This window comes from Esox lucius, chromosome 1 (assembly GCF_011004845.1).
Source record: "Esox lucius isolate fEsoLuc1 chromosome 1, fEsoLuc1.pri, whole genome shotgun sequence".
NCBI lineage: Eukaryota > Metazoa > Chordata > Actinopteri > Esociformes > Esocidae > Esox > Esox lucius.
This window is the reverse complement of record NC_047569.1, coordinates 18362683-18580177: the sequence shown is the minus strand read 5'-3', so window position 1 is coordinate 18580177 and position 217495 is coordinate 18362683. Positions and strand designations below refer to the sequence as shown.

At 39.8% G+C, this 217495-nt stretch overlaps 2 protein-coding genes and 1 long non-coding RNA gene across 12 annotated transcripts; 1 reads left to right on the top strand and 2 right to left on the bottom strand.

Moving 5' to 3' along the window:
- The first annotated feature begins 2427 nt into the window (after positions 1-2427).
- On the top strand, positions 2428-10850 carry LOC117592924 (syncytin-1-like). Its single transcript, XM_034287413.1, has 2 exons — positions 2428-3012; positions 8449-10850. The coding sequence occupies exon 2, from the start codon at positions 8710-8712 to the stop codon at positions 10249-10251; it is 1542 nt and encodes a 513-aa protein (XP_034143304.1). The 5' UTR covers positions 2428-3012; positions 8449-8709; the 3' UTR covers positions 10252-10850.
- A 20890-nt stretch (positions 10851-31740) lies between these two features.
- On the bottom strand, positions 31741-155031 carry b3gat1a (beta-1,3-glucuronyltransferase 1 (glucuronosyltransferase P) a). 9 transcript variants are annotated; one of them, XM_010893284.5, is made up of 10 exons: positions 154869-155031; positions 145658-145855; positions 79142-79364; positions 49543-49700; positions 45253-45395; positions 43930-44001; positions 43326-43837; positions 35053-35349; positions 33462-33568; positions 31741-33349 (listed from the first exon to the last, which is right to left on the bottom strand). In XM_010893284.5, the coding sequence occupies exons 5-9, from the start codon at positions 45362-45364 to the stop codon at positions 33482-33484; spliced, it is 1080 nt and encodes a 359-aa protein (XP_010891586.1). In that variant the 5' UTR covers positions 45365-45395; positions 49543-49700; positions 79142-79364; positions 145658-145855; positions 154869-155031; the 3' UTR covers positions 31741-33349; positions 33462-33481. The 9 variants fall into 9 exon arrangements, with proteins under 9 accessions (XP_010891586.1, XP_010891587.1, XP_010891591.1 ...); XM_010893285.5 differs by lacking the exon at positions 154869-155031 and adding an exon at positions 145968-146110; XM_010893289.5 differs by lacking the exon at positions 154869-155031 and having other exon boundaries at positions 49475-49700; positions 145658-146110.
- A 17796-nt stretch (positions 155032-172827) lies between these two features.
- Positions 172828-174323, bottom strand: LOC105023812. Of its 2 annotated transcripts, XR_004576256.1 has the most exons (4): positions 174298-174323; positions 173980-174014; positions 173812-173880; positions 172828-173583 (listed from the first exon to the last, which is right to left on the bottom strand). It is a non-coding gene; the product is annotated as an uncharacterized LOC105023812 (long non-coding RNA). The 2 variants fall into 2 exon arrangements; XR_829006.4 differs by having other exon boundaries at positions 173980-174317.
- Positions 174324-217495: the final 43172 nt, after the last annotated feature.

Here is a 217495-nt window from a genome sequence, read left to right as displayed (position 1 = left end):
ACAAACTTGCATTTTATTAATGGTATCCGGAGGCCAAATTTGGTTCAATTTACTCACCATCATCTCAATCTTCATCATGATAATGCACATCCCCAATTTGCAAGGATCTGAACACAATTCCTGGAATCTGACAACTAAGTCCCTCCATGGCCTGAATACTCAACAGACCAGTGTAGATGTTTGGGATGCTACAGTGTTCCAGGTCCTATCAATATCCAACCACAGTTATTGAATAGGAGCGGGACAACATTCCACAGGCCACAATTTATAGCTTAATCAACTCTATGTGAACGAGATGTATGACGCTGCATTAGTGGACTCACAAGAAACTGATCCAGTCCCCTACCTTTTATAAAAATCCGTAGATTAGGGGCTAATGAATTTACTTCATTTGATTGACCTGTAATCAGAAGTGTAACAGTAAAATCTCTGAAATTGTGCATTGATGTGTTCAGTGTAGCATTTAATAACTGCAGATACTCTGGGATAGACGGTCACTGTCATTTGTTGGAGCATCTGCAGGTTTAAATTTAAGACTTTTGTAATATCACTGAATGCTATTTAATACCAATTTTGCAATAGCATTGTGTAAAAAAAAAAGTGAGGAAAAAACTGTCTACATGAACAACTAGGTCTTAACACTGAGACAATACTCAACAATGAGAAGGGGCAACTGAGGGGAGGTATGGCAGGTGTGATTTTATTGGGGCAGCAAATGGAACACCATAAAACCATCTTTACTTTTAATGTACAGATAACGTTAGATAAAGTCTTCCTGCCTCAAACACCTTCATACCCACCCTACTTCATCTCACACACATATCCTGCCCTACACATACACACACACACACCCACACAACCATAACATTATGACCAGCTGCCTAATATTGTGGTATTGTAGGTCCCCTTTTGCCGCCAAAACAGCCCTGACCCGTCAAGGCATGGAGTCCACTAGACCTCTGTGGTATCTGGCATCAAGACGTTAGCAGCAGATCCTTTAAGTCCTGTAAGTTGCGAGGTGGGGCCTCCATGGATCGAATTTGTTTGTCCAGCACATCCCACAGATGCTTGATTTGACTGAGATCTGGTGAATTTGGAGGCCAAGTCAACATCTTGAACTCGTTATTGTGTTCCCACTAACCATTTTTGCTTTGTGGCAGGGCACATTATCCTGCTGAATGAGGCCAATGCCATCAGGGAATACCGTTGCCATGAAAGGGTGCATATGGTCTGCAACAATGCTCAGGTAGGTTGTATGTGTCAAAGTAACATCCACAGGAATAGCAGGACCCAAGGTTTCCCAGCAGAACATTACCCAAAGCATCACACTGCCTCCGCTGGCTTGCCTCCTTCCCATAATGCATCCTTGTGCCATGTGTTCTCCATGTAAGCGAGGCACACGCACCCGGACATCCACTTGGTGTGAAAAGAACAGGATTCATCAGACCAGGCCACTTTCTTCCATTGCTCCGTGGTCCAGTTCTGATGCTCACGTGCCCATTGGAGGCGCTTTCGGCAGTGGACAGGGGTCAGCATGGGCACCCTGACTGGTCTGTGACTATGCAGCCCGATAAACAACTGCAATGCTCTTTGTGTTCTGACACCTTTCTATCAGTACCAGCATTAACTTTTTCCGCAATTTAGCTACAGTAGCTCGTCTGTTGGATCGGACCACACAGGCCAGCCTTCGCTTCCCACATGCATCAATGAGCCTTGGCCGCCCATGACCTGTCGCCAGTTCACCGCTTTTCCTTCCTTGGACCACTTTTGATAGGTACTGACAGCTGCAGACCGGGAACACCCCACAAGGGCTGCAGTTTTGGAGATCCTCTGACCCAATCATCTAGCCATCACAATTTGGCCTTTGTCAAATTTGCTCAGATCTTTACGATTGCCCAACACATCAACTTTAAGGACAAAATGTTCACTTGCTGCCTAATATATCCCACCCACTGACAGGTGCCATGAAAACAAAATTGTCAATGTTATTCTCTTCACCTGTCAGGTTATGGCTGATCGGTGTATATATACAGGTTGACCTGGACCACTTTACATTTTTCTCACTCCCACACAAGAATGTGTGTGAACCAGGAAAAATTTATGTTTCTCAAATGTAATGTAAATATGTTTTTTATATTGTTTTCCATTTACTGACACAAGAATATTACAGATTTTTAAATTAATAATCTAACGTTTGCCAGATAGCATTCAAAACAAAATACAGAGGTGAATTTTGAACTGCTTTCTGGATTTTGCGATAGACCTGTTAGATACCCCTGAGTTAGATACAATTAATTGTAAATCATTTAAAATTAGAAACACAAAAGCCTCTAATTTATTTAATTTAGAAAACCAATGACAGTAATTTCCACTGTGCCTTATTTTTCATGTCAGAAACAATGAGTTGAGTACAATATCCTGTGAGAAAGCATGTCTTTTTCCAGATATACTTTTGTTAGAGGACACAACACAGAGTACTGCTTTGCCAAATATGTGCCATTTTCTTTCCTTGCTTGGAAACTGCACAAAGGTCAATGGTTGGACATGTGGTGTTCATTACCCCACACATCCCCCATACATTTTGTCCATACATTCCTGTATGGGTCCAAGGAACATAGGGAGGGTGGAACATACATTGCTCTTATATGATTGGAAGACAGCCAATGTGCTATAGGTTTGTCTAGTATATATATATGCTGTTAAAGACAAAGACATTTGGAGAAGCACAGAGACATCTGGAAAGACCACGAAGAGAGAGATCGGAAGAAGGCAGAACATCTAATAAAGACATGTACTATATTTTGTGAATAAACAACAAGGAACGCTTCTCCCCCTGACTTGGGTCCTTATTGTTCTACAAAAGAGCCATAAGCCAACAGTTGGTGCCGTGACCCGGATAGGTTGGGTTCTGAGATCAAATTCATCAAACATCCATCGTTGATCAAGAGGAGAAGATTGCTGACGGTGCACACCCATTTGGGAGTTGGTTTCCTCATCCTCTGACAGTGGTTGGTGAGTCAGAATCTACACCTTTTAAAGAACCAATGGTCAGGTTATATGTTGTGATAGTACATGCAATTGAGTGATATGTATCCAAGTACACTATCTGTAGTGTGAAATCTTCCCTGTTGTGATGGGAAGTGCTTACTAGACTGAGTAGTAAGTGACACATGTGTAAAGTCCTAATATAGGCCACTGTTTAGTGCAAAGCTTCGTTATTCATCTAGGAGTCCTTGTTATTTGGATAGCAGGTTGACACGTGTGTAGTAATTGCAATAATAATCTTGTACAAGTAAGGTGAAGAAAAGAAATGACGTCTTTAATTGAAAAAACTACATTAGAAAAAAAGGGGACTGCAGCCCCGACTAATATTACAATTGATGAAATTACTAAATCATTAGCTGATGACATAAAAAAAAGCCTGAAATTAGATGAGTGTCTCCAAGAGATATTGAAAAAATATGCCATTGTTCCAGGAAAAGATAATTTATGGAATCTTTCTGATATACAGAAAACATGGGGAAAAATTCAGAGAATGTCTGATGGATTACAAAAAACACGCTGGTCGTTGATTGTATTATCAGAGATTAGGAAAAGGAATGATACATTTCTTAAAGATAACCATGAAAAAGCTGTGAGAAAGGAGAAAGAAAATGTTAGGGCGTTGGCTGAAATGAAGCAGAAAAAGGAGGAGGAACTGAACAAGCTGAAAGGAGAGAGAGTGGACAAAGTGGCTCCTCCCTCAGTTAAAATAACCCCCTCCTCATTGTACCCTCAAGCTGAAATGAAAAAAGCAGCCAAGGCATCAGGTATCTGGGACCCGACATGGAGTGACCTCCCTGGTTGGGACTCTTTAGACTCAGATGATGATTCTAATGATGACAAAATAAATGTCAGGCCTCTGAAGTCCAAGTTAGTGAGACCAGACAAAGGGGGAAAGAAGGTTTTAATGACCTATCATAACCCTGCTGAACCAAAACAACTTGATGAATGGTCTAAACATTTAAAACATCCCCGTGAGGTGGGAATGAAGACATGGGATGCTATTAAACGCTACAAGACAATCTACAATTTGCATCCCATGGATGGAGTGCAACTCCTTGGGTTTGTTCTGACAAACCGTGAATCCATTCTGTTACAAGACAAGGTTGTTACTGCATTAGGTGAGGACGGCCAAGATAACAGAAGTGGATGGAAGGCAGTACAGGCATATGTCAAAGACTTGACCAATGTCACCACAAATTGGGGAGAGATAACCAGATGTGTTCAAAAGCCAAAGGAATCATTCTTAGATTTTGAAGAACGATTTAGGGCTGTTGTGATCAGACACAGTGGTTTACCTGGAGTGGAGGATGATGATGCGCTCACTGACATAAAAAATGGCGCTATTCTTCATCAATTGATGCAATCCATACATGAAGATCTGAGAAAAACATATGTTGCTACTACTAAAAACTGGGATAAAGCTACATATGGAGAAACAGCTGATGCTTTAGCAAGACTGGATAGAGACATGAATCAACACAATGTCACTAGGCCACCTGTCATCAGATTAATGCAGGTAGAAAATGCATCTAAAGCAATTCAAAACCGACCAAGTAAGATACAAGGGGCGTGTTACTACTGTGGAATCCCTGGCCACAGGGAACAGGATTGCTATAAGAAGAACAAAAGGTCCAAGACCGGGTCAAACAGAAACCAAGGTACTTGGAAAAAGGACAACAATCCTAATGACACAATGTTAATGCAAAAATTTAAAGAACTCTCTCATGAGCAACAGCAAAAGTTGCTGGAAGCGGTGGAGGGAAACTAACAGACCCCCTCTTACGGCCCATCTCTGCTGGAGTACACATGAAGTCTGATGGGATATATGTGAATATGCTGGTAAACAACTACCCAATAGATTTTTTAGTGGACACAGGAGCTGAAGTTACTGTGATGCCCACATCCTATGTAAAACACATACATCCTGTGTACAACGGCAAGAAGATGAGAGCTACGGGTGTGGGAGGGGGGAAAACAGACATGCAACAAACTGAACCATTATCATTTTCTATTGGTCCAATGACAATTGATGCTGAGATATGGGTTGGTCCGTTTGATCAGCCTATCTTGGGCCTTGATGTTATCATGAAACTGGACTCCACATTGGACATCAATGAAGGAAAGGTGACATGGCGAATTAGAAAGGTTGAAACAACAAATTTGAAAGACCACCCTATATGGACCACCAAAAAGAATGAGTGTGGTAAATTGGATATGGACCCTGTACGCCTTATAGGTGAAGCACCGCCTTGCACAAAACAATACCCTATCAGTAAAGAAGCCATGGCTGCAACTAAAGTAGTTATTGGAGATTTACATAACATGGGTGTTGTGGAAAAGACACATTCTGCATCGAATAGCCCGGTCTGGCCGGTGAAAAAACCAACAGGTGCATGGCGTGTGACTGTAGACTACAGGAACGCAAATGAAATCATTTCCAAACTCACCCCACTGGTGGCAGACACATCTACTATTTTCACCTCACTGTCGCCTGAACACTCTGTTTTTTCTGTGATTGACATGGCTAATGGCTTTTGGTCAGTACCATTACATCCTGATGTCAGACCGTGGCTTGCCTTTACTGTAGACGGTCAGCAGTATCAATGGACACGCCTACCGCAGGGTCTACACAATAGCCCCTCCATATACCATCAGGCGTTGCGGAAGCATCTACAAGACTTGCCTCCAATGTCCTCAGTTGTCATACAATATGTGGACGACATCCTATTGGCATCTGAAGATGAGATGACACATGCACGGGACCTCCGAACACTGCTGGACCATCTACATGTAAAAGGTCACAAGGCCAGCCCTGACAAAGCACAAATCATGCAGCCACAGGTCACCTATTTAGGGCAGCTAGTCTCACAGGGGAAGCGGGAAATGACTCAAAGTCGCACTGCGGCCATCCAAGCTGCAAAGGAACCCACTACCATTAAAGATGTACGTTCTTTCATGGGCCTGTGTAACTACAACAGATGTTGGGTGGATTCGTTTGCTGAAATAGCACAACCCCTCAATGATCTCCTGAAGGGTGACCCTGACTCAAAGGATCCAGTTCAGTTCACAGAACAACAGAAAGATGCCTTTGTCAAACTCAAGATGGCACTGTCGTCAGTACCTGCTCTGGGCATTCCTGACTCAGGACAGCCATTCACCCTTTTTGTGGCTGAAAAAGATGGCTACATGACATCAGTTTTGACACAAGACCATGGAGATCGCCAAAAGCCTGTGGGTTACTACTCTAAGAAATTGGATGATGTAGCCTTAGGCTGGGGTCCTTGTCTGAGAGCTATGCAGGCCACCTACATTGCTGTATCCCTGGTATCACCTCTTGTTCTTGACCAACAGCTTATCATCAAATGCCCACATGCTGTGCACACTCTCTTGACTATGAACCGAGCTGCACAGGTTACAGCTGCACGCTGGAACAAATGGTCCACAGTCTTAGAGGCGCCTAACATCAGCATACAACGTGGTACACCTTCTAATCCTGCCACCTTGATGCTCCCGCCTGATTCCACATTGCTTGAACACGACTGTTGTGAGTTGGTTTTGGACCAGCTCTGTGATGAATTCACGAAAGTCCATCCTCTTGTGAATCCTGAATTTGTTTTCTATACTGACGGTTCCAGCATTGTGGAGGGGGGAGAGAGGAAGGCCGGATGGGCAGTTACTACATCAAGTGATGTAGTGGCATCTGGTGTTTTACCAGTAGGAACATCAGCACAAGTTGCAGAGCTAGTGGCTCTGACAGAAGCATGTAAACAGGCTGAAGGGAAAACAGCAAACATCTACACTGATTCAAGGTATGCATTTGGCGTCACACATGATTTTGGAAAAATCTGGAAGAATAGAGGATTCATGACATCACTGGGGGCTCCCGTGAAGAATGGACCAGAAGTAATGGCACTACTGGAAGCTCTCCAGTTACCAGTTCAAGTTGCAATCATGAAAACAAAAGCACATGGCAAGATTCTCACAGAAGAGAACAAAGGCAATGATCTGGCGGATAGGGCTGCGAAGGCAGCTGCCAAGCGGACACCACTATCACCCAGACTCATGAGAAGATATACAGTGGACACTCTCCAACACATCAAAGAAATGCAGAACAATGCACCAAAAGATGAAGTATGGGAATGGATGTCTGCAGGATGCAAACTCAACAAAGAAGGTGTGTGGAAATACAACCTTAGGTGGGTAGCACCAAACGCACTCCTCCCATACCTAATAACTCAGATTCACTCTTTGGGACATGTTGGCGTTGACAAAATAATCTACCGTTTCGTTGGAAAATGGTGGAACCCTGGTGTGCGGAAGGAAGCAGAAACTATCGTAGCAAACTGCAACATCTGTATGGGAAACAATACAAAGGGAAAAGTGAAAGCTCAGACACGTCGGGCACCTGCCCCGCCAGGACCCTTCAGACACTTACAGCTTGACTACATTACTCTGCCTAAGAGTAAAGGATTTGAAGACGTGTTGGTAATTGTTGACCGTTTCTCACGATGGGTGGAGGCTTATCCTACCAAGAAAGGGACAGCACAGCACACCGCAAAAGTTCTGATTCGTGAAATAATTCCCAGATGGGGATTACCGGAACAATTGGACTCTGATCAAGGAACTCACTTTACTGGGAAAGTGTGTCAGGAGGTAGCCCGCCTCCTGGGCATAGACTGGCGACTACATTGCCCTTACCATCCACAATCAAGTGGTCATGTGGAACGCCAAAACCAGGTTGTGAAGAGCAGATTAGCAAAAATGCATCAAGAAGGAATAGCGTGGCCTGATGCGCTGCCTACCGTCTTGTGCAGTATAAGAGCTACACACAACAAGACTACAGGGTTAAGTCCGTTTGAGGTTGTCACAGGCAGGCCTATGTCACTACCAGGCACGCTAGACCTGAGAAAAGCAGATATACACATCATGAGTGATACTATGCTTAATTACTGTATGCAACTGTCAGAATCAGTAGCAGAGGCAGACAAACAGGTCAAGGAAGCGTGGGGAACAACCCCCGAGGGGGGACATGATGTAGTGCCAGGACAATGGGTAATGATAAAGAAACACCTTACAGAGACATTAGGAGCAAAGTGGGAAGGCCCTTACCAAGTTTTACTTGTCACTAGATCAGCAGTGAAGGTACAGGGTAAACCAAGGTGGATACATGTTACTCATTGCAAAGTGGTACAACATGACGAAGAGCAGAGCCTTGAGACTACAGAACCGGTTGCAATAGGCAACCGGGGGCCCATCTCGGGTGAAGATGCATAGAAAGGGATCAGAATCTGATACAGTTTTATGCAACCACTGCAACCGTCATTTAGCTAAATTGAGGCTGATTATCAACCTTTTTCATAGAAACACCCATACTCTCACTTTCTCTCTTTGTTCTTTTTGCAGGTTATGCAGATTATCTACCTGACCCTACGACAACACGAACTGTATCCTGGTCTTTCCTGACTCTACACAGATAAAGTGACATATGCGATCAGCAGCAAGACCATCCTAATTGACCAACGGACAGGAAGAAGGATTCTTCACAATTGTTATGTGCCAAATAGAACCATTGTGATTGATATTTGTGTTGGATTACATACTAGTTAGGAATTAATTAGCCACTAGGGAAGTAGATTCTTACACTACTGAGGTATATAGATCACGATGTTCATGTTAATTGTTTCTTTGTGTTTCCTGGTGGTACAGTGTGGTGGTGCTCTAGTCCCAAACATTGATGCACATAGACACGAGGATGGCCATCATGGTATTAATACATTTTTGGCCCTTTCCCTACGATTTGCCAGGACGATTAACCAGAGTAGTTGTTGGATTTGTACCCATACACCGTTCACTGCTAAAGGAGGTATTCCCTTAGGAGTCATTCCATTCAATCAGTCTGAGATGTTAGGGATCTGGAGAGACCTCAGTTGGTTTACATTTTCTGTATGCAATAATTGGGGTGTTAATGACAGCTACTTGCACTCTCGTGGACCAAATTCTTCTGACCCCTGCTGGAGGGAACCTAAACAATCTGGATGCATTTCCGTCCAGGATCATGTAACATCTTTAGGTGTGCCTGTGAAATCATGGCGTCATAGTTACATGCCAGCCTTTGATAGAAACAGCCCTGATTTCTGGCATCGTCCGCCACATATAGTAGTTACTAATCCACCTAGGGGATGGTTGTGTATACAGCGAGAACAATCCAAAAGCCTAATGGACCAATATTCGAATGCTTTTGTGTTTGTAGGTCGAAGTTATTGCAACCAAACAGCGGATCTCTCTATATGTGATGGTACTACTATCCCTGAGTGTTTGATGTATGCCAATATAACCCTCAAGAATGGCACTGAATCTGTATTTTATGCTAACACCTTAGGCAACTTAATAACTACGGGTATGATTGCTCCTAATGGAACTCATTTCATTTGTGGCCCCAATGCCTATCCATGGCTCCCACCTTTATGGCGAGGATCATGTTATTTGGGTTATGTAATTCCACATGTGAGACTGAGTACAGATTCTCCCTTTAAAACACGACATTCACGAGCTATTACAGAAACTGAAAGGTTTTTTGCTATTGCATTCCCTCCCTATGGCACAGCCATGTTGGCGAGAGAAGTTATTAGTATGGCTAGCTCTTTGGAGGCTTTAGCTAACATGACCTCTGAAAGTCTGAAATTGCAGTCAGCTGAAATGGTTGCCCTTCGTACTGTTGCAATGCAAAATAGACTTGCTCTTGATTACATATTGTCAGCTCAGGGGGGAACCTGTGCAGTTATCGGGACTGAGTGTTGTACCTACATACCTGATAACTCTGAAGAACTGACTGATTTGGCTGGTAAGATCCGTGAGGAAGGTGCTAAATACAATAATTACAATCCTGATGATTTAGGTTTTTCTACATGGTTGTCATCTACTTTTGGTAAATTGGGGGGTTCTCTGCTGACCATGATTATGCCAGTGGTGGTTGTAGTGTTGGTCTTTTTTATCTTGATAACACTTGCCAAGTGTGCTGTCGACAGGTGTCTGTCACTCAAAGTAAGGCGCATGCTCCCACGGGACCTACACGAGTACAGGCCGTGTCCGTATCAGCTCCAGTGTGCCCAAGGTGACTGTGATACCTGTGCTGACCAACGACGTTCTCCCTCACAGGATTGTGTTGTAAAGGACAAGAGTACCATCACACCCACCGTCTATCTCTGATTTTAATATGCATATATAGGTAACCACAAGTGTACCTCTTACGTCATTAGGATGTGAGATGAATTAGCTCGCTTTACTATTTGTATTATTAGTAACTGTTTTCTTATTTTTACATGGGTAGTGTTCTTATTCTTTACAGACTTGTTGTTATGACATGTAAATGTAGTGCTTTAATGTCATAGGGGGGAATTGTGAGAAAGCATGTCTTTTTCCAGATATACTTTTGTTAGAGGACACAACACAGAGTACTGCTTTGCCAAATATGTGCCATTTTCTTTCCTTGCTTGGAAACTGCACAAAGGTCAATGGTTGGACATGTGGTGTTCATTACCCCACACATCCCCCATACATTTTGTCCATACATTCCTGTATGGGTCCAAGGAACATAGGGAGGGTGGAACATACATTGCTCTTATATGATTGGAAGACAGCCAATGTGCTATAGGTTTGTCTAGTATATATATATGCTGTTAAAGACAAAGACATTTGGAGAAGCACAGAGACATCTGGAAAGACCACGAAGAGAGAGATCGGAAGAAGGCAGAACATCTAATAAAGACATGTACTATATTTTGTGAATAAACAACAAGGAACGCTTCTCCCCCTGACTTGGGTCCTTATTGTTCTACAAAAGAGCCATAAGCCAACAATCCCAAGACAAGATCATTCATAGTCTGAAAATGAAGTCAGTAAATAGGATAGTATCATTTACATATTTCAATATCCGTTCTCAGGTTTGTTTGTTTTGAAGCTCTGTCATTACAACTAGCTCTGATTTTGTTGAGTTGATTATCTTCCTGGTTGTCACTGAGTCTAGATTTATGATTCCCAGTGATCATACAATTACAATGCCAGATTGCGGAATTAAAATAACAGGTTTTTCAATGCTCTTCCCACTATTATTACCCATTATAATCAAAAAGGAAATTAGTGCCTTAAAAAGTCATGCTCACTGACATCAGTACATCAAACTCTCCGAAGTTAAACCCAACCATTTATACATCTGCAACAATACATACATGTTGTACAGTCTAATATATTTTGGGTATATTAATAATGTAAGTATGAAGAAGAATTGTATTACGTCAGCAATTTACTGTGGTATTTTGTGATCTCCCATGTTTCAGATGAGTACAGCCAGCCTGGAAAACACCGTCCCTAGAAGCCTTACTTCAGTTGCCCCCAACCTTTTGCAGTTACTGTACCTCCCCAAAAGATTTTGCACTGCATGGAGCACCCCTGAAGTACCCCCTCATGTTAATTTAACTAGTAAGTCTATGGTGTCATGAGTGTTTTCAAGTACCCCCTGTGGAGAGGCCTAGTACCCAAACAGGCTCTGTGGTTACGAGAGATAGCGCGTATCAGAGTAGGCCTATTAACCATCAGACACAAAGTGAACAGCCAAGATATTGTTAAAGCTCCTGTGTAAACTAGTGGTCTTCATCAGTGTCACCTTTGAACTCGCCAATGTTTCCCAGGCATAATCTTTGTTTGACTTACCATCCCTCTAAATGAAATGTCTCCATACCTCTGCCCCAGCTGCGGTGTTGATGGTGAAATCCAATTCACTATTGATCCTGACCCTTGAAATGATGGCCGAAATCCAGTGAGGATGGCCTGATATAAAACCACTCTTACCCAATTGTGTTTATTTTCTCAGTTGCCCCACAACTGTTAAGAACAGCTACAGTAAAAGTTTGGAGGTGGATTATGTTGAGCTTAGTCTTTTGGTTGGTTGGTATTACATATATAGGTTGTTACTACATATATTATGCTATGTTATGTTTTTTCATTTGTTTTTATTTCTGTTTGTATCAAAAGTACATTTTACAATTCAGTTTAAGTTTCAGTATTTGGTTATAAATAGTACATTGGAAGTAGCTATTTGTGAACATGATGAATGATGGATAACAATTTTGCGAAGATAACAGCCTTGAGTAAAACACACCTACACACACCCTGACATTGTTTTTTATTATACATATGCACTTGACCAAAGTGCCTTTTATGTGACTTCAGATGTGGGAAGGAAAGAGGGAAGAACAAGTTTGTCTATTTACAGAAGCAGATAATAGTCTGTTATAGTTAATAGTTAGTTACCTGTCCAAAATTGTTATCAGTAACGAAACATCTGGATTATTCAAACTTTGTAACGTTATCTGGCTGCTCCTAGATAACTTTTCTGATTCCTAATACAGGAAATTAGAAAACAAATAGGGTGGGTCAGTGGTCCAATCTGCTGTCTCGTGTGCAGATATACAGCTAGATTCACAGCTGTAACCAGACCCAAAAAAAAAGTTATCACTAGTATGGGCTACTCTCTGGTTGAATTAGCTACTGCACACACAACACTAACCACATAAAGAGAGCAGTCACTGTCTGTTTGCTTATGTAACACTCTCAGAAATGAATGCCTACTGGGATATACTGCAGTCCCTATTCCTTACAGGCTAAACACAAGCTGCCAAAGGAGTGATCTGTATGTGGTGATGAGATAACTGCCTCACTTTTCATCCTTTTCTCTGGGGAACTGAAGTCAGCATTTCGCCTTCTTGCAGGTTGAGGGTGGTCTCAGGGGAATACATACAGTGGGGAGAACAAGTATTTGATACACTGCTGATTTTTCAGGTTTTCCCACTTACAAAGCATGTAGAAGTCTGTAATTTATCATAGGCAATCTTCAACTGTGAGTGATGGAATCTAAAACAAAAATTCTGAAAATCACATTGTATGATTTTAAGTAATTAATTTACATTTTATTGCATGACATAAGTATTTGATACATCAGAAAAGCAGAACTTAATATTTGGTACAAAAACCTTTGTTTGCAATTACAGAGATCATACATTTCCTGTAGTTCTTGACCAGGTTTGCACACACTGCAGCAGGGATTTTGGCCCACTCCTCCATACAGACCTTCTCCAGATATTTCAGGTTTCAGGGCTGTCGCTGGGCAATAGGGACTTTCAGCTCCCTCCAAAGATTTTCTATTTTGTTCAGATCTGGAGACTGGCTAGGCCACTCCAGGACCTTGAGATGCTTCTTACGGAGCCACTCCTTAGTTGCCCTGAATGTGTGCTTCGGGTCGTTGTCATGCTGGAAGACCCAGCCAAGATCCATCTTCAATGCTCTTACTGAGTGAAAAAGGTTGTTGGCCAAGATCTCGCAATACATGGCCCCATCCATCCTCCTGTCAATATGGTGCAGACGTCCTGTCCACTTTGCAGAAAAACATCCCCAAAGAATGATGTTTCCACCTCCATGCTTCACGGTTGGGATGGTGTTCTTGGGGTTGTACTCATCCTTCTCCTTCCTCCAAACACGGCGAGTGGAGTTTAGACCAAAAAGCTCTATTTTTGTCTCATCAGACCACATGACCTCACCTTCCTCATGATCATTGATGCCCCACAAGGTGAGATTTTGCATGGAGCCCCAGACCGAGGGAGATTGAACTTCTTCCATTTTCTAATAATTGCGCCAACAGTTGTTGCCTTCTCACCAAGCTGCTTGCCTATTGTCCTGTAGCCTGTCCCAGCCTTGTGTAGGTCTACAATTTTATCCCTGATGTCCTTACACAGCTCTCTGGCCTTGGACATTGTGGAGAGGTTGGAGTCTGTTTGATTAAGTGTGTGGACAGGTGTCTTTTATACAGGTAACAAGTTCAAACAGGTGCAGTTAATACAGGTAATGAGTGGAGAACAGGAGGGCTTCTTAAAGAAAAACTAACAGGTCTGTAAGAGCCGGAATTCTTACTGGTTGGTAGGTGATCAATTACTTATGTCTTGCAATAAAATGAAAATTAATTATTTAAAAATCATACAATGTGATTTTCTGGATTTTTGTTTTAGATTCAATGTGAAGTGTACCTATGATAAAAATTACAGACCTCTACATGCTTTGTAAGTAGGAAAACCTGAAAAATCGGCAGTGTATCAAATACTTGTTCTCCCCACTGTATGTTTTTTTTGCTTAAGTCTTGATTAATTTGTAAGATACACTACCCTTTCCAAATATTGTGGTCACTTAGAAATGTCCTTGTTTTTGAAAGATGAGCAAATCTTTTGTCCATTAAAATAACATAAAATGGATCCAAAATACAGTGTAGACATTGTTGATGTTGTAAATGACTATTGTAGCTGGAATCGGCTGATTTCTAATGGACTGTCTACATAGGCGTACAGAGGCCCATTATCAGCAACCATCAATCCTGTGTTTCAATGGCACATTGTGTTTGCTAATCCAAGTTTATCATTTAAAAATTCTAATGGATCAATACAAACCCCTTTTGCAATTATGTTAGCACAGCTGAAATTCTTAGTCCTGATTAAAGAAGGTATAAAACTGTAATGCTTTAGACTAGTTGAATATCTGGAGAATCAACAATTATGGGTTTGATTACAGGCTCAAAAGGGCCAAAAATGGCGCCTGTGTCCAGTCACCACAACTGTGACACAATTCAATTTATGGGAGGTGCTTCAGGAAGCGTGGGGTGAAATCTCTTCCGACTACCTCAACAAATTGACAACTACTGTAGAATGCCAAAGGTCTGCAAGGCTGTAATTGCTGCAAAGGCAGGATTCTTTGATGAAAGCAAAGTTTGAACGACACAATTATTATTTCAGTTAATAATCATTATATCTAACCTTGTGAATGACAATATTTCCTATTCATTTTGCTATGCTTCCTATTCAAATAAATGTCATGTGTTTTTTTGATATTAATTAAGATTTTTCAAATTAATATTTTATTTATTATTATATTTTACACTTTGTGTGTCCCCGAAATCACTTTTCTCCCTATTAGTTCATTATTACTTTTGTCCTAATATAATTTCAATGTCTTTTGCCAAGATTCAATCATATGTCAGCAGTATCCTCATTTTGTAGTTGGAAAACAACTGCTCAAAGTAATTACTTCATCTTGGTTTGTTTTATTTTTCAATATTTCATGATGTTTATCTGTATTCTAAAATATGTTGGATAAGGAAGTTCAAATCCATGTCAAGTGTTCATGAAAACTCCAGTTGTCTCTTCATAGACCTATGCTTAACGTAGCCACAACCACCCTTTAAGGAATATTCAGTAACAGACTGGATATGTTGTTAAAAAAAATATTCAATGGCTAATGTCAATATATATTGCTTATATATTGTAAATATTATTTACATAATATTTGTTATGTTTTATTTATGTTATACACTTTTAAAATTACAATTGTTGGAATTGCTTTCCCCTCTGTCATGCATCATGTTCAACTAAACATACACAAATGTTGACCAAATTCTATTGTTAATAACCTTTTTTATGGAAAATAAGTGCTGGTTCTGAAAATGACACAACCTATTACTGTATATAATTACAGTTTAATAATTATATAAAAAAGATGTGATAGAATTAGGGACATTTGATGTATTTGAAAATGTAAATCTACAGTAGATTAATACATAAATTGTTAAAGCTTTCATATAATTTTGTGCATGTAACAGGGGGGAACATGACATGGTACCATATGAATAATTTGTCTATATTTATTAGGATTTAAATGCTTGAGTTTGACCAATACAGCATGTATGTTTTTCTGACAGTCAAACATTACCTTTTTCTGATAGCTTATGAGAAAAGTTTAAAATATTTAAACAAATCTTCTACAGAATGTAGTGGCTGACACGTGCATGCATTCCTCCTGGAGAGTTCCAAAAATATATCAGAAATTCTTAATCTGTCCTTAATTTGAATTAGCCTTCTTTGGTCATCTACTTTCCTGACCATACAGGTCATTTGTTATTGATGAGGTCACCAGCGCTTTCTTTCTTATTAATATACAAACCTGTTGATTTTCTTCAAATGTTTTGGCTATGTTTTGGATTGATTTATTATCTTTTATCTGCATCATGCTGGCTAGCTTGACTTGGATTGGCACTTTGGTCCTTCTGTTGTCAGACACCAGTAACCGACTCCAAATGCAAAGCCTAGAATCAAAATAAGACATTGAGAGCTCTCTTAAGCATGCACTAATGATGCAAACAAACATACTTGGCTAATTAAAAGCGAATTGTTTAAATGCATTTGGTACCCATAAATGGGCGGAATTGTCACGGTGCGGTGAGGATCAGTGCCACCGTCCCGTACATCTCCAGTTCCCATTACTCCACGAATGCATCCCGGACTTGTTTTATGTCACGTCTTCATCATCGTTCACACCAGGTCCCTGTTTGTTCATCAGTATGTGTTTAAATGTTTCCCCTCTGCTCCCCACAGTGTGGATCATTGTTCTTGTCGTGTTTGTTGTTGTATTTAAGTCTTGAATACCTTTGTTCAAATCGTTTTGCTGCTGAAGTCAGCCATTTACTTTCGTTGTTTTTTGTGCTCAGTGTTACTTTGTTTCAATTAAGAGACTACACTGAGTACCTCTGCCTGCAACCTGGTTCCTTGCTCCCGCAACGCATCGCATCATTACAAGAATATGTCAAAACTGTGTTGTTCTTTCAAAATGGTTCATCCGATATGGATGAAAATAACCTCAGAATAAAGCTGGGAGTACTTTAACCACATTGTATCATTCCAAATCATATTGTATCATATGAACTGCACTGTATTGGCAAGGAGTAACTTTACTTCGGAACCCTACATACACTGTTTCACTAGCTAACTGTGAGACACATTTGCTACTGTAGCAGGAGCTATTTCATTGTAGCTACTGTATTGGTGCCTACTGTATATATATTTGCTAGCCTTAGAACTTCCAATCTCTCTCTTTTTTATGATGGCTCCTGAGTGCCTTGTTGTCTCTTTCTTGTTTATAAAGCACTATAAAGTACAGAGTAAAAGTCATTATCCCCAGTACATCAGGGTTGCACACTAAATCACAATTTACTTCTCCCTCTTCACTTGCTCTGTCCAAACCTTTTGTTTTCAACATCTTATAAAACGTGATAACAAAATATGTCTTTGCCCTCCCCTGTTTTTAGAGTTGATGCTACAACTGCCTGCATTATTTGATTTATCCATATTTTAGCGAGCTAGCTCTCTATTGAATGTTTCTTCCTACAAGTTTTTGGGTAGTAATTCAATGGCTGACATTCAGAACGTTAGTTTCTTCTGCTGAAATGCACTTTTAGGACTGGTATTGCAGACAAAGAAAGCCTAGGACCCTGTCTAGGCCTAATGGTACATTATTACTTTCTAGATTCTCCTGTGATTGCATGATTATTTATATGTTTTGTCCAATACAAGGCCTTATTTGTGTCTGTACAATCGGCCCTTAATGATACATTGAATGAAAATAAAAATGGCGTGTGTATGTATATATATATATATACAGTATAACACCATGTCAATCATATGAATCTGTCAAGTTAGGAAGCGTAAGTGATTGTGAATCAATGTCACCTGTTTTGGTGCAAATGAAAGTGACAACAGGTGCACTGGAGAGGCAACACCAAGACAACCTCCAAAAAGGGAATGGTTTTGAATATGGTGGCCAGAGACAATTATTCTCTCCTTATCCTTCCTGACTGATTCTTAGTTTTGCATTTTTCTAGTGTCTTTGTCACTACTGGTAGCATGTTGAAAAGGCAGTCCAGCTCCTCCAGAATGGCACACCCTTACTTGCCATCGCAAGAAGGTTTGCTATGTCTTCCAGTACAGTCTCAAGAGCACGGAGGAGATACCAGGAGACGGGCCGTTACACGAGGAGAGCTGGACAGGGCTGTAGTAAGACTGCTTTCATGTTCCGGGATGAAATCCTCAGACCCATCACCAGACCTTACTCTGATGCAGTGGGCCCTGGGTTCCTCCTGGTACAGGACAATGCCTTCCTGAATGACGAACACACTGATGCTATTGACTTAACCTTACATTTCCCATACCTGAATGCAATTGAGAATCCCTGGGACGTTATGAATTGGTGCATCTGACTCCTCCAAGTAGTTCCACAGACTGTCCAGGAGCTCCCTGATACCCTGATCCAGGTCTGGGAAGAGATCCCCCAGGACACCATCCGTCGTCTCATCAGGAGCATGCCCAGATGTTGTTGGGAGTGCATACAGGCACATGGGAGTCATACACACTACTGAGTCACATGATGAGTGGCCAGGACGGAATTCACACAAGTTGGAACAGCCTGTGATTTCAATGGCTTACTTTGATTGAGTTTGAATCCAGCCCTCAATCGGTTGGTCATTTTGATTTACATTGACCGTTGTTATGTCATTTTGTTCTCAACGAATTACACTATGTACAGTAAAGATTTTGATCTTAAATATATTTCCTTCATCGAGACCCGATGTGTTATTTAAGTGTTCCCTTAATTTTTTGGAGCAGTGTATATATAACTCTGGAAAAAAATAAGAGACCACTGCACCTTTTTCTTTCCTTTCCAAAAAAAGTTGAAAAGTTTTGAGTTTGGAACCGAAGCATTCAATTTGCATTGGTCTCTTAAATGTAACCTTTATGTTCCTCACTCAAAACCTTCCTTTTCAACTTTTTTGAAAGGAAAGAAAAAGGTGCAGCGGTCTCTTAAATTTCCAGAGCTGTATATATAATAATAACAGCATGTTATTTTATCGATTTTTATTTTATAATCCTATATCCAAAAGAGTTGGGACACTGTGTAAAATGTAAAGAAAAACAGAATGCAATGATATACTTTTTGGAAATCATGAACGCCACGTTCTCCGGACTAAAGAAGAGAGGGACCATTCTGCGTCTTATCAGCGCACGGTTCAAAAGCCAGCATCCGTGATGGTATGGGGGTGCATTAGTGCACATAGCATGGGTGACTGGCACCTCAGTGAAGGCACCATAAAGGCTGAACAATATATACAGGTTTTGGAGCATCATACTGTATGCTGCCATCTAGACAGTGTCTTTTTCAGCAAGACAATGCCAAACAACATTCTGTATGCATTACAATAGCAAGGCTCTGTAGTAAAAAAGTTCAGGTGTAAAACTGGCCTGCCTGCAGTCCTGTCACCCACTGAAAACATTTGGCCAGTTATGAAATTAAAAATATGACAAAGGAAACCAGAAACTGTTGAGCAGCTGAAATCCTATATCAAGCAAGAATGGGTGTTAGGGTGTGAGTGTAACAAGTGCGTAAAAGTGAGGCAAAAATAGAAAGAAAAATAGAAAAATGAAGAAGCGCACCAACATGGATACGACATACAAATAAGAATCTGCGAATTGTAGTGGGTGAACAACAGAATATAAAAACAACTAATCAGTGAAAGGAAACAGCTGTGTCCTTGGGATGCGCTGATGCCATCACTCTCCTGGTTAGTGTACTGGCGAGGTGGAGCGCCAAAGAGGAAGGGGAGCAGCTGTGCCATGCGGAGTAGATGTTACAGTGGGAAAACATTTTAAAAAACGACAATAAATTGGTCTCCTCAGCTCCCAGATGCTTAAAGCATATTGTTAAAATAAGTGATGCAACACAGTGGCAAACATGCCTCTGTCCCAACTTTTTTGAAACGTGCTGCTCAATTTCAAAATGGGCATGTATTTTTCCAAAAACAACAACATTTCTCAGTTTCAACATTTGATAGTACAAAGACAACATATCAATTATATATAAAGATAAATAATTTGCAGATCATTGCATTCTGTTTTTATTTGCATTTTACACAGTGTGGAAACAGGGTTGTACAACTACAAACGGTGACATATCAACAAGAGAGGGATTAAGGGACCAAGACAGAACATTGTTGAATATATTTCTGCTGTCTTGTTTATGTGATTTAAATTGAATTATTTCTATTTCTGGTATTTCTATCAAGCTGGCTTTACTTAATAGCTGATTTCTTGTCAACAAATCATTCTTGGTAAATGACATTATAATATCCTACAAACTGGATTCACTGAAACATAGTTAACAGAAGATTGTAGTGCTACTGTTCTCAACAAGACAGCACCTAAAAAATTTGGTTATATGAATGTGTCGAAATGGTAGGAAAGGAGGATTGGCTGCCCTATTCAAAGATACATTTCAGTGCAAAGAAAATACACTCTGTAATTGTATTTCTTTTGAATACTTTTACCTTTAAGGGTTCTCCCAAAATGTAGTTTTTAACCATTTACAGACCTCCATGATATTTATTGAGGATTTTGCTTAACTATTCTGTTACATTCCATTGATTATATCTTGTTAATTATAACAGGGGATTTTAACATCCATATAGATAATAATACAAACAATAATGCACTACTTGACACTTTTAATCTCCCTCAACATGTGAAAGAGTGTATGCACACTTGAGGCCACATTCTAGATCTCCAAAGGTCTCAATATTTTCTCTGTCATGGTTAAAGACTTGGCCCTGTCTGATGATTTCTGTGTCTCTTTTTTAATCTCTGATCACCGCGGATGTTCACGTAAACTTTGTTTCTGTTAAGATAAGGTACATTAATGAGAGTACCAATACTCAGTTTATGGAGGCCATAGTTATCTCTCAAACAAAAAGTGCAAAGTCAGTTTATGTACTTCTGGATTTATGCCAAAACATTGAATGTCATGGAACGCCCTGAAAAGAGAATGTAGGAAAGCAGAATGTAAGTGGAGGAAAACTAAACTTCAAATCCAATATGACATCTATAAACAAATCCTTCGTAGCTTCAACTATGAGTTACTCAGGGCCAGACAGCAACATTTATTGAGAATGATCAACAAGAATATCCACACTCTACAGCTCCGGAAAAAAATAAGAGACCACTGCACCCTTTTCTTTCCTTTCCAAAAAAGTTGAAAAGAAAAGATTTGAGTGAGGAACAGAAGCGTTCAATTTGCAGTAGTCTCTTAAATGTAACCTTTCTGTTCCTCACTCAAACCTTCCTTTTCAACTTTTTTGGAAAGGAAAGAAAAAGGTGCAACGGTCTCTTAATTTCTTCCGGAGCTGTATTTGCCATGGTTGACAAGCTTACAAACCTCCTAAAGCAGATAGCATCGGAACTTGTGTCCACTGTGAAATGTAATGAATTTGCGTGTTTCTTTAATAAAAAAATTAAAAGTATTAGACAGACCATTAGAACTACACAGTCAAACAATGACACTGTACATCATTATGACCACCAAGACATAACTTGGTTATTATGTCGCAATTTAATACATGCAGAGTTCCCCAGGGATCCGTTCTCAGACTGCTTCTGTTCAATCTCTATATGCTACCTCTTGGCCAAATTCAACAACAACATTAACTACCATAGCTATGCAGATGATACTCAAATATATATGGCTCTCGAACCGTATGACAACAGCTCAATAGACATACTGTGTCACTGTATAGAGCACATAAATACCTGGATGAACCAAAAATTTTAAATTAAACCAAGATAAAACAGCATTCTATCATCTTAAAAATATAGCCAGAATCAGGGGCTTGATGTCAGCTGTAACCTTCAATATCTACATTATAGTATTCCTGAAATAAAACAGTTTACGATTATATTGTGACTCAGGTCAGCTAGTAGGGCCCAGAGTACAAACTAAAGTTCATCTTCAGTCATTGCTGAATTCTCATGACTATTCCTAGTGTGTTAGTAGATACTAGTAATCCTATTACTGGCTAATAAGCTGTTAAAACGTCCAGTGGCAAAAGCCATATAGTTCATAGACGCTATTTTTGTTGGAGTTCAACTTAATAAGAAACGTTAGTCAGTTTAACACAAATTTCAATGGTGTCTTGCGATTAATGAAATGTGTAGTGCTGTGGCGTAGTGGTTAAAGACAGTGCCTCTCACGTGGCAGACCAGAGTTTGAATCTAGTGAGAACAATTACATTTTTTAATTTCATTTTATGGGCTGCAATTATTCTCTTTATGGTTATATTGCGACTATTTCTTGTAGATTTTCTAAGTACACACCTGGGCGTGCTTTTTGGGTCAGGATAGACAGAAACATAGCTGGCTACAACATTCAGGGTAAGTCTAAACTAAAACTGTTTACGGTTATACAGTATCGTGACAATTTCTAGTAGAATCCATGATTCTCTCGTCTTTTCACTTGATGAAAAAGTTATCGTCACCTTTATTGATAGTTATTTTGTATCAATGTAATTCACGAATGAAAGAAAAAAGTATGTTGTTACGCCATGAAACGAAATAGCTTTGGCAGTGTAAAGTTCCGTCTACCTAGCAATTGCTCAATTCTTATGATTATTCCAGGAAGTTAGTAGCTACTGATAAAGCCTATTACTGGCTAATACGCTGTTAAAAAGGCCAGTGGCAAACGCCATACAGTTCATAGACGCTTGTGGTGGAGGTAAACTTAGTAAGAAACGTTAGTCAGTTTAACATAATGCTTAATGGTGTCTAGCCATGGAGTAAGTTTGCAGTGCTGTGGCATAGTGTTTAAAGACAGTGTCTATGATGTGGGAGACTCAGGTTTGAATCTGATGAGGGCAACAGTATTTATGGATTTTAATTGCAGGCCGGCTGAACTAGGCTTGCCTGGTTCCTTTTCTGGTTTCTCTAGTAGGGTTTACTGAAATGGCTTCTTAACTGGACCCCCCCCCCCACCAAAAAATATTGTAAATCAACTGCAGCTCATTCCGAATGCTGCTGCTAAAATGTTAACCAGGACCAAGAGAACAGAGCACATTTCACCGGTTCTTAAATCTCTTCACTGGCTTCCAGTCAGGTACAGAATATATTTTAAAGTGATGCTTTTAGTCTATAAATCACTGAATGGTCTAGGCCCCAAATACATTTCTGATATGTTTGAAGATTTCAACCCGAGCAGGGCTCTTAGATCCATGAACTCAGGTCAGCTAGTAGGGCCCAGAGTACAAACTAAACATGGCAAAGCTGCGTTTAGCAGCTATGCTGCTCAAAACTGGTATAAACTACCAGAAAATCTTAGATGTGCCCAAAAAGTATCCAGGTTAAAAACTTCTCTTTTCATGTGCCTGTGACTTAACCTAACAACACTATTTAGCCTTACAGCTTTTATAGCTTCGTCGTGGAATATTTATATATTCTTATTCAATGTTTTATTATTATGATGTTGTTATTCTATTTCTATTTTTCTATGTTTTACCAATAGTTTTTCTGTAATGCAAGTACTGGTGCTACAAGAAGAGAGGTTATTCCTCTGTGTAAATGTAACAATCTGCTGATGACAGATAATGCAAGTTCTTGTGGTGCTGTTTAGACATTGATGTAGGGTTTTATCTCACAAAAGGACTGACGAGTTTATCCAAGCGCTGGAGCGCAAGGATTGAGATACCAGGATGTCTCTATAAACAATTCTGTGAACTGTAATTCATTGAGGATGAATATTAAATGCATGGACAGACATGGCATATCCCCCTGGAGACAGCTGCGTAAGATCTCACAAAGGGACTGATGGGTTCAAGGGTGAGATACCAGGGTGGAGATTCCCCCTGGAGGGTGGTTTCAGAATTGACCATCTGACTGTTTTTATTCTATTGCTTTTTTATATTTTTCTTTTCATTGTAAAGCACATTGAATTGCTTTTATGTATGAATTGTGTTATATAAATAAACTTGCTTGCTGGAGTCTCAAAAACAAAAAGACACTTAAATTAGTGTTCTTTCAGTTTATTTGTCTTGATAAATGTCATACAATATCTCTTGATCATGAGAAATGATTATTTATTTTTTTTACATGCAGAAGAAATTTGATTCACACAAGAATGGAAGATGACTGTCACTCAAAATATGTAAAAAGAAGGGAAGAGATAGCAGTGGAGGATATTGTCATGATGATGAGGAGGAGGATGATGGTGGTGAAGATAATGATGAATAAAGCACTTAGGGAGTGTCTGAAATTTACCCAGTTGGTACCTCGAGAAAAACTTAAACAGGGTCATGCTGAGGAATTAATATTTTTATAATATTTCAGGAGGGTTAAAAAGAAAAATGTTGCCATTCATGATCATCCATAGATTTTTTTCTTCTTAATTCTCACTACGTAGTTGTAGTGCGCTGTGCCACCATTCATAAGCTTATTGCAATCATATGTATCCATAATATTCAATAACTCTACCAATTGCTGCTAGTTCACACTGTTATGTATATTACTGACACACTTGCCATATCTAAATATTCAGTAATACTACACAGATTGCTGCTATATCAATAATACTACCCAGATTGCTGCTAGTTTACAGTACTCTTTCTTAAACTGCTGCTGGTGTACAGTGTTATGTATATTGTTGCTTTGTTTTATCATTATTTTCTGTCTAGCTATATTTCTGTTTATATACTCTTCTTCTTAACTGTCAATACATTGTTGTTGGGCGTCACAAGACATTCATTGTGCAGGATGATGCTGTGTTGTTCGGTCATCTGACCGGAGTGAACCTTCTAAAACTAGTTATATAGTTTGAAATAAATTAAATTCCAATATTTACCAGTATTTTATAATAATATGCTGCCATCAACTCAAAATATGTGCAGGGAGTAATATCAAGTGTGCCTACAACTGTGTTTTCAATATAGTGATCCATAGACTATATAAACATCCAGGTCGGGCTAAAAAGAACGCTATACAAAAGGCATGCTCTGAAAACCACGGGTAAATATATTTCTGTATGAATGAAACTTCCTTCAGAGAATCTATAGGCCTGTCTTTGTGTGTGCAACTTCTTTTTGTGTAGCTTGATGCAGTGTGCGTGAAGATAAGGACCAATAGTAAACTTAATTGCATGCTATTTCTACAGTTAATTTTATTATAAATAATCTAGATAATTTCAATTAAACAATTTTTGTAACATTGTACACTCTAAGGCAACAAACTCACATAACTAAAATACAATTCAGGTGATCTTTTTCCCACTCTATTCTTCTGGTCAACATAGCATTTGTATTGTAGAATCACCAAAAATAGGAAGGGTAGTAATAAATGAAACTATATCTGCCAAAGTTTTTAGGCCTACTTCAGTTTTAACAAATTAAATATTTCAGAATACTACTTCTGGAGAAAGTGTCAAATTTAGCCACAATGTATCAATAGCTTACTTTTTGTTTTGCCTAGAAGGGAATTTTGTTTAATCAATTCACAGCCAAGGCATACAGTTCGAAAAGTTGTTAGCCAAAAGCTAACAGGCAAAGCAGCAGGCCAGTCTTTGTTATTCAAATGTAGGAAAAACAGATTAAAAACCAAATGGCTGTTGCAAAGTGCACTAGACTCTTATTTGTTGACCTGTCTGTTGACCATTTTAGCACTCTCCAAATAGAGCAAGGTAGAACGTTAGACCAAGAGAAAGGTAATTTAGACATTGCCAGTGCCATTGGGTCAGTCAATGAAACTGGAACATTTAAGACAATACTGTATTTTTTCTCCTCATAAGCTATTGAATCAAATACATGGCATTCTTTGTAAATTTTCAGTTTGCTTATCATTTCACTAATGTGTGCTGTATTAAAATGTCTCCAGTCATGTAGCTATACATCAAATTGAATAAAATGCATTCAATATAGGCCACATTCTCCTCAGACTGTATAGGCAAAATAAACATCCCAGATGCACATTTTCCAAAAGATCTGCTATGCTCTCTGCTGGATCCCCCTACACAAATGTGATGCATGCAATGCTTTATTACAAAAACAATATATCATGTTCTGGTATCAGAAAGATGCCTAGATCATCCCCCTCTACCACTCACTTTTTGGGCAAGGGCTATTAATTTTCCTTTCAGAGAGATTTGACATTTTCCAGGTATCCCTCATTATAAATAACGAACACTCCCTTAGGGCCTAGCATGACCCATCACCTTTGTTACATTATGTATGCACCACTACAAAGCTAAAAACTAGATAGGTTTGTTCCATTTCATTAATTGGTATCTGGCTGTCAGAAAAAACAATAGATAAAAGAAATGTATCTTTAGTGCCTTCAGAGTAATACAGCTAACTCATAATTCTTAAAGTGATGACAAAAAAATATATGCGCAAGCTCCCTATAATGTCTCCAGAGGCTAATGTGTTGTATGTGTTCATCTAGGTAGGCCTGTCTTAACAAAAAATACCATAATTTGCTTATATTTCTTTGCAAGTAGTACAGAAAGCAGAACACAAGCTAAATAGGTTTTGCAAAAGATTGGTATTAAGTCTTTCATTTGCTTGGTCTCACCCCACAGCCTGAAATTGCTGTTCTACTATAATACTGTTCCAATCTGATCCCGCCTCCCACTTTAACTTTGTAACCGTGGACATTGCCTGATTGTAGGTGCCGTTGAAAGTGTACATTCAGACAGGAACCTGCGCCACTTGGTACTGACTATGGCAAGTTATTATTATTATTTTGTAATTTCCTAAAATGAAAAGGTTAGAGCCAACGTATATGTCTGCATCACATGTACTACTCCTTACAAGTTGTTATGATTATAAATTGCATTCGCTAACTTGATGAACAATTATGATCGCTGGCTAGGACACCTGAAATTATTTGTGTAGTAATTATTAAGCCCTTGACCAGTTGATTCAGGTGAGCTAGTTCAGTACTACAAGTGTGAGACATCTGGAGGTCCCAAGTAAAGCTCCGAGGACCACCAAAATCATATTTTTTGTCTAGAATTGTGAGGAATGGCATAAATATAATCATTTTCAATGCATCATGTTCAAAACATATATGGGTTGATAATACATTTTGGATATTTTAGGATGATTTTACCATGAAAAATGCTACTAATAAAGAACTTGGATGTTAATTGCACCACAAATGCTAAACAGATAGCATCTTGAAACAGTACAAGGGTATTGAAACCAAATAATGACTTTCTGTTAAACATTGTCCATAAAATGCTTACAGGGTAAGGGAACCAATATGTAATTTGGTTATTTGGCAGAAGGTTCCATTTAAAGAGCACAATACATTTTAGGGCTTTTGAAAATTAATGTTATTAAAGTGACATCAATACAGAATTGTTGCCCACTAACTTAATGTCACCTCAGAAGAACTTAACTGCGTATGTTGTTTTAGAACCTCAATGGCAGCAATCAGAAAATGAAGAGATGATGCCAAACATGGACAAAGACATTTTCAATAAAAATTCAATTTGACAAGAGGACATTTATATGTAAAATAAATACATAAATACATATTGAGTTTCACAAGAAAAGACAGGCCCCACTTCACATTTTCAAGAGAATAGATCAGAGCGCACGATTTTCAGATTGCTTTCCAGAGAAATGTAGTCTACTGAAGGAGATAAATGCAGTTACTAGAGCTGTGTAATAGATCAACTTAAAAATATTTACTTATGTTGCATGAATTTGATCTTTAACGTATTTTCACTGTTGTACAAAGCCTTGTAGAAGTATTAATCCCATGACCAATTCCCTAAGTTTACTCAGTTACAAATGGTACATTAACATTTAGTTATGTTGGATATTTTAGGACATAATTTTATAAGGTGGCATTGGTTTTTTTTTTTAAAAACATTATCCAACCCCTTTGCTGTGGATGTTTCCAGTTTCCACAGATGAAAGAAATTCCCACAATGAGGCCACTATTACCTCCACTTATGAATGATTAAAGTTGCTGTCATATTTTCTGGGTAAAACCCCCATTGTTGAAGGATAATTGGTCAGACGGTCTGAAGGACAATTTAGACCAAAGAGCTTTCTACAAAAGTTAAAGTAATACAAATACATAGATAACAAAAATTGTACAAAATAATACAGAAGTGTTTGGATATCCTAGTGAGCACCATTGGATCAATAATCTGGACGTGGAAGCTGCATTACACCACGCAGGCACTGCTAAGACAAGGCTTTCCCTCAAAAGTCGGTGCTCAAACAAGGAGATACCACATAGAGGCAGATACCACATAGAGGCAAACAGTCACTTAATGATTGGTGTTAGCTACAGAGCTCAGTGGCTGGGATTGAAGAAATGGTGAACAAGTCAACCATACTGAGAGCTCTGCATTAACTGGCCTGTATAAGAGGGTAGAAAGAAAGAAGTTGCTACTGAAAAAGCCTAATCTAAAAGCATGAGTGTGACCCAGTTGCAATGTGGCAAAAGGTTTTTGTGGTAAGATGAGCCCAAGATTTAGCTTTTTGGCCAAAATTCAATGTGCTATCTATATGTGCCACAAACCTAACACTGTCAACTCTTCAATATACACCATTCCTACAGTGAAGCATGATGGTTGTGTCAACATGCTACGAGGATTATCTCCATCACCATGGCATTATTACAATTAAATGAAGACTGGATGGAGCAAAATACACAAAAATACTGCAAGTGAACTTTCAATCCACTAAAAAACCAATACTTTTGAGGAAATTCACTTCTCCGCCAGATAATTAGGCACCAAGGCAGCAAAAGAGTGGCTCAATAACAAAAAAGTGAATGTCCTATAGTTGTTCACTCAAAGTCCTGATTTCAGTTCATCTGGGGCACTATTTAAAATCTTCAGTTCACAAAAATGTTCTAATCAACAAGAACAACCTGGAGTAGATATGCCAAGAATAATAGGCCATCATCACTCCAATACTGTGCTAAGCTAGTACACACCAATACTTTACCAAAAGTCCACTTACAAGAATTGATTTTGAGAGTTAGTGCCTTATAATAAAAATAAAACAGAATATTAAGGTACTATTTGTAATTCAGTAAAATTAGGGAATCGGTCAGTGGTTTAAAATTTTTTCCAAGGTACTGTAATTATTGGTTCCTCACAGAATCCATACAAAATAAGCCATGACTTGGGCAACGTTCATGAAATTGTATCCATAGGTCTTTTGAAGAAAGGATTATGTTTGATTATTTTTCTAAAAGTAAAAAATAATAATGAAGACTAAGTGCTACAAGCAAATATTAATTGTCACATTAATTGTAATGTAAGCACTTTATTTTGATTCCAAATGTTCATCTATAGATGTTCTATAGATAGTAATAATATCAACTATCAATTAATCTTTTAGATACTTTTGAATTATATGTCAATAATCCTTTCTACAAATTACTATTCTAGGGATTCAATTGTCTAAAATACAACACATATTTTTAGTTGGGTGAACAATCGCTTCAATTAACAAGGTAATTTCTAAGAAGGTAAAAATAAAAGAATGCTATTAAAGTGACAGCAATACAAAATGAAGGGAAAATAGTATAATGCTGTGTCTGTTTTTCTGCTAACCTAAATATGACCTCAGAATAGCTTGGCTGTGTTGTTTTGGAATATTAATGGCTTAACAGCAGCGATGAGAAAAGAAAGTGATGGGGCCAAACAATGGCAAAGAAATGTTCATACTTAAAATAAATACATATATGACTTGATTTTCACATAAATAGACAGGCCCCATTTAGAAAAATGAAAACAGGCATTGATTGTTGCCTAATTATCTTAATTGTTTTGTGTCTTCCAATCCAAACAGTAAAGATTGGGTTAACATTGAGACTAACAGCCACCAAAAATATTAAGTATGACTCCCTCAATTAAATAAAAATTGACTGATCTAATACAAATTATCTGAAATATTGGTATATGTACTGAAATAAAAGTACCTGATGGTGAAATCTATTGGGAGAACTATCAGATTGGTATCAGTATCCGATTTGACAACTGAATCTGATATAATACTGCATTGGGTATCTATGGCATAAATATTGTGGTTGGACCTATTTTTTCCCCCTTTTCCCCTACATTTAACATACTGAAGGATACATTCAGTAACTGAGACATGAAACCACAATACTGTAAAGGTACTCAATACAAACATGTCACCACTTTGTATTGACTGGCTGTGATTTTCATTTTATTCACACATTTTTTTAAATGTATTATGTATTGCCTGATATTGCCAAGGATTGTCTCAAAATGTGTCCCAATGCTAATTTTAAACCCGTTTGAGCATGCATGGAATAAATGGCCTGACAGACTGGGATTCTAGCATGGGTTATATTGCCAAATGTCTAAGCAGAGGTTATTTTAGATTTTATAGTTTATTTGCTTTGCCTTCTAACTTGTCAACAAGTCAAAGATCCATTAAAGAAGGGTTGTTTCTTTGAAAGCTTTAGCAATATTGTCAGTCGACCTCTGATAGAAATGAGGTGAAGCATACGGTAACATAGCTGCAGGAAGATGTTTTGATAGGGGTACCCATCGCCCGTAATGGTGGAGAGGGTAACACTTTCCGATAAGGGTACATTAACTACAATTAACGAATACAGTAGTTAACATGAACGAATGATGAACAATGACATGAACAAACAGTTAATAATGATAACCTTTAATTTATTATTTAAAAATGCATTAACTAATGTGTCAGGACGTGCGTTCATAGCTAGGTGTTTTCACGAATATATTAAGTACTATACATTATTAATAAGATAATTCAATTTGTTAACATAATTACAGTGCGGCAACCATTATTACTAAGGTAGGCTGGCTATACTTGGGTCTTCAAATAGGTGTGACGCGTACAAAATGTATGGTCGCATTTAGGGTTATGTTGTTTGAAATGGGGATGCATTACATATATTAAAGGACACTTACATTGGTTTGCCATTAGGGGGCAGAGAGACGTGGTCGCTTTGGGTGGGGATTGAATTCAATCCAAACAAACACCTGCGTGTTCTGGTAACTCTTGAAGGAAAAGCCACGTTTTATTTCTCATAATTGATGCTGTTTTTCAGGTCGGTAATGTACACTGGACATTACGATACTTGCCTGTTAAAGTGTATGTAGAGAGTTGAAAAAGCATAGTAATTTTATAACTGAGCTAGACAGAAAACCCATGTTGAATGTAAAATGCCATGATGGTGGTGCCTTCCTTTGAAAAAAACGAATTTGTTACAGTACTGTATGAACATTTTATATTCTAAAACAACACTACTGACAATATCGCTAGGATTAATTTAATTTTGTAATTGTATTGTTTAGGAACTTTGAAGTTGTTGCCCTGTAACAGTTAGCGATCCTGTTAGCTGGCTCCAGTTAGCTGTATGATAGCTCCAGTCAAGTGTTTGTTAGTTTCGGGTTAGCCATGTTCAATTTGTGTTAACATTAAGGTAATTTGCAATTGTCTAATACTTTTACCAGATTTTACTACACTAGATGAACATGAAGGTGTTATACACATACGTACAACATTACTGTTGTATAAGAATTTTGTGAAATGTAAAAAGGGCTTGACAATTAAATTTGATTGATTTGATTAATGTGACTGTTTATTTTTTTTGCATAGGACTTGCCTGTTTACACTTCCACTAAAAATATATTACAAATTTCTTCCTTCATGATGTCCATGTTTCCAGAGTGGTTGTTTTACAAATTGTCTTTATAGCCTACACTTAGTTAATCCTGTCATTCTTTAAGGTAGGATTATGTGCTAGTTCATACTCCTTTGGCCCACTGAGTAACTATTGAGCCGGAATAAAGCATTAATAAAGGATACCTCACTATTTGGTAATTATTTTGTGTCCCTTTTGGGAAAGTGATGAATTATCTTACCTTAACAATCACTAACTAATGACACATGGGTAGCTATAAAACCCTTAATAACTGATACTTCACCATTAGTTAATTATTTTGTGGCCCTTTAAGTGATGAATTATCATACATTGATGATCACAAACTAACAACATGAGTTCATGTCCTGTCTCCACATAATCAAATGACAATACACTCTGTTAGTTAATACATTTGTAAATCATTAATAAAGTAGGGGTTATCATTATTAACCGTTTGTTAATGTCTTTGTTCATCATTCGTTCATGTTAACTACTGCATTCGTTAATGGTAGTTCATGTATTCTTATCGGAAAGTGTTACCGCGGAGAATCATAAGATGTGTGCTTAAAGGTGCCAGACAAAAGTGAATTTTGGAACATCTTGTCAGGGGGGGCGTCTATATACAGTAACATTACTACAATGCAGAAGGCTTATACTGTTGATGTAGCTGTGGTACAATAATATAACTATAAAAGGAATTACACCATGTGTTGCCAGTGACTGTAGTGTGGATATCTTTGTTTTCTTTTGTCCTACTCTAGTACTATAGATATATAAACTAGCATAGTGTGTGGTCATAAACAAAAATGTGTTGCTGGGCAATGGGAATGCTGTAAGATATCAAAATGTTCAGTTAAACCTTGGTAATGTGTTACTGGCCATGTCATGTGGTGGAAAAATAGGTGTGACCATATGACAAGGTGTTGTACAGTGAGGTGTTATTGAACATTTCTATGTCAATTCATATTGTTTATTTAACACTGATATATGCAATTACAGTAGTTTTATCACAGAGGACATCATGTGCCTCTTTGAAATGTGTATTTTTGTGTTGCCATTTAGGAACACAGGAACCCAAAATCACTGCGGCTTCCTTTAAGTGCTACGTATTGGGACTTTGATCGGTACTACTGTGTGTCTAAGCAGTAGATGAACATCTCAGTATTAATACTTTCACGTGAATGGGTAGCTTCAAGTACACACTGTGTGACATATCTGAGAACAACCCGAAATGTACCGCGCCCCAGTTTCAAAATGGAGATAGGAATCAGTAGTATTGAACTAGCAGGATAATGCATGTAAAACGCCGAAAACAAGTACATTAAATAAAAGCAGACATTTTAGTTATACAAAAAGGACATTCACTCCCTTTTTGAACTCATGTTTGCTGAAATCAGATTTGATCTTCTGAGAGGTGATACCTTCGGATTCCCCACATTTGTTGGTTCTGAACACATGGAGGCTGTTTCAGTTGCCTAAAGGTATCAAGGGGTTCAGTGTTCAATAGGTCCATCAGCCTCTAATGGACCTTACTAAGATCTTCCAGGATCTTTTCCCTTGACCTAGATCAATGTCTTTAGAGGTTAAGAAAATGAATATCTCATTAGCCAGTAAGTGTTGTGCTGATTCTCGTGACACTACAGATGCAGTATGGTGCCATGCAGGTGTAGAGAGCATTCGCCTCCTATTGGTCCTTTATGGCTCAGCTCACACAGTCTCCATGTTGGTGCTCCTGGCAACAAAACCTTTTAAATATTGCCATCTTCTACTGTGCTTTAATATGATACATGTTCGCTGTTTTATCCCCAGAATTAAACGTGTTTAGGGAGTCTTTTTTGAGATGATTAAGTCGTAAAAATATTTTTCTTCCCCTCTCTCAGCGTCCATTTGACGACCACCTGGAACAGATAATAAGGACATGCAGGGAAATGACACAGACATCATGTAAATTTACAGATACATTTTCTTTCTTGATTATAAATGAGTAAAAATAATACTTGTTTTTTTTACCATCGTCTGAAGAGTTAACATCAAATCTCCACATTGGAGTCTGTGAATCCTTTTTTACCCTCATTTACCAGGACAGGTTTTTCTGTCCGAGTGTGCCAAACAAGAATCTGTAGTGAAATACAAGACAAAATAATTAGCCACATCATTCTCATGCACTTACACACACCCTTTTACACACCCTCCACTCCGTGTGGGCTGTGGTCCTGTTCTAAGCATCTACTCTCAGGTATTGCAACAAGAAGAGTACTTGTCAACTTGGCAAAAACATTACATTGATAATGATGAATAGGGTGAATGTTACTAGCCAGATTTTACAAATATTAATCAAACATTATCAAATGATAATGGGGTAGGCACAGGGTCTAATTCATCACACTTTGAGGCCTACTTATTATCCACTATATGAGCTTCAAAATAACTTGCTCTATACTCTGGCTCAAGCAGCACAGATTTGTTGTGTACGTCACATACCAGTAACTATAACCCAAGTCAAGCCTTTTGAGTAGGCTGATTTGGCCCTGGAGATTGAGCACATCCAGGAGAGTTATGTGATGGTGGAAAAGTCAGCTTGAAGAGCTAATTTTCCTTCTCGCTCCCTTACGTTTCTTAGCAGCCCTGCCTTTCATCTCCTCCACCTCAATAATGAATTATGCATGGGGCATGTTTGAGCTGCTTCTACTAGGAGCCCAAACCCACTTTACCCAGGTGTAAAGGAGGTTAATAGTCACACTTGCATCTGAAGAGGTAGATTATAAAGGAGGAGAGGAGCCGTAGCATGGCTGAAACACTCTAGGTCACTCGCACCCATCCCATTTCCCCGCCCCCCTCCTCCCAAACTGAATATACCATCTTGTGACTTGGAGTGATGGTGAGCTAAAGCCCCAGTCCAATTCTTCTGTGCACAGGGAGAGACTTAGCAGCTTGGGCCAGAGCTGGGAACAGCCAAGCTGGAGATGAAGTGGGTGTGAAACACCACAATATGCCCTGAAGCCTTTTGCACTGACACCCACTCTGTGTGGGGAGGCTGGCAGTTACCTAATCTAAATGTTTACCTGGTCATATTTAGTGGACATTCAGTTGCCAATGCCTCTGAACTACAAAATATTTCGATTTACCAGAGTATAATCAGGGCCCATTCCTATAAAGGTTAACTGAACAGATTTAGGTAATTGCATAGGATTACATTTGAAGAAATAGAATTAATAGAATGGGCATTCCAATTCAAGGCAATTATACATTAGGTCTGTTCATTATACAGTTTGTATGCATTTAATCCTACCCAACTGCTGAAATCTGAGAAGATAATGTCTGAAAAACTGGGCCCAGAGTACATTTGTCTGACTAATTACTGTAAAGTACTCTAGAAGTCTTAGGCCACCTGAGAAATGTGTTTAAAATGATTTATCTGGGCCTTAAGTGTTTATTGTCTTGTGAACACATGATATACTCTACTATTAGAATAAATACAAAGACAAAATCATGCAGGAAACACAACATTTTTATCACGTCATTTATCCACTGAGGTACTATAAACAAAAGAACAGCAAAAACAATTCTGGTGGTGTGAGTCACATAGGAGCATTACACTTACCTTAGTGCAATTAGCTGCTTTGGGCTCCAGGTCGTTCAGTGTGACCAGTTCTCGGAGCAGGCTGCTCTCCTGGTAGCCACCCTTCACTCCCCGTAGCTTGAAATATGCCTGTGGCTTGAACAGAATGAGTCGCAGGTTGATGGCGAAGCCTGCCATGTCTATGGCAAATGGACGGTGAGGGTCAAATACCGTCTTCCAGCCGTACACCTTCCCTGCTGCATTGACCTTTGGTGACTCATACCGCAGACCACCAACGAAGGCCACGGGCCATACTGATACCTTCCTTGTGGACCTCATCTGTATAGAGAAGAAAGGACGGATTTGCCGTTTGTACTTCTTATATATACAGTACGAGTCAAATGTTTGGACACACCTACTCATTCAAGGGTACTTCTTTAGTTTTACTATGTTGTGGAGTAATAGAGAAGTAATAGAGACATGTGGAATCCTGTAGCAACCCAAAAAAAAGATCAAAATATATTAAAAAGATCAAAATACATTTCATATTATAGATTCTTCAAAGTAGCCACCCTTTGCACTGATGACAGCTCCATCATTGTCTGTACTTTAGTAGCCCATATTATGACAAGAACAGCTAAAATAAGCAAAGATGAACGACATTCCATCATTACTTTAAGACATACAGGTCAATGAGGAACATTTCAAGAACTTAAGAGTTTCTTCAAGTGCAGTTGCGAAAACCATCAAGCACTATAATGAAACTGGCTTTCATGAGGACCGCCACAGGAAAGAAAGACAGTTACCTTCACAGCAGAGGATAAGTTCATCAGAGTTACCAGCCTTAGAAATTGGAAATTAGATTGCAACCCAAATAAATGCTTCACTGATTTCAAGTAACAGACGACTCTCAACATAACCTGTTCAGAGGATAGTACCTGAATGGTTTATTTGCTGCAAAGAAACCACTACTGAAGGACACCAATAAGAAAAGACTTGCTTGGGTGAAGACACAACAAATGGACATCACACCACTGGAAATCTGTCTTTTGGTCTGATGAGTCCACATTTTTGCTTTTTAGTTCCAACCACTCTGTCTTTGAGAGACGCTGAGAGGGTGAATGGATGATCTCCGCATGTGTGGTTCTCATTTTAGGTATATAAACATTTATAGTATTGTAACAACCCTGGTTTATAAAGATATCGATGCCGTTCAGCAACATGCTTTTGTAGCAAAGTCGATAATGTACTGGCTTGGGGCAAAAAGGTTGAGGATTATAGCTCCCTGCCTGTTTCATTACACTGCTGTTGGAATTGGTCAGACCTTGAATCTGCAATCTCAATGGTATGCTGGGCACGGATATCAAATCAGTCTATATTTGTTGCATACTGCATTAATTTAAACAGTGCAGTATAAATAGTGTAGGGCGATAAGGACACAGTACAACGTTTTAGGAAGGTGTAAGCAAGGCTGGTTTCAGACACATCAAAGGACAGACAAGCTTTAAGCATGTACTGCATGTCAAAGGAGGAACGCAGGCCCACCCATCCTGGACCCATCCAAAGAAGGGTAAACATGGAGAGTGTTTCGGAGGACCAAAGCCATTATTCAGAGTGGATGAGGGAGATGCTTGAAAAGTACTGCCCAGCCTCTTCCACTCCTTAGAGGCTCTGGTTTGTCCTTTAATCTTCCAGCATCAAACAATCGCTCAGCCACCCGCTCTTTGTTGACTACGTTCTTGCACCACTGGCAGAGAGAGATACCCAAATCATAAAAGGAAGCGTTCTAATGAGGGGTTGAACTGCAGAGTCATTTATCCACACTCTGACTCAATGCAGCAGAACTAACGTACCACACTGCTGATGTACTGTTGTGGAAGTGTTATTAAATGAGGTGTGGAGCCAAAAGAAGAGACGTGTGTGATTGGACAACACAATGGAAAGAGAGTTTTGTGATTTTATCCCAGAATTCCAGCCTTCAAGATCATACCTCCTTAGCCCAGCGGATCCCAAAGGAGCTGTGTGAACAAGGTTTATGATGGGGCTTGAAAAAACATCAGAGACCAGTGGTTTCATATATCAAAATTGCATAGAAACTATCCTGTGCACCTAAAAACAGAATTTAAAATGGCTGTACGTATAGACAGTGTGATTTATCAAACAATCATGTGACAGTTTTAGACACCCCAGCAAGAGATCACCATTGATGAATGTCACTGGTTTTTAGCATCAGTGCTCATCCCCGACCTTGGCCACTTGAATTTTAACACACCCCTAATTTCCAATATTTGGTATGAATCAACCGTTTAAGCCTGTGGGAAACATACCATGCATGAAATACAACAACGCAACTGAAAAATGTAAGCACTGTATTCCTGAGATACTTATCTTACATCTCAGGTACACCCCAGTACATTTACGAACATTCTCTTGAAAACATTCATATTGATAAATCCCTCACTTTGTGCAGAAATGATCGCATGCATGGTTCCTGCATAGATTTGCACACCCTTCTTAAAGGTGAGGTGGGAATTATAGTCATTACAAAAGTGACATTGATCACAGCAGACAAGTTTAGATCGTGCATATCTCCTACATGAACATTAGCAAATTATTTAAAAGGTAATTCTGGAATTAAACTGTCTCAAGATTTTTCAGGGGGTTGCGCTTCTACCTTCCTGCTTCGCCAGCAACCCATAATAATGGGAATCAGTGCAAAAAAAAAGTTTTGAGCGTTCTCTGGTCTCAGTCTCTGAGTATCAATAATCTATGCTTTCTGCACCATTTATTTTCTGCCCACAGAAAGAGCCAGCAAGGATTGTCTGTGCTTTAAAAACACCGCCTAATAAACTCTTCTTGACAGAAATCAAGGATCATTAAACAATTTGGACTGCTGGATAGAGAAGATATGTTGATTCTACAGCAAATTGTTATTGGAAATAAGATTATAATTGCTTGCCTGGTCAATTGAGAACACTTTGTATACCAAGATACAGTGGGGAGAACAAGTATTTAATACACTGCCGATTTTGTAGGTTTTCCTACTTACAAAGCATGTAGAGGTCTGTAATTTTTTATCATCGGTACATTTCAACTGTGAGAGACGGAATCTCAAACAAAAATCCCATTGTATAATTTTTAAATAATTAATTTGCATTTTATTGCATGACATAAGTATTTGATCACCTACCAACCAGTAAGAATTCCGGCTCTCACAGACCTGTTAGTTTTTCTTTAAGAAGCCCTCCTGTTCTCCACTCATTACCTGAACGTGTTACCTGTATAAAAGCAGCAAGCAGCTTGGTGAAGAAGAAGAAGAAGAAGAAGGATGAGTACAACCCCAAGAAACCATCCCAACTTGAAGCATTGAGGTGGAAACATCATTCTTTGGGAATGCTTTTCTGCAAAGGGGACAGGACGACTGCACCTTATTGAGGGGAGGATGGATGGGGCCATGTATCGCGAGATCTTGGCCAACAACCTCCTTCCCTCAGTAAGAGCATTGAAGATGGGTCGTGGCTGGGTCTTCCAGCATGACAACGACCCGAAACACATAGCCAGGACAACTAAGGAGTGGCTCCGTAAGAAGCAGCTCAAGGTCCTGGAGTGGCCTAGCCAGTCTCCAGACCTGAACCCAATAGAAAATCTTTCGAGGGAGCTGAAAATCTGTATTGCCCAGAGACAAACCCGAAACCTGAAGGATCTGGAGAAGGTCTGTATGGAGGAGTGGGCCAAAATCCCTGCTGCAGTGTGTGCAAACCTGGTCAAGAACTACAAGAAACATATGATCTCTGTAATTGCAAACAAAGGTTTCTGTACCAAATATTAAGTTCTGCTTTTCTGATGTATCAAATACTTATGTCATGCAATAAAATGCAAATTAATTACTTAGAAATCAAACAATGTGATTTTTGGGATTTCTGTTTTAGATTCCGTCACTCACATTTGAAGAGTACCTATGATAAAAATTACAGACCTCTACATGCTTTGTAAGTGGGAAAACCGGCAAAATCGGCAGTGTATCAAATACATCTCCCCACTGTACATACTACAGTTAAGAATGTGGAAGCTAAAGATGTTATATAGGCAGTCACTGCCGTTAAATACTCCTTGGGGCTTTGAAAAGGCAACAAATGCTTTTTTATATGAATGCTTAATAATTAATGTACCTCTTCACAGGAATGTAGTTTAAACATGGCAAATGCATTATTTCAAGAGCTATATCAATGTTCACAATTTACAGCAGAGCCTCTGCTTGTGTCATCAGACATTTTCCCTATGGTTTGGTCTAGACAGAATGTTGCCATTACCTTAGGTCAGATTACTTCACTACTTTGGGATCGAGGTGCAGGCATTGGCTGTATTTCTAGAGGATCAAAACGACTGGAGATGACTGTTGAATGGTCTACAAATCACCCTGCATCATAACTACTGCCCTCCATCATCTACATCATAAAACATTTCTCCATAAATGCTTGTCCCTGACACTTGACTTTTAGGATGTGGAACTCTTGAATGTAAATATATTTGATATATTGCGGATTAAGGGTCAATGTCTGTACCTATGATAAAAATTACAGACCTTTACATGCTTTGTAAGTAGGAAAACCTGCTAAATCGGCAGTGTATCAAATACTTGTTCTCCCCACTGTATATACCTATTAAAAGTCAATAAATATCAATTGAGAGTTGTTCTCTGTAAAATAATGGCAAATATCTGATAGAAGAAGGGAGTGGAGAGCGCTCCATCAGACTGAGTTGAGTTTGAGGAGGGAAAACAAAAAGGGATCTGAGACCATTTATCCATACTTGTGGACTCTCCTCTTCACTTCAACCTACAGGTTTTCAAAGGTGTTGGAGCATTTTCATGCTAGAAGATCCCATGACGACCCAACTATTGCCACCAGCAGGGATGAACAGATTTTGGTATAAAATATCCTGGTACTTGACAGATTCCATAATGCCATATTCCCATTACATTTTGAAGGCAAAATACCTCCACAACACCAATTATCTGCCACCATACCTCACAGTGGGGAGTTGTTTCTGCATCTTTCTTTTTATGCAAAATCCAGCTCTAGCTTTTGTTGCCAAAAATCTCTGACCACAGAACTCTGTTCCAATCAATGTTCCAATGATGTTTAGCTAACTCTGCCCTGATGTTTAAGTCTTGATAAGAGTGGAAATCTTCTTCTGGAAAGACGTCCAAATAGCTTGTTTGCATGAAGGTGACATCCAATTGTAGTTTTAGACACTTGGTGTGCACAGAACGAACACAGGATTTTCCAACTATAATCCTATGGGAATTGTTTACATTTGTTTACTTAAAACATCCTACTCACTGTACATGAGGCAAAATACATTTGGGTCCCCTTCCAGACAGTGTCATCACAGCTCCAGTTTATTTAACCTTCTTAATTATTGCCCTAATATTGTAATAAGTATTTTCAGTTGTGTGGCTATTTTCTAATAATTATTGGTTAATTTATGACAACATTTTGTCTCATTTCATTTGTTCTCTGACCTTCCCCATGTTGAGAAATGAATAACTGAGTTGGGCATGGTTGACACCTCATACACCAATCAGCCATAATATTACGACCACCTGCCTAATACTCTGTAGGTCCCCCTTTTGCCGCCAAAACAGCCCTGACCCATCGAGGCATGGACTCCACTAGACCTGTTTGTCCAGCCCATCTCACAGATGCTGGATTGGATTGTGATCTGGGGAATTTGGAGGCCAAGTCAAAACCTTGAACTCGTTGTTGTGTTCCTCAAACCATTCCTGAACCATTATTGCTTTGTGGCAGGGTGCATTATCCTGCTGAAAGAGACCAATGCCATCAGGGAATACCATTGGCATGAAAGGGTGCACATGGTCTGCAACAACGTTCAGGTAGGTGGTACATGACAAAGTAACATCCACATGAATGGCAGGACCCAAGGTTTCCCAGTAGAACATTACCCAAAGCATCACACGGCCTCCGCTGGCTTGCCATCTTCCCATAGTGCATCCTGGTGCCATGTGCTCTCCAGGTAAATGACGCACACACACCCGGCCATCCACAAGATGTAAAAGAAAACATGATGCATCAGACCAGGCCACCTTCTTCCATTGCTCCGTAGTCCAGTTCTGATGCCTACGTGCCCATTGTAGGCGCTTCCGGCAGTGGTTACAGGGGTCAGCATGGGCACCCTGACTGGTCTGCGTCTATGCAGCCATGCACTGTGTGTTCTGACACCATTCTATCAGTACCAGCATTAACTTTTTCAGCAATTTAAGCTACAGTAGCTCGTCTGTTGGATTGGACCACACGGGCCAGCCTTTGCTCCCCACGTGCATCAATGAGCCTTGGCCACCCATGACCTGTCGCCGGCTAACCGCTTGTCCTTCCTAGGACCACTTTTGATAGGTACTGACCACTGCTAGCCATCACAATTTGGCCCTTGTCAAAGTCGCTCAAATCCTTAAGGTTGCCCATTTTCCCTGCTTCTAACATACAGAATGTTCATTTGCTGCCTAATATATCCCAGCCACTGACAGGTGCCATGATAACGAGATTATCAGTGTTATTCACTTCACCTGTGAGTGGTCATAATGTTATGGCTGATCATTGTATTTATACTCCAGCAAAACAAGATGTCGTGGGTAGATGCCATGTATATTTATTTTCAAAATTTCAATAATGAACTTAAAGGGAAATAATGGTAAATATAGAAAATGTGTCAAGGTTTATAAATCCCTTTGAGTCATTTTGGGCTGTCTGTTTAAACAGGTAGCTCTCGCTCTCTCAGGGAAAGCAAGGTTGAGCTAGCGCACGAGCTACAGCACAGGTAATTTTGACGGAAAGGGAATTTATTTTTATCCTGTCAGAAGATAATTTTTGGAGCAGTGGTTAAACAGTGTTGGAAGAGTCAGTGATGATCTCAATAAAGGCAGGTAGCAGCTGATTAACATTCATGCGGACAGTACAATATGTTTCAGTTTACCTCTGCAGCCTGCTGACGCAGAACCAATCCAGATGGGTTGAGAATTAACTCTATGATGGAAGTGTAGAACCATAACAGGATTGACTGGGTTGATTATGTTTTCAGCTGTAACAAGTGCAACATCCTTTGGTGTGCCTTCTTGGTGACTGGTGTATCAAATGTCTTCTCAACCGAGATTGTCGTAGATGATGGACCTTCGAAATTCATATTTTTCTGCAAAACTAACAGGTTTTCCTGAAATCAACCACCACCTCCACAGTTTTGACGGTCAGTTTTGACTGTTAAGTTCCCGGTTATTTTGACTGCACCTGGCCACCAGCTGGTTAAACACTTTGCAGTACATCTGTAAAATGCAGACGTGATGGATGCATCGCTCGATGTACATTTGTTGCTTTAGAGTTTAAGCATGCATCCTTACAATGGATGCTCCAGCGCAACATTCTGAAGAGTTTGAAATGAGCATACACACCTTGGTCAATACTTCAATAATCCACTAGCAGATGAGGATGGACATGTTCAGCTGGAAGATTTGAAATATTTCTGGGATGATTACGCTGACTATGCTGTGAAGAAGCATGCTATAATCATAGAGAAAAGACAATGTGAGGCATGCAGGGGGAGATAACTATTGTGGCCATGGGGGCAGGTCGTGTTTTGTGACAACAATTCGATTTAAGGGTTACCCTAGACCAGATCCTCATTACGAACAACAAACTGCTGCGCCATTGAACTGTCACCCAAATGGACTGCACCATTGAACTCCACCAGTATGCCATATGATCCAGAGAACCAGGGTGTCTGTTTTCAGGATTTAAAGATTTTTCGAAGCAGGGAGGGACTCCAAGATCCGATGGTGGCGGGGGGATCTGTAACCTGGGCGGTATCAGGGCGCTACTACTGTAGCACTACGGTTCTGAGCGTTAAAAGTCAAAATCTTCCATGAGGTTGGAGAAATACAAAAAGGGACAGTTCAGCAAGTTTCAAATCAGATGAAAAATCTGATGAAAAATCTAGAATTAAAATGATATTAAGTTGGCTTAATATAACCGCTTTTAAAAACATGTCATTTTTGCTGTCTTTTTATATATGCAACATTGTGGAATTTTTTTTAGGAAAGACCATACTTCTAGAAGTGGTAAAAGTATGCATTATTCATTCCGTGGAACAGTGAAAATAGATAATATTTACTTTATTATACTTTATTAGATGCTGTGTAAAATATTAATACTAGACGCTGTACACACTACCACCTCAATGTAATTAAAGTGAAGAGACGGTCACATCCATAAGAAAACTTTGCTTCCCAGCCCCAGGCCTGTACTGACCTCCTCAAACAGCTCCAGGCTGTAGGTGTTGTCATCATCAGCGAAGTAGACAATGCCTGCCTGGCTGCTATTGAAGTTGAAGGTCTCTCTTAGCCAGCGGAGGGCCAGATTTCTCTGCATTGTACCCCGGGGTATCCTGGGGTCCCGCGTGTCCCCGCGCAGCTTATAGTTCCTGGGTGTTTCCACATTCAGGTGGGTGTAGTTAAGCCCTGTTTCCCGGAGCAGGTGTGTCACCAGTGGAGTTCGTCTCTGGGAGTCCTCCACCAGAATCCAGTGCAGGTTGGCGACGTGAAGAAAGGTGTTGGCCAGCCGTGTCAGCTCCGCCTTCTGCACTGGCCGACTGTAGGTGGGGGTGATGACATGGATGGTGGGCAGCACGTCGGACCACGGCGGCGGCCGCGTGTACACATACTCTGTCCTCACCACCTCCACTATGTCCTTATCGGATGAGCAATACTCCTTAGAGTCGCCGGCCTGGCCCGTCTCCCCCCGCCCTCCATCAGCTCCGTCATCTGAAGGGGAACAGGGAGACAGGTAAGGCATTAGCACGCCCCGGGGCTGCGCGCTGTATTATCTCAGTTGACACAATCCAAGACGCAAGTACCTGCAAGTCGGTGCCGATGGACTGCAAGCCTCTCTGGTATGATTAAGATCTGTTTTACTAGGTGGTGACAGACTGCAAAAAGTGAAAGCAGGCAGCGTGAAGTGAGTGTACAACAAAGCTTCTGTACGGTTAGGGCTGGCTGTCACTACTCATTCAGCTGTAACAGCCGTGGCAGTGACTCCAATAGTGAAGCTACAACTAATGTGGCCACCAAAGCCTTTTATGATGAATAGAAAAATACAATTGTTGGATCCATAAATTAATTTCTACCCATATTAGGCCACAGCTAATGGATAACATTAATGGTGCCCAGTTAAAGCCGAGGATCTCACTTCAGACTACAGAAATTATACTTCTGCATCTTACAGATGAACACAAACATCTGATGGCCAGATGTACTGCAGTGGCTGCCAGAAAGCATTATTGCAAAACCTAGCTCCAGTTAAGATGAAACAGAAATATTAGCCTATATTAATTACATTACATTTCACTTCAATTGCAAATGGTAAGGAGGCAAAGAAACCTATTGATTTACATGACTGTCGCCTCTACGTTACAGTACTTGTCACTCAGCTTTGCATCTTGTTTGTTTATTTAGGCAATAAGACATGTAGGTGGAGCATATTGGGCTGTTTTTATGCTAAATGCAATACTTAGTGCCTGGATAAAGCCTGTAACCATTATTTAGAGGCAATACACCATAAACCTCTGAGGTGCCTTATTGCTATTATAAGCCCGTTAAAAATGCCATTAGGATAGCACTCATATACCACAGCTTTCAGTCAATCGTAATTCAGGGTTCCATTTTATATAATATGGTTAGGCCTATTCATTAAAAAAAAATTCATAACATTTCTGGCTTGTGTTAGTATGTGAAAGTCACACAAACACATTGACTCAGGAGATCAAATAAAGCCTGCCTGAAAACATCAGGGAGCAGTGATTATTATTTCAGATGCTGATTAAAAGGCATTAGAAATGAATCTACTTTCCTTTTGATTAGAGGAGTATGTCACATTTTTACTGCTAAAAAATTTGTTGCTTAAGACATTATGCTGAGTGTATAATTAATCTTCACTCTAGTCACAGGCTGCTGTTACTAATTGCATTTCAGATTGACCTAACTAACAACTGACCAACGGTATACTACAAAGTGACCTGCACTAACGCATAAGGATTTTTAACCCTAAGAAGTTGATAAGGAAACCGTCTGGAAGACATGTACATCATTTTCTATGTATGTGACTGCGTATGAGACTGAAATTGATTGTATGGACTGGCCTTTGAAAAGAGCTACTAGAAAGCAAATTATTTCGTATTTACCCTTGCGGATGGCGAGCAGTGGAGCGATTGCACTCTGGTGCCAAACAGTGATGAGCAGAGTCCACGGTAACACTATCAACACAATGGCAAGAATGTCTCTTCTTTTCGGCATCTCCAGGATTGGTTTTATGCCTCGTCATTACCTGCCAAATGAGAGAAGAGTGACGAGAAAATTGTCAATAAGTAAAATTAAAAGAGGTGGTGATTTTACTTGTTGAGAATATTCACGAGAGGTTGTTTGAGAGAGCCTGTGACTTTGTCAACCCTGATAAAGGTAACAATATTTTAGAACAGTGACTAAAAAGTTAATATATATACACAAGGCTTTGACATTTATTGTTTGTCTTTTTGTACACATCAATGATGCAGAACCGATTAGCTCTTTCCTAAAAAAAAAAACAGCGCTTTGGCTTTCACTCAGTGTCCTAGTTGTGTTTTAATTGATTCACTTTGATAATGTGCAATTTAACTGAACGGATCCTATGAGATTATTTTGGGACTTTTATCGTGGGAATTGTATAGGAACGAATTCAACATAATATTTGAAGCTGCTCACTCAAGCTCAGAAAGGCTCAATCAAAAATAAACTTTGCGGAAAAAGCGTGATTACTTCCATTGAAAAAGAATAGGTTAGTGAAATAATTGACATCTTGCATGTGTCATAATGTCGCATTGTGTCATCAGTGACCGTCATGCGCTCAAATTGGGCTCACATAACCCTGGTTATTATTTAGTGACCGACGAAGCTCTATTTAAAATCTCTCCGGTTTTGGTTGGTAAAAACAGGGTACTACGATAATTAGCAGACATATATAACATTTGATTTAGTTATCTACTATCGACGCATCTTTCTCAGAACAGTGACAGGCGATACTTGGTGTTTTATCTTTTTTCAGATAGGAACAAAGCGCTGTCTTAAAGACAAACATTATATGGAATTTATCACTATAAGAACGGTGTATCGGGAAGCACTCTGCCAAAGGATGATTGATGCAGCCACCTCAACTCCAATCGGGTAGGCCATGTGATTATGCTTGCTTTGCTTCTCAGAAAAGTAATTAGCTGCTAACAACATTGACTTTAAACTAAGAGTGGAGGTGTATATCGTAGTTTAATTCTGTAATTAGCGTTTTGAAAGTTCCTGGTAACTCTAACGATTGGGTTTCTCGCGCGCGTTTTGTGTGTGCTGGTGTACTCGATTGCCAACTTGCATTCGCGTGCCTGGGGGTTTCTGCCTTGTGTAGATGGGTGTGGCCTACTGCATCTGACTACTGCAAATTTCCGGTTGGCCTATCTTGACCCAGACCAGAGGAGTTAACTCGCGTTTTAAGTTGGGTCCAGTTATCGCTTGTTCGTTTACTTTGGACAACGAAATAATAGTCCAAAGTAAAAAAAAAAATTGCGTTAAAAGTTTAGTACAAACGATGGAGCCTATTTTGCCGATGTTTTGCATTAGGTGGGGGGCAAACTTCATGCAGGTCCTCAGGTAAACTCTTAATTTGAAAAACAATGAATGCGTATCCTGTGTATTTAGCTAATGAAAGGCATTCCAGATATAGCACCACCCACAGGGGAAATCTAAATATCAAGTTGTTTTTCTGACGAGGAAACAAAAAAATGAAGAAAACGCTCTTTATTTATTTGTCCAAAGTAAACAAATGAACGAACGATACCTGGCACAAGTTGGCTAGCTAGCTGTGGTTTAGCTATTATCTGCATAGCCAACAGCAGTTTTGGAATGTATCTTCTTGCACCAAGTAATCATTTAAGTATAAACTATAATAATAAGCTGTCAATGTTTAGTGATTATTGGAGACACAAATGTTAACTAGCATGTCATTATAATTTCTGACATTTTAGTGGAAATATTAATCTTTTCAGCTAGTTGGTTAGCGATGTGCTTCAAAAAACGACCCCCTATTATTAGCTACCGTTCCTTATAATCTATTTTGTTCTATTACGTTTTATTTCATTTTTATTTGTGTTACAAATGACTGCGTGATTGTAGTCTTCTCTTGTTTACTAGAAAGTACCTTCTGGTGAAGAAAAAAAGGCTGCTCAACTTGATAATACATGTCTGCGCTGCTCGCAAGTTGAATTTCACGATGCTACTTGTGTCTAAAACAATTTCCATACATAACGTTTTTTGAATCTAAAACAAAAGTATTTTAGTGACCTCCAAACATCATTATAATGGTGGTGGCTTAGCTAAAATGGTATTTAATGGCTAAAAGTACCGTTGTTTTCCAGTGCATATTTTTTACCCGAAAATATCCTTGTGAGTGTCTGGGGTATTTCCATAGTTTGTTCAAATATGTGGTGGGTTTTCAATTACAGTTTGAGTTTAAATGACGACTTCAAACCATAACGTCGGTCAAATAGCAAATTCTGTTTTCACGTTGCTACGGTAACCTCTTGTTTTTTTTTCAATGAAAGAAGTTAATTAAATATATTTTTCATTATGAGATGTGGTAGACTTTGGCAACATTTGTCTGTGATTATCAATCTGGAAATATTTATTGCAAATTACAAAAGTGAATTGCAATATCGAATCGCAATACAGAGTATGATGCAGAGTATGATGCAAAACAATATTGTATTGTGATCCAAGTATCGCAACAACATCGTATGGCAAGGTCCCCTGGCCATTCCCACCTTTGTTGAATAGTATGTTTTAACTCTTTCTTAATATTCTTATTTGAATTGAGGTCTGGGCTTTGAGTGGACTATACTCAAAGAAATTCCCAGACTTGTCCAGATGCCACTCCAGCATTCTCTTGGCTGTGTGCTTTGGGTTGTCGTGCTGATTGTTGAATCTTCAACCTAGTCTGTGTGCTCTAGATTAGATTTTCTTCAAGGACCTCTCCGTATTTTTCACGATTCATCCTTCCCTGTTCCCGCCGCTGTGAGATATCTCCATGGCATGATGCTGCTACCACCATGCTTCACCGTAGGGATGGTATTCTCAGGATGACATGGGGTGTTAAGTCTGTATCTTAGTTCCCTTGACCAGCACAGGCCTGTAGAGCAGGCCTTTATTCATCACACTGTACTTGTGTGTGTGTGTACGTATGTACGCATGCAGTACAGGTAGTCGTCGACTTACGACCGGGATACGTTCAGACCTACCGGTTGGAAGTCGATTTGGTCTGCCGAGGAATAATATTCAAGTCCCCCGTAGCCATGTTGCATTTTCTCTTACCATGCTTGCTCGTGGCAGTAACTATCGTACGCCCAACATCATGCACAGCCTCCCGCACGGTACCGCGCTGGCTGGTATACCATTTATTTTTTTACTTCGGTCGCGGACTGTCGTACAACCACGCAGACAAAAGTTGCATAGGTCATAAGTCGATGACTACTGTATATGATGTGGCCAGATGCACAGCTGTGCTTGTTTTAGGTGTTCCTGGTTTCAACGGTTGGATCTTACTGGCCTTTGACTAACCAGCCCGTTTCACTGGCCACATTCTGATCCCTGTGTAAGGGACTGTAGAAGGAGGTAGTCTGCACAATTAAACATGTTGACCAGCTAATAGCACACACAGACACAGCACACACAATGCTTTCCCCTGTGAATCCTTATGGATTCCACTTCCACAATGTTGTGTTATCTGATGCAAGTTCCTCCCGTTGTTGACCTCCAGTGACCATCTTCAGCAACTTCCAGCTCCAGAAAATATTAAGAGACCACTGCACCTTTTTCTTTCCTTTCCAAAGAAGTTGAAAAGGAAAGTTGAGTGAGGAACAGAAGCTTTCAATTTGCAGTTGTCTCTTAATTTTAACCCTTCTGTTCCTCACTCACAACCTTCCTTTTCGACTTTTTTGAAAAGGAAAGAAAAAGGTGGAGTGTCTTAATTTTTCCAGAGCTGTACCTAAGTCCACTTATGCTTACACACTTAGATAACATACATACCCATATCCACATTTGCGTAGCTACATTGACTTTCTCTCTTACACACACACACACTCCCCCTATAACTTATCAGTCTGTTGTCCAAACCCAACCCAGCCCCACACGTTAATGCCTAAACCCAAAGGTGATCCCAACACTCAACTTAAGTCCCTCTCAACTCCATCCTTGGCAAATTACAGACATTTTTATAATTGTACTTAATTTAGAAAAGATTGCCGATTTAATTTTTCACTTTCACATTACATACAAATTTAGATTTCATGTTGTAATACAATCATATGTGGAAAAGTCAAAGAGGATGAATACCTTTGAGAACCAGTGTATTTTGAACACATTAAAGCCATGTGTTTGATTATGGCAAATCGATGCCTCACCCAGGGTTAGAACTGGATCATGGCACCATTAGAGATGCAGTTGCGTAGCTGGAGTAGCCACACAGAAGCAGCACAATGAGAGATTAGTGGGATTCTCCACAACATTTCAGCCAGCCATGTCTTCTCCCTTGCACAGCATGGAAACAACACCCTGCGACCTGGATGGAAGACAAACAGACGAAGCTTAGTCACTGCATGACATCATCATCCAGTCATGTTGTAGGACCACATGACATCATCACTCACATTACAAATACATTCAGACTTTATACTTGTAAAGCAGACCAAGCCCTTTTGGGAACCCTTCCCCATGTTCACACACATTCAAAGATGATCACTTTGTAACTAAGTCACTGTTTTCAAGCATCTGAAAAATCTGTCAAGAAATCTAACTCCGCTACTGTACCATGCATTCATGATATAATATCCATTAGTTATGTGTCAGTTGCAAACGAACAGCTCTTTTTGAAGGGCAATGCTGGAACCAAATCACATTGGGTCCCTTATTTTTCAGCTCAAACAATGATTATTTGCTGATAAACCAGCTTTTGTGCATGCGATTTCAGTTTAACTGGCTTTCCCGTTCTGGAAAAACAAATGTATCATATTTTCGAATGCTATATCAGATTGTCTCATTCACTTCCATTTTAGCCCAGAGAGAGACTGCAGGAAAAATAAAAATAAACTCTAAACTGAAATAATTTACAAAAACAATTCTTTATAAACTAGGATCATGCTAGATAATCTGTAAGTAGGCCCCGTTTTCAAAAATAGTACACTTATCCTTTGCAGTGTTGGAAGCAAGAGAAATAGGCAGTAGTAAAGACCTGAGCATCTTTGACAAGGCCAGATTTTTACAGCCAGATGACGGAGTTAGAGCATCTCTAAAATGGCAAGGCTTGCGGGGTGCTCCCGGTCAGCAGTGGTGAGTACCTATTGACAGTGGTACGAAGAGGGACAAAGCGGTGACAGGGTGTTGGGCTGACAAGGCTTATCGATTTACAAGGGCAACGGAGGCTATCCTGTCTGGTCTCATTTTAATGATGTTATGGAAGGAATGTGTCACAACACCTGCTGCGTATGGGGCTGCGTGGCCACAGACAAGTCAGAGTGCCCATGATGACCCACTGTCATAAGTGCCTACAATGGGCACACACTCGTCTTAACTAGTCCTGATTTGACACATGCCACATACCTAAACATTGTTGTAGACCAGGTACACCCCTTCATGACAATGGTATTCCCTGAGGGCAGTGGCCTCTCAGCAGGATAATGCGCCCTGCCACACTGCACACATTGTTCAGGAACGGTTTGAGGAAAATTATGAAGAGTTCAAGGTGTTGCCATGGCCTCCAAATTCCTTTGATCTCAATTTGATTGAACATCTGTGGGATGTGCTGGACCAACAAGACTGATCTACAGCAGCTCCACCTTGCAACATACAGGACTTGAAGGATCTGCTTCTAATGTCTTGATGCCAGATACCGGACACCTAGAGGTCTTGTAGAGTCCATACCTCAGCGGGTCAACGCTATTGTGGCGGCAGGCGGAGGACCAACAACATATTAGGCAGGTGGTCATAATGTTTTCAGTGTATAAAAATTATAAAAAGTCTACACACCCCTGTTAAAATGCCAGGTTATTGTGATGAATGAGACAAAGAAATAATGTCAGAACTTTTTCCACCTTTAATGTGACCTATAACGTGAACAATTAAATTGAAAAACAAACTGATATCTTTGAGGGGGAAAAATAAAAAACTCACAATAACCTGGTTGCATAAGTGTGCACATCCTTAAACTAACACTTTGTTGAAGCACCTTTTGATTTTATTACAGCAACTCAGTCTTTTTGGGTAGGAGTTATTAGCATGGCACATCTTGACGTGGGAATATTTGCCCACTCTTCTTTGCAAATGCGCTCCAAATCTGTCAGATTGCAAGGACATCTCCCGTGCACAGCCCTCTTCAGATCACCGCACAGATGTTCATTTGGATTCAGGTCTGGGCTCTGGCTGGACCATTCCAAAACATTAATCTTCTTTTGGTGAAGCCATGCTTTTGTGTATTTGGATGTGTGCTTTGGGTCGTTGTCGTGCTGAAAGGTGAAAATCATCTTCAGTTTTCTAACGGACACCTGATGGTTTTGTGCCAAAATTGCCTGGTATTTGGAACTGTTCATAATTCCCTCCACCCTGACTAAGGCTCCGGTTCCAGCTGAAGTAAAACAACCCCAAAGCATGATGCTGTGACCATCATGCTTCAATGTGGATATGGTGTGCGTTGATGTGCAGTATTGTTTTTGCGCCAAACATACCTTTTTTTTTTGGAATTATGGCCAAAAAGTTAAACCTTGGTTTTATCAGACCAATACAAATTTTCCCACATGCTTTTGCGGAACTTGATGTTTGTTTTTTTAAACTTCAGCCAGGCTTGGATGTTTTTCTTTGTAAGAAAAGGCTTCCATCTTGCCACCCTACCCCATATCCCATTCATATGAAGAATACAGGAGATTGTTGTCACATGTAGCACACAGCCAGTACTTGCCAGAAATGTCTGCAGTTCTTTTAATGTTGCTGTAGGCCTCTTGGAAGCCTCCCTGACCAGTTTTCTTCTTGTCTTTTCATCAATTTTGGAGGGACGTCCAGTTCTTGGTAATGTCTCTGTTGTACCATATTTTCTCCACTTGACAATTATGGTCTTCACTGTGTTCCATGGTATATTTTCTCCAATTGACGATTACTGTCTTCACTGTGTTCCATGGTATATCTAATGCTTTGGAAATTATTTTGTACCCCTCTCCTGACTGATACATTTCAACAATGAGATCCCTCTGATGCTTTGGAAGCTCTCTGAAGACCATGGCTTTTGCTCTGAGATGCAACTAAGAAAATGTCAGGTGAACAGCTGAACTTTATTTATGATTAATCAGAGTCACTTTAAATGATGGCAGGTGTGTAATGACTTCTATTTAACATGAGTTTGAATGTGATTGGTTAATTCTGAACACAGCCACATCCCCAGTTATGAGAGGGTGTGCACACTTATGCAACCAGGTTATTTTAACGTTTTTATTTTTCATTTTTTCCCCCTCAAAGATTTCAGTTTGTTTTTCAATGGAATTGTTCACATTATAGGTCACATTAAAAGTGGAAATCCGAGATTATTTATCTTTGTTCCATTCTTCTATATCACAAAAACATGGCATTTTCACAGGGATGTGTAGGATTTTTATATCCACTGTATATAATACACTCACCTAAAGGATTATCAGGAACACCATACTAATACTGTGTTTGACCCCCTTTCGCCTTCAGAACTGCCTTAATTCTACGTGGCATTGATTCAACAAGGTGCTGAAAGCATTCTTCAGAAATGTTGGCCCATATTGATAGGATAGCATCTTGCAGTTGATGGAGATTTGTGGGATGCACATCCAGGGCACAAAGCTCCTGTTCCACCGCATCCCAAAGATGCTCTATTGGGTTGAGATCTGGTGACTGTGGGAGCCATTTCAGTACAGTGAACTCATTGTCATGTTCAAGAAACCAAATTGAAATGATTCAAGCTTTGTGACATGGTGCATTATCCTGCTGGAAGTAGCCATCAGAGGGTGCCAAGAAAACATCCCCCACACCATTACACCACCACCACCAGCCTGCACAGTGGTAACAAGGCATGATGGATCCATGTTCTCATTCTGTTTACGCCAAATTCTGACTCTACCATCTGAATGTCTCAACAGAAATCGAGACTCATCAGACCAGGCAACATTCTTCCAGTCTTCAACTGTCCAATTTTGGTGAGCTCGTGCAAATTGTAGCCTCTTTTTCCTATTTGTAGTGGAGATGAGTGGTACCCGGTGGGGTCTGCTGCTGTTGTAGCCCATCCGCCTCAAGGTTGTGGGTGCTTTGCTGCATACCTCTGTTGTAATAAGTGGTTATTTCAGTCAAAGTTGCTCTTCTATCAGCTTGAATCAGTCGGCCCATTCTCCTCTGACCTCTAGCATCAAAAAGGCATTTTCGCCCACAGGACTGCCGCACATTCTTTGTAAACCCTAGAAATGGTTGTGTGTGAAAATCCCAGTAACTGAGCAGATTGTGAAATACTCAGACCGGCCCATCACCAACAACCATGCCACGCTCAAAATTACTTTCCCATTCTGACTTTCAGTTTGGAGTTCAGGAGATTGTCTTGACCAGGACCACACCCCTAAATGCATTGAAGCAACTGCCATGTGATTGGTTGATTAGATAATTGCATTAATGAGAAATTGAACAGGTGTTCCTAATAATCCTTTAGGTGAGTGTATAGTACTGTGCAAAATTCTTAGGCCAGCTGAGCAATTCATGTAAAGCTATTAATCTGGGCATTAAGTTTATATTTGTTTGCAAAACTCTACAGGATACAACAATAAAATACAAATAAACATGAAAATACATAATACAAATGAACAATAATGTCTTCTGAGGTAATTTATATCTTGTAAAATGGTTAGAAGAAATGTCATAAAGACACTTCAGGAATGTAATGTTTAGAGATGGTGGCAAAGGCAAACAAAGGTTAAAAGTTGCAGCTTTAATGCTACACAAAGCAAAACTGAACACAGTGCACTGGAAAAACAACAACACTATATACTGAACCACCAGACACGAGAACATCATAATATAACAATGATAGACAAGGAATGGGAGAAAAGGACTGAACTTAATACAAAGACTAGCGATGAGAACAGAAACAGGTGATGACTCAAAGGTGAACAGAATGAACTGATTAACTAAACAGAACAGGAAAAACCAAATAAGCTCATGACACTAACAAGCAAGGAAACCAAAACTAAAACAAGGACTGGAACGATCCCGTTAGGCTGGAAGGACGCTAGGCAAATTGAAGAAAGTGCATTAAAAGCTAATCCTGCAAGAATAAAAAAAACCGGAAAATTACTTAAAAACATTAAAGAAAAATCTAGCAAAGCAAATTTCTTCAGTTCTGGATTCTAGGGAGGCCACAAAAATACTAAAAATGTTTTTATTAGTTGTTTTCATAGTTAAATTTTTTTTGTGTTAAACAAAAAAATTATTATAATAAAGTTACTGTTCATAGAAATTACTTTAATTTATGTGTGTATTAGAGTGGCTTAGAACTTTTGCACTGTAATCAGGGATCAACATTAACAATGGCCCGCTGGCCCGGCTGGCTGTAAGACTTAACGTTGGTCCAATGGACAAAGACGGGCCAGTGCTCAATTTCCCCATTAAAATTCATAGTATCATATTAAAACGTGTGCTTGTCATCTTTATCACACTTTCTGCTCAATGTTCGCTTGTTCTCACATTAAAATGCGTCTGTGGCTCTTGTCACCTCAAATAAGCAAGCATCTTCATGCAAAGAGGATATTTATAGTAGTTAATATTTAAATAACCATTTATTAAAAAGTAAGGATGTGTGTTGCATCATATTTATGTAAACAGCAATTCCTTGTATCAGCTCTCATGTCTCATCCCAGCAAACACGTTACGTAACCACGACCAACCGTGACATAGTGGATTGGTCATGTCGTGACATTACCTTCTTACAATGTTGTGGCAACGTTGTCCGAAGGTAATTGCATGACCACATCTTCCTCACCTGCTCAGGAAGTCGCAGAAACGTAATTAAATGACGTACTGACAATGTAAAAACGTACGTATCAGTTTGGTAACGATCTTATGTTACTACAACTGGAAAAGTTAAACTCCTATTTTCGTTGCTACAGCGTACTTTACTTATGATGTCATTACTTGCCACCACATCGGAAACCATATTCCAAATATTTCAGAGTTCAGCAGAAGAAACAATAATACTCCAATACACGCAATTGCTCAATTCAAATGCCATGTAGCCTAATCTCCCACAATACCAGATGGAAGGCATACACAAATTAACTGCACGCACGGAAGAGCCGCAGCTCCAAAAAAGTCCCTCCACCTGCAATTTTTTTTTTTTATCGAGGTGGGATTTCCTGCTTTAACCTTCCTGTTTGTTTTGAAGTCCCACACAGTTCTGATTTGACTTTCTGTACCGTTGACCAATTTGGGTGAGGTGGGTGATCAATAAAAGTATTTTTTAATTACATACATTTTCTTGATTGGTTGTAAAAATTTTATATTATTTTTTACTAAATTTCATATGGGGCTCTTCTATATTATGTCATGAACTTTGTTAGGATAAAATACCAGACTGATGATCTAACAGCATTGACATAATTATATCTGGAAAGGGGTTGATAGAATAAATGTATACATAATACCTCACATGCTCACTGTAAAACTAAAGTCTGTTTAGAGCCCTGCTGAATTGTATTGTGCACCTTTAAGAGGGTACAGTTGGTGTGGATAAACAGTGGATAGAAGTGTCATGTGAGATATGTTGACTGGACAGAAATTAACTAACTATTCTAGCTGTAGGTAAGATTTTACTAGTGCAAAGAATTGTTATGTCATATTAAAATACCTGGTACAAAATACTGTTTCACAAATTACAAATGGGTTACTTTAAATAAATTGCATTTCAGGTTGTATTTATGTAGGATCATTATCTAACTGGTTCCAAATGTAAGTTACCTTGTCAGTCCGCTGTGACAATGCAATATTGTTTGCTGGGAAGTGATTACATGAGCAAAATATCTAGTAGGGTTGATTATGTGGTTTGTGCTATAAGGCAGAAAACAAACTGAGTCAACTCAGACTTATTTAAAAAATAGAACCACCATGTTAATGGGATATGGTTGATGCTGAAGAGGAATTGGAGTAGAAGGTAACAGGTAGGCTAGCTACAGTAGCTGTACCTAGACCAAATAGATTTTGCTATTGCAAAAATAAGCATTGCATAACCAAATACTGCAAACCTGCCAATGATCAGCAAATGACGAATAGGCAACCTTAATTACATAACGTCACGACGTACAGATGACGAAATGAAAACATAATTTAATCATGTTGTAGCAACCAAAATAGGAACTTCACTTCCTTTTGCTGCAACATCAGATAGTTACGTAACCGGTATGAAAATGGACTGTCTCGCTATGTTGTGACAACGTAATATTGTTTGCTGTGGTATAAATCAATACTCTGATTATATGATATTTACATGCTATTTACAGTTAGGTCTGGAAATATTTGGACACCGACACAATTTTCATGATTGTGGCTCTTTACACCACCACAATGGATTTGATATTAAATAACTGATATGCAGACTTTCAGCTTTAATTCGAGGGGTTGAACAAAAATATAATGTGAAACGTTTAGGAATTGCAACCATTTTCATGCATAGACTCCTTATTTCAGGGGCTCAAATGTAATTGGAGGAATGAACACAATCATGAATAATATTTTCATTTTTAATACTTTGTCGAGAATCCTTTGCAGGCAATGACTGCTTGATGTCTGGAACGAATGACTGGACATCCCCAAACACTGGGTTTCCTCATTTGCGATGCTTTGCCAGGCTTTTACTGCAGCTGTCTTCAGTTGTTGTTTGTTCGTGGGTCTTTATGCCTTAAGTGTTGTCTTCAGCAAGTGAAATGCATGCCTGTTCAGGTTGAGATCAGGTGATTGGCTTGGCCATTGCAGAATATTATCCTGGATTGCTTTCGCAGTATGTTTTGGGTCATTGTCCATCTGTAAAGTGAAGTGTTGTCCAGTCAACTTCCCTGAGTTTGGCTGAACCTGAGCTGACAATATATCCCTATACACTTCAGAATTATCGGTTGCTTAGGTCTTCTGTCACGTATTTTGACCAAGTCTAATCTGGCCTTTCTATTCTTGAGGCTTATGAATGGTTTGTACCTTGTGGTGAACCCTCTGTACAGTTGTGACCATAAATTTGCATACTCAGACAGAAATTGTGAAATTTTGACATTGATTTAAAAAATGACTCATCATGCAAAAAATATATTTTATTTAAGGATAGTGATCATATGAATCCATTTATTATCGCATAGTTCTTTGGCTTCCTTTTAAATCATAATGATAACATAAATCACCCAAATGGCCCTGATCAAAAGTTTACACACCCTTGAATGTCCGGCCTTGATACAGAAACACAAGGTGACACTCAGGTGAAAATGGCAATTAAAGGTACATTTCCCACACCTGTGGCCTGTTTTTTTAAATTGCAATTAGTGTCTGTGTATAAATAGTCAGTGAGTTTGTTAGCTCTCACATGGATGCACTGTGCAGGCTAGGTACTGAGCCATGGGGAGCAGAAAATCTGTGTAACAAGGTAATGGAACTTCATAAAGATGGAAAAGGACATAAAAAGATATCCAAAGTCAGTACTGTTCAATCACTTATTAAGAATTGGAATATTCTGTGATCTCTTGATACCAAGCAAGGTCTGGTAGACCAAGAAAGATTTCAGCCAAAAGTGCCAGAAGAATTGTTCGGGATACAAAGAGAAACTCACATGTAACCTCAGGAAAAATACAGGCTGCTCTGGAAAAAGATGGTGTGGTTGTTTCAAGGAGCACAATAAGACAATACTTGAACAAACATGAGCTGCATGTTCGAGTAGCCAGAAAGAAGCCTTTACTGCACCAATGCCACAAAAAAGCCTGGTTACAATATGCCCAACAACACCTGGACACCCCTGACACCTTCTGGCACACTGTAATTTGGATTGACGAGACCAAAATAGAGTTTTATGGTCACAAACATAAGCGCTATGTTTGGAGAGGGGTCAACAAAGCCTATAGTGAACAGAATACCATCCACACTGTGAAACATGGTGGTGGCTCACTGATGTTTTGGGGGGGGGGGGGGGGGGGGGCTGAGCTCTAAAGGCACAGGGAATCTTCTGAAAATTGATGGCAAGATGAATGCAGCATACAGGTGCTGGTCATACAATTTGAATATCATCAAAAAGTTGATTTATTTCAGTAATTCCATTCAAAAAGTGAAACTTGAATATTATATTCATTAATTACACACAGACTGATATATTTCAAATGTTAATTTATTTTAATTGTGATGATTATAACTGACTAATGAAAATCCCAAATTCAGTATCTCAGAAAATGTCAATATTACTAAAGACCAATACAAAAAAAGTATTTTTAGAAATGTTGGCCAACTGAAAAGTATGAACATGAGAATTACTGCAGCAATGCGGCGTGGCATGGAATCGATCAGTCTGTGGCACTGCTCAGGTGTTATGAGAGCCCAGGTTGCTCTGATAGTGGCCTTCAGCTCTTCTGCATTGTTGGGTCTGGCGTATCGCATCTTCCTCTTCACAATACCCCATAGATATTCTATAGGGTTAAGGTCAGGTGAGTTTGCTGGCCAATTAAGAACAGGGATACCATGGTCCTTAAACCAGGTACTGGTAGCTTTGGCAGCTTTTGCAGGTGCCAAGTCCTGTTGGAAAATGAAATCTGCATCTCCATAAAGTTGGTCAGCAGCAGGAAGCATGAAGTGCTCTAAAACTTCCTGGTAGACGGCTGCGTTGACCTTGGACCTCAGAAAATACCAGCAGATGACATGGCACCCCAAACCATCACTGACTGTGGAAACTTTACACTGGACTTCAAGCAATGTGGATTCTGTGCCTCTCCTCTCTTCCTCCAGACTCTGGGACCTTGATTTCCAAAGGAAATGCAAAATGTTCTTTCATCAGAGAACACAACTCCATAGCACCAGTCCAGTCCTTTTTGTCTTTAGCCCAGGTGAGACGATTCTGATGCTGTGTCTTGTTCAAGAGTGGCTTGACACAAGGAATGAGACAGCTGAAACCCATATCTTGCATACGTCTGTGCGTGGTGGTTCTTGAAGCACTGAGTCCAGCTGCAGTCCACTCTTTGTGAATCTCCCCCACATTTTTGAATGGGTTTTGTTTCACAATCCTCTCCAGGGTGCGGTTATCCCTATTGCTTGTGCACTTTTTTCTACCACATCTTTTCCTTCCCTTCGCCTCTCTATTAATGTGCTTGGACACAGAGCTCTGTGAACAGCCAGCCTCTTTAGCTATGACCTTTTGTGTCTTGCCCTTCTTGTGCAAGGTGTCAATGGTCGTCTTTTGGACAGCTGTCAAGTCAGCAGTCATCCCCATGATTGTGTTGCCTACAGAACTAGACTGAGACCATTTATTGGCCTTTGAAGGTGTTTTGGGTTAATTAGCTGATTAGAGTGTGGCACCAGGTGTCTTCAATATTGAACCTTTTCACAATATTCACATTTTCTGAGATACTGAATATGGGGTTTTCATTAGTTCTCAGTTATAATCATCAAAATTAAAAGAAATAAACACTTTAAATATATCAGTCTGTGTGGAATGTATACATTATACAAGTTTCACTTTTTGAATGGAATTACTGAAATAAATCAACTTTTTGATGATACAAAAATGTTATGACCAGCACCTGTATTATCAGAAAATACTGGCAGACCATTTGCATTCTTCTGCACGAAAGCTGTGCATGGGACGGTCTTGGACTTTCCAGCACAAGGCCAAATTGACCCTCCAGTGGTTACAGAAAAAAAAGGTGAAGGTTCTGGAGTGGCCATCACAGTCTCCTGACCTTAATATCATCGAGACACTTTGGGGAAATGCAAGATGAACAAAGATTTTGCATGACCTGGAGGAATATTGCCAAGACGAATGGCCAGCTATACCACCTGCAAGAATTTGTGGCCTCAAAGACAACTATTACAAAAGACTGCATGCTGTCATTGATGCTAAAGTTGGCAATACACAGTATTAAGATCTAAGGGTATGCAGACTTTTGAACAGGGGTCAGTTAAATGTTTTCCTTTGTTGTCATGATTTGTTTTATGATTGTGCCATTCTGTTATGACCTGGAGTTGAATGTGAATCCCATAAAAATAGAAGACATGTTTTGCCTGCTTACTCACGTTTTCTTTAAAAATGGTATATTTGAAGTTGAAAAGGAATGTTTTGAGTGAGGAACAGAAGCGTTCAGTTTGCAGTGGTCTTTGTGGATGTCCAGGCCTTTTTATGTTGCAGAGCTCACCAGTGTGTTTTTTTTTTCTTCAGAATTTACTGGCCCAAACTGTTGATTCGGCCACTCCTAATATTCCTGATAACTCTCTGCTGGATTTTCAAAGGATGGCCTGTTTCACTTGCATTGAGAACTCATTTGACCGCATGTTGTGGGTTCACAGCAACAGCTTTCAAATGCGATTGCCACAACTGGAATTAACTCCAGACCTTTTACCTGCTTAATTGATGAAGAAATAACAAGGAATAGCCCACACCTGTCCATGAAACAGCTTTTTGAGTCAATTGTCCAATTACTTTTGGTCCCTTGAAATAGAGGGGGCTACATATTAAAGAGCTGTAATTCCTAAACCCTTCCACCAATTTGGATGTGAATACCCTCAAATTAATGCTGAGAGCCTGCACTTTACTTTAACTGTTACTTGAATATATATTGATAAACAGCCAAAATAACAAAAATACAGTCCGGGCCAGTAGATTTCAGACCAAAAAACAATGTTAGCGTTGGACCCTGCAAAGTACTGTATATATTAAATATACACACTATTATGACCAAAAGTATGACAATGCTACAGATGGCCACCTCGGTCAGCTGGTGTGCACATTTTTTGTCTTATTTTGTGTTAAATCAGTGTTTGTGACAATTCTCAGATTGTTTTCTCAAGAGATCATAAACATCAGGGAAACAACTCCTGTGGATCTATTCCGACTCCGCTACCAGGAATATTCCTCGCCAACATGCGATCACTTTGCAATAATCTTCACTTGCTGTTGGTGAAAAACAGAGATCTCTCCTTATCTTCCGCCTTGTGTTTCATAGAAATGTGGCTGTGTGGATCTATACCGGACTCAGCATTGCATTGGTTTTTCAATATTGCAGGTGTATCGTGACACCGAACTCTCTGGCAAAACGAAGGGAGGGGAAATATGTTTCTACATTAACAACGGCTGGGGCAATAATGTGACAGTTGTACTATGGTAGTGGGAACTGTCAGGGCCCTCTACACCCTCAGAGTGGGCCTAAGGATGGATACTAATCTCTCTATATATTTTTACATATAATAATTTACAATTTTGTTTTCATTGATTTACTACATTCTTGTCTTAATTGTAATGATCTTCCTATTGAATTTCACCAACACGGACCAGCACAATGACAAACCCTGGTTCACAGCTAAACTCAGATGGCTGCATTTGGAAAAGGAGGAGGCGTTCAGGAGCAGGGACAGAGACAAGTTCAGGGAGGCTAAATACAGCTTTGCTAAGACAGTGGAGGAAGCCAAACCTGTAAGGAGAGAAATTAAAACAACAGTTCTCAGCCAACGACTCTGCTTATGTTTGGAGAGGCCTCCAACAGATTACCAACTAAAAGCCTAAATTCCCCCACGCCATTAATGACCTGCAACTTGCCAACGACCACAATGAGTTCTAATGCAGATTTGAAAGACAAAAGGGCAATTCTGACAACATATCTTCTCCCTGTGTGTCCAGCCATCAATATCAGCCCCCCACCACTGGGGCTCATAAACAATCACCCATCCCAATCATCCCCACCTCTGCCACTATAATGGAACTTTCAATCCTGGATGAGGATGTTAAAATTCTACTTTAACATTCTAAGAGACAGAAGCCCCTGCAAAGCAGCAGGGCCTGTTGGTGTCTCCCCATCCACCCTAAAGCCCTGTGCAGATCAGCTTTCTGCTGTGTTTACTGAGATTTTTACTTCTCACTGGAGACATGCAGCATCCCGGCCTTTTTCAAATCCTCCATTATCATCACCCAGTCCGTAGGAAGTCAAGGATAACAGGACTTCCCTGGAACCTACGCCAGAATCCTGTTCATGGACCGCATTCAACATCATAATTCCTGCTTTACTCTAAGACAAGCACTCCCAACTGGGCGTGCCCAAATCCACATGCAGGTGGATCCCAGCCTTCCTGTCCAACAGGAGGCAGCACATGAGGCTGGGGAAGCACTTGTCTGACCCCCTGATTTTCAGCATCGGCTCCCCTCAAGGCTGCGTCCTGTCCCCTTCTCTTCTTCTCGCACCTCCAGTTACCACTCTGTCAAGCTCCTGAAGTTTGTGGATGACACCACCTTCATCTGACTTATTTCTGATGGAGACAAGTCCGCCTACAGGTAGGAGATTGACCATCTGGTGTCTTTGAGCAGTCAGAACAACTTGGAGCTCAACGCCCTAAAGACAGTGGAGATGATAGTGGACTTCAGGAGAAGCCCAGCTGCCCTTCCCCCCATCGCAGTGGGTGGCTCCCAAGTCAACTCTGTGGAGTCCTTTCACATTCTGGGCACCACCATTGCCCAGGACCTCAAGAGGGAGCTGAACATCACCTCTCTTACAAAGAAAGCACAAAAGAGAATGTACTTCCTGCGGCAGCTGAAAAAGTTCAACCTGCCAAAGACTATGATGGTGCATTTCTACACGGCAATCATAGAGTCCATCCTGACATCCTCCGTCTGGTATGCTGCAGCCACTGCCAAAAACAAGGGCAGGCTGAGGCACATCATCCGCTCTGCAGAGAGGGCAATAGGATGCAGTCTGCCGTCTCTACATGACCTACATACCTCCAGGACGCGGAGGCGAGCAGCAATGATTGGGGCTGATCCCTCTCACCCTGGAATATTTAGAGCTCTCCCCTCTGGCAGAAGGTTGAGGTCTATCAAGACCTGAACCTCTCGCGACAAGAACAGTTTCTATCCTACAGCAGTAGGCCTCATGAACATGCCCCCCGAACCAAACTGACTATAGCCCGCTCCCCACATACACAAACAACCCTCAACTGGGCAGATCTATAACCCTTTCCCATATACGCAGACAACCCTAAACTGGACAAATGTATTAATGCTCAGTCTGTTTTTACGCCCAGCCCACTGTTCTTACTTGTTTTTATTTCCCTTATTCCTTTTGTATAAATTGGAAAAGGGAAATAACAAACAAGGAACAAATTCCTTGTTTGTTGTGAACTTATACTTGACAATAAAACTCTTTCTGATTCTGATATGAGCTTGTCGAACATCTCATTCCAAAACCATGGGCATTAATATGGAGTTGGCCCTCCTTTGCAGCTATTGCAGCCGCCATTCTTCTGGAAAGGCTTTCCACAAGATTTTGGAGTGTCTCTATGGGAATTTGTGCCCATTCAGCCAAAAGAGCATTTTGTCAGGCGCTGGTGTGGGACGAGTAGGCCTGGCTCGCAATCGCTGTTCTGTTTCCTCTCCTTTGGTGTTCAATGGGGCTGAGGTCTGGGCTCTGTGCAGGCTACTTGAGTTCCTCCACACCAATTACCCTGCTTTGTGGATAGGGGTCTTCCCCAAACTGTTGCCACAAAGTTGGAAGCACCCAATTGTCTTAAATGTCTTTGTATCCTGTAGCATTAAGATGACCCTTCACTGGAAATGAAGGGGCTAGCCCAAACCCTGAAACACAGCCCCAGACCATTATCCCTTCTCCACCCAATTCTACAGTAAGCACTGTGCATTCCAGTAGGTAGTGTTCTCCTGGCAACCGCTACCCCCAGACTCATCCATCAGACCTCCAGATAGGGAAGTGTTATTCATCACTCAAGAGAACACATTTCCACTGCTCCAGAGTCTAGTGGCGACATGCCTTACACCACTCCAGCCAACACTTAGCATAGCACATGTAGAAGTGAGGCTTGTGTACAGCTGCTTGGCCATAGAAACCCATTTTGTGAAGCTCCAAACGCATACTTCCTGTGCTGATGTTGCTTCCAGAGGCAGTTTGGATCTCTGGTGCAACAGATGATAGGCGTGCTTCAGCATTCACAACACAACATGCTTCAGCATTCACAACACCAGGTGGATGTCTTGTATGTTTGCTTGGTCTACCACTTTTTGGCTAGGCTGCTGTTGCTCCCAGATGCTTCCACTTCACGCATTATGTGGACAAAGTCACTGGCTTACGTGTGTAACCATAATATGCTGTTCCTACTGCTGATATGTTGGAAGAGAACTCTGTGGGCTACAGTATATACTAGATACTGTCTCAGAGTAGTCTGCGGCCAGTTGGTGTCCCTTTGTTGATCTGATGCTTGTCAAAACAAATGGAGCTATTTTCTGCCTTTTAGGCCCTGTCCAGGTTATCTTCAGACAGGGCCACTGCGCCTCCAAACCACTCACCTCAGTCTACATTTTATGCTTCATTAGTTTATGTGACGGGGGACTACAGTCAGAATAAATAATATGCTGAGGTATCCTTTTTGATCTAAAGAACGCACCGTCTAATTTATCTGGTGTCCTGTTGAATGTTAGGAGGAGGTAAGACCTATAACCATGTCCGACGTCTACCTGGTGTTGTGTTACTAATCCAGTCTAAAGACTGGTCACAGACCACTTATATTTTATGAAATACATTTGAATGAGTAGGTGAATGCTTTAACAATGAGGCAGAGGTACATTCCTCTCTGAGACACCAGCATGCTCTGGTGGTAGCTAGTACTAACTTTCAAGTTCCCCTAATGAGGGAGAGATGATGGATTCTTCATAAAAGCATTCTCAAGAGTCAAAGTTCCTAATTATATGCCTGTGTGGAGGGAAAAATATAATTATGATTCTGATTATCACTAATTAAACCAGGGGGAACCTATCTAAAGTTGAGGCAGCCAGCAAATTACTTTTGTTTTGGTTGGAAAATTGTTGATAGAGAAATGAAAATAAAGAATAATAATGAGCTTTGGTTTTTTACAGTCTACATCAGCTAAATTTCTTTTAATATTTTTGTTACATTGTTTGCATGTATGATTTCACTTTATGAGGTCATTAGCTTTGAACCTGTCACTAAAAAGAAATCCCTCTAGACCGAACTACCTTGGAATCGAGTTTCAGTTAATGGTTTTGTTAATTAGAGAGAGATCATTCCTTCCTGCAGAATTTTGCTTATGCAGTCAGCAGGAATGTTGTTAACCTGCATCCACTGTATTGGCTACTCTGTATTTCTGGCTATGTGTTATGTTTACACCTTTAGCTTCTAATTTTAGTCCAGAATCAATGCTTTATCCATTTACTAAATGAAAAGCACATATGAATTAATGTATTATGTTAGGCACACCACATTAGAAGCAAAATAATGGACCAAGACCAAAGATTTACATGAACAAAGCCTTCCAGTGTTTTGTTCAGTAAAGAAATGACATTTCACTGCCAAGAAAAATCTCATACATTTCCCTTCACAACAATGACATTTATATAAACACTGTATATGACTGATTACATAGCCTGTTATACAGTGGGGAGAATTTGCAGGTTTTCCCACTTACAAAGCATGTAGAAGTCTGTAATTTTTATCATAGGTACTCTTCAACTGTGAGTGATGTAATCTAAAACAAAAATCCAGAAAATCACATTCTATGATTTCTAAGTAATTAATTTGCATTTTATTGCATGACATAAGTATTTGATACATCAGAAAAGCAGAACTTAATATTTGGTACAGAAACCTTTGTTTGCAATTACAGAGATCATACGTTTCCTGTAGTTCTTGACCAGGTTTGCACACACTGCAGCAGGGATTTTGGCCCACTCCTCCATACAGACCTTCTCCAGATCCTTCAGGTTTCGAGTTTGTCTCTGGGGAATACAGACTTTCAGCTCCCTCGAAAGATTTTCTATTGGGTCTGGAGACTGGAGACTGGCTCCAGGACCTTGAGATGCTTCTTACGGAGCCACTCCTTAGTTGCCCTGGCTGTGTATTTCAGGTCGTTGTCATGCTGGAAGACCCAGCCACGACCCATCTTCAATGCTCTCACTGAGGGAAGGAGGTTGTTGGCCAAGATCTCGCGATACTTGGCCCCATCCATCCTCCTTTCAATATGGTGCAGTCGTCCTGTCCCCTTTGCAGAAAAGCATCCCCAAAGAATGATGTTTCCACCTCCATGCTTCACGTTTGGGATGGTGTTCTTGGGGTTGTACTCATCCTTCTTCTTCCTCCAAACACGGCGAGTGGAGTTTAGACCAAAAAGCTCTATTTTTGTCTCATCAAACCACATGACCTTATCCCATTCCTCCTCTGGATCATCCAGATGGTCATTGGCTAACTTCAGACGGGCCTGGACATGCACTGGCTTGAGCAGGGGGACCTTGCGTGCGCTGCAGGATTTTAATCCATGACGGCGTAGTGTGTTACTACTGTTTTTTTTGAGACTGTGGTCCCAGCTCTCTTCAGGTCATTGACCAGGTCCTGCCGTGTAGTTCTGGGCTGATCCCTCACCTTCCTCATGATCATTGATGCCCCACGAGGTGAGATCTTGCATGGAGCCCCAGACTGAGGGAGATTGACCGTTATCTTGAACTTCTTCCATTTTCGAATAATTGCACCAACAGTTGTTGCCTTCTCACCAAGCTGCTTGCCTATTGTCCTGTAGCCCATCCCAGCCTTGTGCAGGTCTACAGTTGTATCCCTGATGTCCTTACACAGCTTTCTGGTCTTGGCCATTGTGGAGAGGTTGGAGTCTGTTTGATTGAGTGTGTGGACAGATGTCTTTTATACAGGTAACGAGTTCAAGCAGGTGCAGTTAATACAGGTAATGAGTGGAGAACAGGAGGGCTTCTTAAAGAAAAACTAACAGGTCTGTGAGAGCTGGAATTTGTTATGGAAATTTTGAACTAAGGTACATTTGAGAAATGTCTGTCTTTCTATTGGCTGGTATGTAAATCTTTACTTTGATTGTGACACACATGTCTGTATAATATCAGAGGATTATTAGGCCATGTCCTCCTGCCTAGACAAAGGTGTCAGTCCTTTCTGTTCTTTAGGAACGTAGGAGAGAGGGATCTGGTATATGTCTTAGGGGGCATTCTTGATTGGTCACAGTAGGTTGTAGGGTTAATCATCTGCCGACCTGTAGGTTGTCTAGATGCTTTAAGTTTCCCTTAAGGGTTGAGAAAGTTAACCACATGAAGGAAGACACCATGTCCCTTGTGTCAAGCCCAGGACATGTGATAGAACAAAGGGCATGTGTTTGATTGACATGAGACCGATGGGCGACGACTTACCACACCCCTTTTTCTATGTAATAAATACGGATTGTTCATGTATGGAGTTAGAGAATCCTCGGATGATTATGTCTGTAAGCGTTTGACGCGTCTCTCATATTTGCATAATAGTTAATAAAACTGTTAGAATGTGCCAAGAGAACATTTTGTCTCTGTGTTCCTTACTCCGAGTGTCGATACATTGTCAATTGCCATCACAAATTCTTACTGGTTGTTAAGTAATCAAATACTTATGTCATGCAAAAAAATCCAAATTAATTATAAAAAAATCATACAATGTGATTTTCTGGATTTTTGTTTTAGATTCCGTCTCTCAAGGTTGAAGTGTACCTATGATAAAAATGACAGACCTCTTCATGCTTTGTAAGTATGAAACACTGCCGATTTTGCAGGTTATCAAATACTTGTTCTCCCCACTGTATTGTTATGTTTCTCAACCACCTGTTGAGCAAGCTTTCTAGCCACTCGTCAGCTAGATTGTGGTGGCCGTAGCCTACAGCAAGTTTTTCTTTGAAATACAACTTATGGTACAGCATATTGTACATTTTATTCAATTATTTTACTTCACTAGGCCAGAGGTGCAAGAAAATGATATTGTATGACTCACCTATGTATATTATTTGCTAACCCAAATACTCCAGTGTCAGAATGATTGAAAATAAAACTAACTGACATGAAGGCCTGCAGTTTGTTTACCCTTCTGCCTTGTTGGGGTTGCAGGTGTATCCACTACACATGTGATTCCAAATGAATGCTTATAAATGATAATAATGCACATTTCATGCAATTGTTGCCATAATGAAGAAAGTAATTTTAGCAGTTTTCAAGCTCATTCCCAGCAAAAAATGGTGCAATGTCTTAGGAGTGTTCATTTGAGACCAGCGCATCAAAAATAAAAGTGGGAAACATTAGATTATTAACACTGAAAAATCAACATTTAAACTGCTGTGAATCCTTGTGGTTGAATTCTGACTATGCTACTGCAGGATGAGACACGGCAGGCTACCTCAGTGCTGCCCCGTGTCATTGGATACTATGGCTGCCATTAGCAACAAAATAAAAAATGCCTGCAGTACCCCAGCCTTTATCTTGAAATCCTCAGAGAGTGGGAAGGCATTCTCTCCTGGTTGTTACTGACAGTGTCATCATGTAATAAATAATGTAGTATTTAAGTATTTCCTCATAAACATCAATGTGTATTATGCCCAGACTAACATTTAAAAAATGTCTTAACATTTATAGTCAGAGAAAAATACAAATAACCGAAGTGACAGACTGAACTTAAGTGTTCATGAATAAATCCCAAAAGTTTTAGCTTTGTTCCAAAATGTGTTCATGCATTTTAAAACTTGTGCTACATAACCTATGCTGTTTTTGCCCTTTTTGACTGGCTGACACACTTCCATCAGCCCTGAAACCTCTGCTGACCTTGTATATCCATGGTGTACTCCATTCTAAAGCTCTAGGCGAAACAGAAAAATGACACGCACAGAACAGAGTTGACACAGCAGCTCGGCTTCTGCTGATGCTACATAACAGTGTACTGTCACTGACTCGGCTGAAAGATTAATTTGCACTATTGACTTTCATCACATGCTCTTTGGAAATTCAGACTTACCCAGAGGTTATTATTAAGGGTCAGAATAATCTATTCTCATCAGCTAAAAAAAAAGATTGAGATAACTAATGTGAATGTACGTGAGACTAAGAAAATCAAATACTGTATATGTAGTATAAAGATAAACTATAAGATTGCTGAATAGTTTACTACATAGAAGTCTATAGCCAACCATGCAGCACACCATTCCATAATACACATGCTTCTTTAGTGACACTGACCTGATAAGGATCCATATCACAACCAAGAGTTTTTTACTATTTCTATAACTATTTAAATGAACACAGTATAATAAATGAAATATTTAAATAGTATACAGTGAGGGAAAAATTTATTTGATCCCCTGCTGATTTTGTATGTTTGCCCACTGACAAAGAAATGATCAGCCTATAATTTGAATGGTAGGTTTATTACTGGGTGAAAGTGCTATGATCAGATGAGACCAAAATTAAGCTCTTTGGCATCAACTCAACGTGTTTGGAGGAGGAGGAATGCTGCCTATAACCCCAAGAACACCATTCCCACCGTCAAACATGGAGGTGGAAACATTATGCTTTGGGGGTGACAGGACAACTTCACCGCATCAAAGGGACGATGGACAGGGCCATGTACCGTCAAATCTTGGGTGAGAACCTCCTCCTCTCAGCCAGGGCATTGAAAATGGGTCGTGGATGGGTATTCCAGCATGACAATGACCCAAAACACACGGTCAAGGCAACAAAGGAGTGGCTCAAGAAGAAGCACATTAAGGTCCTGGAGTGGCCTAGCCAGTATCCAGACCTTAATCCCATAGAAAATCTGTTGAGGGAACTGAAGGTTCGAGTTGCCAAACATCAGCCTTGGAACCTTAATGACTTGGAGAAGATCTGCAAAGAGGAATGGGACAAAATCTCTTCTGAGATATGTGCAAACCTGGTGGCCAATTACAAGAAATGTCTGACCTCTGATTGCCAAGAAGGGTTTTGCCACCAAGTACTAAGTCAGAGGGGTCAAATACTTATTTTGCTCATTAAAATGCAAATCATTTTATAACATTTTTGACATGTGTTTTTCTGAATTTCTTTGTTGTTATTCTGTCTCTCACTGTTCAAATTAACCTACCATTAAAATTATAGACTGATTATTTCTTTGTCAGTGGGAAAATGTACAAAATCAGCAGGGGATCAAATACTTTTTTCCCTCACTGTATATATATAGTTTAATATAGTATATATTTAAAATAGTATAATATACTATTTAATATACTATTTCAGGAACACTGTGTGAAACACTGATTCCTCCAGAAACAGCCTTGCCAAGTAGAGCACGGCAATAGCATCACACACTTGAGTGTAAGATAATTGTTCCTTGCTTTACATTGAACTGAAGAAGTGTTTTGTTTTTCTCGGATATAATCCTTAACTGATAAATAAAAAGTAATGCCTGCAAAGACCTGCATTCCATCAAAGTTTGTTTTAACAATGGTCTGAGAGTATTCTTGTGGTGTGGTAGGAGCTTTACAGTTAAACTAAACTTGTGCTGTTGTAACTATGAGCAAAACAATGCATGTAGCCGTTAAGGATTCCAACCTTAAGGCTTCCTGATTGGGTAATACGAATAGTTTTTTTTCCCCTGTCAACTACATGGAATTGTTTAAGTAATATAATTCCACTGAAAAAGATTTTAAGTTTACATTAAATGGCATATAACCAATTTATGATAATATTACCAATTTGTGATTATTATGCAGACACCCATTTTCCTCATCAGATGTTGGCTATGTTATGTCTATGTTATGTCTATGTTATGTCTATGCTATGTCTATGTTATGTCTATGTTATGTCTATGTTATGTCTGTTATGTCTGTTATGTCTATGCTATGTCTAGGTGGGAGGGTGGTGATTATAATAATCCTACCCTTAGGCAGTGTACATTTTACATTTACATTTTATTCATTTAGCAGATAGTCACTCTTAAACAGTGCAACTTACTGGAGCAATTAGGGTTAAGTGCCTTGCTAAAGGGCAAAATTAAGAAAATAGTATGTTTGTCAGCTCATGGATGAGCTATTCTTCAGTGTTGAAGCAGAGGAGTTGCAATGGCTAGATTGACTACATTTTGTGAATAGGCCACACCTCTCCCAGACATAATTATATGTTTTCCCACGTGTTGGTATATTTTGCAATGATTCTAACTAGCATATATATCACCAAAACTTTATATCCTATCGAAAAACAGTAGTGATTAGCCAGTACTTCAATGTGCATATGGGGAGAGTTTTTTTTTTAGCAGTCTAACATCCAAATATCTTAATGCTGAGAGCTAGCGGTCCATACAAACAACTTTTGAAATACTGAAATGTCCAGACCTCCGGAAAGGTATACCAGCACTGTATCACATGTTTTTGTGAAATACACACATCGTTAATTTGACATTTGTGACAGGCAAAACAATTCATACTAATTTGTGTAACTCTTATTAAATTGTTTATGTGTATAATTTCTATTAGAAATTCATGTCTATTTCTTTAAAACATGGAATAATATGTTTCAACAATGTGACAAAAGCTTGACTAATAGCTTATGTTGTGAATTGAAAGGAACCTATTAGAGACAAATTGTTAATCTAAATGCTGTAGTATTTTAGCACTATATGTTATGTCATAGCAATACTATTATTTCCTTTGTGATAGCATGCACTGTTTATAAATGAAAGCCTGCCATATGTTATGTTGCCAATATTTTTCTGGTGGGTAAAATGTAAAAGTATAATGCATATAATGGGCAGGGGAATGGCTCCTATTCTCTCTCAGACATTTGCTGTGGGAAAGATAAAAGTGTATGCTCCTGCTTAGGTGTGAGGTTCGGTATGGATGTTGCTTTTGGTCTTGAATGTCCTGTTCTGTTTTTTTGTTTCCTTTGTTCTTAACTGCAGCCTGTCCTTGTCTTTATCGCTTTCACCTGTGTCTTGTTTGCCCCCTCGTGTTTAGTTCCTCCTGCCTTAGTGTGTTTTGTCAGTCATTGTTGCGTGTTACGGTTGTCATGCTGTGTCAAGCCTTTTTTGAAAATAAATACCGGTTTGTTCCACCACCTCTGTGCCTGTGTCCTGCAACCTCCTCGGATCATAGTATTAAGCATTGATTGTAATTTATTTTCCAATTCACAGGGATCAACACAGGAGCACAGCTTGATTTTTACACGGCTACACAAGATTCGAAAGCTTATCCAGTCTCAGAAATATAGGCCTACGGATCCCTTAGTTATGACAAAAAGCTCCAAAGTTCAATTTGAGTGCATGCAGATCCTCAAGACCTCATGAGTCATTTCTTTCTTTTTCTTCTATTCAGTATATATCTCTTTGTATAGGCCTATGTGTATGTACTTTAGTTACCATTGATTTGTAACTGACTAATGTTTACAGTTGTGTTTGGATTTCATTACAGTTGAAGTGCACTGGAAAAAAAACAATAGCTTGTTGTAGTTAGTTGCCAAACCCCTCTGCATTAAAAACTTTATTCATCACTTAGGGCCTCAAACGCCCTGGACCCCAAACCTGTTTTTATCCACAATTTTTACTTGTAATGCTATTTTATGCATACATATGATGTAAAACAAGGTAAATGGAAACAGGAAAAAGTATTTGTCAACCAACATATATGATATAAAGTATAGGATATTTTTTGTCTGTAGAAATAATTCTGAACTATATTGTGGTGATCCTTCCACTACAACATTGGAAAAATGCTTTTTATTACAAATAATATGATTAAAGTTATGACGGTGTTGAAAGTGCACGGGATGAGCTTTTTGTCCAAAAATCTATATGCTAAATCAGTTCTGTCCTAAAATTCGGTCATAAAACCAATATGACCTTACAATGATTGATTTTGAATTTCGGTGTTTTAAAATAAAACATAATTAAAACATGATTAGAATTTGATGCAAAAGTAAAGTCACCTTTTATTTTTTGGCTGTTTCAACATGTGTTTTATGAACTATGAATAAAAGCACTTTCAGCATTCCACCCAATCATTCAATGTGAGCCTAAGTTTTGGGACAGTTCAGTTTAAAGCAAGTGTAAAAATATAAAAGCTGGTATTTAAAAGTATGGTATATGAAAGTCCTCTGCAAACAGCACTGGCAGATATAGGAGGTGGGCCACCGGGACTTGCCCCACCTGTAATCTGATCACCCCTTGAGTACCCTTTGGTGTGACTGCAGAATATATAACATTATTTCCAATTTCTAATGAAATCTTTGCTGAACAATACGTAATGTAGCCTACTGTCTAGAGATCCCCCCCCCCCAAAAAAACAGAAACTTTTCAATTATGCCACATTACTGGTATACTGGAACAATGGCAGAGGATGAGTTATAAACATAAGGCACCAGTATTTCTCTTGCGATACAGCAATTCATAGTTTCTTGCCCCACAGGCTGTTGTGGACTATTTACAGGTTAGCACAACAACATAATGTCTAACACAGAATCTGAGATATAGCTTAAAGGGATAGTTCATCCAAAAATCATCTTTTGTTGACAGTCCCCTACCCCGAGTTTGTCCTTATGGCACAGAGTGATAAAAAAACTAAACAATGATCCATTATTCAGCTCTGTCTCAGTCAGTAATTAGTGTTATTATCATGGTACAAATGCATGAATGGAAACCTTATGTATGTATGTATGTATCCCTATTGCAACGCTGCATTGCAAGTGGAAAACTGCTCTAAAACACTTCAAACTAAGACAATTGGTGTTGTTTACCTCAAAGAACATGACAATTGTCAGGTCCTGGCTACGTGGATGCCTCTAGCCATCTCTACACTGGCTGGGGGATATAGTCAGGACCTGGCAGGGAACAGATGCCTCTTGGCATCTCCGTGTTTAGTGTCAGGTGTCCCCAATCAGAGGCAGCTGGCTTGCATTGCCTCTGATTGCAGACCCTGTTTAAGCTGCCAAGGTTTTACGGCTATTGTCGGTTATTGTTTGTCCATAGGAAGCTGTTAGTTTGTTTTAAAAAAAGAAAAAGCCTTTTCAACCCTGCCTGCGCATACTGCCACCACCCACCAAACCGTAACAGAATAACCGACCGTAAAGAATGGAAGTAGAATGGGCTCTCAAACCCTGGTGCCTGGCCTACAGCCATCACCCAGAGTTCTGCCTGTAATAACAGTGTTATATTCCTCAAAATACATTTTACATTTTCGAGATATAATTCTCATTTCAAATTAACGGTACTTCCTGTTTGCCAGACAATTTTATTCACAATTCAATCAATCAATCAAATTTATTTATAAAGCCCTTTTTACAACAGCAGTTGTCACAAAGTGCCCTACAGAGACACCCGGCCTTAAACCCCAAGGAGCAAACAACAATAGTGTTGAATTTCAGTGGCTAGGAAAAACTCCCTAAGGTCGAATTTTAGGAAGAAACCTAGAGAGGACCCGCATTACTGCAGAAGCTGCACCGATCCGTCTGTCAATCTCCCGTTCCATCCTTCCCTCACTCGTGAACAAGACCCCTAGATACTTAAACTCCTCCACTTGAGGCAGGCACTCTCCACCAACCTGAAGTGGGCAAGCCACCCTTTTCCGATTTTTGGACCATGGCCTCGGATTTGGAGGTACTGATTCTCATCCCCACTGCTTCACACTCGGCTGCAAACTGTCCCAGTGCATGCTGAAGGTCCTGGTTTGAAGGGGCCAACACGACAACATCATCCGCAAAGAGCAGAGTGACAAAGGGCAGCCATGCCGGAGTCCAACATGCACTGGGAACAAGTCTGACTTACTGTCGGCAATGCGGACCAAGCTCCTGCTTCGGTCGTACAGGGACCTGACAGCCCTTAGCAAAGGACCCAGGACCCCATATTCCTGAAGCACCCTCCACAGGATGCCGCGAGGGACACAGTCGAATGCCTTCTCCAAATCCACAAAACACATGTGGACTGGTTAGGCAAACTCCCATGAACCCTCCAGCACCCCGTAGAGGGTATAGAGCTGGTCCAGTGTTGCACGGCCCGGACGAAAACCACACTGTTCCTCCTGAATCCGAGGTTCTACTATCGGCCGTATTCTCCTCTCCAGTACCCTGGCATAGACTTTCCCGGAGAGGCTGAGAAGTGTGATCCCCCTTTCAAGTGACATTGATGCAAACAAAGGAAATCCAGCAGTTCAATGTTAATTTTATTTTTTTCAAATAAGTGTCATACTGTACAGCACAATGGAATTCAAGTAACACGGCACACATCTACATAGTAAGAATTTAGAAATATATAAAGCATTATATATAACACTAATTACAGACTAGGACAGAGCTAAATAATGGACTGTTTGAAAAAAATTTGCCTTCTGGAATAGCTCTTCATAAATGAACTTTGAGAAAAATAAAAATGTTGGACGAACAATCCCTTTAAGTTGATCATGCTAAAAAATGCTATTGCAATGAGTAATATTTTTGCTAAGACATTGACCAAGTTCATTAATAAAGAGAACGCTGCTAACGTTGGCTTGCTAACACCGAGTTGATGTATCAGTGAAACAGGCTAAATAAGTTTAGCTTTATTGCTGAGATGGTATGGAGGATGATTGTTTAAATAGCTAGCACCACTATTTCAGTCATAACTAGCTAGTCAAAACATATCTTTATGGGGATCATTCCCCTACCCATACCAGGACGAAACATCTGTTTATCTGTAATTTTTTTGGTCTTTTCACTGATATTCTTTATACTGGACAAATGCTCAAGACAATATTAAAATGAAACACTTTGGGGTTATAGATTATTTTGTTTTTTGTTACTTTCCGTTAAGTGATTTAAATAGAATCAAAATAAAATGGTATAACAGATGGTTGTTCTTATTTGGTAATTTACTAAAAACAGAGTTTTTAAAAGCCATATCCCCCCAAAAAAATCTACCACTGTAACAATGAATGCCACCATTTCAGAAATCTTAAAACCGCAATTGGCGAACTGTAGATTGTGACACTCACCTCAGCATTCTGGAAGTTGTTGGGGATTTCACTGATACCCCTGACACCTATTTTCACTGACACCTATTTAAAGGGGATTGTGTTTCACAGCTCTGGTAATTTTTTTTGTCATCAACTGCTGTTGTTTTCCATGACTGAAAACACCAGTAGTTTCTATAAACTACCATAAAATGGGGGTAGGAACTCTAACAATGCTGGTATTCTTACATGGTAAAACGTGTTTAAACGGACCAAAATAAAAGGTGATATTCTGTACTTTGGCCTCATATTCATCTTTTTATCATGTTTTCAAATGTGTGGAGTGTATTGCAAAAACAGCGATTTGGACTTAACTGTCCCAATACTTATGTGCACTGTATACCCATGTACAGCCATAACAGAGACGTACAGGATGGTTACTATTGTCAGTTGTCAAAGTGAATGGCTTATTCTTGGCAGATACACATTTTATGACAGAACTCTTTTTCCTTTTTATGAAGAAATGCCTTGCAACCTTTTAATTGAAGTCTTTGAGATGGAGATGAGGAAGGGATCCCAATGGAGCAGTTTACTGTAACTTGAATAGTTAGCCATTCTGATGCTGTTCAAATGAAAGCAGGGCAACAAGGAATTGCTCTGTAGATCCCCTATGAATAAATATAAATATGTATAAATCCCCAGCTCTCCCCATCGCTATCTGGAGCAGGACTGACATTTGTCCAATATAAACATAAAACACTGCCATTAATTACATACTCTGCTGTATGTGTAATGACATTATAATAAAAGTGACTTATATAATCACAGAGCCAATAGAAAAGGGAGGCTCTAGTGTACTAGTTGATGTTTCTATATAGGTTTCACTAAAAGAAGGATGAGCTTTGCAGAACATCACACAGACACAATCTTCACCATCCCCTCACTAAATATTACCTGAAAACCAGGCATGGAAACAATAGCAATCTCAAGGTGTCAGGAATTTGTGTTATTTTGTCAGATGTCACCACAAGCTATGAGGGACCTATTGGATGCACATGCTTAAGAACACCATCTATCTATGGCTCAGTTAGAACCTTATACAGTGCCTATAGGAAGTTTCTCCCCTCCTTTATCTTTTTATCATGACAGTACTTCAGTTTCCTGAATTTAAAGGCAATATCGAATATGCTTCCACCTAGTGGATATTAGCTGAATTACAGAAACAGGTCTTTCAACTATGGCTTTACTTGTACTTTTGGTTGACCAGCTTACAAAAGCTCTGAGAACTATATAAGAAAGCAATTTAGAAGACGTAATGATTACCACTTGAAAGTTTCCTCACTTTAATTTTAGCAAATAGGAGATGACAGAGGGATTTTGCTTGTTGTCGTCTGCCTTTGCTCGTTTGAGGAGCGATTAACACGTCTCTTAGTGAAGTCAATGGAAGAGAGTTTCATTTTTCCCTTTGACAACAGAGGTCAGTGCACCTTCTGTTGACCAATATAAATTCTACATTTTAGGATGTGCTTTTGTGTGCACATCTTTTGTATGTGACAGAGTTTTAGTTTAGCATAATAAATTTTTTCTTGCAGCATATGTAGGCTATTTATTTTGCCACCAAGGGCAAAAAAACTAATCTGAGGTCTCTGTGCCGGGAAGTGGTAGCGCCATAATTGAGTCGCCACCTGGAGAGCTTTTGAGTTGATCATGACTGATCTCTCCTTTGCCCTTGAAATGAAGTGTGCTCTACTTGCGGAGGAATTCAACATGGCTGTCATTGAGCTACACATTAAATAAATGCCGTTGCCACTACTTCTTTGCAGGGAACCAATTTATTATAAAAGGTGAGTATGTTATTTAACCTTTTAACCGGATGTGCCAATGAGAACCAATTCTCATTACCAATGATCACCTGGCCAAAGGCTTATGAGTAAGAGGTTAAAAACTAAAACAATTAAAAACACAATACACTGGAGTTGGTAAAACTTCAGTGAACTACACAGCATATGTGAAAATGCATACATACAGATGGATAAGGTAGGCACCAAATGAGGTGATGAATATATAGAGATGGATAAGATACTTTGCAGGTTCAGTAATCAAGTAGCAGCTCAGACAAGGCGTTAAGGGTGATGAAAGTATAAGAGGCTAGCAATCAGTTTCAGTTATCGGCACTAGAGCTTTGGGTTTTAACAAAAAAGTATTGCCTAACAAACATTTGTTGTATCGCTGGGTACATCAGTACAATTATTTTATCTATGATTTATGGGCCGATGTACTGACCAATCTAATTCTGGCGCAAGGCTTTTTAGTAGAGAAACACAATATTTTTCTTTGTACCCAGGGGAGGACAGGCAGCTCCCAGAGCGGTTTTCCATTTGTTAGCTCGCTCACTTGACCCTCCTACCACCTCTGAAGTTAATTTGTCCTGTCTTCCCTCATATTCAACTGCACATCTCTCCCTTCTTTCTCGCCCCTCGAAATACTGAAAGTGAATCTGTCAAATTTTTCACACTGTTTTTGTTTTCCTAATTCTTTCATACAGTCATGCCCACATAATTAGTTAAACAAGAATAGTTAATGGATTGGGAAGGCGGGGAGCCCTATTTGAACTTCCATCATCCTACTCATCTTGCCCCCGAAACAGACTTGACTGTGTCAACAATTTCAGTCGGACAAACATGCAAATGAATGACTCAGCAGTGTTTGTTCATCTGACGATAAACAAACATCTGGCAAAACAAGCATGTCTATTTCTGCTTTGTGTGTAAATACACAAGTTGGTTCATGGAGGGATGATAAAATGCGCACTGTTGTATATTGGCAGGCCGAGTCAGACCTCATAATGGCTGCTTCCTGCTAAATAGTTTGTATTTATCTCTATAGAAAGCCCAGCATTGAATTAAATACTGTTTTGGTTAGAAAGGGTGAATTCCTAAAAAATATATGGCAAGACTGAGAGTTTTATCACTGGTGATGAAGTCGGGTTTATGTCAAGAACAAAAAGACAACAAATAAGATACTCACAGTCAACCTGGTTCCTGGATTTCTTCTGTTTATTTCTTATGCGCTCAGTTATTATTCCTTGCTTCTAGTCCTTACACATCCCTGAACTGGTAAAATTTGGAGAACGTTGGTGATGAGTGCTGTGTCATGAAGAAGAGTGGAACTTTGGCTGTGGAGCGTAGCAGGGCTTGTGGGGCTGGTAGCATCGAGACCATGTGTGCCGTCACGTTCTTTGGGCAGGCTCCTACAGAAACAAGAGCGGAGAGAAGGCAGTATAAGAATGGATCTTCTCATTGTAAAACAATGGGTCTCATTGAAAGACTCCCATTTCAGTTGTCGGGTTGGTAATGACATACAAAAGATTCCATCGGGTGGAAGTTTTTCTAAAAGATATAGCCCTGATAATCTAGATATACATTTTAGTTCTATATTGTTAGTGAATAGTTTGTAGTGTGTGTTGATCTTGGATAAATAAGTTATTTATTTCACCAAGGAAAGTAATTCTTAAAGTTGTTATCTTAATAGCTCTCTCATTGTCTTCCCTGGGGAGGGAAAAATGCAGTTGTCTACTTCTGAATAACAAGACAAGTTCACAAGTTTCTTTCTTCTACTTAGTTCCTCCACTCAAAAAGGATACTACCCACATTTTTCAATATTGATAGAAGCTATTCCGTTTTTGAAACCACAGGATTATACTGTATCTACTGTGTCTGCCTAGAGGCCATCACTGCAACAGAAAACAGCTGAATAGATCCTGCATGTAAAACAATGGTGGCAGGAAATCAAAACAGCATTTAAAAATGAAAATAATATGCTTGTAATGCATAAATTATTGTTGTGGGTTCAGTTCCCACGGATGCCAGCCAAAATGTTTGCAGTCATTATTGTGCGTTTTACCGGATAAGAGTGTGCGCTTAATTACTTAAATAAAACATGTAATCTGGTTTGAATTATTACGAATAACAAACACAATTTTCAATTTAGAAAACAAATTCATCCTGATTAATTAAATGATGTTCTGACTAATTCCATATTTGTTTTGTCAAGATACCTAAATACCACCAATATATTTGAACTATCAAAGTTTGATCCAACTTAAAATTTTCAATTCAGGTTAAACTTTAAGTAAATTTGTAGAGTAAAAAAAACCTGCTGTTTACCTAATCACTACATAATAATTACTTGAATTGATAAAAAAAAAAAAAGTTTACCATGTACAAAGGAGCAAGATTCCCACATTATCTCAGAACATTTTATAATTGGTCTTTTAGAAAACACTCTGATCCGGAGTGACTTTTTGTGGATTCATGTTAAGATAACTAGGTAGGACAACCACACAATGCAATAATAGTAAGTGAATTTTCCTCAATGAAGTAGCTCTCAGCAAAGTCTGTGCTGGAAGAAAGAAAATACAGAAAATGTTTCATCATATAAGTAATTGGCATTAGAAGTGGAAATGTTTTTTAATAAAATTATGTCATTGGAGGAAGGTGTGAAAAAGTCGTCCGGCTCATCAAACCAATTGAGTAATGTGCATTACGTCACCAAGACAATTGGACCTTTTGCTTTCTCAACTGAGGTGGTAGGTCAAAGTAGCCCCATACATTCAGACTGTAGGGAGTAAAACCAGAGAGGAGATAAATCAGCCAGGAATATAATCAATGTACAGTTTTTAGGAACCAAATCATAAAGTGTTTGAGATTTTCTGTTATAGGACTTTTGGCCCACTTTGGGTTTGTGTGTGCTATGGCAATAATGTGTTGTACTTTTTTTTGGTAACAGACTGCAAGTTTGCATGTTTGCTTTAGATTATTTTAGCATTAGATTGTACTATGGTTTTGATTGATAACTACCTAAAACACTGTGATGAACTGTAGCTTTATTCCATAACGGTAATAAATAAACATACTTTAAAATAAAGAGATACAGTCCTCGTAAAATGTTGTGTAATCTACTTAAACAATATAGTCTAATAGTCTATGGTAAATGTACACTGATCAGCCATAACATTATGACCACTGACAGGTGAAATTAATAACACTGATAATCCCAAATTGATGTGTTAGAAGCAGTAGAAATGGGCAACCATAAGGATCTGAGCGACTTAGACCAGGGCTAAATTGTGATGGCTAGATGACTGGGAAAATCATCTCCAAAACTGCAGCCCTTGTGGGGTGTTCCCGGTCTGCAGTGGTCAGTGCCTATCAAAAGGGGTCCAAGGAACCGGCAGTGAACCGGCGACAGGGTCATGGGCGGCCAAGGCTCACTGATGCACGTTGGGAGCTAAGGCTGGCCCAAGTGGTCTGATTCAACAGACGAGCTACTGTAGCTCAAATTGCTGAAAAAGTTAATGCTAGTACTGATAGAAAGGTGTCAGAACACAGTGCATCACAGTTTGTTTGTGTATGGGTATACATAGCCGCAGACCAGTCAGGGTGCCCATGCTGACCCCTGTCCCCTGACAAAAGCGCCTACAATGGGCAAGTGCAATGGAGGAAGGTAGCCTGGTCTGAAGAATCACGTTTCCTTTTACATCATGTGGATGGCCGGGTGCGTGTGCATTGCTTGCCTGGAGAACAGATGGCACCAGGATGCACTATGGGAAGGAGGCAAGCCGGCGGAGGCAGTGTGATGCTTTGGGCAATGTTCTGCTGGGAAACCTTGGATCCTGCCATTCATGTGGATGTTACTTCGACACGTACCACCTACCTGAGCATTGTATTCCCTGATGGTATTGGCCTCTTTCTGTAGGATAATGCACCCTGCCACAGAGAAAATGGTTCAGGAATGGTTTGAGGAACAGAACATCGAGTTCAAGGTATTGACTTGGCCTGCAAATTCCCCAAATCTCAATCCAATCGAGCATCTGCGCAATGTGCTGGACAAACAGGTCTGATCCATGGAGGCCCCACCTCACAATTTACCGGGGTTAAAAGATCTGCTGCTAACGTCTTGGTGCCAGATACCACAGCACACCTTCAGTCAAGTGGAGTCCATGCCTCGATGGGTCAGGGCTGTTTTGGCGGCAAAAGGGGGACCTACACTATATTGGGCAGGTGGTCATAATGTTATGGCTGATTGGTGTATGTGCACATAATGGGCGCTATCACACTTAAAATCCCTGCTTCTGGTAGTTTTGCACAATACATTTTATTCTTCAAAAGCAAAAACAAAGATCAGCTGTATATTTCATTTTCCATAATTGCTTGTAGCCCAAGAAAACATGCATTACAATGCACGAATCATGACGTCAAGTATAACTTGCTTGTCCTAGACCAGATCAGACGTCATGGTACGGACATATTCTTTAATACAAACTACAGAGTCAGATTTCTTCAGGTAGATTATTACCCAATAATAGTTCTACCCAATTAATGGTTAGACAAAAAGACTGAACATTGGTCACCACCTTCTACAGATAGAGGCAGAGAAGGTAGCAAGGAGGGAGTTCACTGATGATAAATCATCCAGAGGTTTTCCCCCATTTTTGCTCTGCTGCCCGTAGCGTTGTTCTGTAAGCTTGTAGTGAGTCACTTAGCCACAGAGCACAAGGGGAGGGCCGACTCTGGGACAGTCATAGGATTCGGAGAGGGTGGAGCGTAGGGTCGAAGAGGCAGAATCAGGAGACAAAAGAGGATAGATTTAGCAGACGGGAGAGTAGTAAAGCAGAGAGAACGAAGATTGCAAAGATATGACCTAGGTTGGGCTGGGTAGGTAGTGTTGGAGGAGAGAAAAGTGAAAACGAGACAAAGATGCTTGGAGGTGGGGAGATACAGTATGTCGACAAACAGAATCTAGTAAACATAGCTTCAAGCCACTCTAGTGTGGGGGAGGGGACTGTGAAGTCAAAGGTGAATGGAGTGGAAATAGGGGGAAAGAAATAAATCGAAAACAGACATTGGGAGGTTGGACTTCTCCAATAATGTCATTACTTTTACCCCCGGATGTCACGACACCCCCGGATGAATCCTCATCATGAAATTAGCTTATTAAGGGCATACTGAGGATGGCTGATGTCAGCAATAATAAACAAATGACATTGACAGCATAGAATTCAAGATAAGACATGGCCAGGTGAGTGAGAGGAAAGACACTTCAGAGAAATTAGTGGCTCTGTAGTAAGCTAATTAAGTCAAATGCCATGTTGATTGAAGTGTTCCACGGGACAGGGCAGAAGTGTCTGGGAACAACACTAAAACTACAGGGCCCGGAGCAATCAGGGATACAAAACCCAACACATATACTCAAATTAGAGAGTGGCGTGGAACCATGCCAAATAACTTGTGTTGAATTCTGTCCACGTTTGATCTATGAACAAAATCATAAAAGTCAGGGAAGTCAGGGAAGAACTTCATTAGCCTGAGTCCAAGATGTTACATGTTCTCCAGTAATTACAAAGTAGGCTAAACACAATATTGTATGCCAGAACCCATAGGAAGCGGTCAGTCATCATAGACAACCGTTTCACTGTGTTTTATAAGAAAGGTTTATACAACAAAATACCCTTGTATGGTATCTTCCAACCTCCCCTATGGTCCAGGGTCTCTATTCATACACAGTTCCTAGCAGGTGGTATGGACAGGGTGTGTTGGACCCATCAGTAATGGGGCATCACATGTCCTACTCATTGTACTTTGTACAGTTGTCAGTCAGTACTATCATGCGTTGTGACAAGCTTAATTTTATTACTTGTCATGCCCATAGTCTCACACTTGGCAGATAATGTCTTTTGTTCCTGCTTCATTTTGGGCGACAAAACTGCTTGACAAGAAGGACTTACAGCTGTTACAGGCATTTATTTACCAAAACAATGCTCTGCCCCTGAAACCTAGTTGATCTGTCAATAATCAGTTAGCAGCAAGTTATGCACAGTCAGATGTTCTTAATTCAAGTAGACTATTGGGAAGGGAGACAGCACTAAAGAAGATTGCTCTGACTAGCTCTACACTAGTTTTAAGCAAGCTAACCAATTGTCAAACAGCTTGGCCAATGGCATGTGAACGACATGTACAGTTAATACTCACTGATTAATGATATTCTCATTCAGATGTTTATTCTCATCAATACAACACTGATTTGTAATTAACTAGCAGAACACTAAATCGCGTTAAGGTGGTGATCTTTGTGGCTTTCTTAACCTTATTTAATGTTCAACAGTGACAAAAGCCCATACAACCGACATCACAGAAGGCCTGTTTACCTTGGATGACCACTTTGGCCGTTTGCTACACATGTCCCTCCAGTCTCCCCACTGACAGAGGTGAAACTGAGGGGTGCGTTATTATTGATCTCTGTACAGTATGTAGACCCAACAGTGTGAATTAACATCCTCTCTCTTTCTAACACAAGCACACCCCTTCTCCCCCTAGCTCTCTTCCAACCATAAGGACAAAGCACACCAGAGTTTTCTGGCCCCGGGCTCAACATACGCCAACCATACAGAACTCTGGGAAAGAACACTGTGTAATCCAGCAAACAGCCACTTCCCTCCATCACCATGGTAACCACTTTTACCCTTTGATGGGCATGGTCTCGCCAGGTCTCTGGAGGATTTCCTTCAGAAAGGGCACACAAATATTCCTGGCTTCCTCAGAGCTGCTCATGCGGATTAGACCTTAATCTGTATGAAACAGTCACACAAGCCATGTAAGGCAAAGAGATACTGTCAACGTATTGTCATCAGCTTTCATACTAGAAAGCTTACATTATGGACCAGAATGAATATATATATATATATATATATATATATATATATATTTTTTTTTTATGGGTTTATTCAGGTAGCAGAAAAAAACAAAAAACATGATACAGAAAAACAAAGGCTGCTGTCTGCAACTTTGATGCAGGGTTAAAGTTATGCCTGGGATAATGAGAGATGTGGCCCATGCTGAACACATCCGTCATTTAAGTGAAAATGGGTGGGTTTGTCTTGAAAGACAATTAATCAAGCCTTTGAGTAGCAGCTCTATTATTAATTCAGGCATGCCCATGCTGAGTAAATGCTTCTTTATTCTCTCATAAGTGGTCGATATTAATAATGCACAAAGGTTCAGCATCCGTCTTTGCAAACTTCCCCAAGCTAGAAAGGAAAGGCAACATGGCGTCTGACAGCTCTTCCGATGGAAGGATCTCAACCACCACTGGTAATTGGAGGTGTGGTGGTCTTGGGTTTCCGTTGTAGGTATGGACATAGTGGCTGTAACCATCCTTGGCTTTTGTTTCCAGTGGGAAAGCTGCACCTTCTTATCCACTGGCATCACTGAGATACGTGATCATCTCCTCAAGCCCATCTGAACAATTGGTGACGTAACATAGTATTATGTGTTATAGTTTTTGCAAATTGATTTCGTGTGGTACATTTGACTAATGTAATAGCCTCATACTAAATGGAGTGTTTCCGATCTACATATGTAACATTTATCCCTGAGTCTGGGTTGCTCATGGGGAAGTGAAACCACTGGCATTGAATAGTGTAGGGACTCATTATGCCATCTAAATTGCTATGAAATATGTTTACTTTTCTAAAAGAAAATGAAGCTGGTCGACCAAAAGAGAAGGTGAAATGAATAATGGACATCCCTGGATATTTGATTTCTCTCCATAGTAACCACATGTACAGGGACTGCATATCCACAGAAAATACTTAAGGAATGTCCATTCAAAAATTAACAACATTCTAGAAAGATGAATTGTGTCTTTTGGTCTTCACCTTACTGGATAGGGGAGAGTTGGCATGAAATGTGGACTGCAATTCACCTACCTTCCTAATTGATAACAAATTCTACATACTGATCCTTAAAGATGTTTTCTTGATTACTTGTAAATTGCATGACTTAAATCAAATTAGTGACTTATTAATATAAATTAGTGACAGGTCTATGATTCAAAAGTACATAATCCTGATGGCATTTTTGAAAAGTGTATAAAGCAAGACTGTACCCTCTCCCAACAAAGATATCACGTCTGTTTGATATGTGATTGCAGTGTTTTTTGTTTCTTGATTAGGGCTGCGGTGAACAGTCATGCACATTCCATGACTTGATAGTGATTTACTGAAGAAAATAAGAAATCTGTAGCAAGCTCCCAGACCACTCGTGGTTGCCATGGTGACATGATCAGTCTGCTTGTTGTCTGCACTGTCACTGGAAATGCTGCTCAGTCAGAGGCTTAACCCAAAAACAGAGAATGCTTCCTCTAACTGATTCTTAATCATGTTTGCTTGTTGTGTACAGGAAAGGCAAGGAAGACAAGCACTGTTTTTGTGTGTTAAAATCCAAAAGCAGATGTAACAAAAATGTATTAGTTTTTGATATGCCTGTTCATCTCTTATAGGCAGAGATTCTCACCCTATGCACTGTGCAAAATTGGAACAGTAAGATCTGTTTGAAGGCAGACCCACTCAGACGACAAGCATATATGTTATTTATGGCCACTATAAAAAGAAAAAATAGCATATACTAAACATGTATTGCAAATGAATTGAATACTTAATATATAACACATTCCACTCATGCACGTTAATGTACAGTAGATTCCCACGTTCATGAGGACAGTGTAACTGACTTGGATCCTCTGATGATATTCCATTCACTACATGAGCACTAGCCCATGACCATTAACATGTAAAAGTGAATTAATCCATCTGCTGCTGACCAGCCCAGAATGTCCTCATCCTTAGATTAGAGCAAGGCAGCAATTAAACCTCCCCGGCTGTTGGAACAGCGACAGCATGAAGCCAGGCAGGGAGGAAGGCTGTCTGGGAGGCAGGCAGGGAGGAAGGCTGTCTGGGAGGCAGGCAGGGAGGAAGGCTGTCTGGGAGGCAGGCAGGGAGGAAGGCTGTCTGGGAGGCAGGCAGGGAGGAAGGCTGTCTGGGAGGCAGGCAGGGAGGAATAATGTCTGGGAGGCAGGAAGGGAGGAATAATGTCTGGGAGGCAGGCAGGGAGGAAGGCTGTCTGGGAGGCAGGAAGGCAGGAACTGTTATTAGCAACACCAAACGAGTTTGGCCAGTAGTCAAGCAAGGGCTCCAACCACCTCCCCTCTCCTGCTCTCCTCTCTCTCACCAATCCCCCTCAGGGAGGACTCAGGTCCTGCCAAAGACAGAGGACGGGGGAAGGTTGAGCACACCTCCCCCCACGCAAACACAGTTTCCCTTCCTCGACTACTCTTCTGTAAAAATAAATGCATAGAAATCTAAGCCGAAGGCAAAACCGTAGGTAGGCCTATACATGAATTCCACAGAGAAAAACTATACATTTAAAATGTTTTTTAAAGCATTTACGGGTACATGTGAAATACTTATATATACTATATACAGTATATGGTGTTGTGCATATATTTGTAACTGTACAGTACGATACAGGGCTTTTTTATGATTCGCATGTAAACCCAAATGAATACATGAACACGTTCTTGAAAATAAATAGCTAGCCACGCTGTGTTTAATGCCTCTTAATAATAAATCTGATTGAGCTGAAAAAAATTCCAGTCTGTTTATACAAAAAACCTTGGCAGGACTCCAAATCAAAATTATAATTTTTGGCACTTTTCAGTTTTGAGGAACAGCTAGTTCTATACAAAGGGCGAGTGTTGGTATTAATAACAGTCCATCTTCAATCAAATATCAAGTTTAGCAGCATTTTGGCTTTCCAGTACACTACAAAGGTGATGGACAGAGAAATGTTGATAACAGTGTCACACTGTTCAGTAATAATTTGATTTAAGAAAATATATTGTTGGTATTCTTGGTTGTGCTCTCATCAGGCATTATATTATTCATGGATTAGTGTGGCATCTTTTGCCAAATAAAATCTGTAACTAGCCATCCTTTGCCTTGATAACAGAGTCGCACACTGTTTGGATTCTGTCAACCAGCTTCATATGGTAGTCATGTTGTTTTCTTTATTGTTTTCTTTGCTATTATAGTAAATGCCCTCTCAATCCCAAAGTGAAGCATTTATGCGGTTTGCTGTGAGCACTTCCACGCCACGCCTGACTCCAGGATGGACAAGACATTGTCATTGCCTTTGCAATAGCAGACTGGCAGTGCACTGCAAAGCCAGATCCGTGCCTTTCAGTCTATCCCTTTCACGAACAGCTGTCACTCAACACTCAGAGCTATTCTGTGGCTGCAAGGGGTATAATTAATCTGGCAAAATGGGAGGACGGCTCATTTTCACCCTTGGTGAGTAGGTTGCCGCTCTTCTGGTTACTTGGCTGCTTTCCTTCTGCATCTTTATCCCAAGGCACTATGCAGCCAGAATAGTAAGACCCATCAGCAGCATCGTCACCAGACGCTTTTCAGGGGACTCAGGAGGTGATGACATGCTCTGGGCTTGGATTTTAGTCCCCTGCCTATACTGAATGTTTATAAGGGGACCATTATTGGATTAAATTATAGACCTTTGGGAACCAGGAGAAATGGCGTTGTGAAATTGAGAGCAATACCTTAAAATATTCATGACTTTATCCCTAATTAGTCTTTCAGCACTACATTAAACTATAATTTGAGGCAAGTGTGTAGCTAAAGCACAATATGGCGACTGGAGTATGGGCAAGTGGAGGTGATGAATGAGGCAAACAGGGCGAGTGGGTTTGTCTAAAGAATGGGTTTATCAAAACCCATCATGGACATGCTCATTGTCAACAACATGTGTCCCAGAATGAGACATCTGGCTTCTAACAAAGTACTAAATGAAGGGTCTAAATACTTGTGTACATGAGTTAGTTATGCTTTTTTTCTATGATGAATTGGCCGGAATTTAGAAAAATTCCTTTTCGCTTTGGAATTAAGGGGTATTCTGTCTCGATTAATGGCAAACTAAAATCTAGTTATTTCATTATAAAATAAGTGAAGGGATCTGAATACGAAAGTACTGCTTCTTGGATCATTGCTCTAGCTCACTGTGACCATCCTGCAATGTTGGGATGAAAATGTGGTTAGCAGTAGATGACAAGCTGTGCTGCTTTAAACTTATTACCCAAACGACACCTACACCAGGATTAAATGAAATAGATGTAAGGAAGTGTTATTGCTAATAACACCAGGGTATTGCATGATACAGTAATATTCCCCTCTTAGACATGTTAAAAATACTTCCCTTTGATTTACTATGAAACAGACACATTGTGCTCTTTTGGGATAAGAAAGAGTGAGTGAACGTCAGCATGTTTGTGACTGCTAAGTTCTCCCCTGACAGGTCCAGTTGGGTCAGAGGCAGATGACAAGGCATTTTCATCTGTCTGTCTGTCTGTCTGTCTGTCTGTCTGACTGACATCAGCATTGTTGACTAAGAGCCCTTAATGAATAGTTGAGTCAGAGCTGTTCTGGTAGAATTACAATGTGAAGTTCGCATCTCACCTCTACTTTGTCACTAACATCCCCACAGACAGTAAGTGGGTTTGTCCGGAACAGTGCTGGCTTGACTTGACTATGGTGAACGTATAGGAATAAAGTCACAGCAAAGTGGTAGGTATTTGTACAGTCTGGATTTTATACAGAATCCCAGGAAAAACAAATAAAAAATGCTTCTCACGAATGTTCTTCTATGTGATCCTAAATTATATTTGTCTGTACTTAACACTTTTTTCCAATCTTCCTCTGTCCAGTGTCTGTGTTCTTTTGCCCATCTTAATCTTTTCTTTTGTTGCCCAGTCTGAGATACGGCATTTTCTTTGCAACTCTGCCTAGACGGCCAGCATCCCGGAGTTGCTTCTTCTATTCTGGTTAGAGACCGTTTGCGCTGTTCTGTGAAGGGAGTAGTGCCAAACATTGTACAAGATCTTCAGTTTCTTGGCAATTTATCGCATGGAATAGCCTTCATTTCTCAGAACAAGAATAGACTGAAGAGTTTCAGAAGGAAGTTCTTTGTTTCTGGACATTTTGAGCCTGAACCTACAATTGCGATGCTTTAGATACACAACTAGCCTAAAGAAGGCCAGTTTTATAGCTTCTTTAATCAACACAAAGGTTTTCAGCTGTGCTTTCATAATTGCAAAAGGGTTTTCTAATGGTCAGTTAGCCGTTTAAAATGATGTACTTGGATTAGCAAACACAACGTGTCATTGGAACATAGGATTGATGGTTGCTGATAATGGGCCTCTGTACACATACTGTATATAGATATTCCATTGAAAGTCAGCCGTTTCAAACAACAATAGTCATTTACAAAATTAACAATATCTACACTACATTTCTAATCCATTCTATGTTATTTTAATGGACCAAAAAAATTGCTTTTCATTCGAAGGCAAGGAAATTTCGAAGTGACCCCAAACTTTTGAACTGTAGTTTTCCGCTTGCAATGCAGCCTTTGTGAAGCAGTACACACCGTTTCCATTCATGAATTAGGACAAAGCTAATAATGCTAATTACAGACTGGGACAGAGCTAAATAATGGATTGTTTTGAAAAATGACTGTGCCTTCAGGAACAACTCAGGGTAAGTGGAATTTTACCTAAATATGAATCTGAGCCAAACTATCCCTTTAAGCTTTTATTACAGTGCACATTTGTGACATCTGCTGGTCATAAATAAATGCATGTTTGATGTTTCTCCTATTGCAAAGACTTTGTTGTGCAATGGATATGCAAGCTTTTTTTAGTGAATCCTTTGCATTTGTGATAGTGATGATGAAAAAAGTGTGATTATTCTAAAAAGCAAATTAACATTCAACAGTGTGGTTTGAATTAAAAAGTGTCTTAATATTTTAATAGGATTTGATCTTGTGCCATTCCCTGTTACCTTTTACAAGTGGCCAATACTATCTGCTTCACTACTAAACTAGTGATCAAACTAAGCTTCAAATGTCATCAGACACATGGTATTGTTACTTTAAAACAAGCTGCAATGCGATTGAATCAAATCATTAGCGCTTCAAAAGCTTAACACAGTGCCATTTCTCCTGTAACAACCTCCTAATCACTACTTTTAAAGCCTTTAAGTGCACAAGGCCAAACAAGGTTTTGTCACATGTGTAACATAACATCTACACACCTCAAACAACTGCAATGTCTGATCTTGTATTATCAATAAAAAATGTATTGGTTGATTCTAGATCATTTTTTGTTGATGTTTACCTTAGGTAATGTTGGCCCATATTGATAGCATCTTGCAGTTGATGGAGATTTGTGGGATGCACATCCAGGGCACGAAGCTCCCGTTCCACCACATCCCAAAGATGCTCTATTGGGTTAAGATCTGGTGACTGTGGGGGCCATTTCAGTACAGTGAACTCATTGTCATGTTCAAGAAACCAATTTGAAATGATTCGAGCTTTGTGACATGGTGCATTATCCTGCTGGAAGTAGCCATCAGAGGATGGGTACATGGTGGTCATAAAGGGATGGACATGGTCAGAAACAATGCTCAGGTAGGCCGTGGCATTTAAACAATGCCCAATTGGCACTAAGGGGCCTAAAGTGTGCCAAGAAAACATCCCCCACACCATTACACCACCACCAGCCTGCACAGTGGTAACAAGGCATGATGGATCCATGTTCTCATTCTGTTTACGCCAAATACTGACTCTACCATCAAAATGTCTCAACAGAAATCGAGACTCATCAGACCAGGCAACATTCTTCCAGTCTTCAACTGTCCAATTTTGGTGAGCTCGTGCAAATTGTAGCCTCTTTTTTTCCTATTTGTAGTGGAGATGAGTGGTACCCGGTGGGGTCTTCTGCTGTTGTAGCCCATCCGCCTCAAGGCTGTGCGTGTTGTGGCTTTACAAATGCTTTGCTGCATACCTCGGTTGTAATGAGTGGTTATTTCAGTCAAAGTTGCTCTTCTATCAGCTTGAATCAGTCGGCCCATTCTCCTCTGACCTCTAGCATCAACAAGGCATTTTCATCCACAGGACTGCCGCATACTGGATGTTTTTCCCTTTTCACACCATTCTTTGTAAACCCTAGAAATGGTTGTGCGTGAAAATCCCAGTAACTGAGCAGATTGTGAAATACTCAGACCGGCCCGTCTGGCACCAACAACCATGCCAGGCTCAAAATTGCTTAAGTCACCTTTCTTTCCCATTCTGACATTCAGTTTGGAGTTCAGGAGATTGTCTTGACCAGGACCACGCCCCTAAATACATTGAAGCAACTGCCATGTGATTGGTTGATTAGATAATTGCATTAATGAGAAATTTAACAGGTGTTCCTAATAATCCTTTAGGTGAGTGTATATACCAGTTGTTATCTTAAAATGGTTATGCTATCATTATAATAAGAATGCATTTGCAAGATACATTTCCCCAATCAAAGATATTATGCCTTTTTTATGCAACTTTAGTAGTTGTTTAATGTCTGACATACATACTGTTCATGTAGTTAAGTACTCTGTTATGAAGCTTCAACATACTGTATATATGGTATATCAGATCTAGCTGGTTGTATGAGCATTACTAGTAACATAACCTACAAATCAATAGAACATTTTTAGAAATTTGATATCAGCTCGGTCAGTTTTTTGGTTAGGCTCAAAAGTGCTAATAGGTTCCTTGTTCTATTGTTTGACATGAAAATGCATATTTTATATTTAGTGTCAAATGGAAAATAACATAGGGATAAATTCAACTGGAAACCCAAATAAATTGAAAACATATTTTTTAACATGGCAACAGAGGTACCTGAGAGGTGTTATGGGAGCATCAGGAGAGTTTGTGCAAAGAGCCTTGCTCTTTTCAGATGGTGAGACAAAGAGTCTGTGTGTGTTTAACATTGTTCCCTGGTAATGTGGTGGAAAAAACTCTAGGATGTGGTGCATTCAGGCTGTGTCCTGGTTACGGTGTGTGCTGGTGTTACACTCCAGTCTCAAGGCCCTGGGCTTTTCTATGTGGCTGAAGGAAGAGAGGCCATGCATGATAGCAGGTTCTTTCTTATTTCCTGGCTCCTTCCTTAAGGTAGTTACATAAGTGTTGAGAATGGAGTCAGCCCTGTTCACAAAGACTTGATGATTTTTATATTAGGTCTGAGATTAGTAGTTTGAGTATAGCAAATTGTGGTTCGTACAAAGTATTTGAAAGAAGTTGTTGATGGTTTAGCGGCAAATAAATATACCCCAAATTAAAGGGACACTGTGCAGAATCCTGCCTCTAAACAATAAACAAGTCTTGTCTCCTCATCTTCCTTTACTGAATGAGACTGGTATAGTACTGGCTAGTCCAGGTTGGTTTAGGGTGGAAGGATAGTACAGTCCAAGGCGAGTATAAGGAGATTACAAGTCAATGGAAATTGATAGACAAACAAGCAAAAAAGTTAAAATGGGAAATATGTTAGTCACTCTAATTATGTAGCCAAAAATATTGAGACAGTAACTTAAAACATTAACTGTAGATGTATACTGGTCATTTCTTCTTGTTTTTTTTGCTAGTTGAACAGTAAATATCGTAAATACTGTGCTGTCCCTTTAAATACCTGCATTGCCTTTTGAATCAATTTGGTTAAGTTGGTATAAATCACCTGAGGCTTACAGAGTGACCCTCAGGGAATTTATTCCATGTTTGAGAGTCAACTAGGTCAGTGAGATTTGTTTCACTTATTGGCCAGAAAGAGATCCGGAATGAAAGTTGCTTAACAACACAATGAAATGTTGTGTGTAGTTGCAGTTGTCCTTGTTTGATAAAGCCATTGGATTAGTGATGTTTCTATCAGCAGATAATGATAAATGTACAAGGTGTCAAAATATATCTAAAACACTATTCCGCTGGTGGGTGGTGCATCCTGCTCTGGCCCATTCCCAGAAAATCTAGAATTTTATACAATATGTTTTGTAAATTTGAGAATTTCCTCTTTTTCTGTTAATAAAATTAGCTAGCTTACTAACTTCTAACACAATGTATCTAATGCTGAGGCATATTTTGGTCATCCTCTGTGACCATGCATTTATATTTCAGCACACTTACAATATTTATACTAAAAAGAAACAAAATAAAGACATAAACTTGATTTGGAGCTTGCAGTTAAATCAGTTCTCTGCTCTCTTTTTGAAACCTGGAATGCAGTTTGATTCGGCATTAGTCTCCACAGCCTACTTCAGCTCCATCTGTCTCTTACCACAAGGCACTTCAGTTGGCAATTTGGGCCTAATTGAACCCTACTAAAAGTAGAGAGAGCAATTTGCTGCACATTTCATTGCCTTAGAAAATAAGTTCTGAGTCAATATCAGATATTTTATGAAATGTGAGAAATATGTGAATAGAGGATCTTATGGCAAACAAATATTACACTCTGCCCAATTCAGCCCAAGTAGGATTTCTCTATTCACTTTCCTTTGTCTTCCAGCTGGACTTGGTTTTCATTTTTCGTGGAGGCCACCAGGCCTGCAAAAGCGATCTGACTTTGATGAATGTAAGAGGGGCATCTCTTCTTACTCTGTGATCAATCAGGCCCGATCCATCAGGCACTGTACAGAACCCTACAACGGCATCAGGGACAGCAGCATCTCCTTTGAGGAGACGCCATGAGAACAGAACCGCTTCTCTTTTCACGTTTTTCTTTTTTTTACTGATGAGTAAATTCATCTTCAATTAGCTACACCTTAAATAGATCAATCCCTTCCCTTTACCCTTCCATCTCCCAAATGAAGCAGTGGAATCAGTCCTGTCTGTATCTTAGCCTTGACATTGAACCGCCTTTTAACTGGCCTGCAGGGGAAGGTAGTTGTTGTAGAGGAGGTAAGACACATGAGGTGCATTCGACAGGCTTTCCATCCTCATCAGAGATGACCATTAGAAGCAGATGTCCACACTCCGATTAATTTGGCCTTTCTATCAGTTCAATTAGGCATGATAGAATTTAGATGTAGCGTCTCTCTGCTCATGCTGACAGCGGAATGCCTGTCAGAGTCCACCCACTGGGGGTCCATTTGTGGTCTTTCTTGTCTCAAAGGCAGTAACATGGTGGAAAATGTATCACCTGCATGGCTATCTGTAACCCTGGCATTATGAGGTTATTAAGCCCAAAGGGGAATTTCAGACTTGTCATCTGTAAAGCCTGACCAGCCTGATATCCACATTGCTTTTAAAAGTAAGCTTGCAGGATCAGGCGACTGTGCGCGGCTACCTTCTGATGTTACGTAATGGGAAACAAACCACTGTTGTATGTAATACCTTCTAAAAAACATGTAAAAACTGAATAAAGTATTCATTAAATGTTTATCATAAAACACACTTTGTTTTACATCTTCTGTCAATATCTAAATTCAAAATACTACCTGGCTTAAGTTGCAGACATCTATGCGCCACTGATTATTTCCAGGTTGAAATGGGCAGCATGGTGCTCAGGATTAGGAGGATACACAAACTTTAACAGCACTTCAGCCTGTAAGTCTGAATGGTAAAAACAATGTTGGGATTTGAAAATAACAGCAATGAGTCATATGTTACATCATTGTGACTCATCATCCCTTATTAAAGCTACCGTTACGGAACAGACTACTAGACAGTATGCTGGTACCGATGGAAGTATTCATTCTAGTGTCTTGGGCCTGCGTTAAGATTTTACAACCTGAAGTAATGTGTGCATTAATATGAGGCATAGGTGACCAGGTAATGAATGCATGTACCCAGGGCCAGCTCTGTCTGTCTTGATGCTTTCTAGCCTTGGCTCCGTAGGGGGATACCAATCTTGCCATACTTGTAGTTATAATCGTATATGTTTTTCAGTGTTGATTCTCATAATCGGATTCACTCATGATCAGAAAACCATGAAGAGCTTTACATACCGGTAAAGGGCATACCTCAAGTGCAAATGCCTATGCTGTCACTCAGAGCACACCTGTATGTGACTTAATTCATTCCCATATTCAAGCCAAGATTTTATCCTGACAGCTGAAAATGCCAATGATTTAGTCTACATACTTTGTCCTATTCTGTTCTGAATGAAATAAGTAAATTATACATGGCTTGCTGCCTGCATTTATTCCAGACAGATTATTTTGTTCATAAGCCTATATTGGAGAAAAAAAAATTCTACTTACCAACTAAGTCTACTCAAACATGAGTACCGGCAGATAAAACAACCTTTCTCCATACCATAGTTAAAACAAAAATACTTGTATCATAATAGCATTCAGACAGTTCCCCATATCCTTTGTGATACTGGTTTTGTAAGAATACTGTCTCAGCACCTAGACCTGGCTGCTACCACCTGGGGATGGAGTTTGAACCTGGAGAGTGTTTTGCACAGTGTGTTTTGCACAGTGTGTTTTGCACAGTGTGTTTTGCACTACCCCGCCCCTCCACCACATCATAAGACTTCACCTAATGAATGATGAAAGCCGGTCGGCTTTATAAAGATTAGGAATACCCTGACACTTTTATAGAGATTCTGGGGCTAATTTATTTTAATAAGATCAACAATGTTTTAAACGAGTGTTCGATATCCAAGTATCTACTCCATTAATGTGTTGTTGGAACGTAACCACATTCTTATGTCACAGGATATAGAGCAACCTCATGTTAAGGTTAGCATGTTTTACAAAAACAGAATTGTCTCCCTTCTCACGAGACATATTGAATTGAAAAAGTAAACATACATCCATATCAATGCTTATAACATGGTAATTGCCAAATGCTTGGGTTTAGTAACACAATTTCAGCTTAGGAGACTTATCAGATTTGTATTAGGCTTAGCGAGAGCCCCACTTTAAAGGTGGCCTAATATTTCCACTTTATTTAAATGGTTTAAAACTGCTTAACCTTAGCACACTCTGTATAGCCATTCACTCTGGCTGGATGCAGCCTAACCTTTCTCATTACAGGACATTTCAAAAGATCACCCAAACAAGCCAAAGGCTGTAAAGCCACTCAAAGTCCCTGGGTCCGTGGTTATATTTAGTAAGTTATAGTACACACTGATGGCCATTCTGCTAGGGCACATCTGCTTATACAGTAAGTGCAGATAACGTTTGCTTGCCAGAACATGAGAGGGATAAAACCACCAATGTCCTTACATAATGTCTTGTGATGGAGATGGTATTGCTCCTCTCAGTGCTATGCTCTGAGATTCAGCTAGGCTAAATGTTTTACGACTACATAGAAAAGCCATGAAATTTTGACTGCTAGTGAAGAAGGTATAACGTTGACATGACCCTTTCCCCTTCAGCCACCTACTAACCCCTCTCTTTACACCTGTGACATATCATATTTTAGTGGGCTTATTCATAAGCATAGTGACATTAGGTCTATGAATACTAACTTAGAGAAAGCAGACGGTTGACTTTAATAGCTATCTAAGTGGATCAACTATAATGTATAGATTTCAGAGGAACTGCACAACAAATTCAGCTTGAAGAAATATGTTGTTCCTTTTTAATGTGCTTTTGATATTGATCATAATTATTAGTGGTTCTTGCTGAGAGTAAAGCTATAAATTGTCATACTTTATATAGTTGTGCTCATAAGTTTGCATACCCTGGCAGAAATTATGAAAATATGACTGATCATGCAAAGATTAACTTTTATTTAAGGATAGTGATCATATGAAGCCATTTATTATCACATAGTTGTTCGGCTCCTTTTTAATTCATAATGATAACAGAAATCACCCAAATGGCCCTGATCAAAAGTTTACATAACCTTGAATGTTTGGCCTTGTTACAGATACACAAGGTGACACTCACAGGTGAAAATGGCAAGTAAAGGTGAATTTCCCATTGCTAAAAGGTGAAGTTTTAAATTGCTAGTAGTATCTGTGTATAAATAGTCAATGAGTTTGTTAGCTCTCACATGGATGCACTGAGCAGGCTAGATACTGAGCCATGGAGAGCAGAAAAGGACTGTCAAAAGACCTGCGTAACAAGGTAATGGAACTTTATAAAAATGGAAAAGGCTATAAAAATATATCAAAAGCCTTGCAAATGTCAGTCAATACTCTTCAATCACTTATTAAGAAGTGGAAAATTCAGGGATCTCTTGATATCAAACCAATGTCAGGGAGACCAAGAAAGATTTCAGCTAAAACTGCCAGAAGAATTGTTCAGGATACAAAGAAAAACCCACAGGTAACCTCAGGAGAAATACAGGCTGCTCTCGAAAAAGATGGTGTGGTTGTTTCAAGGAGCACAATACGACGATACTTGAAAAAAAATTAGCTGCATGGTCGAGTTGCCAGTGCCACAAAAACGGTTACAATATGCCTGACAACACCTTGAAACGCCTCACAGCTTCTGGCACACTGTAATTTGGAGTGACAAGACAAAATTGAGCTTTATGGTCACAACCATAAGCACTATGTTGGAGAGGGGTCAACAAGGCCTATAGTGAACAGAATACCATCCCCACTGTGAAGCATGGTGGTGGCTCACTGATGTTTTGTGAGCTCTAAAGGCACGGGGAATCTTGTGAAAATTGATGGCAAGATGAATGCAGCATGTTATCATAAAATACTGGCAGACAATTTGCATTCTTCTGCACGTAAGCTGCACATGGGACACTCTTGGACTTTCTAAGCACAAGGCCAAGTTGACCCCCAGTGATTACAGCAAAAAAAGGTGAAGGTTCTGGAGTGGTCATCACAGTCACCTGACCTTAATATCATTGAGCCACTCTGGGGAGATCTCAAACGTGTGGTTCTTGCAAGATGACCAAAGACTTTGCATGACCTGGAGGCATTTTGCCAAGACGAATGGGCAGCTACTGTATACCACCTGCAAGAAGTTGGGGCCTCATTGACAACTATTACAAAAGACTAAACGCTGTCATTGATGCTAACAGGGGCAATACAGTTTTAAGAACTAAGGGTATGCAAACTTTTAAACAGGGGTCAGTAAAAAATAATCTTTGTTGCCTTGTTTTGTTTTTTGATTGTGCCATTCTGTTATGACCTACAGTTGAATGTGAATCCCATAAGAAATACATGACATGTGTTTTCCCTGCTCACTCATGTTTTCTTTACAAACAGTACATATATTACCAATTCTCCAAGGGGATGCAAACTTCTGAGTACAACTGTATAGCATTCTATTTCTGCTGCCACCTGTAGTGTGAAAGGTGTTGCAACTTAAAAACGTTCAAGCACGTTGTTTGAAAGGGTATTTTGGTATAGGTTTCACCCTGCTATAAACTAGGGGCAACAGAGAGCTGACTGGTCCAAAACGTTGGACAGAGTAATAGTCAGTGTGACCATCAGTCATTGTGGCCTTGAAAACCATTCAAACTGTAACATCACCCGTTTGGTGTGCTAAACAGATTTATGATACTACCAATACCTTTTACACTAAAACTATATCTTTACGAATCCCAATGCATTTAAATGTCAAATTAACAAAATAAAATTTGAACACATACAAAAACCATGAATGGCATCAGTGGCTGTTGTTGTGACTCTGCCTTGTGCTTGTTAACCTTAGTGCTGTCATAGACACTGTTGACCAATAATTTGGAAAAATACATGTTAGTATCCACTGATGGTCTGGCCTCTGACAAATCAAGGGTATAGTACCAGTCAAAAGTTTGGACACACTTCTCATTCAGGTGTATTTCTTTATATTTACTATTTCCACATTGTAGAATAAACAGTGAAGACGTCAAAACTATGGCAGCAGTATAGATGGATGGTTTTTATTGTAATTATGATATTATTATTATATTATTATATGTCTCTGGTCATATAATAATACACACAATAGATCCATGTAGCTTCTCACAGTAAAGACTTACAGTATTGGTCCAGAAATCAATTTCTGGGATTTTTTAAAGGCAGGATCGAAACATGCACCTAAATGCGTACATTTTGTTAATTTCATTCTTCTCCCAATGCCAATGATGTTGTGCATCATGTCTCAAATTCAACTGACGTTATCACGTCTGGAATGAAGCCTATAGCAAACTAGTTTCCCAAAAACCCAGGAGTCAAGCAGAAATGGATAATGTTTGTAGAGAACTTTGGCAAGCATGCAAAACGTTTCAGGGACGAGTCTGGTGTGCAGCGAACATGTCTTACCTGACAGTTTTGCAAATTTCCTTCAGTTTTAACCATTATAGCCAGATTTACACAAATTGTTAGAGCTGTACCTCTCTGCGTCTAACTACAAAAGAATCCACCAATGAGCCTGACTGCATGTAGTTTGTGCTAAGCTTAAAACTACTTGTTTTGTGACATTTTTCACTGCATGTGGATTCACTGCTGTTGTTGTTTTTGACAATTGCCACATTCAATGTTTTAAGTGTAACATCAAAGTGTTATTCATGTTAATAAGGATTAAGTACACCCCAGTAGCAATGGCTGGAATGTCCCCAGAGGCTGAAAACTGGGTTATAATTCGATCAAGTTTACAGGCCCTTTAAAGAAGCAAATGGATGCAGCTAACATAATAGAGACCATATTAAATTACCATAGGAGCTCTTGTTATAATCCCTCAGAGTAACAGAATAGGATGAAATTGCAGATATTTTGGTTAGGAAGAAATCCAAAACAGTCTTACTGGAATGACCACAATAGGCAATGCATTCCCTGATTTATATATAGAAACACAAGTAAGGCAGGTGATATGTAAAAGATTTAGCTATTGAATTATCCTCAACCAAAAACATTGTCATATATACTAGATGGTTATTTTGTTAACTCGTATCACGTGATGAGCAACACATTCCTGTAGCTTAATCTGTGCATGATTAAGTTTGGCACCAGCTGACACACCCACTTTTTAGTGACCTGTTTGTGACCAATGTTGAGGTGTATGTTTCCCTTCCTTATTTTCCTATACTGCTTTCCTTCATAGAAAACCAACTACTCAGAGACTGTCACCCAGGAAACGGGATGAAGAGATCTCCAGCCAGAGGGCAATGCAGTCCCACAGCCAACACTCAGCCCGGTTCCAACATCACCGACTGCTCTGTTCTCTTTTCTCCCAACCCCACCAAAATCGTTTCGTTCTTCTATCTGTCCTGACTGACTCACATGTGCAGTAGCCATGACTCACTCACATGTGAAATAGGATTACTATGTCCTAATACACACATACTGTGCCCGTAACAATGCCCCCCTCCCCCCTCAAACAGAAATCCAGATTAGGAACAATGTGAAATCACTCATTGTTTGTCCTTGCAAAAGCACATGTATCCCTCCTCACTCTGAATTACATACTGTAATGTACTTCCTTTACTCTATGTCCATCAGACTGTTTGCTATATGGAGCAAGTATCACAGTTTAAACAGCAGTATACATTCACTTTCTATTCGTTCTTTAACTCTGCAGTCCCAGAGACTGCTGCTAGTCATGCAGTGGCCAGCCCCATACAACCTGAGTTACAGCATGTTAGCATGTGTAATTAGAAGGAGGCAATAGTATGTTTCTTGGAATTTTTCCATCAACAAAGAAAACATTTACTGTCACTGAATGTTTGATAAATCATGACATTGCCAAGAAAGCACTATACTCTCAATATATCTGACGGATTTGCTGCGGTTTACTAAAGATTACATCCTTATTCTGTATTAGGTCAACAACCCGTTGGTGCTTCATCACAATCACGTGTAAACTCAATGAAGGGCCATTTGTCTCACCCTCCACTGAATAAACACTCCAGCACAACAGCCATAATGTGCAGAAAATGCATTTACCCTCCCCTTAGCTCATCAATCACCCGTTTACATTATATTCAGGGCCTGGGAATAAAACATGAGCTGCACGTTCAGAAATCCATATGCATCATCATAGTCTGCATGCTTTTAATTTGCCATATGGGCTTGGCTGAAACTGTATTGATTTTCTTCCTTTTCTCTTCCTTTGTGTTTGGAGTGAAAAGCATGTTCTTCTCTACATATGTAACCAGCAAAATCATCCATTTCATTTAACAAAGCCCTGGTTTTCACATGTGTGTAATATGAATTTACTCCCTTTTATACATCTTGGTTGGCTACGGCCCATATGGCCCAGAGACTGTGTCTATCCACTATCACTATATTTTCCTTTTCCATTTGCACCTAATATTTTTCTGTCACCACCATTCTCAACGGTAATGATGGGTACTGCTGATAAGAAAACGTGATTGTGAACTAGTCTCAACAGTAATGATGGGTACTACTGATAAGAAAACGTGAATGCTTTAGCGATGGCTCGTTGAGCTAGGGCTTTTCCTGTAAAATAGCTTTCTGTTCCACAGTCCAGTTAAAAAACTCACTTTTTACTATATGGCATAAAACCCAGCCCCAATGGGATGTAACTGGATGAGAAACTGTCCATGGCATTTTACAAGGGATTAGGAATTGCCAATTTGAGTGTGATTGGAAGGAAGTAAGTTACATTACATGTAATAAATGAATCCATGAAAGTTTTTTCTTTGTCAGGGAATATTGTCTCACTTGTGGTTTTGTCCTGTACTAAAATATGAATATGAATAGCTTATATAAGTAGTCCACATAAATTGGTGGTTGAGACGCAACACACACAAACACACATGACGCACACACGTGCAACCTTAAACGGACACTCCGGTCAGGCTTATAGAGAATACTCAGCGGCTGAGCAGAGTGTGAATGTGAGAGCCTTCTCATACAATCAGACTAGTATGAACACCATGTGAGGCTGGCTGAAACAGTCAGGCTAAAATTAACCTCAAAGGTACAACACTGCTGCTAGGAGGCAGGCCACATGCGCAAGTAGAACTGTTCAGAACAGTTGGTGGAGCAGGGAGCTTGCGGGTTCGATTCCTACTGGGGACCACTTCAGAAGTGTATGCACTCACTACTGTAACTCGCTCCTGGTAAGGTCGTCAGCTGAATGACCGGAATGGAACTAAGATGTAACAAAAGAACACATGAAAAGAATGTTACAAAAATGAAGAGAATCTAAAACACACAACTGACAAGATACACATTTAAATAGGGACATAGGTGAGGGACGTTTCCGTGCTCCATGAGGAACAGAGGCCATAGGATGATACAGGAAGCGTGCTAGAAACAGAAATATTTCTCTTCTTAAATTGTTGATAAATTATGAATATAACTTACATTTCTCAATCACTCCCCCTCTCTCTATATGTGTCCTTTATTTCTGTCCATCAGTGCACAGAAAACGCCTGAGTGATATAATTAGAAAGCAATCAATTAAAAGCTCCCTCTTTAAATATAATTCTAATCAGCAATGGTCCTAGAAATTGTTAAAACTATTGTAGTAAATAAAAAGTAACACAAAACGTGTAGATACATTTTAAAATTAAAATGTATTTACTGAAATATATAATTTCAGTAACCACTGGCATGATCAGAAAATTAATCAGAGTTCAGAATTCGTGGTGGGAATCAAGGTATTCAGTTTACTTTCTGTTAATAGTTTTTTTGACATTGAAGTCAATAGAAAACCAATTGTCGCTGGGTTGACTCATTACATACATGTGTCAAGTGTCAATGGGTTATGTCAATGCATGTATTTATTTATTCATCCTTTATTTAACAAGACAGTTCATATTGACATGATCATCTGTTTTTCAAGTATGCTCTGGCTAACAAAGAGGCATACATTGAAAAGACAACATTATTAGCTGTAATTGTGCAAATCCATCAGAAATTATGCATATAACTAATGTCAACACATTGCAGTCAATGGAAAAAAAAAAAAGTAAATTGCTGATTTGATGCTTAGGCCAGTATCTTACATTAAATGTTAAAAGATGTGTGTCACTGGGTTAACGCTTAGGTAAATGCATTGCAGTCAAAGGGAAATGGTAAGTGTCACTGGTTTGAAGCTTAGGTCAACATTATATAATGTAAGATGGTCAATAAATTGCAGTTAATGGGAAAGTCCTCTTTTCTGTTATCATACATTTGTAACTGTAGATTAAGTTAATCTCCTGAAAACATAAATCTTTGTTGTACATAGCCTTGTCTGGGTTGCTGATAGAAATGTACATTTTTCACAGTCACTGTCACACTAAATAATATTCACACAATGTGCTCACACATTGCATTGAAGGGGGCCTTAAATCACAGTGTTATAACAGTGAGAAGATCAAGAAGAAAATCTATACAAAATTGTTTCTGTTTTAAATTTATATTCTGTTTAAAATTATATGTTTTCACCTGTGACTTCCAATCTGTGAGATTTCATCACGGATCAGTCCTCCCAAATTTGTCTCAATCCAAAATGTCTGTAATGACCTATTTGGGATAATAACATCATTTTCATAACGAACCTCAGTTACACTTTTTTGTAAGATTATGATTTCTTTATGACGCACAAAAGCTTCAGAGTAGTGGTTTGAAGATGGCATGTCCTTTTGTTTCTCATTGCAGGGGTTAAATTATGGTGACTCAGCCACACTGTTTCTAACCATATTTTCTACTGTATCACAATGAATGCAGTTATCGTTTCAGTCAGCAGCATTAGATGGTTGAGTAGATCACTGAGGTTAAAAGTAGCTACATTCTAGATGACCAGTATGGGCAGGTTTAACCACAAAAGCCTTGAACAATTTCCCAAATACAAGCAACTGGGAAAAGGGCCAACTACAACATAAACCCTTGAACCATCTATATAGACCAATTAAAGAGACAAACCACACTTCCACCCACGGTCTCCTGGGTGGAAGTGTTCCAAACAATCTCAGCAAACAGACAACTTAAAACAGCAAAGCCTCTCTAACATGCGTTGCAGAATTGGATTGACAAGGTCATTGGGAAGCTGAAGGACTGCCTTGACACTAGAGATTTGGACATATTCAAAAACAACAAGAACTGGTATAGATCTCTCTTCAATGAGGTCAGTTCACCAGCAATGATCCCTTTTCTGTGTGGAAAAGCCCTCAGCAATCAGAAATCCTTTTCTGTGTGGAAAAGCCCTCAACAATCAGAAATCCTTCCCCGCGGGGACCACTAAGACTATGTTCACTACTTCAAGGCACCTTCAAACGGTTAAATGTTAAAAAAGAAACAGTTACAGTTTATCTGCCTGCATCTTGATAGAATTGTGTACTGGAATTGTAAATATGTTGATCAAATGTGCGTCCATGTATAACAATCACTGCTCACATCCCATTATATCACATGCTCACTACCAATTTTTATAATTAGTTGTCTTCTAATAATTTGTTTGTATCCTGTCCCGATATGTTGTCTACCACCAGCAGCACCATTACAAAAGGCACAACGTTTATTGTGTAAATGTTTATTAAATGTGATCCAGAATGTCTCCCTATCAATTGGTCAGTCTTTCTGTTGGTTCTTCTGACTGTCGCCAGTGTCACCCATTCATTTAAACATGAACTAAGCGTGAACCAAATTACTCTCGCCTTTTTCCATTGACTGCAAGGTATTGACCAAGGCATCAACTGAGTGAAGCATATTTTAAAATTTAATATCATCAATTGACATGAGCTTTAACTCAGTGAATCATCATTTACAATTTAATGTGTTGATTAAACCATTAACAAAGTGACACTCATCTTTTATGTAATGTAATTGCCTAAGCATTCACTCAATTACACTCATCTTCCAATGACTTCAGTGTATTTTCATACTATAAGCGTCAACCCTGTAACTCTAATCACTTTCCAATTCACTGCAATGTATTGACAGAAGTGTCATGGACTGAATGGATCACTCTCAGCAAAAACATGACAGGATAACAGTTTCCTTTGATATCATGTTACACAATTGTGCCTGCTTAACTTTGGATAACTTTCCAATAGATTTCGTGATCTTTTCAGTTAGTTCAAACCATACTACCAATAGTCAAAATACTGTCAGATTGATTTGTAATAGGCTGTCGAAGTATACTTTAGCTGTTTATTTAGAAACCAACACTTAGGCTAAGCTGATAGGTAGGTACTTAACCATTACTGGGTTGTATAGAAGTTTGGAAATGACCCTATATTGTTTGGTTGAACTGTCAAAAATCGAGAAAATATAAATAGAACTGCACAGCAAACAAATCCCAATCCGTTTGGGGACTTATTTATTATTTTCTTATCTCCAACATCACATTCTTAACCTTTTGAAAGCAATGAAAATGGCTTAACCATATCAGCCCTATTGATGTGCCAGCATGTCATCAGACCTATATTATGCTGGAATAAAGTATTCACCAAGTGCATTAGAAACCGAAAAGATGATAGCCCTTGCAATTGTGAACATGCAGGTATGTCATTTTAGGCTGTGCTCCAATCCTACCCATAGTTAGACTGGAGGGTGCCCAATCCTCTATTGACTATTGACTGAGTGGATGCGGGAGGCAGTGATCTTACGGATAGTTCTGAGATAAATTAATTGTTCATCAATCACTGCTTGAGAGACATACAACCTTGTTGAAAGGGGATTTTGACATCAGATAATATGCTTGGCATAAACAATATTATACTGGAATACTCTCACAACAGTTGTTGTGACAAACAAAATAATTCCCACAGTTATCAAAGACTAGTTTAATATATATTTTCCAGTGAGTAAGCTGTTCTTGTACATACAGCATTCTATAAATCCATGTTTTATGAAGATATTACTGTGTGCCTGTTTCTTTCCAAATTAAAATATAACATATGAAATAATTTTCCATTTCACTTGTAGCCTTTGTCCTGAAAGCAATTTAGTAAGGCACTTAACTGAGATGAACATTTAGGTCTGGAAAGGTAAATTAAAATAGGCCCCACTCCCCAGATTGAAAATAAGCATGGCATTGATAGGGTTTAAGAGGCAGGTGTATTCTCTGACCTTCGTCATGTTGATAGACGACAGACCATGAATCCCAATCTAGCCCATGTCCTCCATGTTCACGTGTTGCAGGTGAAACTCAGAGGGTGACTTCCAAAGACTGGGTTTTAAACACATCAACTTTGGGACACTCTTGTGACTGAAATCATGGAACACCTCAACCACTTACTGAATAAAAACACCATGAAGTTCCCCAACCTCTTTTAATGAATAAAACCACCATGAAATTCCTCAACCACTTTTAATGAATAAAACCACCATGAAATTCCTCAACCACTTTTAATGAATAAAACCATCATGAAATTCCTCAACCACTTTTAATGAAAAAAACCACCATGAAATTCCAAATTTACAAATCCCCCCACTGTTTCACAAATGTATTTACAGCTAATTTAGGTCTTTGGTTTTCTTTGTCAAATCATAAAATTAGTTATAAAACATATGAATGTATCAAATAATTCCAGCAATTAACATGTGGACAGCTGTGCCATACAGACTACAAGCGTGTGGCGAGATATTGATGATATACCAATTCCATTGCAGAAGTTGTTGCCAACAACGACTTGTATACATGGGGCATACAACTATTTGAGCTTGGCAGATTTTGTTGTGAACATACAGAATAATTTGACTATTTATTTGGATACAATCCTCGGGTAACCCTTTTCTTGATTCAGATTCAGGACATAAGAAATGTACAAATATTGTGGTTGTTTCCGGGCTTTCGTCTGACCATGCTCGGCCAGGTGAGTGCCGAATTATAGTCTTCAGAATGGTACATTATTTTACTTTCATTTAAAAATCTCATCTCATCTATATCCGCTTATCCGTATCAAGTCGCTGGGGCAGCAGCTCCAGCAGGAGAAGCGTTCCCAGGCCAGTGTTCCCAGGCCAGGCCAGAGCTTCTCACCCTATCCCTAAGGGAGAAGCCAGCCACCCTTCTGAGAAAACCCATTTCAGCCGCTTGTACTCACGATCTTGTTCTTATGGTCATGACCCAGCCTTCAATGACCATAGGTGAGGGTAGGAAGGAAAATTGACCGGTATATCGAGAGCTTTGCCTTCCAGCTCAGCTCTCTTTTCGTCACAACGGTGTGGTAGAGCGAATGCAATACCGCCCCTGCTGCTCCGATTCTCTGACCAATCTCCTGCTCCATTGTCCCCTCACTTGCGAACAAGTCCACAAAACACAGGTAGACAGGATGGGCATATTCCCAGGCCCCCTCCAGGATCCTTGCAAGAGTAAACAGCTGGTCAGTTGTTCCGCAACCAGGACGGAATTTGCATTGTTCCTCTTCAATCTGAGGTTCGACTATCTGCCGAACCCTCCTTTCCAGTACCTTTGAGTAGACCTTCCCAGGGAGGCTGAGAAGTGTGATACCCCTGTAATTGGCACACACCCTCTGGTCCCCCTTTTTGAACAGGGGAACCACCACCCCGGTCCGCCACTCCTTAGGCACTTTCCCCTACTTCCACACAATGTTGAAGAGGCGTGTCATCCAAGACATCCCATCCACACCCAAAGCTTTCAACATTTCGGGACGGATCTCGTCAATCCCCGGAGCTTTGCCACTGTGGAGTTGTTTGACTACCTCAGTGACTTCTGCCATGGAGATTGACGATGCTTCTCCATCAGCCTCCAGCTCTGCCTCCACTAAAGAGGGTGTGTTACTGGAATTTAGGAGTTCCTCAAAGTGTTCCTTCCATCGCCCAATTACCTCCTCAGTTGAGGTCAACAGTGTCCCATCCTTACTGTACACAGCTTGGATAGTTCCCGTTTTCCCACCTTGAGGTGGCGGACGGTTTTCCAGAAACACCTTGGTGCCGACCGAAAGTCCTTCTCCATGGCTTCCCCAAACTCCTCCCACACCCGCTGTTTTGCCTCTTTCGCAGCAGAGGTCGCAGCCCTTCGGGTCGGTCGGTACACTGCAACCGTCTCCGGAGTCCTCCGGGATAACATATCCCGGAAGGCCTCCTTCTTCAGTCGGAAGGCTTCCCTGACCACTGATGTCCACCAGGGTGTTCGAGGGTTACCGCCACTTGATGCACCTAAGACTTTTAGACCACAGCTTCCCGCCGCAGCTTCAGCAATGGAGGTTTTGAACATCAACCACTCAGGTTCAATGCCCCCAACCTCCACAGGGATGCCAGAAAAGCTCAGCCGGAGGTGTGAGATGAAGATCTTTCGGACAGGGGCCTCCTCCAGACGTTCCCGGTTCACCCGCACTACCCGTTTGGGTTTTCCCGCTGTCCAGAGTCTTCCCCCAACCCCCAACACCTGACCCAACTCACCACCAGATGGGGATGGGTTGACAGCTCCGCCCCTCTCTTTACCCAAGTCTCAGATCCGATGACACGATCACAAAACCATTTATCTACCTTCGGCCTAGGGTGCTCTGGTACCACGTACACTTATGAGCATCCTTATGTTCGAACATGGTGTTTGTTATAGATAATCCATGACTAGCACAAAACTCTAACAACCAACGACCACTCGAGATCAGATCAGGGAGGCCGTTCCTCCCTATCACGCCTCTCCAGGTGTCTCCATCATTACCCACGTGTGCGTTGAAGTCCCCCAGCAGAATTATGGAGTCCCCTACTGGAGCCCCATACAGGACTCCATTCAGGGTTTCCAAGAAGGCAAAGTACTCTGAACTGCTTTTCGGGGCATATGCACAAACAGTCAAGAGATTCCCTCCCCACAACCCATAGACATTAAAAATGTATAATATTTTTTAGGGAATTCAGTACCCACACAGAAAACTCATGCAAAACATATGCACATATATGTAGAGGATTTCTCAACATATATTTACATATGTGCCCTGAATATGTTCATGAAATATCAAACTTGAACTTCTGACAATATCATAATACAATGCACGTATAAACCACTGCAATTAAGGGACCACTTCACCTTTTTATTTCCTTTCCAAAAAAGTAGAAAAGAAAGATTTTGAGTGAGGAACCGAAGGGTTAAAATTAACAGACCACTGCAAATTGAATGCTTCTGTTCCAAAACTTTCCTTTTCAACTTTTTTGGAAAGGAGCGAAAAAGGTGCAGTGGTATCTTAATTGTTTCCGGAGCTGTACTTTAACGTTGAATATTATGTGTTAAAATAATGAAATATATAAATATGCAGTAAATATGCAGTACTGAAGGAATTAACCTTCAAGACATTATTTTCCAGATAATCTCCTTGTTATAGTGAGTTTAACTAATTATTGTTGGCAAAATGGGGAGCAAACCCCAACATAACCACCAGTCTAGGCCTTATTGCATTACATTAATTAATGTGAAAAGGCAATTATTATCTTTTACAAACAAGAGCCGATTTGTAAATTGTACAGTTAGCATTTACCATAATTTCTATTAAATACATTATAAATTCAAGTAAAGAAACAACTGGTTACAGTCAGTCATCTTAACTTAATAAGGACCCTTATTCACAGTATCACACAACTGCCAGTGTCACAATATAATGATAAATGTTTAGTAAATACAAGTTTTGACTTCAGTCATCGTCAAGCAGCATATAGCATCTTTTTCAGTTTCAATATAATGGGCTACTTTGTACTCCAAGTTTAGATTTAAAAAAAGACTCATTATGAAAACAATACGCATACATTTTAACACAGTATACTGAATGCCATTCCTCTCTGTAAAAGTATGTCAAAGAAACGACTAGATAACATACAATGGGGAGAACAAGTGTTTGATACACTGCCGATTTTGCAGGTTTTCCCACTTACAAAGCATGTAGAAGTCTGTAATTTTTATCATTGGTACACTTCAACTGTGAGTGACGTAATCTAAAACAAAAATCCTTAAAATCACTATGATTTTTAAGTAATTAATTTGCATTTTATTGCATGACATAAGTATTTTTAAGTATTTGATAGTTGTTGCCTTCTCACCAAGTTGCTTGCCTATTGTCCTGTAGCCCATCCCAGCCTTGTGCAGGTCTACAATTTTATCCCTGATGTCCTTACACAGCTCTCTGGTTGTGGCCATTGTGAAGAGGTTGGAGTCTGTTTGATTGAGTGTGTGGACAGGTGTCTTTTATACAGGTAACGAGTTCAAACAGGTGCAGTTAATACAGGTAATGAGTGGAGAACAGGAGGGCTTCTTAAAGAAAAACTAACAGGTCTGTGAGAGCCGGAATTCTTACTGGTTGGTAGGTGATCAAATATTTATGTCATGCAATAAAATGCTAATTAATTATTTAAAAATCATACAGTGTGATCTTCAGGATTATTGTTTCAGATTCTGTCTCTCACAGTTGAAGTGTACCTATGATAAATTACAGACCTCTACATGCTTTGTAAGTAGGAAAACCTGCAAAATCAGCAGTGTATCAAATACTTCTCCCCACTGTAATAAACACATGACAGAAAACGTGTTTATTATATATCAGTTCATGTAAATGCATATTATCAGCTATATTTTTGTCTTTTATGTAAATATATTTACATATATTTAAGACATATTTAAACATTTTTGATAATGGCCAAAATCTGATATGTAAATATATGTATGAAATATATGTTCATACATTAGTAATACATATACAGTTATACATATACATACACTCACCTAAAGGATTATTAGGAAAACCATACTAATACTGTGTTTGACCCCCTTTCGCCTTCAGAACTGCCTTAATTCTACGTGGCATTGATTCAACAAGGTGCTTAAAGCATTCTTTAGAAATGTTGGCCCATATTGATTGGATAGCATCTTGCAGTTGATGGAGATTTGTGGGATGCACATCCAGGGCACGAAGCTCCCGTTCCACCACATCCCAAAAATGCTCTATTGGGTTGAGATCTGGTGACTGTGGGAGCCATTTCAGTACAGTGAACTCATTGTCATGTTCAAGAAACCAATTTGAAATGATTCAAGCTTTGTGACATGGTGCATTATCCTGCTGGAAGTAGCCATCAGAGGATGGGTACATGGTGGTCATAAAGGGATGGACATGGTCAGAAACAATGCTCAGGTAGGCCGTGGCATTTAAACGATGCCCAATTGGCACTAAGGTGCCTAAAGTGTGCCAAGAAAACATCCCCCACACCATAACACCACCACCACCAGCCTGCACAGTGGTAACAAGGCATGATGGATCCATGTTCTCATTCTATTTACGCCAAATTCTGACTCTACCATCTGAATGTCTCAACAGAAATCGAGACTCATCAGACCAGGCAACATTCTTCCAGTCTTCAACTGTCCAATTTTGGTGAGCTCGTGCAAATTGTAGCCTCTTTTTCCTATTTGTAGTGGAGATGAGTGGTACCCGGTGGGGTCTTCTGCTGTTGTAGCCCATCCGCCTCAAGGTTGTGCGTGTTGTGGCTTCACAAATGCTTTGCTGCATACCTCGGTTTTAACGAGTGGTTATTTCAGTCAAAGTTGCTCTTCTATCAGTTTGAATCAGTCGGCCCATTCTCCTCTGACCTCTAGCATCAACAAGGCATTTTTCGCCCACAGGACTGCCGCATACTGGATGTTTTTCCCTTTTCACACCATTCTTTGTAAACCCTAGAAATGGTTGTGTGTGAAAATCCCAGTAACTGAGCAGATTGTGAAATACTCAGACCGGCCCGTCTGGCACCAACAACCATGCCACGCTCAAAATTGCTTAAATCACCTTTCTTTCCCATTCTGACATTCAGTTTGGAGTTCAGGAGATTGTCTTGACGAGGACCACACCCCTAAATGCATTGAAGCAACTGCCATGTGATTGGTTGATTAGATAATTGCATTAATGAGAAATTGAACAGGTGTTCCTAATAATCCTTTAGGTGAGTGTATATTTAAAACATGTTTTCAAAATATGTCAATATATAATAGTTCCATGTGGGTATTGCTTATTGTCAATGTTTTTGCATGTCATCATCCATAATGATCCAACCTCTTCACAAACCGAACCCCTAAATAAATCCCTAACTGCATTCTTGATTGGAATGTTGTTTAAACATGAAGAAAAACAAGAAAAGTAACCAGGCAAGCCTAGTTCAGCCAGCCGGCGATTAGAAGGGAGGAGTGTTGTTGCCCTCGCTGATTCGAATCAGGGTTTCCCATGTGACAGGCTGTGTCTTTTACCACTGTGCCACTAAGCCTTTTGTCACGCATTAACATCACGCCAAGTTAGAATATTTTGCTAGACACCTTTAAGCATTGTGTTAAACTAACATTTCTTATTAAGTTTACTTCCACCATAAATAGCATCTATGAACTGTGGCTTTTGTCAAAATGGCTTTTGCCACTGGCAAGAGAATCATGAAAACACCTCCTCTTTTGAAAACACCTCATACTTTGAAAATACACCAGAAATGTTCACAATATAACCATAAACAGTTTAATTTTAGGCTTACTATAATGTAGCTCCTGAAGGATGTAGCCAGTGATGTTTTTGTCTATCCTGAACAAATCATAATGCATAATTTATTTTGACTGCCATGAGGCTCCAATGCGGGCCCTCTCCTTTGGTAGTCCATGTCTCTAACCACTACGCTATTTAACAAGGGTCGCTCACTCACGCAGTAAGTGATATTCGCTCTTCTTGGCCAGCTCCATTTACGCAGTCTGGCAAAAAGTTGTGAGACCATGCAAAATTGTAAATCACCAAATTGGAAACATAACTAAACAATAATGTTCATGTTGTTTATCAGGCGAAGTTAGTCAGTGACTTTGGGAAAGCAAACACAGCATACAGCTACACTGGGCTGGAAAAGTGCTGAACCATAGTGACTCTCAAATTGAACTTTTGAGCTGGCAGTTAGGGGACAAGAAACCAAAGAATCAGAGAAGTAGGATTGTTTGATGATTGATGACTTTGGAATTTGGACAGTAACAATCAATTAAAGACTTGTTACAGAAGCTGCTCTTCTTGCTATTCTGCAAAGTAATGGCTATCTTGAATTGAGCATTTTCAGAGTTTTGAGAATATAGTGCATCTTTTCAGATGTACATGCATTGAATGTACTGCAGTCATAATGCAAGAAGTGTACTATCCTGTTAATCGTTTTACCATATTGCAGCTACAGTATATAGCTTATTCAGTGATCAGGGGAAGTAATTTAGCTAGCCATCCCAGCTAGCACTGTCAGCAAGCTGTCTCCGTGGGTGGACCATCTGCAAGCCGATAGTCGACAGTGAGTCAGTCTGTATTTCTGCGGCAGCAGCCTGCCACAGTCCATTGGCAGACCATCGGCAAGCCGGACCATTTTGCTATCTGGGTTTTTTCAAAAGTGTAATCACAGTTAGCTAGACTGACCAGCTGGCTCATGTCTAGCGTTGACCACTGGCTTATTAGAAATATGTATCACTTTGTTATCATTCCAAGCCATTGTGGAGATGACATCCTGGCTGTTGCTGACTAGCACTGCAATCTTGTCAACAATGTTGTACAAGGGATTGTTAGATTAGCCTTTTAATAACCTTCATATGGTTACTTCTGGTTAGACGATTCTCTCTTATTTTTCCCAAACAAGTTGTGTGAATTAGAATCCCTAGTTGTATTTTCTGTACAGTACAGCATAGTATGCAGCAATCATTACGATCAATATTCCACTGTTGACATCTACGTCATTATGCTGCAAGCTAAACCCATGCATGCCATTGCCAGTATTATTTATTCTTGCTCTGCATGTTAATAGAGTCAAAGATTAAAAGCTATGTGTTCCATTTTTTTTAACAATAATTAATTGTTTGTAGGATATAAACATATATAATTGGAAAACTGTAAATATGCAAATCTAGAGACACAAAACCAAATGAATCGCATCATGGCCATCAAAAAAGCATATAGCCTGGCAGCACTGCCAGCTGTCACAGATGATCATTATCAATACTTCCTGGCAGAGCACCTTCCTTGATCCAGTTGCTTCTGTCACACGGGGGTAATGTGTGGAAGTGTGGGGTAGTGAGCTTGTCTATGTTCTAACACTAACCTTCCCCATATCATAACACCAGTACAAAGAAACCCCCCAGTGGATAGTGTGAAAGTGTCCTGGAGGCCATTTCTTCAGATCAGCCTAATGGATTTAGCTAGGCTGAGTCTGAGACACTGATACCCAGTTGATGAGTCTGGGTTTCAGACATCTGTCCAGGGGCCTGCTAATGAATGTATGAGTCACTGGTAACCTTCTGGCCTAATTATTAGAATATATACATACTGAACTAATGATAATGAGCTGCCATTTGCAGGCTGACGGCATTGTGCATGAGCTTAGAAAACTAAAGGAGATCCATCTAGACTGCAGAAATATAAGTCAGATACTGGCGGCCAGGATTTGCTCATAATTGGTAATTATCTCTCTCTCTGAAAGTAAAAGTTAGTGATTTGATTCTGGATTTCTCCTTTAGAAAGGTTTATTAAAATATGTAAAAATAAAATCTGGAAATGGTCAAATTTTATTGTATCTTTAAAGCAAAATATACAGAGCAAGAATTGCTGTATGGCCCATTTATTTCCAATATTTTTGGTGGCAAGATTGTTGCACCAAAAAGGTTAGTTAAATATTGCATTGTTTTATATATCAACTCATAAAATCTATGGTACAACAAACATTATCTTACCAGACTCTTTGAACACGTTATTCATCAGATTTGATGTGAAACTCAAAATATGATAGAAATCTTAAGTGGTGATCCTTGACTTCCTGTTTTCACAGATGTATTTTTAGAAATATCAAAAGGCCTATTAGTAATGAACAGGCACACTGACAGCCACAAGAGCTTCATTTCACGGGGACAGGCCCCCGCAAAGTTAGGAACAGACATATTGGTCCCTCCAATTAAGAACACTGCCAGAAATATAAAATGTGTCATGAGTAACTTCAAACTAATGCCTGGACAGACATAAATCCCAATGAGCTGTCAGGGCCATTTAGCGTAATCAACAACGCTTGCAATAACATAACTTAATATCCTGTAATGTTCTCAGGAGGGTTGCAGGACACAGGTGCAGAGGTTCTTAAAACAAATGTAGCTTAATCCTAGGAAATCAGGGAACATGAGATACAAACGTTACATGAAACAATGACAGACCAGAAACACTTGGGCAGGAGGAAGTTATATAGGAAAATAACGAGGGGGCAAACAAAGCACATGTGACAAGACTACTAGACACAGGTGAAATCAATAAACACAGGGATCCAAACAGAACAGGGAAATAGAAAAACTATAACTGAAGTACATAGAACACTGAAATGTAACAACCGGCACGACACACGTCATGACTCATTACCGGCTTTTGCATATCCTATTCAAAATTATTCTCTGTCTAGCTTAGGATACTGTTAGACTGCAAGAGATCATATTTTATTATATAATAAAATATGATATGATATATATATAAGCGCAAGTAGCCTTAGATGGCCTTAGTCAATAACCAATTTTGTTAAATTGATTTTGGCTATAGGCCTACATTACACAAGCCAGCCAGTAATCAATAAGCTTGTTGGCCATTAATAAACAATACTGCCCTACAAAAGCAGAATACCTTAATTTGCTAGAGTGTAGAACTGAGAAAAATTACATTAAAGTTGATTTGTTGTCCAGCCAAATACATTTTAGGCCAAATATTGGAAATGTGGCAATTCTTTGTTTTTTTGTGACAGTTGAAGTCTGAAGTTTACATACACCTAAGACAAATACATTTAAACTCAGTTGTTCATAATTCCTGACATTTAATTCCTGTAGAAAAAATTGTCTTAGGTCAGTATGGATCACCACTTTATTTTAAGCATGTCAGAATAGTAGTAGAGATAATTATTGTTTTCTGAGGTCTTGGATGATTTATTTGGATTTTCCCATGATATCAAGCAAAGAGGCACTGAGTTTGAAGGTAGGCCTTGAAATACATCCACAGGTAAACCTCCAACTGACTCAAAATATGTCAATTAGCCGATCAGAAGCTTCTAAATCCATGACGTAATTTTCTTGAATTTTCCACGTTGTTTAACGGTACACTGGAATTGTGTTATAGTGAAGCTGTTTTAGCTAACTGACTGGAATTGTGATATAGTGAATTATAAGTGAAATAATCTGTCTGTAAACAGTTGTTGGAAAAATTACTTGTGTAGTACACAAAATAGATGTCCTAACCGACTTGCCAAAACTATAGTTTGTTAACATTAAATCTGTGGAGTGGTTGAAATATTAGTTTTAATGACTTCACCCTAAGTGTATGTACAGTGGGGGGGGGGGGAGTATTGGATCCCCTGCTGATTTTGTACATTTGCCCACTGAAAAAGAAATTATCAGTCTATAATATTAATGGTAGGTTTATTTGAACAGTGAGTGACAGAATAACAACAACAAAATCCAGAAAGACGCATGTCAAAAATGTTATGAATTGATTTGCATTTTAATGAGTAAAATAAGTATTTGATCCCCTCATTCAGAAAGATTTCTGGCTCCCAGGTGTCTTTTATACAGGTAACGAACTGAAGGAATAAATCAGATTACAAACTCTCCACCATGGCCAAGATCAAAGAGCTGTCCAAGGATGTCAGGGACAAGATTGTAGACCTACACAAGGCTGAAATGGGCAACAAGACCTTCGCCAAGCAGCTTGGCAAGAAGGTGACAACATTTGGTGCGATTATTGGCAAATGGAAGAAACACTAAAGAACTGTCAATCTCCCTCAGTCTGGGGTTCCATGCAAGTTCTCCCCTCATGCAGTTGCAATGATCATGAGAACGGTGAGGAATCAGCCCAGAACTACACGGGAGGATCTTGTCAATGATCTCAAGGCAGCTGGGACCATAGTCACCAAGAAAACAATTGGTAACACACTACTCTGTGAAGGACTGAAATCCTGCAGTGCCAGGAAGGTCCCCCTGCACAAGAAAGCACATGTACATGCCCATCTGAAGTTTGCCAATGAACATCTGAATGATTCAGAGGAGAACTGGGTGAAAGTGCTGTGGTCAGATGAGACCAAAACTGAGCTCTTTGGCATCAACTCAACTGACCATGTTTGGAGGAGGAGGAATGCTGCCTATGACCCCAAGAACACCATTCCCACCGTCAAAAATCAAGGTGGAAACATGATGCTTTGAAGGTGTTTTTCTGCTAAGGGGACAGGACAACTTCACTGCATCAAAGGTACGATGGATGGGGCCATGTACCTTCAAATCTTGGGTGAGAACCTCCTTCCCTCAGCAAGGGCATTGAAAATGGGTTGTGGATGGGTATTCCAGCATGACAATGACCCAAAACACACGGCCAAGGCATCAAAGGAGTGGCTCAAGAAGAAGCACATTAAGGTCCTGGAGCGGCCTAGCCAGTCTCCAGACCTTAATCCCATAGAACATCTGTGAAGGGAGCTGAAGGTTCGAGTTGCCAAACGTCAGCCTCAAAACCTCAATGACTTGGAGAAGATCTGCAAAAAGGATAGGGACAAAATCTATCCGCAGATGTGTGCAAATCTGGTGGCCAACTACAAGAAACGTCTGACCTCTGTGATTGCCAACAATGTTTTTGCCACCAAGTACTTAGTAATGTTTTTCAGAGGGGTTGAATACTTATTTCACTCATTAAAATGCAAATGAATTCATAAACATTTTTCATGCGTTTTTTCTGGATTTTTTTATTGTTATTCTGTCTCACACTGTTCAAATAAACCTACCATTGAAATTATAGACTGATCATTTCTTTGTCAGTGGCCAAACGTACAAAATCAGCAGGGGATCAAATACTTTTTTCCCTCACTGTAAACTTCCGACTTCAACTGTATTTATCTACATAAAAATCTTGCATTTTGTTTACCGAAACTGAAGTTAAGAATAATTTCTGATTCTGATTTGCCTTTGCACCGCAGGATAGGTCTTTTGAAAAAAATTCAAATACAATGGTGGGAGAAAAAGGTTTTGAATGACTCAGTGCCACTGTTATATTTAGGCACTGTATGTTTCAATGGCTTACTAGTTTTACTGATATCAAAATGTGATATATGTATAAGAAAATAAACTTCAAATGTGTATCTGATGAAAACTTCAACTGTAGGAAAATATCTGCTTACTGTATAATTTACTGTGCCCGACAACGTTTTTCAGGATGCTCAAAACAATCTTTCAAATTATATTTTAGACATTTAGTGTATTTTTATGTAGCACAAGATCTCTGCTCGAAAGTCATGTTTTCTTGTCTTATCTGCTGTTTTGACAATGTAATTTCTTGGCTGCACAGGCCAATTTACTATCTTAAAACAATTCTACGTGACAACTTTGAATTAAATTGAATGTACTAGAAAACAGACCTTTCATAAGGGCTAAATCAAATGTTTTTTGTTGTTTTTTTTTACTTCCAAGCTTTGGGATTCTATATAGCAATCTTTTTGTTAGTGGTATGATGCTCTAACAACTCGGCTTTCTGCTAAACCTACCATTTTCTCAATAAATCAGTTTTTTGTTGGCTTTAAAGATACCGACAAAGCTGCCTGAAATCTGAATGTGTCTGTGTGGTGTGAGCCACAATTCAGTTGGAATGAATGGTGGTCTACTTGAAAAGCTCTGGGTGTAGACCCTGAAAATGTTTGGCCTGAGGAAGGTAGTTTGGTATGACAAGCAAAATCATGGTTTGGTGTTGATGAAGTAGTGATGGTGAGGAGATGCTTCGTGAACATAGACTGTAAAAATAATGGACGACGCCCTTTCGCTCTTTTCCATTGGTGAAAAATGAAGCCACCAGTGTCCTGATACGGCGCTGACATCTTGGACTTGTGTCTGCGCAGATAGCGATCTTGGGACCAGTTCTGCGCAGTAGTTATGCGCAGTACCGAGCAGGAAGTAAAGCCGTAAAGCCGCGAAATCAACGGCCCCACCCCTGTGCCCCGCCCTCACTCTCCCTCGCAGAATGCGCATACCGTAATCAATCGCAAGTCCCAAGTACAGTACAACCTTTGCTTGTTAAACCTAGACAATATGTTATAGCCTAACTTACATCATGTTTAACCTTAATTTAGAATAGGCCTAATACAAAAATAATTGGTAACTTCTAGCTAACGATCACCTGCTAGCTATTAACATGGCTATTAACGAGGCTTGTTGTCTTTTAGCTAACGTTAGCTAGCCCATTACATTTATTTACTAATTAAATAGCTTATAAATTTAACTTACCGAAAAAAATTCAAAGATCGATTGGAAATGCCAGATCGGTTAGCACAATGTACTGCAGAACAACCCATTATGTCCGTGTGAAATTATATCAATTATAGAAATTTAGAGATTAAATGTAAAGCTCCAATCTCCTCAGTCCTCCGAAGATTCAGTGGCTCCTCGGCTCAGATAGCTGTCAATCACAGCTGTGAATCACGACGTCACACCACCGTTTTTAGAGCATTAAATAACTAACTAAAAACAAACTTATTTTAAAAACAAACTCTTGAATTTACATTAGCGTGATACAAACTACAGTAAATGACAGAAACCAGCTTCGGAAAAAATATATTTGAAGGGTAATTTAATTGTTTAGTTGGTCTCGCGTCCCATTGAATAACATGGGGAGGGCAGGGTTTATGACCTATACTGGGACCCCTCACCAGGGGGCGATCGAGACGTTTTGGCTTCACTTTTCAGGGCTTGTGCGGCACGCTTGTTCGTGAAGCGATGATGCTTTCCAGCTAATTGTATTGCACATTACTCGAGGCCTTAGGCACACTAGTGACACCTGCTGGTAAAAATAATTTAGGGCACCTGAAACAATACTTCAAGTGTACTCTGACATAGTGCAGAAACATTACTGTTTTCTTCTATCAGGTAATAATACAATCAAAACCTAAAGTTATAGGTACCATTAGGATCAGTGTTTTAATTATTTTCTAAGAAAATAAATTAAAAAAAATTCTCAAAAAAGAATAGACCTATAAATGTTTTAGTTAGTTAACTATGTTGTCTTAAATAAAGAGGTATAACATTTGTATGGGGTTTAAAAGGGAATAAAAGTGCTTCTTTCACTGGGTACTGAGATTGCTCCTGTAATTTCGCAACAACCAACAACGACAACCCACTAAATAATCGCTTCCTTAAATCTACAACAGTCTAAAACCAAAACAAGCAATGAGCTAATCACATGATCCTACAGAAACCAAGGCCTTGTTTGTCATCGATGACGTAATTCTCTGAAAACTATACAAGCCTTGGCATGAGGTTGACGGAAATTGCCATAGGTACTCGATACACGTTTCAGAGCTTCGATCTCATTCGTAACATCACTATGATGAAGAAAAATACTATAAACCTAGCACCTAGCTGGGAAGAGAAAATTTTTATTTGTAATGGTTTATTGTGGAAATATTTGGAATGTACTGACACTGTCTCTCACCAACCACTTTAAATTATTTGAATATGCCAACAAATGTAAATGGCAGCCGCTATATTTGCGCCTTTCAGCATTTAGTAGTAGTTTTTTTTAATACTTGATGTTCACATATAGTCGTTTATTACATACCTAACAGCTTAATAATTTTAGTATTTGTAAAGGGTTAAACTTCTGGTCGTTGCATGTATGTAGGCTAAAAATATATATTTCATATTGTAAGAGCTGTTTTTTGTCATTTCTCCATCAGCTCTTCCGGTGTGTCTATGATAAGAATAATCATTACCATCAGTTTGGGAGTTATTCATCATTCAGCAGGGACTGCGACACTGGGTGCATCACAGAATAACAACATCAACAGAACTGATCCTAGACTTGTCATCTCTCACTCTCTCGACTCTTGCAGCTCCTTTGACAAGGCTGAACTGGGGCTAGTGCTGAATCAGCCTCTCTCTCTTTCACCAAATCACACTGAGTGACTAATTGGAGCTATTATGCAGAGGCATTGTTTTTTTCTTCACAGTGACTTAACTTTAGACTATTAATTGAATCATTGCCTGAGTGTGACAAGAGGTGGACATTTGGAATAGATTAAACAGAGCCCCTGTTAAGGGGTAATGGAGTAGATATATTAATGTTTTGCAAAGTTTTGTAGATGCCTTCCAAGCAGAAAATAGTTTCTTTTATTACTTAAATTATACTTCATTAAACTAATTTGGTACATGTGTAGGCCTATACAGTATGATAAAAATATCTACTATATATTTTAAAATAAGTGCATACAGTGAACTACAAAAGTAGTATTTATTTATACGACTCTGTATTCAATGATACAGTAACTATGGAATTAAACTTTAATTTGAGGGTATTAACATAGCTAACGAATGAACCATTTAAAAAACACAGCATATTTTACATAGTCCTGGCATTTTGAAGTGCCAGAATTATTTGGACAGGTTATTTGTATCATGCGGGTGACATCTGTCTATGTCAATCTTGAATGTAGGCTTTAAATTTGTACTTTAGGTCTCTGGTGTCTGACAACATGAAGACGAAAGAAGGGTCAGTGCAAGTCAAGCTGGTCTTCATGAGGCAGATGAAGTAGGAAAAAATCAGAAACTTTGACAAAACATTAGGTGTCCCAAAATTAGGAAGAAGAACGCAGTTATTAGCTCAGCAATGGCAAATTACACAGAGTTCTCAAAAGAGGTATAGTGGACAGATGACACCAAGATTAACATGTATCAGAGTAATGGCAAGAAGAAAAATGAACAGACATACCCCCTCATCTGTGAAATATAATTTGGGCTTCTAAGGATGCCACTGGATTGATGGTGGGACTGCTGACAGCAGGAGCATTTTTGAATTATGTAGTATTCTGTCTGTTAAAATATAACCAAATTCTTCTAAACTCATTGGATTGCACTTTATTAAAGTATTTTGAGTCCTAAAACTGCAAATTTCTTAGCTGGCCAAGTCAATCACAAGATCTGAATCCAACTAAGCATGCTTTTTACATGCTGAAGACATACTTCATGCTAATAAGACTTTGAAGTGTTAATTTTCTTGACCAATACATTTTAGCACAGCTACACCAGACTTCATTACAAAAGGATATTCATAGAGATGCATGAATGACTCCTATTTAGAAATCAATGTCTCGGCGATGCTGAGGCATTCAGGTGAAACATGGTGGGAGGGGGAATTCTTCATAACTATTTCTGGGGGATGCAGAAGGATACATTGTACTCTGTGAATCAAATCTTGTAAAAATAAAAATATGAATCTAATCTGTGAATCTATCCTCAGTAAAATGGCTTCCAGTTTGCCCCTTACAGAGGCTGCCACATCCAATGTTAAAAATTTAACAGCATTTGTTCCATGTTTGAATGTGTGGCATTCATCCCCAGACTGTCTTTGTACTAGTCACTGTGCCCCCTCCATTCCCTCTCCACTGTCTCATTTTGGGCAAACAGCGCTTTACCCTGTTTAAGGGACAGAGACTGAGCTGAAATTAGCCTACTTTTCCACCCCAGGTAATTACAAACAATGTGTCTACTACTTGTGTAACTTCACACACCCTACATCAACACAATGTTTCGTAAAGACTCCAAACACCCTGATAACGTAATCCACAAATTCTTGTTTCCGTGTGTGTACCCAGTTAATTCCACAGCTTCTAGTTTTTGTTTCCACAGATTTCCACCAACAACATTTTCAAATGAGTTCATCTTTTGGATGGGGGTCAATAGAAAAATAGTGAGATTAAAAAGGTAACATGCACAGACACAAATATATCTGTTCTTCTTTGGTGTCCATTCTCCACTTATCAGTTCATACAAGCCCATCAGCTACAGTGAGGGAAGAAATTATTGGATCCCTTGCTGATTTTGTACATTTGCCCACTGACAAAGAAATGATTAGTCTATAATTTTAATGGTAGGTTTATTTGAACAGTGAGAGACACAATAATAACAAAGAAATACAGAAAAACACAAGTCAAAAATGTTATACATTTATTTGCATTTTAATGAGTGAAATAAGTATTCAACCCCTCTGCAAAACATGACTTAGTACTTGCTGACAAAACCCTTGTTGGCAATCACAGAGGTCAGACGTTTCTTGTAGTTGGCCACCAGGTTTGCGCACATCTCAGGAGGAATTTTGTCCCACTCCTCTTTGCAAATCTTCTCCAAGTCATTAAGGTTCCAAGGCTGATGTTTGGCAACTCGAACCTTCAGTTCCCTCAACAGATTTTCTATGGGATTAAGGTCTGGATACTGGTTAGGCCACTCCAGGACCTTAATGTGCTTCTTCTTGAGCCACTCCTTTGTTGCCTTGGCCATGTGTTTTGGGTCATTGTCATGCTGGAATACCCATCCATGACCCATTTTCAATGCCTTGGCTCAGGGAAGGAGGTTCTCACCCAAGATTTGACGGTACATGGCCCAGTCCATCGTCCATTTTATGCGGTGAAGTTGTCCTGTCCCCTTAGCAGAAAAACACCCCCACCATGTTTGACGGTGGGGATGGTGTTCTTGGGGTCATAGGCAGCATTCCTCCTCCTCCAAACACAGCAAGTTGAGTTGATGCCAAAGAGCTCAGTTTTGGTCTCATCTGACCATAGCACTTTCACCATGTTCTCTGAATTATTCAGATGTTCATTGGCAAACTTCAGACAGGCCTGTACATGTGCTTTCTTGAGCAGGGGGACCTTGCGGGTGCTGCAGGATTTCAGTCCTTCACAGAGTAGTGTGTTACCAATTGTTTTCTTGGTGACTATGGTCCCAGCTGCCTTGAGATCATTGACAAGATCCTCCTGTGTAGTTCTGGGCTGATTCCTCACCATTCTCGTGATCATTGCAACTCCACAAGGTGAGATCTTGCATGGAGCCCCAGACTGAGGGAGATTGAGAGTTCTTTAGTGTTTCTTCCATTTGCCAATAATCGCACCAACTGTTGTCACCTTGTCACCAAGCTGCTTGGCGATGGTCTTGTAGCCCATTCCAGTCTTGTGTAGGTCTACAATCTTGTCCCTGACATCCTTGGACAGCTCTTTGGTCTTGGCCATGGTGGAGAGTTTGGAATCTGATTGATTGCTTCTGTGGACAGGTGTCTTTTATATAGGTAACAAGCTAAGATTAAGAGCACTCCCTTTAAGAGACTGTGCTCCTAATCTCAGCTCATTACCTGTATAAAAGACACCTGGGAGCCAGAAATCTTTCTGATTGAGAGGGGATCACTTATTATTTCACTCATTAAAATGCAAATCAATTTATTACATTTTTGACATGCGTTTTTCTGGATGCTTTTGTTGTTATTCTGTCCCTCACTGTTCAAATAAACCTACCATTAAAATTATAGACTGATAATTTTTTTGTCAGTGAGCAAACATACAAAATCAGCAGGGTATCAAATATTGTTTTCCCTCACTGTACATACAGTGAACATATCTTAAATACTGACAAAATGTGACTATGTGCAAACAATTTGAGCCTGGGGACATTTTGGTGATTCTCCCAGGATACAAGCAAACGTTATTTTCGGGATGCCACTAACTCAACTCCATCTGGGAAATGACTGAGAAAAAAAAAAACTGCGAAAACATCCATTATAAAGGCTGGTCAGGCATAAATATGATCAGTATATTTGAACAGGAATTTCATTAGCATAACTATTCATGTGTTTTTTAAATTTAACAAAACATTTTGATAACAGTAGTTTTTAGCAAACCCAACAAGAATTGTTGTCATTTATACAGAGCAGAGGTGAGGGACTCGAGTCACATGACTTGACTCGAGTCGAGTCACAATTTTCAGGACTACCTGCGTGAAGTTGGCCCCCCCACCAACGCAAAACGTCGTCAAACTATACTCGTTCGTTTGTGCTCCGTTTGTGCTGGTTTGTGCTGGTTTGTGCCGGTAAAAGTTTTGTTTGTGCTGCTTTGGGTTTTAAAATATTAGACATTGAATTATAGATGATGACGTCACCAGCCCCCCCACATGCTCCAAATTCACCCAAAATAGTCTTGTTCGTTTGTGCTCCGTTTGTGCTGGTTTGTGCTGTAAAAAGTTTCGTTTGTGCTGCTTCCGTTTTTTAGCTATTAACATAATATTTTTAGGTCAATCTGAGGTCAACCAGCCCCCCCACATGCTCCAAATTCACCCAAAATAGTCTCGTTCGTTTGTGCTGGTTTGTGCCGGTAAAAGTTTCGTTTGTGCTGCGTTGGGTTTTAAAATATTCAACATTGAATTATAGAAGATGACGTCACCAGCCCCCCCACATTCTCCAAATTCACCCAAAATAGTCTCGATCGTTTGTGCTTCGTTTTTGCTGGTTTGTGCCGGTAAAAGTTTTGTTTGTGCCGCGTTGGGTTGTAAAATATCAGAAATGTAATCAAATTAATATTTAGGCCTATAGGCTACAAACAAGGCTCACTGAATAAAATAGATTAATCAATGGTCACAAGATCAAAAATAGTCAGACAGCTCTGTATTTTGGTTTGTAGTTAGTCAGTAGCCTATAGACTATGAGCATTTTATTTCGGTTTTGTCTATTCAATCTCTAAAATGTTAGATGCTAATAAAGATGATTTAATAGAACATCATGCAATTTCTTATCAGTTTTTTTGTAGTCCTGTAGTGTTTAATAAAAACGTAATGTTTTTCTTTTATTAGGCCTATGTCACTCTTATCTTCTGCTACTCTATGAGCAAAATGGATTTGTGCGCGTGTGCCATCAAGTCGTAGTTTAAATGTAACTTCAGCATTTTTGGGCAAGAAAACAGCTAAACTATCCTCGAGGAGAGCACACTTTTAAAGTAGAATTGACGAAGACGTTCTGTCATTACATAATTTGTTCAATAAACAATTATCCTCACTTCAGTGTCTTGTGATTGTATTTTATTTTTACGAGTCTCATCTGCTACACTCCACTCCCACCGCAAGTGACACTTCCATTCAAGAATGCTCTTGTATAAAATTGTGTAGAGTTAGTGGAGAAAAGGTCGATATAAATCAAACTACAAAAGTCGTTACTAATCCAAATTTCTGAACAATGTAAGTATACATTGTTTTAAAACTGTCTGTTACAATACTAGTAACTGCAAGAATATTGTACAACTTTCAAGAGAGCTAACCTTGTTATTGAACAGAAACCTCAATAATAACACTTCTATTACCAATTTAGCTATGAAATGCTATTTACAGTTGCACAAAGTTTCATTTTAGTATTAAAAAACGACCATGGGTGCAACTGTATTTAACATTTCATAGCTAAATTAGTGATAGTGTTAGCAATGAATTTTCAGTTCAATAAAAAAATGACAATCTAGGGGTGAACATTACCATATTGGTCCTAACATAAGATATATTATCCATCTACATTATCCTTACTATATTATATGATCATTATATTCAGACCAATACAGTAATATATTAAAACAAATGTATGCTGTACATGATATTTTTTGGAATCAGAATAATTGAGGGTAATTATGTTTTGCTTAAGCCAGATGTCCAAGAAACCAGCAGTCGACAGGGATTCCATTTTCACAGTCCTGTGTTCATCAAAAGAGGCACAAACCAGCACCAACGAAGCACAAACGAACGAGATTATTTTGGGTGAATTTGGAGAATGTGGGGGGCTGGTGACGTCATCGTCTATAATTCAATGTCTAATATTTTAAAACCCAAAGCAGCACAAACGAAACTTTTACCGGCACAAACCAGCACAAACGTAGCACAAACGATCGAGACTATTTTGGGTGAATTTGGAGAATGTGGGGGGGCTGGTTGACCTCAGATTGACCTAAAAATATTATGTTAATATCTAAAAAACGGAAGCAGCACAAACGAAACTTTTTACAGCACAAACCAGCACAAACGAACGAGCATAGTTTGACGACGTTTTGCGTTGGTGGGGGGGCCAACTTCACATAGTTTGACGACGTTTTGAGTTGGTGGGGGGGCCAACTTCACGCAGGTCTTGTGACTTGCTTGATTAAAGTATGAAAATGACTTGACTTGGACTTGAGAACAAGTTACTTGAGACTTGACTTGAAGTGGAAGACTCGACAATGACTTGAACTTATAATAAACAAACAGCAATAAAATTATTTTATATGTTGTTACATCAGCACCACTGATCAGCGTATGTGCCTTTAACGCTGCACAATTCAAACCGCGCCAAACATGGCAGACAGTAACGTTGGTCGAGCTCCACAAATAGTATCGTTTGGATACAATGACTTTGAACTGGACCGTGTGAATAAAAAAAGATTTGCCAGATGCAAAATATGCAACAACGTCAACTGTCATTCGTTATTTTAAGAACCACAAGGAAAGGTAAGAAAGTAATCTCTTCATATTCAGTTTCACTAAGATCTATAACGATTAAGTTACTAATGTAATTAATTTTTGTTTGTCATAATTTGGCCTTGGTTGCATATTATTTTTGTTTTATTTTCTTGTTAGAAATGTGACCATTATCATTACTGAATACGTCTGGTAAATAGATGTAAGGGAATTTGACTATAACAGTGGCATAGCCTGAATTTTAATGTTGATGGGCATCTTAAAATGAGCGGGCATGTATATTATTACACGTAGGCTATAATGTCTGTATTAAATGTGGGCATTTTCAAGTGTTTGTGAACTGCCTGTGGAAACTAAAAAGCATTGTGCTTACACCATAACAGTTAACTTTACTGCATGAAAGGCTAACATGGAGGCGCCGGTGTGATTGCACCTAAACATTTCGAAGAGTTTTTTTTTTTAATCATACAGACAAGAATAATTACAGCGTAATTACATATTAGGCAGTTTTTCAGTCACAATAATTAGTTTATAAGGTTGTTATTATTAGCCCTTATTACATGGATTGGCTGAATTCCAGTGCAGAATGCGTGTTATTTCTTGATAACAGACCGTTGCCATGAAAAACAGCGCGTTGCTATGGACGCAGCAGGATTCTAACCAGAGACGGAACGGACTATTTTCTTTAGAGGAAGCAATACAATCGTTTTTAAATCAATAAATTCCTTTTGAAATCAATATTTTGTGTCAAATTATAGATTTATTTGGTAGGTAGCCATGTAATAAGCGGGATAAGGTACAGCGAGGCGGTTGTTATAGCGAATACAACCCCTTCAGGCTGATTCAAGATCCCTCCGCTTCGTCCCCCCAAAAAATGGTACCGCGGAGGAGAAAAATATTTGATTTTGAAATCGAGCTTCGCACCGAACGCACGTCAGAAACAGAGGACAGTGTGTGTGTGTCTTCATCTCTTTAGTACTGTGACTTGACTTGAAACTTATAAGGACTCGACTTGACTTGCTTAGGGTGCACCCTTGACTTGACTTGCTTGATTTATCTGAACTGTGACTTGAGACTTGACTCGAGACTTGATGGTTAAGACTTGAGACTTGCTTGGACTTGACCATGTGTGACTTGTCCCCATCTCTGATACAGAGAAACTTGTGTTGCGCAATAACTAACTCTCACAGCCAAATTTATGTCACTGCCTTCTAGTGAGTCTTGTGGTGAAAGCACCCAGCAACATTACATTGATGAGAATGAAGCACAAACATTAGCAAAAACATTTATGGGTACAAATTTCAATGACAAAGATCAGTTGTTGACGACAAAAACGGTGCTGGTGAAAAGTTTTAGTAAAACAACTAAAACATCAATATGTACAGTGGGGAGAACAAGTATTTGATACACTGCCGATTTTGCAGGTTTTCCCACTTACAAAGCATGTAGAAGTCTGTAATTTTTATCATAGGTACACTTCAACTGTGAGTGACGCAATCTAAAACAAAAATCCAGAAAATCACATTGTATGATTTTTAAGTAATTAATTAGCATTTTATTGCATGACATACGTATTTGATCACCTACCAACCAGTAAGAATTCTAGCTCTCACAGACCTGTTAGTTTTTCTTTAAGAAGCCCTCCTGTTCTCCACTCATTACCTGTATTAACTGCACCAGTTTGAACTCGTTACCTGTATAAAGTACAAACTCCATGTTCTTTCACTGGTTTGTCAAACCATAGATGATGCATTCCAGTGAGAGGGCTAGTATTGAAGTAGAGCAGCAACACGCATCAACTTGATGAATTGATAGTAGATAAACTAACCAAATAGCCTTTGTGCCCCTGATTCTCCCAAGCAGAAGCTAACGTTGCAATACCAGTTAACTGTAGCCTCTGTACTTGTGAGTTGCTTGAATGGACAGGGTCCAAAACAAAATAATCAACCAAAAAATGACATAAATTAGGAGTATTACGATGATGATGAAATATATTGTTAGTTTTCTAACTGAAACAGATTGCTCTTTTAATGTTTTGAGAGGGTAACAGGCACATGAACAGATACACCTCAGGGGAGGCTAGAGGACCTGCCCCTTTCCCTTCAGACTGAGCGTCTGCCATTTTCGCCCATCGGGCGACCCGTCTTCTAGTCATTATTAGATTTGTGCCTGGCTGGAACCAAAACAAACTGCTTTCAAAGAGTGATCATAAAATAAGATTAAAGAATTGTTGGATAGAAAGAGAGAGAGCAAGCTTGTTTGTGTGCCCCTGAACAAACACAACTGAGAAGAAGTGGGCTTACCTGAACATTGGGAGCATGAAATATAATTTACAGTAAACATTTGTTCAAAACTAATGATTAAAAAATATATTTAGATTTTCCTTACAATGAAGCACATTTTCACTAATTGTTTTTTAAACAGAAAATGTTTATTCATTGCCAAATTCATGCTTTCAACTATTACCCCTTACCAAATACAAACAGGATTAACTGCAAATGATTGTGCAATTAACCACAATTAATTATTTTAATCATTTGACAGCATTAGATGGGGATAGTTAGTTGGGACCTCAGTAAATTACGCACAATTACACACGTAGAAAAAGATACAGCCTATTCAAGAAAAATGTCAATGGTCACATCCACTGAATGAAGAATGTCCATCCATCCATCCATCTTCTTCCGCTTATTCAGGGCCGGGTTGCGGGGGCAGCAGTCTAAGCAGAGATGCCCAGACTTTCCTCTCCCTAGACACTTCCTCTAGCTCTTCCGGTGGGGACACCGAGGCGTTCCCAGGCCAGCCAGGAGACATAGTCCCTCCAGCGTGTCCTAGGTCTTCCCCCGGGGTCTCCTCCTGGTGGGACTGGCCTGGAACACCTTCCTGGGATGCCCAAGCCACCTCAGCTGACCCCTCTCGATGTGGAGGAGCAGCGGCTCTACTCTGAGCTCCTCCCGGGTGACCTCTAAGGGATCGCCCAGCCACCCTGCAGAGAAAGCTCATTTCGGCCGCCTGTATCCGGGATCTTGTCCTTTCGGTCATGACCCAAAGCTCATGACCATAGGTGAGAGCAGGAACGTAGATTGACCGGTAAATCGAGAGCTTCACCTTGCGGCTCAGCTCTTTCTTCACCACAACAGACCGATACATCGACCGCATTACTGCAGAAGCTGCAACGATCCGTCTGTCAATCTCCCGTTCCATCCTTCCCTCACTCGTGAACAAGACTCCTAGATACTTAAACTCCTCCACTTGTGGCAAGAACTCTCCACCAACCTGAATATGGCAAGCCACCCTTTTCCGACTGAGGACCATGGCCTCGGATTTGGAGGTACTGATTTTCATCCCGACCGCTTCACACTCGGCTGCAAACCATCCCAGTGCATGCTGAAGGTCCTGGTTTGAAGGGGCCAACACGACAACATCATCCGCAAAGAGCAGAGACGAAATTGTGTGGTCCCCAAACCTGACACCCTCCGGCCCCTGGCTGCGCCTAGAAATTCTGTCCATAAAAATTACCAACAGAACTGGCGACAAAGGGCAGCCCTGCCGGAGTCCAACATGCACTGGGAACATGTCTGACTTACTGCCGGCAATGCAGACCAAGCTCCTGCTTCGGTCGTACAGGGACCTGACAGCCCTTAGCAAAGGACCCAGGACCCCATACTCCCGAAGCACCCTCCACAGGATGCCGCGAGGGACACAGTCGAATGCCTTCTCCAAATCCACAAAACACATTTGGATTGGTTGGGCAAACTCCCATGAACCCTCCATCACACTGTAGAGGGTACAGAGCTGGTCCATTGTTCCACGGCCCGGACGAAAACCACACAGTTCCTCCTGAATCAGAGGTTCTACTATCAGCCGTATTCTCCTCTCCATTACCCTGGCATAGACTTTCCCTGGGAGGCTGAGAAGTGTGATCCCCCTGTAGTTGGAACACACCCTCCGGTCCCCCTTCTTAAAAAGAGGGAGCACCACCCCGGTCTGCCATCCCAGAGGCACTGTCTCCGACCGCCACGCAATGCTGCCGAGGCGTGTCAACCAAGACAGCCCCACAACATCCAGAGACTTGAGGTACTCAGGGCGGATCTCATCCACCCCCGGTGCCTTGCCACAGAGGAGTTTCTTGACTAACTCAGTGACTTCAGCCCGGGTGATGGACGAGTCCACCTCTGAGCCCTCAGCCTCTGCTTCCTCAATGGAAGACGTGACGGCGGGATTGAGGAGATCCTTGAAGTACTCCTTCCACCGCCCGACGACATCCCCAGTTGAGGTCAACAGCTGCCCACCTCCACTGTAAACAGCGTTGGTAGGGCACTGTTTCCCTCTCCTGAGGCGCCGGACGGTTTGCCAGAATCTCTTCGAGGCCAGCCGATAGTCCTTCTCCATGGCCTCACCGAAACATGCACACCAGTAGCCCGCTGGAGGTCATTTTTTAGGGCTCTGACATTGCTCCTTCTGTCCTTCCTCACACAGAGGAGCAGATATCAGTCCTGCTGCTGGGTTGATGCCCTTCTACGGCCCTGTCCAGCTCACCTCGTGTAACGGCCCATTTCCTGGTATCTCCATGTTCTTTGGACTGTACTGGGAGACACAGCTAAACTTTTTGCGACTGCACATATGTACAGTCATATTTGGATAATTTTCATAATTGTGGCTTTGTACATCACCACAATGGATTTGAAATGGAACAACCAAGATGCAATTGAAGTGCAGACTTTCAGCTTGAACATTAGAATCGCCAAATGCCTACGCCAACCTAAATAGGCGTATATTACATTGTTCCGTTGTCGGAATTCTAAACTGACGAACAGAAAACTATTTAGAGACTATTTACCTGTTTTTTTATACCGTGTTTTCCTACTTAATCCGCCAATAGCCCACGCCACTTAGGATGGTACCCAAATGGTACCCAGGCGCTAATTACCCCTCAATGAATGCATGACATCAATGGATGAATGCGCGATACTCCCAGAAGAATGAAAACTTAATTAGGCTATTAGTGAAACATAATACAAATGATATAGGCTACTTACCATATTGTTACTGTTTTTCAATAGGAGATTCAGCTTATTGTGTAGGGTAATTAATCAAATGTATATCGAAAATGTTAATCTACATTATTTTAGGAGGGAAAGAGAAACTAAATCGCCCACACATCCTATCGTCTCTTTGAATTTCCTTTGCTTATTTTACTGAAGATTCATATTTTACAAATGTATTAGGCTAAATAATTATTCACAAAACGAAAGTCCAACTATATCGCGTTTCTATCTTTTTCTAATAACTCCTCTCGGTTTTTCGATAACTTCTTCATGTCACCTATAGAATCTTTTATGCCAGCAGTATAAAAGACTAGAGCTATGCATTGGCGTTGAGATAACTCGAGTGCCCCACTACAACCCGCGGAAGAGACCTGCCAAACCCACAGTTCATAGCCTATTTATTTCGGACCTCATCTTTTTCAAATAACTCCTCTGTTTGTCGATAATTTAATGATGTCACCTGTAGAAAAATATTATATGCCAATAATCCAGGAGACTAGAGCTATGCATTGGCGTTGAAATCAACCCGATACCCCCACTACTGTGATTCACTGCCTATTCATTTCGGACCTCTTCTTTTTCTATATGTTTTCTTTTTTTAGTAGTTTTTTTAATATGATGAGACCTTGAATACAAACACATTCTTGTATTTTTTAAATCCATTAACCATTTAAAACAAATAAATTCTGTATTTCATATATTTTTTTTGAATATTCTATATAATTTGATGACGACTCAGTTGATGAACTGATGCTCTGGCTGGATGGTGATGCTGAGGAGGAGAATGTCCATGCTAATAGGGACGATTTTCTTCACCATGGAAAGGATCCTACGATCATCCACCACTGTTGTCCTCTGTGGACATCCAGGCCTTTTTGTTTTGTAGAGCTCACCAGTGCATTCTTTTTTTCTCAGAATGTACCAGTGTTGATTCGGCCACTCCTTTATTTGCAGCCTAGGGATGGCCTCTTTCACTTGCATTGAAAACACCTGTGAACGCATGTTGTGGGTTCACAGTAACAGATTTTATATGCCAATGCTACACCTGGAATCAACTACAGATCTTTTACCTGCTTAATTGAAGAATAATTAACAAAGGAATAGTCCACATCTGTCCATGAAAAAGCGTTTGAGTCAACTGCCTAATTACTTGTGGTCCCTTGAAATAGAGGGGGCGTCACATTAATGAGATGTAATTACTAAACCCTTCCTCCAATTTGGATGTGAATACCCTCACATTAAAACTGAGAGACTACACTTTAAGCCCATATTCATTATTAAACTGTAACTTGAATATATTTTGGTAAATAGACAAAATAGTGTCCAATTATTTCCGGATCTAACTGTATGCGCCATTCTTGAGGTGCTGGACTACCTGAATAGGCTGCAGGTACCATGCTACCAGTAGAGACAAGGCAACTAGCAAAATGCAAATCTAGAGAAGAATCAGTCAGGTAGGATAAGGAGAGAGCAATATTCTGTGGCCACCACCTGCAAAACCATTCCATTTTTAGGGGTTGTCTTGCTGTTTCCTTTCCAGTTCACCTGTTTTCACTCTAATTTGCATTGATTCACAATTGCTTATGCTTCCTAACTGAACAGATTGATATCTCTGAAGTTTAATTGACTTTAATTGATGATTACGTGTTCCATTAATTTTTTGAGCACTGTACATTCAGTACTCTGTCGCACTATCATTGATATTTTTAAAACTGTATACTGACGAAAGAGTGAATTTGGCGACTTCAAACAGACATTAGCAAACTATTTCCTATAGCCACCACACCCAACTTCTGTTCTTCGGCAGTGATGTCATCAAGGTGGGCGTGAACTTTAACCTCAACAATCTACGTGAACAATCTACTTTTTTGAGAGCTGGGCATTGGATCCCTCCAGCCTAGAACAATTTTTCCAGTTTATTTTTGGAATGTAAACAATCTCCAGCAGTTATGATGGGGGTGAAATCCAGATGATCAACCATACATCTTGTTCAGCTTCAGGGACTGGGTCATTCATGTTCTCCAACAGTGGCATCAATAAATCCCACTCCTTGCAACAAAAGCATTCAGTTTAGATTGCACAATCCACAACTACACCACCAATCTCCAGATATTCTGGGCAAGGGTTGGGGATCAACTGGTTCACAATCGCGCCCTTCCTCAGCTGCTGTCTGAGCCTCTAGTTCAGTCAATTCATCCTCTGTGTATTCTATTTAGAACAAGTAAGGCTCTATCCCCTAAAGAAAGTATTTTTCCTGGTTGTATTCAGTCAGACATGATACATATGCATTTACATAATAGATTGTTTTAAAGAAGGTGCCTTCAGGAACAACTCAGGGTATGTGGACTTTTACCCAAATATGAATCTGAGCTGAACTATACTTGAAATATATTAAAATATTAAGTCCAGCAACACCAGCAGAGAAATCACTGATTAATAATTCAAGTAAAATAATTTATTAGCTGTAATTTATTTTTGTCAGTGCTTGAGTAACCAAGCAAAATGCAAAAGTCAGACAGTGTCCTATGCCAATCATGTTACATACCGTGTAATGGGATGACTGTGCTACAGAAGATCTGTTAGCTTTTAGGGCCTGTAGAGAAAGCAGTCATGGCCTTATTAATATGTTTGTGGGCAATTAGTAAATCTGATTGGTCTCAGATCTAAAAACATTCAGTCAATAAATGTCACAACACTGCATAACTGCTGTTTCCATGTCATTTTTTTTAACTGGGAGCCACCCTTCACCCAGAGGACTAAGCAGCACAGGTGGAAGTGAGAGATCAATGGCATTGGTATGTATTCATAAACCTTTCTAAATGTGTCGCTCTGGCTCATCAGGGTCTTTCTGTAGTGCGTCACAACAAGGATTAACTATTAGGCCAAAATATATAAAAAATATATGTTTCATTTATATATATATAAAAAATATATGTTGATTTAATAGGTAATCAGCTTGTTTCCCTCCATCCATTTGGTTGGTTAATGAAGCTTGAACCTTTCCTCAAGCTCCTATGCAGTCTTTATATTAGATTATTTTAGAAATCACTCTCTGTGCTTTTAAATGAAAAGACTCCAACAAATATTGTTCCTGTATTTAGCATGGGCTTCCTCTGGCCCCTTGAAAAGCTTGGTCTGATCGTGTCTGTGTTTGCAGTCCAACTGGTAGTAATTGTAGCTTGCAGTAATGGTCGAATTCTGACCTCCATTGATTTTGTTAGTCATTCTCACTCAGATATAATTTTCGGATGGCATAGGTTACGGCAAAAGGTCTAGATTTTTATTTTTATTTTACAGCAATATAGAAATGTATTAACACTATGGCAAAATGTGTAGAATTGCAGAGAACTTGCTTTTAATCTATAAAACATTATATACGTATGTCCCACAACAGAACGTATTAAATTATTGGAATGTACGTTGAAGTTAACATATTTCTATTAGCCATGGTGTATGTTTTTTGTCAGTGGGGATCCAAAAACAAATCTTGCTGTTGTAAGTTTACTGTAAGGTATTACACTAGAAATATTATTATACTATACTTTTAGCTATTGGAGTCTAGTCCAGGGCTCTGCAGCCTATTCTGAGCTCCCTGTTGGGAGGAGCACTCCACAGTGTTGGACACAAGCTGTGAAACAACACCACCTAAATTATAGGTCTGTAAAAGAATAGATGGGTGCAACATAAACACTGTTCAATTGTGTCACCATTGGAGTACTACTTGGGCAATAGACTGCAGTGGATAGCGGAGAAAAGACAGTTGTGCTACCGTGCCATCGGCTTGTCTCCCAAGCAAGCAGGCTACTGTACAGTATCATAGCACAGCAACCTACAGTGGTGCAGTGCGGGTTGTGTTGGGGGCAGGGGCAGAGGAGGCACTTTTTTTCCCACTCATAGATACTCTGGTTACACGTATTTGTGACAGAGCCTCTGAATCAATGTTCGGTCAGTCTCTGCGTGTGTGTTCCTCACATTGAGCTGCTGCTTCTAATCTCCAACAGACAGGCAGACGGGATGGATAGTCTGAACATAGATACTAGGCTGTCAGTTGTCTCTAATACCTCTTTTCCGTCCTCTCCCCTTCTAACACAACCCCAAGGAGAGAGTCTAGAGGAAAAACAAAACTGATTGAGAATAAGGTGAGATGTGAACGGACCAGCTTCCTTGGCTCCAGTAGAAACAAAATCTAGCAAACTTGGGCAGCCTTAGTGACAGGTGAATCATATCTGAGAAGGAAGCAAGAGTGATGGTGCTATACAGCACAGACTATAAATAGAAGGGTAAAATTTGACACCCAAGCTGGAAAGGCTCAGGGCTAGCCCCCGCAGCAGCAGAAACAGTAACGGAGCAAACCCCTTCAGTAAGCTGACGCATGTTCATGGAGGTAAAGGTCTTTCCGGGGGGGTTAGAAAGAGGGGGAAGGAGAGCAGTGAAAGAGGGGATACAGGAGTGAAAGAGAGTGAAGGGGTTGAAAGGGGGAGGGATAGAAACGAGTGCAGTAAATAGTGCAGTACATTTCCATAGTATTATTGAGTCTGGGGAGGTCCCTCTCTTTACGAGCAGCCAGCCGCCAAATACAAGCAGTAAGAACTATGCCCTATGGAGTATAATCTAAGACACCACAAAATACTCCTACAGCTCCAGGCCTGACAGCTTGTTTTGCAGAGTACATAGTATGCATTTGTTTTTCAGCTGTTTATTAAAAGGCCAGTGGAGACTGATGGTGGTGTGGCTATCAGGCCTGGCGGAAGTATGGGAGAGGAGGATCCCTCTCTATTTTTATTTCATTGGTCTGTCTCCTAAGAACACATTGTTATTCACAGCAAAAACTGGGCAGCAAATAGGATTAGATTGGGTAAAGAAAACAGTGTTTTTCACGTTGGGTTCTACAACTTGCAACCTTGCTTGTACAGACCCATTGCTCTTGACCACTTGGCTACCATGCTCTTCCTAATTCTGTCTACAGTACATCCCTCGCTCTATCCCTCCCAAATATGGACGTGTAACTTGGTGGTAGCTCAGAGTGATTTGATATTGTAAATGGAGTGGCTCGAATCCTGAATACTGTAGTACTGAAGACAGTATATCACCGGTATGACTTGACATCAGATTTGAATGTGCTAATTGTGTTGGAAATCTGATTACAATCGCAATAAAGCATTGTGAGGGTTTGTGGTATATCACCAATTTTCTAAGTAATATGCTCTATCCAGGCACTCCGCAATGCATACTTACTCATGCCTTATTGCAGTTTGTGTAGTGAGGTCAGTGGCAGGGTGAGCACTGGCTATTATTAAGCCAACAGTCACTGTACAGTACAAAAAATAGTTACAACAAACACACTTGACATTGGCTATTACCCATAATTAAGAAACACTTAAAATCTTGTAAATGTAATATGAGAAATAATAAAATGTATAGAAGGATTCAACTAATGAACACACAGCAAAGAGAAAAGGAATGACAGACACCAGTTTGTTAACCCCAGTCAAAGAGTCCTTTAAACATTTCTATCATGATTTGGGACCATTCTAATGAATTCTTATTTCTGGTGAAAATCCTGTAAGAGAAGTAGAACTCTTTTTGCATCATATGAATTAAACTGTTGAGCAAGTATTCATTCAAATTCACAGTAACATCATAATATGCATTATTTCCTTGTATCTGTCCCTGTTCTATTTCCAGAATAACTGAAAAAATCAATTGGCTTATTGCTTATTGCTTATTGATTTGGAAATACCTGTGTCCTGTAGTTACACTAAAACTTAGAAATGAGATGATTAAAGCTGAAGGACGTAACTTTTAAAACAGGAATTATTTCTGCCTCAGCTGTCAATGGTGTGACATCAGTTCACTCTTAAAGCCCCACGTTATCTGAGCACTTTATTCAGCTCATCTAAAAAATAAAAATAAATCCGACCAGGTTAGTTGACATATGATTATTTTAATGATATACTAAAATTAATTAAACAAAATTTATCTGATGTAGCATGATTACGGAAATGTGAGAACAGTCTAAACTTGCCCTGGTAATGTTTTCCGATTACAATACTACTAGCAGGGCTAGTAAACAAAGCAACAGCATGTACAGACAGCAGATCACCTCTTTATCCACAGCTAGTTAGCCAAATTGGCAAATAGTTTTAGCCTGGTAATTAATTATAGCCAATTGCTAACAACAGTGTGCAGTATAACAGCTAACATTGTCCTTGCTGGCATGCTGACATTATTAGAAGCTAGTAGTAGTAGCAAAACCTGCAAACAATGTCTGCTGGATGGATGTACAGTCAGTAAATGTAGCCATGTCTGCTCTACATTAACACCAATAGGGCAATTACAAACAACAGTGTGAGGTTAGCTAGGTAGCTAGCGTTTTAGCTAACTTTACTCTCTTATTTAACAGAAGAATTGCCACATCAGCGTTGAAGTTAATTGCATTTTGCTCCATGAGTTCCATCCATCGTGGATAGGCAGAGGCACCAATGTTCACTCCGAACGGCATCTGCCTCGCTTTTACCAGATTTGCTATCTTTTGATCTAAACTGTATTTTCTTAGGTATCGTTACATTCTGAACTTCTTCCATTTTTAAAATAAAACTGGCTAGCGTCTCTCGCTGCTTGATCCACAAAATGAGATTAGCCACTTCCTTATTTTGTCCAGCATCAGCTCTTTGTTTGATACGTCAAACGCATCACTTCCTGTGTGCAGGATATAATTTCCCGCCACTGTGAGAGCCGATCACTTTTTTCCTTAGGAGCAGTACACCGTATACAGATGTTCTTCAGATGTGGTCCTGGGACCATCTGATGTAGTAGGAATTCATCCACGATCCAGATGAATAGAATAGTGATGTGTTAATGCAAAAAAATGTACGTACTTCAGCTTTAAGTTAGTATAAAGAGGGATGTCCTTCCTGTCCAATTCCATCCCTACTCCGCCATCCATCCTTCCATCAAGGACCAACATTATGATCACTAAAACTTGAAATTCTAGGGCAAGAAAGCAAACAACAGGCCACCATCTTCAAACGGTATACTGTTAACTAAAAGTTTCCCTTATCTCGCTACTTCTAGATAGATGCATCTACTGTAATTGTAAATATGTAAATCTTATTAGTCGATATCCACAGTATAAATAAATTGAAAATGCCACTTTTGTTAATGTAAACGCAAAAATGAAATCACTGTCCCAAGTAAGTTTCTTAAGGTGTTTTACATGTTTTCAAGTTATATACACCGGTCTCTGGGAGTTCCCTCTTTTTCCCACAATTCCTAATGAAACCTGCTTCATGAGGATGAAAACACATTTAAATCTAAATAATGTTAAATAAGGTTCTTCAAATGCACCAATCAGGGATAGGATAACAAGCCATTCAAAAAAACAGAGTATCCAGGCAAGAAGGGCAATGAGGGATGATACCAGGAGGCCTATGGCAACTCTATAGGAGTTACAGTCTCGACGTCGGAGCTGGGAGATACTGTGCACACTGCAACAATATCAGAGTGTTTCACAAAAGTGGCCTTTGTGGGAGTGAAAAAAGTCAATGTTGGGAAGAAACATCAACTAGAGTTTGCCAGAAGACTGTGGGAGACCATGATGCCAAGTTGAAGAAGATTCTATGGTGTGACGAGACTAAAATAGAGTTATTTGGCCTCAATGGTAAGCACTATGGTGCAAGCCTAACAACTCACATTATCATGAGAACACCATCCCTAACATGAAGCATGGTGGTGGCAGCATCATGCTATGGGTATGCTTCTCTGCATCAAGAACTGTAAGAACTTGTTGAGATAGAGGCCAAAATGGAGGCAGCAAAGTACTGAGAAATCCTGGAAGAAAAATTGCTGAAGTCTGCAAGAGACCTGGAACTTGGGAGGAGATTCATTTTCCAGCAGGACAATCACCCCAAACATGCAGCCAAAGCCACCTGTAGTGGCCCGTTCAAAGATTGGCCCTTAATACAATTGAAAATATTTGAAAAGAGTATTCGTCTAAGGTCCTCATCCAACTTGATGGAGCTTGAGCAATTTTCCAAAGAAGAATGGAAAGAAAATGCTGTGTCCCGATGTGCAAAACTGGTATTGACTTCTCCAAATACACTCATGGCTGTAATATTGACAAAAGAAGGTGAATACTTGCAATGAAAATTGCAATCAATTACTTTCTGTTTCATATTTGTAATTATTTTTGGAACAGTTCATAACATTTCACTTTGACATCATGGACATTTTATTTTTGGTCAGAGGCAAAAACGTAATTAAATACATGTTGATGCTGTAACACAATATAATGTGGAAAGGTCCAAGAGGTGTGAATACATTTGAAGCCACTGTATGGGTAAACAAACATGAACATAAAAAAAAAAAACACAAAGATTTACAAAAACACAGATGAAGCAATTAATGACATGATACACACAACAATGATGGCCATCTATATCATCAGAAGAAATCCCACATTAGCTTGTTAAACCATTAAATTAGTAGCTACCAAGTAGCATACTAAGTAACTGAAAGTGCCACATACTGTAGTACTGACTGTAGAATCCAACACTTGCTAACAGACAAAAATGTTTTTACAAAGCTTACATTATTTGAATTTCTATTGTACAATCATACTGTTTTGGAACCTATAGAAGTCACATTGCAAAAAAAAATTCAGTACTTCATCAGTACTTACTTATATCTAAAATGAACAGTTAGATTCCAGCCCATGAGGCTCTCGTGTTCATTCAACAGTGACTTGCTAATTAGAATGGAAAATGCATTCAGGCACATTCACTTGAAAATGTAATCAATTTTAAAACCTGATTGAGGTGCTTAATTAATAAACACATTTTGTCAGGTGAGTGGCCTCAACCCAAGCCATGTCCCCAATTGACAGTACAGGCTGTCGGCACATGCAGCATCAAATACTGTATTTCTGTTCATACTCCTCCCATTTAAATGATCAGATGATTTTCTATCCCTCACTCTGATTAAGGTAAGGAAGTGCACGTGTTTTTCTTCCTCTTATTATTCCTTATTCTTTGGAAATCCAAATTAGAAAATGGATTAAGGTGTGTTAAAGTGTCCATTATGTTAATATATTGTTTTTTAGCTAAATAGCTAGGTAGCTTGAAGCAGAGCAATATAATAAGTAGCTTTATTCAAGGGAGTAGCAGTGCTTTCAACAAATAATATGTTTAAGCAATTACATATGTACAATTGGAAATCAACTAAATGCCATAAATGAAGTTTCTCAAATCAGTAAAGGTAACTGGATTCAGGAATGCCAGCATATATCCCTGATTTCAGAGAATAGGTGTCCAGAGGGTTAAATTCATTTTGTCACTTTCAACTATTTTTTAAAAGAGAAAAAATATAATAATTTTTATAATGGCTTTTTTATACCCTACCCTGACTGCCAAAATGGTCCATTCTGGCATCCCTCTGAGAATTATAACTGTGGTTAATATTCATTGCATGGAGATTTGTTCTGTGAAGACAGAGTGTGCTCCTCTAGCTCTGTGATTTGGAGGTAAAGATAACAGACGCCATGCCATTGATGGCAAGACTGCCCTGTTTTTACTGTTTCCTAGTTTGGGAGAGGATAGATGCAGACTGACAGGAGAGCATTTCTCTGAGTAATGGGGCAGGTGTGTGTGTGTGTGTAAGTGTGTGTGTGCGCATCTCCAGAAAATACTACAGACCTAAAGGGACCGTAAGTACTATTTTTGAATTATAATAATATATAATGAATTATAATAATATATAATGAATTGTAAAAATATAATGTTCGTAATATATATATATATATATATATATATATATATATATATATATATATATTACGAACATTATATTTTTACAATTCATTATATATTATTATAATTATATATATATATATATATATATATTCACTAATATTAAAATGATAGTGTTTCCCAGCATTTTATTAAAATACATTATTTGGTGTGCATACCAAAGCATATCCTAAAATGCGGAATATCTAGCAGTCAACAAATGGGGCACCTGCTATTGTGGTAAACTTTTTTTTTTAAAGTTGCACCCTCCCTCTCCCCTCTCACTAAAAACATGATAATCTTTCAAGCCTGTAAACAAACAATGACAGACAGCTGCAATCAAAATTCCTCAGTCAGAAATAAATAGGTAATTTCCTGGTTTCCAAAATTCTATACAGTTTACTATATTTCTGTTACAAGTGAGAAAACAAGAACAGTATAGTGGTGTACGGAATTACTGTCGTCTTGTTTTTAATGAGACTTTCTAGTGCACTACAAGGGTAGAGTTGATTTGAATGTGAAAAGTTAATGCTGTAATTCACAAGGTGGGAGCAGCTAAGAGATATATATTACAAAACAACAACATACCACAAACAAAGACAAAATTATATTTGAATATACTTGAAATGGGGACACTGTTTGGGAAAATGGTTTCAATTTGTTAATTTAGTTTTGTTTACTGCCAATTTCAATTGCAATATAATTACATTTATATTAAAATTAAAATAAACTTTACACTAAATACATGAAATGTACCGCATTTGTTTCCAATTTTGTTCACTTTTGTCATGTTTACAGCTGGCATTTACACTGTTTAGAAAATGAATTTCACTGCAGTCAAAATTACAGTCAATTATTTTTAAAAGCAGCCACAATCTTTGAGGTTACATTTGAGGTTTTACTTTGTCTTCATTTTCAAATTTTTCTGTGTAAAATATTGTCGGTCAGGTTTCTATGTTATTTCTCACCTGTCAGTCATATCCAGTGCTTGGAGATGATATAAATGTTTAAACCACGAGGTACAGATTACTATCCTAGGGCAGGCGCTGGCCAAATGTGTGTTTTGTACTATCAGCACTCTGCACTTTGGACTACAGTATGTCACAGCGTCCTGTATGCTACAGAATCAAATGACAAGCCTTCCTCCATACATATGCTTTCACCTCAGTGCTAAAACAGTTGGGTGTTGGGCTGTCTCATGCAAGGAAACAACATAATTCATTATGCATTGTATCACTTTAGTATGAACTAAACTGCATTTCAAGGTGCACTCTGGTCAGATGTTACCCCCCACTGAAATCACAAAGTTCCTCCAAAAACACAATCTTAAAAGTGACCTAACCCTGTCTTAGACATATGACATATCACCATACCAACCAAGTGGTTTGGGTGTGCAGCAGGTCAGTTAGTGAGTGTGATACTCTGCTCTCTGTCTTAATAGTCTACAATTCCATTGTGACTCTTACCATGTCTTTAAAACCAATAATGCGTTTGCAAACTGGGACTTTTCAGCTAAAGAGTACTGAGATGGATGATCACGCGACTGGACTGCACCTTTAAATGGTCTGTCTTACTATGGTGAGAACTCTGACATGCCAGTGACAAGGGAAAATATGAATAGGCCTATTAATCCATATTTTTAATGAGCGCTCATTTTGTTCTATTCCTAACAGAGTTGTGTATGCCAACAAAAACCTGTTTGTCCAGATTGCCTGATGTCATGATGGGTGTCAGCATTTCTGGACTAGAAGAGTCAAAACTTCCAATGAAACTTGGCTCTTCCAGTATGACACAAGTGTATGGACTTGGGACAGTGTCCCAGACTGTTGTAATTGCAGCCATATCGTGCAGTATTTTCCAGTGAGGGTACTAGGAGCCACTCTTAATAGCTTCAGAATACCACCCTCTGGCACAATCCTCACTTGAATTTAACGATTTATACATTTAGCTATTGCACCCAGCAAGATCATTACAGCATCTCTTGTTCCCAGACTATTCAGGCCATCCTAGTTCTGCCAATGCAAAATGAAATGTGGGTGGGGTTCGAGTTCGTCTCATTAACTCAAAACATGGGCAGCTCATTAGCATAACAAGCAAAATATGCTGCCCATTGTCCTATTTATGTCTGGAATGTATGAGAGAAAATTAGACAATGGTTTCTTGTTTACAGAGTGGGGGAGGTGCTGTGTCAATCCATAAACAGTGTTAGCACTCGGTACGAAGTCTCTTGTGTTTAACAAGGGAGTAAACACAGAAACTGCATCATAGCATCGATTCCCAAGGGTACATTACCTGTAAATCAATTTGACTTAAATACAGCCTACTCTCCATTAAATACCCTGAGTTTGGCTTACTATGTTAGTTGACGCCAGTGCCTTTTTCGTTTTTTTTTGTACACCGTTGCTATTTCTTGTTAGAAGTGGTGAAGAGTTCATGAGTTCCCCATTGTACTGCCTGGTTCAGCAGTGCACTCTTTCTCCATGGTGGCAAAGCATTTTCTACATACAGAACACAAGTGTGTCATTACTATTCTAATAACAGGACCTTCAGCAGCAACAAAGCTGTTTAGTTGTATTGGCATTTTTCTCTTGCTGCCCTCTGATGTTTGATCAGAAAGAAACAGGATAATGGGGATTATCAGTGATTCTCCATGTCAGTCCGTCAGGTCCTCTGATCCTTCACACTGCCATGTCTTTCTAGTCCACTGCATACAAAATGCACGTTTTAAATCACTTCCACAACATTGCTACAGCTACACACATACAGGGATTCAGGACAAAGATGGCAATCTGTCCACATGGTAGGATCTTAATAAATTTGGAAATGGCTTCATCATTATTAGCCTTTCTTCTGAATGGTGTAATCAGGCAGGGAGAGAGAGATATTGAAAAGACAGACAGAGATACATTTTCTTTACCTTATCTGAAGACTTCAGCGATGAGCTGCTATTCCTAACACATGCTGGAGAAGGACTCCCATTCATTCTCAAAATCCTGTTTTCGCCCTTGATTGTCGTGCTCCTTTCTGCTTCTCTGTGCGGTGTCGTAGACAGAGGCAGCATTCAAAGCATCCCTTTATTTTATCCCGCTGTGGCCGCTGACACCCCTATTCGAGACTTGGACGATGGAGGGAAAAGCAGGGTAAATAAAAGGCAGAGGAAGAATTTTTCAGGCTTAATAATGTTCCTATTTGTCATCCGCGTGGCTCACAGAGAGATACAAACGCACAAGGGGGGCTGTAAGAGAGAGACGCGATATGTTTGTCTGTGGTCCTCCTCCTCTATCGGTCCCTCCCTCTCTCTCTATGTGTTGCAGCGGCTTGGAGGATGTCAGACGCAGGCCGTGCTGCTCTAACGGGGGAGATGGCTCTGTGTGTGCAGAGACATCTGTGAATGTGTTTATGTGGGACTAAAGTAGCCTCTTAGCCATAGCAGAGACCCCCCCTCCCTCTCCTACCGAGATGGTCTCGCTAACGGCCTGTACCATTAAGGCTCAAAGCAGGGTGGGCTGCAGCATAGAGAGAGACAGAGAGAAAAGGGAGCCAGTGATGCGGAGAGGCAGGCAACGAAACAGGAAATGGTGAACGAAGTGTTCTTTCATTTACCAGACGTTACGGTCCTTGCTATCCCAGGGGTAGATACTGCTTCTCCGTGATCTTGCCAGTCAGTGTAATTCCCCCTATCACTACTGAAGGCTTTATCAAATAGTCCCCAACCTTTCCTCCATGCTGCAATCTTCCTGCATTACCTCATACCGCATGGTTAGAATTCCCAATCCCGAATAACGATTTTTCATGGACCATTTTAGGAAATGTTTAGAATAATTGCAAAACAAAACATTGTTGTTGGAAAAACCACAGGTTTTAAAATACTTCAGTGTATTACTTTTTAAGGAGGTTGTAATTGTGTTGCAATTAAATAAAGCATACATACACACATGATTTAACAAAATCAAACATGAGTATCCACACCAATACACACATGGGTGCCAGCACACACAATGGATGGAAAGAGGTTGATAACATTTAATGGCCACCCAGGGTATTCTCAGATGCTTATCGCAAACGTTATGACAGAGCTGTCAAATTACATGTTGAATTCAGATTTAATGTCCATCCGACGAGCTAGGTTTAACAGCAATAATAGGCAATCCGCTATATCATCCTTTTACATAACATCATTATTCTCGCAAACTGCTGTGAAATAAAGGCTATGTGTAAATGTAACCCATTTAAAACTTATGCTAGTAGGCTGATGCTACAAGCCTTGTAGTGCTGACAAGAAATATCTTGATGTAATTTTTTTTATGTAGGATAAGGTGTCTCATAAAAACAGAGAAATACAGAGCAATTCACAATTACCGACATCCTGTCCACTGAAACTGTATAAATGAATAAAATGCATTTCTTCCCCAAAAACATTTCCTTGTCACGATAAGCCATTCAACCAGAATCTCTACAGATACTTTAGTCCTTGGTCTTCACTTCTGGACTCTCCTCTTCACCTGACCATCTAACCTTTTTCCAAGTTCCAATTACTTTTAACAAACACCATGTCTTTATGGGAGTAGGGACTTTCTTCTTGAAAAAGGTTGAGCTTGTTAGCATGGAAGTAGTATCTAATGGTAGTTTTGAAGACTTAATAACTTTGAGATTCAACCAACTTCTGCAATTCTGCAATTGAGATCTTTCAATAGTTGTTACTGCTAGAACCATCTTCTCACTGTACATGCGGATTAAATACATATGGGTCTTTTTCCAGATAGGTTCATATCATCTTCAGTTGATTCACATTTCTTAATTATTGCCCTTATTAACATAATTTATGCTTATATTTATGCTAGTACCCCAAGTGGGAAAAAAGTATACCTTACGTTTTTAATGCTTAATTGTGTTTGTCCTAAATATACTTCAGATATATTATTTCTTCCCTATACTTATTGAAGGTATACTTAAAGTACAATTAATTATAATGATTATGTACTTCCCCATACTTATTGTGAATGCATTTTAATATATTTCTGTAAATTATATTTTAGGGATACTAATCAAAAAATATATATGAAATTAATAATGTACTAATTGTAATGAAAGGTATTTTTTTGTATACTTCCCCATCATTTGTGTTAAAGAACCTTTACAACCAATGTGCTTGAAATGAATGTCTGATTTATAACATTTATAGTTTATAAATTAGTTTATAAATTAGATTTCAGTGAAATCTAATTTACTCTTATTTGTATTTAATTATACTTCCAAAAAGCTTAATGTAATGTCCTATAGTTAGTTACCTAATGTATTCAAGGTACAATTTTACTTAATTTCCTTTAATATGTATTTCAGTGCATCAAGGTTATTATCAATCCCATATTCAGAATATTATAAAAACAACATAGAAAAACGACAGCACCAGAAAGAAAATGCTTTTGTTTGTACAAACAAAATGTTTTGTTTGTAATTGCAATACAACAGGATTGTATTGTAATTTGAAAACTTGGTGAGAAACATGCTCATGATGACTTACAGTGGATATGAAAAGTCTTCACACCCCTGTTAAAATGCCAGGTTATTGTGATGTAAAAGAATGAGACAAAGATAAATAATTTCAGAACTTTTTTCACATTTAATGTGACCTATAACGTGAACCATTCAATTGAAAAACAAACAGAAATATTTAAGAAAAAAAAGAACTCAATAACCTGGTTGCATAAGTGTGCACACCCTTAAACTAATACTTTGTTTAAGCACCTTTTGATTTTTTTATAGCACTAAGTCTTTTTGGGTAGGAGTCTATTAGCATGGCACATCTTGACGTGGCAATAGTTACCCACTCTCCTTTGCAAAAGCGCTCCAAATCTGTAGGATTGTGAGGACATCTCCTGTACACAGCCCTCTTCAGATCACCCCACAGATGTTCAATTGGATTCAGGTCTGGGCTCTGGCTGGGTCTTTCCAAAACATCTTCTTCTGGTGAAGCCACGCTTTTGTGGATTTAGATGTGTGCTTTGGGTTGTTGTCGTGCTGAAAGGTGAACTTTATCTTCAGCTTTCTAACAGACGCTTGAAGTTTTTGTGCCAAAATTGCCTTGTATTTGGAACTGTTCATAATTCCCTCCACCCTGACTAAGACCCCAGTTCCAGCTGAAGAAAAACAGCCCCAAAGCATGACGCTGCCACCACCATGCTTCACTGTGGGAATGGTGTTCTTTGTGTGATGTGCAGAGTTGTTTTTGCGCCAAACATACCTTTTGGAATTATGGCCAAAAAGTTCAACCTTGGTTTCATCAGACCATAACACATTTTCCCACACGCTTTTGGGGAACTTGATGTTTGTTTTTGCAAACTTTAGCCAGGCTTGGATGTTTTTCTTTGTAAGAAAAGGCTTCCGTCTTGTCACCCTTCCCCACAGCCCTTCATATGAAGAATACAGGAGATTGTTGTCACATATAGCACATAGCCAGTACTTGCCAGAAATTCTTACAGTTCCTATAATGTTGCTGTAGGCCTCTTGGAAGCCTCCCTGACCAGTTTTCTTCTTGTCTTTTCATCAATTTTGAAGGGACTTGATGATGACTGTCTTCACTGTGTTCCATGGTATATCTAATGCTTTGGAAAATATTTTGTACCCTTCTAACTGATATCTTTCAACAATGAGATCCCTCTGATGCTTTGGAAGTTCTCTGGGGACCATGGCTTTTGTGTTGAGATGCAACTAAGAACATTTGTGATTAATCAGAGCCACATTAAATGATGGCAGGTGTGTAATGATTTCTATTTAACATGAGTTTGAATGTGATTGGTTAATTCTGAACACAGCCACATCCCCAGTTATAAGAGGGTGTGGACACTTATGCAACCAGGTATTGTAAGGTTTTTATTTCAAATTTGTCCCCTCGAAGATTTCAGTTTTTCTTTTTTTTTTTAGGTCACTTTAAAAGTGGAAAAGGTTCTGACATGATTTATCTTTGTCTCATTCTTTTACATCACAAAAACCTGGCATTTTCACAGGGGTGTGTAGACTTTTTATATCCACTGTAACTGTATTTTACCAGTCACATTTAACTTCACATTATTTAGTGAAATCAAAACAATGTACAGTATACATTCCAGTACAAACATAATTGAATTAAAAACACCCTTCTTTATCAATTAAGTGGCTTAGTGGATAGGGAGTCAGACTTTAAAATCAAAAGGTTGCTTGTTCCATTCCTAATTTGGTGGTGCCCAAGGTATTTTACTGTAAGTTGTTTCAGGAGTTGTCCTTGTACTAAGTTGTTCTGGATAAGAGTGTCTGTGAAAAACAATCCTTTCAGTGAGTTAATATTTACAGCACCCATTTAGCAAATAATTACGCCTGTTAAAGCTATAGTCTGGTCCATTTAGTCACTCTCCAAATTATTTGGCAGTGGAATGACATACGCTTTGTCCTTTAACTCAACAAAAACACATATTCTATTGAAAAATTAGCCATGTACCGCAATTATGCTGTCAGACTCTGAAATATCATGCAGAAGTCTGGATGATATATTTAACTGTTAGTCAGTACACATTTCCCACTTTGACTTTACAAGTTCTAAGACCCATTAGTTGTTCAACTGCAAGCACATGCAGAACAAATACATCGTCCTGAACAAAATGCTTACCAAAAACCCTTTGGGTTTCAGAAAGGCATTCTGATTTACCATTTGATGAACTGGTATTTTGAAGGTCATAGACCAACTTCACAAGTGGTTCTATCACATTCTCATTTGCATTTGTCATGCAGGTTTCAGCCTTCACTTCAAAATTGTTTTTACTATCTGGACAGGTACATGGGTGGTTCCATTGAATTATGTACGTTTCCCATTGAAAGAATAAAATGAAAATGTGGAGGATGCCCAAAGCAGGACCCAGTTTCTTACACTATCTGGAATGTGTGTTTACAAATGTATATTAAAATGGCACATTTGCTGTTCCATACAATCTCTGGAAATCTATTACAATTATTTTCAATGCCAATTCAAGTCCATGTCTTTCAGTTTCAGCATTTCCTGAAGGAGGACGTAGATACCAAAAACTAAAAGAAAAAGGTAATTCCAGTATTTCTGATTCCAGTAAGTAAAATAATATTCAACACTGGAAGAGTGAAAAAAAAAGAAAGACCACCAATCAGAGGCTTGCTAGTATTTTCTATACTTTACTGATTGTGGAGTTCTTGTCAAATATACAAGAGGCTGGATTGCAATCAACTGCCTGTCAACTATGTCAGTTTTAGTGCCATGGTTGGTGGAATCAAACCACAGAGCTGACAACTGTCTGGTGACACCAAGACAGACAGACTGTGCTGGTACTCTGGTACAAAGCCTTTTATCATTTGAAACTTGTCGAGCTTCATCAATGGCGAAGGACCTATAACACCCATCATTGCGTCATTAAATTGTTTTGTACTTCTGAACAGTAGCTGTGCAACAGAATCACAACTGCATATGAGGATAAGTAGATAAGTGCTCTCTATTTTGTTCATCTCTCCATCTAATGCCATCTTTTTTCCAGTGACAAAAGCTCAGTCACAAATGGAGTTAAGAGAGTAAACATGTTAGGTTTCTTTTACCCAAACCAGCATGGTACACAAATTATACACCTGTGTTCTTTCGCTACTAACTCTGTGACCCAACACTGAATTGGCCATATTTGGTATTTTGATTCCATAACAATTTGATATCATCCCTGGCAAATTCACTGCCTTGCACTATCTTCTTGTACTCTGCCCTAGACTATGTCACTGAAAACAGCATCTGCAGTCACCTTTGAAAAAGCTACATTTGGATTTTTAAGTTACTTGACCCATTTCTTTAATTAATTTCTGCATCAAAGTCTGAACAATATTACGACACTGGCCACACATCAGTGGTGTAGTGGTTAATGACACAGCCATCCTCGTGGGGGCGAGCTGGGTTCGACTCTCGAGGTGGCAACATTTTCTATTGCGTGCCGGCTGAACTAGGCTTACCTGGTTTCTTGATTTTTTACACTGTAAGTATTCTATATTCAAAATCGACACATTGTCAATACTGCTCTATAGTATATGGGGTTATTTGGGGTACCTGTTATAAGGGTTTTGATATAATGCAGCCTGGTATGCTCTGTTCCCAGGACATGTTATGCAGATTTTTGGTCAGTCTAAGGATTTATCCTGAATTCTAATTTCAATAGTGCTTATCCCTTTAGTGGTATAGCCAAATTAATTGGATAATTCTTCAATATGGCATAAGAAACATGCACACAGCCATGTCCTGTAAAAAGTATACCGTTTTCAAAACAACCTCTGCCGATTGTTATACTTTAGCCATAAAGATTTGATTACCATTTAGGGAACTCTACATGTTAAACCACTTGTACTGGAGGGCTACTTGAGACACGCTTAAGTGCAATTTCAGACTCTTCAATAGCGGTTTTAAATGCATAATCAATGTAACTTATATATATTTAGAATGTCCTTCTGTGGTGTTTAATGCCATTTCTATCATACTCACAATAAACTGCAAGTATACAATTACGTTACTATAAGTAAACTTGTAATATATTAAAAAACATTAATTTATATTGTGAATCAGTTAAATCGTTAGTAAAAGTATATTAAAAATATGAATATATAAAATTGTAACAGTCAGAAGATTAAATTGCAATACACTATCTGTATTTAATGCAACTTACTTCAAATACAGTTAATCCTAGTCAACCACCTAAAAGTATACTTTATTATAAATTACGTGGTACGAATTTAAGATATTCAAGTATATATATATATATATATATATATATATATATATGTTTTAACTAAACATTAAGTATAATTTTAGTGTATTTAAAACAACTTTAAAACAATTTAAGCTGGGTGATACCCATTAACATATTTATGCATGTTTACACTTAAATATAATAGAAATATAATAAATAAAAAAAATTAGCTTGAGACAGTAAAGATATTATAACTATGAGGAGGGTTTGCATTAACTGGTATCAAATCTGCTAGTCAAAGTAAAGTAGAGCTGGGATACTGGTTTGAGATTAAGTTACACAGAGGAAGATGTCTTCTGCAAATAGAGACATTTCATTCTGAGCATCATTTGAGTTATGAACTTAGTCAAGAGGTTTGATGGCCAATTTGGATCCATTTTAAAGAATTTGAAACCCTTTTATGAAATGTTCCCCAATGTTACACTTCATGTCTGTAGAAAGAGCAAACAGATTTGGCTATTCTACTTGATCAAAAGCATTTCCTCCATCATGAGATAAAACATCAAGGTATACATTAGGTAACCTCGTAAAGTACATTATATTAAAGACACTTTTAACCTTTACACAAGTCTATTTCAAATATCTCTTACAGCCACCCGGTCTGAGTTCTTAATGCACGTGCTGTCAGTATATCAGAATTCTTCACAAACAAAAATATGTTTCTACATGTAGTCTATAACAACACTGGTTGCGGTTGGTGGGTGTCCCTTTGGTTGATGCTTGGCAATGTGGGTGGATTGATTTCCTCCCCCAGATAGGGCCACAGTGTTGCTTTCACAAGAGAAATATCTACTACATGACTGATTAGGCAACGATCCACAGGTTTGTGGAGAGTGATCAACCACAGGTGTGTTGGCCTGGGGACGTAAGTTGATTCACAAATAAGTCTGGATGACAAGCAAATATATATAACTGGGAGTGACCATCTGGTCTCTTAGGGCTGATTTACATTCATGAGACAAAGAATTACATCCAAGAGGCTGCTCTAATTATGCACACATGAAATGCCCAGGCAACAAGGTAAACCATCATTGATGAAAATGACCAACCCTGCTCAAGGAACTCTTGGTGTAATTTTGTACTCCGAGGATATCTGTGAAGGGAGAATACCGTCTCTACACCAGGCTTCAGTGTACAACCTGCCATTTATATGCATACAGTACCCTCGCAAAGGATGCCCTTGTTGACTGAATAACAGTAGAGACATTATACAAAACTGAACCATAGATCACAGGTCTGCAGTTTCCCTGAATCGCCACCAACATGAGGATGACATCCAGGGACCATTCCCAAGACCACTGGGAGGCCAAAAGAATCCATGACAAACCTTAAAAGTACATTGTGTCTTACATGGACTAGAACAGGTCCACTAGGGGAAACATTTACCTGAGGGTTAGAGCCACTGGTGTGCGAGCGTAGCTGCCTAACAGAGCACTCAGGCCTCCCTTCGAGAAGCAAAGCAGACAATGCAGGATTTTTCATTATAGAAATAGCAGTTGGCCATACTGAATCATTTCCAAACATGAGACTACAGTGGCAGGACCTCCACTTTAAAAGTTGGGTGGCCCTGGAAATGAGATCTGCACTGCTGTAGCTTGTAACATTGAATGCAGGGAGGCAGGGCACAGGCTCAGAGAGAACATCTTATATTTAATAAATACAAGATATAACAACACTGAAACATAATGTTACAAACAGATGGAACTCAACAATGATCGACAAGATACAAGATGTAAGAAGGAATTGATCAAGAAAACAGATGAGGGCAATAATAACAAACAGGCATCCGTGCTCCAAGCCTGCCATGCCAGAATGTGAAAGAGGTAAATCAGACATAGCCACCACAGGTGCGTATCACCCTACAATTAGCAAGCAGAATGAAACATGGAGAGAGAAAATCAATGTCTTGATATCTACACCCCCATCGTCCTCTTGTTTGTCCTCAGGAGTATTTGCTGATTCAAAAGTTTTGGTGCTGAGCCAGACTATAGTCCCTAACTATAAGGTCAGATGAAACTCACCCTTTCTGCTTATTAACACAAATGTGCAGTTCTATACTGAGTTTGCTTAAGAACAAAAACAGAAACCGCTGAGATGCAGCGCCTTTGTAGTTCTGTTGGCTTCAGATGTTAGTGACTTACATATCCATTTCTATTGCTTGGAGAGTATTCAGACTTTTGAATGGTGAATTTTTGACAGTCATCGACAGGGCAAAGTAGCATTTGCCCTGCTACTGACAAAATCTTACAGCCAGCAGTCTGTTCGCACGTTTGTAGTTCGCAACTACAAGATCGGACTATGCAGCTAAGTAAGCTAGCTAGTTACTGATCGATATCTGACTTATTTAGTGCTTACCTGAATCAAATCTCTCTGTTTTGTAAGGTGCGACTGGGAGGTGGGAATGTTCCGACTTCAGAGTGGGAGAATACACCTTAACGCTTTATGAAAGTTCCGTTAGGTTTGACATCACTTGACATGGCAGCGTTTGTTGTGAAAGAAAGACAAAAATGACTTGATCCGCGCACAAATAAGTCACTACATTTGTTTAAGGATACTTCTGGGTAATGGTCTTTCTGGCTAGCTACCACGTTACTTAACCATCAATACTGAAGTGATTATTCAGTATTCAAGTATGATATTTAAAAAAGTGAATAATGTATGTTTTTTTTTGTAATGCATGTTTTTTTTTTGTTATCAGCAATTCAAGTTGTTTATTTTGTGGCCTAAACATTTGTGTGACGCCGAAGGCCAATTGGCGTTGCCCCTTAAATTACGAAATTCCAAGCCTGCTCATAGCTTCCTACTGTAGACTTGTATTGCCACCACTTTGGTCTTCCCTTTCACCAGAAACAATAGCAGACACTACATGTGATTTAGCGAAACGGTTTATAAAGTCCCGTTATTTAGGGGGGAGCAACCTCTGAAATAAGGGGATGTACCAATACATTCACAAACACCCTAAATAAAATTGGATCAACCACACCTTGAACTCATACTAATTGTTGGATTTCAAAGGTAAATATTTAGAGTTTAGAGCCAAAAGAAGAAGAAAAAGCTTACTGTCCCAATTACATTACACAAGATGAGAACTATCCTTTCTAATTCTTTGATTAACTCTAAACCTTTGAATAATTGCCATTTTAATAATACAGAGGAGGGACCTGACCTGTCTAAATCCTCTGTTTGCCTCTGCTAGGACACCATGGTGGTTGCTCGATCTGCATCATCTGGGCTTATCGATAGACATGACTATGAATGATTTGTCAATGAGCCCAGAATTTGGAACACATGCCAACAGTGATGTCATAATAGCCTAGTATTGGCAGATGATGCAACAGATGCTGTGAGGATATTCATGGAACTCCACTCAACTAATGGAATTTTCATACAAAGATAATCTACTAATTTCCCTCCCATTCAAATTTTCTACATTTGGCAAATATTTGCGTTTATGTTGATTTATGTTGGGGCTGGTATGGATGTCAACACTAATTAACTATGTTAATGTCACCAATCCACTGAATCACAACAGCAAACAACTTTTACTTCAACCATGATATCATTACTGCTAGCTATGCTACAGTAATAACTTATATGAATTAAAAGTATAATTTAGCAGTCACTTGTCAACCTGAAATGTACCATTTCAAATGTTATGCAAAAACAAAGCAAATAGAATTGGACTTAAGTATTATGGGCATATCACAATAAATATAAAATATGCATCCAATCCATAATGATTTATTTTAGATTATAGGTTTTACTTATTGTGTTCTATCCCCCATGGTTCCTCTGACCTCTTTAGTGTATGTATTTTTAGCCTAAAATAAATATATAATTTTAATAAGGACAGTATAAATGATAGCCTGACAAATAAGCCCAAATGTTAAAGTTCATCATCTTCTTCCGCTTCATCCGGGGCCGGGTCGCGGGGGCAGCAGTCTAAGCAGGGATGCCCAGACTTCCCTCTCCCCAGACACTTCCTCCAGCTCTTCCGGGGGGACACCGAGGCGTTCCCAGGCCAGCCGGGAGACATAGTCCCTCCAGCGTGGGGACAAATGTTAAAGTTGAGAGAAAGTATTCCCAAGTGGATCAACTCAAACAGAAACTGACAACAGAGCCATTAATGCTATGATATTTGAAAAATTGTAAGCTCCAAAGAGCAGCAGAGAAAGTCCTCAGATGAACTAACAATTGCATGATAAATTCCACTGAGGAGTGATATGCAGAAATATGGGCTTGATCTCGTCAGAGCTTTAGACTCAGTCATAAGTACATGGCTGCTTCACATGGTGCAAGATAAATATTTACTGAAATATATTCATTTTTCAGGGATAAACGATTTACCCTGGAAAGGGAAAAACACATTTCTGTTCCAGTCAATTCAGTCCTGTGTTTTATTACTTACAAGCAGTGGGGAACCGTCAGGGCCCTCTACACCCTCAGAGAGGACCTAAGGATGGATAAAAATCTGTTTATAATTTTTATATATTATTGTTTAAAATGTTTGTGTTAATTGTAATTATCTTCCTAATGAATTTCTTCAGTTTGTGTTGATAAATGAAGGGTTAATATCCAAGAGAAATAAAATATCCAATCAGAATTTTTCTTTGGTATACTCTTGGTAGAAATAATCTAGCTGGGCTCAACGCTCACTGGCTAGGCCCTCAGGCTTTGAATAGAAGGCACAAGCCAACGTCATAGACATTGACTTCAGTTTGAGCAGCATTTTGGATGACAGTAGAATCAACCAATCACAATTGTCTTGTAATAGGTGGGACAATTGTATGATGCCTCAAGGCCCTCTAGCGCCATCTAGAGGGCCTAAGTATAGGTCACTAATTCAGAGCCAATAGCGAAACATATACTTTTCTCACGCTTGAGAATAGCTACAGTAGCTGACTAGCTTTTTCCAGTGAATGTACGGAATGATGGCGATGGCCTGACTCTCAGCCCTGGATTTGATCTCAATCAACTTACTTACTCAATCAACTAACTTATTCCGGATTTAAAATCAAAAGGCAAGCTATATGAACCTGACATTGCCCATTTCATAAAGAAGGACAGGAGAATGGACTTCGTTTTTAAATGATAATCATAACGGTGAGTGGACATTTTGTTTCAAAATCAGCTCAGTGGCATCCTTCGTCCTTTGAATATCCTTGCAATGTCTCTAGAACTTGATTCTAGTCAAAATGCAATTGATTGGATATGATTTAGGAAGGCAGACACATCTAGAAAATACCCAACATGAAGCCATGATCTCCAAGGAAACCCCCACAGATCTCCAAGATTGTCGATGTATTGATCTGAGGAAGATTCTAAAAATATTGAAAAATCAATTAAAGTTTCCAGGAGAACAGTGGTCACCGTCATTGTGAAATGGAATAATGTTGGCACCATCAAGACTCTTCCTAGAGTAAGTAAACAGGGAAGAAAGGCATTAGTCAGGAAGGTCACAAAGAACCCAATGGCCAGTGTAAAAGAGCATCAGAGGTTCTCTGCAGAAATGGGAGAACCTGTCAGAAGGACCACCTCTGACGTACATCATCATCATATGGTATAATGGCCAGATGGAAGAAAATATTCTTTGGTATGATAAGACCAAAATCTAACTTTGGGGCCTCCATTCCAAACTATAAATACACTTCTAAATATTCTTTGTTTAACCATCTATCCCTGACATTTTTCCAAACCTGTTATTTTCTGAGGTGAACTGTGTAAAGAAAACAATCCAAGGGTAGTAAATGTACCCCTTGACCATTGATCCTTGTTAATGAATATGGCATGTACATGGTGCCTATGGCTTTGATCTGCAGAGCTTTGAAACAGGGTCACGGGTGTAGTAAGTATACATATAATTCCTTTCATTTGAGTCCGATCTGTTAATTATGTCAAGACTTTTATGTAGCCCAAGTGTTCATTATGCAACGAGTGAGGAAGAGCCATGCAGACCTCAAGAAGTATGCCTTGCACAGGGCTTATCATCTGGGCTTTTAAATCTTTCAGTGCACATTATTGCTGTGGGTAGTGCCTTTTCACTTTTTGGAGGAGTGTGAGTTCTCACAAGCCATCTGTTGATTTTTCTGGCCTAATGAGAGGAGGACATGAAGACACTGGAGCACGACATGTGATAAGGGTGGTGTTCACATGAGAAGAGCGAGGGCAACAGATGGAGAGGGCGTTAATATGGTGTTGCACACTTCCTGAAAATAGTCCTGAGACCCCAACATCATTGGCACATTGATGTTTAATAATCTGACATTTGAAGGGCTCTGACAGAACTGCTCCGACAGAACTGTCACTCAAAAAAAAACTACCACTGGAGGCATCTTTTCAAGGTATAAGCTTCTTCCAAATGTTGTAGCCTATCCCTCAGTTTTTTACACAGGTGGGTTGACCCTGTAATTGTTCACATTAAGGATCCCAGCCTTAAAGCAACACAACTATGTAAAACACATTTTATTTAACCTTGAATGTTGCTAATACACTAAAGTGAAATGGAATGGTGCTTTTATTAAAATGGTGTCTGCATGTTTAAGAGTTTTGTGGTAGTGTGTCACTTTCAGAGGATGTCTAACTCATAGGTGTTTGTTTGAACATGTCTGTGACCCTCACAGGATGTATATGGATGCATGAGTCAACGTATTTGAAATGTACCTACATAACTACGAACATACGCACACCTAATAGAAATCAAAGCTGTAAAATGTGAATTATGAGATGATGGATATGATGTGTGATAACGGTATGTCCATTTTGTTACATAACACATTATTATGTAATTTATTAGATGTGAGTATGTGAGGTTTCTTATGTTTATATGTCCGCTGTGGAGACAAGTTGACGAGGGGCCAGCATTCCTCGGTGTAGTGCTGTCTGAGAAAACAGCAAGTGTGCCTTCATGTCTGAGTCTGGGGACTGACTGTATTTACATAGATTTGGTAAATCTGTTGAATGTGGGCCCTGGCATACAGGGAATTAGACAGTGGATCAACAGCATTCTGACATTCATGATTCAAGGACAAAGCGTCAGATACCAACACATCACAGATGGGCCATCCACTCTCTCTTTTCTCTGAACGGGGAGCTGTCATCATGAGAGGGAACACAGACGGCCAAATGGCAGTGTAAGTATGTATGTGTGTGTGTCATTAGGGAGAGAAAAAAACAGCATTAAAGATATGCAGGGAGAGAGGAGAGGACCATTTTTCACAAGGCCAAGAAAATCCTGTTAGGACAAAATCCCAATTTTGTGTCCTTGCTGAATGCAACACACAAAAGGGTGTTAGAGATCGATACCAAGCATGTGCGTGGTGCGTCTTTCCCAGAGCTTCTTAGCAGTCATACTTTTCTTCTCTGTGGAGTTATGATGTGCATCATCATAATCATCATCTGCCATCTTTTAACAGGAACAGACAGCCGCCTGCCAGCCTTTGAGTTGTTACTCACCATGCACTGACATAATATAAGGAACACATCACTGTTTCCTGGAACTGCAGAAATTATATGTTGAGCCATAACAATAATTTGATTTCAAAAGCAATGTTTATTTTCATGTCAAATCTAGGCTGATGTTAGGTACCAGAAATGAAATAGGAGAATCTATGTCTGTAGTGACTATCTGATGAATGTTTGCAGTTTATTAAAATATTGATCTGTTATTAGGTTTCATCTAACAAACAATATTCCCTATTTTGCCTTTTGAATATAAAGTATGCATCCAAAGACAACTGAAATACCTATTTTTACTTCCAATATATACACTCACCTAAAGGATTATTAGGAACACCATAATTAATACTGTGTTTGACCCCCTTTCGCCTTCAGAACTGCATTAATTCTATGTGGCATTGATTCAACAAGGTGCTGAAAGCATTCTTTAGAAATGTTGGCCCATATTGATAGGATAGCATCTTGCAGTTGATGGAGATTTGTGGGATGCACATCCAGGGCACAAAGCTCCTGTTCCACCACATCCCAAAGATGCTCTATTGGGTTGAGATCTGGTGACTGTGGGGGCCATTTCAGTACAGTGAACTCATTGTCATGTTCAAGAAACCAATTTGAAATGATTCAAGCTTTGTGACATGGTGCATTATCCTGCTGGAAGTAGACATCAGAGGATGGGTACATAGTGGTCATAAAGGGATGGACATGGTCAGAAACAATGCTCAGGTAGGCTGTGGCATTTAAACGATGCCCAATTGGCACTAAGGGGCCTAAAGTGTGCCAAGAAAACATCCCCCACACCATTACACCACCACCACCAGCCTGCACAGTGGTAACAAGGCATGATGGATCTATGTTCTCATTCTGTTTACGCCAAATACTGACTCTACCATCTGAATGTCTCAACAGAAATCGAAACTCATCAGACCAGGCAACATTCTTCCAGTCTTCAACTGTCCAATTTTGGTGAGCTCGTGCAAATTGTAGCGTCTTTTTCCTATTTGTAGTGGAGATGAGTGGTACCTGGTGGGGTCTTCTGCTGTTGAAGCCCATCCGCCTTAAGGTTGTGTGTGTTGTGGCTTCACAAATGCTTTGCTGCATACCTTGGTTGCAACGAGTGGTTATTTCAGTCAAAATTGCTCTTCTGTCAGCTTGAATCAGTTGGCCCATTCTCCTCTGACCTCTAGCATGGATGTCTTTCCCTTTTCACACCATTCTTTGTAAACCCTAGAAATGGTTGTGCGTGAAAATCCCAGTAACTGAGCAGATTGTGAAATACTCAGACCGGCCCGTCTGGCACCAACAACCATGCCACACTCAAAATTGCTTAAATCACCTTTCTTTCCCATTCTGACATTCAGTTTGGAGTTCAGGAGATTGTCTTGACCAGGACCACACCCCTAAATGCATTGAAGCAACTGCCATGCGATTAGTTGATTAGATGATTGCATTAATGAGAAATTGAACAGGTGTTCCTAATAATCCTTTAGGTGAGTGTAATTCTGAAGGTCTAATGTAATGCGGAAAGCAGCTGTAGCAGTGCTGTATTCTACAGCACACAAAGTGGGGCTCACGGCTACTACGCACCTGTAGGGCCATATCAGGTGTGACTGTATTTGTGTTCAGGGATATCCTTGAAACGTGCGTATCCCCACTGAGGCACCTTGTTTTCTCCCTCAGGGAATGAAGGTTATAGGTCACAAAAGGGGCATCTTCCACAATCCTTAGCGTAGTTTTAAGCAGACAAGTGTTCGGTATTTTCTGACACGCATAGTGATTCAGCTTGTGTTGTCGTTAGGACCAGTGCACAGTGAGTTTTGCAACAGAAGTCACAACACAGAGTAAAAAAGGAATAAATAGATAGGCCAAGCCATGGCTGACTTGGGCTACTAAAATTCACTTATAGTAAGATGAAACTTTTAGAGTTTTTTGTTAATTACATTACTGTTAACTAGCTATTGTTTTACAAAGGAACCTTTCAATATACCAATTCATGGGGAATGGACAGCTGCCGAAGTGGATGCCCTGCTCATTTTGAGGTAGCTGGAATGGCTGTGTGACTAGTGAAACTTCATCAGAGACATTAATATGCAACATTTGGCCATTGCCATCTGTCTAAACACATCTGATGACATGATTATGGCAAAGTTGTTTTCTACTGAACATTTGGCTACTTCATTAATTTAATGGAGTTCAAGCCCCTAGTATAATCTAAACAATTCAGGAATTAGCCCTCGTTTAACTTTTGACCATCAATATTGCTGCAGCATCGTAGAGTGAGTGAGAGAGTTGTATTGTCATTGCAGTCTTAGTATCTGTACTGCCTCCAGGAACTCAGGAAATAGGTACAACCCTGTTTCCAAAAAAGTTGGCACGCTGCATAAAATACAAATCAAATGCAATGTTGTGCAAATACTTCATCCCTGTATTTAATTGAAATTAGTATAAAGGAAAAATATTTTGCCATTTAGAATTTGATACCAGAATCAGGGGCGTGGTTATTATTACGTTGCATCTCCTATTCTTAATACTCTGTAAGCATTTGGGAACTGAGGAGACCAATTGCTGTTGTTCTGAAATTGAAATACAATCCCATTCCTGCTTGATATAGGATTTCAGCAACTCAATAGTTCAAGGACACCTATGTCATATTTTTTGTTTCATAATGCACCAAATGTTTTCAATGGGTGACAGGACTACAGGCAGGCCAGTTCAGCACCCGACTCTTTTACTACAGTACGGAACCATTCTGTTGTAATAAGTGCAGAATGTGTTTTAACATTGTCTTGCAGAATTAAGCAAGGCCTTTTCTGAAAAAGATAATGTCTGGATGGCAGCATATGTTGCTCCAAAACCGGTAAATATTGTTCAGCATTCGTGGCGCCTTCACAGATGTGCAAGTCACTCATGCCATGTGCACTAATGCACCCCCACACCATCACAGATGCTGGCTTTTGAACTGTGCCCTGATAACAAGCCGGATGGTTCTTCTCCACTTTAGTCTGGAGGACGCGGCATCCATAATACTAGGAAATTGATTTGTCAGAACTCAGGACAGTTTTCCACCTCACCTAAGTCCATTTTAAATGAGCTCAGGCCCAGAGAATGTGGCGGTGTTTCTGGATCAGGTTTATCTCTTAATTTTTCTGGAGCTGTATATTCTTTGCATGGTAGAGTTCTGACTTGCATTTGTGGATGCAGTGATGTACTGTGTTCACAGACAGTGGTTTTCGGAAGTGTTCCTGAGCCCATACTGTGATTTCCACTACTGAATCGTGTCTGGTCTTAATGCAGTGCCGCCTGAGGGCCCGAAGATCATGGCCATACAATATTGTTTTTCTTGTGTACCGAGATATCTCCCGGATTCTCTAAATCTTTTAATGATATAATCTACCATAGATGATGACATCCCCACACTCTTTGCAATTTTACGTGAAGAAACATTATTCTTAAATTCTTGCACTAATTGCCTGTGCAGTCTTTCACAGAGTGATGAAACCCTCCCCATATCTACTTCTGAAAGACTCATCATCTCTGGGATGCTCTTTTTATACCCAATCATGTTACTGACCTGTAGCCAATTAACCCTACTAGCTGTGTGATGTTCCATCAGGTTTTTCTTTTTAGCATTACACAACTTTTTCTGTCTTTTGTTGCCTCTGTCCCAACTTTTTAGAAATGTGTTGCTGGCATCAAATTCAAAGTGGGCATACATTTTTCAAGGAACAATAATATTTCACAGTTTCAACATTTGATATGTTGTCTTTGTACTATTTTCTATTAAATATAGGGTTTAAATGATTTGCACAGCTCTACATTCTGTTTTTATTTCTATTTTACACAGTGTCCCAAATTGTTTGGAAACAGGGTTGTATTAGCATTGCCATTGATGTGTTTAGTAACACATTGTCTTTCTCCCTCTCACTGACACCCAGCTATGTTATTTTGGAGAACAAAGTACCTGGACCAGCAGAATTACTAGCTTGCTAGAATTGTCTCTCAGCTTTGGTTCCCCTTTTCGTCAAAGATCAAGTGGTTTGTCACAGAACATGCCTTTCGGCTGGGCATGCAAGATGAAACAAATAAGCTAAATAAAACAGGGTAAGATCTCAATTGCAAACTCCTTGAGTCTTACCCAAAGTTTTATTCACACTGATATAATTTCCACATCATATTACAAGCGAGATGCATTTAGTCACTTACCAAGATATGGTCACAACATGTTGACTTTCAGAAGAAAAGTCTCATCTCATCTTGCATGAAAACACCCTTTTCTTTTTTACAAACATTGCTTCAAGAGAGCAAAGCACAAGCATCATGGAGGCAGAAACATCACTAAGCAAGAATGTTAACTGATGGTTATAGATACAATATCCAGTGCCTGTAGTGTTTTAATGAAAGTTAACATGGCTATCATTTATGTATTATAGAGTATTTGTCATCTACATTTAGGCGTTGGACAGAGATGGCACATCAGACATCCTAATGACTGAGCTGAGCCCAGAGGTCCCATCCACAGGTGGTTTGTCACTTTGACCCCAGTCTTGTCTCACCAATGGCTTGCCTGTGCACTCCTCAGACATGCTTGTGCTTCTGTAACAGAGTTAGAATGATGTTCTATATAATTACACAAAATCTACATGAGGGTTACCTGTTAGAATATTTCTTGCTTACTGTAATTATATCGGTTGGACAATATGCCCCACGTCCTTATCCTAACTGTATATCTTCTGCTGTCATTTCCTCCTGTTTTCTACATCTGTGGAAGAGTTATGTCATGTTCAATGGTCTATATAAATATCCACATCTATCTTACATTGTAAACTACACATAATTCTTTAATATGTATCATATTGTTATGATATCAATGTTTTAAACATGTATATGTGCAGTTGTGTGAAATTTTCGACAATTACATTTGCAGACGAAATTGTTAGCTTACAGTAGCTGGTTATGAGCGGGATTCGGTTAAGATAGCAAACAAACTGTTAGATTACAGCCTACTAACTGTCTTTCAGTGAGGTTGGGAGTGCAACTGTGGCAGGTATGTCGTATATTTCTATTTTTCATTACTCTGACCTGTTTTCTATATTGGTGGAAGAGTGAGGTTGGGAGTGCAACTGTGGCATATTACTCACCAAGAAAAACATGTTTTCATTACCACTCGAAATAAACAGGATCCAACAGAGTCAGCTTTCCTCAGAGTCATTAATCGAATTACACAACGCAGAAGCAGAAACCGACCGGTTACACTTCACTTCAGAACAGAAACATGAAAGCTATCACATGGCCCAGTCCTAAATCAAGCTGTTCATATTATATGTGCTTGTGGAGATCTGTAAGAATGTGTTTGGTGTAATGGAGTAATATAGTGAAATGCCTACTGTCTATTTTGGATTGGAAAAGAACAACTGTATACTTTGGACCTGATCACTTATGTGAGGAATCTAACTACTACGTCTATATTGATGTCATTTATTGCATGTGTGTAGTCACTGTCGACACACAGCATATCTTACCTGCAAATGGTCCTATCAGCATTATTCTTAGAGGGAATTACAAATTCCTCATCTCTCACAAACTCAGCCATTCAAGCTTTAGTTATTGCATTCCATACACAGACCCGTTTGCTTCTGTGGCAAAATAGCACAAAAGAATAAACACATTCGCTAGACCAGTGCCTTGAACCTTCTGGCTTAATAGCTACCAGTGAGGGTGACTGGCACGTCTAGTGGAAATATAAGGCAGACTTCCTCTGTACACTGGATATGATCAGTGGATTGACTTTTTTTCTGTATTTTGAAGGTTGCTTTGTGTATACAGTACTCACTCACAAAAATGTATTTTCTTCTATTTTTTTGGGGATCGGAAGCAATACAGGCAAGTGTATAATTTCTAGAGACTTTACTTGCTATTGTACCTTCTCAATGTTGCAACCCGTTCTACAGTCCTGCAAAGCACCTGTGTGACCAATATGGTAAAAAGTGGATTGCAGATGGCATTCCTGCAATTGGTTTACTTGCGTAAATTAAAGTACAATTGGTTGGAAAACAAAATCGAAATCGGAGTCTTTACACGGATTTGAGAAAGTCCATTGTATATAAATTATCAGTAAGCTACTAAAAACACTGACAACGATATTTGGATTATTGTAAAATTTGGGTTAGAGTAACATTTGGTTTCAGCATTATACATATGTATGAATCTGGCCAATCACTGTAAAACAGGAAAAAAAAAATGGCCCTCATTTATGAAACCTACTCAGAAAAGATCTCAGATTCGAATGTTTGGAGAGACTTACGATGATCTGTAAGTGTGATTCATGAAACTGTCGCACCTGGTCAAAATTAGAGTAGATGTCATCGCAGAATGGTAAATCAGATAAAACCATGGATGCACGAACATCCTGCTCATACTGAGACAATCTCTCAGTGCTCTCTCAGTCTTCTGGTCAATTGCCTTACAGTTCTACCCCAAACTTGACCTTCTTGGGTATCAAGACCCACATCTTTGTCCTCCTTTAATTAGTACCCCCCATCCATGGCCCAGGCTGATGTTGGTCTGTTGAAGAAGAAAAAACTCATTGTCAATAGTTGGTCAACAAGAAGATTTAAAACCTGCTACCATTTGTAAGATGGCATTCACTAGCTAGCTAAACACTTTATCATAATTTTTGATACACTATAACGTAATCATTCCTAACTAAAGTTAGCATTGCTAGCTATTTTATCTAAATCCTGATAGCATTGCTATCTATCTAAAATAAATTATCAGGATCATTATATAGGAAAATATGTTTATTGCATCAGTGCATGGCTGCACGGAACATGGTACATAATCATTCCAGTCTACTGTGAGTACGGGATCACAATGCAAACAACCACACAACGCAACATGGAGAGTTTTATTCAATCTATGACAAGACAGGAGCAGATATTTACCATAATCATAATGCCAAACGTGGTGCATAAAAGCCCCTACTACCCCGGGCGATGCTTAACCAATGCTCTTCACCACACATGGATTGCTCCATGACGCTCCAAGCCTCACAAAAGCAAGTGGCTTGAAGCATGATTGTCGTGGATTTGTCCCAACTGTATTCAGAAACTTGGGAGAGACAAATATACATCCTCAAGAAATATAATCACCAAATTGTGGTATGCATCCAAATGAGCACTGGCAGGCAATAAGATACCCAGGAGTTTAACAGTCAAAATAGATCTAGGACCCATCCAGAGGCAAACGCTGGATTCTGTGTCCATAGTCACAACGTGTAGTTCAAATTGAAACCTTGCTCACTGATTTAAAAAAAAAATCTCATATGTATGTTTGTTTCTCTGCTTTCCAGTCCCTCTATGGGCTTGGGCCCAAGGACAACAGCCCTGGTAAGCCCCTGCAGTAATCCAGTCCAGGTCTCGTATGCTGCAGTGATTATTTTTGGGACATTCAGGAGGCCTAAGTCAGAGGAGCATAGAGTGGCATGGGCAATGGTGCTGGGGGAGCAGTGACAGGTATGTAAAGAGAAGCACTTTGAAGTCTATCCTCTGCTTCACATGGAGCCAACGCAAGTCTTGGAAGACAGGAGAAATGTGAGGAGGCGGGCAGCTGAGTTTTTGATAATGAGACATTTAATAGTACAAACAAAATAAGATGAAAGTAGGGAGAAGTCCTTCAGCAACTGTGAACAAGAGGATTTGACAGATCCTGGCAATGTTTTATATACATATTTTTTTTTAAATGTAACTTTCCTCTGGTTTCCAATTTTGTGATTTTAAATATGCGATTATGGCGTTGAAACCATTGCTCGGCAGTTTTACTAAAGTCGAAAAGCAAGATGTGTCATCTCATGCACATCAGAAGCCCTTCAGTTTGTTATAACACTGGTGAAGTGAATTTCAGGAGGATAAATGTGTTATGCTACAGGGAAGGAGGCCAGGCAGAATAGGACCAGAGATAAAATATGAACAGATGGCTATTTACCATCAGGAACACACACTGCAGATAGAGATGAGACAATGTGTTCTATGTTCACTAAACTATAGCTTTTAATGGTCAAGTTAATAGAGTGAGAAAATAATGTATGTTCTTTGGATCAGGGAACAGTTCAGTAGTGGAAATAATTACCAACCTTGGCTCCTGTTGTAATGGCTCATGGCTTTTCCCTGTCTGTACTATCTCCACACCTCTCAGTGGTGTCTGTTATGAATATGACAGTGTATCATTCCCAAGTGCCCCGGCGTTACTGTTAGCCACCCACTGCCTCTCAGTCAGTTCATTCAGCCCCTTTTGTCTCACCCATGCAGCGGATGCCCTGACAGGAGGAAACTCACCGGAATTTTCCTTCTGAGCAAACCATTTTCCGGCCCTTTATCTGCACTGGCAGTTACACCCCAAAGGGCCTTTGACTTTACCTTTGTGCAGATGATCAAATACGTGTGTATGTGTCCCTTGTCCACCTCGTTGTGCAGCTGATCTGGATTCTGCCTGAAGACTCCAAACACAGCCCACCTGCATATACTGACCCACTGGTCATCTAAACCTGCAAAAACACTGTGGCCCAAAAGGTCATGTAGTCTTAAAATCGTCCCCTGGCACAGCCAGAAGAGGACTGACCACTCCTCAGAGTCCTTTCTAGGTTACGACCCCACTAGGGAGTTTTTCCTAACCACTCTGCTTTAATTCTTGTTGTTGCTTACTCTTTTGGGTTTCAGGCTGAGTATCTATATAAGCACTATTTGACAACTGTTGTTGTAAAAAGGGCTTTATAAAATACACTAGATACCTTGATTAATTTTTGACTCATCATGTTTCGAACCAGGCTATGCAATGTCAATGCCAAATATTTTGTTATTTTCTGTTGAGCAATAAATAGACAAAGCTAAACATTAAATGCCATCACATGTTTGTCACAAGAACAAGAAAGCACTGTTGAGTTCAACAAGACAACCTACTGTATAGTGGAATGAAAGAGATGTCATTGGGACGGGGACTGAGTGTGAAGAGGCATCTGGCACCTCAAACCAGTGCTGTAATGTGTATTATATTGGACTACTAGTGCTTGGACTGAATGGAACAAAACCAGGGTGAAAACAAACCAGCCAGTGACAGTAATATTCCAGTTATTCAGTACATTATAGCTTATTAACATTGTGAAAAATTTTCCGAGACATACTGAAGAAGCCTCGAGACGCTAGGTTACTTTGTTGTGTAAACTTACAGAAATTGATAGCTTGTGACCCAACCTTCTGAGATAGCATGAGACACATTTTTGATTAAGCCTCCCCGCAGGTTTGCAAGTGTGATGACAACTGTGTTGGAACTCTTATCAAGTTTCTGTGCAGCGTGCCCACATATCGTTGGATTTTCCCTCAATTGACACTCACAATGCTGCATAGTCTTGAAAATGCCAAGGAAATTCAAACTCTGTGGAAATGATTATGCAAACTAATGGCTGTGTAGCATTTCATTCTTTCTCTTGTAATGTTAATAAGCTATTGGATTGCTGTTTGGACTGTGTCCCATAAATGATTGAAATCTCTGACAGGTTTAATTATATATTATATGTCATGCACTGTTTTGTACAGGTAAATGTTTGCCAAATGGCAAGACATCTTAAAGAGGTATAAGACCAAATGGAGATATATTAATTGTGTTCACACAAAATTGTGTGAGAGCTGCTTCTTTGTTTTTGGGAAGGGAAGTGATCCTATTGTTGACAAATGGGAGGTTTGGGAATGTTCTACTGGGTTTTTCATATTCATGATCATGTCTCAATTGTTGAACTTATTGAACCCAGTACAGGACTAAGCAAAAAGTATTCACAATACAATTTTTATTGACTTGTAAGTATTCACAAGTAGAACACTGCAAGCAACCAACATGAGACATGACAGAAAGAATGATGAGAATGGTCTAATAATTCAAATAGCTTCACACACTGAAACACAGCAACATTAAAAGGCAAACACTGGTTACATTGCAATATAACACTTAATGAACTAAGCATTTTTGAAACAATAATAATGCCTAAAAGGCCAAAACCCAAAGTCAAAGTTGGAGAGACAAAAATTTAAAATGAGAAAATGGGAGAGAAAAAAGCAAAGAGAGACAGAAGAAGAAAGTAGTTTCTTTTATTTGAATGTATCAGAAGAGATATCTCTTCCAGTAATGATTTAAATATTGCATGTGAAGATCTCTTTTCACCTGTCATTGATACAGCTCCAAATATTCGAGGTGATGTGTGTCTACATCCCAGCAATCCTAACCAGCTGTGAAACTGAGATTTTGAAATCTCAGAGGTACATCTAGATAGCACTAATTGACCTCAGTACAGACATTGTCTAACCGATGCTCTGTAATGTTACACTAGGAATGGAAGCTACCTCCTGTAAAGATAAAGGCCTCAGTGTGAACACTGCTGACCAAACAAAGGCATGCCGCAAAACTACTTAAATAATGAAATGCTAATGAAAAGCTTTCACGGAGGCTCGAGGCTCTTATCGGTCCAAAGAAAGACATGTACTCAGCGAGGAGCCTCTTCAGAATATTTTCAATAGCATATCAAAGTGAGGGATGCAGGAGGCAACTGCTGCAGGCTGCACCAGAGTCATGATGAGCAAGACAAAGAGCCAGCGAGATCAGTTGGAGCATGGCTTACAGGAAATCCAGAACCATTCCCTCTTTGCACTTCTTGTGCTGCTTCCTCTGTCCTCCACCGCTTAAAAAAAAGACAGACGTCAGAGATAGGATTGTGTTTTCAACACAAGCTCAATTACCGTAACTATCAGACAAAAGGTCTGGAACTCAATGCTAGTCACATCCTGCTACTTGATTTCTTCTGCAGTGTCTATTGTTTTTCACCATGTCATTGTGTTTTGGTTTGATGTTGCTATATGGTCGAAATTGACTATGTAGTTTTCCCACTTTGAGGCCCCTGACTTCTCAGGTATCCTGGCACTTACTAGCTAATTGGTCAAATTATAAGTGAAGGGGCTTTCATCTGCTGGGGGGAAAAAAAAGGTATTATTTGCTGCACAGATGCCTCTGCTTTCATCCTATATCCATGGAAAATTAAAATTGTATGAAGTAATATGCTTTGGAAGGTGTCAGCACATAAATTACTGGTGGAATTCACCCTTTCCATCACTGATTTGAGGAAACGAATAAAAAAAAAGTAATCTGTAACTCAAATTTGAAAATAAATTGTCTTTCCAGTGGAAAAATCTATTGGTTAACTTTTTTTAATATGATCAATGCATGTTGTCTCCAAACTGAAGGATGTAGAGAATCTTATGACACATTACTATTGTCCACGACTTTCAATTAGCTCAGTAAATTTACAGAACTATACGTTCACTTTACTTACTATATGAGATCCAGTGCCTGCTGGTTTTCTGTTCTACATCAACTATGTTCATAAATTACTTGAATAAAATTGTTGGACAGTTTCTTTAATGCACGTAACCCTCTCACTCAGGAAGAGAAGGGTTGAGCTAGCACAAGTGCAGTGTCATCTGGTTATGTTGCTATTCATCCAATAATGTGATGTGATAGAACACATTGTGAAATGACAAGTATCTACGTGAAAAGCTAATGATCTGTCTCAGCAGAAACCCAATATTAAGCAACCTCAATCGATTGTGGTACATGCTGTGTATATTTTATGTGACAAAGATCAGTTGCAGGTTTTAAAGTTACCTTTAGAGGTCCTCCAAAGATGGGCTCATGAGCTTACTGTACAAGCTAACAAGCAGGCATTTGATATGTTAGACCAGGGCGAATTTGCACTAGCTCCACCCTGCTCTCCCTGAGTGAAAGATATGCATCTATAGAGAGACAGTCCAACAATTACTTGTTTTGCAATTTATGTACCATATCCAAATTGTAGATATTCCTTGTTATTCCCCTTTTAATGTCACTCACCTAATTAGAGGGTTGCAATGCCTATACTATGTTATACAAAGCTATATTTAGGAAAACTGTGTATCTGTCAATGTATCAATGTATATCTGTCATCACCTTAAATTACATGCTGTTCATGTGTCCTCATGTTTTCCGCTCTCACTCCTCATTTAGATTTATCATCAAAGAAATATGGACCTATTTGTGGTACATTTCTTCTAATAACACAAATAGTGCCTTTATTGTAAGCAAGCTGGACTGTTGCCTTGTCTTATGAAATAAATTAATATTATATTATTTCTCTAAAGCATATCGCAGTGGCCAGATTATTAGGTATATCATCCCATTCACTGCAATAGATGGGTGTCCCCAATAAACTGGCCACTGAGTGTACATTATAATACTGTTGTGGTCCACCCAACACAATGTCTTATGACATAAACTATGACATAAAGTGCCTAAAACAGGATTTGCTTAATCCTTTCTTAAAAAAAAGAAACATGCTATGCCATTTATGAGAGAATGGTGGCACAAAAGACTCGCACTGACACATTACAGTTCATCTACAAATTGAATGTGGAAATGCAATTAATATTTTGGCCATAACAGTAAATTAAAGTTGATATTGTACACTATTAGTCTGCTGTGACAAGACCAACAAGTTGGAAAAAATATATAATAATTACAGATTTGCAAAGCAGCAAAAAAAATTAGAAAATAAACTAAAGCATCACTTTGGCATTTCGGCATTCAGCAGCCTTACACTTCTTGTCAAGCTTGTTCTGTTCCAAGGAGAATAGATTTTATAATGGGACAAAATATCGGCTATGAAGTTCACTACATGAATGTCAAGCCCCTGATTGTATTGCACTGGAAGATGTTTCCAGGTGAACCAGATCATGGATCAAACAAAATTGCTGAACATTTTATCCAATAATATCTTGCTGGCAACTTGATTGCTACTTTGAGAAAAAAGTTGTAGATTCCGGATTGTAACTTTACTTACAGCCAAACGAGTGCTTTTCAACCTTTCACATAAAGGATAGAGTGATGTGTTCTTTTGTGTGTCATGGAGAGGAAGGTACAGTGAAGTCCACGTCTAGGCTCATATGTAGTCCTCAGGATTTTCCTTCTTATTAGAGAAAACTCAACAATACTGGCATTTCAATTACAATTGAATACTTTGTTTTATGTTCCCCAATGGACAGTATTTAGATGATGCAGATGATTTTTCTTTGCCAAAACCATTTCACCTGTACTCGTCTTACATGGTTGGTGATACCGTTAAATAGTTGAACAAAATATAAATGGTTGAACGACTAAAACGTGAAACCACTTTCATTTTAAATGAGAAATACAAAGACAACATTTGTTTTCATATCAGGCATTCAATGTGTTATTGATGATTCCCCATATAACTACTATCAATACATTAGGCTTATGCCCTTTGATGTAGACAACATGAAATCCACAGTTCAGGCTTTATACACAGTTTTAGTGTTTTCCATAAAGAGAAGGCATTAAATATATTCTTGGTGATTCCTAGTATGTACATATTAATACAGTAGGCCTGTACTTTGACACATGCAGTGTGTTTTCTTACAGAGCAGGCTTTATATACAGTACTTGTATTTTCCATAAGGAGATAGAGAAACATCCCCCATTCTGTGGGCCGGCAGACAGATGGTGGGTTTCTTCTGTGAGCGGTAATCTCCCACTGCAAGAAAACACAGCAAAGCTGAGATAAAACAAGTTTAATGCTGTAAAATCCTGTGGCTTTATCCATGCTCTGGTGATACTGCACATATGGCTAAACATCTGTGGGATACGGATTTCAAAGAGCTCTGCAATGTTTGCAACTGGATGTTACACTGAATGTGACATTCTCTTTGTGTAAACAAAACATACAGTACATATTTTATAATTCAAAAGACATGTATCTTACCTGAACATTGTAATACCTGCTTGATTCCATCATTTTGTAGGTAAAAAGGTTTTCTTATCAATGGCAAAGCTTTGTTTCAGAAGCGGAAAAACAAGACCATAAACAAGCCCATTCACCTGCTTTAAATGTTCTTTGTGTAAAATTTTTTATAACAGTTTAAATCTCTACCTGTGAAGAAGGTGAAAGATAGGTTCTGGAGTTCCCTGCAGGGTAAAGATTAGCAAAAAAAAGCCACAAAATAAAATGAAATTCTTATGAACAAAATTTAATAAAGAAGCTTCCCATTGCAATATATACTGTATACATGTTTTTGGCTAGATATTCAATATAAATGTAATCAATCAACAGATTTTGTTTGAATTGGTTGATTGGCTGTCACAGTTGTGGGAAGGCACAAGGTGCAGAGCTAAAATACATCTTTTCAATATCTTTCCTCCATCAACAAAACAAAACGACACACAACCAAACAAACTTGTTGCAGCATACATTAAGCAACCACGACTGGCACAAACAATGATCCACAACACAAAGAGTCAAAATGACAACTTAAATAGGGTCCCCAATTAGAGGCAATGTGGGGCAGCTGCCTCTAGATGGGGACAACCAAATGGCAGTGCAGAGATGCCTAGAGACACCTCTGTGGTCAGGCCCTGACTGTGGCCCCCAGGCGCATAGAGATGCCTAGATGCCCCCAGCCAGGACCTGACATTGAAACTTTGCAAGGTAACGTTTGCTAAAGTTATCAGGATCTACCATGGTGTAATGTAATTTATCTTTTTCTTCACTTCCCCGCTGTTGTTTCCTCAACATGCCACCTGAAATTACCACATTCCTTCAGCGAGCATCCATCAAACCTTCCACTGGGGATTTTACCAAATTCATAGGTTTGTTATCAGGATGTTATTATTGTGTCTACGGCACAACATTCTCCAAACCAATTACAAGCCATGTGGGTAACTTCCACCTGCCACGGCAGATCCTGCCAGTGCTCTATTACAGTAGCTGTGGCTTTCTCTGGTCTGGCACACCTAAGTAATTTTCTCTTGGCTGCTTCCTTCCTGATGACCCAACTGGCCTGCAGTTCTCTTCTGTCCTCATCCTGACTCATCTGCAAGGTAGAGATGCTGCTAGTTTTAAAGTAACTTTATACTAATTTGAACAAATCTCTCTGTCCCTTCCTTTTTAAGTTCATGTATAGTTAAATCTCTGTTAAATCTAGCTTCTTCATAATACTAGTTAGGTAATAGAGTCAGGAAAAGACAGAGAAAGACCGGGAATCAGCCCTCGAAGCTCAGGCATTCTTACATAATTGCACAAGGGCCATACTGTAACTTCTTGGTTATACTGTCTCAATGGTTTCAAATGCCTGTTACAGTTTTATCAAACTCTAGTCATTAAGCCTATCAACATTAACCATCTCCTGGTGATTCCTCTGTTAACAATTCGGTCATGCAGGATGGTAATAGCATGCCATTTGCTGACTTCTGTATTCCCAAAAGCCTATGAATTATTCATATGAATAATTAGGGGACACATTCAATATCAATATTGCTTAGACACTATTCAAATTGTGTTTTTACAAATGGAATTTATACTGGTCATACACACAGATAGTGTACACAAGTAGAAGACCACTGTTGGTAAAAATCAATCCTTCTTAGCCTCTGTGCCATCTTTTCCGCATCACATAACACCAGCAAATTAAGAGTGGAAGGCAGTTCTGTTTACATACTCAGTATGGGATGGTGATTTTATGTGGATCTGGATTCTGTTTATTCCAATTATTCAGAACACCTAAACGTAATGAATAGCAAGGGAATAGCAATGATGTCAATGGATGAATGGGCGATAACGCCCCCATCAACCCAGACACACCTATGCATGTGACTGAAGTGTGATGATGAGGGTAGAAAGTGTATATAATCTGAACTCGGTGAGCAAGTCAGACACAATATAGGTATATAGGTGAAGATAAAAGACTTTTTCGTCAAGTGAAAAGATGATGGAATTGTGTATTCGGCAATGTTTTTGTCTATCCTGAACAAATCCTAAAACATAATTTGAAATTTCTCCAGAAATACTCGCAATATAACAGTAAACAGTTTCATTTTAGGCTTCCTATAACGTAACTACTGAAAGTTGTACCCAGCAAAGTTTTTGTCTATCCTGAACAAATCCTACTTTGCCACTAGCCGTTTTAACAGCTAAGTAGCCATTTGTGAATGACATTTATACATTATCTATCAATATAGGTGACGATAACTGACTTTTTTTGTCAAGTGAAAAGACCATCATCACAAAATACGTCGAAGTCCAATATTGGGATTGCCTTTATACGGAGTTTCCCACCCTATAAACATGGCTGTTTATAAAGAGCGACATATGTGGTGGTTTAGGAAACAGGCATAAGTCCGTTGTAACAGTGTCCCTCTTAAGGCTACGTGCATCTCGTAAAACTGTCATATGTGCCATATTATCGGGAAATAGTGAATAGTGATTATTCACCAGCTGCTTTTTCCTCTTCAAAAAACCTAAGCATATCCTTATTCAACTACACGTGCACCATCACATAACTAAAAACTGTGCATGCTCTTGCTAAAATATAATTCAAAAGTTATACTGAATTTAAGCAATTCTATGTTTTTCCTTTCTTTCGTGGAATCTATCCTACTTTTGTGGGGATAGATTTCAGCCAACACTGACAGGGGGTAGCCACATCACCCAGTTAGCTCCTTGCCTCAGGCAGAGGGTCATGGAGGATTGGCGCTGCCTCAGGGACCCTACTCTGTTCATGCTCATGTATGTTTTCATGGCAAACAAGCCCATTTCTATATGACCCCAAACTTGGAACGGTAGTGTATATTTTACTTCATTGGAAGATTGGTTAAGGGATGGGCTGGAAGCATGTGCAGATGATCAAAATGGGGTTAGAATAATTGCAATTTATATTAATCTTTAGTTCAAAATGTTCGCAATTAATCACATTTAGTTTAGTTCTAGTTATTTGTGATAAGTCAAAATGTGTCCCAATTTGTACACACTTTTCTTTTTAAAGTATTTAAAGTATTTGATATACTGCTGATTTTGCAGGTTTTCCTACTTACAAAGCATGTAGAGGTATGTAATTTTTATTGTAGTACACTTCAGCTGTGAGAGATGGAATCTAAAACAAATCCAGAAAATCACATTGTATGATTTTTAAATAATTAATTTGCATTTTATTGCTTGACATAAGTATTTGATCACTTACCAACCAGTAAAAATTCCGTCTCTGACAGACCTGTTAGTTTTTCTTTAAGAAGCCTCCATGCAAGATCTCACCTCGTGGGGCATCAATGATCATGAGGAAGGTGAGGGATCAGCCCAGAACTACACAGCAGGACCTGGTCAATGACCTGACGAGAGCTGGGACCACAGTTTCAAAGAAAACTATTAGTAACACACTACGCCGTCATGGATTAAAATCCTGCAGCGCACGCAAGGTCCCCCTGTTCAAGCCAGCGCATGTCCAGGCCCGTCTGTAGTTTGCCAATGACCATCTGGATGATCCAGAGGAGGAATGGGAGAAGGTCATGTGGTCTGATGAGACAAAAATAGAGCTTTTTGGTCTAAACTCCACTCACCGTGTTTAAAGGAAGAAGAAGGATGAGTACAACCCCAAGAACACCATCCCAACCGTGAAGCATGGAGGTGGAAACATCATTCTTTGGGGATGCTTTTCTGCAAAGGGGACAGGACGACTGCACCGTATTGAGGGGAGGATGGATGGGGCCTTGTATCGCGAGATCTTGGCCAACAACCTCCTTCACTCAGTAAGAGCATTAAAGATGGGTAGTGGCTGGGTCTTCCAGCATGACAACGACCCAAAACACACAGCCAGGGCAACTAAGGAGTGGCTCCGTAAGAAGCATCTCAAGGTCCTGTAGTGGCCTAACCAGTCTCCAGACCTGAACCCAACAGAAAATCTTTGGAGGGAGCTGAAAGTCTGTATTGCTCAGCGACAGCCCCGAAACCTTAAGGATCTGGAGAAGGTCTGTATGGAGGAGTTGGCCAAAATCCATGCTGCAGTGTGTGTAAACCTGGTCAAGAACTACAGGAAATGTATGATCTCTGTAATTGCAAACAAAGGTTTCTGTACCAAATATTAAGTTCTGCTTTTCTGATGTATCAAATACTTATGTCATGCAATAAAATGCAAATTAATTACTTAAAAATCATACAATGTGATTTCCAGGATTTTTGTTTTAGATTCCGTCACTCACATTTGAAGAGTACCTATAATAGAATTATAGACTTCTACATGCTTTGTAAGTGGAAAAATCTGCAAAATCGGCAGTGTATCAAATACTAGTTCACTCCAATGTATTAACAAAATAATGTGTTTTATTGTAAAGTACGGACATTGCTTTAGACCAGAGTGTCACAGCCCTTAAATGTCAGCCCTCCATTTATGTCAGCCCTCCAATAACTGGCAGTGTCTATTTGTAATCCATGTACATTTCAAAAGAAGGTTGCTGGTCAATGATCCCATAGTTCTACTGAATCACACCTAAGGTTTTCATGGTATTGTCCTTTGATGTTTAGGCAGAAATGTGGATAGAATGGGGATTGTTAACAATTAGCTGACACATTCTTTATCTTTCCTTCACATTTTCATTGCTCTTTTCCAATGATGCAATGCAAAATGCAGTGAACTACGGCCAAAACTGAATGTGGAACGTTGCCTTTAGCATAACTCCTATAATGCATTGTTGCTTACAGCACTTTACTGTATTACACATTTACAGTAGTGTACTGTTTAAATTAAAATGTACTCTACTCTTTAGATAACATACAAATTTAAAATGAACTGGTACCCAGACTAGGGCAGCACTGTAACCTATGTTTCCTTCCATAGTAACTGACAACATTCTAACTAGGAGTGCAACATTACATCTTACCCACGAGGATCACAATTTGGTGGGTTTTCGTTACAGAACAACCTCCTCGAGTTCGTCTCACAAAACAAGTTGGAAAACAGTTATTATAAATTGTATTTTCTTGTGCGCAAAGGATCTTGTTTAAACGGAATAGACTTATATGATTATAATTTTAATTTAAATCACATTTATTCAACAGACATTCAACACAGCATAGCTAGTGTAATGAGGACGCACGTGGAAGACACGCGCCATCCCCCCCGACGTGGTTTTCGGCGTGCGTCATCGGCCTTCTAGTCACGCTGCTCCTCCTCCCACGGCACTGTCATGTCTTGTTATTGCACACACCTGGTGTCCATTCCCTCATTAGGTTGCCTATATTAGTTCCTGTGTTTCTGGGTGTCTTTGTGTGGTATTGTTCTATGTTTGGTGTATTGTACTGTGCGATCTACAGAACACGTTATCTGTTTGTTTTGCGCTTTGACGCTTCTTTCTTTTGGAGACTGTGTACGGATAGTGTTCAGTTGTTTTTCCTGTATTTGGAATATCTGATTACTTCGAAAAAGTTATTGAATACTACAACTCTTGCGTTTGGCTCCTTCTCCCTGCACACCACCACATTACAGCTAGCAAATTATTATGTTATTTTAATTTATTTTTATAATAATGATATATGGCTATTCTGTTTTTTATTTAACAAAATAAAAATAATAATTATTGCCGCTTTCTTATATGTTCACTTGCCAACTGTAAAGAGGGCCCCTACTGTACAGTTCCGAATATGCACCCCCTGTTCCATTTGAGCTATGTTGCACTGTGGCTACTGTTAGCTTGGATTTTGTGTGCGTGCCAGGCTTTTTTTAGTAGCCATATTGATGCCATTTTATATAGGGATGTGAACCAGCTCAATACCCAACAAGAACAGAGTCTCCCTCACAGCACAGGAGCTCAGTGTTTCAAATACATATTTAGCAGTTATTGTAAAACTGTCCCCAACAACTACCACAGACATATTGATTAAGAAGTTACAAAAGAAGTCACCAAATATTCCCAAATACGCTATTTTTAAGCCCTTCATTCAACAGCTCACAAATAATGTTAAACTCAACTAAGTAGTATGAGGATAAATATTTACTTGATCTCTCATCTCATCTTCATCCGCTTATCCGTATCGGGTCACGGGGGCAGCAGCTCCAGCAGGGGAACCCAAACGTCCCTTTCCCGAGCGACATTTGCCAGCTCTGACTGGGGGATCCCGAGACGTTCCCAGGCCAGTGTCGAAATATAATCTCTCCACCTGGTCCTGGGCCTACCCCGAGGTCTCCTCCCAGCTGGACGTGCCTGGAACACCTTCCTAGGAAGACGTCCTGGGGGCATCCTTACCAGATGCCCGAACCACCTCAACTGGCTCCTTTCGACGCAAAGGAGCAGCGGCTCTACTCCGAGTTCCTCACGGATGGCTGAGCTTCTCACCCTATCCCTAAGGGAGAAGCCAGCCACCCTTCTGAGAAAACCCATTTCAGCCGCTTGTACTCGCGATCTTGTTCTTTCGGTCATGACCCAGCCTTCATGACCATAGGTGAGGGTAGGAAGGAAAATTGACTGGTATATCGAGAGCTTTGCCTTCCGGCTCAGCTCTCTTTTCGTCACAACGGTGCGGTAAAGCGAATGCAATACCGCCCCTGCTGCTCCGATTCTCTGGCCAATCTCCCGCTCCATTGTCCCCTCACTCGCAAACAAGACCCCGAGATACTTGGACTCCTTTACTTGGGGTAACGCCTCATTCCCTACCCAGAGGAGGGACTCCATCGGTTTCCTGCTGAGAACCATGGCCTCAGATTTAGAGGTGCTAATCCTCATCCCAACCACTTCGCACTCGGCTGCGAACTGGTCCAGTGAGTGCTGAAGGTCACAGACCGTTGATGCCATCAGGAACACATCATCTGCAAAAAGCAGCGATGAGATCCCCAGGACACCGAACTGCAACCCCTCCCCACCCCGACTACGCCTTGATATCCTGTTCATAAAAGTTACAAACAGGATTGGTGACAAAGCGCAGCCCTGGCGGAGGCCAACCCCCACCTGGAACGAGTCCAACTCACTACTGAGAACCCGAACACAGCTCTCACTTTGGACGCACAGGGATTGGATAGCCCTCAAAAGGGACATCCTCACCCCATACTCCCGCAGCACCTCCCACAGTATCTCAAGGGGGACCCGGTCATACGCCTTCTCCAGATCTACAAAACACATGTAGACAGGATGGGCATATTCCCAGGCCCCCTCCAGGATCCTTGCAAGAGTAAAGAGCTGGTTGGTTGTTCCGCGACCAGGACGGAATCCGCATTGTTCCTCTTCAATCTGAGGTTCGACTATCTGCCGAACTCTCCTTTCTAGTACCTTTGAGTAGACTTTCCCATGGAGGCTGAGAAGTGTGATACCCCTGTAATTGGCACACACCCTCTGGTCCCCCTTTTTGAACAGGGGAACCACCACCCCGGTCCGCCACTCCTTAGGCCCTTTCCCCTACTTCCACACAATGTTGAAGAGGCGTGTCATCCAAGACATCCCCTCCACACCCAAAGCTTTCAACATTTCGGAACGGATCTCGTCAATCCCTGGAGCTTTGCCACTGTGGAGTTGTTTGACTACCTCAATGACTTCTGCCATGGTGATTGACGATGGTTCTCCATCAGCCTCCAGCTCTGCCTCCACTAAAGAGGGCGTGTTAGTGGGATTTAGGAGTTCCTCAAAGTGTTCCTTCCATTGCCCAATTGCCTCCTCAGTTGAGGTCAACAGTGTTCCATCCTTACTTTACACAGCTTGGATAGTTCCGCGTTTTCCCCTCCTGAGGTGGCGGACGGTTTTCCAGAAACACCTTGGTGCCGACCGCAGGTCCTTCTCCATGGCTTCCCCAAACTCCTCCCACACCGGCTGTTTTGCCTCTTTCACAGCAGAGGTCGCAGCCCTTCGGGTCTGTCGGTACACTGCAATCGTCTCCGGAGTCCTCCGGGATAACATATCCCGGAAGGCCTCCTTCTTCAGTCGGACGGCTTCCTTGACCATCGGTGTCCATCAGGGTGTTCGAGGGTTACCGCCCCTTGATGCATCTAAGACCTTTAGACCACAGCTCCCCTCAGCAGTTTTGGCAATGGAGGTTTTGAACATCGACCACTCAGGTTCAATGCCCCCAACCTCCACAGGGATGCCAGAAAAGCTCCGCCGGAGGTGTGAGTTGAAGATCTTTCGGACAGGGGCCTCCTCCAGACGTTCCCAGTTCACCCGCACTACCCGTTTGGGTTTTCCCGGTCTGTCCAGAGTCTTCCCCCAACCCCCAACCCCCAACACCTGACCCAACTCACCACCAGATGATGATTGGTTGACAGCTCCGCCCCTCTCTTTACCCGAGTGTCCAAAACAAGCAGTCTCAGATCCAATAACACGATCACAAAATCAATCATCGACCTTCGGCCTAGGGTGCTCTGGTACCACGTACACTTATGAGCATCCTTATGTTCGAACATGGTGTTCGTTATAGATAATCCATGACTAGCACAGAACTCTAACAACAAACGACCACTCGAGTTCAGATCAGGGAGGCCGTTCCTCCCTATCACGCCTCTCCAGGTTTCTCCATCATTGCCCACGTGTGCGTTGAAGTCCCCCAGCAGAATTATGGAGTCCCCTACTGGAGCCTCGAACAGGACTCCATTCAGGGTCTCCAAGAAGGCCAAATACTCTGAACTGCTGTTCGGGGCATATGCACAAACAACAGTCAGAGATCCCCACCCCACTCAACCCGTAGGCATAAGGAGGCAACCCTCTCATCCACTGGGGTAAACTCCAACATAGCGGCACTCAGCCGGGGGCTTGTGAGTATCCCAACCCCCGCCCGGCGGCTCACACCCTGAGCAACTCAAGAGAAGAATGAAGTCCATCCCCTATCCAGGAGTACGGTTCTAGAACCGAGACTGTGAGTGGATGTAAGCCCCACCAGATCTAACTGATAGCGCTCCACCTCCCTCACAAGTTCCGGCTCCTTCCCCCACAGAGAGTTGACGTTCCACGTCCCCAGAGCCAGCCCCTGCCGCCCGGGTCTGGTCCGTCGAGGCCCCTGGCCTTCATTGCCACCCATATGGCAGCGCACCCGACCCAAGCGGTTCCTCCCATGAGTGGTGGGCCCATAGGATGGAGAGGGGGGTGCCACGTTGCTTTTTCAGGCTATGCCCAACCGGGCTCCGTGGCAAACCCGGCCACCAGGCGCTCGCCGGCGAGCCCTCCCTCTGGGCCTGGCTCCAGACGGGGGCCCCGGGCTTCCTCCGGGCAGGGTAACTCCTCCTCTTCCTCGTTTATACATGGAGTATTTTTTAACCATTCTTAGTCTGGCTCCTCCCCTGAGACCCCTTTGCCATGGGAAACCCTACCAGGAGCACTAAGGTCCAGACAACACAGCCCTCAGGTTCATAGGAACACACAAACCTCTCCACCACGATAAGGTGATGGCTCCAGGAATGGTATTTACTTGATATGTAATATAAAAATCATAGTGTATTGAAAATATGTCTGTGTTAATAAAGCTTTAACATTAACACATTTACTATCCATTTAGTCATATCTGGAACAATGCAGCAAAATGTGTCACAATTGGGTCACAGTTTTTTCACAGTCTTATCAAAACAATATCTCGATGATAAAAGTATCGCAGGACTCTGATATATGTTTTCTGGCAGTTGAACAGCTCCATGCATGTTGCTCTTTTTAATCTGAATGTTGATGCCAACAATGACATAGAAGCACACATTTGATAATAATGTGGATAGAAAAAGACAAAGATTTTTTACAGAGAGTACTGAGTATACTCGTCCCCTTAATCCATCCAACATTTGTTCGATTTCATTTTAAATGTACTTACAGTATATAATACTAAATATTTTATTTTATTAAAATTTGTTATTACAAAACCACATTTTAATTAATTAAGGTATATATAGACTTAACTTCTCAAAGCTTCTCAAATCCTTAAGCAATATCTTAATTTTTTGGTAATGTGTTTACCCTCGAATATTGATGAAGATTGGCAGAACCTGCCAGAGAGCTTTTAGGGATTGCTGCTTTGGAAAAGTGTGTTGATATTGATGAGATTGGAAATATTGATCTGGCCATTCATTTCCCATGGGCCCTCATATAACAACATTTGATTTCCACCCTGGCAATCGTAAAGATTGGCATCAGGGCAGCATGGCCGGCCTCTCTCTCAGATCAGCCAATCAATCTCTTGGTCTCCCTCCACTTCCCTAGACCCTGCCATTTGCCTGAGACCAGAGCGTAATGTATTAAGTGCTTGTTTGGATCAATTTAATGTGCAGTGAAAGCACATTCCCAAAGTGCTGACTGGCCAACTATAGTCATTACTTACAAACACTGTTTTCCAATGCTTGTCGAGTGATCAAGTGCTGCTTTGTGTACAGCGTTGAAAAGCCTAATGTCAGCATGGCCAACAGGTAAACAGGACCTCAGATCCTACAGAGAAGAAAGTAAATTTCTTTATATATAGTGGAAAAGGTGCATGCCTAACCTTACGGTTAACAGATTGAATGCACAGTGTCTGGTCCCCCACAATTAAATCCAAGAGAAATCCAGCATTTACAAAATTCAAGTGATTGGAAGCTGAATAATTTGTTTGGTACCATGTGTTTACTTTTGCCTTGTTTTTGTTGAACTATAAGTTATTTGTCCTGCATCACGAATTAATTAACTTGCTATGGTCTAAGCTCCACACCCTGAAGTTGTCTGCCTCAGCAGCAAGATGACATTACAATCTGTTATAAATAGCCCTGTGTTTTAGACAGATTTCAAGATGGCGGCATGTTAGATTTGACTCCCACTTGTCTGTGGGAGTGTTTGTTGTCCAGTGTTTGTAAGCCAAACCTGACCTTTTGAAAATGCTTCTACCTAACACAAAGTTTAAACTTAGATGCATTGCATACATATATAGTACATTGAAAGACTAAGATAGATGCCTTTTACATTTCTGGATTTTTTTCTAAACTCACGTACAACCCTGTTTCCATAAAAGTTGAGACGTTGTGTAACATGAAAAGAAAAACAGAATGCAATGATGTGAAAAACATCTAAACTATATATTCAATAGAAAATAGTACAAAGGCAATATATCAAAAGTTAAAACTGAGACATTTGATTTTTTCTTGAAAAATGTATTCCCACTTTGGATTTGATTTCAGCAACATGTTTAAAAAAAGTTGTGAAAGGGGCAACAAAAGGCTGTGTAATGCTAAAAAATAAGCCTGGAGGAACTTCTCACAACTAATTTATTGGCAACAAATCAGTACCATGATTGGGTATTAAAAAGCATACCGGAGAGAATGGGCCTTTCAGAAGTAAAGATGGGGAGGGTTTCAGCACTGTGAAAGACTGCACAGGCAAATAATGGAACACAGGGCCAGTGCCAGATGACATGCCTGAGGGTGCCTTTTCTATAAATGAGGGGGCATGTCTAATCACTGCACACCACCCCCACCAACGGAAAAATCTAGAAACGTGTATATGTTGTAAAGGCGATCTAAATCCATTGTACTATGATGATCGCAACGTGTTGACTGTGACAATTGGACTGGATCGAACCAATATACGATCGGCTATGTATATGGGGAAACATAACTGAGGGGGCACGAATTGCATACCTGAGGGGGCAATGCCCCTTTTTGCACCCCTGTGGAACCGGGCATGAACACAACTGAGGGGGCTTGACTTGCTACCTGTGGGGGCAATGCCCCCGTTTGCCTGATGCAAACAATTTATGAACAACGTTTCTCAATGTAAAATTGCAAAGAGTTTGGGGATCTCATTATCTACGGTACATAATATCATTAAAATATTGAGAGAATGCAGAGACATCTCTGGACGCAACGGACAAGGCCAATAACCAATATTGGATGGCCGTGATCTTCGGACCCTCAGACGGCACTGGATTAAAAACAGACACGATTCTGTAGTGGAACTCACTGCATGGGCTCAGAAACACTTCTGAAAACCATTGTCTGTGAACACAGTACTGCATCCACAAATGCAAGTTTAAATTCTACGAAGCAAAGAAGAAATCATATATAAACAAGATCCAGAAACGCCATCACCTACTCATTGAAGATGGACTGAGACAATGTGAAAAACTGTCCTGTGGTCAGTCAAATCAGAATTTGACTAAAGAGGAGAGGGACCATCCGGCTTGTTATCAGCGCGCAGTTCATGGTATGGGGGTGCGTTAGTGCACATGGCATGGGTGATTTGCACATCTGTGAAGGCACCATTAATGCTTAACAATATATACAGGTCTTTGAGCATCATATGCTGCCATCCAGACAAGGTCTTTTTCAGGTAAGGCCTTGCTTACTTCAGCAAGACAATGCCAAACCACATTCTGCACATATCACAGTAGCATGGCTCCTTGGTAAGAGTCCGGGTGCTAAACTGGCCTGCCTACAGTCAAGACCTGTCACCCACTGAAAACATTATGAAATGAAAAATACGACATAGGATACCCTGAACTGTTGAGCAGCTGAAATCCTATATCAAGCATGAATATAAATACATTTCACTTTCAAAATTACAGCAATTGTTCTCCTCAGTTCCCAAATGCTTGCCAAGTATTGTTAAAAGGTGAGGTGATGCAACACAGTGGTAAACATGCCCCTGTCCCCACTTTTTTTAAATGTGTTCCTGGCATCAAATTGAAAATGGGCATCCATTTTTACCAAAAAAATAAACGTTCTCACTTTCAACATTTGGTATGCTGTCTTTGTACTTTTTTCAATTAAACATAATCATGCATTCTATTTTTATTTTACGCAGCATCCCAACTTTTTTGGAAATGGGGCTGTACATGGTTTGTACATATTGAATGGGACCTATTTTCCCATGAGCTTGACTTCTTGTGGCACTTTGTGAAATTTGGGGCTGCATGGATATCAACCAAGACCAGAGCCTTGTTTGGTTTCAGTAAGTCTCCTCACAGTCACAGGTGATCAGTGTGTGAATATGTAATCATTATTGCAAATTTTCTGCCACAGAAATATTGTTTTAGAAGATACTAAAGTGTCACCAAAAGTAGAAAATTAAGAAAGAACATTTTACCAACAAAAACGTAAACTCTAGCTGGGCTTTTCAATACGAATAAGTCATGTTCTCCATTTCATGCTATAAAAAAGTTGTGGCTACTTTTTTGCTTTTCTAGGAATATAGAGTTATTCTTTATGTAAATGCCCCTGGGACTTTTCTGCTCACGCTGCTCTTAAAATAGTAAGAAACACAAAACCTCTCACATTTCCTACATCAGTTAGAATGCCATCTCTGTGAGGCAACAGATACACAGGTATTTTATCTATAAGGCTATCTTATGGAAGCTGATGATATACAGTACCCTCCAGAATGATTGCCCTCCTGTGTAAAGATAAGCTCAAAAGGCCATAAAAAAGTAACTGTTGTTCATCACTTTGACCTTAGACTCAAAATATAAGAGCTCAAACCTATAATGGAGTCACATTTAAGCTTTTGGCCACCATCTCCAAAAATTTAAGAAGATAACCTAATCCACAGGGTAAAATATGTTGGTAAATATGTGAAGTTGAGGGGCTGTTTTGATTTCAAAGGCAAAGGGATCCTTTTTGGGATGCATGGCGTGATGGATTCTAATGTAACAGGAGATTTTAGACCGAAATCGGATACTTTCTGGTTATATTTTGGCAAGCTATTGGGCTATCACTAATCTCACTGCATTAACAGATTAAAGAAATCAGAGGCAAATGGGAATTCAAACCACAGAATGGGGAGGCAGCTTATCTCTGGGCGGCCTGATGTTAGCAGTTCCACAGCAGGTGTAGGCTGTCCTTGCTTTGCCTGCCTCAGCACTCTTCTCTTCATTCTGTTTCGGCCTCTCCTTAACCTGTGGCGCAGGGACAGAGCAGCAGTGAAGGCAGGTCATGCCAACAACGTCAACATCACAGTCTCGGTCCTTTCTTTGCCCAGTGCTGCTGATCTGGGGCCCTTTTATCCTTCCCCTGACCAGGCTTGATTGGTGACAGGTGTGCTTCCTCAGGGGTTGTTCTTTGCGCTCCTTTCAAGGGCCCCATTTTGCAGCTCTGGCCCATGTGGCTGTTACTGGGGGATTGATATGGGACATGGTGCTTTCATGGCACAATACATACAACTTGTTACTGTGATTGTTATCCTCCATATAAAGTGATGGTATTGACTGAGTGTTTAACATTACAGTAGTTTCAAATGAATTTGAGCACAAGTATGCAGTTTAATAAAGAAATCTTCCTGACATATGTTCATGGATGTATTCTGGCATAGACCCCCCCACTTCAGATCAACACAATTCATGTTGATGGCCTATTTTCACATCAAAACAGTGAATATTGCACTGACAAGTTTACATATCTTCCAAGACAACACCGAGACAAATTATTTGGTCTGTAGAAGCTGCATCTCCAAAAATTGTCATAGACAATATTTTCTTATGGAGGGGTCACACATAACAATGTCAACCCTTCTATTCTTTCTATTTTCACTGTTGACACACTTGTTTCCCTCCTGCTCTCCTTTCTGTGAAATTGCAATATGTCTTCCCTGTTTATACCGACTTCACTGAAAAGTAAAGTAATCAGAGAGCACAGCAGTGGGAATAATGCTTCTTGTCACAGTTGGTGTTGGTGCAACAGGCCCTGAAAACACAGACAACACCAGGATAATCTGCCAAAGTAAACACCGGCAAAATTATTCCTCATGTGTATGTGATGGCAGGTACTTCCATGGGACTGCCGTTCACACATTCCAAGGCCACAAGATGTATAACAGAGGACTGCCAGCATGGGGGCTGGATGCTGGCACAAAGCAGATAAAGGCAGTTTCATTGCCACATGAGCATAAAAGAGTTAGAGAAGAGCAGAATGAAACGACGAATTGGCAAAACTAAAAACCTCCAACAGGAAGTAGGAATATTGGTGTCTTGCTTTGAACACCACAGAGGTTTTATCCTCTGTGGGGAAACATGCAAACTTTGGGTGAATATGGCCACAGTGACCTTTCGTCACACATCACCATAAGCTCCTACCTTCAGATCCCAAAAGCCATAATGTTGGGACATGACCCCGATTAAAACCAAGGACACAGGAGAGATTCACATTCTGCAAATTGACTGCAGATTCACTTTGTTATGGTTCAGAGCATTAAATGTTCACAGCTTCTTACATCTACAGTCGAAAAACTCCAGCAATGTTAATGTGTCTTTGTTTCCTAATATGGCACACATGTAAGTCATCAAGCTGAAGGGAGACTATTAGCCCTCAAGCAGATGTGTTGGTCAGCCCTTAATATGAAAGAAAATTGTTCCGAATTAATGTGGTGGAACAGAAAGCGTAAGCATTCAAGTGAAATGTGTGGCTTGATGTACCTTATCATCACAATGCGAATCTCTATATCCAACCAAGGTCATGCCTTTAGTTTTTCAGTCATACAGTGTATGCAGAGGTTTTAGTATTAAGGGTTTTTAGAGGCCATATAGTCTAAAAAAGAATAAAAAGTACAAAGATGCATTTGGTTTTGTTCATTCATCTGCACCTATGTATCAATATTTACCGACCCATTAATGATTGTTTTTCACCTCTTATTCCTGTAAGCTCAGATGAACATACTTAACAATCCTACTGTGATAGGAGCACTTAAGAGTGATACTGTATGTTAAGTGCTAGATTCATTGTTCTTTCGCCTCATAAATTGTGATTGCACTTCACAAATTAATTAAATTCCTTACATGATAATTAAGCTATGCACAAACTTTCAGATGTTTCAAGGAAACATTTTTTTGATGTTTAGTAATCAGCATACCGTTACTCTAGTGGCAAAGTGATGTAATCTATAACTTTGATTTAATTTAAGAAATTATTCTCCCCAATTTCTGTGTCCAATTTGTGATTAAGGCTCTGCTTCCTTGCAGCAACTCCCAGCAAGAGTCTAATTCAAGACTAAATTAGAACTGTTGAGAGCTTCAACTTTGTCAGGGAATGTGTATATGACCTTCAATGCACATCCATTGCCATTCGGCTTCTTGGCACACTGCTTGCTTAATCATGAAATGCAAGTAGGGCTTTATAGTCTGACAATTTCACTCAAGAAACGTCAGTGCGCGAACTTAAAATAAAGTATTTGCTCGAGTGCGATTGCCGATTTCAACCTAGAATTACAGATAAGATGCTTTGTATACCCTGCACAATTTAAACATAGCTCTCATCTGCTGTCAAAGTGTGTGCTTCATTGACCCTATCAATATCGATGAATGTCATGTAATTTAGCTTGTGAAACAATTGTGATGTATGGCATCAAATCAGCCTAAATATTCATGGGCAGATGCCACTTCTTTTCTTTTTTTGTCACACTTGCATTAATTAGACCCATTAGAGGAGAAACTCTAGTTGAGGACCAGGATAGTATCAGGATAATAGTATCAACTACACCGGGTGGTCGAGCTATGGGCATGAAGTTGGCTTTGTTTCTTTGTAGTTGGCAAATGAGGAAACCAAATGATTTGTCGGACGATATGGGGTCTGGAGAGGGCGTTTATTGTTTGATGTAATATTCTACTGACAGATGACTGAGATATATGTAGTTTGTCTGGGCTGCATAGCTGCATTTTCCCTGTGGCCAAGTGGTGTAGAGTTGTCACAACCTTGATCTCCAGTGTTATTGGGTTGGTTCTGTTTGTTGGTGACGTGACAGCATCCCTGACCAGCTCTACTATGATCATAATACCCTTGCGATTAAGCCCATACCTTGTTAAAAGCTCAGTATCATTAAATGTTTCTAAAACATCGACCTGATTACAAGGTGGATTCACAGCAGCAGCCCTTTGAGGATTGTTTGTGACTTGGTCTTAGTGACTTAGAAGTCTTCATGGCTGCTCCAAACTTTTCACAGATTTAAGAGCTGGCTTCAACGCTTTGTGAAATGCTCTGAAGCCAAACATGTAAAGTAACATCTAAAGTTAGGACTGTCACGTCCATTTTTGAATAGTTACTCCTAAAGCAGCAAGTAAGGAGCTACTTGTAGCCTTAACATGTTTTGTGAATATGGCCCTAGTCTCTAAAATATTATTTTAGACCCACTGTACACTATATATCTGTTGCCATTTGATTATATCAGTGTATCCTTTTTTCATCCATTTTCAAAGCAACTCCTTCCTTTGTTCTGTGATTTGTTTATTTTTGTTGTAAAAAGGTTGATTTTACACAATTAAATTGTCAGAATTAAAAGATCACAAAATATGTATGACGTTATTTTCACACCTTCGAACTTTGCTCTTGAAAGCACATTTCAATTGTGTTAACCAGGATGCAACTGACGTTGTTTTCACAGTGTGCATGGGAACACCATTCATCGTAGCATTTGGATTCGTAATAAGACTTGCCATGGAATGAACATGACATGATTGTGACCCTTCACAGTAGCTGTACAAGGAATGTCTCAGATTATAACCATTATTGCACTAATTCTTTAATTCCATACATAGGCCCGATATACCAAGTCTCAAATAGATTTTTGAACTGAAATATCCTAAATTAGAGAAACATGCAGGACAGTGGAACCCAGAATGCAGTCGAGCCATGACAACTCTGAATTCTTTGGATCATTATACTGTAGCTTAAGACAGAATGACCTTCGCCTGGGGACATTGTGGCATTGAGTCCTTGTGAGTCAGCACAGCCCTCCGATGTTCTAATTTAATCTGCTTTGTAAACTTCTGCCCAAACATGACTCAGATAGTCATGACCTATCTGTCCTAGATCTGTCCGTTCACTTTGGTCAGAGCTCTCTCATATCCTCAATGACTCTTTAGATGTCTCAAATTCCTAATATTAACCATAAGCGGCAGATTTTTAGGCAGGGTTTTAAGAGTGTACCTTTCAGACCATTGGCTTAGGTTTTCAAGGCTTCAGCACTTCAGAACCAAAAGTTCTGAAGTGCTGCTTCTGGACTATTCACAGGTTTTTGGGGAAAGAAATTTGGGATAAAAGTTAAACTTGTTTTCATATATTTTTCTTTGTAAAGCACATTGAATTGCTTCGATGTATGAATTGTGCTATATAAATAAACTTGCTTGCTATAGTGGGACTGTTTCTGGTGGATTTTTGAAGTACGCATCCGTGCATGTGATATGGGTCAGGATAAGCAAACACATTTGCTGGCTACAACATTGGCTACAATAGTTATGTTACAATGAGCCTTAACTAAAACTGTATACGGTTATATTGTGACTGTTTCTGTCATGGAGAAATTCATCTCCAGTCTCACTTGCAATTGCTCAATTCTTATGATTATTTCTAAGAAGTTAGTAGATACTAGTAAGCCTATTACTGGCTAACAAGCTGTTTAAACAGCCAGTGGCAAAAGCTAACAGTTCATTGACACTATTTGTGGTTGGAGTAAACTTATGAAACGTTAGTCAGTTTAACACAATGCTCAATAGTGTTTAGCGACTGGTGAAATGCGTAATGCTGTGGCATTATGGTTAAAGACAGTGCCTCTCACGTTATAGATTCAAGTTCGAATCTATTGTGAACAACAACATTTATTTTATTTCCACGATTCTCTCATCATTTCACTTGATGTAAAAGTTAGTTATCGTCACAATTCTTGATAGTTATTGTATCAATATCATTCACAAATGAAAGAAAAAAGTATGTGGTTATACCATGAAAGAAAAAAATATGTTCTTATGCCATGAAATGAAATAGCTTTGGCAGACTCGATAAATACCATTCCCCACTCTTAATGCAATAAGAAGTTCAAATCAACTAGTGTCACGGCTGAAGGGATGCAGGACACAAGGCACAGAGCGAGTTTAGGGAATCCTTTTAATTGTAAAACCAAAACGACAAAAGGATAGGCAAACCACACACTCGGGCACAGCACAACACCACACAACAGTGCATTGCAGTTTGTTGCATATGGAGCTGCGTAGCCGCAGTCCAGTCGGGGTGCCCATGCTGACCCCTGTCCCCTGCCTACAATGGTCACGTGAGCATCAGAACTGGACCACAGAGCCTGGTCTGATGAATCATGTTTTCTTTTACATCACGTGGATGGCCGGATGTGTCTGTTGCTTACCTGGAGAACACATGGCACCAAGATGCACTATGGGACAAAGGCAAGCTGGCAGAGGCAGCGTGATGCTTTGGACAATGTTCTGCTGAGAAAACCTTGGGTCCTGCCATTCATGTGGATGTTACTTTGACACGTACCACCTACCTAAGAATTGTTCAGACCACGTGCACCCTTTCATGGCAATGGTATTCCCTGATGGCATTGGCCACTTTCAGCAGGATAATGAGCCCTGCCACAAAGCCAACCTTATTCAGGAATGGTTTCAAAACAAGTTCAAGGTGTTGACTTGGCCTCCAAATTCCCCAGTTCACAATCAAATCAAGCATCCGTGGGATGTCCTGGACAAACATGTCAGATCCATGGAGGCCCCACCTTGCAATTTACATGACATAAAGGATCTGCTGCTAACGTCTTGGTGCCAGATACCACAACACACCTTTAGAGGTCTGTTTTAACAGTAAAAGGGGGACATACACAGTATTAGGCAGGTGGTCGTAATGTTATGGCTGATCGGTGTGTTGTGTCATAAGTATTGTTATCTTTCTGGATGGTTGTGACCACTACTGTATATAAACACAACATAGACATAACATTTATCAAAAAAAAGCAAACCATTCCATTACAACATACATAAATAGTATCTTAATCCGGGATTTACTATTTCATTGATGTTAGATGTGTACTTAACTCAATGCGCTGTTGCTGAGTACTAGGAATAATGCACCCTCTTTAACACACACCCATACCTAAAACAAATGTCACAATAAATCTGTAAATATGTGTCATGACAGTGTCATGACAACATTATGACAGCTGTTATTACAGATGATATTGTTCAGAAAAGATATGAGTGAAAAGATATTATGAGCTTGACATGCCACTACCGCTTCATCTTGGTTATGTCTGACAGAGCTATCATGTAGGCAAATAAAATAAGTCAAACAACGATTCGGCTATCATCAATCAAACGAAGGGGAACAGGCTATCTAATGGCTGCTGTTCAGCTCATGAGGCAGGCGCTGCTTGGATGATACAGCATGTAAACAAACAAGTTGTTCCATTTAAATTCTATCAGATCTCAGCAGAACACTATCATCCCTGCCCTTATGGTGGTATTACTGTACGGTCAGATGAAACATTATTTTGAGTTACATTAATGATAACATTATCATCATTGTACAGATACCATGGCTGTAGGAGGATTCATGTATTTCATGCACTCTCAGATGTTATTGCTCCTTAAAGACATGGAGGCTAATGCATAGGCATAAACCAGAAGTCGACAAAAGGCAACTTATATACAACGTAGAAACAAATATATGTAACAAGAAACCAGGTAAGCATAGTTCAGCCGGCCCGCAATAAAATGCATTGATCTTCGTTGCCCTCCTGAGATTCAAACCCTGGACACCCAGGTGAAAGGCTGCGTCTTCAACCACTACGCCACAGAGCTGTACATTTGCTGGGTGTCGGAATAGCCTCGTGACATTATATCATTTTGTCAAGCATTAACAGCAGTTTGAATATTTCATTAGGCACCATTTAAACCATTGTGTTAAAGTTAGTAAAGTTTCTTATTAAGTTTACCTCCACCACAAATAGCATCTATTGGCACTGGCCATTTTAAAAGCTTATTAGCCATTCATGAATGACATTGATACAATAACTACTGTATCAATACAGGTGACGAAAACGGACTTTTTCGTCACATGAAAAGGCAAGAGAATCGTATAGTCTACAAAGTTTTTGTCTATTGTGAACAAATCCTCTTTTGCCACTGGCCGTTTTAACAGCTAATTAGCCATTTGTAAATGACATTGATACAGTATCTATAAATATAGGTGATAACTGACTTTTTCATCAAGTGAAAAGATGAGAGAATTGTGTAGCCAGAAAATTTTTGTATATCCTGAACAAATCCTAATATCCACCATAACTGTTTTATTTTAGGCTTCCTATTACATATCTACTGAAGGTCGTACCTAGCCAAGCTTTTGTCTTTCCTGAACAATGTGTTTTGACTGTGACGGGAATCAAACACAGTACCTGTTGTTCTGTAGTCTGCTACGCTAACCACTATGCTATTTAACAAGGTGTAGTCTCTCACTCACTAATTCAGTCAGTCAGTGACATTCCTTCTTCTAGGCCAGCTCCGCTTACGCAGTCCGGCAAAAAGGGGAAAATATGATAGTCCCCATTTAGTTAGAAATTGGTGGAATAAATTGGGAAGTCTTGTTCCCTGTTATCCAAACAATAAAAAATACTCTCGATTTGTGCTTAGGTATGGTCAATTTGTAGTATACAAATAATTTGTCATGGTTTTTATAATTGCAGTCCAGTCCCCAAATATCAGATCAGACAGTAAATTGTCTTGTGACTGAATATACTAGCCCACCCATGGCATACAGCATTTACTGATACAGTGTCACATTCTAGGGGAAGGCAGGACGCGTGGAGCAGGAAGCAAACTTCCTTTATTATTACTACTGTCAAAATAATAAATAAGTGACCACAAAGGTGAACTGACGCCACACAGCATACAACGAACTACAAAACAGAAGGGAAACTTAAATAGGATCCCCAGTCAGAGGCAATAGGGAGCAGCTGCCTCTGATTGGGAATGCTTAAACAGAAGTGCACATAGAGATGCCAAGAGGCACCTCTGTAGTCAGGCTGTGACTGTGGTCTCCAGGCACATAGAGATACCTAGAGGCATCCCAACTAGGACCTGACATATTGTTTCCAAAGGACCAACAATTTTCCATTTCCATATATTTATTTTGTGTAGCTAGCAAACATGTATTGATCACCTTGAGCACATTTCAAGAAATTTCTATTTGGATATTATAAATACTGTTGCTACACCCACTAGCTAGATGTATGGTTGGATACTCAATACTTGAAAACAGAAAGTCTAGAAATTATTTATTATTGGTGATGTAACTTAATTAACCATGAAGGGGAGTTCACAACACAATGTCACTGAGGTAACTCTTGTATAGATAACTTGGTAAAAGAGTTGTGTTTGCAACACCAGGGATCTGGATTGGATTTCCAGTGAGGGACTGTATACAGACCCGATTCCAAAAAAGTTATAAAAGGTTCATCATCATCATTTTCTTCCGCTTATCTGGGGCCGGGTCGCGGGGGCAGAAGTCTAAGCAGAGATGCCCAGACTAACCTCTCCCTAGACACTTCCTCCAGCTCTTCCGGGGGGACACCGAGGCGTTCCCAGGCCACCCGGGAGACATAGTCCAGTGGGACGGGCCCGGAATACCTTCCTAGGAAGGCGTTCCGGAGGCATCTGAAACAGATGCCCAAGCCACCTCAGCTGACCCCTCTCGATGTGAAGGAACAGTGGCTCTACTCTGAGTTCCTCCCATGTGACCAAGCTTTTCACCCTATCTCTAAGGGATCGCCCAGCCACCCTGCGGAGAAAGCTCATTTCGGCCGCCTGTATCCGGGATCTTGTCCTTTTGGTCATGACCCGAAGCTCATGACCATAGGTGAGAGTAGGAACGTAGATTGACCGGTAAATCAAGAGCTTCACCTTGCGGCTCAGCTCTTTCTTCACCACAACAGACCGATACATCGACCGCATTACTGCAGAAGCTGCACCGATCCGTCTGTCAATCTCCCGTTCCATCCTTCCCTCACTCGTGAACAAGACCCCTAGATACTTAAACTCCTCCAGTTGAGGCAAGAACTCTCCACCAACCTGAAGTGGGCAAGCCACCCTTATCTGACTGAGGACCATGGCCTCGGATTTGGAGGTAAAGATTCTCATCCCCACCGCTTCACACTCGGCTGCAAACCGTCCCAGTGCATGCTGAAGTTCCTGGTTTGAAGGGGCCAACATGACAACATCATCCGCAAAGAGCAGAGACAAAATCGTGTGGTCCCCAAACCTGACACCTTCCGGCCCCTGGCTGCGCCTAGAAATTCTGTCCATAAAAATTACGAAGAGAGCCGGCGACAAAGGGCAGCCCTGCCGGAGTCCAACATGCACTGGGAACAAGTCTGACTTACTGCCGGAAATGCGGACCAAGCTCCTGCTTCGGTCGTACAGGGACCTGACAGCCCTTAGCAAAGGACCCAGGACCCCATATTCCTGAAGCACTCTCCACAAGATGTCATGTGGATTGGTTGGGCAAACTCCCCCAGTAGAACAATGGAGTCCCTAGTCGGAGCACTTTCCAGCACCCCTCCCAGAGCCTCCAAGAAGGTTGGGTAGTCTGCACCGCTGTTCGGCCCATAGGCACAAACAACAGTAAGAGACCTATCCCCGACTCGTAGGCGCAGGGAAACAACCCTCTCGTTTACCGGGGTAAACTCCAACACATGGCGGCAGAGCTGGGGAGCTATAAGCAAACCCACACCAGCCCGCCGCCTCTCACCATGGGCAACTCCAGAGTGGTGAAGAGTCCATCCTCTCTCAAGGAGTGTGGTTCCAGAGCCCAAGCCGTGCGTAGAGGTGATCACGACTACCTCTAGTCAGAAACCTCTCAACCTCAAACACAATCTCAAGCTCCTTCCCCGCCAGCGAGGTGACGTTCCACGTCCCTAGAGCTAGTTTCCGTGTCCAGGGATCGGGTTGTCTAGGCCCCCGCCTTCGACTGCCGCCCGATCCTCTCCGCACCGGCCCCTTATGGTCCCTCCTGCAGGTGGTGAGCCCACGGGAAGGCGGCCCCACGTCGCTCCTTCGGGCTGAGCCCGGCCGGGCCCCATGGGAAAAGGCCCAGCCACCAGGCGCTCGCGTACGAGCCCCAACCCTGGGTGGGGCCCCGGCTGCGCCATACCGGGCGACATCACGGACCTCAATTTTTATCATCATTAAGGGGGTTTTGAACCGCTCTTAGTCTGACCCGTCACCTAGGACCTGTTTGCCTTGGGAGACCCTACCAGGGGCATATAGCCCCAGACAACATAGCTCCTAGGGTCACTCGGGTACTCAAACCCGTTATAAAAAGTTGTAAAATGTAAATAAGAACAGAATGCAATGCAAATCATTTAAACCCTATATTCAATAGAAAAGAGTACAAAGACAACATATCAAATGTTGATACTGAGACATTTTATTGTTTATTGAAAAATATATGCCCACTTTGAATTGGATGCCAGCAACACATTTCAAAGAAGTTGGCGACAAGACTAGATACATCACTGGAGAACACAGGGCACTATGGCAGAGGTGTCAAACCGGTTCCACGGAGGGCCGAGTGTCTGCAGGTTTTTGCTCTCTCCTTGTACTTGATTGGTTAATTAGGTCACTGATTGGTTAGTTTCTACCCTCACCTGGTTGTGTAGGTATGAACTAGGAACCAATTTATAGGAAAAACCAAAAACCTGCAGACACTCGGCCCTTTGTGGAACCGGTTAGACACCTGTGCACTATGGGAAGGAGGCAGCTGTCAGAGGCAGTGTGATGCTTTGGGCAATGTTCTGCTGGGAAACCTTGGGTCCTGCAATTTCTGTGGATGTTACTTTGTCATGTACCACCTACCTGAGCGTTGCTGTGGACCATGTGCACGGTATTCCTTGATGGCATTGGCCTCTTTCAGTAGGATATGGCGCCCTGCCACAAAGCAATAATGGTTCAGTAATGGTTTGAGGAACACAACAAGTTCAAGGTATGACTTCCAAATTCCACAGATCACAATCTAATCGAGCATCTGTGGGATGTGCTGGACAAACAAGTCCGATCCATGGAGGCCCCACCTCGCAACCTACAGGACTTAAAGGATCTGCTGCTAACGTCTTGGTGCCAGATACCATAGCACACCTTCAGAGGTTTATAGGAGTCCATGCCTCGATGGGTCAGGGCTGTTTTGGGGGCAAAACGGCGACCTACGCATTATTAGGCAGGTGGTCATAATGTTATTACTGATCAGTGTACAGTATATAGTGTTAAGGAAATACAAACTTGGAAACCAAACTTGCACACCTGTAGATCGATCGGTGTGTTGGAGAAGACCAATGGACAATTTAAGTAAACAAAAGAACTCCCGCACCCAGTCTGCGTAACTAGCAATAAGAATTTAATAACAACGTTTCGGTACCAACTTTAGGTTTGCCTGCTGAGTGTTAACTGTTGAAATCTTGGTATCGAAACATTATTAAATTCTTATTGTATGATACACAGACTGGGTGCGGGGGTTCTTTTGTTTTCATTATTATCCAAACAAGGATATTGCCATTGTTCAGCTGACATTGTTTCTTGAACTTTGCAATATAATATCAAACATCTTGTGAATCTGAATCCTCAACCTCAATTTTTTTAAAGCTTTTATTCAATGACTCCTTTGTTATTTAATTTTTCCTTTGTTGCCATGGTTAACAGGCACACACTTGTAAACAATAAAAATATTATTTTGGAACAACTTTTGTTGCACTTTCAAAATTATTGTAAAACCATATAAAGTACTTCATATTTTTGAGTGTGTTAAAATGGATACAATTATTTGATTGAAATTATATTCAAGTATACAACATTTTAAAATAATTAGGTTATTTCACTCAATTAACTATTTCTATACTACTTTTTGTCCAAAAGTACAACACTTTAAGTATACTGCTTTTTAACTTTAGGTTGCCTGCTGAGTGTAAACTGTTGAAATTAGAATGAGGACAAAAGACAAGTGTTAAGAACTAATTTGCATGGGAAAAGTTTGAAGAGTTTCTAGAAATGTCAAGAGCTGACTTTTTACGACTGGTTAAAATCATTTTATATCGCAACTTCTCTGTACTGGTCTTTTTACCTGTCACCATTACAACATCTTTACTTGTATGGACACACTCTGAAACAGGCCTTTTCATGCCGTGAAACAAAGTTCACTAATATAAGTGGTGAAAAACGGGTTGGCAGTTGTTTTACAACATTACGTCTGTTCTCTCTGGCCTTCTTTTCCTTCCTTTTTCTGTTGAATCGTGCACGAACTGTAAGCATTGGTTGTGGCAAGACAGGCCTGTAGATTCCTTGATGTTACCATGAGTCTCTGAGGGCCTATTCACATTAAAAGAGAGAGAACTGAACGCCAGATAGATGGATCTTAGTTTGCATAATCATTTGCCTAGGCAGTGCAGTTTACACTGGCATATTTGGTATTTACAAAGCAGGATTGTGAGCGTCAATTCAGGGAAAATTGAGGGATATGCATCACCATGAGTTTTTTACTGTATCCCTTTCTTCTGCATCTTAGACTTACACATAAAGGGCCGGTTTCGGCGACACAGATTTAGCCTAGTCTAGGACTAAAAAATCTAGTTCAATAGAAAACTTTAATGAGATGGTTGTTTTAGTCCTAGACTAGGCTTAATCTGTGTCTGCAAAACCGGCCCATAAAATGTAGAATTAAATTAAGTCAATGTTTCACAAATTCCATAACCTAATTATTAACCTCTTTGTCACCATTAAACACTAATATATCAATTGCTTTGCTACTAGTAACGCTTCATTATATTTTCTGTCATTTATTTTTTCCAGGTTTACTTAAAATTTCTTCTGAATTGTCATAGTGTGATATCCAAAGCATTCGCAACATGGGGACGTGCCAAGGATCCACAATAGCACTCACCCAACCAGAATGTTCTAAATGTGTTCACAGGACAATGTATCCAGACATACTGTGGAGAAGAAACGTTTGCAGAGATGACGTTTGGCAGGAGCAATGTTCATGTAGCCGGGCAAACAATGTCCCCAGTGCATCTCATCATTCTCAAATATAAATATAATATTCCCTCCCATGCCCACTCTCACATAATTCACTGAAGTGAGTACAATGTGTCCCCTGCATGTTTAACAGGGTGCAAAATAAAGAAAAGAGTCTGCTTCAGCGTTATTAATGCCCCTAGTAGTCGTGTTTTATGTTTTAAAGCACTGAATTATTTATTATCCAGCGAAGGGACACTGCGATGTTAAACTAAATGAGAGGAATAATAGCAGTAAATCCACCAACCTAATTGTCATAGGCTTTGATACAGTCTATTAATAATAAAGTGAGTAAAGAGATGCTTCATGGACTCGGGGGAAGAAAGGGATCCATAGCAAGGTTGGTGTCAACACCCACGATTAAACATATTGGAGACTAAAGAGGAATTTGGCTTGAAAAAGGAAGTCAGTTTGTTGTCTGAAATAACTTTTTAAGAGACTTTTGATGATGTACACTCTAACCTGAATATCGTATCTTTTGATGACTCTAATCCAAATACCCATAAAGTTGAGATTCAGAGAGAATTATTTTGAAAGCAGCTTTAGGTTGGAATTTAGATGATAGTGTTGGAAACCACTCCTTAATAAATTGTGCATTTGAATGGTATAGAAAGACAATTATTAAGATGGACAATACTTTCCCCTCACATCTTTCTTACCCTTGTGCATGCCAACATCAAATTATCTACCTGACAATCTAGAGCAGCTCTACCCGTTCCTTTTCCTAGGAGCAGATCTAGGGGGTTGCTTGGCAACTGGGCTGCAGAGTACACGTTTCTTAAAAAAAACAAGAAAAAAAGGAAGAGAAAAAGAAAGTGGGTTATTGATGTTTGGCCAATTACCTCTTCTCATCAAACTGATGCTGAAGTATAGACAAGGTGTCTGCCACCAATTATAGTTTATAATTTATAGCTTTGTAATAGATGGATAGGAATGACAAAAAATGGACTATAACTGTCATCTAGTATGTCAAAAACATCCATTGTTTTGTTTCTGGCACTTAAAAATGAATGTTTTGTTCTGAATGCAGGGTTCATATCAGTTGGCGAGTCAGACACTGCTATCTATTACAGTGACAGTCCCTCACTAAAAATGTTTCCCTGGGGACTCACATCAATGTAGTCTTTTGTGATCTAATGGCTGGCTATTGAAATATAAAAGGTCATTAATAATGCTTTGCCTTTCCATTTGCATTTTGCTCTGTAGTCCTTTTCTCAGTGGCCCTTAAGCTATAGCCTACACATTACTTTATGATATTATTGCTACAAGAACATATGTAAATAAAAGAGGAACACTTTCCTGAATGTTTGCCAGCAGTAAATCATGTTGTGTTTGTTAGAATGCAGTCTGTTCTAACTTAAGGATTTTACAAATGGATTAGTCCCTCGTGATAAAAAGTTTTTTTTTTATTACCTGCTTGATTCACTTCATCCTGTGTCCACTGACAACCACATTCACTCCATGCATGTCCAACAATTCTTGTGGCTCCGGTTCTGAATAAAGAATATTTTGTGGCCTGTTGAAAATGTACACACTAGTTATATTACTTCTTATAGTTTTGCCTGTATCCAGGTTATCAAACCTGCAATGTGACTAATTCTGATGTGTCCAGACCACCGGTTGGTTGTGTGCAACACGAGGCAGTGCAGTGTTTCCTTTGTTACAGCAGAAGACCAGTCATGGCATGCTGTACAGACATGGTGCAGTGGCTCCTTTCACGCTCCTAAGGCCTGCTGAGTGACTAAAGCACGGGCTGATTTGTGGGATTTATCCCAAGATGGATTAGGTCTGCTGTTTTATTAAACCTGTGTTCAGGCCCATAAATCTTCGGTTTATGCATGAAGCCAAAACCACGTTTGCATCTCATCCTCACGAAATTAGCAAAATGTGAATGAACACTTTGGCCTATTTACAACCCCATTTCAAAAAATGTTGGGATGCTGCATAAAATGCAAATAAAAACTGAATGCAATGATCATTTAATCCCTACATTTAATTGAAAATAGTACAAATCAAATGTTGAACTAAAGACATTTTATTGTTTTTGGAAAGGACTTGATGCCAGCAAAAAACGTTGGGACAGGGTCATGTTAATTACTGTTTTGCATCTCCTATTCTTATAACAACACTGTGTAAGCATTTGAACTGAGGAGACCAACAAATGTTTTCCCATACTTGCTTGATAAAGGATTTCAGCTGCTCAACAGTTCGGGGTCTCCTTTGTCATGTTTCTCGTTTCATAATTTGGCAAATATTTTTAATGGGTGACAGGTCTGGAATTCAGGCAGGCCAGTTTAGCACCCGGACTCTTGCTATGGAGCCATGCTGTTGTGATAAATGCAGAATGTGGTTTGGCATTGTCTTGCTGAAATAAGCAAGGCCTTCCCTGAAAAATACGTTATCTGGATGGCAGCATATGTTGCTGCAAAATCTCTATATATTGTTCCGCATTAATGGTGTCTTCACAGATGGGCACCCATGCCATGTGCACCCCCATACCATCACAGATGTTGGCTGTGCACTGATAACAAGCTGGATGGTCCCTCTCCTTTTTAGCCGAAGATGCAGTGTCCATGATCCCCCCCAAAAAAAATCTATTTGTCAGACCACAGAACAGTTTTCCACTTCGCCTCTGTCCACCTTAAATGAGCTGCGCTCAGAGAACACTGCAGCGTTTCTGGATCTTGTTTATATCTGGTTTCTTCTTTGCATGGTAAAAGTTTTACTTGAATATTTGGATGCAGTGACGTACCGTGTTCACAGACAATGGTTTTCAGATGTGTTCTTAAGAATCGTGTCTGTTTTTAATGCAGTGCCACATGAGGGCCCAAAGATCACGGTCATCCAATATTAAGTACAGACATTTCTCTGGATTCTCTGAATCTTTTAATTATATTATGTACCGTAGATGATGAGATCCCCATACTCTTTGCAATTTTATGTTGAGGAATGTATTTCTTAAATTGTTGTCCCAAAGTTTAAAGCGGGCATATATTTTTCAAAGAACAATAAACTGTCTCAGTTTCAACATTTGATGCCTTGTCCTTGAAACTATTTTCTATTGAATATAGATATTGAATGATTTGGACATTATTTAATTCTGTTTTTATTTCCATTTTAAACAGAGTCCCAACTTTAATCTAAAGACCACTAAGGAATAGCTATTTTCAAATTAATCTCTGCGATAGAATGAACATTGATTGGGCATTTTGGTCTTAAACATTTCCTATAAAATGCAATTTCATATCCGTTTGTGTTTGGCAGACTGTACAGTTTTTGGGAAAGTAGAAAATTGGAGCATGGGTGTCATGGTTGTAGGCAGGCAGGACACATTGTGCAGAGTGAGAATAGGGAAACATCCTTTTATTATACCGCACAAAAACAACAAAAGGAGAGGCAAACTGTGAATTGAGGCACAACACAGCTTGCACAAACAATGACGCACACTGGGTGAGGAAGCTGCAGAGGTAGGAGGTGGTGACAGCAGTTGCTTAGACCACCCCTCTAGGGGTGATAGCAGCAGCCCCTCTTTGAGCCACTCCGGAGGCGGTGGCGGTAGGAGCTTGACGTCCCACCCCTCCAGGGGAGGCACTGGGGGTTCCCGGGCTGGAGAACGGCACCAGGAGCTCCTGGGGATCGGCGTACAGGGACGGGAGGCCCGGCTTGACTTCGCCTCCTCCATCGTCTCATGACCCCAGAGATGCAGGGGCACTCTGACGAGCCCCCACGAGTGTGGTGGCAGGGTCGCTTCATTCCACCCCCACAACTACCCCCTACAGCCCCCCCAAAACATTCTTTTTAGGAGAGAAGTATTTGAAAAAGCAAGTTAGTCAAGAGAGTCATAAAATAGAACTTATTTGATTCATACAGTAGAACTGTAATTTGAGAGATATACAAGAGAATAACTGAAGTGTTGGTTAACTAGTTATGTGAGAGTCATACAAAAGATTAGGTAATTTGAGAAGCAGATGAATAATTATTTAGGGGGTTGCTTAGCTAGGGTCTTGGAAAGTGTATTAGAATAATGTTTAGAGAGCAATGGAGAATATTTGTATATGAATGTGTGTATATTTGTAACTGAAGACCTTTGCCAGAACAAGAGTTGTTGACTCATTGGCTGGAATTGTATTGTTTTAAAATTTTATTTATGTAGTCATTATACACAATCTACAGTGGCCCTCTGCAATCTGTCCTACCTAAAAAGGTCTAAACAGGAACATTCAAGTTGTTATTGTTATCCACTCTTGACACTTCAGTAGTTTGGCAGCTTAGATGCAAAGTGGCTGACAATAACATCTGAAAAATATTTTGGCATGTAGAGGTTACAGGTTCGAATCCCTAGTTAGGCATATTTTTATTAATATTTAGTTTAAAGAACTGTCAGCTTTTAATAATAACAACAATCGTAGTTCTAATGCAGCACTTTTGATGGACTAAAATGATGCCTTACAACTAGTACAAAATCAAAACTAAGCTAGGAAAGAGTAATAATACAGTGCGCGCACACACACACACACACACACACACACACCCACACTACGGAGGAAAATAATACTGGTATTAGACAGGAAACAAGACGAGGGAAGGAGGTGTGGGAGGAAATGAAGACGTTGATAACAACTTACCAGCTTCAATGGTAAAGTGACCATATGTCTAAAATGAAAACCAAGGACATTCCAGTTTGGCGGTCAATAAATCATTGAAGTATCTGATGTTATTATCGATGAAATAAAAAAGGGGGACAATTTCTTGTATTTAGTCTAACAGGCACATTGTGATAGACAGAGAAAACAACTATATTACAGAAACATCACAGGCATATCTGAAATGTCCAATTTGTGGTTCTGGTTGAACTATTCAAAGACTACAATTCACAAGATCACGGGTTTGATTATTCCTGTTGCGGTTAATACGATTTTGTTGAACACAAAATGTCAGCCTTTCTTCGTCAACAAATTCTTGTTTTATCGAGCTTAGCAATTTCAAAGGTCTTTATTATTCATTCATCTCTACCATGACTTTGAATGCAACGATAACGACTGAGGAAAGGGCTGGTGGCTGCGATCCCCTCTGAAATACAATAATGTCTAAATCAAACGTATCATATTATAATTTGTCAAGCAGATGTCCCTCCTGTGCCCTGTGTTGGAAAGCTTGGAGGAATTAATCGTTTTTGCCGGACTGCGTAAACGGAGCCGGCTAAGAACGAATGTCTCTTACTGAGTAACTGACTGACTGACTACCCCTTGTTAAATAGCGTAGTGGTTAGAGAATCTGACTTGTGAACTATAGGCCCTGAGTTTTTATCTCCTCCCAGGTGAAGCGATGTACGCATTATGAATTATTCCGTGTAGATGAAAACTTCATTGGCTAAAACCATTAGTATCTACATTTTAGTAAGCCTAAAAACCTTTATGGTTATAGTGCGACTGTTTCTGGTGGAAGTACGCATCCGTGCATGCGTTTTGGGTCAGGATAGACAAACACATTTGCTGGCTACAACATACAGTAGTTACATTATAGTAAGCCTGAACTAAAACTGTATCCGGTTATATTGCGACTGTTTCTGGCATGATAAAATTCATCTTCAGTCTCGCTAGCAATTGCTCAATTCTTATGATAATTCCTAGGAAGTTAGTTGATACTAGTAAGCCTATTACTGGCTAACAAGCTGTTCAAACAGCCAGTGGCAAAAGCAATACAGATCATAGACGCTACGGTGGAGGTAAACTTTATAAGAAACGTTAGTCAGTTTAACACAATCCGCAATAGAGTCTAGCAACTGCTGAAATGTGTAATGCCGTGGCGTAGTGGTTACAGTGCCTCTCATGTGGGAGACCTAAGTTAGAATCTATTAAGAGCTACGACATTTATTAATAATTTTTTTATTATGTTATTGTATAAATGTCATTCTCGAATGAAAGAAAAAGTACGTTGTTATGCCATGAAAGAAAAAAATATGTTCTTATGCCATGAAATGAAATAGCTTTGTCAGACTCGCTAGCAATTGCTCAATTCTTATGACTATTCCAGTAAGTTAGTACATACCGGTAAAGCTTATTACTGGCTAATACGCTGTTAAAACGGCCAGTGGCAAACGGCATACATAGACGCTATTTGTGGTGGAGGTTAACTTAGTAAGAAACGTTAGTCAGTTTAACTGTATCAATGTCATTCATTAATGGCCAATTAACTATTAAAACGGCCAGTGGCGAAAGATTTATTCAGGATATAAAGATGCTGGGGGTCAGTATAGACAAGAGGCTATACTGACAGCTGTCAACTGTGCGTCTCTGTGGTGTAATGGTTAATAACGCAGCCTTTTGTGTGGACGACCCAGGTTTGAATCTTGACATGGCAACACTTTCTATTGTGGGCCGGCTGAACTAGGCTTATCTGGTTTCTTGTTTTGAAGCAAGCCTCAATGGTTCAAAAAGCCTCGGTTTCCCATCCCTAGTAATGGGTAATCTGTTACAAAATCACTGGCTTATGGCTGATTATGGTAACCTATCTACACACTTTATGTACGTGACTGGAGGAGTAGGGTCAGTTCTCCTTCTCCACTATAAATCCTTGTAGATATAAGGAAAGCATTTTCCAAATTTTCCCTGTCTCCTGCCGTTTTAAACTTAGGAGGACATGAGGTCCTGGCCCACACCTGAGGAGTACCTGGCTTGAAAAACCCGTTGCTGTCCCTGTCCAAAGTCCTCCTGGTTGTGTGGCAGATCAAGACGATAACGGACGATTTCAGCTGCCACTGTGCTGACACCTCCCCCTCCCCTGTGTTGTCCCTGTCCTTGTCCATCTGGTCATGCTTCCGACCTGGACTAAGTTTAAATAGACTCTGGACTCAGCCCACATGCATTTATTCATTATTACAATTTGTACTCTTAATAAGTTCACCCGGCACAGCCAGAAGAGGACTGGTCACTCCTCTGAGCCTGGGTCCTCTCTAGGTTTCTTTCTAAATTTCTGCCTTCTTAAGGAGTTTATCCTAGCCACTGAAATTCAACACTACTGTTGTTTGCTTTCTTGTACAATTACTTTGTGACTGCTGATGTAAAAAGGGCTTTATAAATTAAATTTGATTGATTGAGTGACACCTCACTAACCTAACATCTGCCATTTTCCTAAGGTTTCCTTAGTACAGTGGTTAGATTTTTATCTCCTTGTTGATTGGACACTACAGACCACAATGGGGTGAGTAGTTTACTTTTCCTACTCAAAAAAGTACACAGTTGTGCACCCTTGACATTTTTCAAAACATCACGTTCACAATTGTTGGTGGGATTGTTGAGATTGCGGATTGTTGACGTGCTGTACGCTGCCTGCTGTTACCTACCTGGCTACCTGCCAAACTTTTTCGAATTTACTCTATATAAACTAATTGGTCAAAATTCTATTTTAAGAGTTTTACCAATGCAATATTTTTATCTGTTGACCTCTTACCCAACTTTACTACACCAGGACTCTTTTTGGACATAATTAACGGAACTACTCACCCCTGAACACCCGAGGCTAAGTATCATTAAAATGTCATATCACTGTAATTGTTGTAGCAACAACACGGAGGAGAACTATCATCTTCAGTTAAAGATAGCAGAGTTAGAGGCTCGGCTTCTGACGCAAATGTTAGGCAAGGATTATGCTAGTGTAGAAATAGAAAAAACTGTTTCAGTGCCACCAGGAAGAAACGATAGTCTTGTTAGCCCCCCGGCACAGCTCCTGCAGCTGGACAAGAACTAAGTTCTCCTTCTCCACTATAAATCATTGTTGATATGAGGAATGCATTTTCTGAATTGTCCTAGTCTCCTACAGTTTTAAATTTTAGGATGAGATGAGGTCCTGGTCCACACCTGCGGAGTACCTGGTTTGGGGGGCCCGTTGCTGTCTTTGTCCTTGTCCACCTGGTCATACTTTTGACCTAGTCTAAAATCAAATAGACTCTGGATTTAGCCCAGAGAAATGTATACATTTGTCTAATTGGACTCTTAATATCTCACCCGGCACAGCCAGAAGAGGACTGGTCACCCCTCTGAGCCTGGGTCCTCTCTAGGTTTCTTCCTAACATTCGGCCTTCTTAGGGAGTTTTTCCTAGCCACTGAAATCCAACACTACTGTTGTTTGCTCCTTGGGGTTTAAGGCCAGGTGTCTCTGTAAAGCACTTTGTGACAACTGCTGTTGTAAAAAGGGCTTTATAAATAAATGTGATATTATATGATACAATAGCATTGTGTAGACTACTTATTCATCATTGCGAATGACAAGAACCAGCATGTTTCTGATGTCTGTACAACTCAATTGTGTGTGTTTAACATCCTTGAAATCATTTTTACAATACTAGGAGTGTGTTATTGTATTCCCTATGCAGCTTTCTATTTTATTTCTGTGCCTGGTGTCTGTACAATGTGATGAGAATGCATCACTCTCCTTTTCACTCACTCCCTACCTCCTCTACCTTATATTTCAGGCATGCCCATTGGGCCATGCTTCTTTTGTCTGCCTACCTTTCTGATTATGCTTACATAAATGCGTTGTTCATTCAAGTACTGTACCTCAATGTAAGCAGTATTACCTTATGAGATGGAACTGAATACATTTTGTATGGTCCTACTATGGCTTTCAGCAGGTTGAACACTTTCACACAAATGATCACTACTACAATGCCACCATCTTGAACACACATAAACAGTCCAGGGTTTTGTCGCAAGATGTCTGTACTGAGCAAATCAAACTAATTATGGTTATGAAACAAGAAACCAACATAACACTTCCCACAGGAGACTGTCATTTTAAACTGATGAGGCTTATGAAATACAACGCCAAACACAATTACTTCTGAATTACTACTCGATTTATTCACTTGTTCTAAAGAAATAATGAAACAGAAATAATATGTGCTTTTCATTTTGTTTCCACAAAGGGTTTTGTCCACCAAAGGTATTTTTATCCACAATGAATACTCAATCAAATCAATGCAATCACTTGTGAGGTCTTGCAAGGTCATAACAAGAGTGCATGGAAAAATAGGCTATACATTGTACAATTGTATTATCAACTCATTGCAGTCCTACCACAACTAGGATTTAGTTTGTCGGTCTGCCATGAATAAAAAAAAAGGCATGGCAAAAATGTTATATAAAATGAAAGGGTTCCAAAGCTATGCCATGTACAATTATAAGATTACAGTTGACTGGAAAGAGATAACAATGTCTCTCAACAATGCCATGTCTTTACAGAACTCAGCTTGGGTCTGGTTGTCAATAAAGCTACACATTATTGAACAAATTTGCTCATTGGCCAATCAGCACCTGAATAACACTTACGTCAACTAATTCTTAAACCAGTACATACATTTTGGTATTATGAGTTTTTTATTCATCAACCATACTCAATAAGTATGTAAAAACTGTTTTTGCTGAAGTCAAAATCTCTCACACACTATCCAATCAGAATGGACAAGGGGATATTAATGTTTCTTAGTTCTGATTCTGGGGCCACAAAACATTTTATCTTACCACTAGGAGGACTCCTAAACAGCATTAAAATATTCTAGATAAGAGTTTCCTCTTAAATCCTATTCACAAAGCTGCTAAGAACAACATTTACTAAGGAATGGGGTGAAATCTTGACCTGGTTGCTATGGATGATTTTGTGTTCCTTTCAACAAGCCTACTATGCCCATAGTGATTGGCTGATAGGAGAGGGGTGTAAATTCATCATAGCAATACTGTAGAATGATGTGTCATGTTTCCATATTGAAATAAAGAAAAGAAAAATGTAGGTTAAGTATATAATATACAGTCATATGATTAGTAGTATTAAAATTAAAACCAATCAAAGACACTTGTTTGGATTTTCATTTAAGGCTCTACAGTCTTAACAATGATAAAGATTTTTCATACTTTGGTGGTACTAATTACACCTGCTTTAATTCAAAATATGTCTAAATTCAGGATAAGTAAATATTTTTCACACTCTTTAACACATAAAATAGTGTTATTTAACACATCAAATAATGTTATGTTGTGTGTTATGTTTGCCACAGAAAAACCTAGACTGCGTTCCATAGGCACCATTATGTATTAAACCACAATTAGCCCATCCATCCATGCATTTCCATTTAAAATATCATATTGAATACAAAACTAATTCTAAACATTGAAGAGTCTAAAATGTTATTAAGAAACACAATAGTTGGATAATCTCTACTGGTACTGTTCATTGTTGACTTATTATGTCCAGCAATGGCTGATAAGTCTTACCAAGGTGAAATTGTTGGAAGACCAGGGGGATCACAGTCAGGCAATACATTTGGAAAACAATTTTACTCTTCAGGAAAAGTGTTTATGTTAGGGGGGGCAGTATCAGCAGATGTGTTACAAATATAGATGTTCAAGACCTTTGTGAGACACCACGCTGGAATGGTCCGGCAAAAAAAGCAATACCATAAAAAACTGGCAAAATGGGCTGATCTCTGGACATTGAAGAGATGGGACTGACTAGTTTTACTACTGACATACTAGTAAACTACTGACGTACCAGATAGTTTGTTTGAAATGTTTTCTTGATTAGGTTGGGGTGGGTGAGGATGGTCGGGAGGACGGAAAATTATTGGATTGAGAAGAAAAGGAAAAGGGTGAGAGAGCAAGTGATGTAGATGGTAGATTTGTACGAGGAGAGGAAAAGAGAAAGTGTTGTATGATTATCTAATCGCAATGGTTCAGCTGATTGACTCTTTTGACAGAAATGTATAATAATAACAATAATAATAAAAAGAATAAGTCTTACATGTACACTGCCACTCCACAATGTTACACATGAATGTTTAATTACAATGACGTGCAGTAATTACCATGCAATTATCCATGGCTTCTAAATAAATAATGACCCATCTGGTTTTCAGAAACCATGTGTCCCAAAGCCACTAATTCAGCTGACTAGTTTGTGTGACATAAAGAGAAGTAAAACCTTATATTCACTGCTAATCATCAATCCAACACTGCCTATAGTAGCATGTCCGTTTTAAACCAAGGGTAGTTTTATACAAAGATACTGTTAATTCTATAAGTGGAAGTGCATTTTTTGTGTATATGGTTTCCCACAGAGTGCTGATGTCAACAGTGCATTGAACTGTGCAGGTGAATTCATTATTGGAGTCCATCTGTGTGCAACCAAGGTGTTTCACATGATTTCAGTTAAACCTGTCATTAGGAGGGCCCCTACAATTCCTAATCAGGTAGGCCACCAAGACACCTACAGTAACTCTAAAGGAGTTAAACTATTCCATGGCTGAACTGTGCGTATCCTGAAACAACAGCCTGGGTGCTTCAAAAAAAGTTACCTTTATGGCAGTGACAAAAACAACTCTGGCTAAAGTTCACCCAAAGGCACGTGGGAGAGAGCCATTAGCTTTCTGGCCACAACACTAAGCACTGCAGTAAATATGAGCAAAATGAGCTGTGAATTTTTTTTATTTATGGTTTATTCTCCTGATCTTTAATTCAAATATTAACGAAAATCTTAGCATTAATTACATTAAAACAATTGAGTGAAATAAATATTTTTATCTAATATGTGTGCCAGATCTATTGGCACCCCTTTATTGAATACTTAATGCAATCTCCCTTTGCCAAGATAACTGTTCTGTCTTCTCCTATAATGCACAAAGAGAAACACATGGCAAGAAATCTGAGACCATTCCTCCATAGAGAATCTCCCTGGATCCTTCAGATTCTGAGGTCCACACCTATGGACTTTCCTCTTCAGTTCATCCCACATGTTTACTGTGGGGTTTAGGAAAGGGGACTGGGATGGCCAGGGCAAAACCTTGATCAGTGGTCAGTGAACCATTTTTGTGTTGACTTTGAGTTGTGCTTTGTATCATTGTTCTGTCCAACCACGGCCCAGTTTAAGCTTCCTGGCAGAGGAAGTCAGGTTTTAATTTAATATCTATTGAAACTTGGATGGAGGAGTCCATGATACCATGTATCCTAACAAGTTGTCCAGAGCTTTTGGAAGAAAAACAGCCCCACAACAGCGATCCACCACCATGGACATTTGACCTGTGTGTCACCTCATTTATACCCAGTGAAACAAGAATTCATAGTTTACTGCTTAAATGTTCCTAATCACTCAGATGAACTTAAAAACGTAACATATGAATGGTTATATATTTTCCAGAGGTGCCAATTATTGCACACATGTTTTGGAGAAAAATATTTACTTTTTATTTTCCAGATATTTTTCAATCATTTACTTCAATTGAAGTTTCGATTTTTGTGAATATTCTGACTGAAAGACCAAAAGAATAAACAGCAACTGGAAATTTTTCACCGCCCAAGTTGCTCACATATACCAAATGTGCCAATATTAGTGGAGGGCACTGTACGTTTGGTGAAAGCCTAACACTGCACATCATTCTGAGAACACCATCTCTGCCTCTGTATTAGTCTGGAAAGCTTATGACGATTGAGGGCAAAATAGATGCAGCAAAGTACAGAGTAATCCTGGAGGAAAACCTGCTGATGTCTGCAAGGGACCTATGTTTCATGTTCCAGCAGGACAATAACCCCTAGCATACACCCAAAGCCACACATGAGTGGCTTTCAAACAAAAAGGTCAGTTTCCTGGAGAGGCCCAATGAAAGCCCAGACCTCAATCCAATTGAAAATGTGTGGATAGAGTTGAAAATCTGTGCTTTGCAAGGGGAGGTGAATATTTATATACTGTATCTTTTACACAGCTGATTTGTGTGCTAGAACAGAGAAAAATATGCTGCATACTTTGTGTGTGGGAGTAGAAGTTAACAGTAAAAAACTGTCTATTTATGATGGCCAATCCTATAAGAACCACCAGGGCATAGTGAAATACTGAATGTATTTTTACACTATCTTTTTTCAAGATGGTAGGCGTTTTTGGAATTGTGTTTGGTGCCCCAGCTATTTATAAGTTGTTTGCAAGTGTGTTTAGAATTATGCAATTTTATGTGACACAGAGTCAAACATGGAAATTATAATAAATTAGTACATTAATGCTACCAGAAAATGTTCAGCAGATTTCATTGTTGTTTGTGAGGCATACCTGCCAAAAGAATAACACATAAAGATGTAGCCTAGCTAGTCACTTTCTCTATGGAGCACAACTCTGTTGATATTGTGGTAATTATCAGTTTGTGAAATGTCTGTCATAAACACGAAGTCCTTAATTGCCAGGAACACTAATCCCTTCTGTGCCTTTCATAGAGCTGAACACAGTTACATTTTATCGTTAGTCACTGCTCCTTTCGAGGCACCAATTGTTTCAATAACGTCCCATCATCCATCACTAATTTCTGCTGAATGGAAACTTGTATTTAATTACATGCCAGTAAAGTATGCTGGGTCCATTTCTTTTCAAAAGGAGTCAGCATGTAAATGATTTTCTTTCATAAACATCTGAATATCTGTTACTTATGTTCTCATGTGTTCATTCATGGATATATTCATTATTTCCACTGTGCAATAAACCCAGTTGAAAGGTTTACCAACAAGAAACAAAAAGCATCCAAGTTAACCTTAGGCTTTGAACTGAGCATTAAGATTAAAATGAAGACAAGAACACAACATTTTTTAGCAATATGCCAACCATTCATTCTTTTGGAATTTTTCATCAGATTTATTCTATAAAGCCCTTTTTACAGAAAGACAGATACCCAAAATGTAAGGTAACATCAAGATTGACGCACATTGCATTGGCTAGGAAAAACCGCCCAGTAGGTTTGGAAACCTGAAAGACTCTGAGGGCTGGTGAGTCCTCGTGACTGTGACGGGTGAAGTTTAAGAATACATGACCTTTTTGGGCCACATCAATGTTTTTGTATGTTCAGATGACCATCAGGTAAATAGATGCAGGGTTGTGTTCAGTCTTTAGGCAGAATCCAGATCTGCTGCACAACCAGGTGGGCAGGGACAGGGACGACTAGGTGGACAGTGGGCAGTGACAGCAGGAATTATCAGCCAAGCACCAGACCAAAAGGACGCCAACCAACTGTAAACCACCCAGAGAGGGCCAAGCATAGCCCACAGAGTTCACTCCCATCGCATGAGCATCAGAGATACAAATAAGCTAGTGGAAAGGAAAGCCCATCAAGCAAAAAATATAAAGACAGTTTACAAGGATGGTTTTTATCTCCACCTCCTTGCCTCAAGGTTATAACCATAGACCCATGCTCAGGTTTATACAATACACAGACATGGCCGAAATAGGTCATGTCATTATGTTTCCCCAGATACCCTTTGTGTTTGTGCTAGCAGCACAATTTTTTTACTGTGTGCAGTAGAATCTGGTGAATCAGCCTATATAAGCCATTAGGGTAAATGCGTTAACAGCATTGTCAAGTTCAGTCTTTTTGCCTAGATAGTGTTTGAAAGACTCCACAAAGATGTCTGTAAAAATCTAACTAGACATATAGCTTTGGATATAGATAATATAATCTGTCAGTAGTTCTTGTCTGGTCACAAACAATCACACTTACCAATTGTTGGATCTACCTAAGTAACTCTTTTCAAATAAGGACAGTCTTTTGAAAATTTGAATGTGTTTAGTTTTGCTGTAGGACACAGAAGCCATGCTATCAATCAGAAGAAGTAGCTGGTGAAAATGGAAAATCACATTAGGCGCACCTACTAATCAATTATTTAAAAATAAATAGTTGGAGCTAAAAAAAAATAAATAATATGTTCTATATGCAGTAGGGTCTCTGGACCAATTAGGTGGTTTTGCTCTGTGAGACCCACAAACTGATCTACAATGGTAAGCATTGTACGCAGTTGGAAAACGGAACATGGCAGTACATCTATCGGTTAAACATAAACAATGCATTAAATACGTATAAAAAACGTAGTTTTGTTTAGACATTTTGGAAAACGTTACATTTTCTAGAATCTGCGTCTATGCCAAATTACACTAAATACACCTCTGTTGTAATTTCAAATAATTGGTCATTATTTTGGGGGAAATCCTCATATCCTACAACTCTTATCAAATTCAAAAAATATCTATGTAAAACGGTCTTAAAATTGTATAGGTTAACTTTGCACTAACTCTATAAAATTGAATGCCTTGGACCTCAAAATGAAAGGTTGAGAGTGAATCCGCGTCTTTAACATTAATCGGCAGATCATTCCACAACAATGGATCTTTACGTTAGAAGACTCCTCCATGGGCTGTTTGTTTAGAAATTCTAGGTACATTGTGGAGGCTTGCGTCTTGTAACCGTACGTTTAGGCAACACCACATTTGAGATATAGGAGCACATAAAATCATCAGGCGCTCTGTGTGCTATAGGTATTCATGATTTTATGTAATTCATGACAACTGGAACAGTCGCTGACACTACTGATTCTACGTGTTATTGTGAATCTTGTCTCATTTGCATTCACTAATAATAATTTGTGCTTGCCTTTTGTCTGTGTAAATCACTCGCCAAATATCTTTATTATCCCATTTGATTAAACTTCTAAAGTTACCTATATCAACGCCAATTGTATACATGACAAAAAAAGAACTCTACTCACAGTGAATTTGCATTTAAAAATGTTTCGTTTCTAATGGCATGCACTTTACATGGTTGTGTCCAGAATGATAACGTTAATACATTATTTTGCATGATAAATGTACAGCCTCGTGTACAGTGTGGACAATGCGCACCGTTCACGTTACCCACCACCAGGGTAGATCGCATAATGAAAAGTGAAACTAATCTTTGGAGAGCAAAGGGTACACTGATCAGATTTCAATAACCTCTGCAGTACCCAACTTAACTGGCCCAAACTGGAAATTAAGGTCCGAGTGTTAAATATAATCGAAAATTCAGACAGTACGTGATCAAATTTGGAGGCGCAATTAATACATTCAGATCGAAGTGTTTGAAAGCTTGCTCCAAAGCATCCAGACTACAAATGACCTATTGTATTGTATTGCTATACACTCACCTAAAGGATTATTAGGAACACCATACTAATATTGTGTTTGACCCCCTTTCGCCTTCAGAACTGCCTTAATTCTACGTGGCATTGATTCAACAAGGTACTGAAAGCATTCTTTAGAAATGTTGGCCTATATTGATAGGATAGCATCTTGAAGTTGATGGAGATTTGTGGGATGCACATCCAGGGCACAAAGCTCCCGTTCCACCACATCCCAAAGATGCTCTATTGGGTTGAGATCTGGTGACTGTGGGGGCCATTTCAGTACAGTGAACTCATTGTCATGTTCAAGAAACCAATTTGAAATGATTCGAGCTTTGTGACATGGTGCATTTATCCTGCTGGAAGTAGCCATCAGAGGATGGGTACATGGTGGTCATAAAGGGATGGACATGGTCAGAAACAATGCTCAGGTAGGCCGTGGCATTTAAACGATGCCCAATTGGCACTAAGGGGCCTAAAGTGTGCCAAGAAAACATCCCCCACACCATAACACCACCACCACCAGCCTGCACAGTGGTAACAAGGCATGATGGATCCATGTTCTCATTCTGTTTACGCCAAATTCTGACTCTACCATCTGAATGTCTCAACAGAAATCGAGACTCATCAGACCAGGCAACATTCTTCCAGTCTTCAACTGTCCAATTTTGGTGAGCTTGTGCAAATTGTAGCCTCTTTTTCCTATTTGTAGTGGAGATGAGTGGTACCCGGTGGGGTCTTCTGCTGTTGTGTTGTGGCTTCACAAATGCTTTGCTGCATACCTCGGTTGTAACGAGTGGTTATTTCAGTCAAAGTTGCTCTTCTATCAGCTTGAATCAGTCGGCCCATTCTCCTCTGACCTCTAGCATCAACAAGGCATTTTCGCCCACAGGACTGCCGCATACTTTTTCCCTTTTCACACCATTCTTTGT

Bases quoted from the DNA above. Each gene is read 5' to 3' on its own strand.
- LOC117592924 (XM_034287413.1), top strand. From the start codon at position 8,710: ATGTTCATGTTAATTGTTTCTTTGTGTTTCCTGGTGGTACAGTGTGGT.
- b3gat1a (XM_010893284.5), bottom strand. From the start codon at position 45,364: ATGCCGAAAAGAAGAGACATTCTTGCCATTGTGTTGATAGTGTTACCG. The intron at 43,838-43,929 runs GTACTTGCGTCT...GTTCCCCTTCAG, and splicing joins CCATCGGCACCGACTTGCAG to ATGACGGAGCTGATGGAGGG. The intron at 35,350-43,325 runs GTCAGTACAGGC...TTCTCTATACAG, and splicing joins GCCTGGAGCTGTTTGAGGAG to ATGAGGTCCACAAGGAAGGT.